This window comes from Prionailurus viverrinus, chromosome B2, assembly GCF_022837055.1.
Source record: "Prionailurus viverrinus isolate Anna chromosome B2, UM_Priviv_1.0, whole genome shotgun sequence".
In the NCBI taxonomy this organism is placed as follows: Eukaryota; Metazoa; Chordata; class Mammalia; order Carnivora; family Felidae; genus Prionailurus; species Prionailurus viverrinus.
In genome coordinates this window covers 80,028,289-80,270,854 of record NC_062565.1, presented here as the reverse complement: position 1 = coordinate 80,270,854, position 242,566 = coordinate 80,028,289, and the positions used below count along the sequence as shown (strand labels likewise).

Genomic DNA, 242,566 nt, shown 5'->3' with positions numbered 1-242,566 from the left:
AGCCCACAGCCTCAATGTAGGTCATAAGGCTGTGTGTAACCAGAGTCCCACTGTGCTCTCTGGCCTAAGCTGACAGCTTACTGGGGCCTTTCCACAGCTCTGAGCATGAGCACTGGGGCCAGTCCTGTTTCCTGAGAGAACTGAGCAAATGATAAAGTTACACATCCCCTGTCTTACACCATATATAAAACTTAAAATGGACCTAAGACCTTAGCATTAAGAGCAAAAACTGTAAGATTATTAAAGTAAAACATACTAAATCTTCATGACATGGGTGAGGCAGTGGTTTCTTAGATACAAGACCAAAATCACAAGCAACCAAAGAAAAAATATTTCATCAAAATAAACTTTTTGTGTTTCAAAGAACATCATTAATAACGTGAAAAGAAAGGAGTACTTGGTGGCTCAGTTGGTTAGGCATCCAACTCTTGATTTCAGCTCAGGTTACAATCTCGTGGTTTGTGGGACTGAGACCCACATCCGGCTCTGCACAGACAGCACGGAGCCTGCTTGGGATTCTCTCTCTCCCTTTCTTCCCCTCTCCTGCTTGCACGTACTCTCTCTCTCTCAAAACAGATAAACTTAAAAGTGAAAAGATAACATTGAATGGGAGAAAATATTTGCAGATAATATATCTGATAAGAGACTTGCATCTAGAATATCTAGGGAACTCATATAACTCAATAATAACAAAAAAGAACCTGATTGAGAAATGGCAAAGGATTTGAATAGACATTTGTACAAAGAAGATACACAAATGACCAATAAACATGGAAAGATGCTCAACATCAGTCATGAGGGAAATGCACATCAGAAGTACAGTAAGCTGCTTCACACCCACTATGATGGCTAGAGTAAAAAAGTGAGGAATTGGAGAAATTGGAATTCTTTTCCATTGCTTGTGGGAGTGCAAAATGGGGCAGCCCCTTTGAAAAACTTGTAGTTCCTCAAAAGTTAAGCAGAGTTACCATATGACCCAGCCATTCCACTCCCAGGTATATTGCCAAGAGAAATAAAAACATGTTCACACAAACTTGTACATAAATATTCATAGCATTATTGTTAGTAGCCCCAAACTGGAAATCCAAAAGCCCATTGACTGAAGAATGGATAAACAAGATGTGTTCTGTCTCTACAATGGAATGTTATTTGGCAATAAAGAGGAATGAAGTTATAATACATACTGCAACATGGATGAATCTTGAAAGCATCATGCAAGAAAGGAAGGATGGAAGGGAAAGAGGAAGGATGGAAGGAAGGAGAGAAGAAGAGAAAGAAAAGAGAAAGAGAAAGAAAGGAAGAAAGAAAAGACAACATGCTGAGTGAAGCCAGACACACAAGGCTACATATTGTATAATTACATTTATATGAAATGTTCAGATTAGGCAAATCCACAGAGACAGAAAGTAGATTGGTGATTGCCAAGGGCTGAAGGGAAGTGAAGGGAAGGAGGAGGTATGAGGTTTGTTTTGGAGGAGATGAAAATGTTCTAAAATTAGATAGTGGTGATGGTTGCACAACTCTGAACATACTAAAAACCACAGTTTTAAGAGGTAAATTCATGACATGTGAATGATATTTCAGTAAAGCCATTATTTAAAAAGTTACACTTATCTCCAACTGAGTTTCTCTCCATACTGTGATCACAATAATTGAACTACTGAAAATAAGAAAGATTAAAAAAAAAAAATGATAGGACCTAACATTGTATTCAAATGTATCCAAAACAAAACAAAACAAATATTTCTTGAAAACCAACAATATCTATGAACAATTCTAGGGTTCCAGCCAGTCCTTTTATAGGCCTGTTTCAAATGGAAGAGAGGAAAAGAGTGATCTTTCGAACAAAATCTACAGAAAAGAACTTTAATGGGTCTCATCCCTTTCCCACTAGATCTTCAGGAGCAATGTGACTTTTTAAACAAATTACCTGGATAATTCTGAGAAGTGGCCAGATTTGGGAATCACTGAATTAGTCCCCATACTGAATTATTCCCACTCCCAAATTCCTGTTTAACTCCTGTAATTTGGCTTCCTGCCACATCTTTGAACTGAAACTACAGTTAATCGAAGTTTGGAGATCCAGCTGAAGCTGTTTTCTGCCTTCACTTCCTCACATCACTCAAACCAGAAATTCTTTGGTTTTCATAGTCACCCTCTATGCTTTTGTTCCGGCTTCCCATCCATCCATTCGAAGTATAGGTTCCAGTGCACCTGGCTGGCTCAATTGGTAGGACATGCAACTCTTGATCTTGGGGTTGTGGGTTGGAGCCCCACATTGGCTATAGAGAGTACTTAAAATAAAATCTTAAAAAAAAAAAAATATATATATATATATATATATATATATATTCTCAAGGTTCTACACTTACACTGGGACTTCTATTTTCCTGGAAGATCTCACCCTTTCTTGTGGTTAAACTACCACCATACACTGAAGGCTCCAAATCTATTTCTCCAGTCAGACCTTTCTCCTGAGCTCCAGGCTTCTCTATACTCCAGCTGCCTATCGGGCATCTGGAAGTCCCATGATACCTCACACTCCACAAGTCAAAAATCTATGTCCTCTCCCCCAAATTTGTCTACCTCTAATGGATATCGGTTAATGGTGGTACCATCCACCCGCCCTACCTCCAAACTAGAATTGTAGATAACACTGTTGACTTCTATCACCTCCCATTCTGTTCAGTCAGCAAATGTATTCTACTTCAGAAATAACTTGACCATCTCATTCTTCTGTCCTCTTCCCTCCTTCTTTCATCTTCCCTTCCATTAGGGCAAGACCTCACCCTCCTTTGTTATTACAACTTCTCCCATCCAACTGATCCCAGTTAGGAATTCCTTAAAAAAATAAAGTGGATCATGTCACCCCACTTTGCTTAGAGAATCAAAAGAACTTCTTTTGATTCCTTCTTACATAATAAAACCCCAATTCTGTTTCAGTTCTGGCTACTGTTCTTCCTGACCTCCAACCTCATCTCCCTACGTCTCTACCACACTAAACTACTCTCCATCTTGAACACAGCAGGCAAGCAATAAGTAGTCTTTAAGCATTTTATTCCTTTCAGTAGATTAAATATAACCACATACATCTTTACACTCCTAGTGTTCATAATTCCATATCCCAGGATAGGAATCAAGCCTAATTTATGATGAAATTATACATTTTAGGATTGAAGACCAAAATTAATCTGATGCTCGTGATAGAAAGAAGAGCTTACATAATCATGAATTCCCCTTTGGTGTACGGGTTCCTTCAAAATCAAATGTCTTTTCACTGAAAAAAAGATGTGTATGTGGGAGGAAAGCAAGCATCCGTGGCCATAGACAAAACATGATTTCTCAGATGGAGAAATAAAGCAACCTTGTGAAAACAGGTCATTTGTGTGTTTACTCAGCATTTCCTAAGCACATTCATGCACTCATCTTGTCCATCAGGTCTTTCCTGCAAATCTACTCAGAATCCAAGCTGTCTCCCTGGTGGATGTGACAGACTGGTTTTATGCAGCCAGAGGGAAGGATTAATGATCTCAGCAAAGAGCTGGCATATTCAAGAGGTTTAAAAAATTTTTTACGTAACAGTTTTAGCCAAAGCTGCTCTCGGACTCAGCGGCAGCAGAATTTCACAGGAGGACAAACTTGTTGACTAATGGCCAATCATTAGGCAGCAGGGAGGGCAAAGCCTTGGTGTTTGTGTCACGCCTGAGGGGTGGGAGGTGGGGTGGGTCGAGCTTCACTATCAAATACTGAATCGGAAAAATCAGTCTGGCCAGTCATGCCCTCGCAGCCCCTCGGAGAAGTACCATCACAAAGCGACAGACTGAATCAATGGTTCAGCCCAGGGGGGTCTGCCCCGCTGCAGGTTACTGGCGAGCAGCTTCTGGTATCATAGACAGTCACAGAATGCCTTATTTCACAAGACTCATTTTGTTCTTGTTTTGCCTGGCGGCTCTTGTGGAGAGCAGAAAGCCCAAGAGGAGGAGATGGACAGGGCAGCTGGAAATGCCCAAGCCAAGGTAAAGTCGTGGGGGGGAGAGGGGGGAGGGAGGTCACTTGCAGCAGCAGCAGCAGCAGCAGCAGCATAGTGGGATGGCTCCCAGGAGGGCCAGTGGTTACCTCGTTTCTATTAATCTATTTCCAGCCGGAGGTAGACAGGGCCACCACCTCACTGAAAACAGCCTCTCTCGGGGTACAAATATGCTATAGTGTCACAAGCCACGAGAGAGCAAAGCTAGACTGGGTCGAGCATTTTCTTCTAGTATCTGTGTTCTGCCCAAGCATTTTGACTTAAGGCAGGTAGTTGAAGATTTTGTGGGTCAAATATCCTGTACTTCTCCGATTGTGCTGCTTTGTTTCTCAGGATTACATCCTGTAGGGACCATAGGTGGCCTGCTGAGTGATTGCACTCAACTACTTTGGAGGGGGGCCTGTATATAGGAATTTAGTTTGAACTACTAAGAAAACATTGTAAATGGAAGTTGTCCCCTTTAAATTATTTGGGGGGCATCTGGAAGGGTGCAGCCGGTTAAGTGTCCAACTCTTGATCTTGGCACAGTCATGATCTCACAGTTCATGGGTTCAAGCTCCACACTGGGCTCTGTGCTGATGGTGCAGAGCCTGCTTGGGATTCTGTCTCCCCTTCTCTCTAGCCCTCCCCCGCTTGTGCTCTTTCTCTTTCAAACTAAATAAATAAACATTAAAAAAAAAAAGTATTTGGGAACAACTTTAAAATGGTATCGGGTTTCATTTCACTGTTTTGAATCTTCAAAAGGTATTTGAAATTTGCTAGGTTATCAGGAATACATGTGTGGACAACAGGAATTGCCATTTCACGATGTAATGGAAACATTTCCAAGATACTGGTGAGGCAATCAAAATCATTACATTACAAATCAAAGTTCCCTATTTTTTTTTTTTAATTTTTTTTTTTCAACGTTTATTTATTTTTGGGACAGAGAGAGACAGAGCATGGACGGGGGAGGGGCAGAGAGAGAGGGAGACACAGAATGGGAAACAGGCTCCAGGCTCTGAGCCATCAGCCCAGAGCCTGACGCGGGGCTCGAACTCACGGACCGCGAGATCGTGACCTGGCTGAAGTCGGACGCTTAACCGACTGCGCCACCCAGGCGCCCCCAAAGTTCCCTATTAAGTTTGTTTGAACTGATGTACAAAAAATGATACTCCAGGCCTGATGTAGACATGACTATTCAGAAGAAAAGAGCAAGCAGCTAAGATATAAACACCACATGTGAGATGCTACACCTGTTTTCCATTCTACTAAGCGTTGTGTGAACTAGTGATTATGAATATAAAATAATATCTTGAGACACAGTTTCTAGGTCACTGGTTTTTATTTTTAATTAGGCACTGCTATCGCTGACAATTTTTTGAAATTGTACCTATATGTATATTTACTTATAAATTATATACACGTACTGTTATAAACATATATACTAAAGTAAAATGATTGCTTCCTTATTTTTAGATAAAAACTGTAAGAGTTACAATCTCTATCTTCTGTGTCCCAGCGGACCATCTTAAACACCCCAGGGGTATGCTGGCTTTGGAGACTGCTCCCTGGGGGATATATGTGCTCTGTAGGGCCTGATGCTACCCAGGCAGAAAGCAAACAGATAAAACTTGTCCATGATGCCGGGAAAGAGGCACTGCTCTGGAAGTCTTGCCCTGGTTATCTTGCCAGGATCACAGGCTTTTGGACTGGAAGGAACCTCAGGGGTCACGTGAGCCAGCAATTATTCTGCGTTCTAATTCTGTGACATGTGAATAGGTATTGTGTAAAAAGGGGGCCTCAGGGTCAAAGAAACTTGGGAAAAGCTCTGGTTCAGACGATTTTAAACAGATGTCTCTATAGCAGAGCTTCTAGAACATTTATTATGCAAATAGACATTCTGAATCTTGAAGGGGAAAATAAATTATGCAGTTTCTCAAAAAAAAAAAACCAAAACGATACAAAACAAGAAACCAACCCACTTTTTTGGACTATCTTGTGGGAGTCATAGTTTACAGAGCACATATTGGGAAGCGCGGACTCATTTACGGATGCTGAAAAGTCAGCTCTCAGGCGTGGGTAATTCACACAGCTGGCTAGTGACTCCACAGGACTAGAATGTAGGTTTCCTGATTTACCCAGCCTGGAGGAAAAGCGTTATATGGAATGGTCTATTCCCTAAGAATGGTGCTAGGGTTCAGCACAAGCCCCTCAGGGATCCTCAGGGATCCTACTCGGCAGCCTGGGCTGTCACATCTGTCACTCCCCAGAAGACCCGCAGTCATTCCCAGACACCTGTATGAGCTTGGGGGTAGATTGAGTCTGACCCTTAGGGGTAAGGGGAGTTTCTTGAAATCCATCCCATGAGATACTAAGGTGGAAGAAAAGATGAACGTACACATTCAACAAATATAAAATAATTATCGCAGAGGGGCTGGGAAAAAAGATAGAGAAAATGTCATATCAGGAAACATGGTTCTAGGCCTTTCTAAATTTTTTTTAATATTTATTTATTTTTGAGAGAGAGAGAGAATGAGAGCAAAAGCTCTGTGCTGACAGCAGAGAGCCTGATGTGGGGCTTGAACTCATGAACCACATCATGACCTGAGCCAAAGTTGGATACTTAACTGACTGAGCCACCCAAGAGCCCCAAAATGACCTGAAACTTTACTGCACTTATCTCTGTAGGGTCACTTCTTTTCTTTGAAGTCCTGTGTCCCCCACCCTGCAACCCCACACGGTCATACACACACATACCACATACCATACATAGGATTTCACACAGTGTCACACACACCACACGTACATTGTCTCACACACACAGTCATCCCTTCACATGTAAGATATATGGTCACATTCACACATACAATCACACACACCCCTACACACTGCTGTTAGGATCTCTTCTAACCTATATACCTTCCATATCACTGTGGCCAAGGCACTCTTACAAAACAATTATTCTGCTCAGGAGCTACCTTTTCAAAAACTTCTGGTTTTCTGATCCTTTGTGTCCCTGTTTATTGAATTGCTGCCACCCGAACCTGTTTTCTCTTAGCTATTTGATTTGTTCTCTTCTCCCTGCCTTTCAGCCTCCCAGCTTTCTCCCAACTCCTCCCTGCGTGCTACCTAAGTTGGCCGCCTGACCACATGATTGCTTTCCTACAGGAGAGGCCCTTTTCCCCGGAGATCTGAAAATGCACCTCGCTCTAGGCTCCGAGGTCTGGGCTCTCCCTGGATAACACTCTCTGGTTCCTCCTGGTCCCAGAGCTGGGGGGCCCCTTCCATATTTCCTCTCCTATTTGCTGCCCCCCTTGGTACTGCCTGCCCTTGGCTGTCCTTCTCTTGGACTGCATCGTGGCTCAAGTTGTGCTGGGCCCAGGAGCAGTTTTGCTTTCTTGCTGCCCAGTGACCTTCATCCTCCCCAGAGGCCTGGGAAGGAAGTGGTGCCAGAAAGTCAGGGAATCCAGGTTCAGGCCCTGGTTCTGTGGCTCTCTGGCCATGGCCGTGTTTCCCAATCTTTCTGAACCTCATTTCTCCTACTGAAAAGGGGTGATTTTGAGACCTTCCCCACTGGGATGATGGGGTAACTAGAGCTCGGGGTCTGCACAGAGAGGGGGTGATTCATACAGGTGTGGTCATTTTGACTGCAATTATTGTTACCAAATAAACTTCAACATAGTGGCGCTAGCCCTGCTTCTTGAAGGTGTAGTGAGCACATCATTCTTTTCTCCCCACCCAAGGCTGGTTTGAGGTCCTGTGGAGGTTCTGGCTGCTCCACATGGGGCTGGGACTCAGGGTATGACCCCTGGAGTCTGAAGTCTTCGGTCCAAGGCATCCAGGCGCTGAAAGGATGAATTGAGGGCATCTGGCTCACACAAATAGCTCAAGGCTGGAGATACTAGTGGCCTGACTTATCAAATAACTGGTTCCTTAAAAAAAAAAAAAGACTCAACAATGGCATAGGCATTCCAATCTCCTCTGTCCTGCCAGGGTGCTGGAGTTCTGGGACTTCTGTTCCCTAATCCGCCCCTCTAAATGGATATGGAAACTGCTGGCCAGCAGGGATTTGCTCCATGTGAGACAGAGGGGTAGTGTGCCCGTTGCACTCACAATTTAATGTCTGTGATCTGCTAAGCCCTTCGGCTGAACTCTTCCTCTACCTTTCTGGGGTGTCGAATGTGGCCTGTCACACAGTTGCTGGGCAGGCACTGGGCCCGGTGCTTCTTGACTTCTGGAGCCAGGCTTGGGGCAGAGACTGTGAGAATGGAAGCTCCATGGAGGCACCCTGACGGTGACCACCATGCTTCAAGGGGACTGAACTGGGTTCCATATTCCAGCTAACCAGGAGGAAGACTTCTCTCCGATTGGCTTGTCTAAAAGCAACTCTGATCATGGCTTCTTCCTCCAACTGCTTACCTTCAGTGTTTTCCTGTTGCCTTTGGATAAAGACAAAATTCTTAACATGATCTTCAAGGCTCTGCCCGGCCTGGTCCCTAGGTGCCCCTGCAGCCCCACTCTGTCCATTTCAGTGCCTCGCCCTTCCCTTTCCCTTTTATTGAATGCCCACTCCTCTTTCAGCCTGGGTCACCTCAAAACTGGTGTGTCTTAAACCAAACTATGGGTGTGTTGAATTTATTTCATATTTAAAGTTTATTTTGACAGAGAGAGAGACAGAGAGAGAGAAACAGAGAGTGCAAGCAGGGAAGGGGCAAAGAAAGGGGGAGAGAGAGAATCCCAAGCAGGATCTGTACTGTCAGCACAGAGCCTGATGTGGGGCTCGAACCCATGAACTGTGAGATCATGACCTGAGCAGAAACCAAGAATTGGACGCTTAACTGACTGAGCCACCCAAGCTCCCCATGAGTATGTTGAGTTTCAGTGCCTACAGGATAGCTACTGGGGATAATTAGACAGTTGGATAAAAGGTCTAGAGCAGGGGGTACAGATTTAGGAATCCTCAACACGTTAATGACTATTGAAGCCACAGCTATAGGCGAGCCTGCCAAACAGGGTGTAGAGGGAGAAGAGAGGGCAGCTGGGACAGGGCTCTGGGGACACTAGCAGTTAAGGGATGGGCTGAGGACGAGGGGGAGACTGCAGTGGACGGAAGGAACCGTCAGACTGATAGGAGGAGAACCCAATGCCGGGTCCGGAAAGACCAGGTTTCTAGCAGAGGCATGGCCCTCCATGTGGCAGAGAAGCCAGCACCCAGCAAGAGTGCCTGCAGGGCCTCGGGTCAAGCACAAGTGGCGCAGGGCGGACTTGAGTGAGGGGTGGCAGCAGCAGGTGACACACAGCTCTCTGTGTGGAGGATCATTTATTAGGAGGGGGAAAGAGTTTTATTTTAAAGAAAAAGTTTAAAGATGAATATAACTGCCACACCTGTACTGCTGCCACTGTTTAATACATTTTGCACGAGAAGGACATGCAGTCTAGACAGATATTCTGCTTAGGGGTCAAGGTGGGAGAGACTTGAACCCGGTTTGAAGGCTGACAAGAATAAGCCATGGACGAGGGAGATGCTGAGGAAGTTGGGGCGATGGTGATTGAGGGCAGAGGTCAAGGGCTCTGGGAAGAGGGTCAGGCACCTCTGCCCAACCGCCAGGTACTCTAAGAACCTATGAGTGAAAATACTACTACTGCTCCTGCTCCCGAGTTGCCCCGTCCCTGTTTTCACCTTCTCCCTGAGAAGCTCCAGGTGGCCTTCAGAGAATAGTTGGGAGGTCTGGAGCTCCAGGTGGCTCCTGGGCTGTAAGGTGGGAAGCCCCAGCTTATAGGGGAATCTGCTTCTTGGGTGGGGAGGGAAGTCGGGGCAGACTAACCTTTAGGCCAGCACTGCAGAATAAAACTTTTTGAGACCGAGGAAAAGTTATAGATCTGCACTATCCAATATAGTAACCACCAGCCTCATGTGGCTATTAAGCACATAAGTATGGCTAGTAGAACTAAAGAACTGAACATTAATTTTATTTCATTGTAATTGACTTAAACAGCCACATGTGGCTAGTGGCTACTTTATCGATCAGCCCAGCTTTAGAACTCCATCAAATTGCACTATCTGGGCAGAGCTGATAGAGAATGAAAGTTAATGAGGATTTCACAGAAAGATGTGTCAAAGAACAGAACTCAAAAGAGGAAACATGTTACTTCCCTCTTATAGAGTTTAAACAGGAAATATGCCTATTTCTCTAAAAAACATGAAGTATGATAAGAATACTGAGAATAAAATAAGGATATATATATAAATGAACAACAAACATTCAAAACAAAATCCCTTCATTTACTTCTAAAATCCTTAAATATCCTACACATAACGCTGACTTCTTATAAGGCTGTTTAGTTTCTTCTGTCAAGAATTAGATCTCACAAACTTACAAGAAGACCATGGGGGAAGGGGAAAAAAATAGTTTCAGAGAGGGAGGCAAACCATAAGGGACTCTTGAATATAGAGAACAAACTGAAGGTTGATGGTGAGAAGAGGGGAGAGGGGAAAATGGGTGATGGGCGTTGAGGAGGGTACTTGTTGGGATGAGCACTGGATGTTGTATGTAAGTGATAAATCATGGGAATCTACTCCCGAAGCCAAGAGCACACTGTATACACTGTATGTTAGCTGACTTGACAATAAATTATATTTAAAAAATAAAAATAAAAAACATTCATAGAAAAAAAAAAGGAATTAGATCTCACATCTTGTTAGACCCAAATCCATCCATCCTTCTTTCCTTCCTTCCTCCCTCCCTTCCTTCCTCTCTCCCTCCCCTACTCTCTCCTTTTTTAAAAATCTTAGAATTCTTTTTTTTTAACTCTTTTAAAAGATGTTTATTGGGGCACCTGGGTGGCTCAGTCGGTTAAGCGTCCGACTTGGGCTCAGGTCATGATCTCGCGGTCCGTGGGATCGAGCCCCGCGTCGGGCTCTGTGCTGACAGCTCAGAGCCTGGAGCCTGTTTCAGATTCTGTGTCTCCCTCTTTCTCTGACCCTCCCCTGTTATGCTCTGTCTCTCTCTGTCTCAAAAGTAAATAAACGTTAAAAAAAAATTTTTTTTAACGTTTATTTGAGAGAGAAAGAGAGAAGGGGAGGGGCAGAGAGAGAGGGAGAGAGAAAATCCCAAGCAGGCTCTGTGCCATCAGCACAGAGCGCAATGCGGGGTTTGCACTCATGAACCATGAGATCACGACCTGAACCAAAATCAAGAGTCAGATGCTTAACCGACTGAACCTCCAGGCACCCCCATCACAAAACCAGTATTATAGTAACATAAGAGAAATGTTTAAAAAGAAATATATATATATATAATCCTCCACCATTCAACCCAACTGCTGTCATCCAATCATTACCTTACGAAGGCTCTGCAAGGGTCTGGTTCTCAGGACTGACTATGAGGGTCTGGGGAGGACAGGGTGGGTCAGGAGGGGTGTGTGTGTGTGTGTGTGTGTGTAGCCTTTGGTGGATGGAGAAGAGATGTCTAACAGGTAGCTCCTATAGGGAGTAATCTCCCCATATGCCTTTGTGGGTCGTTGGGAAAACATCTCTTGCTTGTCTTTGCAGTCACCTATATAAGAAGAACCTTGACGTGACCAAAATCCACAAGGGAAAACCTCAGCCACTTCTTAGAGTGGAGGACCATGATTTCTCCATGAGGCCCGCCTTTGGAGGTAGGACTGAGTCCCCAGGGGCTGCCTGCTGCCCTGTCCTGTTCCCTCAGGTACAACCCTCCCTCGGGGCCCCAGTTTTCTCACTCACAGTCAGATAAGCCCAAATCGGCTTCCAAGTCTCTCATTTCCTCAAGGAGAGAAGAGTTGGAAGGAAATGAGCTAAGAAGGCTGTTGGCTGAAGTGTTGCTAATGGTTAAGATGTCTACGACCAGAGTGGACCTGCCTTGCTGCTGCCAGCTTTCTTTTCCTAAAACATGAGCCAGCCTGGAGAGTCTGGACACAAAATGGCTCCCCTGGGTCAGCCACCATTCCCAGTGATTAGCTGGGAATTTGGGGTTTTGAGGGCCACCTGCCTTTCAATGCAGCAACAACAATTTAACCCATGATGAGTCCCCTCATAAACTTGGCCCCTAAGGAGCTTTGCTGCTTTGCAGTCAGGGATGGGTGGCCAGGCTGGTGGCCGTCCTTTGTTTCCAGGAATTGTAGAAATGCCACAGGAAGGCCAGGAAAGGAGCCATCTGCTCTCAACAGGCGGGGAGTGGGGTAAGAATAGCAGAATGTGCAAGATGTGCCCTGCCAGCAACCGCCCCCCCCCCCCCCCACTTGTGTACTTGGGAAACTGAGGTCTGATGCATTTCAGCCAACAGGTACTGGCCAAGGCAGACCTGGGCAAGCTGGCTTCCCTTTCCCTTTATCTCCGTTTCCAGATCTTCTCTTAGGGCCTTGGGGCTGTAGGGGTGACCTGCAGGCAAGTCACAGATCCTCTCTGAGCCTCTGTTTGCTGGTTTGCAAAATGGGAATTGTAATCCCTACATCTGGGGTTGTTGTCAGGATTAAAGGAGATAATGTATGTAAAGCCCTTGACACATAAGGATTCAAGTCCCTTTAGAAAAACCCAGCTGTCAGGTCTGCCTCTTGTGTGACTGTTATGGGATTAGACATTAATTCATCCCAGGGGCCTTTGCATTTTAAAAGGCCTCAAAGCCTCTCACTCAGTTCCCTGAGCTCTGACACCTGCAGAGCAGGAAGAGAAAAGTAGGAGGCAGATTATGGTCCCATGTGCCTTCTTCCTACCCAGGAATGTTGTTCATCACTGGCTCAGGTCAGGAGGTTACCAGCTCCCCCAGGGCTCACCATGATAATGCCCACAAGGAATTTTATGAAAATAAAGTTTTCCTAAATAAGCCACTCTAAAATAGCTGTATCTGCTCCAAGAGGTCTAAGTGAGACATTCCTGTCACAAGGAAGATCCACCTTGCCTTTCTGGTAGAGTGTCAGTTAAGTGGCTAGGACAACAATACACAATGGCATTAATGACAGCACTTTGATACTGGTTTTTCTGCACCAGGCACCATTCTAACCAAGGTATGTACATACAGGATCTTATTTCAGTCCTCAGGACTGCTCTGTGATGTAGATACTATCATTTTTCCCAGATGGGGAAACTGAGGCCTAGAGAGGTGAACTCACTGGGTCAGGTCACACTCCTGCTGAGGTTGGGCCCTCCCTCCTGGCAGAGTGTCTTTTCTTGTACTTTCTACTTGTATGTCCCTCGATGCAGGGCTGACATACCTATCAGGCAGAGTAGGCATAGTGTTAAAGGATCACAATGATATTCTTAGGGACCCCTGAAAATATTTTAATGTATTTAAACACTTTTCTTCTTTTAATGTTTTGTTTTTGAGAGACAGAAAGAGAGCATGAGTGGGGGAGGGGCAGAGAGAGAGAGAGAGAGAGAGAGAGAGAGAGAGAGAGAGAACCCAAGCAGGCTCCAGGCTCCCATCTGTCAGCACAGAGCCTGACACGAGGCTCAAACCCACAAACCATGAGATCATGACCTGAGCCAAAGTCAGACGCTCACCCCACTGAGCTGCCCAGGTGCCCCTAAATGACTCTTATCATCTGTAATCTCTGGAAGTATCTGAACAAGGGTTAGAACCAAGAAGCTTTCCCTGCAGGTACTCCTGAGGGTCTCCATTCCATCCAGCACCCCATCCTTGGGCAGGGGACACTGCCCAGGTGGCAGGCAGGTCTCTGAGGAAGGAGACTGGCAGACATAGGTGACTCTGCAAGTAACAGACTCTGTGCAAGTAACTCCTTACTTGTTGGCAGCCCTGTGCCAGGAGCCTGGTAAGAAGCAGAGCCTGGGCCCAACCTGCCCTCATGCTCGCCCCTCCTGACTCCCTCCCCGGCTTAGCACCCACACACACTAAGCAGGTCATTTGAACAAAGATGTTGTGAAGTTATGTCTTATTCCTGTCCTCTCTTCCTATTTTATTTCTATAAGAGGGGCTTCCTGAGGATTGATGTTTAAAAGTAGTTGATAAAGAAGAATTTATCTGAGGCTAGATACCCCATGGTGACCTTTTCGGTCTGGAAAGAGAACAGATTAAAAATCTAGCAGCTTCCTAATAATCCCAGGGATCAGTTGAAACAAAAATACCTTGCCTAAGCTCCCAGCTGCCTGATTCATTAGTGCATCCTGGTTAGAGGAAACTCCAAAGACCTGGGGTGTCTCCTCCATTTGTTAGGAGATATGTTGCAATGCAGGTTTTTTTAATATTTAGTTTTTAAGAAATTGTGGTAAAATACATATAACATAAAATTGACTATGTTAACCATTTGTAACTGTACAGGTCAGTGGCATCGTTATCCAACCATCACCCCCACCCATCTCCAGAATGTTTTCATCTTCCCAAACTGAAACCCTGTCCCCATTAAAAAGTTAACTCCAGCTCTTTCCTTTTTCCCCAGCCCCTGGCAACCACCATTCTATTTTCTGTCTCTAGGAATCTGACCACTCTCGGTACCTCGTGTAGGTGGAATCATACCGTTTTTGACTGGCTTTTGTGACTGGCTTATTTTGTTTATTTTTATTTACTTATTTATTTTTGTTATAGCACAATTTGTATATTTCAAGAAGACAAAAAATTAGTATTGTGTACAGTATCTTAAGATAAATTGCCTTTGAATGGGAGCTTCCTTCCCAGTACTTTGAGGTCTACAAGGCACATCTAGAAAATTTACTTCTGTGGAAACTGAGGACTGCTTAAATTGAATGGCAGGGAGGGAGAGGGCCTGTGGTTTTTCTTTTTGATTAATTGCTGTAACACTGTCCTTTGGGCGACTGAGGGAGTCTCATGTTTTCTTTAGACATCATTAGGCCCCAGAGCTCTTGCAGGACAACTTTGACGCCGTATGAATTCTGGCATCTCGCCAGCACTGATGAGAATGACGGTAGTGAGTTCTCACTCAGGTTTGTGCAGCTTTAAAAGAATGCAGTTGAGGAGAGAGTCATCATCAATCTGGCTTATTTCTTTTAACATAATGTCCTCAAGCTTCACCCATGTTGTAACATAGATCAGCATTCCCTTCCTTTTTAATAATATTCCACAGAATGCATAGATCACGTTTGGTTTATCCGTTCATCTGTTAGTGGACATTGGGTTGTTTCCACCCTTTGGAAATTATGAATTATGCTTCCATGAACATAGGTGTACAGATACCTGTTTGAGATCCTGATTTTAATTCTTTGGGGTATATTCAGAAGTGGAATTGCTGGATCATAGGGTAGTTCAGTTTAATTTTTTGAGGAACCTCCACACTTTCTTCTACAGCAGCTGTACTTTTTACATTCCCACTAGCACAATGTTGATATTTAATGCAAATTGTATACAGGGGAGGTATAGGAGGGATGGAGTGTCATCACTCTACTGTGGGTAGGAAAAGAAAAGCAGCTCAGGGGCTGAGGTGTGCTCTCCTTGCCCTGCCACATGCCGGCCTAGAATTCTGAGGAGTCTGACAGTTCTGAAGTTGGACTTAACCTTCAGGATTGTCGTGAAGGTGCATTTATCAAAGAGGTAGGATAGACTATCTGTAATTTTGCAGTATCTTTGCTTGATTTATAACCTTCAGATATACATATGGCATATGGGTCTCTGGTTGTGCTCTTGCCTAGAGGTTGACCCGCAAAGGTTGTTGCTGTCCATAGACGTCACCTCCTGGCACCTGGCACCAGGGAGGAGAGTGGGCCCAGAAGGGCAAACCTCGAGGTCAGCACTGGGTGGGTTGAGATTGAGTGACTCAGAGAGACCCGAAGACTGAACCCAGCCTTTGACCAGGGGCAGGTTGGGACACCATCTGGGCCAAAAGCACCTTCCCCGTATCAGTTTCTAGAACAGAACACTTCCTGTGTTAAATCCACACAGCAAAGGGCTGAATTCAGCAGAGAAGGTATGCAGCATTGGCTCATATGTTTCCTTGAGGTAACTGCAAACTCAATGTGTCCAGCTTCACTTCATGAGCCTGCCGATTTTCTATTAGCTTTTTCTTGGGCAACTCAGGCTGGAAGGTGTTGAGCTGGGCTGGGTTTGCCCTCCTTCTCCTCCAAGTCAACCAGCTTGAATCAATTCACCCATTAAACTCTCACTCAGATCTGTCCCCTCCTTCCCCTCCCTCATCCCCTTACACCACCCATTCTCAATATGCTCTTGGGAGGTGAAAAAAGTCTCAGACGTTACAGTGGTTTGTGGCCCTCCAAAGCTCAGTCCTCCCTGACAAAGTCTTTTTCCTTAGTATTTTATTTAAATTAAAATTAATTAAAACCTTAAATTCCACTAGAATTTTCACTTTAGGGGGCAATAAAGGTGAGAAGTTTGGAAGCACTGCTTACAGCAACACCGTGGTTCCCACCCCACTCACGGCCAGGTTCACCTCCTGGAAACATCGCTTCCATGTGCTGCTCCCTCAGAAACTGCAGGCTCCCCATATTCTTCAAGAGGAAATGCAGCCCCTGCTTCTCCCTGCTGGGTCCCGAGACCTCCAGTCTTCTCCCTGCTACCCCTGACGAGGACTCTTCCCTGCTAGAACGCTTTCTGTCCCTGCACACCCATGCTTGTTTCTGCCTATGAGCATCTGTTCCCAACACCCCTGCTCCATGCTGCCCTGCTTCATCCATCTATCCAGAACCCACTTTAACTCCTCTCCTCTAACATGTGGCATCTCTCGGCTATTTTGAACTATATGACCTTCTGATTTGAAATAACTGCACAGATTCATTCTTTCCCTCACAAGACTGCCCCTCCACTTCAGGCACCAAATGCAAGTCGTCCCCAAGTCACCTGCACTTGTCTGACTTGGCTACAAAATCAGGAGTTCCCACACCCCCTCCGCAGGCTTGGTAGTTTGCTATAATGGCTCATAGAGCTCAGGGGAATACTTTACTATTGTTGGTTCATTATAAAGTAGATTATAAAAGACACAGACGATCAGCCAGATGAAGAGGTAGGCAGTATGAGAACTAGAGTCCTGAGCACGGGGGCCTCTGTCGCATGGAGTTGGGGTATGCCATCTTCCCTGCATGTGGATGTGTTTGCTATCCTGGAAACTCACTAAACCCTGTTGTTTAGGGTTTTATAGAGGTTCCATTCCATAGGCATAATTGATGAAATCATTGGCTATTGGTGATTACCTCAGTCTCCAGTGCCCGCCTCTCCCCAGAGGTTGAAGGGTGGGGCTGGAACTTCCAACACCCTAATCACAAGGTTGGTTCCCCTGATAAGCAGCCCCCATCCTGAAGCTATGTAGGCATCCACCAAAAGTCTCCTCATTAGCATAAACTCAGAATGTTTGGTGGAGGTTTGTGATGAACAAAAAAGATGCTCTTCTCACCCCTATCATTCAGGAAATTACAGGGGTCTCAAGAGCTAGGAACCAGAGAAAAAGACCAAATATATATATTTCTTTTCATATCACAATATCACAATTTCTGTGTCACCTTGCAAGGTTACTGCCTACTTCTCTAGCTGCATTGTCTCTAATGCGATGCCTTCCTAAGGAACTTTCTAGGGTAATTCTGGTGCTTTTCACCTGGGATGATAATTTAGAACCACCCCCATAGAAGATGCCCTCTGTGTTTGGGGCACCCAGATGTATGAGTGCCCCCAAGGCTCTCTAAGTGCTTTACTCTGTGGCCTCATCCTTAGCAGGGATTCAACCCTGGACTTCCAAGCCCCAGGCGTCTGGCCACCAAGGCTTCAACTGCTACTCATCTGGCCATCGTGAGACCCATGGAGCCAGCTTAAAGCAAGGTCATGGCTCTATTTGAATCTGAGGCCTCCTTTTGAGTGCTCCTTGGACCTCCCTGGCTCTGCCTCTCCACTTTGCCACGCTGGGTGGGCTAGTGCTTCCCGATTACATCTGAGGTTGGGGAGTCGAAGTGAGGGACACAGCTGACTCTCTGGGGTGGGGCTCCTGCAGCCTTTTTCCTGGGAGCTCCTGCCCTTGGAGGAAACTCCTCTGATCCTTCCCTTAGTGCTCGTGGCCTTTCCCTTCTGGAACACAAACCCTAACTTGCCACCCACGCTGTGCTCCTACTCACTCCTTCCCCTGAAATTAATCTTCCCTTCCTGGTCTCTCCCTTACACAGCCCCTTCTCTACAATCCTGCTTGGGGCAATCTCACTGCTTCCCCCACTTGACCCCACCTGAGCCCAAGTGACTAACAAGGTCACCATGCTCTGAAAGGATAGGATGCTGGGCCCGGTAACAAGTCTGTTTGGGGATGTTAAATTTAGGAAATTGTTAGATATCCAGTGGAGACCTCTTTCAATCTTTAACAACAATCAGGCTATTGGAGTTTGGGTCAGAGATAGGGCCCAGGAGGGTGATGAGAGTCAGTCTTTCAGGGAAGAGTTGTTTGTGGGAGGGGCTTTGTTGCAGACACCGCAGAGGGAGGGGTTTCAACAAGGGGTGGGGTGTGGGGTGGTGGTCAGGAAGATTCCTCGACTTAGCAAGCATCCGGAGGGCGGGAGACAAGTAGGAGGTGGAGACAGCTAGTGGAGATGGGGTAGCAGAAGAGTTTGACAACAAGAGAAAAGTGGCCACCAGGGCATGGGAAATTGTAAAATCTCACTTCTGGAAGTCTCCTTAAAGGTCAGTCGTGCAGCGGTCCTCAAACTTGAGAATGGATCAGCATCACCGCAGTGCTTACGGAGACCCAGCCTCCCAGCCCCCACTACAGAGCCTCTGGCTCAGAACGCCTGTGGTAACACTTGAGAATTGTATTGCTAACAAGTGCCCGGTGAGGCTGATGTGGCTCATGAAGGAAGAGGCCCTGATCGAGTCCAGCCTAGATCCTAAAGTCCTAACACAAAAATCCCGTTTTAACAAAATACCACAGATGGCTTAAAGAACAGAAATTTGTTTCTCACAGTTCTGGAGACTGGAAGTCTGAGATCAGGGTGCCGTCCGATGTGGTTCCTGATGAGCGTCCTCTTCCTGGTTTCCAGGTGCGGCCTTTTCACTGTGTCCTCACGAGGTTGAGGGAGAGAGAAGCAAACTCTCTGATCTCTTCTTACAAGGGCACTGCTCCTATTTGAGGAGATTCTACCCTCGGGTGCTACTCACCTACCAAAGGCCCAGACCTCCTAACACCATCACATGGGGAACTAGGCTTCAACATGTGAATCTGGGGACATGAGGGGACACAAACATTCAGTCCACAGCAGCCACTTCCTTCCGTGGGGTCTCTGCCAACTCAGCACCTGCATAGGCCTTTTGAACCTTTCTTAGTGATGAATAGCTGAGAGGTTTCCCAAAATTGTTAAGCACAGGACCTGCAGCAAAGGGCAAGGCTGCTCACAGGCAAACTTGTTTTCACAAAGAATAGGTGATCAAGGCTGTTTCCTTGGTGAGTCAGCGGTGGAAGGGGAACGCTGTACTTACTGAGGTGTTCCACGAACACGTTCTTCATCGTTTACACAGGGGCAGCTGTGCCTATTCCAGATTCTCCCCCGTCCACTAGGACACTCTCTTGGTCTCTACAAAAATATTTTCTTGAGGTAAGCATCGTGGTAGTGTTCTGTAGGTTCTTTAGCAAATTACCACAAATTTAGAGACTTAACACAGATTCAGACACCTGGGAGGCTCAGCCAGTTAAGTATCTGACTTCGGCTCAGGTCATGGTTTTGCCGTTAGTGAGTTCGAGCCTTGCATCAGGCTCTGCGCTGACAGCTTAGAGCCTGGAGCCTGTTTCAGATTCTGTGTCTCCCTCTCTCTCTGCCCCTCCCCCCACTCGTGTTCTGTCTCTGTCTCTCTTAAAAATAAATAAACATTAAAAAAAATTTTGGGGGGCACCTGGGTGGCTCAGTCGGTTGAGCATCCAACTTTGGCTCAGGTCACGATCTCACAGTTCGTGGGTTAGAGCCCCACATCTGGCTCTGTGCTGACAGCTCAGAGCTGAGAGCCTGCTTTGGATTCTGTCCCCCTCTCTTTCTCTGTCCCTCCCTGCCTGCACTCTGTCTCTGTCTCTCAAAAATAAACAAACATTAAAAAAATTAAAAAAAAATTTTTAAACCACACAGATTTATTATCTTACAGTTCTGTTGTTCAGAAGTCCTAAATGGGTCACACTTGGCTAAAATTAAGGTGTCAGCAGGGCTGTGCTCCTTCCTGGAGGTTTCAGAAAGAATCTGTTTTCTTGCCCTTTCTGACTTGGCTGCCCAGATTCCTTGGCTCCTGGCTTTTTTCTTCTGTCTTTAAAGCCAGCAACAGCTGGGTAAGTTCTTCAAACGTTGCATCACTCTGACCTCTTCCCTTTCTTCTACATTTAAGGACCCTTGTGACTACATTGGGTCCATCTGGATAATTAAGGCTGCTCTCCCTATTTTAAGGGCAGCTGAATAGCAACCTTAATTCTATCTGGAACCTAAATTCCCCTTTGCCATGGTGCCTAACATTCACAAGTTCTGAGGATTAGGATATAAGCAACTCTGGGGGGCCTATCACAAATATATATAAAGTGAATCTTTACATGTGTAAACAATTATCCTTGAAAACACTATGCAGCTTCTCAGAAGTCTGCCTCATATCTCCTCCCAGCTGGTGTCTCCCAAGGGTAACCATTATGCTGCCTTCTATCTCCATGAATTAGTTTTGCTCATTCTTGAGCTTCATATAGAGGGAATCATACAGTGTATGAAGTGACCGTGTTCCTCTTGGAACAGTATGACCATTAGAGAGGTGGTTTTTGTTTTAGTTTTTTTTTTTTAAATCATTTTAAGTGCCAGTCTGTCTTTCCGAGGCTTCTATACATAGGACCTTGCCTGACACAATAATGCTGCCATTCAGAAAATCTCTTCCATGTGAAAACCCTTCAAGTCATTGAAGACTGTCCAATGTTTTTAAATTTTGCAAGATCAATATCCCATGTCCTCCGATAGCTCCTGACATGGTGTCATCGCAAAGTGCTCCCTACCCCCACCCACTTCAATAATGAGGTGCTATTCTATGCTATTCACAGGGGTATTCCTGGTTCCAGATGCAATCCTCCCTCAGATGTGATTGGGTCACACAGAGCCAGGGAATCAACCTTCTGTTGCTCCAGATGTCTATGAAAACCTTTTGTGTGTCCTTCCAAATTCTTTTATGCATATGCGAGTAAATATGCACATGGTCTCTCCCCACCCCATCTTTTGGACAATTGTTAGTTGCTCTACATACTCTTATGCACTTGATTTTTCTTTCTGACTCAGCAATATATTTTGTGAATCTCTCCCTATTAGTTCACAAAGAACTTCTTCATCTTTTTAATGGTTACTTACTATTCCATGGTATGGATCTACCATACTTCATTTGATCAATGTCTGATTGAAAAATATGTGAGTTGTTTCCAGAATTTCACTATCACAAATCATATGTACAAATGTCATTTTGTAATTTTGGCAATCACGGGATTATCTAAGTAGATACAGAAAAGCTCTTGATAAAGAAGAACACCTGTTGATGCTAAGAATTCTTAGCAAACTAAGATCTGACAACAGATGAGAAGAAATGAAATCCAGTAGAAAAACAGATGACAAGCAATTCATAGAAGATGAAATTCTGAAGCTCCAAGCGTTTAAAGGTGCTCAAACATATTGGTGATTGGAGAAATAGAAATTAAAACAACACTGAGAAAGAATTTTATACCCATCAGATTGGCAAACCTTAGAAAGTTGGATCATGACAAGTGTTGGCAGCCACTGGGCATAAGAGAACCCTCCTTTGCTGTCAGTGAGTGTGACCATGGTGTGTAACACACTGGTCAGCTTTCTACCACAGTCACCCAAGAGACTGGCAGCCTGAGACAAGGACACGGAGCCTCTGTAAGACAAGGGGGATACGGGGTTTATTATAGGACCAGCACAGACTTTAGATCTGGACACAGAGGTCACCAGGTGGGAGAGTTTTGCTACTGGAGGCCAAAGGCAGGACCACAGATTTACCAAAAGACCCATGGAGTCTGTTGCATCTCGGCAAACACCAGTCCAGGGGTTGATTGGGCCAAGCACTTCATGGCAGAGGCCAGCCAGCATGGACGCAAGGGCCCTTTTCTCCTCCATGATGCAAGGTCAACTAAGGTGAGAAGAAATTAGAAACAGGACTAGATTGAGCTGCTGTTAGTTGGTAATTGAAAATTTTTCACACTCTGACGCATGATCTTTTTTGCGAGAAAGGTCGAAAAGCTGCCTTTTTTCCCCCCACATTTGAGAAGTGTGAGTTAATTATCCACCTTGCTCCCCTGTACCCCCTGACACTGTACATGCAACCTGAAACGTCCTTCTTCCCTTCGCTACCTGTTAGAAGTAACAAAGCCCAGCCCAAACGCTGTCCCTATGGTGACACTCTCTCCAGTGCCTCAGAATTAATCAAAAGCTGTCTCTTTTGTGAAATTTTCTACAGTGTCTTTGGTTAGAATTAATTGAGCGTTGCTCCTATTATCACAGAGCTCATTGTCCCTCTTAGTGGATTTCAGTCTCCTGGAGGAAGGAACCGTGTCTTCTTGATCTCCACATTCCCAGCTGTGTGGTCTGGGAGACACAGACAGTGTGGGTTGGAATGAATGAACCAGTCAGTCAGGGAAGGTGAGGTGAACCAGGAAACACTGCACACTGGAAGGTCTTATTGAGAGTCAGCTGCAATGCTGATCTCTGAAAGACTGTGACACCTAAAATACCAAAGTAACGGGGCACCTGGGTGGCTCAGTTGGTTAAGCATCTGACTTTGGCTCAGGTCATGATCTCACAGTTTGTGAGTTCGAGCCCCATGTCAGGCTCTGTGCTGACAGCTCAGAGCCTGGAGCCTGCTTCCAATTCTGTGTCTCCCCTTTCTCTCCCCCTCCCCCGTTTACACTGTCTCCCTCGCAAAAATAAATAAACAAAAAAAGTTTAAAAAGAATAAGATAAAATACTAAAGTCAGAAGAATGCTGAAGTGACCCGCACTAAGGTCTTGTTTATTTGTTTGTTTGTTTCAATTAATTTTACTACAAGCCTGAGATTTCATTATAAAAAGAGGCTTTGAAAAGACTTTGAAAAGACAGTATCTTTGAAAAGATACTGCCAGATGACAGAAGACATAGACATTTCTCCAAAGAAGACACCCGGATGGCCTGCAGACACATGGAAACATACTCAACGTCACTCATCCTCAGGGAAATGCAAATCAAAACCACAATGAGATACTACCTCACACCTGTTAGAATGACTAAAATCAAAACCAGAAGAAACAACAGGTGTTGTTGAGGATGTGGAGAAAAAGGAACCCTTAGGCACAGTTGGTGGGAATGTAAACTGTGGAAAATACTACAGAGGTTCTTAAAAAAATTAAAAATAGAACTACCATATGATCCAGTAATTCCACTACTAGGTGTTTATCCAAAGAAAGTGAAAATACTAATTCAAAAAGATAAATGTACCCCTATGTTTACTGCAGCATTATTTACAATAACCAAATTATGGAAGCAGCCCAAATGTCCGTCAATAGAGGAATGGATAAAGAAGTGGTGTGTGTGTGTGTGTGTGTGTGTGTGTGTGTGTGTGTGTAGTGGAATATTATTCAGCCATAAAAAAGAATGAAATTTTGCCAATTACAACAACATGGATGGAACTAGAGAGTATAATGCTAAGTGAAATAAATCAGTCAGAGAAAGACAAATACCATATGCTTTTACTCAGATATGGAATTAAAAAAACAAATGGAAAAAGGAGACAAAAAAACCCCAGACTCTTAACTATAGAGAACAAAGAGATGGTTACCAGAGGGGAGGTGAGTGGGGGATGGGTGAAATAGGTGAAGGGGATTAAGAGTACATGTATCATGATGAGCATTGAGTCATGTATGGAAGTGTAGAATCACTATATTGTACCCCTGAAACTAATAGTACATTGTATGTTAACTACACTGGAATTAAAAAATTAATTAATTTAAAAAAGATACTGCCACATGAGCCGGATTAATTCAATGACCACAGTATTTCTTTGGACAAACCCTTGACGTGTCTTTTCCCTCCCTTTAATGTGGCAAGTTTTAACTCCTTAGTACCTGGGAGCATGCGTTGCTAATAACTGACAGCCCTTCTTCAAGTGTGGCCCACAGAGATTTTTCTGTTGTTGGGTTTCCCCATTTTGTCCTGTGGTACAGTCTGGAGCAGTTTATTTCTGCTCACACTGCTGAAGGTGAGTGAAGCCACACTTCACCTGTGGCTAGGGCTGGGTGATAGTCCAGGACCCGAGTTTGGCTGTTTGGAGTCCAGGGTCAGTGGGCAGTGACACTGGTGTGGCAGGCAGAACACCATGGGTACCTGCGATTTCCTTGCAGAACTGGGTCTACAGCGTGGCCCCTCAGTGACTAGAAACCAGGGCTAAGAGGTTGGCAGTCATTCCTTCCCCCAACGTGTATTAAGCCCTCCTCAGGCCAGGCTCTCTGTTCTGTGAGTGCTGAGGGAAATACAATGAGTAAGTTTCAGGCTCTACCCTCTGGGTAAATGAGATAGGCCACAATAATAATGGCAATGATGATATAACTAATTATAGAACATCTTATATGCCAAACCCTTACATGGGCTTTACATGGATTAACACATTCAATCCTCATGACAACTGTATGAAGCTGGTATATAATTACACCTATTTACAGATAAGGAAACCGAGGCACGGAGAAATTATGTATGCCCAAGGTCACACTGCTGGTGGATGATGGGACCAAAATCCAACTCCTGGCTACCACAGTAGGTTTATTTTTTGACTCTTTTGAATCACAGAGTCCTTCGAAAATCTGTTTGTTTCCCTGAATAATGATAATCTCTGTTACATGGGCGTGCATGCACACACACACACACACACATGCTTACTTTTTATGTAATTTCAGAAGGTTCGCAGAAGGCTTGCCCCTGTCCCTAGGGGCTCCATGAGCTCAGGATAACTACCCCTGCCTGCCTTGCACAGATGATCTCCACATGAGGGCATTGGTGGAGAGTGACAAATCGCAGACATGACAAAGCAGTCAGGGGCAGCTGGAAGGTGGCACGAAGGGTACCGAGGGAGGGCTGAGGAGGGAATGCAAGGCCAGGTGGGGCACCAGAGGAACAGAGAAATGGCCCTCGATCCTCTCCGGAGCCTGTTCTCTCTTCTGGTTCCCATGAGGGCAAGGTGGCTTTCTCGGGCTTGTCTTCCACTTTCTGATTTTGATCATTCATTCCTATAGCAGAGGCTCCTCCACCCACTGACAAACTGGTTGGGGAAGATAGGAGTGGGGGGACTCAGGGACCTGCCTCCTTAATCCGGGTTGGCAAATGACCCCTCTCCACCTGTGGGACCACAGAACCTGCAACATCCTCCCTTCCTCTTCTTCCTTCTACACTTTCAGAGGAACCTCATGCCATTGACTTCAGGTCTTGTTATCTATTAATATGATCACTGCCCCACCCTACTCTAATGTGTGGGGGTGAGGGTGCAGAGTTTGGAGGCTGGCAAAGCAGAAAGACAACCCTCCTCCCCAGTGGTTGATGGGGGGGTGGATGAGTGTTCTGGTAGGAAAAGAACAGGACACGGTGGGGTCCGGCAACCTCAATTAGGGGGTTGGGGAAATCCTTCTAGAAGAAAGGTGGGGTTTAAGTTGAGACTCCGATCAATTTGACTAGATTGAGTAGTAATACCTCATTGTGTTTCAAATGGAGTTATGTCTATTTTGTGTGTCTGTGATTTATTTCCTCTTTTTCGAAATGTTTGTTTGAAGTCTCGGCTGTTTTTGTATTGGGTTGTCTGACTTTTTCCTAATGGGACTCTTAAGAATTATTTATATATTCTGCATGCGAGCTTTTTGCCAGTGGTGGTTTTTGATAAATAGGAGTTCTTGATTTCTTCAGTGAAAAATTTTTTATTGGATTGTAACATATATACAGAAAAGTACACAGATCATAAGCGTACAGCTTAGCGAATTATCTAAAAGTGAACATTTTCTTGTAATGAGCATCTAGATCAAGAAACAGTATTTCCAGAAGTCTCCTCTCCCTATAATTATCCTTCCACCATGGGCAACCATTATCCTGACTTCTAATGCCAAATATTCGTTTTGCCAGATAATCTTAATTTCAGTGTAAATCTATTGATCTTTTCTTATGGTTAGTGTTTTTTGTGTCTCGATAAGTATATTGCTATCCTGAGATAAGAATATATTCCCCTTGATTACCTTCTGGAGCTTTGTTGTTTTGCTTTTCACATCTGGATCTATAATCCACTTGGAGTTATTTTGCATATTGCATGATTTGCATATGTATTTCCAATTGTCCCCGCATTGGTTATTAAAGATATATTCCTTCTCCAATCACCTGCAGTGATATCTTTATAATAAATTAATGTTCTCAGGCACCTGTGTGGCTCAGTCAGTTGAGCGTGCAATTCTTGATTTCGGCTCAGGTCATGATCTCATGGTCGTGGGACTGAGCCCTGTTTCAGACTCTGCACTGAGTGTGGAGCCTGCTTGAGATTCTCTCTCTCCCTCTGCCTCTCTCCCCCACTTGCGCTCTCTTTCTCTCTCTCTCAAAAACAAAAATAATAAGTCAATGTCCTCAAATGTGTATTTCTACTTCTGGACTCTCCATTCTGTTCCATTTTGTCAACTGGCTCATTTTTATGCCAGTTCTTTACTTCCTCTTTACTGTGGTTCTGTAATAAATCAGGATACCTGCTGAAGCACATCCTCCCACCCTGTTTTTCTTCAAGAAAGGCTGCTTTGAATTTCCTGATAAGCATTTTGTCAAGTTCCATAAGAAAATCTAATGAAATCTAGATTAGAATTGCATTGAGTCTGTAGATCAATATGGGATCATTAATATTTTTACAATATTGAAACTTCCAACCCAGAACCATGATCTATTTTTCCATCTACTTATGTCTTTTAATTTCTCTTATTATATCTCATTGTTTACTTCATAGAGGACATTCAGATATTTTGCTAGATTTTTCTCTAGGTACTTATTCCTAGGTATTTTTGATGCAATTGTTAAAGGCACTTTTGCAAATTTCCTTTTCTAACTTTGACTTTTGTATATTGACTCTGTATTCAACATCCTTATTAAAGTCTCTTATTAATTCTAATAACTTACCTGCTAATTTAAAAAATTATATGTCCAATCTTATACAAATAATGGCACTTTTGTTTCTTTTTTTTCCAGTCCTCATAACTTTTTCTCATTTCTTGCCTTATTGTGCTGTCTAGTCCTTTCCATACAATATTGAATAGAAGTGGCATTTATATTCTCATCCCATTCTCAATATTAAAGGAAAACTTACAACACTTTACCATTAAATATGATATTTATTGTAGCTATTTTTTGGTAGTTATCTCTTTTCAGATTCAGGAAGTTCCCTTCTATTCCTATGGTTAAAAAAATCATAAATGGGCACTGATTTTGGCAAAGGCTTTTTCTGTTAATATGAAGGATTATATTGATTGATTCTATTTTTGTAGTTTACAGTTTTAAGAAGAATTTCCCAATCTTAATTTTTTAATCTATTTCACTTAGTATACTAAGATATTTTTTAATTGTATTTTTTTAGAGTTTATTTATTTTTAAGAGAGAGAGAGAGGGAGAGAGAGAGAGAGAGAGAGAGTGGGGGAGGGACGGGGACAGAGAGGGAGACACAGAATCTGAAGCAGACTCCGGGCTCTGAGCTGTCAGCATAGAGTCTGATGCAGGGCTTGAACTCAGGAATGGCAAGGTCATGACCTAGGCCAAAGTTGGATGTTTAAACAACTGAGCCACCCAGGTGCCCCCACACTAAGATATTTTAAAGTTGATGCGATTTCAATATCTAAAGCCCCTTGTTCCTATTCTCTATTTTTTTCTGCTGGTTATTGTGTATGTCTTATTGTGTGCCTGGTTATTTTTATTATGAACTATATTATAAATATAATATAATTTATGATATTTTTAATAGATATAATTGAAGATAACACCTGGGATGGTGTTCTCTTCCTCCAGAGTGGATTTCTGTTTATTAATACCAGATGCCTGGCAGCACGAATACTCTGTGCTGCCTGAGGCCACTACCACTCCAGATAACTTCAACCTACTGACAGAGTAGGGACTGATGTGATTTGAAGCTGAGCTACATATCCCGCAAGGGCCTAGCTACCTTCACTGTTAAGGTATACTTTTGGGGATCCTAAGGTGGAGCAGCCTGCTTGGTGGGCCCTGGATTCTAATCCCAGCCCCAAAGCTTCCTGAAACCATCAAAAGCATCCTTCAGCTTCTCAGTTGCCTTCCTCAGCTAGCAGATGCCCCCAGGAGAAGTGGATCCAAACATTGAACATCCCTCCTTGGGACTCTGGTTCCCTCTCACATCCTCATCTAGGTTTATTTTGTTAGTATCAAAGTCTTCAGAAATAAATTTTTATATTTGGTCCAGCTTTTTAGTTTTCAGTAGAAATGTTAGTGTGAATTATTTAGCTTGCTAGTATTCAACGTTGGAAGACTTTGATTGATTTTCCAGTGTGAAAACAACGTTGCATTCCTGGAATAAACCTGATGTAGAAGTGATTTATCTTTTTTTGTTTTTCTTTTTTTTTTAATATATAGCTGGATGTGATTTGTTACTATATTGTTTAGGAGCTTTGATTCTATGTTCACGAGTGACACTGACTGGTAATTTTGCTATCTAGTGCAGTCCTTGTTCTGACTTCATAAAATAACTTGACATCTTTTCACATGGATTTTGATTTTCTAAATATTCTTTTTATATTTTCTGGAAGAGTTTATGTAAGATTGTGCTCTTTCCTCCTAAAACTTTGCTAGAATTTGCTGGTGAAGTCATCTGGACCTATCATTTTCTTTGTGGGAAAATTTAAAGACTCCGTTTTTAAAATAGTTAAAGGACTTTTCAGGTTTTTGTATTTCTCTTTTTATCAGTGTTGGTCGGTATATTGTATATGCTTGGGGATTAGATAATTTCATCTAAATTTTATTTATTTATTTATTTATTTATTTATTTATTTATTTAATGTTAGTTAGTTACCTGTCTGTCTGTTTTTGGAGGGAGGAAGGGCAGAGGGAGATGGGGAGAGAGAATCTTAAGCAGGCTCCTTGTCCAGCTTGGAGCTTGATGCAATGCAGGGCTCAATCTCATGACCATGAGATCATGACCTGAGCTAAAATCAAGAGTCAAGAGTCGGACACTTGACTGGGCCTCCCAGGAGTCCCTCATCTAAATTTTAAAAGTTATTGGCAAAAAGTTGCTCAGGATAACTTCTTTAATTTTTTTTCATGTTTGTAGCATATACAATGATGCCTTTTTTGTTCCTGATAGTGGCTATTTTTGCTTTCCTTTTTACAAGACCAATCTTTTTAGAATTTTATCAGTTTTACCAGTCCTTTCAAAGAATCAATATTTGGCTTTTAACAGTATCCTTTCAATTGTGTGTTTGTTTTCTATTTCAATACTTCCTGTTTTTACTTTTATTATTTCCTTTTATCTACTTAAATTGCTTTTCTTTTCCTAAGTTTTAAAGATGGATGCTTAAAAAAATAAATAAATAAAAATGGATGCTTAGCTCATTGAATTTAAGCATTTCTTCTTTTCTGAGAAGGTAGTTAAAGTTATACATTTTCCTGTAAAAAACACTTAGCTTGCATTCCATGAGTTTTGATGTGTAGTACTTTTTAATCATTTTGTTAAAATTTTCATTATGATGTCTGCACTGACCCATCAGTTTTTCCAGAAGTATATTGCTTAATTTTCAAATGTATGGAGATCTTCTAGCTATATTTTTGTTATTAATTTCTAGCGTTCATTGAGTTCATAGTTTATATAAATTCTAACCCTTTAAAAGTTGTCAGAATTGCTCTTTGGCACTGTATATAGTAAATTTTTGTAAGTGTTCACTGAGTGCTTCAAATTAATGTTTATTATATAGTTTTTGCATTCATTGTCCTATATATGTCCATTATGCCAAGTTTGTTAAATGTTTTAATCTTATGTGCTCTTACTGGGATGTTTTTGGTCTACCTGTTTTATAAATTCTGAAAGAGATGTATTAAAATCTCCCACTATAAATGTAAATTTTTCTGTTTCTCCTTCAATTATGTCTACTTTTGTTTTTGCATTCTGAAGTTATATCAGTAAATGCACACAAATTTATATGTATATTTTGTTGGTGAATTGAGTCATTTATTATTACTAAATGCGCCTCTTTATTTATCTCTTTGTCTACTTTATTGATATAATATAGCTACACTCATTTTCTTTTGGTTAGTATTTGAATGTTTTATCTTTTGCATTTCATGTTCTACTTTTCTGTATCTTATATTTTCAGTGTGTCTCTTTAAATAGCATAAAGTTGGGTTTTGTTTCTTGATCCCATCTGACAAACTTTAGCATTTCTGAATTATAAAGTTGGACAATGTTTGTTCAATGGAGCATTTAGTCCATTTTTATTTATGAATAACTTATACGCTGGCTTTAAAACTATCATCCTACTATGTCTTTTTTATTGTCCAACCAATTCTATGTTCTTTCTTTTTCCTTTCTGTTTTTTTGTGGATTGATTACTTTTGGTTATTCCTATTTTGGCTTTCCTATTTTAGTTTTGAACATGCGTACTCTTACTATTTGTCAGTGGCTTCCCAGAAAACAACAGGAACTCTTGGCTTATCATACTAGTATGTTAATTAGCTACTTTTACTGTTCTCCCAGACAATGCAAAGACCTTATCACTTTTACTCCATTTATTCCCTTTCTCACTTAAATGTTATTTTTGCTTGCATTTCTGTTTAGCTTTTTCATTTCCACAATACGTTATTAATATTGTCTTATGGGGCACCTGGGTGGCTCAGTTGGTTAAGCATTCAATTTCGGCTCAGGTCATGATCTCAAGGTTTACTAGTTCAAGCCCTGCCTTGGGCTCTGTGATGACAGCTCAGAGCCTGGAGTCTGCTTCGAATTCTATGTCTCCCTCTCTCTCTGTCCCTCCCTCGTTCATGCTCTGTCTGTCTCTCTCTCAAAAATAAATAAACATTAAAAATTTTTTAAATAAAATTCAAAATAAAATAAAGTATTGTCTTACATAGTCAGTGTTTACTTAGAATTGTGCATATGTTTACCATTTTTGTTGTTCTTTATTCATTTTTGCATCCCCAGCTTTCCCTCTGGGATCAAATTCCTTCAGCTTGAAAAACCTCTTCATTTAGGGCAGGACACATGTTGGCAAATTCTCTGTTTTAGTTTGTCTGAAAATTCTGTCTCATATTTATTCTTGGAGTCAGTGGGGAAGAAATGACATATATTTTAATTTCAAAAATGGATAAATTCCTAAGTGTGCTTTTTAGGACCATGTGAGGAGAAATGATAGGAAGGCTAAGAACTGAGAAAATGCTTGACTACACAGGTATCTCCCTTACACTGCCTTGCATTTGTCACCTCATTGGCTATACTGCATGAAATCCCACTGGTGACTTCTATTTAGCCTACCAGATCCCTCTCTTAAAGCAGCAAAATCCGTAGCAGTGTGAAGAGGCCAAAGCATGAATGCCTACTTAGTTTAACTAGGCTTTTCTGTCTCTTTATGGGACCCAGGCTTACTCAAAACATAAAATTGTTCACGGAAGGAGGAGAAAATCCAGTAATTTGGAAGAATTCTCCCAAAATCATGTTAGGAAGGGTCACAAAATACAGTTCAGGAGAGCCTGGAAACATTAGCCCTACTAGTGCACGTCAAAGGCAAAGGTCAACTCCATTGCACTCAGACCAAGGAGGACAGAGCTGTTGGTTCTGTTCAAACTTGAGATGTGAGTCCCTAGGAATATAGCTTTAGAGCCTCCTGAACACACAGATTGTTTACCTCCAATGACCCAGGTCTCCTGAGAACTTGACCTGCACTCCCACGTGGGCAGTACCTCCGGAGCGCTGACGTCATCCTCACAGGCGTTATCACATTTCTCTTAGGGCAGCTGTGGAGAGCAGGGCAGGCCCTGAGAACAGAGAGACACAGTAACAGGCTCCAAGCAAGCTGATATATTTTATCTTGAAAATGTCCTTTGCCAAAACCAGCTCCTATTCATACACCGTGCCCATTATCTGAAAACCGGGCCACTGGGAAGTAGTTTCAAAGAGGGCGATGACTATATTGTTTCTTTCCTTTGGCTCTTGGAATGACCTGATGTTGCAGATCCCGTGGCACCTTAGAGAAAGGGAGAGGGGGAAAGGAGAGCCGGTCAAGTACAGCACACATCCATGAGAGGCAGTGGTGCTAGGGTTAAGAGCTCAGACTCTGGTCTGTTTTAACATCTCTGGCAACAAAGGGTCCAGAGGATGAAGGAATTAACCAGCCCCACTTCCCCGATGGCAATGCTGGGGGCACATAGCCCCACGAAAGGGAGCAGGGTCTGGGTACTAGGAGAGGACCCTGGCCAGGCTGCCCGCAGACTCTCCCTCATGTTGCAAGCCCCCTGGGGGAGAAAGGCAGACCAGTCAGACCTAGGAGGGAGCCTCCTCCCCACACTGAACATTGCACTCTGGCACCTTCAAAGCACCCTGGAAGCCTAGAATAAAAAGAGAACACAGCTGTTAGAGCAGGGACGTCTCACGGGCCCTGACCTAAGCTCTCAGTTGAAAAATACGAGAAAATAAAAAGATCAGCTTACCCCCTGATTTATCCGAGAGGGAAAAAGTAAAAATAAAAAATAAAGCATTGTATTCATTTACTTTCATGTTTCAGAACATAGGAAATACCGATTAAATTCCACTAGTAATAAATAAAATTCTTCCATTCTATTAGACTCGGTCAAAAAACGAATCTTCAATGGTGGGATTGCAAGTATTAGCAGGTGTACGGGGGACATTTGAGGGAGTTGGTGAGCCCATCCAATGCTCTAGGCTACCTCCATGAGGACCCTTGGCCCCCCAGTTTGGGCTAGAACTGAGGATTGAGCCTTCTGGTTCCTACTCCATGTCAGAGTCTCCCATCCTTTTTCCCAGCCCATGACCAAAGTCTTGGTGCCTTCCAGACCTTCCAGACCCTCTGGTCCCTCCCAGACCTTAGGTCTCTTCCTAAGACTCAGACTCCTCCAGCCACCCTAAGGTTCTCCCTGCTCAGACCACAGTGGGTCAGCGTGCCCTCGTCCTGCACCCCCTGGCCAGGGTTCACAGGCTCCAGGTGCCACCGGGCTGGCCTCATGCCCTCTGTCCACCTGCCACCTGACTCTCAGAGATGTTTTTTTGTCCATAACTATAATAGCATGTGTTAATATGCTTGATAAACACAGATTTTTGGCTTTTTCCATTATAGATTTAAAAAATAGATTAAAATCTGGGGCACCTGGGTGGCTCAGTCGGTTAAGCATCCGACTTCGGCTCAGGTCGTGATCTCACGGTTTGTGAGCTTGAACCCCGCATCGGGCTCTGCCCCTGGAGCCTGCTTCAGATTCTGTGTCTCCTTCTCTCTCTGCCCCTTCCCCACTCATGCTCTGTCTCTCTCTCTGTCTCAAAAATAAACAAATGTAAAAAAAGTTTTTTAAAAATCTTAAAATCTAAGAAACATTTTATGGAAGTATAACATACACACACAAAGTACACAGATTAAAGTGGGCAACCCACTAAGTTGTCACAAAGTGAGTGTAACCATCATCCAGCCCAAGACATAGAACAGGAAGCCACAGATAAACCCACCGCTAAACATGGTTTTGGAAATCTTGCCACAGGCCAGGTGGAATTGAGTGTCAAGCCCCTGTGCTATGTATTCTCCTACTTCTCATCTGACACGACCTGAAAGGTTTTAAAAATCTTGTACAGTTATGTCTTTTGCAGTGATCTGACTGCACAGAGATCTTGTCTCACAGCAGACTGAAGATTTCGAGAGGGCAGGATCCCAGGTATCTGTTAGGTCCTCTGTAGGTAGAGTTTGAATAATCGAACAAATCTAGCCCTGGGCATGCAGGTGTCCCAAGCCCAAATCAGAGGCCATTAGGCATTATCTGTCCTCTATAGATGTCACAGGAGGACAACTGACCAGGGTCCCTACTCAGGCACTAGAGCATTATTCCCTTGACCCTACAGAGATAACCCTGGGGTGTAGAAAGTAGTAATCCAGCTCATCAATTCATCCAACAAGCATGGGTTAAACATTCTCTTTGTTTGGCCCAGGAAAGGCAACATAAGGCAGACACAGTCCCTGCCCTCAAGAAGAAAGCTGAGGCACCCAACATGTCAGGAAGTAGCAAGAAAAAAACCCTCATAGAATTCGAGCCACTGCCTCACCCCTGCTCCAGTCAGGCTACCCCCAGGAAGGGGATTGGGGTTGCTGACCCAGTGGTAGATAGAAATGTACCTTCACCAGACGTCTTTGCTCTTCTGCAGGCCCTGCTATCCCGGTGGGTGTGGACGTGCAGGTGGAGAGCCTGGATAGCATCTCGGAAGTGGACATGGTACTCAGGGCCCTTGGTGGGGCAGCCTCTGGTGCGGAGTCCTGGGGTTAAGGTTCTGTGAGCACCCGTGGCTGGTGGGGCTGCATGGGTGCAGGCTGTCCCCTGGTTGGTGGAGCAGGGGCCACAGGGAATAAAACGGGGACTCACTCAGTTGGCTCAAGTGCACTGAAGACTAGAGCAGAGATTCTCAACTTCATGGGTAAAAGTAACTTGGGGAGTTGGTTAAATGCACATTCCTGGACCCCACCGTAGACTTCCTGAATGAGAGTTTCTGGGAGTGGGACCCAGCACGTTATATTTTGAACACACTCCTCAAGTGATGTGACTGGTGAGATGAACCACACGTGGAGGAGCACGGGAGGTGGACATTTTCAGACAGAAATTCTGCAGTTTCTGCTCTCCAGTGCCTGCCTTGAGCATCGCTCCCCTATGCATTCCTTGGCAGGGTCCACCGAGGCCAGGTGGTAAGGGAGGGCTCTTTGGAGAAGCCTCGTTTCAGCTAAGACTTGAAGGGTAAGAAGTAGACAGTGCGGGGAGCGCCAGAGCAAGAGCAGGAAAAAGGCCCCTGAGGCAGAAGAAACAGGTTTACAAACATAACCTAAAACAGTGCAGCACAAAAGGAGGAAGAGGTGGGAGTAGAGGACTGGGCAGGTAGGGTGCTCCCTTCCATGGGTGACCCTGCAGGACAGCCAGAAGATGTATAGGTGTGCTGGTAAAGTAGAAGTTTGTGGGCACTATGCTCTGAGACCACCACCACTAGGTGTCTTTCCATCCTTGCTCCCAGAAGAGGGTGTTTGGGAGCACTTATTTACTTATTTGCACTTATAACTTAGCACTCGCATCTTCTGGCTATGGCAGAAGAGTCAGAGTCTTGGTCAAAGCATCAACTATGCAGGCAAGGAGACACTGTTTAGCAGAATGAGCTTTGAGGATGAAATTATAGCAGATATGCAGCTGTCCAACCCTTCATGCATTCATTCCTATGCCCCCCATTTTTCCATCCTGCAAATATCTATTGAGCGCATACTGTGTGCCCTGCCAGGCACTGAGTTAGGGCTTAGTGATTCAGTGGTGGGCAGGACACACTTCTGCCTTCAAAGATTCTACAAGACCAATGATAGAAACTCTCTTAAACGGTTTCTATCATTGACTGTACAGGTTTCTCCAAGTGTGTGCTAACTTGAAACTGAATGCTTAGCCAACAGGTAAGGAGCCCTGTGTGCACAAGTCGAGGTGAGAGAGAGCAGGACTTTGGGGAAATCCCGCCCTGCTGTCCCCCATGCCATGCTGTCCACCTTACAGCTGCGGGTTTCATTTGCAAAGCCTGAAGGATAGGCTGCTCAATTTCCTGGGCTCCAACCTCATGATGCACTATGAACCATTCTCTTTCCTACGGTTTCCTAGCAGCACCATTGTTGCGGCCACTGTCCTACAGGGCTGCAGAACTGTCACCTCCAACTCTGGAAGCTGAGTCTGAGGTGTCTGTTACATTGGTTGATGATGAGTTGGCTGTAAGAAAGGAAGGTTTCTGGGGCGCCTGGGTGGCTCAGTCGGTTGAGTGTCCAACTTCGGCTCAGGTCATGATCTCACGATACATGGGTTCAAGCCCCGTGTAAGGATCTGTACTGACAGCTCAGAGCCTGGAGCCTGCTTCAGAGTCTATGTCTCCATCTCTCTCTCCCCCTCCCCTGCTCATGCTCTGTCTGCTTCTGTCTCTCAACAATAAATAAATGTTAAAAAAAATAAAAGAAATAAAAAGAAAGGAAGCTTTCTAAGCATTTCTGTTTGGTGTCATCTCGGGCTCCCATAGGACTTCACCATGACCCTGTACCTGCGACATTACTGGAAGGATGAGAGGCTGGCTTTTCCCAGCACCAACAACAAGAGCATGACCTTCGATGGCCGGCTGGTAAAGAAGATCTGGGTCCCCGATGTCTTCTTTGTTCATTCCAAAAGGTCATTCACCCATGACACCACCACTGACAACATCATGCTGAGAGTGTTTCCAGATGGGCACGTGCTGTACAGCATGAGGTAAATGCCCATGGGGTCACTGTTTCTTTGTCTAATGCCATTCTACTATGTATGATCAGTCTCTTTGGCCCTGAAGAGTTTATCGCCGTCGTTGGGCTTGTGGGCTATACAGATGGTCCGAGTCTCCTGACACCTGTTAGAACTTTCTAAAGATGAAATGATCACCCTAGTAGCCAGTGACTTCCCGTCATCTGGGATCTTAAACTCAGGCTAGGAGACTAGTTAGGCTCGAATGAGTTTGGGGAATCAATGCCCTTCTAGATACCTTCCACCCCTGAGAACCTATGATTCTAGTTTGTTGGTAATAAAGATTTAAAAAGGTAACAATAGGGGTGCCTGGGTGGCTCAATCAGTTATGCGTCAGACTTAGGGTCAGGTCATGATCTCACAGTCCATGAGTTCCAGCCCCGCGTGGGGCTCTGTGCTGACAGCTGAGAGCCTGGAGCCTGCTTCTGATTTTGTGTCTCCCTCTCTCTCTCTGCCTCTCCCCCACTCCTGCTCTCTCTCTCTCTCTCTCTCTCTCAAAAATAAATAAACATTAAAAAAAAAGGTAACAATAGCTACTGTTTATTGAGTGCTATTGCAGATTGACTTGTGGACTAATGAGTGTTACACAGGCTTATTCCACATCTTCTTGGCCTGCTTGTATGCTTCACCAGAATTCAATGCTAATAGCCTTGGGGTGGTGGAGGGTGGGGGGAGGGCATAACCACCCAGGCATCCTTGAGGGAGGCAGCCCGCTGGCTGAGGGCAATGCCCACAGAAGGGTGCAGATGTGGGCCACTGACGGCCAACACCCTCAGTAGCCAGGACCTGGGCCATGTCTTATGGAAGGACAGAACTCTAAAAGTTAGGGTCCTGCAACTTAGATACTGGGATTTCCAAACTGCTGAAGTAGACGTGAGGAGGCAGCTGCTCTTGGTCATGCCAATAACTCACTGCATGAGCCAATATGCTCTTTTGGGTTGCCTAGGATTACAGTCACTGCCATGTGCAACATGGACTTCAGCCACTTTCCCCTGGACTCCCAGACCTGTTCTTTGGAGCTGGAAAGCTGTAAGTATCCGTATTCTTAATGACAGATCTTTGCCTTTTTCCCTGTCCAATCCTTGTGCCATTTTAGTAACGTGAGACCACGTACTGCCTGCCAGTGTTAAGACCTGTTTTCACCAAAGCTGGTGTAGGATTTCCCTGTTGTTTCAGCCTGCGTCAGAATCAAAGGAGTCAAATTAACTTATTTTCCTCTCCCCAAAGATGCATATACAGATGAAGATCTGATGCTGTATTGGAAGAATGGGGATGAATCCCTGAAAACAGATGAGAAGATCTCCCTGTCTCAGTTTCTGATTCAGAAATTTCACACCACTTCCAGACTGGCCTTCTACAGCAGCACTGGTAGCTGATGTTTGCCATGGTCTAATTCAAATGTGGAAGAAAATACATGAGAATTCGCCAACCTTAAACTTTCCCCTTTCTAATGAAAATGAATTTGCATTATTAAATAACGCATAGTTCTACCAAACATTAGCAGCGCTTAAAAGCAGAGTTTTAAAAAGTTGCTGTCATGTCTCTCATGGCCAGAGGCAACCACTCCTAACGAAGTGGAACACACCCTTGCAAACATCTTGCTTTAATTATGTAATTGCACAGTTGTGGGGTCATGTTTTACATGCTGTTCGGTAATCTAGTTTATTTGACTTAATGATATAGATGATAGCTTTCCGAGGAAATGTATTTATTACTTATATTTCAATCTATAGATTTATGTTTAATGCTTGGTGTAATGCATCCTGGACCCTGGGCTGTGTCTGAAGTTTTGAGAGGATGCACTTGTCAGTCCCTTTCTAATCTCACTGTGAGCTCTTGTAGTAGTTTTCAGAGGGCTGTCATAATAAAGCACCATGGTCTGGGTGCCTGAAACAACTGGAAGGTATTTGCCACAGTTCTGGAGGCCAGAAGTCTGCAGGCCATGCGCCTCCCTTAGGCTCTAGGGAGGAACCTTTCCTTGTCTCTTACTAGTTTCTGGTGGGTGCTGCATTGCTCTGATGTCGGCTTCTGTTGTCATATGGCATTCTCCCTGCGTCCCTCTCTGTGTCTTCACATGCTGCTGTTTCTGTGTCTCTCTGTCCACACTTCCCTCTTCTCTAAGGACATCAGTTGTTGGATTATGGCCCACCCTAATCCAATATGACCTCGTCTCATCTTGATTCCATGTACAAAGACTCTATTTCTAAATAAGCTCACATTCACAGATACTGGGAGTTAGGATTTGGACATATCCCAATTCAACCCACGATAGCCCTGTGGTAGCTACAGGACCCTAGAGGACTTCTCACTTAATTACTCTTGGTGTATTGGGAAGCCCAGGCTCTTCTGTGGAAAGCTTTTGTTCTACTTTCTGCCCCCACATGGCCACCATCTCCCTGTTCATCTGCCCCCCACACACCCCTCTGTCCCCAACATCAAACGTGGAGAAAGTTCGAGCCTCAGTCAAGGTTGTGTTAGTGTTTAGACAGCTCAAGCTTTCTTCACTTTATGCCCACAGTGCTTGTCCTCATCCCTTTCTTCCCTTTTCCGTCGATACGTAGGTCCACAGAATTTTCTTTTCTCATATCTTCTTGGTAAGTTCAAACCAACTCTCTTTCTAAAACCAATTTTAAGAATGTCTTACATAACTTTTTATTATGTGCCACTGTTTTTTAAAAATATTTTTTTCTTTTTTTATTGAGGGACAGAGTGCGTGCATGCACGCGCCCTCGCGCACAAGTAGGGGAGAGGCAGAGAGAGACGGAGACAGAGAATCCCAAGCAGGATCTGTGCTGTCAGCATAGAGCCTGATGCAGGGTTCCATCCCACAAATGATGAGATCATGACCTGAGCCAAAATCAAGAGTCAGACACTCAACAGACTGAACCACCCACGCTCCCTTTTATTTCTTTATTTTAGAAAGACAGAGAGAGCATGAGTTGGGGAGAGAGGAGAGAGGGGGAGAGAGACAGAGAGAGAGAGAGAGAGAGAGAGAGAGAGAGAATCTTAAGCAGACTCCATGCTCAGCATGGAGCCCAACATGGGGCTTGATCCTAGAACCCTGGGATCATGACCTGAACTGAGATCTAGAGTTGGGAGCCCAAAGGACTGAGCCACCCAAGCACCCCCAGAGTATACATTTTTAAGGATCCTGGTTTCTTCCTAGTGTTTCCAAGGCAACTCTCCCTGATTTTCTTCCAAGGAAAGGATAGTGGAATAGTCCTTAGCAGAATGAGGGCAACTCTCAGCCTTTCCAGAAAAACCCTGTGCAAACCTAAGGAACAATGTGATTTGCTTCATGGGTGCCGATTTAAGTGTGGAAAATCTGACATGACAGGGTAAGTGCTGTGGTATGAATAAAGGATTGGGAGTTTCTGTCATAGTTGAAGATTACTTTCTATTTATCCACTCCACTGAAAGCACCTACCTCATTGAAATAACCCATGAACTTACACAGTAAACCATGTGCCAAGCTTCTAATGGACCCATCCTATTGTTCCAGCCTTTCCCTATTGATCCACCCCTTCCTTTCCCTGACTCAGTACTAACTTTCCATGCCAGCCAGTTGAGCTTTGTCCCCTTCCTCAGCAGCATTTTTCTGGGTGCAGCCTGAGGTCCTCCTGCATCCAAACCATCAGGGCAGTGTGCTTGACAAACAGATTTCTGGGCCCTCTTGCAAGCTACTGAGTCAGCATCCCAGGCTGGGCTGAGATGGGAGTGGGGTAGGTGTGTGCACACAGTTTCAGTCCACTTTATACATTTATACTGTCCTTGCCACCATCTGTGGTCCCAGTGATTGGGTATAGATTTTGTGGATCATTTGAAGCCTTACCATTTTAGTCCTTGTTTGCAACCACTCATCTTGTGATGTATGTGGAGGTTGGCTCAGCTGATAATCTACAACAAAGGGAATAGTGATAAGATCCCAGCTCTGCGGGCTCCTGCCTCACTGGTATTGGAATCAATAAAATAGAACCTGTCCCCCTGTCTTAGGTTCCTGAGCTGTGAGTCCTCAGGAAATATGGTCCTGGTTTGCAAATAACAAATACCAAACACCAAACAAGCAGCTAAACATAGATCTCTCTTTCTACCTTTTCCCAAAGTGCTGTGGAGAGAAATTAGGTAACATTGAATAAATAAATGTGTTTATAGGAGAGAGGGCTTCGATTTTAGAAAGGAGATATATTCTATTAAGTCAATGATCATTCACTTTGAACTTTCTGCTGGAGATGAGAGCAATATGGGGGAACCCAGGGAAGGAGTTTGTTTTTGCCTCTTTCACTGAACCTCACGCGCTTCCTCCTGTGTCCCCCAGGCTGGTACAACCGTCTGTACATTAACTTCACGTTGCGACGCCACATTTTCTTCTTCTTGCTCCAAACCTATTTCCCTGCCACCCTGATGGTCATGCTGTCCTGGGTGTCCTTCTGGATCGACCGCAGAGCTGTGCCCGCCAGAGTTTCACTGGGTAAAAGCATGTGATAAGGTGTGATAGGGTGGTTATTTTTTCATAACTGATCACTATAAAAAGAAAAAGTAGGGGCGCCTGGGTGGTTCAGTCGGTTGAGCATCCGACTTCAGCTCCGGTCAATATCTCGCAGGTGACGAGTTCGAGCCCTGCGTCAGGCTCTGACAGCTCAGAGCCTGGAGCTGCTTCTGATTCTGTGTCTCCCTCCCTCTCTCTCTGCCTCTCCGCCACCCATGCTCTCTCTCTCTCTCTCTCTCTCTGTGTCTCAAAAATAAAGATAAACAGTAAAAAAAAAAATTTTTTTTTTTAAAGAAAGAAAAAGTAAAATCATTATTCAGAGTTCTTAACTGATTGGCTGCCGGAGCCAAAAGGAGCAGACTTTCCTCCTGCTTCTTGCCCTCACTGTTCCCACACTGCTCTCAGCTTCCTAGACTATTTTATGAAAACCACAGGGAGCTACAACTGCATCAGCTTTGCTCGAGTCATTTCAGAAGGAAGAGGCTTGTCTGGGGAATAGATGTCCACTACCAGCAGTCTTAGAGCTCACTACGTCGATGAATAAGACAATTCTGCAAATGCCAAAAACTTATTTTGTAAATACAAGAATTTTGTTTGCTGGCCTTGTTTGCATAGAGTGAGAGTTTGAAAGCAGGGCCTGTATCAGGAGACTTGGAGAGAAGGAAAGGGCTGTATGCCCTGGAGTTGTGGTTTTAGTCCTTGCAGACCCTAAATTCCAGAGTGAACCATAACAGCTCATCGTTGTCAATCTGGACAAAATCAGGCTGGGCTCCCAGAAATGTGAGGGTTTAACCTGCAAGGCACAGGGAGGAAGAAACTAGCCTGCAGGCTTCCGGGAATTTCCACAGTCTTCAGAGACTTAACGTGGCCCAGAGAGAGAATGAGGCCATTCCTTGTGGTGTGGGAAGTTTCCTTTAGTGGTGTCCTTTACTCACTGTTTCAAATTCCACATCTGGACGGGTCCTCCGTGAAGCCCTGCTGATGTGGTTAGCCATATCGCAGAGACCCAGTCCCCCAAGGTGTGTAGAATGAAAGAGGACCAGCAGTGAGCTGGCCAGGAGGGGGGCTGCCTGCTGCCTGTGGGGCAGATCCTCAGCATGGATGTTTCCATGCCCCGGGGGTTTCTCGTTAGATTTAAGAGATGGAGAATATAACACGGTGACTCAGTGGACTGTGGGAGCAGTTCTGTACCCTTGTTGGCGGCTGAACTAGAGCTGGATGTTGCAGGTATCACCACCGTGCTGACCATGTCCACCATCATCACGGGCGTGAACGCCTCCATGCCCCGCGTGTCCTACATCAAGGCGGTGGACATCTACCTCTGGGTCAGCTTTGTGTTCGTGTTCCTCTCGGTGCTGGAGTATGCAGCTGTCAACTACCTGACCACGGTGCAGGAGCGGAAGGAGCGGAAGCTCCGGGAAAAGGCGAGACAAGTTTCATTCATTTCCTGTCCTAGCTCAAGCTACTGGTTGGATGAGAATGGCAGGAAGGAGGGTTTTGTGTAGAAAAGGGCGATGTTTATGCAAAAGGAGCGAGATCTATTTTAGAGTAGGTTCTAGCTTCTACCACAAAGGATCCCAGAAAGCAGAAAGTCTTTGGATCAAGACTAGGAACAGGAAGACTTGGATCCTTAGGTCCAACTCTGCTACTTATACTGGGCTTCCGTTTCCTCATCTGTAAAAATGGTATAGCTGAACCCTCACCTCGCCTTCCTCCCAGGGTTATTGTAAAGATCTCATGAAGTAATCTATATAAAAATTATTTTGAAGCTGTGGGGTTCTAGAGTATCTAGTATAGTATAGTATCTAAAGTATCTAGATAGTATAGTATCTAAATTGTCACTGTTACTATTGAACATGTTTAGGGAAGGTGCCTCCATGTCCTATGACCAGACAAGGAGAGTTCTAGAGTTGAACATTCCTGTGTTTATCTGTGCTCTCACCCAGTGAAAATTCAGCCACATACACCTTTAGCCTTTAGACTCATTGGAAATACTATGCTATATACACTGCACTGCAGTATATTAACCCATAGCATGAGATACAGTGGAAATGAGGAATTCAGGCAATGTGCATAGGCCTTTGGCACAGGGAGGGAAAGTCAATTCCTTTCGTATTCAGACTCTCATTAATCGCAGTAAGAAATAAAATGTCAACTTGTTAACCAAATCATTGCTCATCATCGCACCAATCGAAATGGGCATTCTCCTAAAAGGTATAAAGATCAGGGGATAGGAAAATCCCACATTTTTGCACATCTAGGTGGCTAATAGCTCCTTCACATAAGGGACTTTTCAATTTTAGGAAAAGAGGATGTGTTACCTTTTCAAAAATAGTCTTTCAATGCCCACATCATACGTGTTAAATATTTCTACACTGCCTCCAAATAGGCTAAATCGTTTAAGAATTTATTTTTAAAATTCTATTCAAACCTTTTCTACTTTATTTTTTTATTTTTATTTTTTATTTTTATTTTTAAATTTTTTTTAACGTTTATTTATTTTTGAGACAGGGAGAGACAGAGCATGAATGGGGGAGGGTCAGAGAGAGGGAGACACAGAATATGAAGTAGGCTCCAGGCTCTGAGCTGTCAGCACAGAGCCCAACGCGGGGCTAGAACTCACGGACCGCGAGATCATGACCTGAGCCGAAGTCGGCCGCCTAACCAACTGAGCCACCCAGGTGCCCCAAACCTTTTCTACTTTAACATTTGAGTGGCATTCACTCAGATTTTCAATAATCTGTGCATCAGTCATTGTCAAATGATTTTGGATTATATTTAAACATTTTTTATTTATAATCAAATGAACTTCCCCATATAGAGCTGTTGAAAAAAATAACAAGCCTTCACCTGAAAATATGGGCTCATGAATTGTTGAATGGTGCCAGCTAGAAGCCCACTCTTTGCTGACTCAAATTTTGGAAAGAAGTGAAACCATTTCCTTCCTTAAAAAAAGGCATTGCAGGGGCATCTAATGGGCTGAGTTGGTAGAGCATGTGACTCTCCATCTGAAGGTTAAGTCAAGCCCCGCATTGGGAATGGAACCTACTTAAAAAAATAAAACAAAATAATAAAAATGCATTGAAGGCACCATGACCTTTTATGCTTTAGAATAAGGACATTCTCCTACCTAGTCATCTTTTGATTCATGCACAAAGAGGTGGAGACCCACAACTGGAATGAGAATGCGCAGGTTTAAAGTTTTGACTCTGACGCTAGCTATCTAATTTCAGGAGAACTATATAGCCTCTCTGGGTCTTAGCCTCTCTGCAGTTGAGAGCATGTGAACTCAATCAGTGATTCTGGACCCCGGCTGCACAGTAGAATCACCTGGGGAGCTTCGAATTAATTCGTTTAGAGTGGAGCCTGGGTGTGGCCATTTTAAAGAGCTCCTGGATGATTCTAATATGCAGCCAGGGCGGAGAGTCATTGGACTGAGTGATCTCTGGAAATCCTTCTAGTTCTGCCTTTCTGTGGTTCTGAGTAGCCAGAGGGCTTTGCTCTTGGCCCACGCCACCTCCTCTGCACCTCCACGGGGTCTAAACATGCCTGCCACCTCTCTTGTGTTTGCTGCCTGCAGTTCCCCTGCACATGTGGAATGCTTCATTCAAGAACCATGATGCTGGATGGAAGCTACACTGAGTCTGAGGCCAACAGCCTGGCTGGGTACCCACGAAGCCATATTCTGACAGAAGAAGAAAGACAAGACAAAATAGTGGTCCATCTGGCTGTGAGCAATGAATCCAACTCCTCTAGGAAGAAGGGGCTTCTGAAGGGCCAGATGGGTCTTCGCATCTTCCAGAACACCCATGCCATTGACAAGTACTCCAGGTTGATATTTCCTGCCTCCTACATATTTTTCAACTTAATTTATTGGTCAGTGTTTTCCTAGAAGCCCTGAGACTATGCTTGGGAAAGGACATAGACATCTATGGGGCCTGGCCAGCCGTCTGCACATGGACCTGCTGACCACTCTTCCCTCACCAGACGGAGCAGCTGCCCCTGGACCACCAGACCCTGGACCATGATGGCAGTACCCCCTCTCAGAGGAGCCCAGGAGCCCTCCAGCTCCCCTTTCCCTGACCTCATGGGTTTGCTCCTCATTAACGGTGTGTTCTGTGTCCTACTTCATGCCTCATTGGGACTGTCTTCTTCTGTTCTTGTGTGTAAACAAGAGCACAAGAGCCCCCCCCTCCTATAAAAATGACTCAAATGCCTCCTAGATATTCTGATACCCTAAGGAAGCCCAGGATTCAGTTGTGAAGGGACAAGGAAGAATAAAGGGCAAGCTTAGGGGCTTTATGGATAAGAGACAGGAAATAGGATTCAAAATAGGAATTAAAAAATATGTAAACCCGTACAACTAGATTAAGTGCCTACCTGGGAAGGAAAAAAAAAAACTCAGATCCCTGATTGGAAATGATTTGACCTGTGTGAGTCTGGCAACTCACAGGATTTTGCAATCCATTCAATCATTCGTTAAATATTGAGCACCCACCTTGTGCCAGGTACTGTGAAAACAAACCAATAGAAGTCTCTTTTCTCAGAGAACTTCTCTAAGCTTGCACTCATCTACATATGGCAGAGGGTACTTCTGCCCTTCTTTCTCTCCCAGCCCCCACTTACCCCATGGATCTGTTCTGTTTGCTGGTGCTTTTACTTCTATGTCTGTCTAGAAAAGCACTTTCTGTCTCCTGTGAGGCCCTCCTAAGGCCAGCTTAATACTTCTTTCTTGGAATCTCCATTCAGGGCAAGTGTAGTATTGGGGAGAAGGCCAAGGATTTGAGAATGGGTGATAACAGAACTTGGTCTTGGAGAGGAAGGAGCCATGAGTTTGCTGTGGAAATGTGTTCCACATGCCGTCCTACCTCCCTTTCTGGGCTTCTCCCCCAGCAGACAGATGACCTCAATAATTCCTGTGTCCACCCCTTCCCCCACCCCAAGGGTGGGCAGAACTGCCCCTGCACCCTGGAATGATTTCTCCTTTCCGCAAGGAATTGACTTTCCTCTAATGTGGCTAAGCTCAAATTAGGAAAGCAATCTGATTTATTGAATCTATAGTAAGTTGTGAATGACCATTCCTCTTAATCCTATTTTAGGTGTTTTCTAGTTAACTCAAGTGAACCTCTAATTAGCAGTATTTATGGAAATATAAAGGATATGATTTTGAGAAGGGGGCCTTTTCTTTAAATCACAGCACTTGGAATCAGAGGGCTGATCTGGGGAGTAGGGAGGGAATGCCCAGCTCAGATTTCTTGTGTAATAAAAGAAGTTGTTCTGCTCTGTCCCCTACCTGCTGCCCCTTCTACCTTCCTGCTCAGGGTCTGAGCATCTAGTCCTTTGGTCACAAGTATACAAATGGTACAGGAAGAGAGTATAACCCTGCCTTAAGTGAAGTGAGCTCTGGCCTGTGGAGTCTGCTTTGCAGCTCCTGACTTCCAGGAGCAGAGCTTTTTAGTTCCTGAAGATTAGAGCACAGGTAGGTACCAGAGCCTCCTGAAGTTTCAAGTCAAGGGCCCGTACATCCCTGATCTGCTCACTTCTCCCTCACCACAACCGCCATACGGTTGCCCTGTGCATCTCCGCTTCTCTGGTCCTTCCTTTCATCAGTTACCCACCCATTTCCTCTGTTCCCATACCCATTCCTTGTGTGATCCTGGTCCCAGACACCCCTTTGCTTCGCCACTCCACTGTCCCTGTTGAGACCCAGACTCACCATCTCTGGCCACCAACCCTACCAGTCCAGAGGCTGTGTGATCAGGACTGGGATTTGAGGAGTTAAACTCTCAACAGGACAGCCTCCAGGCAATAATATGGCATAGATTACCTTGGGCAACTGCAAGTTTGGGAGGTTCCCAAGACCACTCTCAGGTTTAATAATTCACTGGAAGGACTTTCAGAACTCAGAGGAACCATTATACTCACAGTTATGCTTGGATGTGGCAAAAGGATACAGATTAAAATCAGTGAAGGAAAGCAGCATTTAGGGCAGAGAGCAGGAGAGACCAGGCACAATTTTTAACTGTTCTCTGTCAGTGAAATCATGCAGTTAGTGCTTATTTCTCTCAGCAATGATGTTTGACAATATGTACCAAGTATTGCCAACCAAGAAAATGTACCCAAGTCCATCAAGGTGTGCAGAGTTTTTATTAGGGGCTGGCCAATGTACATACAGCTAACTGCCCACCTGGCTGACCTTAGTCTCGAGCCCTTTCAGAGGTTGAGCTGACAACTCTTATCCTTAGGCCTCCATCATAAATCACACTGTTAGTATAGACTATCTGGCTTGACCCAAGGCTCCAAAGTAAAGACTCTCCTATTAGGCAGTATATTCCAAGGGCTTAGAAATTACCTCCAAGGAGCTGAGGCCGATCCAAACCCTTTCTTTTGTCAAGGCTAATCCTTTACTGCACAGCAATCTTTGTAAATTACTTATTGTTAATGCTGATCGTTGGGTTGCTATTATAGATTCATGCAACAAACATTTTAAACATGCCTTGCACTGGGATGTTCAAATTAAGAACAAGCGTCAGTTGCAGCTGTCAGAGAGGGTATACATATATAGAGGACAGTGTACACAAATATCTACAAGTTAAAAAGTGTTAAGTGCTACAGTAGTGGTTCAAAGTGTAATGGGAGTGCAGAGGAAGGAGAGAATGATTTCTACTGGGAACACTGGATCTCATGGAGAAAACACCCCTGAGCTGCCCCTTGAAGGTTGGAGATTTGGAGATGAACATGCTAGACGCACATCGCACATGTAGAAAAGTACATACTGGATCTGTGCTGTCCAATATGGTAGCCACTAGCCATGTAGCTATTTAAATTTAAGTTAAATTAAAAGTACGGTTCTTGCCACTGCACCAGGCACATTTTCCAAGTGCTCTTCTCAATTGCCGCATGTGGATAGTGCAGACCTAGAGAATCTTTCCGCAATCACAGAAAGTCCTGTTAGTGCTGCTGTGGATGAAGGGGTCAGCCTGAGCAGGGGCAGGAAAGTCTGGGGCTGCACAGTGTAAGGTTTGTGGGACAAGTCATCTGTTTTTGCTGGGTCCTAGGCTATGGGAAGAGGAGGTGAAAGACCAGCACTTTCCACAACACTAGGGTCATGGCAGGCTTCCCCCATGCCAGTGCCAACAAGGACAGCGCCCCCTCCCTGGAGTTGTCTGGCCCAGAACCACTGGGTTTCCTAGCCTCATGGACAGATGAAAGATGAAACTATGAAAAACAAGGATTATTGGATGATACAGGGCATCTGGACTTGTTTAGAAATTTTTAGTCTCTGTAGATTCTGGTAGGCCACAGTGCTACTCAAAGAATAATTATGTTGTCATTAAATAGATTGCTGTAGTTGTCTTATTTAATTCCAATACTGCTCTGCTTCTATGTTGTCTTCATAAATTGAGGCTCATATAACATGGTAGCCTGTTCACACTCAAAAAAATAAAGATGTGGGGCGCCTGGGTGGCGCAGTCGGTTAAGCGTCCAACATCAGCCAGGTCACGATCTCGCGGTCCGGGAGTTCGAGCCCCGCGTCAGGCTCTGGGCTGACTGCTCAGAGCCTGGAGCCTGTTTCTGATTCTGTGTCTCCCTCTCTCTCTGCCCCTCCCCCGTTCATGCTCTGTCTCTCTCTGTCCCAAAAATAAATAAACGTTGAAAAAAAATTTAAAAAAAATAAAGGTGTATTTTAACTAGCTTACATATTTAACTGGAGTTAATAGTTAATAGTATGATGTTTACAATCATAAATAGCATTTTATCATGTAGAATCATAGTATAATGACACCACTGTATTTAACACTGCCTTACTGCAGTGAACACAGTCTGACTCTACTTAAGAAAAGTAGAGAATTAAAAGGAGGTAAAGAAGAGACAATAGCAGGGGTGTCTGAGTGACTCAGTTGATTAAACATCTGACTTTGGCTCAGGTCATGATCTCCTGGTTCACAAGTTCGAGCCCAGCGTCAGGCTCTGTGCTGCAAGCTCGGAGCCTGGAGCCTGCTTTGGATTCTGTGTCTCCCCCTCTCACTGCCCCTCCCCCGCTTGTGCTCTGTCTCTCTCTCTCTCAAAAGTAAATAAACATTAACAAAAAAAAAGAAGAGACCATAGTAGGAGTAGAAAACAGGAACTAAGGAAATGCTGAGGACATGGAATGATTCACTCTAGAGGCAGGAAGACAGCAGTAAACATGATTGTTATCAGGGATGCTTGAATGATACTTTATTTCACTGACTCTAAGGCACCATTGATGTAAGATGCACCCATATTTTATGTACCACCAAGAAAGAAAAAAATGCTATGATTTAAATTACAGCATGCTAGTGATTATGAGTCCTGATTTCACCAATATTAAATTGTGAAAAAATATGCATGTTGGATAAATGAAATAGATATTATACAAAAGCTGGTGACTGGACATACTTCTTTGACACCACAGAACCAACATTTATTATGCACCTGTCCTCAGGGGCTCGTGCCTGGGTGGGGGAATGGGTGATGGCAGATACAGAAATAAATGGGAAACACCTTTCAGTGATTAAGAAGTTTACATTGCAGTGGATGTGTCTCAAATTTTTTTTTTTAACGTTTATTTATTTTTGAGACAGAGAGAGACAGAGCATGAACAGGGGAGGGGCAGAGAGAGAGGGAGACACAGAATCTGAAACGGTCTCCAGGCTCTGAGCTGTCAGCACAGAGCCCGACGTGGGGCTCGAACCCATGGAGCGCGAGATCATGACCTGAGCCGAAGTCGGACGCTTAACCGACCAAGCCACCCAGGCGCCCCAGCAGTGGATGTGTTTCAAAGGAGAGAGAGAGAGATCATAGAATTTGAGGAATAAATGCTATTTGTGGTAAATTCTGAGCAATGGGTAGATATAATTTCAACTGGTAGAAAGGGAGAGTGGGGATGGTAACATGGCAGAAGGAAAGCTGAGGTGTGTTCAGGAGACAGTGGGCAGATACCCTACCAAATGTACAAAAGTCTCAGGTTCCCATCTTTCTAGTTCCATGACCCTGATATCAAGAGTCCTTTTAGGTACATTCTGCTTAGAATAAACCTGGGGAAGAGATTTGTCTGGTCTGGTCTGGGCCACACATGTTGAAGATGATCAGAGCTCTGTGTTAGAAAGTTAGAAGGTTTAGAAAGTTTAGAAAGTTAGAACTCTTCAAAGACATTTTGATTTGGTTCAGTATTTTTGTAAACATCTGCAGAAGGGAGACCAGGAATTCAAAAAATGGAAAGCTGCGTAGTCTGAGGGAACCGATGAGGGGGAAAAATAACGATAAGTATAGTGGAGAAAGTTCTACATTAAGTTCAGTTATATGTGAGAACCACAGCCTGTGTGCTGACATTAACAGAGACTGGGAAGCCAGGGGAAAGAGCTATTCCCTGTGGAGGGTGAGGAGTTTGGTCCTGGCAGACAAGTGGCGATGTGAATGAAAGTTATAAACATTGGTCTGGGGCTGGAGGGAGGTAAGGCTCCCTCTTAGATGCTCAATGAAGCTCAAAGCTCAGTGAAGCTGTCAGAGTGGGTGGAGCTCCAGGAGCAAAGCAGAAGAGAAGAAGTCTGCAGACAGGAGTTTAGGAGTTTATTTTTAGGTGGGAAGAGAAGGACTGATCAGAGAAGTAGGAGACCCAGAAGACTGTTGTGCCTTAGAAACTGGAAGAAGAGAGACTCTCAAACGGAGGAGGGTACAGCTGGGGGCAAATGCTAACCATAAAAATAGAGAAGGATAAACACTGTGATCAGACATGGCAAGATGGAGGCCAAAGGCTTGGTGGGATCAAGCACACAGGGAGATGTTAAAGAAGAGGGACCTAACTATAAGTGATTTAGGGAGGTAGAAGGGAAAACGTTCAGAGAATTACTGCTATCTATTATGGAAAGAATATTTTAGACTCTTGTTTTCTTGGAGGATTTAAACATAACACAGTGGCATACCTGGCCTGAATGAGGATTGTGATCTCAGTGGTTGGTTTCCCAAATTATTATATTGGAATTTAGGGGACCGGTCTGAAAACAGTGTTTACGACCTAGTTGCCAGGTCTGTGGACCAGCAACAGTCTTGAGGACTTGTGCCATCCTCTGTTCCCACATGCATGGGGCGGGCACCACTGGAGACAGTGTGGCCACTGCTTCAGCCATCAGGGAAGATAGAACAGATGTTAAAGCAACCTCATTATGTAAAGGGCCAGGTTTTGAGTGCATTCTCTTGTGCTTGGCACTGTGGTGAGAGTGGATATATGGTTCCCAATTCAATTCTCACGTAAGCCCCGCTGAGGTGGGAAGGATTGCCCCTACCACATACCCACCAAAGCGTGCTGTCTTCCATAATTGTGTTCAATACATTTAGGTAGGTGGACTTCGTGAAGCAATTATTATTTCACATAGTATTTTCAGGAAAAAGGGCGATTTATTCCCTTACTTAGATGGGCAGAAATGAGGTTGGAAAGAGTAGAAAGAAAAGAAAACCCAAGCTGGTCTGGGTTGTGCTGAGACATGTGGGCATGGAGTCACCCCTACACCCAGGTAGAAACTTGGAGTCAACTAGGACACGTGGCTAGCTCTTGAGGCTGGAAGCTGGCCTGTGGGACCCACAGCTATTCAGGGCGTCCAGGACAAAGCAGTATGGGTTTCCATCACCTATGCTGTTATAGGGAAGGAAAGTTTTCCTCGACCCTCTTAGAGTCCCTGGCTGAGTCTGCAAGTGAAACTGAAAAAGACAGAAAGACAGATTAATAGGAGAAAAGCATACATGTTTATCTAATGTAAGTTTCATGTGACACTGGGGATTTGTAAAGAAATGAAGACCCAAAGAAATGGTTAAACCTGAGTGTTTTTGTGCTAGATTTGATGAAGTGTGAAGCGTCATGGGAAGATACAATAGGACAAAAGGTATGAAGTAAGTGTAGTAAATGGGGGTGGGGGGATTTAGCAAGCCTTGTTTCTTCAGATTCCTTCCTGTGTCCCTTCATCTTTGGAGATAAGGGTGCTCCTTTCCTGTGGGTGTGGAAAGGGCAGCTGTCACATAAAGGTTATGACTTGCTTCAGGGGACGGTCAGAAAGTCCTTGCTGCACAAGCCGTTTCTCAAATTCCTTACTCTTGAAATAGTCAATAGGTTATAGTTTGGTGGTTGCATGTCCCGTTTAAATGGTACAGACCAGCACGATTCATAACCCCACCACCATAGACCTCTTCCTTTTTCCTTTCGTTGCAAAAGAACAGACAGCTGTGCTTGTGGGATTAACACTGGATTGGAAGCAGCTGATGCCCCCACCCCCACGCGGTCACTAGGAAATGTGGCAGGAGTTAAAATGGTTCCCACAAGGAAGGCTGCGTGCCCAACCCATCTGAGGGTGAACGTGCTGGCCCGGTTTGCACAGAGACCCAAATCCCGTGCCAGGAGGCTGCATTGTCCCAGCCTGTCCCACCCCCGGAGTCACCGGTGAGCATCTGCACGGGTAGTATAAAAACATTCGCCATTAGTAGATTGGATAAAGCACTCAATCCTCACCCTCAGACCTTCAGATGTCATTACGAAATGACATTTGGGTCAGCCATTGAGAACATTAGGTTTGGGATTTATTTTAAAAGAGAAATTGAAAGATAAACCTCGGCTATAGTAAACCATTGTTTAAACCGACCAGGTTTGTGGTGGCAAAGCTCTTCACCCTGTCCATTTAGCCCAAGGCATCCCAGATTCTGCAGTGCACATGAGTAACCTGGGGGGCTTGTTAACATGCACACTCACATCCAGTAGGTGGGGAGGGGACCCAGGATCCTGCACTCTCAGCAAGCACCTGGGAGATGTTCCAGCTGCTGGTCTGCAGACCACGCTTCAAGTGGCAAGGCCTTAGAGACCCCTGCTCATCATTTAAAGTTGAGCTTAAATGTCACCTCCTCTCTGTTGATTTCCTGACATCCTCTTCCTTCCCAAAGCAGAATTTATTACTACCTTACTGGCATCCTCCAAGCATTTTATGCATTTGAGCATTAAGAAATTTCCTTTATGTTGTGATTATCCTCCTTAATCCGTGCTTTCCTAGCTCTGGCTAATGGTAGTACCTGGGGAGTTTAAAAAAAAGAAATCTCAGTGCCTAAGTCCCACTACCCCAAGAGTTTCTGATTTTATTATGGTCCGCACTCTTGTAGCCAGGGCAGAGGGGTATCAGAGCACCTGGCTCCGGGGTCCCACACAGACCAGGTTCCTCCACTTGTCACCGACAAAACCCAAAGGCAGAGAAATGAGTGGTGGTGAAGAAGAAAGGAGTTTATTTCAGTGAGGCCAACACTGAGAAGACAGCAGACTAGAGTCTCAAAGACAGTCTCCAAAGTGCTGAAAATACTTCCAGGTTTATGTGAGAAAATGTGGGACAAAGGTTGGTGGGAAAGTGCAGGAGGGCAGCGAAGATCAAATTGCACATTGTCCTGGAGTCAGTCGGAGTGGAGTCTTGCTGGCTCAGGGCGGTGCTTGTTGCCTCAGGGGGTAGTTTCAGTTCCCATCAGAGGATGCTCTGCCTGCAGGGTCTTTTGCCTGAGTTAAGTGATAAGCTGGAATGAAGAACTTAATCAATTAGAAAATACAGACCAAGGTCAGAATGGAGGTAGTTGAAGTCCTCTTTCACTCTCTGTCTCTCTTTTAAATAACACTGATGCTTTTTTTGAAGACTGATACTAAAATCTGAAATAAATTTCTTTGGGAGAGTATTGTCTCGACTTGGTTTGCATGGTTTGCAAACTGTGGTCCCCGGGACCCAGTGGGTTCTCTGGGGGTGCTTCAGGGACTACTCCAGGGGTGAGAGATGGGAGAATAGGAATGAGCAGAGGGTGTGGGGACAAGGCAATGGACCCAGCCAGAGTGGGGGAGCAGTAAGGAAGGAACAGAAGCTCATCCTTCCTCTTTTCCCAACAATTTTTTCATCCTGCTCTTGGACAAAGCAACCAAAACAACAAAGAAGACAGCCTACTGTAAGCAAGTGCCCAGTGCTTTAATCTTTCTAAGAACCCCATGAAGTAGGGTTCACAGAGGAGATAAGAGGTAAATACGTCAAGTTACAGGGCCAGGACTGCAACAGAACTTCTGACCCCAAGTCCTTTCACTTGGCATGGTTCCCTGCAAGAAAGCTGTGAAGTCTGAGACACACAGGCCCCCAGGGAAGCCTCCGTCTTCTCCCATCGGCACTGCTCGGATCAATCCCGAAGGTGCCTGGCTTGTTGGTGGCACAGGTGGAAGGGAGGTTAGAAGTGGGAGGGGCAAGTAGGCACCAACCACCCACAGAACTTTAGGTTTCTGCACTGACATCATATCTGCCCAAACTATTTGGAAAAAGCTCCCAGCCCTGGGTCCTGGTCTTCTGGCCTCCAGCCTTCACGCTTCACCCACTTCTTCCCGTCCCCATCACCTCTCCTCTTCCCTAAGAGAGCACCACTGCTCAGCCTCCGGGAGGAAGCTGGCAGCTGTTGGCACGAGGGCCCCATTTCTCCCCTGATGTCTGCTCTGCCATTGTAGGGTTGTAGAGTTGAACATGGCCACAAACCTTTTTCATTCCTCCTATGAGCAGAAAGAGTGCATGTAGGTGAAAGCTGCAGCAGAAATGCCATCACAGATGTAATGAGTCCTAGAATGTAAGCTCCACAGGACAGGGATTTCCATCTATATTCTTAATTGCTGTCTCTCAAGGCATGACAGTGTTTGGCACATGGTGGATGCCCAGTAAATATGGAAGGAACGAATGAAGTACCCACTATGTGCTAGACACTGTGCCAGGGGCTTTACTTACACTATGCCATTTCCTGTTAGCTACTGAAATATCCTACTCGTGTTCAGTGTGGAGGCGGGAGGCTGGAGATTCCGTGAATGCATTTTGCTAACCATCTGACATTGAGCAATGTACTTAATCTCTCTGAGCTTTAGTTTCTCCATCTGGGGGGAAAAAGATGGTAATTCTGGCGTCTTAGGGTGGATGTGAGGAGTGAGTTAACATGTCTGAAGCACTCAGCCCAGTGCCTGGCCCAGGAAAAATACAATGTAGGCAAAGGAGAGGAGTTTACCCCACCACCCTTACCACCCTAAAATGCCCTACCACCCAAAATATCAGTTCCATCTGTGATTGCAGTCATTTTTTTTTAAACATTTATTTATTTTCAAGAGACACAGAGCATGAGTGGGGCAGGGGCAGAGAGAGAGTGAGACACAGAATCCAAAGAAGGCTCCAGGCTCTGAGCTGTCAGCACAGAGCCTGACGTGGGGCTCGAACACACAAACCACGAGATCATGACCTGAGCCAAAGTTCACCGCTTAACTGACTGAACCACCCTGGTGCCCCTGTGATTGCAGTCACTTCTTTTTTTCTTTTTTAATTTTTTTTCAATGTTTATTTATTTTTGAGAGATAGAGAAACAGAACACGAGCGGGGGAGGGGCAGAGAGAGAGGGAGACACAGAATCTGAAACAGGCTTCAGGCTCTTGAGCTGTCAGCACAGAGCCCGATGCGGGGCTCAAACCCACGAACCATGAGATCATGACCTGAACCAAAGTTGGATGCTGAACCGACTGAGCCACCCAGGTGCCCCTGCAGTCATTTCTAAAACAACAAACATTTTAATACTAACCCTGATCACAGCGTATATAAAATTCTTCGCAAGAGAACCCGGTTTACATTTCAGCCAGCCATTTTCATCAAAAGGGTAGATGAAAACTTTGTCATGGATCAGTTCATGGTTTGGGGGACCACTTTCCTTTTTTAAAATGTTTATTTATTTTTGAGAGAGAGAGCATGTAGGGGGAGGGGCAGAGAGAGAGGGGGACAGAGAATCTGAAGCAGCCTCTGTGCTGACAGCAGTGAGTCCCATGCGGGGCGTGAGCCTTGACATGGAGCCGAAGTCGGGCGCTCAACTGACTGAGCCACCCACCCAGGCACCCTTTCTGTGAGGAGGATTCATTCTTCATTTTGCAGATGAGAAAACAGACCCAGGGAGGTTGAGTAACTTGCATACTGGCAGACAGCTAATTTTCAAAGGAAAAATGCTTACCCAGATACTCTCTTCTGCCAGTTACAGAATTTAGTTAATACTCCTCAAATGACATGAATTGGTAACAGCATGTGACTCGGGTTAAGACTTCTCCCTTTGTCTGGAGATTCCATCTTCTCAGGCCTGTGACCCACTGGGACACCTACAAATGCCCAGACTTTGGTACTTCATGTGTTTTTTCTGAAGTTGGAAGATGACATGGGTTACCTCTCAGGATTCTTCACTCAGTCATGCTTTTCACTGAGTTTCCTAGAGCATATCTCTGGCCTCAGGAAAACTCCTTTGAAAAAATTGGCTTGGTGTCATTGAATACTATCCAGGTTTATGCATTTGCTTTTAGTGACTTGCTGAATGTCACCTACACCAGTTTCAGTTAGATTCAGCTACATGTAAAGAACATGGTGTTAAAAAGAAAGAAGCCCACAGGGGCAGTCCAGAATGCTCTAGTAGCTCTGTTCCATGTAGTCTCATGAAAACTTAGGCTGTTTCCTGCTCACTGCTTGCTCCCCTTAGAGTGTGGCCCTTGACCTCACGGTCCAAGATGGTGCTAGGAATCCTAGCGATCTTTCTACAATTGAAAAGGCAGGATGTATGCAAGGGGAGGAAGAAGGAAAAATGAAGCATGCCAGCTATCTTTCAAGGAAAGTTCCAGGGGGCTGTTGCACACTTCCCCATTGGCCGGAACTTGGTCTTATGGCCGCATCTAGCTGCAAAGAATGCTGGGAAATGTATTTGCTCGGAATAGACATATACCTAGGTAAAAATAGGGTATTCTGGAAGAAAAGGAAAAACACAGAGTGTAGGAAAGAGCAGTTCCTGCCATACAACCCAAGAACACAGCCACTTGTTTCCATGAAGCCCCAGCTGAGAACAGTTAGGAAGGTCATAAGAAAAGACAAAATGTTCAGTCATTGCCTCCTCCCTTCCTCTCACCCAGATACCTTCTTGTTCCTATTCTCAAGTGTGAAGCAGGGCAGAGATACATGGGTCTTTCTAAAGCATTGTGTTGATGCCAGGAGCTTCTGTTACTACTGAGCTCAGAGACTTGGAATGTTTCTATGCCCAGAAATAGGACCTGGGAACTGAGTCCCTGCCATCATTTATTTTGAAAGAGGGCAGGAGTTTTATTTCCTCCAACTCTGCCAATTTTAGGGACAAGCAAATGGGGTTAGCAAATCTGAGGCCATTCTCCTTGGGATAGACTGTGAGGGCCTAAAGCCCGTGCCCTCACTAACTGTTCCACCTGTTTGCGTGACTGTTGTCTCCAGGGGCTGAGCTGGTCTGTCCCCCTCACACTCTAAGGGGCCTCGAATACTAGAATCAAGAGAACAGAACACCCTCCAAGGTGATTATCAGTCTGAGATTGTTTTCCCAGGAATAATGAAGGGTTTGCCCTGAGTCACCCCCCCATCCTCTTTGTTAACAGTAGTACATTGTTTTGAGATCTCCTGTTGGCTTGAAGGATGTAAATGTGACACAGAGGAGAGCTTCTTCTGAGTTTGAATAACTTTAGAAATTGAGTTGATCAGCAAATATGATATAAGTATATTAAAAATAAGAGGGGCACCTGAGTGGCTCAGTCGGTTAAGCATCCGACTTCAGCTCAGGTCATGGTCATGAGTTTGAGCCCTGCGTGTGGCTCTGTGCTGACAGCTCAGAGCCTGGAGCCTGCTTCAGATTCTGTGTCTCTCTCTCTGCCCTTTCCCTGCTCCTGCTCTCTCTCTCTCTCTCTCTCTCTCAAAAATAAATAAACATTTAAAAAGTAATAATAAGAAAAATACCAGAGTGAGGTAAGTAGTTGGAGTCTATTGTTCTGGAGCTTCTTTCTTAATAAAAGAAACAAGACTACATTTAAAACAATATATTGTGAATAACAATGTGTTAGTTAATGCGTTAGTAATTTGGACCATTTGTGTGCCTGTGATTCAAGTTACTGCCTACCTTAAGGTCATAATGTCCAAGAACAAAGCCATCTTTCATTTTCTATAATCCTCTTCTGTTCTTGTCTACTTCATGTTAATCAATAGTCCACATGAATATGGGCATCTACATGGTTGGCATGTCTAGTCATATCTGTATTTCTGGAAAAGCTACCTTTTAATAAACTATTACTGTGTAAACTACCTACAGCTGACAGCTTTTATTGATGTATGTTTTACATGCAATGAAATGTGCAGATCTTAATTAAGTGTATTGTTTAGTGAGTTTCAGCAAGTGTGTATACCCAGTAACCCACCTTCCTATCAAGAAACAGAACCTTTCTGACAAATCTTATGCCTTATTTCCAGTCAGTCCTTATGTCCACCTCTCCCTAACCTCACAACCACTGCTGTGGGTTCTATCACCACTAGATTTGTGTTGTCATTTCTCAAACTTCGTATACATGGAGTTATAAGGTATGTATTCTTTTGTGTCTGGCTTTTTTCATTCAACATCCATTTCTGAGTTTCATTCATGTTGTTGCAAGTATCTGTAGTTCATTCCTATTTGCTGCTGAGTAGTATCCCGTTGTATGAATAAAGCATGATCTCTTTATCCATTCTCCTGTTGATAGACATTTAGATCATTTTCAGTTTGGAGAAGTAAAGCTTTCTATAATAATTATAATAAATAACTTAAATAAATCTGTAAGTAATAAATTTGTAGCTTATAAATAAGGAAACTGACGGGTGTGTGTGAGTATATTCTTGACTTATCACAGAAACATGCTCATCAAAGATACTCGACTAAAGCTCTGAGGCACAAGCATGCATCTGGAACCGTGCTTTGGGTGAATGAGGAGTTTGTGGACGACGGGAGGATGAAGGGAACAATTACCAATTCATGAACTTAAAAAAAGTTTATTTCTTTTTGAGATGGGGGAGAGGAAGTGGGGGGAATTCATGAGCTTAAAGTGTTTATTTTTGAGAGAGAGAGAGAGAACAGGGGAGGGGCAGAGGGAGAGGGATACAGAGGATCTGAAGCGGGTTCATGAACCATAAGATCATGACCTGAGCCAGTTCAAGAGTCTGGAGTCAGATGCTTAACTGACTGAGCCACCCAGGTGCCTCAGAGAAAGGAAAAGTAACCGCCCAACGTGGGGCTCGAACCCACGACCCTGAGATTAAGAGTCTCATGCTCTACCGACTGAGCTAGCTGGGCAGTTCATGTGCTTTTGAAAAGTTGTTGTCTTCCAATTGCAATCAAATGAAGGAAGTAGGCTTGGTCTGAAAATGCTTTACAATTTAGAAATGAGTCACTCCTGATTAATTGCTCCATTTTACAGTGGAGAAATTCTTGGACTTTTAGTTTTCTTTTGTGAAAAATGGAGGCACTAGTTTTTACCTAGCTTACCTCGCAGAGTTTTTTGTTTTTTGTTTTTTGTTTTGAGAAGCAAATGAGAGAAAGCATACAAGGTATCTGTCAGCTTAAAGCTCTGTGTGAGTGCAAGGTGGTAGTGTTGTCTCTGACAAATTCACACGGTTTTCCCTTAAAAGCTTATGGTGGAATATTTCACATGTGTCATGCATGTTTTGTTTATTCACTCATTTACCTTCCTAAAAGGTAAACACTACTGCTATCATTCCCATTTTATGGATGAAGAACTCGGGGCCCGGACAGGTCTACCTCTCGTAGGCCACACAGGTATAAACGGCATAAATGGGATTTGAATCCATAGAACTGGCTCGAATCTGAGCTGTTACTATTGTGCCATCTGCCTTTCTAAAAACATGTCATTATACCTCCTCCTAGCAGCTCACTTTACAGTAATCGTCTTCATCCACCACCTTTATTTCCTTGTGGGAGGGTTGCTATATTCAGATTTGTTGGTAAGTTGTCTCCAAGATATAACAGAAGGAAACTGCAAGTTTGCCTAAAATCTTACTGATTTCCCATTTCGGTCTTCCTGGAGGTTTGTGGTGAGACTGCTGGGTCAGCCATATTCTCAGCAAAAACTCTGCATTTATGAGATAATCAGAACCACCCACAGGATGGAACAGATCCTGTGATCTCCTACTTTCCCAGGACACACAGTTTGGTGCCCTGGTGAGGTGGGAAACACCCTGCAGCACTGAATGCTAAGAAGGAAGCATCCCCATATCCAAGACCATTTGGTCATTTACTGGCATGTCTATCCTCACTGCCTGGACATTTGGCCTTGCTTCTTATAGACTCCTGTACTTCAGGCTGCACCCCCTTCTGTCCGAGACGCTGTGGACAACTGAGTCAGAAGGCACCTTGCATTTCTGGGTGGGGACTGGGGAGAGGGGATGGACAGCACAGCATTTCTTTTTTCTTTTATTTATTTATTTTTAAAATGTTTATTTGTTTTTTGAGAGAGAGAAAGAGCACGAGCAGGGGAGGGGCGAGAGGGAGACAGAGGATCACAAGCAAGCTCAGCGCTGACAGGGAAAGCCTGACGCAGGGCTCAAACTCACTAACAGTGAGATCACAACCTGGGCTGAAGTGGGACGCTTAACCGACTGAGCCACCCTGGTGCCCCTTTTTCTTTTTTCTTTTAAAATTACTGGGGACCACTCCTTAAAAAAAAAAAAAAAGAGGGGCGGGCACCTGGCTGGCTCAGTGGGAAGAGACTACGACTCTGATCTCAGGATCATGAGTTCGAGCCCCACGTTGGGTGTAGAGCTTACTTAAATGAATAAATAAATAAAAACTTAAAATAAAATTCCTGGGGACCACTAATTAACACCTCCAAATTGATCTGAAAATAAAGTTCAGTTTTTAAGCAAAATGATCATGGTTATCTAAAATATTACATGTCCCTAACACTGAGGTTTCAGAATGTGAGTTGTGGAAATTCTAAAGTTAGGTGAAATTTAGCAACTCCTGAAACTGAATATTCAACCCGAGAAGAACAGGCTGAGAAAACCACCTGTGCTGCTTTTTTTTAGCATTTTCTGCAGAAAAATTAGAAGTAGGAGTTATGGCCCCCACAACCACATCACCAGGGATTGGCTATCTATCTTCAGCATTGACTAAAACAGGAAGTTACCAGTGGTACCTAAATGCAGCTAATAAGAACGAGAACCTCCTACAACTTTGTAGCCACTTGGAAAAAGCAACCCAAACCAAATTACCCATCTGGATCTGTTTTCTGTTCATAAATGAGGTAGATGAACTTGGGGAGCACCAACACCTCCCCCCAGCTGGAATGGTCATGATTCTATCCATCAGTGACCAAGATATGATTCTATCTATCGTTGATCAAGGACTGCAATCCTCCACTGACCTGTGAATTTATAATCACATGGGAGCTATCCTGGATGTTCTCCTGCTGGAATGGCAGAGTATGGAGCAAGATTTGGGGTGAGTTCAGAAGCCCCTAAGGAAAGCCCAGCATTGGCCCTCAGAGGGCAGAAAGTGGACACAAATCTACAAAAAAGCATTCATTTCACTGACTCTTAAGGGTCTCCAGTGTTTTTTCTCTCCTTAAAGCAAAGAACCAAGTCATTTGAAAAACTGGAGACAAATGAATACACTCTGAAGCTAGCCATTTTGTTTTTATTTTTCAACAGATTCAAAGAGACGATGGAATTTATGTTAATTTATTTTAAGAAATGGTATGCAACGAAAGTTAATCTGGGAGTCAAGGCAGTCACATGCTACAAAAAGTTAAATAGTCAGACATTAAAAATTGCACAACTGTTATGTCCTTCTTTGCTGCTGCTGAGTTCAGTTTAAGCCTGTTGTTTATTTTATGGTAAAATTAAATTACATTCTTTTCTTCAAGTGTTGAGCAGTTCCAAACGTGGCTTCTTAGTCAAAGAATCCATTCTTACTGTGGCCAAAAAGCCTCTCTTTCGTTCAAATGAATCATTTCCCCTAATTAGCAGGGAAGAATCTGGACCCAATTAACTAAAAGATCTGAGATGTCTTCTAAATGCTTTGGGCAACATGTTAAATAAAAAAACTGTGTGACAGGGGCACCTGGGTGGCTCAGTGGATTAAGTGTCTGACTTTGGCTCAGGTCATGATCTCACAGCTCTTGGGTTCGAGCCCTGTGTCGGACTCTGTGCTGACAGCTCAGAGCCTGGAGCCTGCTTCGGGTTCTGTGTCTCCCTCTCTCTGCACCTCTTCCGTTCACACTCTGTCTCTCTCTCAAAAATAAACACTAAAAAAAATTTAAAAAAGAAGAAGACTGTGTGACAGATAATATCATTTTGCAGACCAGCCATTTCAGGAAGGGGGAGGGGTTAGAGTCAATGGAAAAGCACAGGCTCTGGGATCAAAAGTACAAGTTTTCCTGTTTACTACCCACGTGTCCTGGGAGAAATAACTTAATGTCTTGGGGCCTCAGGTTTCTTGTGGATGAAGTAGAAGTAGTACTCCTGTGCCTGCTTCCAGGGCTGGTTCTCGGGGCCAAATGGAACCCTGGATATAACAGTGTTTTGTAAATGCCACAGGACCACTCAATAGCAAACTGCAATTATTCAGTAGTTGGGTTGGTTTGGGGACAATGAAAGAAGTCCTTGTGTTTTGCATTTAGCTCTCAGACCACATCATGCCACTGAGGGAGCCTCACATCAACACCCTGCTTAAATCCCAGCTACCCCACGAAGGGCTCCAAACGGTCACTGGGGCTTTAGGAATAGATTGACCCCACAGTATTTCCTTTTTTCTCCACAGCAACTCCCCTGGAACTGTGACAAGCATATCAAACTCCACCAACAAGAAACTAGGGGACATTTTATGAAGTTATACTTGAACCTAGAAGCCTCTGTGTTTCAGTTAAAGACAGACTTGGAAATGATAAAAAGGTGCCTTAACAATTTTAACATGATTCCAGCAGAGGGAGACAGGGCTGCACTGACTCCGCACAGGATCAGTGATGTAATTGATAGATTGACATCACAAACAGCCTTTCTTCCTTCCTTCTTTCCTTTCTAATCAGATGACTGTAGTCATAATTAAAAAGAAAAATTTTAATGTTTATTTATTTTGAGAGAGAGAGAGAGCAAGCAGGGGAGGGGCAGAGAGAGAGGGAGAGAGAAAATCCCAAGCAGACTCTATGCTATAAGAGCAGAGCCCCATGTGGGTCTGGATCTCACAAACCATGAGATCATGACCTGAGCTGATATCAAGACTCGGGTGCTTTACTGACTGAGCCATCCAGGCGCCCCTGTAGTCATAATTTAAATATCACTAGGTGGAGAAAATATATGGCTGAAGGCCCTTATGAATTCAGCTGTACTTGCAAAACACTTCTAAAATGGGTTCTCATTTTATCGCTCATAGAAGCCACTAAGGCGGTTGGAAACAGCAGCAAAGGCAGGTCGTGCATTAGTCTTCACAGTGCACAGACTTCACACCTGTGGTGAGTACCACTGGTGGCTGAGCCAGCTTTCACCCTGTTTTCCTCCTTCCTGAGTCACAGTTCCAGTTTCATTCAAGCATCTGCTCCATTTCCAATCCAGAGGTGGATCCTGATTATTCCAACTCAATCAGATCACATTTTCCCCAGTGAAGGTAACTGGTCCAGCGATGGACTTATGACCTTACTTGGCCCAGTCAAACTTAAGGGAAGGGCTTGTCTTCCACGCTCTGGGAAGAGGTGTTCTCTCTTTCTCTCCCACTGGATATGAATAAGGAAACTTACTGCCGTTGGCAGCCATGTTGCAACCATGAGTAAGGAAACAGAAAACACATAAAAGAATGAAAGAAGGAAAGAACCTGAATTGTTGTTTTTTAAGAACCTGAGTTTTTGACGACACCACTAAATCAAACAAACCTGCAGCCTGGATTTCTTGTCTTGTGAGATAATACGTTCCTTTTTAAACCTGCTTGAGTCAAGCTTCTATTTTTTGCAGATATAGTATCTGTATAGATTGATGGACTCCCTTGGCTTTTGCCAAAGTCACCCAGTAGTCTTCAGTCCATTGGGTGGACTGAAATAGTGGTTGAGGACCACTACTTTTAATTTTTTATCTTTTTTAAAAATTCCAGTATAGTTAACATACAGTGTTATACTAGTTTCAGGTGCACAATGTTGTGATTCAACAATTCTATACATTACTCAGTGCTCACCATGATAAATGCACTCCTTAATCTCCATCACCGAATTCGCCCATCCCCCCAGCTCCCCTCTGGTAACCATCAGTTTGGACTCTGTAGTTAAGATTCGTTTCTTGAGAGGCACTACTTTTGACTACTTTTTAAGCGATCTATTGCTTTTCTACAGGTCACTTGTTGAAAAGGTTGTTGCAAATTATTTCAGTGATATCATTCTTTTCATTGACATAGCACTTTATAGGTACTTATTATTTATTGCTAGTCCTAGATGGATCTGTGGCTTAGAAGGATTATTCCAAATGAGAGATTGCAGTACAGCAAGTCAAAACATATCCAAAGTCACCCAAGATGTGAAAATACTGAAAATACTGAAAATACTCTGTATGTCATAAGTGCTCTTCTCATTACTAGCTTTAGTCTGATGGAGGGAAAAATTCAAGTCATCTAAAATGGCAAACCATGATAGTTTAAAAAAATAGGAATTGTTAGTGCTGCCTTCCTTCATTCTCTGTTTCAAGGGTGGGAGACTATATACATATTTTTCTTACTGATTCTGTTGCTAGTTGATGTTCATAACTTCTAATCAAATTAAACTAAAAATTACATTTTAAAAACTCACTTGTGGCTCCTACTGGAAAGAACTTGCCAAAACAGGAAGTAGGGGTTGCCTCATAAGAAGGAGACCGAGTGCCCAACCTCCCAAGGATTTTGGCCAAATGTCTGAGAGATTGTTCAGAGAATCACCAGATAAGCATTCATGAAATATGTATTTGTCTAAGCATTCATGAAACATTTCTTTTTTGACCATAATTATGAGAAATAAAGAATCAAAAAGGAATGTAATTTTTCAACCAACAGTGTACAAAGTCTTGTGCTGGGTGCTGCTGTGATGAAAAGATGAATAAGATACAGTTAATGACATTTTATATTGCCCTTAGAGAAAGAAGGCTAGTACAGTGTATGTGAAATAAGTAGCCAACCATTTTAGGCAGTAGATAATTAAATGTTAACCTGGAGCTAACCTTGGAGGACTTGGGTGGCTCAGTTGGTTACATGTCTGACTTTGGCTCAGGTCATGATCTCGCTGTTTGTGAGTTGGAGCCCCACGTTGGGCTCTGTGCTGACAGCTCGGAGCCTGGAGCCTGCTTCGGATTCTGTGTTTCGCTTTCTCTCTGCCCCTCTCCCACTCATACTCTGTCTCTCTGTCTCTCTCTCTCTCTCTCTCAAAAATAAACATTTAAGAAAATGCCATTTGCAGTACAGAATAAGTGATACCAGTACACAGAGAGAGAACTTAAGATGAGTTATTGTGATCAGGAGAGGTTATTTTATAAAAACGATGAGCTACATAGGATGGGTTTGGATGAACTTTCAAGGTGAGAGAAAAATATTTTTTGTTTCAAACATTGTTGAACGTTTTCCTATCAATACATGAGTATCTGAAATTGTTTCCTATATTTTGAAATGCTTCAGAATTAAACTTAGAAAAAATTTAAATGTATTTGTGTATTTTCTTCCTTAGGAAATAAAAGCATTGGGCATTTAATATGTTCATTATTCATTCACTAAATATTTATTGAGCACCTCCTGTGAGCCAGCTAAGATTCTAAATGATGAGCAAAAGAGATATGCCTCATTGATGACTGAAATCTTGTTCAGGGAGATAACAGTAAATGAGTAATTAGAAAAGGGAAAGAACAGATATGAAATCTGTTTATCACAGGAGCCACTAGGGCATCTCTTATCTCAGATTTCCCTCCTGGCAAACTTCAGTCCAAAGCTGGGAAACCACATTTAGACACTGAGCTCAGAGTCAGAGCAAAATTGGTGTGCATGTAGAGAATGTTCTGGAGTGAGTAACTTGGAAACAGTTCATGAAGGCCCAGGGCCATTGTCTTGGAGCAACCAGGAGTGTGGTGTCTGAAGTTGACCCTCTTGGTCAGTGAGTGCCTTGGGCATGGAGTGTTGGGCTGGTTCTGAGGGCCAGAGGCAAGGAGACACTTGAAGAGCTTAGAAGAAGCAATGAGAAAGCAAACTAGCCTCAACTACTGCCTGTTCCTTTCTCCACTGAAGGAATTACTACCCTGGAGTTCCTGCATTGATGTAGAGAAGGCCATGATAATTGAGGAATAAAAAAAGAAATTAGAAAGAGAGATTGTCATGCTAAATAAAGGAAAAGGAGGATTTGGTCAAAAACAGTGGTTTTTAAAATTGGTCTGGAAATACTATACTTGAGTCGGTCAGTGTGGGTCCTCGATAAGCCTTGGATTATGATTTCTAAGCCCTCTACCTTCCTGAATCTGGATGTTAGCCCCAACTGGTGCTCTTAGACCACATATACTCTTTATAAACCCCTCTTATGTCCTTGTCTTGAAAAAATGTCATGGATATTCTCTGCAATAGAGTCACATGGTGTTGATGGGAGAAAAAACATTTATTAAGAACACTTATAAGTAGGGTGGCACCTAGGTGGCTCATTCGGATAAGCGTCCCATTCTTAATCTCAACTTAGGTCTTGATCTCATGGTTATGAGTTCAAGCCCCACCATGGGCTCCACACTGGGTGTGAAACCTACTTAAAAATAATAAATAAATAAATAAATAAATAAACACCTATAAGTAGGGAAGTAGCAAAGTGCACATGACTTCTTGAGCCCTCATGGTCCCCCCAAGAAGGGTGCTTGGGCTGCGTATGGTTGGCTAGGTCCAAATACAGAAAGGGCTCTAAGACAGGGTTCCTCCCCTTAGGGCTCTGCCATTGGAGCTTTCTGGTGGGGGAAGTGGCCTAATTGGGAAGGCTGGGCATCTAGCATCAGCCCGTCCTTCCATTGAGCTAACTCAGACCTGCTGAGCTGGCTCTCTGCTAAGCTACTGAGAGAAGATTGGAAATGCATATTTGAGGCCATCTGGATTTGCTCTCTTTGGTTATGCCCAGGGTCCTCCAAACAAGAAAGAAATGCATTTTCCAAAATGAGCATCAAAGAGCAATTTGATGGTCCCTTCAATGACTTCTCAACCTGGAGATTTTTATGTACTCAGCCCCAGAATCTTTTTTCTTTGCCACTTTGGCTCTTCAGGTCAGCAACTCCCTACCAATGATCTAATCATGCTTGGCTTGCATTGACTTCTGGAGACATCACATATTCTGCCTTTATTTCTATATGTTGAATTATTTTCAACATCTATTTATTGAGTGCTGTTAAGGGATAATTTATATAAGAAGATCTAATCACAACTTTCGTATAACTATGACACATGTCAAAGTTTTTATTTAACTCATTAATTGGTTAGAGGACCAATAAGATATTACAACTAGTACATTTGAGGATTTGATTTATAGAGATTTGTATTCTCTACTGGAGAAAAGGAATAGGTTGCATAGTTATGGGCAGAAAAAATATATTACTGTCAGTTTTCTACATGTTAATGTCTACTGTTATGGCACTGTAAAATAACCTGGTCAAAGACAATCAAAGGCCACGTCGTTATAGAATGAGGAGGGTCCATTGGACAAAGCTTTGCATTCTATTGTAAGGACATGCAATAATCTCTTTCAACCATTTCAATATCCGACAGCTTTTCCTGACAGACTTCCTTCCCCCTGTGATCATACATAATTTCAAAGATTATTCTTGGTCACCACAAAAAGCTGGTCACATTAGCTTTGGCTGATTACTTAAAATAGGGGCATCAAGATTGTTGATTGATCAGAGAGGCCTCTTTCGGCTTGCTTTGCAAAATCTAGGGTAATACAGCATCAAATGGTACCAAGTTAACTCCTACCTACAAGTTATCATAAGGAATCTTAGACTGGACTTTGAAAAGCATGTCTTATTTGTTGTCCCAAGATCCTCCACCAGCCTTTAGCTGCAGTACCTTTGGGCAAGTTCCTCTCTTCCTGAGGTTTTGAAAACTACCCCAATGGCTTACCTTTGAAATGACCTTTCTTACTACCTAAAAAGGGTGGTCCAGGCCAGTTTTCCTCAGAGGACTTTGCAGACATTGACTCCATAATTACAGCCTAATTTTGTTCTTTATTTTTTAAATTAATTTATTTTTAAAAGATTTTATTTTTCAGTAGTCTCTACACCCAACATGAGGCTTTAACTCACAAGCCCGAGATCAAGAGTCACGCACTACCCACTGAGCCAGGCAGGTGCCCCCAAACTTGGTTCTTTAAAATGGCTTGTCACATCTAGTCAACTGAGTATGACGATGACAATATTTCAGGCAAGGCCTTGATTGCACAATGGAGTCTTTTAGTTATATTCTGGCAAAAAGGAGGACAGATTCTTATGGAACATATGTAAATAACTGTATTGAAAAGTAAAGAGACTAGGTAAGTTTCTGAATTCCAAGGAGGGTAATTGACTGTTGGTGAGAATCATATATCATTTTTAAATGTCTCATTTTAGTTTACAACAGCAGAATTTACAAAATTATTGTGAATAGCATAGAGCATAAAAAGAAAAAGAAAAGGCTTCTTTACACATCCAGTAAATAGAGCATTAAAGCAAATCAACAATATTCCAAATAACCTCAATAAAATTTCCTGCAGCAATTGGTTCAATCTTATATAATTAATTCTCATTCTGATGGATGTCAGGTTAGCAGTTTCATGAAACTGCTTTTCAACTATAAAGAGGCCTGGAAATCCCAACTAACTTCTGCTAAAGTTCTCTGAAAATTATCCAAGCCATGTCAGCCAAGATTTGAAGAGTCAGTAGTTTGAAGGACCTTGTGCTGTCTTCTTCCATGAGATTCTGAGACTGCTTTTCTTTGATGAAGACACAAACTCTGGCCAGTTGATTATAGCGGTCTTTTGAACAAAAAAAAAGAAAAGAAAAGAAAAGAAAAACTATGATGCTTACAAAATTCAGCTGAAGAGGCATGGTTCAGTCGGTTGAGTGTCTGACTCTTGATTTTGGCTCAGGTCATGAATCTCACAGTTTGAGAGTTTGAGCCTAGCATGAGCTCTGAACCAAAAGTGCAGAGCCTGCTTGGGATTCTCTCCCTCTCTCTACCCCTTCCCTGCTCTCTCTCTCTCTCTCTCTCTCTCTCAAAATAAATAAACAATAAAAGAAATTCAACTGAGTACATTTTGAAGATCTTATTCATTCATGATCTGATTCATGAATCAGGCAACATCTAATCTAGTAGCTAGGAAAGAGCTCTGAGGAGTTCTATAAAATGAGAGATTTGTAGAAGCAGAAGTGCAGTGTAGGTGGGCGACAAGGAAGTTATACTTGACAAAAAAGTGGACTGGTTAGGGGCACCTGGGTGGTTCAGTTGGTTAAGTGGCGACTTCAGCTCAGGTCATGCTTTCGTGGTCCGTGAGTTTGAGCGATCCATGAGTTTGAGCCCCATGTCAGGCTCTGTGCTGACAGTTTGGAGCCTGGAGCCTGCTTGTGATTCTGTGTCTCCCTCTCGCTCTGTTCCTCTCCTGCTCACACTCTCTCTCAAAAAATAAATAGACATTAAAAAAAAAATTTTTTTTAAGTGGACTGGTTATTGCAAGGTTGCTTTTTTTTTAGGGGATGACAAGGGTCTGTCAGGTAGATTACCTAACTAGTGCTAATTAGGCGATTCCTGATTGACTGATTTAAGATTCCATTTCTGGGGACTCCTGGGTGGCACAGTTGGCTAAGTGTCAGACTCTTGACTTCAGCTCAGGTAATGATCTCACAGTTCCTGAGTTCGAACCCTACATTGGGCTCTGCACGAACAGTGCAGAGCCTACTTGGGATTCTCTCTCTCCCTCTCTCTGCCCCTCCCCTGCTCATGTGCTCACTGTCTCTCTCTCCCTCTTTCTCAAAATAAACAAAACTTAAAAAAAAAAAAGATTCCATTTCTGGGAGAGCTGAAACTAAGTCTTGATTTGGTGACATGGAGCTTAGCCTAAGTGACTCCATTTTGGGCCCGTTGTTTTTAACAATAGATAACACAGACTTAATGGCTACTGTTAATTTATTTCTGGTATTTTTTTAAATGTGAAAAGTCTAGAGAAGTTCATAATACAAATAATACAGCTGACAAGAAAATTTAGTTCTTTCTGTGCAAATGAAGACAAAAAAGCCTCTTCCCCACTAGCCCTCCCAACCTCAGCCATATAGAAAACCTGCCCAGGTAGGAAGCCCAGAGGTTCTGTGGATTCAGTATAGGAAGGAGTGGGGGCGGGGCGCTGTACAAATCCAGCCTTCAGCTAAAGCAAATAATAATGGCCGGAAGCTTAAAATAGATCCAGGGAGGAGCTCATTAACTTGGCATAGGAAGTGGTTCAGCACCTCTGGCATTTGTCATTTTGGAAATTGCTTTGGTCCGTTTTCCTTCTATTCACTGGACCAGAAAATACAGACCTTTACTAACATACTCACCGCATCTGATGATGAACTAATTTAGACTGGTCGAAATAATTGTTCGACAGGAACACAGGGCTTCAACCTCAGTTCAGAAAATCCCTGACATCTGACGTAGGAGGATTTATAGGTTTAGTGGAAATTGCTTTCTCCTGCTCTCCAGATTGCATACTGTGGGTTGATTTTTTTTTTTTTTTTGCATGAGTAAACATCTTTGTAATAATGAACAGACCAATAATGTCTTAAGAGACAAAAAGAACATCCTTTTCCTTTTTGGTGTTTCTTGAGAGAACCATTTGGATTTGGAAACCCATGTTGGCTGTCCAGAATATGAAAGTTGGCATCTTCCTGTTGTGGTGGGGATGGGTTTTGGCCACTGAAAGCAGAGTGCATTGGCGAAGAAGAGAAGTACACGAGATGTCTAAGAAGGGCAGGTGAGTGGACTTTTAGGGATAGAGCTAATGGTATTGTTCCAGAATCATTTCCATAATACTGTGTTTTATGTGGATGCCTTTCCCCACTTTTCCCTCTGTTCTCCTGCTTTCTTTCTTTTAGGAAGTTAGAATTATGTTGTTTTTTAATGATGCTAGATTAGATATAGTGCTACCGTTGCATATTCTTAAATCTCTTATGAATTGTCCTGGGTGAAAGATAGACTCTGGGAAAAAAGAATATATGTATGTTTTTTAAAAAATTAAAGGCATTTATTTGATGTCTGCAACCTAGGTGGAAACAAGTCTGCAAATTCCATGGGACCTCTAATTAGTGAAAATGATTCTCTTAGTTCTAATTATTTCTGTTAGATTTGTGGGTCCTTTTTAACATCTTTTAAAAGAAAACAAGGCAGCTTTCTTCAAGCTGTCTGGCTAGATGGATCATTGGATCATCCCCTACCAGTAAGCGGAAAGGGTGCAAGGATGGACCTGCCTGCAGACCGGACCCTTGCTCGATGCCAACGGTATGTGCCCCCCTGGCTGAAGTGGTGTCCGAGCGCATCTTAGGCAGAAACAGACACCCTCTGACACTCGGCCTCTCAGGCAGCTCTGATGACGGTGCTGGTGATCAAGTGCACACTTGCACACCTGCTTGCCCGACATTTATCAGTAAAATAGCCCATTTGGAGAAAACCTAATCCAGCTCTCTTCACTGATGAGGAAATAGAGGCAGTAAGGGCATCTTGACTCTCAGTTTCTTTATCGGCATTGGGTCCAAATTAAGCTTCAGGTCTCCTTATCTCTGGATGTAAATACAAATAGAGGTCAGAAATATCAATTTATGTGAAAGGAAATCCAGCTTTCTAGCGTTCAGGGCTAATGAGAGAGCTGGGTATCTAGCTCCTCCATGTCCCCCTCCTGGGTCTTGAGAGCCTCCCTACCCCCCACAGGCTTCCGAACAGCCAGCTATGGCTCACAGCACTTGTTTCAGGATATTTTAGCAACATCGCAAAGCTAGGAGCTGAAATATCCGGGGATCGCGGTAAATCCTGGACGCTGAGGGGGACTGCTGTGTACAAGCCATATGCCCTGGTTCTGTCAGAGTCAGGAGTTGCTTGGGCAGACAGCGGAATTTGTGGAGCGCTACAGCCATAGAGATTATCTGAACCAAATGTGCTCATGAGGATTAAAAGCAACAACAGCAACAAACCCTATTGGTTGTCGTCAAAAACTTCTCAGCCTCTCTCCTAAACCAGAGTCGGAGTGGCGATCAGTTGGTAAATACCAATGATGAAGAGAAGTCCCAGAGAGTGAAACAGATTTTCTTTAAAAAAAAATTTACTTAAAAGAACTTTCTTTTTTTATTATGAAAGTTATACATGACCATTATTTAACATTTTAAAAAATGGGAAAAAATGTTTTAGAAACACACAAAAACCACCCGTAATCCCTAAGCTCAGAAGTTTATGGGTGTTAATGTTAATATTTTTGTGCATTTTCTTTCAATCTTTTATTATTTTTTTTTTCTAAGCATGTCCTGGGTATTGACTAGTTTGGGATTATTCTATACGTCCAGTTTTGTAAACTCATTATATTTATATGGTTTTGTCTGCATGTTTACTTATTTAATGTCTACATAATTATCACTTGAGTGACTGCATTATAATGTAAAATGTACCACCATTTAAGTATTATAAATATTATACATGAATATCTTTGTATATAAGAATAGTTGTTTACATACATGTTTATTTTTAAGTGAGCTCTATCCTCAACATAGGGCTTGAACTCAAGACCCTGGGCTAGTCACATGCTCTACTGACTGAGCCAGCCAGATGCCCCTACATATGTGATTTTTTAATTAGAATAGACTCCTAGAAGTGGCACAAGAACCTTAAATCTCCAAATTTATTTGGCCGAACTGTTTTCCAGACTGGTGGACCCAATTTATATATCCACCAACCAGATTAAGTTTTAATGTGCCTAAATTTTTATTATTTTATTTATTAAAAAATTTTTTAATGTTTATTTTTGAGAGAGAGAGAGAGACAGTGCAGGCAGGGAAGGGGCAGAGAGAGAGGGAGATGCAGAATCCAAAGCAGGATCCAGGCTCTGAGCTGTCAGCACAGAGCCCAACGTGGGACTCGAACTCACGAACTGTGAGATAATGACCTGAGCCGAAGTCAGACACTTAACCGACTGAGCCACCCAGGTACCCATATGTAACCTAAATTTTTAAAGGGATCACTTAATTTCATCCAGAATCTAAACTCATAAGATGCTAGTAGTTTGTATCCAGGCTTTTTTTTGTAATTTATCCTAATGGAACGGGAACCAAGATGAACACACTCACAGAACAGGGTGAGGCAAGTGCGGTGTCTATGGTGCAAAATTGAAGGAGGCGCTTGCATGATCCTGAGAGTGCCTCCTTAGGTTTTTTTCTCACTTGCCTCACTGTAGTCTCCACCCTGGCAAATTATTCAAGTGTTTTTCCCCTCCGAGATCTCCGTGGGAGGCACATCCAGGTGGAGTTCCTTTCACAGATCCGTGCTTGGTAAACATCACAATGTCAGGGCATTGAGCAATGTTTCCAGGATGAATCAATAGTTATTGTTTCTCTCTCCTCCCTGGAGGAATGGAGGCATAACCTGTCTACACCGCAGGCCCTGGGACAAATGCCAGCTCTTGCTCTGGGAGGGCAAACTGAGCTACCAGAAGCCGGAAGTACTGTTACTATACTTGCTTTGCTATGCTAAAGAATTCAAGTTGATTCTGAAGGTAAAGAGGGTCCGAGTTGCTTCAGCGGACTTCCATTTTTGGAGAGATCACACTGGTAGCAGTATGGTGGGAGGCCAGAAAGAGTGCTAGAGGGGAGACAGAGAAAGTAATCCAGAGTCTATGCCTTAGCCCAGGTGAGGGATGCTGAAAGCCGGGAGTAGGATATTTGTGGAAAGAACAGGACTAGGGGAGATGGATTTGAGAGCTTTAAGGGGCTAGAATTGTCAGAATTAGCTTGGGTGGAAGACTAGTAGGTATTTGGATTGTGTGACTGGGTAGAGGGTGGTGCCAGGGAAAGGAGACGGGAGGAGGGGCAGATTTGGGGGGAAAGAGGTGTTCTGTACGAGCATGTGGATGTGGATGTGCCTTCACAAGATGCTAAGAGATAGCTGTCCAGTCAGAGGCTATAGGTCCACAGCTCAGGAGGGAAATCAAGCTTGGGGATGTAGATTTAACAGGAGTCCTCACAGGAGGTGGTAGGTGAGGAAACCCAAAGACACCATGTTGCATGAAATAAGAATAGGAGCAAGGACAGAACCTTAGGGAAGAGCAACATTTAAGGAGAGGACAGAGGAAGGAACCTCGGTGAAGGACACTGGAAATGAGGGACCAAAGAAGTGGGCACATGATTGGAGTAGAGGGGTGTCAAAGAGGCCAAGACAGCCATTTATTCGAGTTGTCAGATGCTTGTTATGGGCCCAACCCCACACTGGGCAATGAGTGCTTCATCGGTGACTAAATCGGACACAGGTTTTGCCCTCAAGAGGCTTACACACCAGAGAGGCATTCCGGCAAAGTGTTAAGTTTCCAGAAGGGGGGAGTGAACAATAGGGTCAGATCACACAAAAACACAGCAGCCAAGAACCACTGACGACGTCAGAGAAGAGAAGAGCAGGGCGGTGGGTTGAAGAGCGGGGAGAAGATGGGGCGGGTAGAGGTAACTCGTACAAGCAACTCAGCTGTGCCCAGAAAGGCTGCGACTGGTGAGGTTGACAGGCGAGAGCTTTCAGGCCAGAAGAGACCCAGTGGGTTCACGTGATGAAGCAAGGAAGCCAGGGGAAAGGTGGTGATGAGGCAAGAGCCATTTGCTCTCAAATCCCTGTCCTGACAAAGCACAAGCCACTTAATTACAAACTGGGTCTCTGATTGCCCAGAGTGTCTTGGAATTTGATTTTCTCCTGAGTAAGTGGTGTCCACTCTTCATCTTGTCCCCCAATTCTCCAGATGGTTTGCTCAAACTTTTGACTCTCTTTGTGCTCCTGGTTCTTGTCCAGTTATTACCTTTCGCTCAGTCTTAATTGTTTTCTGAGGCCTGTGCTCAGGCTGCTCCCATGCTCATGACGCCCTCCTTCCCTTTCCTCTCTCTCCTGCTCATTTCTTTTCCTGCTCCTATGCTTACCAGAGACGTCACTTTCTTGGAGGAGCCTTCCTGGCCCTCCTCCACCCCTGCCTCTCAGTCTCAACTGGGCGACTTACTTGGGAGTTTCCACAGCCCAGTCTGTACCATCTCAGAGGACTAATCTCTCAGCATTAGCACTTCCTCCTCATCTGCCTCGGCTTCTAGATGATGAGCTCCTTGAGGGCTGTGTTAGTCTGCTCAGGCTACCATAATGAATTACCACAGACTGGGTGGCTTAAACAATAGACAGTTATTTTCTCACAGGTCTGGAGGCTAGATGTCCATGGTCAAGGTGCCAGCAAATTCGGTTTCTAGTGAAAGCTCTCTTCCTGGCTTATAGAAAGCCACCTTCTTGCTCTGTCCTTACATGGTCTTTCTTCTGTGTTTGCCAGCAGGGGCAGAGGGGGCATCTCTGGTGTCTTCCTCTTCTTGTAAGGATGTGAGTCCTATTGGATCACAGCCCCATTACTATGATCTCATTGAACTGTAATTACTTCCCTATAGGCCCTATCTCCAAATATATTCACACTGGGAGTTAGGGTTTTAACATATGGATGGGGGGGGGGGGGGGTCACAGTCCAGTTCATAACAAGGACTCCACTAGCACCTTTATCCTTGTCTCCCTAAGTTCAAGTACAATATCAGATACATGATAGATACTCAAGAAGTGTTAAGCATGAATAAATGAGTTCTGATTTTTGCTATTCCTGTACTTTATTCGCCCCACAAATATGTACTCGCTACATTATGCTTCGGGTACTGTGCCCAGGGCTTGGTGGAGGCAATGGTGGTCCCTTGAGATGCTGAGTTTAGTGGAGGTGACAGACATTTAATCAAATAATTTTTACAGACTGTCAGAATTTCAAGGACCTTAGAAATCCCTTCATTTTAAAGATGAGAAGAGAAAAGCCCCCCAGATGTACAATGCCTGTGGCAGGGTCATGAAAAATCCCTTCAGAATTCCACATTCCTCTTTTCTCCATGTCCAGTGCCCTCCTCTCACCATCATAAAGTGAGAACAGGACATTACATTGACAGATGTAAGGTTCAGGTTGAACTATATGAAAATGTTTTTCTAGGTCAAAACCAGTTGAATGTCACCCGTTTTATGTGGTTCAAACATTTTCTGGCTTAATCTTTATAGCAATCTTGTAAAGTTAGTATTATTTCCCCATTTTATGGAAAATTGAGGCACAGAAAGATCAAGTAACTTGCCCAAGGTTTACAGCTAGTTTGTGGCTACCCTGAGATTCACACTGAAGTCTGACTGGTGACAAATCTGAGCTCCTTCCCATACTATAAGCTGCCTCACTTCAAACAAGTGATCGTGACTTATAATTACTATGACATCAAGTCCCCTTGTGGGCCTTTACTACTCACTCTTCTAGGCCTGGTCCTGCTCCACTTCCAGGTGAGAGGGCGAGATGTGGGGTAAGTGGACAAGTTCACTTAGTCACTTCACTTATCAAAATGCATTGTAAGCTGGCTCCTTGACAAACATACCCTTTATTTGCATGCTTATTTTGGTCTTGGTTTTTTTATTTTTAAAATAGTTTTTTTTTTTAATTTTTAGAGAGAGAAAGAGAGTGTGAAGTGCAGGGGAGAGGGACAGAGGGAGAGAAGAGAGAATCTTAAATGGGCTCTACCTCAGCAAGGAGCCTGATGTGGGGCTCGATCCCACAACCCTGGGATCATAACCTGAGCCAAAATCAAGAGTTGGACACTCAACCTACTGAGCCACCCAGGAACCCCTGGTTTTGTTTTTGTAAAAGCTGATATATTTAATTAGTGATGGGAATTCCACTCAAAAGACGTTTATTGAGAGCCTAAAGTGTTCAAAGGCATGTAGGTACACGGTGGATAGTATATGATCAGTAAACAAAGTTTGCTTATAAAGGGGGTAGCATTGGAAATAGAGACAGATCTCTCCAAGGTCAAAAGTGGTATCTAGAAAGTAGCTGAAGAACTTTAATAAATGGGAAAAATACAACCTGAGAATTCTGATAAAGAGAATAGGTAGAAAATAAATCAAAGCTTTAAATTAAAAGAAAGCAATCCAGTGTCTTCAAATGGGAAGGCATAGGAAATTTATGTTGGGACGTATGTAGAAGATAAAAGAGATGATCTAGGTCAAGATTTTACCAGAGACGCAGGGTGACAAGCATGTTCTTGCTGTGCCCTGTCACTGAGGGTGATAGCAGCCCAGGCCTGTGTGCCAAGGACCTGCCAGGTTGGTGGGAACAGGAGTCCGTCATGGTGACAAGAAGAAGGCTTGATCAGATGACCTTGAGCTAGGACTCTGAGACAAGATCAGAAGGCAAATGAAATTGGGCTGGTCCACCCACACCAGACACAATCCCTGCTGTCTTTTGGTTCCAGGAAGCTCAGGTCTCCCACAGGTGTGCAGACCTTAGGTGTCCATGAGTATACACATCCTGTATTAGTCAGGGTTGTCCAGAGAAATAGAACCAGTAGGATGCATGTAATATGTATCTGTCTATCTGTATATATGGTATTACATAGATATATTGTGTGATGTACTGAAATATATACGTATGTATGGAGGGAGAGGTGGGGAGGAGGATTTATTCCTTTGAAAGAATTGGGTCATGTGGTTGTGGGGGCTACCGAGTCTGAAACTTACGGGGCAGATAGCAGTCCAGAAATTCAGCGGCAGATGATGTTGCATCTTGAGTCTGAAGACAGTCTGGAGGCAGAATTCCCTCTTCCTCAGCGGACTCAGCATTTTTGCTTAAGGCCTTCATCTGATAGGATGAGACCCACCCACACCATGAAGAGCAACCTGCTTTGCTGAAAGTCTGCTGATGTAAATGTTAATCACATGTTTAAAAATACCTCACTGTAACATCCGGGCTTGTATTTAACCAAAAACTGGATACCATGGCCTAGCAAAGTTGACATATAAAATTACCCATCACAAATTCTTAGAGGTTGTGGTTTGAAAAGCAGATTATCGGTTACTTACCCAAAATTCCACTTAATAAGAAATCAAAAGAAATGAACTATTTATACCCAAGGAAAAATACAGAACACTTATTCACTACGTGGAAAAATGCACAGCCTCTATAGCAATTCAAGAAATGTAATATAAATAACATTAGGGTAACATCCTTATTAGATAAATAAAAGTTAAATGCACACGGACACACACACTCACATATACCCTGTGCTGGGGGGTCTGCGAGGAAGCCAAAACCATATTTGTGGGGCTCTGCCAGTGGACTGACCCTTTCCACATTGCCATCCACCCATAGGGCTAGAGCTATAAAGTGCCTTTAGTACCATAGGGATGATGCCTTCTGGAACAGACTTGAAAGGTCTCCAAGCTCCCCCATGACCCAATCCCTTATTTCGCAGCGGAGGAAACAGAAACTGATAGCAGAAACGTGTGGTGTTCTGTCAACAGCCAGAAAGGCTGGGGCTTGAGACCGTGTGCTGGCAGGTATCCTCCCTGCTAGGTCAATGCCTCAGAGAGCAATGTGTACAAAATATCATAGCAGGGTTCCTGGGTGGCTCAGTTGGGTAAACATCTGTCTTCGGCTCAGGTCATGATCTTCCGGGTCGTGGGTTCGAGCTCCATGTAGGGCTCTGTGCTGACGCTTGGAGCCCGGAGCCTGCTTCAGATTCTGTGTCTCCCTCTCTCTCTGCCCCTCCCCTGCTCATGCTCCGTCTCTCTCTGTCTCCCAAAAATAAATAAATGTTTAAAAACTTTTTTTACTTAAAAAAAAAAAAATATCCTAGCAGCCTTACTCACGGTGGGCACACTGGAAAGCAGCCCCGTGTTCAGTCTCAGGTAAGCAGCAGAGCAAACTTGGCTGGTCTGGCCCATGTCTCCTCCCCAACCTCCCTTCTACCTCCACACAGGCCTCCTTGCTGCTCCTGGGGCACACTGTGCAGCCCCACTTCATGGCCTCTGTCCACTCTTTTCTGGCATCGGGAGGTTGCTTTCTCATCTTCTTCAGGCCTCTGCTTGATTGTCACTTTCAGGGAAATGTTTGCTGGCCATCCATGTAAAACAGCCAGCTAAGTGCCCACTCCCAAGCCCTTACCCTACTTACCATCATAGCTCTGAATTTATGTTCCCTTAAGGTAAGGTGGAACCCTGGCTGTGCCCGTGATGATTTCCTTTGAAGTTTTGGCTTGGGCAGGCACAGTTATAGGCAACCCCGATAATCCATCACCAAAGCCCCTCAGCTAGATGGGGCAGCGGTGGCAAGACTGGCTCCAAACGATAAGAAGGCTCGGCTTTGGGACTTGGAGCTGCCACATAGTCACTCCATGACTTTAGATAAGTCACTTGACATCCTCGAGTCTGTTTCTTCTGTCGAGTGGAGTCAATTATGTCTGTCACCTCAGGGTTATTGTAAGGACTGTGTGAGCCAAACTATGGGAAAGTGCTTCAGATGTTGTAAAGCTCAGGAAACCCCTGAAGACCCTGGGCCCCACCTATGCCATCTTGTCATGGGCACGGTTAAGAAGCTCCCGTGTAGACTGTCATTCTACCGGACCCCCTTAGGGCTCGTCTCTGCTTTGAGGACAGTTATGCTACGCACATCACCCAGTGACACTCCCCGGATCTGCCAAATGGAGGCCCCACTCAGGGAAAGGAGATCAGTTTAGGGTTTAGGATGTCTTGCTCTGTCTGAGCTCTCACTGGTTTCACGCCATTGACGTAGTGGGACACAGCAATGTTCCTAAGTTGTCTTTGTAATCAAAGTTCTAGCACATGGCCAGGAGACAACCTGGAGCTTAACTTCCGCAGTTTTCATGATACCCTTTGTTCTTTGTGACTATCAAGAAGCATTTTCCCACCTTCAGTTTTCTGGCCTGTCTCTTATTTTCCAGATTTTCTCTGCTGCATAATCCTTAAGTTTCCCAAGCTGTAATACATCTGGGTCTGTAGGCTTACGTTCCATTAAAAAAGCTAGAACAGTAAGTGGTTCTCAATATTGGCAGAGGAGGTTTGAAAGCTACTGATGGCTGGGTCCCACCTCTGGTGTGGGGTGTGGCTTGGGAAGTTTCAAGTTCCTCGGGTGACCCCAAAGTGCATTCATACTGAGATACCCTGAGTTAGATGATCTCATGCCAGCATTTTCACCGTGCTGGGCAGCAACTATTTCTTTTCACTGCTCCCTTCCCAATGCGAAGGCCAGTCTCTCTGATGGAGATTGGATTCTATTAGCAGACTCCCAGCCTGACCCTTACCGTTTGTTAACATTGCTGCCTACCCTCCAAGCAGTGTATTTCCCTCTGCTGACTCTTCTGGCTCAGAATACTTTAGGGAAAGCTCCTTGCCTTTAGCACCTTTCTTGAGTCTCACCTCGTTTAAGCTTTGGCCTCCTTGGCACATTTCTCGCAGGTCCATTCAACTCTTTAGGATACACCTTTAGGTTTACGTTTCTCCTTTTATATTTTGTACGTGTTTTTGTGAAATCTGATTTCTTCACACTGCCAGGAGCTGGAGCTACAGAGATGTACGAGAGAGATCCCACCCTGATATAGCTCACGGTGAAGTGCGTGAAGTGGTCAGAAGGCCCCTGGCCACACAGGCTGGTGCACATTCTAATAAGGCATGTGAAGAAGAGAAGTGTTGATTTGGGCGGGAAGGATGGAAACCTAGGAATTCTTCCAGGAAGAGTTAATACTTGATCTGGGAACACAAGGCATTGTCTAGGTAAGGAGTATGAAGAATGGAGGCAAGGAACTTCCAGACAGATGGGACAGCAGGAGCAAAGGCATAGAGGTGTAACCAGCAACTGTGGGGGACAGAAGTGGGGAGAGCTGAGGCAGAGAAAGAGCCTTTATGTATACGTGGCTATTACACATGCCACGAAAACAAGAGTGTTTCCATTAGCTAGTTGAAAGGATTCCTTCCTTGTCAAAATTAAGTTCTCTATCTTCTCAGAGGTGACCTCATCAGCAAAGTGAAGTACAACTTATCAGGTGCTCTGCTCTTAGCCAAATGAGGGAGACGTCCAGCAGACCCCTTGCTCATCATGGATTCCCAACCCTGCTCTACCTAACCTCTGAGAGAGTTCTGAGATGTGCTTTGGGAAAACACCATCCACACACGAGCTGACTAGGAACTATAAGAAGGAAATGTCAGGATGTACCCTAGGTCAGAACTTTTCATTCTGTCCAAAAGGATAGGATGAACATGGGTGTTCAAAAAATGTACAGCCCAAAACTTTACTGCCCCCAAAGCTGTTTCAAATGTTATCCTATATCATCATAACTTGGGACATGTCTGTGCTTTCTCCATAACTTCCCAGAGGCTCATTCAATAAATGTGTGGGCATCAATTTTGCACTGAGTCCATGCTAGCTCTTATGTGAGGGAAAGATAAGCTTAGACCTTTTACATCTAACCCAAATTCCAGGCAATCAGAGCCAAATCTTCCAACAAGACACTGTATTGACCTTATTTCCAACCCTTGGAGCCAGACCCTCTGGATTTGACTCCTGGATCCATCACTTTAGCAAGTTACTCAGACCCTCTGTGTCTTAGTTTCCTCATGTATAAAATGGGAATAATGATAAAGCCTACCTCAAGGTTATGAGGACTAACCCTAGATAATACATGTAATGTAAGTTAGCATAGTACCTGACAGATAGTGAGTACTCAAGCACTGTTGGTTATTCCTATTATTTTCTGTGTGTCATACTTCATTTCAAGATTAATAATCAGGGGTGCCTGGCTGGCTCAGTCAGTAGAGTGTGTGACTGTTGATCTGGAGATTGTGAATTCAAGCCCCACATTGGATGTGGAGCCTACTTTTAAAAAAATGAATAATCATACTTCTGGCTGGTAAAAAGATGCCAATGCCATGTAGAAGATTTCATGATATATTGCAACTTGAGTTTAAAAGCAAGTTACAGTATCTCCTCTTTTTCTTTCTTTCTCCTTTCAAAGGATGAGGGTATATACAGATGGCAAAGATTATTTCTTTCTTTTATTTGTTTATTATTCATTTTTGAGAAAAAGAGAGAGTGTAAGCAGTGGAAGGGCAGAGAGAGAGGGAGAGTTTCAAGTAGGTTCCACGCTGTCGACACAGAACCCAATGTGGGGCTCGAACTCATGAAACTGTGGGATCATGACCTGACCATGACCTCTCAAAATCAGGAGTCCAATACTTAACTGATAAGCCACCCAGGCGCCCTGGCAGAGATTATTTTTGAATGGTTTTTATTTTCTCCTTTATTTTATAATTTTTAAAACATGGGCACATAAGGGAAAAAATGTTATTTAAAAATATTAAACATCAATGCAAAAGACTTTAAGAATCTTGTTTATCAGTCTTTTCTAGGCTAGAATCTAGGCTTCACGATGGGAAAGGCAGTGGCGTCTCAGAGCCCAGTTCTGTTTCAGGCTGGCCCAAAGCCAAAGAAAGAACTGGGTCGAGCTCAATTTCCATTCTGAGCCCTTCTTTCAGTTCCTCCTGCTTCCTTTTTCAGATGCCCATCTAGGGGGCCATTTCCTTCCTTCAATTAACATGCGTTGAGAGCCCACAGGAACCCAGCACTGTACAAGGTGCTAAAGATAAGACTCTGCCTTTGGTGGCCTGTGGTCTCATCCTGTCCCTGCCGACCATCACTTGTGATGGCCTGTAGCCCAAGGAGCAGCCCTCCCTCCAATCTTAGCTTTTCCCTATGCCTGGGACCCACTCTTGGGACCCACTCCTGCTGAGCTCCTGCCTCTGTTCCACTTTGCTACAGATGACATAATCCCTATGCATCAGTCCCGATGTGTGTGCATCATTCGAGTCCTGGCAGAAAACAGCAGTGCACCCAAAAGGGCTTAAACAATAATTGAACAAAGGGACTACTCGCAGAGCTGTGGCCAAGGTTCAGAGAACCAACCAGGACTAGGAACAGAAGGAAGCCATGACTACCCACAGGCCTGGAGGGGAAATAGTATAATTGGAAATTATTGAAGATACTGTGATTATCTGTAATTACAGAGCAACACAGACATTGCTAGTCCCTGGCATTGAAGCAGGAAGAGATTGAGGAACAAATGCCCTGCTCTGTCATCTCCTGCCAGTGCCCATGTGGCTGAATCCACAAGCCAGACGCCAAGGATGCCCAAGTGATACAGTCCACCTGGCAATGTGTTACTCTCTGTAGTAACGGTTTCGTGGTAGATTCAAGTAAAGAGTGGCATCAATTTCTGATCTGCCCAAGGGGGAGAGGTTTACCTTCTGGTAAACCGAGGGGGGAGAGGTTTTTAAGTCAGGTCTCCTCAGACCAGTCTAAGTAATTAATCCTCCAAATCCCTGCTCCTGTGAGTACTGGGAAAATGCTCAGCAAAAGGCTAAATTAATGCAGTGAAGCGTCATAGTTTTGTTTTTTTCGTTCATATTTAATTCTGACAATATTGGCAGTAGATCTGAAGGGTGAGGAGTACTTTGTTGATTTGAGTACCTAGACTGTCTCTAGCATGCCTTTGTTTTTAATGTTCATCGTACACAGAGACAGAAGCACACAAAGATGCCGGCAGACTAGGCAAGCATGGCCATCAACACATGCACACCATTCTAAAGATGTCTCTTCCTCACACGTCACCTGTGGTGATTTTCAGAAGCAGTCCCCACCCCTGGTCCATTTGCTGGAGGCAGAAGGTGGGGGACCAGAGGAAAGGAAAACTGGAAAGGAAAAATGGCGGGGCTCCTGGCTTCAGCTGGGTGAGAGAGAGGATGAGGGAGGCGACAGGGACCAGCTTTCCTCCTCTCGAAGTCCCTAGCTTCTTCCTCCCTTACATCCATAAGCAGCATAGCTTGGTCCTGGTTCACTAGTTCAAATTCTTTCCCCGAAGTGTTTCCTTTGCTGTGAGCACATTAATTCCCTTACTTTGGAAGGAAACTTCCTTACCAGCTCAGTAACGACAGTGACTTCTTCCATTTGTGTACCTTTTAGAGTTTGAAGAGTACTTGCACGCACATTATCTCATTTATTCCTCACACCCCTTGTCAGGTCACTGAGCTTACCTTCTATCAGTTAAGGAAACTGAGTCTCAGGAAACAAGTTGCCTAAAGGCACCACGCAGACAGCGTCAGAGTGAAGGTCAGAGCCCTGTTTTTCTGTCTCCCCGCCACATTTTTTCTCCCCACAATGATGAAGGTTTCTTCAGGAAAGAAGATGGCAAAGGACTTAAAGGTGGACATAGTTAAAAAGGAGGAAACCACATATATTGAGAATAAGATGAGCCAGGGCAGTGGCTCTTAAAGTGTTGTCTCCAGATGAGGGACATCAGGGGCATCCGGGAGCTTCTTAGAGGTGCAAATTCTTGAGCCTCAGCCCAGACGTACTGAATCAGAAACATCAGAAGAAAAGGGAGTTTCAGGAACCTAGGTTTGAATAAGCCCTCCAAGAGATACTGATGCATGCCACAGTTTGGGAACCACTGCATCCAGGGGAAAGGTGTGTGTGATGGCACCCTGAAGAGAACACATGACTGGTGTTAGCATAAGGAGGAGCAGGGAAGGTAGTCAGTTATTTCTGTGGATTCCAGAGATGGTGTTGATGGCTGGGTGAAGACTATTCAAGGACATTGAAGCATTGCCTATAATAGCAGAAAACTAGAAACAATTCAAATATCTACCAATGTGAATTACAGTGCATCCATGTAATGGATGCTATGTAGTACAAAACAGAACAAGAGGCTTGGGATAATTAGATATGGAAAAAAATCCAAAGAATAGTTAAATAAAGAAAAAAAGAAAAAGTAGGAGAGTTTATATGTTAACTTTGGGTTTTAAAAAGGGGAGAACTGGGGCGCCTGGGTGGCTCAATCGGTTAAGCGGCCGACTTCAGCTCAGGTCACGATCTCAAGTCCGTGAGTTCGAGCCCCGCGTCGGGCTCTGGGCCGATGGCTCAGAGCCTGGAGCCTGCTTCCGATTCTGTGTCTCCCTCTCTCTCTGCCCCTCCCCCGTTCATGCTCTGTCTCTCTCTGTCTCAAAAATAAATAAAATGTTAAAAAAAAAATTTAAAAAGGGGAGAACTGGGGCGCCTGGGTGGCTCAGTCGCTTAAGTGGCCGACTTCAGCTCAGGTCATGATCTCGCGGTCTGTGAGTTTGAGCCCCGCATCGGGCTCTGTGCTGACAGCTCAGAGCCTGGAGCCTGTTTCAGATTCTGTGTCTCCCTCTCTCTGACCCTCCCCCGTTCATGCTCTGTCTCTCTCTATCTCAAAAATAAACGTTAAAAAAAAATTTTTTTTAATAAAAAAAATAAAAAGGGGAGAACTAAGGACATATATTTGTATTTACTTGTACCTACAAGAAACCTTGCAAAGAAACAAGAAATCATTCAGAGAGATACCTGGGGATGGGAGAAATGTGGTAGAGGCAGAGATGGGAGGGAAACTTTTCACTGCATTTCCGTTTCTAAAATTGTCCAACCTCGTAAATGCATTACCTATTTAGAAAACATAAAAATAAATAAAAATGGCCCTAGGTGTAATCCAGCAGCAGAACAAGAAGCTGCCTCTGATGGAATAAGGATGGTGGACTTTACAAGGGCAAATCCATCCTCTTTCCACAGAATGGGCCAACAGAAGCCAAGGGTACCAAGCTCTGCCCACACCCACTTCCTCTCCCCTCTAGCTCAAACCCTCCTGGAATGGCCATGGTGCTTTGGAGGGGGATAGACTTCTTAGTAAGGCCAGGACCAGCAGTTATCAGCATTAGCTACACATTAAAATCATCTGGGAAGCTTTTAAGAATACTAATTGCCAGGCCCCATTCCCAGAGCACCCAAATCCAAAATTCTGAGGTGGGGCCTAGGCATTGGTGTTTTTAAAGCTCCTCAGTTATGATTCTAAACTACTGTCTTGGACCTTCTGGGTCAGTTCATTTCTCTAGAAAGCTGGAGAGAGGGAAAGAAGATATCCAATAGCTTAAAAGAAGAAATCATACATCCCATCGAACCTGTCAGGATCACATCTGAATGCAAGAAATTTTTTTATCTGCTTTGATTGGAATATGTGCTCAACCCATTTCTCCCCTCTTGGCAGTCCAATTCTGAAACGAAGTCCCGATATCACCAAGTCGCCACTGACAAAATCAGAGCAGCTTCTGAGGATAGACGACCACGATTTCAGCATGAGGCCTGGCTTTGGAGGTATGAGCCACAACTCGCCGTGGTTGTCTTCTCTTTTCGGGTCTGTTCACCTATGCCTGGGTATAAACTGAAGCAAGGGACCACGCAGCTTTGCTCTCCCCTGGTCAGGTCCATCTCTGTCGTGCTTGGTGGCCAAGATGGAACCCACAGTGTCTTCTGAGCATCACCCCTGCCCAGCCCCACCGTGGGCCCTGCTAAACACATTCTCAGAAGGTGCCTGTTGGCCGACGGCGAGGGTAGGCTAGCTGAGCAGTCCTCAGGCCACTACTCCTGATAAGGAAGGCTTGGGATCAGTGAGGCCAGCAGCTGGCTGCAGGAAGGACAAGGGGAAGATGGGGCTGCTACATCCCAAAGCTGCCTCCTGAAAATACTCTGAAACCGCAACCTTGGACTAAATTCATTCTCATCCGGGAGCTGGCAGATGGAACGAGGGGTGTGTATCTGAGGGCAGAGTGTGGTCTGCTGGATTTAATTAAATGAAAATAGCTTGAGAAAATAATGATCTAGAGCAGAGGGATGTCATGGCACTTTGAAGCTTAGCCTGCAGCTGCCAGATTTCAGCCTGCTCAGTGTCAAATAGGGTTTTCATCTACATGGGTTTCTTCCTGCAATAAAAAATTTATTTTAGAAACCGTCCCCATGTTTTTATTTCTTCTAGCCACCTCGACCCAAAGAATAAACAGATTCTAGAAGGGAGTCTTTATTTAATCTGTAACCTGCTGCTGTTAGATCCAAACCTACCTCAATCCATGATAATCTGAGTCTGCCCCATGCCTGCCCCCCATGCCTGAAAGCAGGGAGGAAAAGGGGCAGCAATCTACTTCTCCTTCTCTTTATGGAGAGTAAGATTTCATGGCTTAGAAATGCCAAAGGCCACCCTATTGCATCATGTTGCCCTTGGAAGCTACCCCATCCTGTGGCAAAGGTACAGATGTGTGGGCTTGGCCAATGACCTGAATGTGGCTTTGGTTCTGGGTGCCTATTAACCAGGTAGAGCCTTTCTCATGGCCAGACAGAGACACTGGCTTCCGTGACACAAGAGGCTGCAAAATCAGGAGGCAAATATAAAAAATAAAGTGGATAACCCCATGCTAAGGAGTAACTCCTTAGATTAGACTCAGCTTTGAGCTAGGTCTTCATTGTATCTTTAGATAAGTATGTGCAACCAAAGAAGAAAGCTTTATATTAACCTCATCATCTCAGAATCACCTGAATGATTCAGATAAAGAAAACTTTAAAAAAAATATTTACTTATTTTTGAGAGAGAGAGAGAGAAAGAGAGCACAAGTGGGGGCGGGGGAGAGAATGAGGGAGAGGGAGAGAGAATCCCAAGCAGGCTCTGCACTGTCAGCGTAGAGCCCAATATGGGGTTCAAACTCACAAACCACAAGATCATGACTCTAGCTGAAGTTAGACGCTTAACCAACTGAGCCACCCATATGCCCCAAAACTTCTTTTTTTTTAAACTTTGTTGGAATATTCCAGGGAGGCAGCCTATGATCCAACCCTTTGATTTCTGGCTTCATTTGAGCTTGAAATGTGGGGACACCAAACCTTCAAGTCTGACAGGAAACTGAGGAAACTGGGGCTCCAGGGGGGGAAATGCTCCTATGCCTGTCTTTTCTATAGTGAAAATTCAAATAGAAAGAATAAATGCTCTTTCCATGCCCCATTTGCAGGTCCAGCCATTCCTGTGGGTGTGGATGTGCAGGTGGAGAGCTTGGACAGCATCTCAGAGGTCGACATGGTAAAGTGCTTCTTTTTCTAGGGCTGTAGCAGGTGGATTCACACAGGGCCTATGCTGGGCCAGGAGGTCCACACACCCGAATTCACTGGGTCTCACAACTCTCTGGCTACGGGAATGCCCACACTCATTTTATAGGTGGCTCAGGAAGGTTAAGACACTTGCCAAAAACCACCCAATTGGAACGAAGCAGAGCCAGGTGACAAAGCCGATCTCCCTCCCGTGCCTTTTGCCATCGGGATGGTTCTCTGGGCAAAGGCTCTCAAACATAAACCGTAGGGTCTGCGGTTGAAGCTGCCAGATATCCCACAACTGTAGATCCTATATCTGGCTGCGGAAATGCAGATGAATTGCTGAAAAGTGTCCCTTTTTTTCCTTTTTAATGAGTTTAGGTGGAAAAATAGAATGTTCTACAACTCCTCGACTTACAGGACTTCTTACAGCCTTAGCTTAGTTTGGGTTCTCCAAAAAGCAGACTTGAGAGAAGCATTCTAGCACAAGTTGAGAGGTGATCCCAGGAAAATCGAGAAGAGAGTGGGGGGAGGTGAGATGAGGGTGGGGAGGAAGCACATAGACCTGAGCCTCAAGCCAGTTACTACTGGGAATCTCCGTCCCACTGGAGGTACTCCAGGAGTCAACAGAGAACACGCCTCACGGTTATCCCAGCTGAGGGGCCAAGGAGCTGGGGTGCTTAGCTGGTACTGCCCAGCCCCCCACTCGCCCCAGTATGTTGAGGGTCACAAGCGCTGACAGTAGCACCTTGTCAGTGTGGAGGCACTTGGCAGGGGATGGGGTGGGTCTCAGGGACACGGGTTCTGCTAGCGGTGTCTTGCTGTGTCCCTCCCCTGCAGTCCCCTCCTACTGTAGCAAACCCCGGGGACTGGAAGCAAGACCTCTACTCTGCTGTTGCATTCTCAGCCGCTGACGGCTCCATGGGGTGCACAGTGTCCTGCTGACACCCAGTGGGTTCAGTGTGTGGGGTTCTCCTCTCTGCCCTTCCCCTCCAGGACTTCACGATGACCCTCTACCTGAGGCACTACTGGAAGGACGAAAGGCTGTCCTTTCCGAGCACCAACAACCTCAGCATGACGTTTGACGGCCGTCTGGTGAAGAAGATCTGGGTCCCCGACATGTTTTTCGTGCACTCCAAGCGCTCCTTCATCCACGACACCACCACGGACAATGTCATGTTGCGGGTCCAGCCCGATGGGAAAGTGCTCTACAGTCTCCGGTAAGGCCCTCCCAGCCCTCAGGCTGTGCCTCTTCCTGTAGGTCCTTTTACACCTGAAGCCTGGGCAGAAAGGCAAATCATTTGACCACTCACACCTGCAGTTTTGCTTTTTTGGCTTTGAATAGCTAGCTGCTGCTTCTTTTTTTTAGAAAATGTTTTTTTCTATTTATTTTGAGAGAGAGAGAGAGAGAGCACGCAAGCAGGGCAGGGGCAGAGAGAGAGATTGAGAGAGAGAGAGAGAGAGAGAATCCCAAGCAGGCTCCGCGTTGTCAGGGAAGAGTCTGATGCGAGGCTTGAACCCATGAACCATGAGATCATTACCTGAGCCCAAATCAAGAGTCAGACGCTTAACCAAATGAGCCACGCAGGTGCCCCTCATTAATATTATTCCTGATACATTGTATACAAATATTGGATATTGATAAAATCGACAAATGAACAGAAAAAATGGAATTTATCAACAAGAGAATAATATATGCTCCTATGATTTCTTTTAGGAAACAATATCACATGAATTTTTATTTCACAGGTTTATATTGATAGAGGCCATTGCTTTGTTAATATGCTTCAATGTGATAGAATTTACAGAGATAGACACCCTGTTGGCCTCACCCTGACGCTGGAGTTAAACATAAAAACCAGAGTACTCCAATGACTTTATTATACGCAGGCTACTTACCTAAGTCTTGACACCTTGCTTATCAATTATAAGGAGGCAGTTACATGGGAAGGAAACAGAGGCCTTTTCTGTTTGATCATTTTGCACTTGTATTTTGCAGCCTCTGAAAATTTGGATTTTGTCTTTTGGCTTGCAGGGTAACAGTGACTGCAATGTGCAACATGGACTTCAGCCGATTTCCCCTGGACACGCAAACGTGCTCACTTGAAATTGAAAGTTGTGAGTAGACTGTCCTGGACATAGGCACACAAACTGCGAGTAATCGCAAACACCGAGAACTGTCAGTAGCACAAACAGCATGTGCTCCTCCTTCCTGGCTGTGCTTTTCAAGTGATTTTTCAATTATTTATGTATATTTTTAAAAGTTTATTTGTTTATTGTACGTGTGTGTGTGTGTGTGTGTGAGAGAGAGAGAGAGAGAGAGAGAGGAAATGTGAGTGGGGGAGGGGCAGAGAGAGAAGGAGAGAGAAGTGCAGAGCCCGACTCAGGGCTTAATCTCACGAATTGTGAGATCAGGACTTGAGCCAAAATCGAGAGTCGGGTGCCCAACTGACTGAGCTACCCACATGCTCCTCAAATGACTTTTTAAGATATTAAACCTAAGTCCAGAGTCGTTTTGAAAATCAGGCATAAGTTTGAAACTAAAACCTTCTGTTCCCATAATGGTTTTAAACTTGGTTCTATGGAACCTGAGCTGGGGAGGGCGGTAGAGGGCTCAGCAAATGCGGATCTCCTTCTGTAGCTGTTTCTACACACCGTCCATCCCGAGAGCTCATTTTTGACCTGTTTAATTGTTCCTCTGAATGAGATTTCTGTGGAAGAAAAGATTTCTTGACAAAAACAAGTTTGGCAACAATCGTCGGAGGGAACTGCCCAGGCGAGCGCACGTCGTGCTTGAGACTCTCAGGCACAACTGAGGGGCATCGGGACACTTGCACACAAAGTCCTGGACAGGTTCAAAGCCAGGCCTCAGGAAGGGCAAGGCTGAGGCAGCATCAAGGACTAACCGCTTGCATTTCCAGCTCTCTACACAACTGCTCTGTTTCTCAGTCTTTGCCCAAACGCTTCCTCTGGTGGGTGCAGTCTGGACTCCCCCATAACTCCAGCTGCTCTGCTCCAACCGAACACCTGCCCACTGGCCCTTCCTGGCTGGTGGCCAAGCCTAAGTGAGGAATCTCTTTGGCCCAGGACACCTTTGTAAGCCTACCTGCACTGTGGCAATGGTTCAGGGGTGCCCTGGCTCCAGTCATCTGGGGCTGAGGAGGACAGGGATGTTGACCCCCCCACATAGCAGGGGCCAGATAGACAGCTCCATAGGGCACTGAATGTGGGAAAAGGGAATAATAAATCCTAGGACCAAGGAAATCACTACTCACTGCACAGTGACTTGCCACCTGCTGTCATGTAATCCTCACCAGATCCTGTGAGAAGGTTACTATTATCTCTGTTACGGGTAGGAGGGGTGTAACTTGCCTGAGGACATAGTGCTAAGACGGACTAAACTCACTGACTCCAGAACCTTGTTTTCCCTACCACACCCAGGCGGCTCCGTCAGGAATGTAGCTTTTTCCAGGTTGCATCAGTCAGGGTACCACAGAGAAGCAGAATATCAGAGATACATAGTAAGAGATATTTAGTGTCAAGGAATTGGCTTACTCGAGCCTGGGGGTTGGCTTGGCAAGTCTGACACATGCAGGACAGGCTGTCAGGAAGGGTGGCTGGGAACCCTCGGGTGGGACCTGATCCTGCCCGTGGAGGCAGGAAGGGCAGAATTTCTTCTTCTTGGGGAAACCTCAGGTCTGATCTTAAGGCTTTTCTGTTGATTGGATCAGGCCAACTCAGATTATCCTGGATCATCTCCTTTACTTAAAGTGAACTGGTGGTAGGTGTCACACCCACAAAGCATCTTCCGAGCAACACCTAGATTTGTGTTTGATTGAATAACGGTACTGTAGCCTAACCAAGTGGAGGGGATACATGACACCAACTATCACGCAGGTCAAGGGTAAGAAATAGAAGAAAATAGAGGAATGAAATAGGGCGTCAGGGAGCTCCGGCAAGAACTGTCTAACACATGAGCAGACTGGACCGGCAACTGTGAGGTTTTACCTCAGCTCTGTCCAGGCCGCAGGTAGGTTTGTTCAACCGGAGTAAGATGTGGGCTCACCTAAAGTGGGATCACCAGAGGGAGTGATCCTTATGGAGAATCACTTGGATTTTTCCCTGGGTAGGAAGAGCAAGAGGAGGCCTGCAGAAAAGGGACTTGTGTCCTGCTGCCATCACTTTGTGGCTCCTTTCCTGCTAGAATGCACCCCTTATTACCTGAGAGTATTGCAATAGGTTCACCATCAATGGATGCATTCCTACACTTTGAAAGGAGGAAAGAAAGGGCAAAATTAGCCTGGGCTTGTAAGGCTGAACCGTATGCGATACTGCAGCCATTTATCCATTTCTGATCTACAAGCATAACAACTTCATTTTTTCTTTTAATATTCGTCTGAGAGACAGAGAGAGAGAGAGGAGGGGAGCCGAAGTCTGATGCTTACCCGCCTGAGCCATCCAGGCGCCCCACAACTTCATTTGTTTTAACCTAATAAATGGCAGGCTGAATTGTGAAGTGAGCACTTTTGCAGGCATTATGAGCATTTAGGCTTGACAGCTTTGCTCTGATGACTTCTGGAAGACTGGGGAGAATTAATGTGGATTTTGTTTTGCTTTGTTTAGACCGTGGTTTGTTTATTCAGACTCTCTTACTACAATCCCAGTCGTCCGTGTGGGAGGTCTGGAGCTGCTGCCACGGAGCCCCACAGGCAGGCCTGTCCTCCCACGGCCGCCGGCCGTGCCTGATGCTGTCTCCCATCCTTTCAGATGCCTATACAGAGGATGACCTCATGCTGTACTGGAAAAAAGGCAACGACTCCTTGAAGACAGATGAGCGGATCTCACTCTCACAGTTCCTCATCCAAGAATTCCACACCACCACTAAGCTGGCCTTCTATAGCAGCACAGGTAGGGGTGGGGTGGTGGGCAGGGAGTGGGGGCTTGGTTGTCAAGCGAGCAGAGCTTGTGTGCTTGGATTTGAAGCCAAAGGTGGAAATCCCTAAATCAGCATGGCAAACACTGGGGAAGGTGATTTTCAGATACCACCAAAGTATTGGAAGTGATAACCTAGGAAATATTAGTAAACACTCAAACAGAAGCTATGGGAGGAGGTTTGTTCGAGCCAATTACTTTGCCAGTTTAGCAGCTGGCATCTCACCCCTGATAGGATCTCCAGGGCCCCTTCCTTTATAGACAACAAACAGTTCAATTTTAGGTCTGTTGATTTCCATTCTCTCTGCTCCATTCAACCAATTCTCTCTCTCTCTCTTTTTTTCCGCCCCATCCCCACCCCCCAAACAGTCCTCTCTTAACCATACTGCTTGCATAGGTCCTCCTTAAGACCTTGTGAGCCTCAGTGCTCAGGTCGGGGTGGCCTCACCCCCTCTGGTTGCCTGAGGGCTTGCTCTGTGGTCTTCCTCTGGGCAGCTGAGGGGAACAGCTTTCTCCAACCTTTGTCTCTGTCTTGACTAATCATCTTTCAGGATGATCTTGTTCAAATCTTTATGAAGCTTCTATTGCCAAAAACATCGCATGACTGCACAAAGAAGTGCAACCTTTTAAGTCTTTATAATCTGCAACAGAGGCACTGTTTTATTTCCAACACATGGCAATGCGGCACATCTCATCTTCTGTATACATCACTCAGGAGTCTTGATTTTTCAGGGGATCTCCACTTCACCTTAGCATTCTAACATTTCCTCTTGTCTTAGTCTGCTCGGGCTGCTATAACAAAATTCCATAGACTGGGTGGCTTCTAAACAACAGAGATTTACTTCTCACAGTTCTAGAGGCTGGGAAGTCCAAGATCAAGATGCTGGAGGATTCAGTGTCTGATGTCTATAAACTTCCTAGTTTACAGACAGCCACCTTCTCCCTGTGTCCTCATATGGGGGAAGGCACAAGGGAATGATCTGGGGTCTCTTTTATAAGGGCACTAATCCCACTAATGATGTAATCACCTCCAAAGGCCCCACCTCCAAATACCATCACACAGAGGATTAGGTTTCAACATACAAATCTGGCGGGGACCCATTCAGTCCATAGCACCTCTACACTCGCTTTCTGGGACTGTTTTACAATGATCACTATTGCATTATAATTGTCTAGGATACCAAGTTTTCAAGTTAATGTCGCCAAGTCTCCATTTTATTTTCAGTCCTCGTCGTCTCCCATTTATCCTGCCTTCTCCTTTTCCTTCCTCTTTCTCCTGTTCGTTAGAACTCCTCCATTCATATTTTTTCCTTGTAGAGAACACGAGGGGAGAGCTAAAGCACAGCTGAGCCTGTGACCTTTCACTGTTCTGAAATGTAATGTTATGGTTAGCTGGGTATTTTAACTTTGAAACATTTTCCTCTATAAAGAAATCCAAAGGGGCTTGTTTAAATAAATGTTTCCCAAGCTTTATTGTGCGTATAAATCATGTGGGGAGTATTGTTGAAAAGAGATTCTGATTCAATAGATCTGGTGTGGGGCTGAGAGTCTGCATTTCCAAGTAATCAAGTGACAGTGACTTTGCTGGGCTCTGTCCCAAAGGATGAGTAATAAGCCTTAAATGGCCGTCTCAAGGGGCTCCATTTATGTAGAAGACAGGGGCCAAGGATTTCTTGAGAGGGACTCACCCATGTGGTTCAGGTTATCATATAATCACTCTATTCCATGTTTTTTTTCTCCCTCCCAATTTATAAAGGTATAGCAAGGTTCCAGGGAAGTGTCTAAGGCATTTACGATTCCCCAGATAAAATGTGTTGTGTGAAGTTGCTGAGTGGCTATGGTGTGTGCTATCTTTTCCTCCTGTGTCCCCCAGGCTGGTACAACCGTCTGTACATTAACTTCACTTTGCGACGCCACATCTTCTTCTTCTTGCTCCAAACTTACTTTCCTGCCACCCTGATGGTCATGCTGTCCTGGGTGTCCTTCTGGATCGACCGCAGAGCTGTGCCCGCCAGAGTCCCTTTAGGTAAGGAACATCTCAAGTGCACGTTCCAGGCATCTGAAAATACAAGCCATTTCTTCCAGATAAAAACAATTCATTTCAAATTGATTGTAAACCCCTGTTAGCATTGTAACTTGGGAAAACCGGGTTATTGATTCACAAGTAAAATGCCATTCTTAAGAACCTATGTGGCAAAAGAACTGTTTCCAGGTCCCCACAAGTACTAATGTAAATAACCCACCTTCAGTCTTCTTAGAACCATGTTCTGGGGTCAGTGGTCCCGGTGTGTGGGTGCTTTCTCTGCTCACCTGCATAAGAAATCATGTTCTCTAACAGGGCTTCTCAAAAGGTGGCCCAAGGGATCTTTGCAACGGAATCCCTGGGGGGATCTGTTAACAGTGAAGAATCCTGGGGCACCTGGGTGACTCAGTCTGTTAAATGTCCGACTTCGGCTCGGGTCATGACCTCACAGTTGGTGGGTTTGAGTCCCCGTGTTATCGTTATCATAGGGCTCTGTGCTGACAGCTCAGAGCCTGGAGCCTGCTTCGGTTTCTGTGTCTCCCTTTCTCTCTGCCCCTCCTCCACTTGCACTCGCTCTCTCTCTCTCTCTCTCTCAAAAATAAATAAACATTTAAAAAAAATTTTTAAAACAAAACAAAACAAACAATGAAGAATCCTGGGTCCCTTCCACATGTATAGCATCAGAATCTCTGGGAAAGGACTAGGAACCTACATTTTGAACAGTCTCCTGGTAATTCTTATACATACTCAGGTCTGAAAATCCCTATTGTGTAAGCATTTCATGGATAGGTACTTGCTATCAACTCTCTTCCCCATTTTTAAATATTTCACCCACTCAGTCACACACACCCCCATTGTTCAGATGATTCAGAGGCTTCAAGGGAGAGGGTGACCCCTCCCCTCAGATATTAGTGACAGTGGAGTTGGCCCTTAAGGTGACCCCAGTCCCCTGTGACTTGGTGTTTGCCAAGCAAACATTCTGAGCTTAATTTGAAATCCCAGGCAAATACCATTGACAAATGCCCTGTCCTTTAACAGTTGCTCTATCGCTTGAATAGTTACTGTGCTAAATAAACAAACATTCTAGTTTTCAAAATCTAATCCCCATTAAATGAGGTTAACATCATTCTTGGCAAAATTGACCTCTGAGTCCTCAGGTCAACATTGCTGAACGGGCAGCCGGGTCCAGCACGGGGGTGGGTGCCATAATTGCCCTGATGGCTGATTATACAGGCCCAGGACTGCAAGACCAGCAACAAGGACACAAATACTAAAATATAACTTGTGCTCTTGTTTCCCTTTTGGAGAAAGAGTTACAAGAAACACATGTGTACCTGCTCATATATATAAACTCTGTTTTAAACAATTGAATGGAAATTCACATCTTGCTGCCCAAATGTCTGGGGCGGGCGCTCTACAGAAGGACAAAGTGATACGTTTGCTCTAATGAATATGTTCGTATATGGAGTGAGGAAAGGGTGAGCAGGGGGCAGTGGAGGAGTAAGAGAAGCTTCATAAAAGCTACATCTTGAAAGATGAGTAGGGGGCAGGGACAGAGAGGCAGGGATGGAGATATTCTAGGCCCAAGGAGCAGAAAGAACAAAGAACAGAGGCGTGAAGCCACCCAGTGTGTTTGGTGAAAGACAAACACGGGCTTTTTTCTCGCTCTGTGTGCAGGTATCACCACCGTGCTGACCATGTCCACCATCATCACGGGCGTGAACGCCTCCATGCCCCGCGTGTCCTACATCAAGGCGGTGGACATCTACCTCTGGGTCAGCTTTGTGTTCGTGTTCCTCTCGGTGCTGGAGTATGCAGCTGTCAACTACCTGACCACGGTGCAGGAGCGGAAGGAGCGGAAGCTCCGGGAGAAGGTGACCTTACCATAAGTAAAGAAAGTGCTCAGGGATAGAGTCTGGTCCGGCTATGGACTGTGAGAAGGTCAGACCTTCTCTGTAGAAGTGGGTAGTGACATCCCATCCTCAACCTTCTCCACCGATTGGTGTGGAGATCAAACAAAATAATATGTTAACACAGTGCTAATTTTACCCTGGGCTACATATTTCAGTCACTCAAAAATTTATTTAGCACCTACCATACACCAGGAGCTAAGCCAAGTTAACTAAGACATAGGCCCTTTAATCTTGGTGGTGTTCAGTGTTTAGTGCTAAAAATCGATGACAATTCAACACTGTGAAACAATTATTTGTGAACACAGAGGTGTGATAAAAAACCTTCCAGGGAAGTACATCCTCCATTCTGGGAACTTTCCTTTCATATGTGATCTTGTGCATCTCCCGTCATTTTCCCGATCATCTTCCCTCTCGCCTGGCTTTCCTTTCTTCCCCCTGTCCGCGGTCCCATGGTTATCTCCTCCAGAAAACCAGAACTAAATAAGAGTGAAGTTTCTCCACAATGCTACACCTTTCAATCCCCACCTCATCACATCACACACACATAACATTACCAGAAAACATTTTTATCAGGGCTTACATCCGTTTATGATCTCATGGAGAACAGGGCAATTATCTGATCATGAACATTCTCATCGGTCTCTGATGCAACGTGATGTTTCCTAGGAGTTGCTTTGTAGACTTCAAACAAAAACGGATACCTGCTCTTTTAGAACGACTACAGTGTCACCACCATTATTTTCCCATGCCCTGCCCCTAACTGGGAATAAAAGAAACTAGAAACGGCAACCCCGTCCACTATTGCAGTTTCCTGTGAAGGGCTTCCGAGAGATGAAGCTGAGCTGGCATCCCAGTGTGTGTTTGCTGTGTTCGCAGCTTCCCTGCACCTGTGGAATACCCCAGCCACGCGGGGTCATGCTGGATGGCAGCTACAGTGACGGGGAGGTTAACGACCTGGGCAACTACACGCCGGAGAATGGAGAGAAGCCGGACAAGATGATGGTGCAGCTGACCTTGGCCTCAGAGAGGAGCTCCCCCCAGAGGAAAAGTCAGAGAAGCAGCTATGTGAGCATGAGGATCGACACACATGCCATTGATAAATACTCCAGGATAATTTTTCCAGCAGCATATATTTTATTCAATTTAATATACTGGTCTATTTTCTCATAAACGCCTGTAACTCTATACATTTCACATTCTTCTGTATGTACCACAGAAATACCTGTACGATGAGAGTAATTTAAGGTTATGATGAAATTAAAGTTCCCACTACCCACTCTTCTCCAGCTTTCCAAAACGACATTGACAAGACACTTACTGGTTTAATCTGCACTTAATAACCATCTATTGTGTCCACAGAATTATACACGGTGCTGCAGGAATTGGACACCTGTAGCAACTGGGGATAGTTGTTACCGGGATTCCCTGGAAAAGCACACTGCCAGCATTGTGGGCACCCTGTAGTCAACCTCTTTTAGACCCTAGGTGCTTATTCACATGAATGATGCCCTTTATGTGCACATCACTATATTCTCTGGGACTAGGTGGAATTGGGAAGCACCTAAAGATCACCTGCATGGAACATACATGCACCTAAATCCCTGCTTTGGCCAAAATTGATGCTTCACTTTATAACCTATTACCTATTTTTCAATATTTATTGAAATGCATGTTTATTTTAATGCAAGGCAATAATAGTATTTCTATTTTTGTTTGTGTCTCATGGTTCATGAGGTTTCACCTCTCTGAAGCAAAGCTCTTTAAATTGATACAATGGCTTCTGATTTGGCGGGGAATCTCTCTGGTAGGGAAATTTTAAAGAAGAGGGTCTATGCATGCATTTTGTCAGTTCTGTCATAGAAATAACTAGCCTAGAAAATTTCTGTTAAGTGTTCCTGTTTCATAATCACTGCTTCGTGTATCTCCACCTTGGAGCATGTCCCAGTTCAAAGTGAAGTCCTTTCTCAGTAGTGTGATATCTTCACTGAGGAACTCAGGAATAGACAGATTTTTTTCTACATAAACATTTCAAGAAAATGCATAATTTGAGACAACCTATAACTCGTTAGGATGAGAAATGCCCACATAGATTCTGAAGAAAAAAAGAACACCAGAAAGAAAAAGAAATGGGAAGACATCACTGGACATCTCCATTTGACCTCAATGAATACCAGCATTTTCTATGAACCAGTAAACAATGGCCACCTCTTGCCAGAGCATGGGATAAAGGAGAGGGTTCTAATTTGATGTATTATTTAAACAAATAAGTTACTCAGACTAGGTATCTACAGGATCAACACCCACCAAACTTATCCGAACAGCATTTGTTTAAAATTCACTTTAATAAAGTAAATTCTATACACAATAATGTCATTGTATTTCCAAAATTAATTGGACTGAGCATCCATACTACATATTTCTTCATATTAGAGCTATACTTCATTCTAATCTGAAAATGAAACCATATTTGGACAAATTCTACTTACAAGGTAATCTTCCATTTCCCCCAATGAAAACTCACGAAAACAAAGGTTTTTTTTGGCAAACTCAAGATACTTAAAGGGATATAAATGAAATAGCTAAACATTAGCTTTTAGTATTTAAAAAAATTTTGGGGTGGGCGCCTGGATGGCTCAGTCAGTTAAGTGTCTTGACTCTTGATTTCAGCTCAGGTCATGATCTCATGGTGGTGAGATTCAGCCCTGCATCTGGTTCTGTGATGAGCGTGGAACCTTCTTGGGATTCTCTTCCTCTCCTTCTCCCTGCTCCCCCTCTCATGCTCGGTCTCTCTCAAAATAAATAAACATTAAAAAAAATTTAAACATTGGTTTTTTTTCATGCTTATTTTCTGAAACAATTTCAATCAAACTCTTCACAAACATCTTTGTCACTCACTTCTTCCTCATGACCAGGGCCACTCTGAGTCATCTTGCAAGGTTTCCAGGCCACATGATCTGATTTTCCACCTACTTTGCTTGGGAAACTCATATATGATGCTGTGTTAGCTGCTCAGGCCACCACAACAGGTGGCTTAAACAACAAAAATTTATTTTCTCTTAGTTCTGGAGGCTGGACGTCCAAAATCAAGGTGTTGGCGGGTTGGGTTTTTCCTGAAGTCTCCCTCTTTGGCTTGCAGATGGCGACTTTTTGCTGTGTCCTAGCATGGCCTTTTTCTCTGAGCTCATGCACACTGGTGCCCTGATGTCCCTTCTTTCCTTTTCTTTTTTTTCTTTTCTCTTTTCTTTTTGTTTCTTTTTCTTTTCCTTCCTTCCTTCCTTTCTTTCTTTCTCTCTTTCTTTCTTTCCTCTTTTAATTTTAGAGAGAGCATGAGATGGGGAGAGGGAAAGAAAGAGAGAGAATCCCAAGCAGACTCCACACTCAGTGAAGAGTCCAACGCAGGGCTCAATCCCATGACCCTAGGATCATGGGCTGAGCCAAAATCAAGAGTCAGATGCTCAACCGACTGAACCACCCAGACACCCCCCTGACATTTCTAAGAGTAGCATTAACACTGGGGAAAAACCACTGGAGCAAGAAAACAGGTTCGGGCAACAAATATAAATATAATCTTAATTTTTTTGTTGCTGCAACATAGAATTTAGGTGAATGTAATTCTAAAACATTGTCCCTAAAAATGATGGATTCCAAAGAAGTGGAAATTTTTGTAGGGTGAGTGGTCAATGGAGTTATTTGATAAGGATTAAATAAAGAGACATGGAAATTGCTTTGGGAAATTTACTGGCCACAACAGCAGGATTTCTTTTACACAAAGGCCAAGTTTTAAATCTCATTCAGCCATGTTTTAACAAGATTCCACTTGTAATTTTCCAGTAGGTTTCTTTCTCTTAGACCTTCTATTGGAAAGCAATCAACTTTAGTATTGCCCAATTTAATGATATGCCTAGAAAAATAGTTCAAGCATGAGGAGAGAAGAAAAAAATGATCTCTGAAAATTTCTCAATCTTCACCCAAAATTGGCACCGTTTTCTCATGTTGTACATCTGCACACAACTATCCTTATTTGAAAATCAATTTTAGAGTTCTGGCTTCTCCCCAAAATACCATGACTACAAGTTAATATGAACCTGGCTGCATAGTTACTGGCTTTGCCATTTCAGATAGTTAACAATTTTTGCAAAATTGCCTTTAGCTATGAAATACAGCATAATTATACTCAAAATATGTCCGGTGATTTACCTAAAAACTGAAGATTCGAGGTGAGAAGAAAAGCTAGTAAAACAAGCTAAAAGGGGCCAGCCAGATGCCTGCGGATGGATATTCCCCTCGCATACTTTCAATTTCTGTAATCTTGTTTGCCTCCTGTGTCCACCAACTGCCCAGATGGCACCAATGATAAGGGCCCCCTCCCCTTTTTCTCTTGTCTCTCAACCCCCTACCATCCCAGCCATAAAAGGAGGCCGATGCCAAGGTTCGGGACTCAGCCTTTGGAGGTGACTCCGCTGGGCCAGCACCAGTGCACAACAGTCTTTTCTAATTCCCGGAGTGTGTGTGGCTTGTCTCTTCCTGGGCGCCGAGTACTTGCTGTAACAACGGTACAGCTTTACAACTATTTTTCCACTTGGTAATACTGTCCCATAATACAATTTAACTACCATGGCATTCAGGTGAAATGTTGGGGTTCAGGAGCGAATGGTCAAGAAAAAATTCTTGGGACATCTTCGATGCAAAAAAAAACGTGGTTTTATTACAGCATGGGGACAGGACACTTGGGCAGAAAGAGTTGCACTGGGGTTGTGGAGTGACTGATTATATACTTCAAAGTTGGGAGGGGGTTAGGGATAGGGTAAGTCTCTAAGGAATTTGGAAACAAGGTTTCCAGGACCTTGAGGGGTCATTTACTGTCTAGTAAAACCTTAGTCATGAGACCCTTCAGATGTATATCAGTGGACCATATGTTCAGAGGATGATTGCTAACAAATTATATTGGGGGGAGGGGGTAGAGGTAAAGTAAGTTTCCAAAGGGATTTTTGCATGTTGAAGACTTACAGGATCCTGGAGGTCCGGCTAATGTCAAGCTAAGGTTGCCTTTTGCCTCTAGCAAAGTATGAACAACAAGGGAGTTGAGCTTCTAGAGGAAGATCACTCTGGCTGTCTCAAGTACTTGTCAATGGGCTGTAAGTTGTAAGTTTTTGTTTTTGTTTTTTTCTTTTTTGCCTTTGTCCTCCACATCAGCATTCCTCAAGTTGGTCTTCTACTCTGGGGTATTCACTGCATCTATTTTTTTTTTTTTATGTTTATTTTTTAAAAAGTGAGTGAGCTAGGGGAGGGGCAGAGAGGGAGACACAGAATCCGAAGCAGGCTCCAGGCTCTGTGCTGTCAGCACAGAGCCCAACGTGGGGCTCTAACTCACCAACCGCGAGATCATCACCTGAGCCGAAGTCGGAGCCAACTAGCCACCCACGTGTCCCGCTGCATCTATTTTTACTTAGGATAAAAATACAATTTGATTCTTGCAACTCAAATATCTCCAGAGCAGTAGTGGCATCACCTAGGACATGTTCGGAAAGAAAGGATCTCAGTACCTGCCTTACACCTACTCAATTAGAACCTGTATTCTAACATGATCCCCAAGGTGATTTCGGTTGGGCAACCCAGCAGCCCGGATGGTGATAGAAGTGAAAGAATTAGCCCAGGGAGAACAAAAGAGAAGTTTACTGAATACACTGCAAGGGAGCAGCAGGCAGGACAGCAAAGGAGAGACTGTCTGCCAGGAGGCAGTGGTGAGGGGCACAGTTACATAGAGTAAGGGGACATATGGAATTTTCTTTTTTGGCAATCTTGGAAACTGTGTCTGGCTGTAAGTAGCCCATTAGGGCCAACGGCTATTTCGAGGTGGGTCACTTAATGAGCCTGTTTGTATTCAGCTCTGTGTTCACTGTGGGCCCTTTTACCTTGCTCAGGTTCCCATTGCTCAAGCCTTTGCCTAAAAGTGGCCTCCACAATTCATATGTACACTCAAGTTATCAATGCATTGAACTAGGATCACATAACCACACATCTTTTATTATCATTCACAGGAAGTGACAGAAGAGCTGCATTCAGACATTCAACAACTCAATATTGAGTGCTTACTATGCGTGCTAAGCACTGTGTTAGGAGTTCTGGCTGATTTGTTGATCCTAAACAAGTTGGTCAAGTACCCCTGCCCCTAAAGTCTACAGCCCTCCAACACCAAACCCAGCTTAAAGAACACAAATGCCTTTACAAAATGGGAAGAAATGTTTGTCCTGGAATCTTTAAAAAAAATATTTCTCCACCACAAACCTCAGCTGACTTAAAAATTTTTTTTTTTAATTCTAAGGGAGTATGAATCTCAAGTTACTTGGGATCTAAATGCAGATTTGGGAGGTGAATTTCCTCCCTTTTCCTTGGGGGGAGGGGCAGAGGGAGAGGGGAATATTGTAAAGTTCAAGTTATAAAAAGCAGAAAAAACTCATAATCCTATACATCTTTATATAGTTGCCATCAATTTTACATATAAATCGATTTGGGTTCTTTTCCAGGACATAGCATCACCATTTTGCTACTAAAAACTCTTTATATTTTGCAGCCATTAAAATCATTGTATATTTTAAATATACAAGGCAATCTTTCCCCTAATATTGGATAAAATACTGTGGTGAATACTTTTAGACATCTATTCTGGTCCTACTCTGGACTATTTCCTTACATTAACAATAAATGTCTGGAATGGATGTTGATTTGAGATCAATATTGTTCATTATGTTATAGTAGTGTGATTCTAGGCTCCTAGCTTTCTATGGCTTTAAAAATCACAAATGGGATTAAACTGTACCTCAGTGGTATTTGATAATATGGGTAATATGGAATGCACTCATACTAGCTTAAGAAAGAAATAGAAGAATACCGAAGAATCTCACAGATAAAAAGTCAACATAAGTACAGCTGAACCTGCTGAAAACAGGAAAGATGTCAGACAGCTTTTCTTTTTAGGCAGTACAGTAGCTTTCTCACTTTTCTGGGTGATTGCTGTCTTTGCTATTAAGATTATCCTCAGCATATACATGACATTCAGCTCCAGAGTTATTGTCTTTAAAATTACAGTGCTCATCGTCATCTGAATGATGCACCTACCCCATTCTGAATTCCCAGGATACCTAATTCAAGTATCTCCCCACCCATATCAGAATTCCATTTCAGGGGCACCTGGGTGGCTCTGGCTGTGGAGCATCAACTCTTGATTTCGGCTCAGGTCACAATCTCGCGGTGGTGAGACTGAGCCCCACATTGGGCTCTGCATTGTCAGCTTCCGGCCTGCTTGGGATTCTCTCTCCTTCTCTCTGCTCCTCCCTACCTTGCACGTGTGCTCTCTCAAAATAAATATTTAAAAAAACAATTTTTTTTTAAGGTTTACTCATTTTTCAGAGACAGACAGAGTGTGAGGCGGGGAGGGGCAGAGAGAGAGGGAGACACGGAATCTGAAGCAAACTCCAGGCTCTGAGATGTTAGCACAGAGCCTGACTCAGGGCTTGAACCCACAGACCCGTGAGATCATGACCTGAGCTGAAGTCGGACGCTTAACCAACTGAGCCACCGAGGTGCCCCCAAAATCAATATTTTTTAAAAAAGATAATAAATATGGTTGTGACAAATCAAGGTGAGGACAGAAAAGTTTTGTTCCTGAAATTATGTTGTCATCTTAGAATAAGAAATCTGTGCTTTGTGAATTAATTCAGGTCTAAACTTTTGTTAATTCTTTTCCCCTTTGATTTCCTAAATTCATTTTTGGCCAGTCTTGGATCAATAGAGAAAAGAAATCATATTTAGGCCAGGAGAACTCAGTAAGTGACAGAGGGTAGAAGAGCATAGACAGCAAGATGGAGTTATTCATGTCAAGCAGGGGTCTGTGTCAAGCAATAACACAAACAGTAAAGGGTATTGCAGCTACAAGATATTGCCAGGACAAGCAACAACTGACACCCCAAAACTGTTAACAAGCAGAAGCAGAGGAGGTCTGCAGGGCCCAAGACCCATTAAATTCCTTTAAAAGTGGGGAGGGGTTTGCAACAAACTGTCCTGCTCTTCAGACATGACCCCTCTGGTCTGACCACTTAAAGAAGGCAGTCGCAGAAGGCCCTGGCCAATTGATACCTGAACAAAAATGAGCCCCTTCACCGCTTGAACATAAGTAGGTGCCAAGAGCTGACCTGAACTGGACCAAGGCCTTATCTCAACTGTATGCCCACAAACTGACTTTGTGTTGGGATCATTTCCTCCTCTCTTGTTTGTTGTGTGCCTTTGTCATGCTCTGCTCTGTGTGCTGTGAAAGAAACCAAGTTAATCACATGGTGAAATGTCATTGAGTTTTGATTCTGAATCTGCTTTATAATTATGATTAGCTTTGCTTTATGATTGAATCAAGCTGACACTGTGGAAAGACGTAACTCACGTGCGCGCCTTCATAGCATGCTCTTGACAAAATGGCAACATCGGAGGCTGGGGAACATGGAGTAAAATCTGATTGGAGATGGTTGCAATCTCTTTCTGCCAGGGATTTTCTATCATAAGCTCTTTAAATGTAGATAGATAGATAGATAAATTTTTTTTCTTTCTTAACACACAACCGACGTAAGTGGGTTTTGTGACTTGGGAGGTATGGTTCTCCTACCACAATACATGATCTGCTTGTGAGGAATGTGTGTCAGGTCAGATGACAGAGTATGGAGGAAGTGATCATTAATCCTGAGTCCATATCATTTACAGGCAGTAATGCTTAGATTTACGTTTGGTATTCCTTGAATAAATTAAGCTCAAAGGGGAAAACATGAAGTTTTTGAACTGCTTTTCATTCTCTTGAGCTAAACAAAATATTTCATCAGACATTAAGGACATCACAAATAGATAAAATTCAAGCTCTCTAAAGTAATTTATTGTTCTCAGGGGGGCAATGTCTACTTAGTATTTGACCTAAACAAGATTCTTGTCTATTTAAGACTCTGACCTTACATTTCTTTCTATTTTATATCTCTGAGGTTTATTTTTTAAGGTGATTTAATACTTTGATCCACTGAACTAACCAAAGCTAATCTTACTTTTCAATCATTGGAAAAAAGGATTGGACTCTATTTTGAAAGACAGCCTAAATTTTTCTCATATGAAGACACTTGTAATTTTTTTCTCTGAGGCACTTGTTCTTCAGCCATCAGTAAGAATCTAAAAACCTGTTCCATTGCATTTTAGTTATTACATGAATTATTTTGTATTAAAGTTGAAAAAAAAATTTTTTAGTACCTTTTTTTTTTCTAAGTTTATTTTTGAGAGACAGAGGGAGCACACAAGCAGGGGGAGGGGCAGAGAGAGAGGGAAACTGAGAATCCCAAGCAGGCTCCGTGCTGTCAGCACAGAGCCGAACTCGGGGCTTGACCCCGAGAACCGTAAGATCATGACCTGAGATGAAATCAAGGGGCAGATGCTTAACCAACTGAGCCACCCAGGTGCCCTGAAAATCCTTTTTAAAGAAACTTTAATGCTATAATCATGTATCACTTATCACATACAATTTGCACTGGCATTTTTCAGTTTCTGAGACTAGTGACACATTCATTTTTAAACAACAGAACTTAAAAGAATTATATTTTATGAATCAATTATATGAATAATATGGCTTTAAGTTTATTTATTTTGAGAGAGAGACAGCGAGCATGAGCACAAACAGGGGACGGGCAGAGAAAGAGAATCCCAAGCAGGCTTCACACTGTCAGCACAGAGCACAGCACAAGGCTTGAACTCACGAACCATGAGATCGTGACCTGAGCTGAAACCAAGTCGGATGCTTAACTGACTGAGCCACCCAGGCGCCCCTAGTTTTTTACCTTAGGTAAACTCCATACCACACATGGGGCTTGAATTCTCAACCCTGAGACCAAGAGTTGCAGGCTGTACTGACTGAGTCAGCCAAGTGCCCCAACATTTATCATTTAAAAGCAAGTAGGGGCGCCTGGGTGGCACAGTCGGTTGGGCGTCCGACTTCAGCCAGGTCACGATCCCGCGGTGCGGGAGTTCGAGCCCCGCGTCAGGCTCTGGGCTGATGGCTCAGAGCCTGGAGCCTGTTTCCGATTCTGTGTCTCCCTCTCGCTCTGCCCCTCCCCCGTTCATGCTCTGTCTCTCTCTGTCCCAAAAATAAATAAACGTTGAAAAAAAAAAAATTTAAAAGCAAGTCATCACCTGTAAAACTGAGGAAGAGAATAATGTATCACGATTTATTTCGGTAACTACTTTAACTTCATGTATTTTATTTCTCTGTATATACACTGAAAAAACCACAAGATGATGGCTATTAAACATATTTATTATCACTTTAGATTTTTTTCATACACACTTTCGTATGTACACATTGAAATTACAAAAACTACTATCACCTGATGGTAGTAGAGACCGCTGATTTGAAAATACTAACTTGATACATATCAAAATGCATCATCCTCAACTACACCAATGAACTGCAAAATGCCTGATGTAAAAAAGGTAAAGTAATGCATCATAACTTATAGTCTTATAAAGCGTTGCTAGCACAAAGATACCGGATTTATTTTACAATGAACATTTATTTTTGATAGTTTCAAGGCTAGTATGCTATGTAGGACATTTTCCAGAAGACTAAAGAGATGCTTCAGGTAAAAACTAAGAAACGTATAAAAAACAACTATCAGAAAGGTTTAAAAAAAAAAAAAGTATTAGGTAATCATTCTTTTTAAAAAAAGACTTTTAATATCAATTTCTTCTATCCAAACAAACTGACACAACTCAGGTATTTTTATTTTTTTATTTACTTATTTTTTTTTTTTTGACTCAGGTATTTTTTTCCTCAAAAATTTCCAAGATAGTAGCTTTCGGATGATTTTCTTTCAGATGAAGTAAATCTTATGAGGACTCACCACCAACCACTAGTTTTTTCAGGCGTAAGTTTATTCTTCTTACCACCCTGTGCTTAGAAGTAGGCAGTCCTTGGGGCGCCTGGGTGGCTCAGTGGGTTAAGCAGACGACTTCAGCTCAGGTCATGATCTCGCGGTCCGTGAGTTCGAGCCCCGCGTCGGGCTCTGTGCTGACAGCTCAGAGCCTGGAGCCTGTTTCAGATTCTGTGTCTCCCTCTCTCTGACCCTCCCCCATTCATGCTCTGTCTCTCTCTGTCTCAAAAATAAATAAACATTAAAAAAAAAATTAAAAAAAAAAAGAAGTAGGCAGTCCTCAAGAAATGTTCACTGAACTCAACTGCTGAAATTATAACAGTTAAAATATCAACATAACATATCAACAAATAAATAGGCCTTTGGAAGACTGGGAAATCAAAACACTTTCAGTTTATACACTTTCACAAACACATGAAAATGCTCTAGTTTATGCTAAATGCCCCAGCCCTTTTGAGTGCTATACAAAGAAGCAATTAAAAGGATAAATTTCCTTAGTTCATAAAATATGAAAAGCAGTCCAAAAAGAGACAAGCTAAATATTAGCTATACTCAGTCCTATTATATGGTATATAGCAACTTAGTAATTAACAGTATCACATAATTGTTTTATTCACATTCTGTAGTCAGGCCTGCTTTTAAAGTTAAGTCACTGAAAACATTTTCAGTTTGTAATTAAATTTAAATCATCAAATTGGCTTCTACATTTTAAAGTCTGTTAATTTAACAAAGATGGCTAAAAGTTAATATTGGAGAAAAAGACTTTCATTTCAGGATACAAGCAATGAAAGATCATTAAAAAGGCACGTAATAGGGGTGCCTGGGTGGCTTAGTTGGTTAAGCATCCGACTTCGGCTCAGGTCATGATCTCACGGTCTGTGAGTTTCCTCAAAAACAAGACACGAAGTTATAAATTTTAAAAAGTCCTATTCATTTGTTAACCTCCTAAAACCAAGCAATCCTCTTTTATGTATAAAGAGGTCAATATAACCCTTCCTTATCTAAAAGTGACACTGTTCGCCTGTAACCTAGTGCTTCCTTGTTTATCTTCCAAAATCTCTGGAGATTTAATGCATCCTGTGAGAACCAACCAACCATGGTAATTTAAGCCAAGTACAAATGTTTATGAAAATTCAGCACTGTTTCTTAGGAAACGTGCCACTGAAGTAGGAGGGTATAGAAAGAGCTTAGTTCCAGAAGGAAAATCTATGTTATGAAGGAAGCAATCTCCTAAATTCAAATGGCATAATGAATACTGGTGATAACTGGTTCCTCTGGAATGAGATTTTGACTTCAGCGTTTATGTATGTATTTATTTATACTTTTTAGTGTAATGTGGCTCAATTAACTCACTGGTATATAAAAAACAGAAAGGGATTTAAAGAATCTGAATTATACTAAATACTATTAAAGTAAAATAATATAAAATGCCAAGGTAAGATCTAGGACTAAAAAAAAAAAAAAACCCGAAACACCAGGGGCGCCTGGGTGGCTCAGTCAGTTAAGCATCCAACACCTGATTTCGGCTCAGGTCATGAACTCACGGTTCATGGGTTTGAGCCCCATGTCAGGCTCTGTGCTGTCACAGAGCCTGCTTGGGATTCTCTCTCTCTCTCAAAATAAATAAACTTTATAAACAACAACAACAAAACACCATCCTTCTGGATAGACTCTAGAGAATCAGTTGTCAACCTCTTCTGATGTGATAAATCCATGACATGTTCCAATGAATAAATCCGTGTTCTGATCAGAGTTTTCAAAAGTTGGAAGGAAAATACAGTATTACACTCAGATGGGACGCAAATCTCAGTGGCACATCAGCATTAGTTCCACACTGTGGCTTATGGCAGATAGTGCTGGTGCAGACTATACCTTCACCCCAGCTGCAACACCACACCTCGTTCTCGTTCTCTCATGTGGAGAATACTTATCAGAGCGCAAGTGAATCAGTAACAATGGAATCGCTAACCTGAAATTATCTCTAATTTGTTTTTAAAAAGTAAATCAATCACAAACAAAACACAAAATACTTTGTATGAATAACAATGAACTTGTGACACTTCACAAAAAACAAGAGAATATTAGTGTGTTGGGTTACCTGTTAACAATCACTGTTCTAGAAAGTTATTGTGGCTTTAGAAGATAAAACTGTGCTCCTTAGAGTACAAGGCTTATAAAAGGAATTTAAAACCTGTAGTTGGGAAATTTATTAAGTTGATAATGAGGAAACTAATTCCATCCATATAAACCGGTGATCTTGGATATACCCAAGTCTCAGCCTGAAGCCTCTGCTGATCCGTCTCTCGTCTGTAATAGTCAGCGCTATTTGCAGTTACAAATAATCAGACAAAACATGTCGTGAAGATCCAGTTCTAAAAGCTGATGTGAAGAGCTGGAAGGCTAGCTTGCATAGAGGAGTCTTAAGGCACTGGGGTAGCTGTGTCTCAGAGCGAAGTAAATGCTAAAAGAAACAAACTTCTGAAGTTCCAGAACTCCAAACGAAGACAAACTGCCCATGCATTACAGCGGTCAGCGCCAGGGCACTGCCATCTAAACCCTTTTCTCCATGTTTTCAATTCAAAGGCTGGAAGTTTTATCTTAGGAGAAGATTTGATGATATGATGGAAGTCAAAGACAAACATTCTATTTTACTGTTATATAGGACAAAGACTGGCAAACTTTTTAAAGTAAAGGGCCATTTTGTCGCAATGGAACTGGAGAGTGTTATGCTAAGTGAAATAAGTCACACAGAGAAAGACAGATACCATATGTTTTCACTCTTACGTGGATCCTGAGAAACTTAACAGAAGACCATGGGGGAGGGGAAGGAAAAAAAAAGAGAGGGAGGGAGGCAAACCATAAGAGACTCTTAAAAACTGAGAACAAACTGAGGGCTGATGGGGGGTGGGAGGGAGGGGAGGGTGGGTGATGGGTATTGAGGAGGGCACCTGTTGGGATGAGCACTGGGTGTTGTATGGAAACCAATTTGACAATAAACTTCATATATTGAAAAAAAAATAAGTAAAATAAAGGGCCAGGTAGTAAATATTTTAAGTTTTAGAGGTCACATGATCTGGTCTTGGTCTCTGATGCTTTTTTTTCCCCTGTGATCCCTTAAAAATGTAAGGATTGGGGTGCCTGAGTGGCTCAGGTGGTTGAGCATCCAACTTCAGCTCAGGTCATAATCTCATGGCTCGTGAGTTCAAGCCCCGCGTCAGGCTCTGTGCTGACAGCTCAGAACCAGGGGCTTGCTTCAGATTCTGTGTCCCTCTCTCACTCTCCCCATCCCCCACTGGTGCTCTGTCTCTCTCCCTCTCAAGAATAAACAAATATTAAAAAAAAAAAAAAAAAAGGTAAGGATTACTTTTAGCATGCTGGCCATATACAATCAGGTGCTTACCAAATGAGGCCATAGCTTGTAGTCCCTTGATATAGAAGAAAAGCAATTCTCAACTACTAACTGTCCCCAAAATTACACCTGTCTTTTTTTTCAATTTTAAATAATCTCAGATTGAACAGGAACTTAAAGGTCCAAAGGACTGTAGGGATAAGTGATCTAACTTTCCAAATGGGGACCTCAAGGCTCCTGGCCCTGAGTGACTTGCTTGTGGCAGAAGAGGCCAAACGCTTACTTTTCTCTTTCCCCTTATGTTTTTGGAATACACTCAACTTTGAGGAGTTCCTTTAAAACAAAGTACACTAGAGGTTTACTATATTCACAGCTTAAAGGATTTGTTTTACCGGGTACTTTTTTCACATTCTTTTACCATGTTCAAGAAACTCACAGTAAGAACCAAGAAAAACTTAGAATACTTTTAAATTAATATTGAGAGAGCATGGGGCCTAAGAAGGCTTAGAATTCTGTCCCTTAAACTCAGTAAACTGGACAGGCTGACTTCTGAGCAGAAGTCTGAATAGGGCTGCTGGGTAGAGGTGACCAGTTACATGACGCTGACACTCAAAGCAAATGGACATTGCTCCTTTCTCAGTAAGTCCCTCTAGAATATGCTACCAAGCAAACACTTCACAGGAAAAGTCTAACCCTATCTGTCTATATGTTTTCCTAATACAGAAATACAGAATTAGGAATAGCACTTTAATGCCACTTCTCAGAGTTAATTATGTAAAAAAAAAAAAAACATATTCATTTTCCTTCAAATGGTAAAACTGAAGCTTATTCTTTGTACTGAACTTCTAGTTGTTTCCCACAGCATTTCTGATTAAAATCCTGCTTTTACTATCAATGAAAAGATTCTCTAAGTCAACATAGATATAATCAGATGTTCAAAATGAACTTTTCCTAAATTTAGAATCTGAATTTAAAAATTTTTAATTTTAAAATAATTTTAAAATTATTTTACCATCCTATACCAAAAGAAAGAAAGAAAGAAAGAAAGAAAGAAAGAAAGAAAGAAAGAAAGAAAAAAAAAATCTTTCATGGATCAATTCTAAATATAAAGTTTGAAATCCCCTGATCTTTTAAAATATAGCTCCACAACATATGAATTTATAAAATATTATCACTGATAAGCCATGGATCATCCAGATTAAGAAATGCCATCGCAAAAGAAATGGAAAAAGAAAAAGAAATGCCATTACAGGGGTGCCCAGCTAGCTCAGTCAGAGGAGCGTGCAACTCTTAATCTTGTGGCTTTGTGAGTTTGAGCCCCATGTTGGATGTAGAGATTACTTAAAATCTTAAAAGAAAAGAAAAGAAAAGAAAAGAAAAGAAAAGAAAAGAAAAGCCATTACGTATCAGCTCAAACTCAACAACCACCTGAGATCAAAAGTTGAACACTCCTCCGAATGAGCCAGCCAGGCGCCCCTGAAATTTTTCATTTTAGATATGAGGTAATGTGTTTTCTCTGCATCATGGATCATGGCCTCCCTCTTCAGGTAAGAGGAATTTGATTCCCTTAAGACTAAAAATTAAGCACACCCTCCTCCATTATTAAAAAAGATTCAAGAAAAAAATCAGTACTTCTTAATGATCCATAAGTGGCTCCTAGGTCTTCCTTTTATTCTACTGTATTTAAAAACTCTTCTTCTCGAAGTTGCAATTTAAAGTCCTCTTTGATTCTCTCCAGCAACTCTGGTTTAAAAATAACATCCAACGCAGTCATTGCCAGAGCTTTGGCTGTACGCAAAGTGTAGAACTGAGCTTCTTGAGACCCTAAAAGGTGGAGAAAATAAATGAAGAAACCTCCCTATTTATGATAAATTTATACATTGGTTTTCAGGTTAGCTCTCGATATCTAAACTGCCTCTTGAAATGCCCACCACAATACAGTATTTTCTGAGGTAAAGTTAGCTAATGAAAAAACATGGAGCTATTACCACAAAAAGAGAACATATGCCCACACATTCACTTCTAATAACACATACCTGCAGCTTCAGTATATTGTTCTGTATGATTCAAGGCATTAGATCCAATGTAAAAATATGGATGAATCCCAGGAACCACAAAAGTAACATTTCCAAAATCAGTCGATCCTTAGAAAAGTAAGACAATCCATGGGTTTCTAATTGTTAGTCCAATAGATGCCAGACCATACTTAACCATTCTCTATAGCACCAGACATGATTTGCCACTCCTTTCCTTCTAGAAATTCTCTACTCCTTTGGCTTCCATGACTTGACTTCTCCTGATTGTCTGGCCTTTTCTCTGGTCAGTATCTGTCTCCTCTAAATTGCTTCCTTTACCTGTCTCCTAAGTGCTGGCAATCACCAGCACATCAAATATTCCTGCGTTTTCGATTACTTTTCAGATATTGCCAACTCCTACATCTCCAACCTAGGCATCATTTGGGGGTTCCACAGGCTACTGAATAGTTCCCCTTAGAAATCCTGTATGCACATCAAACTTAACATACTAATAATATATACCAACATAGCATACCCCAACCTGCTTTCTCTTGAACTCCTTATCTCAGTAAATGACATCAACACCCCATTTCTATGGCCAAGTCCTTTTGAGTCCACTTCATCAGCATTTATTGTTATATTTTAGGAGATACATCTCTAACATGGAAACATATTAGAAATGATCCTTTTAAAAAGGAAAAACTCTAAAATAGTCCCCAATATAATTATTTAAATTCTAAGTTGTTTACTAAACAACTAGTAGTAAACAACCATAATAATTACTCCTCAGCAACTGGCATGCCTCCTTAAAACTAGTTGCTAGCCTGCTTACTGAGGACTGACAATGAATTAAAATTCTATTTCTCCTTTAAGTAGCTTACTTTAAAATTAGAACTAAGTGAATTTAAACACTAGAACTATTTAGAATACAAAGGAAATAGTACACTATTTCTAAAAACAAATCTGCTCATTTAACACTTTACATTCACTGAAGAGTTCTTTAGTTTCGTTCCCTAACCATTCAGTTTGTGAAAAATATTGTTAAGAGCAATACCTCCCTACCTCCAAAGCTGTCGAACAAAACCCTCTAACCAAAGATGGTATTTTCCTTCCTCAAACAGTGCAACATAGTATATATGAAAGAACCTGATTACCTGAAGGGCCGTTCAACATTGCATCTTCTGAAATAAATTCTATTCCCAGTTTTTTTCCATTTTCAATATAAGCTTTCCATAGGCTCTTATTGGGAAGAACATTGTAATAATCATGTGCTCCACCTTTAATTTCTACCTAAAAAAAATCGTAAGACAAATTCTGAAATAAAAAACTCAAATTCACTATCTAATTTTCAAATCAGCAAGAGGTTTAAGAGGGTACACTTTCCCTTACAGATATAAATTCTCTTAAATATTTTACCTTAAAAAAATCGGTAATAAGACTTCCCTCAGGCCCTATCCCCTTCATGTTACATATGCACCAAACAACATGATGTCACCTCACTCTCCCAGCCAGTAAGTCTCAACTTCAGTAACTTATATAGGGTGTGGGGGAAGCCCAGGAATCTCCATTTTAACCAGGACCCCCAAGTAATTCTGATGCAGGTGGTCCAAAGAGCAGACACTGAGGAACACTGCTCTAGACTGCAGCCTCTTAAAGAAAAAAATTAAGCTTTACTCATATTCAAAATATAAGCCAACACTGACCCCAATAACTGGTCCAAAAGATATAAAAGTACCTAGGAGAGACAGGTTTATGATGAAGAAGGGTTGGCTATGGTCCTCATTTATTATTTATTTATTTTTAAAAGTAATCTCTACACCCAATGTGGGGCTCGAACTCACAACCCTGAGATCAAGAGTTGCATGCTCTACCGACTGAGCCACCAGGAACCCAGTGTCCTCATTTATTAACTTCAGTGTTTCAGTGTGTCAAGAATTATAAGCAGTTTATAGGTACACAGTTAAGAGGATTTATAGATTTAGTTTTGATTAAATCAAAATGGATAATAGTTCCACAAACTAAAGGCAATAGCCATAACATTAGTAAAAGTCAATTATAAAATGGCAGGGCTGACATTTCTTCTACTCTTAGCAACATCTAAGCTAGAAATAATGACAACCGGGGCATCTAGGTGACTCATTTGGTTGAGTCTGACTCAAAATAAACTTAAAAAAAGAAAGAAAGAAAGAAAGAAAGAAAGAAAGAAAGAAAGAAAGAACATACTTATAATATATAATAGTCATTCATGTATTACAAGTCAGCCAAAATATAAAAAGTTATTAAGAGACTATTTAAAATATAGATTAAAATCCAGTAACAATGAACCTTATCCTAAGGGAATATTATGCCTTGAGATTCGGAGTTAATGGTAATAGTTCATGTGTTTATTCTATCAATATTTATAATTATAATTATAAATAAGGGATAAAGGATTGGGTCTGTAGCTCAGGGGTTAGAACACTGGTCTCATAAATAAGGGACAAAGGATTAATTTTTTACTCTCTGGACACTTACCATATATGCTGAGAATCACTAGTACTGTGAGACACTATTACTATGTGAACAAATCATACATCTGAGAGCAGAAACAAATAAGTTGTAAGTATGAGGTCTAGGCCCTAACTCTTAACAAATATTCTCTCATTTAATTTTCACAAGAACATAAAGTATATTATTATCTCCCTTTTTCAAGAGAAAATGGAGGCCCAAAGTTATTAAATGGTGTTTTCTAAAGTTACCAAATCAGTAGGCTGAGAGGCACAAACCCAGATCCTGTCTCTCCCACTAGACTACAACCTCTGCCCAGGAAAAGACTGATGTAATTCTGAAACTTCTCGTTCTGCTGTATACCCTACGTGACTGGCACAGAAACGTCACTGACTTTATGGTTTAAATGAATAACATTTCTTCACTAACTTCTGCATCTATTTTAACTTTCATTCCAGCAAGCCATAAGTATTTATATCGTTACTGCACATATCTAATAATTTCACCCGAAACAGCTTTTGCTGATTTTGCCATAAAGTTCCCTTTATAGGAACTATACTGAGCAATTCTGAAAACACAACTGCCAATAAGGAAGGCTATATCTTGCAAAAAGGCAGGGAACTCAGCATTATCAAGAATTATTCTAATTACAGTGCAATAAGATGACTATAGTCCTTTCTATGTGGGCACTGAGTAAAACAAGTATGAATTAAAGACTTTCACATCACCCATTCACTCAACTGATCTTACTCTAAACATTGCCAAATGAAAAAGGGGCAAGTTAGGTTCTAATCTAATTTAATAATACTCTAACTTAACTCCAGCCCATATAGATATACCTCTGATTATAACTTATATTAACTCTTAAAAGTTCTTACTGTACACCCAGTAGCCAAAGCTGCAGCTCTGAAGCAATCTTCTGCCTTTTTGGTCAAAACTGGAAGTTCTTTCATTGAGGGTGCACGGAAGTAATAGATTAATTCAGAATAAGACGGAATGATATTGGGTTTTACACCACCACTTTTTATTATGCCTACAAAAAAGAACCAAATTACTGAAATTGAGCTTGGAGACCATTTCTTTAAGTTTAAATACACCCATAGAATTTTCAATATGTACATGAAGAAAAACAATTTCAATTTATTAGCTTCACAGATATACCAATCAATGATTTTTGATGTGCTGTACAAAATTTTTTTCTTTTTTTTTTTTTTTTGTACAAAAGTTTCTATACATAGGGCAATGCTTTCTGGCTAAGAGATAAAAAATTGTCTATCCATACTTAACTCTAAGGAATTTAAAGATGTTGAGAAATTATGTTGCATGATTATAAAGAAACTCTTAGAAACTTTTATAACAATCTTAAGACTTCTGAAAGAGTTTATTTCAGTAGGCTTAATAAAGTAGTAATAGTTGTACGTTTTGATAAACTTTTGACTTAAAAGAAAAAAAATGGCACAAGGTTCTATAATTATCCTCGTATTTCCAGATTCCTATGAATATTTTCAATGGTATTTAGCTCTGGGAACATAATTTTTACACCAGCAAGAAACCAATGCAGGTCAAAGATCACTAAGTGCTATTAACTGTCAAAACAAATACATTTATTTGGAACTACACTGAGAGGAAAGATTTATCCATTCAAAATAATAACTGAAATAGATACACAAAATCTAAATTTATTTGATCTGCTTTAAAAATTATTATTTTTACATATTTCTCTTAGAAAAACTAAGGTAGGACATTGGTCAAAGTGCAATTACAAACTAATTTAAGCCTATAACAAAATCAGGTAAAAAATAGATATTAAAGTATAACAGTTTCCCAAATCATAAGAAAATAACTAAAAAATAAATTCATACCTTTAAGATCATACTTTATTACTGTAGTTACATTAAGTGATACACATAATTTAAAAAGATGTTACTCATTTTATCAGCACTTGAGAAAATAAAACCAGTAACCATAACTTTTTTAAATTGAGAAAATGATTTGTTACCATTAAAAAACAGTGAGGATAACTGGAAAATCAAGATCCAACTTTCAAATACCCACAGAAAACATGTACATCCTTACATAAAACATTATCTCTAATACTCAAAATGACCATTCCATTTATACATAAATACTTTTTTAATTGTTTTCTTAGCCAACACATACAAACATCCTAGTATCCTGTCACATGAATTTTGGAAACTGTTTAAAAAGTTTGGAATATTCATATAAAGTATATAAAATGTTTACAATTTTTAAAAATCAAATGTTAATTACATGGCATTGAAATATATTAAGCACCATCCATTACACAACATACTTGACATTCGTACCATGAACTCTCCAGGTTGGTTTCATTTGCTGTCTCAACACAGACAGATTGTTGTAGGCGAGAACGGCAGCATCTAATGCATTTACTCCTTCCCAGGGATATGCAGCAGCATGAGATGCTTTTCCATAGTATTTCACAATCACACTAGGAAACAAAACATCATTTGGAATTACTCTTTTCAAAGTCACTAAAGAAAATCCAGGTACCGTAATTAGAATTACCCAACAAGTATTCAGAATTAAGTAACACTGCTGGAATTTTTATTTGCAAATCATTTGTAGAAATAACACAGCAATTTATATACCTTAGTTGTAGTTTACTATTATGTAATACAGTGACTGACACAAAGAAAGCATTCCAAAAAAGAGAAGAGAGAGAGAGAGAGAGAGAGAGAGAGAGAATTTTGTTCAACCAACCCCCAATAGAAATTTAATTTGTACACAACTCAATTCAAACAAACATGCAATTCTGTATTAGGCACTGGAATTACAAAAAGAGGGCTCCTGTCTCCTTCTACACTGCATAGAAATAACTCTATATAAAATGTCTGCTAAACTCAGATAATTCTATCTTAAGTGGGGGAGGGCAGGTGAAGGAAAACAGAAATAGGTGACAATCTGAAATGAATTAAGACAACCTCTGAACACCAGATTACACTCACAATATCCTAAGATATTCTAGCATTAAGTCAGTTGTTCCTGACCAACATTTTATTAGTGTTCCAAAACACCTGCATCACTAATATCTCAAAATTTTATCAGTTATGTTACTGCACTTCCAAATAGTTCTCATACCAATTTAACTACTCGGATACAATAAAAAATAAGGGTTAAAGAAAGGATTGCATATTAAATAGTTATTTATAAAGATGACTTGTATAGGCAACACTTTTTAAGCCTAAGTAATAGTACCCACATTTAAATTACCAAAAAGCTATTCTAGACTTAGTTTTTTTTTTTTAACAAACTAGATTCAAGAATCCTTGGCATGCTCATATTCCTTGATGAATTCAAAACATTCTGCTGGCAAAATAAAAACAAGTTAAAAGCATCCAAATATATTTTTAAGATTTTAGGATATTTGTTAGTTCCTTGATATATATCTTATCACCATCACCTTGAAACTGGAATTTTAACAAAACTGGTGATAAATATAAAATGGAAGAGGATGACCTTTATGAAAATGGCTCTAGCACCATTTCTTTCAGGGTTCAAATCTAAGTGTAATTAATATACAACAAACTATAGGAAAATAAGTGTTAATGGTTATTTTTTTCAGCATTAGTATTTTTAGTGTATTTTAAAACATTTTAGAGAGCATATTTTACTTTTTATTTATTTTAGTAATTTAAATTCATGTTAATTAACATACAGTGTAGTATTAGTTTCAGGAGCAGAATTTAGTGATTTATCACTTACATACAACACCAGTACTCATCACAAGTGCCCTCCTTAAGGCCCATCACCCATTTAGCCCATCCTCCCAACTCCCTTCCCCTCCAGTAGCCCTCAGTTTGTTCTCTGTATTTAAGAGTCTCTTATGGTTTGTCTCCCTCTAAGAGTAAAGTATATTGCAATTCAGGCCTATCTCAAGAAGCAAGAAAGGTCCCAAATATACAATCTAACCTCACACCTAAAGGCACCTAAAGGCGCTAGAAAAGGAACAGCAAATAAAACACAAAGCCAGCAGAAGGAGGGAAATAAGAAAGATTAGAGCAGAAATAAACAATATAGAAGCAAACAAACAAACAAACAAACAAAAAAAACCAGTAGAACAGATCAATGAAACTAAGAGCTGGTTCTTTGAAAGAATAAATAAAACTGATAAACTCCTGGCCAGCTTTATCATAAAAGAAAAAGGAAAGGACCCAAATAAATAAAATCACAAATGAAAGAGGAGAGATCACAATCAACACCACAAAAATACAATTATAAGAAATACTATGAAAAATTGTATGCCAACAAACTGGGCAATCTGGAAGAAATGGACGAATTCCTAGAAACTCACACACTACCAAAACTGAAACAGGAAGAAATGGGAAATTTGAACAGGCCCATAACCAGCAAAGAAATTGAATCAGTTATCAAAAATCTCCCAACAGGGGCGCCTGGGTGGCGCAGTCGGTTAAGCGTCCGACATCAGCCAGGTCACGATCTCGCGGTCCGTGAGTTCCAGCCTCACGTCAGGCTCTGGGCTGATGGCTCAGAGCCTGGAGCCTGTTTCCGATTCTGTGTCTCCCTCTCTCTCTGCCCCTGCCCCGTTCATGCTCTGTCTCTCTCTGTCCCAAAAATAAATAAAAAACGTTGAAAAAAAAAATTAAAAAAAAAAAAAAAAACTCCCAACAAACAAGAATGCTGGCCCAGATGGCTTCCCAGGGGAATTCTACCAGACATTTAAAGAAAAGTTAACACCTATTCTTCTCAAAATGTTCCAAAAAACAGAAATGGAAGGAAAGTTTCCAAACTCATTCTATGAAGACAGCATTACCTTGATTCCAAAACCAAAGATCCCCCTAAGAAGAATTATAGGCCAACATCCCTGATGAACCCAGATGCAAAAATTCTCAACAAGATCTAGGACCAAATTCAACAGTACATTAAAACAATTATTTATCATGATCAAGTGGGATTTATTCCTGGGCTGCAGGGCCTGTTCAATATTTGCAAATCAATCAACGTGATATACCACATTAATAAAAGAAAGAATAAGAACCATATGATCCTCTCAATAGATGCAAAAAAAAAAAAAAAGCATTTGACAAAATACAGCATCCTTTGTTGATAAAAACCCTCAAGAAAGGGATAGAGTGAACATATCTTGACACCATAAAGGCCATATAAGAAAGACCCACAGCTAATATCATCCTCAATGGGGAAAAACTGAAAGCTTTCCCCCTAAGGTCAGGAACATGACAGGATGTCCACTCTCACTACTGTTATTCGACACAGTACTGGAAGTCCTAGCCTCAGCAATCAGACAACAAAAAGAAATAAAAGGCATCCAAATTGGCAAAGAAGTCAAACTTTCACTCTTCACAGACGACATGATCCTCTACGTGGAAAACCCGAAAGACTCCACCAAAAAACTGCTAGAACGGATACATGAATTCAGCAAAGTTGCAGGATATAAAATCAACATACAGAAACCGGTTGCATTTCTGTATGTCAATAATGAAGCAGCATGAAGAGAAATCAAGGAATGAATCCCATCTACAATTCTACAAAAGACCATAACATACCTAAGAATAAACCTAACCAAAGAGGTAAAAGATCTGTATGCTGAAAAACTATAGAAAGCTTATGAAAGAAATTGAAGAAGACACGAAGAAATGGAAAAGACAAAATTCTATGCCCATGGACTTGAAGAACAAATGTTGTTAAAATGTTGATACTACCCAAAGCAATTTGCACATGCAATGCAATCCCTATTAAAATAACACCAGCATTCTTCACAGAGCTAGAACAATCCTAAAATTTGTATAGAACCAGAATAGACCCTGAATAGCCAAAGTAATGTTGAAAAAGAAAATCAAAGCTGGAGGCATCACAATTCTGGACTTCAAGCTGTTTTACACAAAGCTGTAATCATCAAGACAGTATGGTACTGGCATGAAAACAGGCACATAATCAATGGAACAGAATAGAAAACCCAGCTATGGATCCACAAACGTATGACCAACTAATTTCTGACAAAGTAAGCAAGAATATCCGATGAGAAAAAGACAGTTTCTTTAGCAAATGGTGCTGGGAAAACTGGACAGTGACATGCAGAAGAATGAACCCGGACCACTTTCATACACCATTCACAAAAATAAACTCAAAATCAATGAAAGACCCACATGTAAGATGGGAAACCATTAAACTCCTTGAGGAGAAAACATGCAACAACTTCTTTGACCCTGGCCACAGCAACTTCTTACTTGACAGGTCTCTGGAGGCAAGGAAAACAAAAGCAAAAATGAACTATTGGGATTTCATCAAGATAAAAGCCTTCTGCACAGTGAAGGAAACAATCAACAAAACTGAAAGGCAATGGACAAAATGGGAGAAGACATTTGCAAATGACATATCAGATAAAGGGTTAGTATCCAAAATCTGTTAAAAAGGCTTATCAAACTCAACACCCAAAAAATAAATAATCCAGTCAAGAAATAGGCAAAAGACAGGAATAGACACTTTTCCTAAGAAGACATCCAGATACTAAAAGACACCTGAAAAGATACTTTACATCACTCATCATCAAGGAAATACAAATCAAAACCACAATGAGATACTACTTTGCACCTGTCAGAATGGCTAGGAAACAACAGACATTGGCGAGAATGCAGAAAAAGGGGAACACTTTTGCACCATTGGTGGGAATGCAAACTGTACAGCCACTCTGAAGAACGTATGGAGGTTCCTCAAAAAATTAAAAATAGGGGCTCCTGGGTGGCTCAGTTAAGCATCTAACTTCTGCTCAGTTCATGATCTCATGGTTTGTGAGTTCAAGCCCCTCATCGGGCTCTGTGCTGACACCTCAGAGCCTGAAGCCTGCTTCAGATTCGGTGTCTCCTCTCCCTTCCCCTCCCCCACTCGTGCTCTGTCTCTGTCGCTCAAAAATAAATAAAACATTAAAAAAAATTTTTTGAATTAAAAATAGAACTACCCTATGGCCCAGCAACTGCACTATTAGGTGTTTACCCAAACGATACAAAATGATGATTCAAAGCACCCCAGTGTTTACAGCAGTGCTATCAACAATAGCCCAAGTATGGAATATTACTTGGCAATCAAAAAGAATAAAACCTTGCCATTTGCAACAACGTGAATAGAACTAGAATGTATTATGCTAAGCGAAATAAGTCAAAGACAAATATATGATTTCACTCATGTGGAATTTAAGAAACAAAACAGATGAACATAGGAAAAGGAAAGGAAAAATAAGACAAAAAGTGTATTTTAAACAAACTGACGGGGGGGTGCCTGGGTGGCTCAGTCCACTGAGTATCCATGATCTCACAGTTAGTGGGATTGAGTCCTGCTTCAGGCTCTGTGCTGAGTGTGGAGCCTGCTCGGGATTATTCTCTCTCTCTGCCCCTACCCTGCACATGCACCCACTGGTACTCCCTCTCTCTCTCTCTCAAAATAAGTAAATAAACTTAAAAAAATCAAAAGGAAGAGCCAGACCAACAATATATTTAGCAGAATATTTAAGGGGGAAAAAAGAATCCTCCCTTAAAATTCAATTTATATATGTACCTATTTAGGTTTATAACTATGCTCAAAAAGTCCTGGAAGGGGGCGCCTAGGTGGCTCAGTTGGTTAAGTGTCCAACTTCAGGTCAGGTCACGATCTCGCGGTCCGTGAGTTCGAGCCCCGCGTCGGGCTCTGGGCTGATGGCTCGGAGCCTGGGGCCTGTTTCAGATTCTGTGTCTCCCTCTCTCTGACCCTCCCCTGTTCATGCTCTGTCTCTCTGTGTCTCAAAAATAAGTAAAACGTTTAAAAAAAAAAAAAAAGTCCTGGAAGGATATATGCCTCTCAAGAAGGGACAAGATGCAGGAAAGGTGGTCAATATGAACCTAGTGTTTTATCTTACTTATTGTTGGAGATTTTTAGGATGAAAAGATCATAATATTTTCAAAAATTAGTTTGTATTCTTGTTCCCTTTTCCATCTTAACAGATGGCCAATGAAAACTCTAAGAAGCCAGAGACTAAGAAAAGGCCTGAGGCCAACTGGGCTGATGGATCAAGGCCAAGAAGCCCAACTCGAAGTCCTAGAAGGGTAACGGGCTGGTAAGCCTACAGCTGCAGGCCTCTTCTAGCCAGAGGCCTTGGCAGAGACTTCTAACCTCTAAGATCCTCTGCAGGTGTTCCAGTATGCACTACCCCCAAAACCAAAGTTGAAAGATTCTTCCTGCTGCCACAGCATCAACTCTTGGTGATAAGAAGGAAGATTAAAATGGTCATCCTGTGAAAACAAGGCCTGGGGTCATTCTGAGCTGGAAGATACGTGAGTACCACCTAGAAGCACAGATGCAATGGTTTTATCACTCCCTAGCTCCCACAGAGGAGAATATGTGGTTTTCCCGAAGCAGATCAACAGTGGCTCCTGGAGACTGGCCCGGTGACTGGCCCATTAACTACTGTGACTGAAACTTCTGGTGTGCAAACTTCAATCCACTTCAGCGATCCAAAAAAGTGAGCTCTTCCACATAGAGGAAAATAAATAAAATGTTTTGGCACCAGACAAATCAGAAGAGTACAGATGCAAATTCCACTAAAATCCACAGCTAGTTTCTGTCTTTTCTCTCAGAAATATAATTTACCCTCTTTGCAAAGAACTCAAATTACAAGAAGTAAACTAGAGAAGTGTGTTTTCTTCCCAAGTCTAATAAAGCTGCCTCTTTTTTTTTTTTTTAATGTTTATTTATTTTTGAGAGAGAGAGACAGAGCATGAGCAGGGGAAGGACAAAGAGTGAGAGAGGGAGCCATATATTCTGAAGCAGGCTCTGGGCTCTGAGCTGTCAGCACAGAGCCTGACGTGGGGCTCGAACCCACGAGCTGTGAGATCATGACCTGAACCGAAGTCAGATGCTCAACCGACTGAGCCACCCAGGCGCCCCTAATAAAGCTGCCTCTTACAAATCTATTCAGTTGCAAAGACAACCCATGTCAAAGGATAGATGTTTTCTAGAAACCTAATTGCTCTCAGTTCAGAATAGAATACGAGCGTCAACATATTCTGTTTGCTGGTCTTAATGCTTTTTAGGCACTATTTTTTTAGTGTTTATTTATTTTGAGAGAGAGTGTGTACGTACACAGGGGAGGGGCAGAGAGAATCCCAAGCAGGGTCCACACTCAGCATGGAGCCTGATGCGGAGCTCAGTGTCAGGACCATGAGATCATGACCCGAGCCAAAATCAAGAGTCAGGACACTTAACCGACTCAGCCACCCAGGTGCCCCATGCACTAGGTTAATAGTCCAATTACAAACACCATCTCAAATAGAAGAGGCTTACCAAATGTTATTCAATGGAAATCAAGTAAGGCATCACATCATCATTTTTCAACTTACTTTTTCAATATATAAGTACCGGGTTTTAGTCTCCAGTTAGGACACAGAAATATCTTAATAGTCTTTTCCACTAAGGAGCTTATTTCAACTTGATTACTCACTCATGTTCAGCCACATCAGGTAAATAAGCAGCATTCTCTTGGGATGGGTGGGCCATAAAAACAACATCAAGATTTTTAAAAGCCCCCGCTTCAATTAAATCAATTTTGCCACCACCATCTTCTTCTGCAGGCGTTCCCAGGACAACTACCTAGAAGGATATACCTGTGTCAGAGCAAAACAACAACAACAAAATCCTCGCAGGAAAATATCAAACAGGTTCCCTTGCATAGGTATTCACAACCTACATTAAAGTCCTTGAACTATGGAGAGAGGTGTTGTTCTCTGACACTTAAATAATGCAGTGGGCATAAATCTACGGTGCTAAGTTAACTACACATTTAAATTTACATTATTATACCAATTTGGCACAAAGTATGCACTAAAGCTACACCAGAAAACTTTTCCTAATTTTATAACTCAATTTTATATAACTAAAGGCAAAGATGAAAAAAGATAAATACTATATACTGAATTAATTCCTCAAAATTCTTTAGGACTTATTTCTTAAAGCTTCTTCTTGACTAAGTCTTTTAGTAATGTATATAATTATTCATAAACACTTTACTGGTTAGGAACGTTCCAGTTGCTTATTAGTTATCCCCACAACAACCCTGTGAGGTAGGTGAGCAGTATATGTCATCATTTCAGGGATGTCAGAGATGGTGGTTTTGAGGCATGGAGTGAAGTGTTTTGTCCCAGGACACACTGCAAGTCTCCAGGCAGAGCAAGGATTAGATGTTCTGATCCTCAGACCTGAACTCTTGATTCCTTACTGAGCTAATTCATTAAAAGATCTTAACTGATTAAACCTTTATAATGAACATTAAATAAACCTTAACACCACAGTTAGAAACAGCCGACTATTACACAAACTTACTAATTCGATTCCACCAGTTCAACCAGGCAGATTTACTGGTCACCAAACACCTAATTAAACAAAAGAGAACTTTACAGAATAAACATTTTACTTTGATATTTAAGCTTAACTTCTTCAAACAATTTTTAAGAGCAAAGAAAAATTATAAACAACTAATACACTTTCAAGATCATATACAGGAATACAATGAAACAAATTGGAAAAAGTCTTGGCTTGTTAAGGGAATCAACATAAATTCCATTTTAAGAGAGGACTGATAACCTTGCTAAAACTGTGCATTACCATTCAAAGGTGTACATTTCCCAAAGTCGAGCCTTCTTTGGAAGTTACAAAGCACTCGAACTCATAATTGAACCTGCTTTCTACTCTGAACCCTTGACTCCTTAAATTTGATGACTTCAAGTTAAATCTTGCTGACGTCTCTGAATCTTTCATAAGTCTGGTTAAAATTAAATCTCTCCCGTGTTTCATGCAATAGCAAAGGACCCGCCCCCCCAAAACAAAAACCTACCCAGATGCAAAAAACAAGCCGCCAGAAGCAGAAAAGAGAAGGCAGCTAAAGAGAAAAAGCTACAAAAGATGGAACTGTTAAGATAAAAGAGAAAAGTTACTGACATTGGGGAAAAAATGGGCTATAGAATATGAAAACAAAACATCAGCCTTGCCCTTATTAAGCCAAATGTTGATGATTGAATTAGATCGCAGAATGAAGAATACCATCTGAAAAAACACAGTACACGAGATTAAACTTGCCCTACAACAAGCATAAATGACATTTCCCCACTTAAAGGAGAAATTTCTTAATATCATGAAATAAATATTAAAACTTAAGGATGAACTCATCTATGTAGTATTCATTCACTTCTCCAATTTTTGAGGGAAGGTTTGGTAGTTGCAATGACTGAAAAATTCCTATCCAAACACCAACGATTCGAATCACAACAGCTCCTATGCCTGCCACGAACAAAAGAGGTTTTGGAGCCTAATAAAGAGGGGCTGGAGGTTTCCCTACAATAACTACTTCTTCCAGAGATTGCACAACCTCGTCAGCAAATCGCAGTTAATTCTGTTACCAAAAATAAATCACAACGAAAACCAGGCTTGGTCCTAAGTTCTTTCCTTAGGGCCAGTCTACTCAATCGTTTACAACTACCGAAGAGGAAACAAAAATCTGCAAAAAGTCGCTGGGTCGGCACCTCAAGCACTACTGACTTTGATCCAGGAGTTCTGCCTTCTGGCAAAAGCGAGGCCGGGACTCCGAGGCGGCAGGTGCGCACGGGAAGCGCCGGGTCCCGCCGTCCCCGGGTACGACCCGGTCTGGGCAGGCGATGAAAATCCCGCGCCAGGACCCCACCTCACCTTCACCGGCGGAGGCGGCCCGGGGAGCCCCTCCAGGGCCCCCTTCACGCCCAGCGCGGCCGCCGCCCCGACCTCGGCGATCAGGTTGTGGCCGCAGGCGTGCCCGATGCCGGGCAGCGCGTCGTATTCGCAGAGGAAGCCCAGCTGCAGCGGGCGCCGCGCTGCACGGACCCCCAGCGGCTCCCACTCTGCGCGGAAGGCCGTGGCCAGCTGGTAGTGCGGCTGCACTGCCCAAGAGGCAGCTGGAGGCTCGCGTTCGAAGAAGCGCGTCAGCACGCCGTGGGCCCGGTGCTCCTCGTAGGCCAGCTCGGGCTCGCTCCAGATCGCGCGGCTCAGGGCCCCCAGGCGCTCGGCCGCCTCGTCAATGCGCTCCGCGGCGCGCAGCTTCAGCAGCTCCAGCTGGGAGACGCCGCTGCAAGCGCCCCCCTCCAAGGGCCGCTCCTCTCCCGGTCTCATCGCGCCTGCAGCCGGTGACCCGCGAACACTCCGCTCGACTGCCCGCTCGGTAGCTGCCTTTTAACTGCACACCCGCTCCAGTGCCCGCGCCCGGCGTCCGCTAGAATCCGGGAGGGGCCCACAGCGCAGCTCCGCTGCTCCCGGGGGGAACAGTCCCGGGGCCCCGCCTCCAGCGCCTCGCAGGGTACAAGGTTCCCACCTCATCTGGCTGGCAAGTGCTCCGCCCCGGGCCGGGAGCGCTGGGAAGAGAGGTGTTCTGGGACTCTCGCTTTCATCTCCTTGGCTGTGCTTGAGACTGAATTGTTTTCAACTCATTATTAGTTTTCTGTTGTTGCTTGTTTCCCACAGCAGCAGAATGAGAAAGGCTTTATTGGTTAGTTGGCATCAGAGAGAGACCAAGTGGAACACAGTCCTTGAAAAACGCCACTCCCCTTTCTAAAATAGCAATTTAAAGTTATACAAGGTTTTTAGTTCATAAAACTAGATGTCAATGTAAATGCTATACAAAGAACACTGGTCTATAGATTCTATACTCTTAAAGTGTTCAGTACTGCCCTCGCTTTCTTCTTGAGGTTGCTGTGTTATCTAAAAGTTGCAACTACTCTGTATAGTTTTCTCATAAGGACACTTACTGGAGTATAGTATGGACTGGATATGTAATTAGCAAGTATAGTCTATTTGGGTAGATAAGAACTAAGAATTTAAAAATGAAGGTTTGTTTAAAGCCCAAACCCAAGGGTTGATAAAAAGACTTATGGTCGTCAATATTCATACCATTTTGTTGACTTGGGTTTTTGATTTGAACATAGTAACAGCTATGAAGGACAACATATGACCAGTTTCGTTTGTAATTGATGCTGAACTCATGATGTGTGCAGCTGCTGTGCACAATATCACCGGGTTTTAAATTACCCAGTGAAGAAATTCAAGATACCGTGCTCTTGTTTGCCTCCAGAATGAAACCCAAAGTCTGAAGGAAAAACAAACTGTTGTTGATATTCTAAGGTGTTCTGCATCTTGAAAGCTTCCATCAGCTTTTCAGGCACTTCCACCTCTTCCCTTAATTTGTCACAATTTGGTTAAATGGGACACAATATATTCATATAATTAGAGAAGTGCATTTTTTTGAAAGTAAGTCCACGGGAGTCCTACGTGAAGACTCTACTACTGTTTTAACCATTTCATATGCTAACAATGTCCTATTCGAACTCTGAAAATACTGTCATTCTCAGTTAGCACTTTAACTAAATCTCAGCCCTGATGGTAACAAATGTGGTATTAAATCCCTGGACTCCCTTGTCTATACTTAGTAAATCATACCCTGGTATACCTCTGACAAAACCCCCACCTTTATCTATGAAATGTAATATTATTGCTTTATGTGAGCAAAACCAATAGGTAACATTTGTAGAGCATTGACCCTGTGGCAGGCACTTAACATGTGCCACATGCTTTACAGGTATTAACTTATTTAATCCTCATAACAACCTATGAGGTTGTTAATGTGATTATTTATTTTTACAGATGCAGTGTCCAAGATTACACAGATAGTAAATAGTGGACCCAGGATGGAACAGGAGCCAGTCTGGCTCCCCGTGGCCTGCTTGTAGCCACCATACTTTATTGCTTATGTAAGCAGACATCCAAATTCATAAATGTATCTGTAGCTTGTCTATTTACATCAGAACCCACAGCAATCACTTATTTTGAATAAATATGCTGTAGCAACTCTGCCTATTGACATCAGTAGAACCCATGTTTGCTTGTTCTTACCAGACGGCTATAAACAACAACAGAATAGGCATACATATAAATTCTATATAGAAGCTGCTATTTATATTGCTGGTCATAAATTAACAAAGCTGTCACTTGAGTTGGAGAAAAGACAGATACGTTTCAAGGTCTGTTCCGTTTGTGTGCACACGCATGCACGTGCATGTTGGATTTCCATTGTGGGCACTCTATATGCTTTGCTCATGGTGCTTTGTACCCTTTTATTTAATAAATTATGATAATTTGTTGAATGTGCATCCTCCTCAGAAGTGGTAGGGGAGAAAGGAATAAAAGGTGTGAAAATGATTTCATCCATGAGAGGGTGTAGATATTTCACCAGAAAATAAATAAAACTTATAGGAAAACCTTAAAAAATATAGTATAAAGGAATTGGTTCCCAAAGTGCATGGGAATCTTACCGACTATCTTTTCATTTTAACAATATTTGGAACCTGGGGGTGCCTGGGTGGCTCAGTCAGTTAAGGTCTGACTTCAGCTCAGGTCACAATCTCGAGGTTCGTGAGTTTGAGCCCCACATTGGGCTGTCTGTTGTCAGCACAGAGCTCGCTTCAGATCCTCTATTTCCCCCTCTCTCAGCCCCTACCCCGCTCATTCTCTGTCTCTATCTCTCTCAAAAACAAATAAACGTTAAATAAAAAACAATATTTGGAATCTGCACAACTTCCTCCAGAACCAAACCCTGGCACTGGGTGATTTGGGGCTATTATCACTGCCAGCATGCAGAGTAAGCAAAATACGGTGCCACTCTAGGATATTGGTCATTTGCAACATCGCCCTAACCGTCCTCCCCCACCCTCTGCCATTCTCCCCCTGGAATACTTTCTGTTTCCTCCAGAGAACTCTCTAGTTGATGTAAACATGCAACTCAAACTAGACAGCACATTACAAAACCACTTCTGGGCTAAGATCTTCGAAAACCTGACTGTCATTTTGGCAGAAAGTAGTGAGCTAAGAATTCAGCAGAAAAGGTGAATTTTGATTGAGGGTGAAGGAACATGGAGGAACCGTGTACACACTGATAAAGAAATAAAACTTTATCCAGACAGTGGGCGACTACTGGATATTAAGCAGGGGAGAGGCAAAACTGGATATTTGTTCTGGAAGAATAATTAATGGCTATGTGAAAGATAAATTGGAAACAGACTTTGGTCTGGAGAGAAGCTAACCCATTTCTGCAAAATCCCAGGATTCCAGAAACCTTCCACAGGCAGAAGTGACAGGACTTGGTGCCTGATAGAATGTGTCTGGAGGAGGGGAGCGCGATGGAGAGAAGGAAGAAAGTAAGATAACTGAGGTTTGTAGTGTGAACTATGTAGATGGTAAAGTCATTAAACAAAATAGGGGTAGTGTGAGCATGAGGGTTGAGCTGATGGGTGTGCGTTAGACGTGTCAAGAGGAGGTGGAACCCTCCACCCAAGAGACCAGCAATGGCACTAAGGAAAGTGGAATAACTAAGGAAAGTGCATTTCCTTGTATCTACTATGCATAATGATTATATCCAGAGGAGAATTAAACTATCTGGGGAGTGAGTGACTAGGGAGGGAAAAAATCTGAGCTGAGGAAGAAACTCTGGGAAAAAAAAACAAAGGGAAGGAGCAAGAATGGCTGGCAGAATCTTGCTTCTGCTGGGTAAGATTCTATTACAACTTGTTTTTAAGTTCTGTATAGATTTCTTCAAACGGCCCATGAGGTGAAGGCAGCTATTTCAAAACCCAGAATGTCCTGGTACACAGTTATTTGAGGCTCCCTTTGGCTTCCATCCCTCCTGGCAGTGAGATTAGCTGCTCTGCTGACCATAACGGTTCCTGGAAATGAGGACAGTGAGGTTGTCTCAGAGGAGGCTTCTCCTCTGCCCTGATTCCCTAGGGCGTGTGTACTACCACACCGCAGAGACGTAGCCTGGCTTGTGCTGGGTGAGAACACTTCTCTCCTGAGGTTATGGTTCAGAAAAATGGAGAGTACTCTTATTGCTCCTCTACCGCTACTGATAAAACATTTAGAGCTTGGACCTAATGCAGTGCATGAGGGTCCTTCGTGAGATTCCTCTCTCAAGCCATGCGTGTAGCTTGGCCAGGTGCATACCATGGTTAGTAATTACCTTTATTAAGGATTCACTTCTCAAACGTCTTGGTCATTTTGGTGCTCATTATTATTTTTATTTTTGAGAGGAAGTGAGAGCAGAATTTATTAAAGGCAGAGTGAGGGTGTAGATACAGACAAAGTGTCCAGGAGACTGGGAAAGGAAAGGAGAGTGAGTCTTATGTTTGCTTGGGGCCTGGGGTTTTTATTGAGGATTGTGGTCTGGTGCTTATTTTAAATTTTTTTTTTTCAACGTTTATTTATTTTTGGGACAGAGAGAGACAGAGCATGAATGGGGGAGGGGCAGAGAGAGAGGGAGACACAGAATCGGAAACAGGCTCCAGGCTCTGAGCCATCAGCCCAGAGCCTGACGCGGGGCTCGAACTCACGGGCCGCGAGATCGTGACCTGGCTGAAGTCGGACGCTTAACCGACCGCGCCACCCAGGCGCCCCTGGTGCTTATTTTAAAGTCGTTAGCAGGAATGGATGGTGAAGATGGTCATAGGGTGCTTAAAATACTCAAAATGTTTTACAAAGGGTGTGGTAATGAAGAGTCATTGATAAATAAAAAATGTGTGGTCTAAAAAATTAACAAATAGGGGCATCTGGGTGGCTCAGTCGGTTAAGCACCCGACTTCGGCTCAGGTCATGATCTCATGTTTCATGGGTTCGAGCCCCATGTCAGGCTGTGCTGACAGCTCAGAGCCTGGAGCCTGTTTCAGGTTCTGTCTCTTCTCTCTCTGCCCCTCCCCTGCTCACACTCTGTCTCTCTCTGTCTCTCAAAAATAATAAATAAAAATGTTAAATTTTAAAAAAAATTAATAAATAGCATCTAGCAAATTAGAGGCATGCTGGTAGATAAAACAAGAAGGAAACTAAACATTTCCAATAAAACTGATAAGGAAAAAACAATTACAATGTTCCTCAAGGGCTTCCACATAAAATGCCTCTCCCCTCTGTTTTGCTGCAAGGTGTGAGACCAAAATAATGAAAGGTTTCTGGAAACCTTTGCCTGACCAGAAAAGATAGGAAAGCCAAGTTAAGTCTTTCTTACTAGTTAATATTTTTAAATATTTACTGTTTGTTAACATGACACAAAATAAGCCATTGACAATTGGTTAAACTGAAACTAGAGCAAAGCTAGAAGATTTAATGGCTGGACAGAAGCGGTCAAAGGTACAAAGTTATGCAAAGGGTAGTTTCAATTATCCAAGATGACTAAATCCTAGATAGAGGTCTACTATATAGCATAGTGCCAATAGTTGACAATATTAAAAATTTGCTAAGAGAACAGATCTCATGTTAGGTGTTTTTATCACACACACGCACACACGCACACACACACACACACATACACTCATAATAAAGAGGGCAGGAAGAAACTTTTGGAGGTGAAGGATATGTTTATTATACCATAGATTGTGTTGATGGTTTCATAGGTGTACACTTATATCCCAAATCATCAAATTGTATACATTAAATACATACGGCATTTTGTATGTCAGTCATACATCAATAAAGTGGTTTATTAAAAAGAAAACAACAACAAAAAGAAGTGCCTACAAGAACCTGAAAACCTTCAAAGGGTTGTACATATTTCTCCCATAGCATGGTGATTTCCACGTTAAATGTTTTTCGGGGACTCTGATCAACTCTAGGGATAGCTCCTAGCTTAGCTTAAGTAATGGCTGAGAACATTTAAATATTAGTGGTCATTATAACAAATTATTGTTAATTTTACATTTAAAACATGCCTCTAAATTGTGTATCCTGTATTAATGTAGCATCAAGGGACAGGGATTTCATCCCAGCCTTGACACTTTATCTGTGTCTCCTCAGGCGACCCACGTTCTCACCTGTAAATTAAATTGAACTCAGTTATGTATAAAACCCATTCTAGAATAAAGATACTCCCCCAGCCCCAGGACCCCATCTTTTAACCATTCTACTCATCTGCTTCAATAAAACATTTTATTTTTAAAGCACAGTTTGGCAGTGAGGTATGCTTTTTGGTTTGATTTAGTTGATCACAGAAGGGGAGAAGAAAGGACACAGTACATTCTAGATTCTGGTTGTTTCTTCCCATCCCCGTTTTCCTTTTGATCTTTTCTTTTCTTTTCTTTTTTAGTTTTTTTAACGTTTATTCATTTTTTGATAGAGACAGAGCATGAGTAGGGGAGGGGCAGAGAGAGAGGGAGACACAGAATCTGAAGCAGGCTCCAGGCTCTGAAAGGACAGCACAGAGCGCGATGCGGGGCTTGAGGTCACGGACCATGAGATCATGACCTGAGCTGAAGTCGGATGCTTAACTGACTGAGCCACCCAGGCGCCCCATGATCTTTTATTTTCTTTAAAAAAAATTGTTTAATGTTTATTTTTGAGAGACAGGCATGCACGATCAGGAGAGGAGCTGAGAGAGGGAGAGAGAGGATGTGAAAGTGGGCTCTGTACTGACACCAGAGAGCTCCACCCTGGGCTCCAACTCACAAACTGCAAGATCATGACCTGAGCCAAAGTCAGACCCTTAATCGACTGAACCACCTAGGCGCCCCTTACGTCTTCTTTTTAAATGATTTTCTTTTTTCTCTTATTTCTGATTTTTAAATGTAATACATCATGCAAGTTTACTCATCTGTAAAATGGAAATAGTAGTATCTTCACTGCTGTCTCACAGGTAGGCTGTTGTGAAAATTAAATGGACTCAGTGCATGTACACACTGGAACAGTGCCTGACATATAGTCCTGTAAGAACTCAAAAATGTCAGCTGATATTATTAGATTATTAACATTAGCTTTCTACCTGTTCGCCATAAAAATCAGAAAAGTCAGCAAAACACAAAAATAATAAAAATTATTTATGATTTATGATACCATTCATATGATTATTGCTATGGAATAATAACAATTACCATGGAGGTGCTTATGCTTGCAGACTCCTCTCTCTCTCCTCTCTGTCTCTCTCTGTGTGTACCTATATGTGTTCATGTGTGGGTTACAAATGTAGTCTGTGGCTGGGCCCCCTTTGTGGCTCTTATGTTTGTTCTTTAGGCCAGACTGATACATTAAATTCAAGTGCAAACCACTGGTGATTATTACAGTTTTTACTGAATGCTTTGAAGGGCGAGAAAGACAGCATTACATCACACCTACAGTGTAAAATTTCCTTAGACTCTTTCAGCTTCTCTCTTTCCCCCTAAGTCGCTCTACCCTTCACGGTGTCTCTTCTCTCCCCTCCCGTGCACCACTCCACGGCTACTCCAGCTGCCTCTGGTTCCCTTGCCCACAGGACTGCTGAAAGCATGCAGACTTGGTTCAGCAGAGTCCTCAAACCGAGGCTCTTCTGGAAAAACATCAGCCACCTGTTCACTGTACTAGGGTGAGTCGGTTCATCTGTGTACATGTACTTTGACACATACCAGTGGGAAAGGATGTCCCTAGTTCTTAAGTTTAATAATTATCTCTCAAGCCAGGAGAGATCAAAGAAAAAGAACCTGGCAAATCCAAGCAGTTGGCATCAGTGCACTGACTCTCTGACCCCCTAAGCGGTCCACTTGGTCACCATCAGCTCATCAGAGTGTACCCTAAGAGTTCTGGGATGAAAGTCCCAGGATGACCTTGATGGCACCCTGGTCCCTTCAACATGTCCTTTGGATATCTGAACCCAGGGAAAGCCCTCCCCTTGTATCTCTCCATTTAAAAAAAGTCCAGGTATACGAAATGCTTTAAATGAAAATGATAGACATCACAACTCCTCAGTCTCTTCTGGGGTTCTTGAAATATTGTTAGCATCTGTAACTTAGTGATGAGCTAAACAAAGCAGATGCATCACCACCATCAAATTACTTAGCTCGTGGGGCACCTGGGTGGCTCAGTCTATTGAGAGTCTGACTTATGATTTCAGCTCAGGTCCTGATCTCAGGGTTGTGGGATAGAGCTCCACATTGGGGTCTGCACTAAGAATGGACCCTACTTAAGATTTTCTTTCTCTGCCTTTTTCCCAAGCTCACGCTCTCTCTCATCTCTCTAAAAGATGACAATAATAATAATAATAATTACTTAGGTGTGATGTTTTAACTGGAAATATCACCTATGTTCAAAAGTAATGTTTTGATGTTCCCCAAGGCGCTTCCATCTCTGATGCTATGCACCACATCAGACCTTGCCAATCTGTTGTCCCAGAATTTTATATAATGTGCTATTTGTATCTATGCATGTATATACTATATTGGTCTGCTCAGGCTACCATAACAAAATCCCAGAGACTAGGTAGTTTGAACAATAGAAATTAATTTTGCACAGTTCTGGAGACTAGAAGTCCAAGATCAAATTGCCGTCAGGATTGGTATAGTGAGGCCTCTCTTCCTGGCTTACAGACAGCCATTTTCTCCCTGTGTCCTCAAATGGCCTTTCCTCTATGATTGCACAGGGGTGGGTGGGGAGAGGACAGGGAAGGAGACAGAGAAAGAGGAAGATCTCTGGAACCTCCTCTTCTTATAAGGACACCAATCCTATTGGATTAGGGCCCCACTCTTATGACCTCATTTAAACTTAATTAGTTCTCTAAAGGCCCCATCTCCAAATACAGTCACATAGGAGGTTAAGGCTTCAACCTATTAATTTTTTTGTGGAGGGAAGCACAATTTAGTTCACACCATCTACCAAGCGCCAGAAGTCCCAGATAACTGTATAGCAGCAAAGCAGAGGATTTGTTTTGAATAAAGATCTCATTATAAGCTATAATATTTCTAAAAGGAGACATCTATAGTAAACACATAACTAGAATTAGACAAATTCTTCATAAAGGCTTTCCAAGTATTTTCCTTGAGATGTTGAAAATTCTTTTTTTTAAGTTTATTTATTTATTTTGAGAGAGAGAGAGAGAGAGAGAGATTGTGTGTGTGTGTGTGTGTGTGTGTGTGTGTGTGTGCACATGTGCACGAGCAGGGGAGGGACAGAGGGAGAGGGAGAGAGGGAATTCCAAACAGGCTCCATCTCACAACCATGAGATCATGGCCTGAACCAAAATCAAGAGTTATATACTTAACCAACTGAGCCACCCAGGCACCCCTGAAAATTCTTATATATAATTTTGATGACATAAGAATTTTAAGGGTTCATTTCCTTTCAAGAGAGCATTCCTTGAAATTTCATGTCCTTTCTTAGTGATAAGTGTGAATCAGATTAAGGTGTTCCGCAAAAGCTGCATTTTACAGTCCTATTTATTCTAATAAGTTTTTTATTTTGCTCTAATAAGTTTTGTATGTCAATTAACACAAATTTAATTATTGTTATTATAATCTACTTAACTTCACTAAAACTAGTTTCCTTTGTTATAAATTAGTTTGGCTTTTGAGAAAAGTTCATTCAAACTGAATTATGAGAGAAGAGATATTTAATTCAGTATTTTAATTTTTTTCAGACAAATATGATTTAATTTTTTAAAATATTTTTAATGTTTATTTATTTTTGAGACCGAGAGAGACAGAGCTTGAGCAGGGGAGGGACAGAGAGAGAGAGGGAGACACAGAATCTGAAGCAGGCTCCAGGCTCTGAGCTGTCAGCACAGAGCCCGACAAGGGGCTCAAACTCGTGAACCACGAGATCATGACCTGAGTTGAAATAGGCCGCTTAACTGACTGAGCCACCCAGTTGCCCCTAAAAATTTTTTTAAATCTAGAATGTCACTTATGTTATCATTTTAGACAAGCAAACAGTTTATTCATTGCCTAATTTATACCACATGGCAAAAATTGAGGCTCTCGTGTCTTTTCTTATCTAAAATTAGTTTATGAGCACCTGAGTGGCTCAGTTGGTTAAGCATCCAACTCTTTGGCTCAGGCCATGATCTCATGGTTCATGAGTTTGAGCCCTGCATTGGGCTCTGCACAGACAGCACAGAGCCTGCTTGGGATTCTCTGTCTCCCCCTCCCTCTCCTTCCCCCACTCGCATACTCTCTCTTTCCCTCAAAAATAAACACTAAAAATAAATAAATAAATAAAGTGTGTTTGTAATTTTACCCAAGTGTGTTGTTACCCAGATATTAGTTTCTTTCTCCAGTAACACTTGACCATTCAGAGATCTCCAATTACGAGGACATGTAAGATGGATCTATCATATTCTTTGAAAGCTTTAAAGCCCATATTTGACTATAACATTCGATATCAGGGTTTAGCACAGAATCAAATTAATTGTGTTACAATGTATGCCATTATATTTGAGATGGGAATAAAAGACTTAAAGTTATTACACTGGAATGTCCAATGATTTTTTTTTTTTTTTTGAGAGACAGAGAAAGACAGAGCTTGAGCAGGGGAGGGGCAGAAAGAGAGGGAAACACAGAATTCAAAGCAGGCTTCCCGGCTCTGAGATGTCAGCACAGAATCCGACACTGGGCTCGAGCTAATGAACCGTGAGATCATGACCTGAGCCGAAGTCAGACACTCAACTTATTGGGCCACCCAGGGACTCCTGTAATGTCCAGTGATTTACATTCATCATTAAAAGAGATCTTATGCCACATAATTTTAGAATACTAGAGAAACTACAATGACAAAAAAGAAGAATAACGCAAAGCATTTGAAGGAGAGAGAGAGAAAAAAGAAGGGAAATGAGGAAACTATGCAATAGTGAGACTTTTACATTGTTGTAGTCTTATTTAAAATGTTTTTAAAATTTTTTTTTAAATTTTTTTTAAGTTTATTTATTTTTGAGACAGAGAAAGACAGAGCATGACCGGGGGAGGGGCAGAGAGAGAGGGAGACACAGAATCGGAAGCAGGCTCCAGGCTCGGAGCCATCAGCCCAGAGCCCGACGCGGGGCTCGAACTCACGGACCACGAGATCGTGACCTGAGCTGAAGTCGGACGCTTAACCGACTGAGCCACCCAGGTGCCCCAAATGTTTACTTATTTCTGAGAGAGGGAGAAAGAGACAGAGTACGAGCAGGGAATGGGGCAGAGAGAGAGGAAGACACAGAATCTGAAGCAGGCTCCAGGTTCTGAGCTGTCAGCACAGAGCCCGATGCAGGGCTTGAACTCACAAATGGTGAGATCATGACCTGAGCCGAAGTCAGCTGCTTAACTTACTAGGCCACCCAGGTGGCCCTTACTTAAAAATGTTTTTAAATTTTATTTCAGAAACAGAGCATTAGTAGGGGAGAGGAGCAGAGGGAAAGAGAGACAATCCCAGGCAGGCTCCATGCTGAGCCAAAATAGGGCTCTATCCCACAACCCTGGGATCATGACCCGAGCCAAAATCAAGATCAAATGTTCAATCAACTGAGCTGCCCAGGAGCCCCTTATTTAAATATTTTTTAAAAATTAAGTCTGCAATAAATATAATAAAATATACACATAAAATATGCATTTTTAGCTCATAGATTGAACATTGAAGGTGAAGTTAAAGAAAAAAAACTAAGCAAAATAAGTAAATAAATAAGTAGAAAGACCAAAGTTGCCAACTCATGACCAGTCTATTTGTCTGCTTTCAATTAATGGTTAAGTTTTATGCAAGATCATGTTAAACCACAGTTTCTACATTGCACAATAGGATCATCTATCGTACTGCTAATCTAAGAGAATCTGATCTTCAAATACCCAAGGCTGTGAAATAAACAAACTCCACACACTTTAACCTAGATTCTAGTTTCAAACTCGAAAATTCTAGGAAGTGTTTCCCGTGTCCTTTTTTGACTTTTGAGTACTAATATTTCCATTAGTTTTATTGTATATTTTTAAATCAATATAGAAGCTGAGCAAGTGTTTGTTAGTTAACTTTGGTTGACTTGGTATCTGAAACAGCAATAATTAGTAAAGACTTCAGTGGTATTGAGACTCATATATGCAAGGAAATTACATCACTCTACAGATAACCGGCTTAACCAATCCATAATAGTGACAGGACAGCAAGCTTTAAAGTGGAAATGCCTTAAAAACTGACCGAAACATCTTTTTGAAAAGTGTTAATTGGTCTATAAGGTAAAAATATTGTGGCAGTGGATTCCACTTTTACCCTCTGCTACTCATACCAGAGAAGTTGGCCACCATCCCTTGACATATTGCCACATATTTTTTTATGACAAAATATAGAACTGATCACAAGAGGGACACCTGGGTGGCTTAGTTGGCTGAGTATCTGACTCTTGATTTCAGCTCAGGTTATGGCCTCATGGTTCATGAGATCGAGTCCTGCATCGGGTTCTGTGCTGATATTGCAGAACCTGCTTGGGATTCTTTCTCTCCCTCTCTGTCTTCCCTTCCCCCACTCACATACACTCGCACATGCTCTCTCTCTCTTTCTCTCAAAATAAATAAGTAGACATTAAAAAAATTGATCAAAAGAGAAATAAATCTATTCTGAGGGAATTTTTAAGATTAATAAGTATATAAAACATGGAAATTTTCTGGGTATAAAAGTATATTAATATACATGGTTAGAAATAAGTGATTAAAGCATAATATAGATATATGTCTTAAAAATACTTTGTGTATTAATATGTTAGAATTAAATTGCACTGAATTAGCAGAATTAGATGAACATGACTCATTTGGTAAGGATGAGTCTTGGTCAGCAAGATTCTTGGAAACACAGGTCTAACAAGAAGAATGAGACTTCACAGTTCAAAATTCCTGTGACAAGAAAGAGGAAGAAACAGAAGTGAAATTTGGGAAGAATTTATTCAAAAACCAGTGATTAAGATCAAAGAGAAGGGTTGGATTTGTGAATAAAAGGGTGTTCCTGAATCTCAAGAACATTTGGAACATAGTGGCTGTTTTTTTCCTACCGCTATTGTTACAACAGCATAAATAAACTAAATGTTCCTGGATAAATATTATTCCACATGTTCTACCCAGGGGCAGATGAACCATGAAGCTCAATGGAGCTTAATCTTCAAGGGCCGAAAAGGGCTTAGAAATGGTTTCACATGGTCATATGTTGGAGTAAATTTGAAGAAGATATTTCAATCACAATCACCTAAGACTTAAGATCTCTTTCTGTTCTGACTTTCCTTCTGAAAGACTTTCCCTTGGTCATGTCACATGGGAATGGCCATAAACATTTTGGGATCCATGTAATGGGAAATTGAACTGGGTGTACGTTTGGTTTCAGTTACTGGACTATAATTATGTGTATTGTAGTCACCTCTGTGTAGAGGAAAGTACTGCTGGTTGTCCAAGTATAGAAATGGCTTCCAATAATATTCCTACTGTCTGCTATATCAACTCACCAGGCATCCTGTTACACTGGAGGTGCAGAACCAAAGGTCATATTGCAATGTGACCTTATCCTCCAATGGATGGCACCATAAGTATGTGGTAGAGGAGAAGAAACAAGGTTTGAAATAAATGGAGGTAAAAGCCAGTTATTGGAAATTCTTCCAAACACTAGATATGTAAAATTGTTAGGAAGGCAAGAATATATTTTCATCTTCCTAGTCAAACAGGAAGTACTATCCTTTCGTGATATACTCAACAATGCAATGTATACAATTATAAATGTATCATAGTTTCTCCCCCCTCTTTTGAAGGAGATTGTACATAATAGAATTTATCAGAATTATTGTTTGCAGCGTACAAACTTAGGAGGACTATACACAATGAGTATATCTGTCTATGAAGTCATACATTATACAGGCATTGCAAAGTACTAGATTTTGTCTCAGCATACCTGATGCAGCTGCTCTTGACAAAGGCTGATGACACGTCAGTCATTGGAAGAAGATTTAAATGATTCTTGATTTAATGCAAATTACTGGCACCAATAAGGATAACATAAAGCTCATTATATTCATCTGAGATAGGATATGGCAGACAAATTGATTGATGAATGCGGCCTATTAAAAAAAAAAAGGTTGATCACTGCCCAAGAAAACTTGAAATGTCTTGAAATTTGACAGCTCATATGAGGCTTTACTATATTTGACAATAATTCTAAAAATATGCATGACATCAGAGTCATTACTAGTCATGAAATATGAAGCTAAAAAAAACTTTTTCCAGGGGTGCCTGGGCAGCTCAGTCAGTTAAGCATCAGACTTTGGGTTAGGTCAGATCTTGCGGTTGTGAGGTTGAGCCCCATGTCAGGCTCTGTGCTGACAGCTCAGAGCCTGGAGCTTGCTTTGGATTCTGTGTTTCCCTCTCTCTCTGCCCCTCCTGCATTCACACTCTGTCTCTCTCTCGGTCTCTCTGTCTCTGTCTCTGTCTCTCTCTCAAAAATAAACATTAAAAAAAAAACTTTTCCAGATTATCAATAGTAAAAAACAAATTTCAACCAATCATGCTAAACTAAATTTATGCTCCTTATAGAAAATATTACAAACCATTGTCATATGAAGAAGAGATCAGGGGCGCCTGGGTGATTCAGTCAGTAGAGCATGTGACTATTGATCTTGGGGTTGTGAGTTCAAGCCCCACGTTGGGCATACAGATAACTTAAAAAGTGTGTGTGTGTGAGAGAGAGAGAGGGATCAAAGTTGTCTATGGAGTAAAGTAAGAAAGGAGAAATAGTACCATAGAGAGGTTCCAGGCACCTGTAATATTTTTCTTCTGGATTTTCTGGTATTTACAATATTTATTAACTTTAAAACATTTGAAGTTTTATTAAGTAATATCTATGCTCAACATGGGGATCAAACTCACTACCCTGAGATCAAGAGTCCCATACTCTTAACAACTGAGTCAGCCAGGCACCCCAACTTTAAAAAATTTTAAATGACTATTTCCTCTTCTTTACTTCTGTACCTGTAGTAATAGCTATTGCTCTCCTGCCCTGATTCCCTTAAGCAAGACAGTGCACCCATCCTAGCTGCTGCAGTGTTAACTACTAAGGATTTACATCTGTACCCTGCTGTAGCAAACTGATCGTCCACAGCTTAGGGGAGCCACCCTCCCTAGAGATGCTGGGGATCTTGAACTACTTGCATGACTGACTGATGCTCGGGCATAAAAGCCCCTGCCTTATAGCAGGGCAATACACACTCTAGAGCTCCCCAGCAGATCAGGCCAAGGCTAGATATCTTCTGAAACCACACCTTTGCTTAGCTTCTATGGCCTTATCCTGCATCCCTCACTCCCCAACAATTTCCTGAGAGCCAGCCCTTGATAAATCGCTTGCTCAAGAATCCCAATATCAGGCTTTGCTTCTAGGGAACCCCGCCTAAAAGAGTATCTAATTGTGTCTGCTTTCAGACCGAGCCCACCCTTTGGAGAGATAATGAGGTACCTGCCATTTTGAAGTGACAAGATTAGTTATAAGCCCATATAAGGAGCAGCTAGATCTCCAGATGCCAGCTCTAACATTGCATAGCCAGGCACCTAGGTGGGTGGGTGTTGGGTGCCTTTCCCATCCCAACAGAAGAAGACAGGTATTCTCACTGTAAAAGTTAAAACAGAGCTCTAGCCTCAGGGATATTTCAGGGAAGCAAGACAAATGGTAAAAAAGGAAGGTTAAGTTAAATTCCATGTATTGAGTTGTGAGAACCTTAGTGTCCTGTCCCTACTCAGCTCCTAGAATAATAGCCAGGCTTGCACCTTCTACAGGAGGATAAAAGGGGTCTCTCTCTCCTGAAAAATAGAACAACAACAAATAAACAAATAAACAAAAACTTAGCCCAGGAGGAAAAAAACCTGCAGTTGCCGATATTTGGGCATCTACAAAATAAGACCTAAGTATTAGTATAGTGAAGCCACCAATTAACACACCCTGGCCAAGCTTCCAATCCATTTTTTGGTGTTTTTCTCTTAAATAAGAACAGAGAGCCGAGAATCACTAGACTTTTGAAGAATGTTTCTACCAGCTCGACCCTGTTGCCGGTCTAAGGGCCTGTGACTATGAATCCTAAAGATACCGCTAACTGACCGCTGTTCTAGTTCTGAAACTCTCAGTTCAAAGGCATATGTTGGCTTGAGAGGCTGCAGGTGATTAAAAATAAATAAATAAATAAATAAATAAATAAATAAATAAATAAATAAACAAATAAATAAATAAATAAATAAAAAGACTGTGTTCATGCCCAGTGTTTTGCATTGGACAATGCTCTCTCTTGATGTTTATCATCCACTCTGAGATTGACAGGGTGTGCGACTAGCTCTAATGAGGCTGTCTCTGACACATACAGGATTGGCTTAAGTGCAGAACTTCTCCAGGCTCTCAGCTCCTAAAATTACCCAATGCAACTGCTCACCATTTTTCTACTGAAAACAAATTACTAGCTTGCTGCCAGACACTTACTGAGACTGCACCACTATTGAAAGACACCTATGACCAAAGATTCCAATACTTTTCTGGATGATACAGAAAAACAATGGAATAAGCAAGGAGCAGCTCAATCTCATTGATTTAATGTGACTGATATATTCAGGAACGTGAGAAGGCACAGCACGGGAGAGGTTTAGAGAATTCATGGACCAGAGGCATGCACCGTCTGGAGATTACATTGTCATTGCATGCTCTCTCTCTGACAAGGACTGACGTTCAGAGAGATGTCACTAAGTTTCATTTTGATGGCAATGTCCACATTAACTACAACCTTAGTGATGGAAGGCAAGAGAGTCTATTATATGTAGTATGGCTGGATGCACATTCCAATGTCTTTGCTTAGATTCCCCTGAAGCAGAGCCAGGGACCCATAAGTGCAGGTGACTTATTTGGAAGATAATTCCAGAAAACAGGGGAGTGATACAGGCAAAAAGGAAAAGCCAATAAAATGTGTGTTATTGAATCACTAGACACAGCTAGGAATCAATCTTGTCTGGGACCCTGTGAAAAACCCCAGAATCCACTTGCAATTATACACTATTGTACACTACTGATAAACGGCATATATAGTTAAGTAAAACACAATATTGATACAATGCGTAGAGCAAAAGAAAGTAAAAATAACTTTATAAAACTGTATAAAAATATTTATAAAACAGTGTTCTGAGAACTAAAGTTCTATTGGATGTCATTTTGAGCACAAGTATAGTCCTTTAAGTAGCAGTTTTTAAAATTTATTTTTATTTATTCTATTTTAGAGAGAGAAATACAGAGAGTCTGAGCAGAGGAGAAGGAGAGAGAGAGAGAGAGAGAGAGAGAGAGAGAGAGAAAATCCCAAGCAGGCTCCATGCTCAGCACAGAGCCCAATGTGGGGCTTGATCCCATGACCCTGGGATCATGACCTAAGCCAAAATCCAATCTGATGCTCAACCCAGTGAGCCATCCAGGCACCTCCTTGAAGTAGCATTTAAAATGCTGCTGGGGGTGTCTGGGTGACTCAGTTGGTTGAGCAGCCGGTTCTTGATTTCAGCTCAGATCATGATCCCAGGATTGTGGGATCAAGCCCCGGGTCAGGCTCTGCACTGGGTGTGAAGACTGCTTGGGATTTTCTCTCTCTCTCTCTCCCCTGCTCTCTCTCTCTCTAAAATAATACATACATACCTACATACATATCTACATAGAATGCTGATGAATGACGGGACACCTGGGTGATTCAGGTCAAAATCCCGGGTCATGGGATCAGGTTCTGTATAGGCACCTCTATCCCCACCCCCCTCACCCCACGCTGAGCATGGAGGCTGCTTAAGATTCTCTCTCTCTCTCTCTCTCTCTCTCTCTCTCTCTCCCTCTCTCCCTCTTCCCCTCTCCCATCTCATTCATGCTCATTCTGTCTCTCAAATAGATAAAATCAGATCAAATAAATAAAATACCGATGAATGAGATTAAAATTCTTTTTGAAGAGACATCATTTTGAAAGTCTCTAGTTTCATGATGTTGGCTCCCATAGTTGGTTCATCTGAAATTTGGATTCACTTCAAAAGAGCTTCTGTTTTTAGGATTCAGAGGTGCAGGAGAAACTCCAGCCCAAGAAGAGGGCTCTCTATAAGTGCTTCCCAGGAAATGGGAAGAAAAAGGAGGTTTCCACAGGAACTATGTCCTTGGATCGGGGGTAGTAATGAACCTCATATCGGAGCACAGCTGGGTGAATGTGGCCTGGCAGCACAGGAGGCCTGAGCAGAGGGAAAAATCAGCCCTGCTTTCAGACCAAGCCCACCCTTTGGAGGGATAATGAGGGATCTGTTGCAAAGCTTATTGAGATATGGTGACTGCTAGCTCAGGGACCAGATCATTCTTATAACTTCAGCCATCATTTCTTCTGGCCTTGAGTGTCTAGATCTTTCTTCATTAAGTTCTTTTATCAGGGGAATTAGTTCCTCCTTCAGGTTAAAGTTTGTTCTCTTCAGCTTTCCATAGGTGTCCACCTGGCTCTGAATTTTTGATGACTCCTTCTTTAGGCTAGTGTCTCCAAAGATGACTCAACCCCAACATTCCCCTTTTGAACAGAGCCAAGCTCATCAAGGGGTTGACACTACCTTGAATTACTTCAGCTGGTGTTTGTGAAATTTTCAGCCAGTGTTTGTGAAAGCTGCATTCTCCATTTCACATAAAGTCAGTTTCTAGACAACTGGAGAAGTCTAAACAAATATGAGACCCACCAAAAAGCCAATGACAGATGCACACACCACTGACTCCAGCTGGAGACCACAGAGGGTAAGGTCCAGATTCCCGTTATCCAGCCCCAGTTCCACAACCACCTCTTGTGGTTTCCCTACAACACCTGAAGCCAAGTTCTGCAGTGGCTTGAAGCCCTTCCATGGCACTGAAGCTAGAACAGAGTTCTGCTTACATGTCGATAGAAACAAAAGTGGTGATCAACTTTGGGGAGGAGGGTTACTGGAAGGCAGAATAAGGGAAATTTCTGGGGGTGATGAAACTGTTCTATATTTAGAGTGTTGGTTACACAGGGTGTATATATTTTTTAATTGAGATATAACTGACATACAACATTGTATTAGTTTTAGGTGTATAACATAATGATTTGATATGTGTATCTATGATGAAATGATCACCACAATAAGTACAGTTAATATCCATCACCACACGTAGTTACAAATTTTTGTTTTCTTGTTATGGGAACTTTTAAGATCTACTCTCTTAGCAACCTTCAATATATAATACAGTATTGTTAATTATAGTCACCACACAGTACATTTTCTTATAACTGGAGGTTTGTACTGTTTGACCCTCTTCACCCATTTTGCCTAATCACCATCCCCTGCCTCTGGAAACCACCGGTCTGTTCTCTGTATCTATGAACTCGATTTCTTTTTTAGATTCCACATATAAGTGGAATCAGCATTTGTCTTTTTCTGATTTAAGAAATATTGTTTTCAAGAGAAAATACATTACATGCAAGAGACTTTTACCTGATCTGCTTGCACCAGGCTCTGTTTCACTACTCCCTGCAATTCATCCTATGCATCTCTGCCAGAATTATCCTTATAAAACACAGATCTGATTTTCTTAATCCCCTGTTTAAAAACTTTTGATGGAGTCCCATTACCAAAAGAATTAAGACAAAGCTACACACACACACACACACACACACACACACACACACACACAGAACCTCTCAAAATTCGGCTCCTAATCTCCATTCCAACTTCTTTAGCATTCTTCCTCCTGCCCCGCCCCCTCTGTTGAGCACACCACACTACCCCCACCACCAGGTAGTTCACTGTCTCTGAAATGTCCTGTTTTTTCTGCTCCTCAGTGACTTTATACTCACCCTTCAATAAATAGCTCAAACATCAATTTTCTCTACCATAACTTGCAGCCTCCCTTCTCCACAGAGAGCTAATGTTTCCATCTTGTTCTACATAGTACCCTGAAATCTTTGTGTACCACTAATGAAACTGTATTATAATGCTTTGTTTACATGTGCATCTCTCTCTAGCTAGAATGTCTCCTCAAATGCAGGACAACTTACCATTGGTGGTACTACCACAGATGGTTTTATGTGTTACACTGACGCAGCTTTAAATATTGACTTGCATAGGGTGAGAATTGGTCCCCTTTTAATACTCTACATTAGGGGAGAGTTTTAGTTTGGTACTAGTGTGGCTTTAACATCTCTCTATTGAATGATTAATTCCCTTTTTAAGGGAGAGCGGGCCTCGGTCTTGGAACCTTTGTAGATAAAAGTAATTTGGGGCGCCTGGGTGGCTCAGTCGGTTAAGCGGCCGACTTCGGCTCAGGTCATGATCTCGCGGTCCGTGAGTTCGAGCCCCGCGTTGGGCTCTGTGCTGACAGCTCAGAGCCTGGAGCCTGTTTCAGATTCTGTGTCTCCCTCTCTCTGACCCTCCCCTGTTCATGCTCTCTCTCTCTCTGTCTCAAAAATAAATAAATGTTAAAAAAAATTTTTTTAAAAAAAGGTAATTGGCTAGAATTTACTTTTTTTTTTTTTAAATGATATTTTGTAGGGTGCCTGGTCACTCAGTCAATTAAGCATCCCATTTCGGCTCAGGTCATGATCTCCTGTGAACTGACCTGTGTCGGGCTCTGTGTTGACAGCCCAGAGCCGGGAGCCTACTTCAGATTCTGGGTCTCCCTCTCTCTCTGCCCCTCCCCCACTTACTCTCTGTCTCTCTCTCAAAAATAAATAAACATTAAAAAATTTTTTAATGATATTTTGTAATGACTACCCTCTGTGAAACTTTTAAAATTAATATTGGTGATAGAGTGTTCTTTTAAAATAAAAGTAAGCCAATTTAAAGAAAAAATAGTAAGCCTATTACGGTAAAGAAGTGCATCATGGCAAAAATCTCATAGGATATACAAAAATGACTTAAGTTTGGGGAATACTGGGCCAAGACTTTCAGAATTCGGAAGCGTAACTTCATCCCCAGTTCCTGGTAACTATCTTTAAAATACAGAAGACCATCACTAAACATTAACCACTACCTCTAACATTTTCAAGATCCAAGTGCCATTTTAGGGAATATGTTGGGTAAAGTGACAGACCTTCGGTAAGTTAACTTTTTCTGAAAAAAGTTAGCATTGTTATCATATAAATGACCTTTTAAATTATTTCCTAAAGCTGCTGTGGAAGAAATCAACTTCAAAAGAGGATATGATCATAAATTTTTCAACTAGATTGTGTGGAATAATGTCTTATAAACCAAAGTTCAGGAGCAATAGAAGAAAGTTTACAATGCATTCTATGCAAATCACCACATTACTCTTTACCTTTGACGTCATGGTACATTTTAAGAAAGGGTAGACCAGAGCAGCTCTAACTAGAGGAGAGCTAGCACCATCTGTTGGGGAGTGAGTTGCCAGCACAAGAGAGATTCACTATCAGGTGGCTTCATTAATCCTCAATTTGTTTCTTCAAAATACTTTTCATCACACAGATTCCAAGACATTCACACATACCCAAGTACAAGTTAATTTTCAATCAGTTCTTGTGCTCCAAGTTGACAGTTAAAAACAAAATTAGTTCAGGAGCACCTGAATGGCTCAGTCAGTTGAGCATCCAACTCTTGATTCTGGCTCAGGTCATGATCCCAGAGTCATGGGATCAAACCCTATGTCAGGGTCCCCAGACTCCCTGCTGAGCGTGGAGCCTAATTACGATTCTCTCTTTCCCTCTGCCCCTCTCCCTTGCTCATGCTCATTCTCTCTCTCAAATTAGAGAGAGACAAAGAGTAATGCTGCAACAAATGCCCTTTTTAAAAAAAAAATAGTTCATTAATCTGATTAAGATACACTAGTCTTTCATGATTTGACTCCTTAGTTACAGACCTGATAATTAACCTGTTTTGATCCATTTAAGAAGCAGAAGAAAAATTAGTTATATTATATAGCCACATACACTACAGGATTGCTTCAAAATAAAAGATGTTGCTTGGTCTCATAAACCAGTCTTGGCATCTTTCGGTCATTGATGATAATTAGAAATTTGAATTTCAAACTTTACTAGTAATCCAGAAACAGTGTCATATACTTTCAAACTTATCCATAAAATCTGCCATTGAAATTGAGAGGGTTGTGTTCCTCCTGTCTACCATTTGGAATAGATGCTCCAAAGTCACAAAAAGAGGAGAGATAGCCAGGGCAGATAGTGGGCAGATAGCCCACTGCCTTAGAGGGCAGGTAGGTGGAGAATGACAGCAAGTCCTAAGTGCTCAGATTCTAAATGACAAGTTAGCTATCAGCAATCTCCTCCAGAGACAGGGCTCAAGAGTAAACATCAGAAATAAGTTCTTTGTGCTTCTATTTTAAACATAACTTATAGATTACTGATTTTGAAGACTTGCTCAGCAAGACAAATTTTAACAAGTTAAAAAAAGATTCTTAATTTTTCTTACTATTTTCTTTATGGAAGTGTGATTTCAGTGAAAAGTTTAAAATCTGTTTACTTTTGAAAAGTGAGATAAAGAAATTGTTTGTATCTAAACTGGAAATAACTTTATCGACTTTCCTAAAATATTTTCCAGTTGAAGTCTGTCTCTTATGGGGAAAAATCATAGATCATAACTTTTATTTATTTTACTTATTTTTAGTGCTCACTTCGACAGCACACATACTATTTATTTTTATTGAGATATAATTGACATATTGTACGAGTTTAAGGTGCACAACAGTGTTGATTCTACACCTTTGTATACTGCAAGATGATTACTACTGTATCATTCACTAACACCTCCATGCTGTCACATAATTATTATTTTTTTGTGGTGAGGATAGACTGACATTTTTAAAATGTATTAAATGGAGGGCCACCTGGGTGGCTCAGTCAGTTAAGCATCAACTTTGGCTCAGGTCATGATCTCGCGGTTCATGAACTTGGTTCGTGAGTTTGAGCCCCACATGGGGCTTGCTGCTGTCAGCGCAGAGCCCCCTTAGGATCCTCTGTCCCCTTCTCTCTGCCACTCCCTGGCTTGTACTGTGTCAAAAATAAATAAACAAAAAAACCCCACAATAAAATGTATTAAATGGAAAGCAGTAGTTACTGCAAAAAAAACCCAGTATATTAAACTCTGCTATGAAAGAGGGACAATAGTTATTAAACAATGGTCAGCTTTTGCCAGTGGTATACTCCTTGGGAATTCTCTGGCAATTTAGAGAGAACATTAACTCTCCCAAGCCTGTAGGATACCATTGGTAAAGAAAGCAATGATTGATTTACTGAATGGCACCTAGCTAAATTCTAGGACTTAGGGTAAATATGTAAATGTTTGTGAGTCTAGTGACAGGCAGGGTATTTAGTCTTGACTTAAGCCTTCTCCCCACTGCTTTAAGAAGGCAAAGTACAGTTTCAACAGTTACTCATTGCAGCTGGTTTGAGGACCTGGTCAAGACACTGGCTAAGCCTACTGTTGTATAACCTTCTTTCATTGTCCGTTCTTGACCATGTCCCTCGTTGGGCCTTCCAACTAGAAAACAGCTTACTGACACTTCTTTACATTTCATATTCAGAAACAGGAAGTGCATACCTTTTTATGTACATAATTATGGCTCCACAACTAAATTAATTTATTAAATAGTGTACACATTTAAGGTGTGCGACATGATGATTTGAGATATATACACAGTGAAATAAATACTACAGTCAAGCTATTTAACACATCCATCTCCTTACAGTTACCATTTCCACAATTTACTTTAAATCAATTCCAGCTACTTTCAAAGTTCAAGTTTCTAACTGAAACTTTTATAGTTTAAAATCCTTTCTTCAGATACTTCTAGCAATAGGAACAACAACAACAACAAAAACCCACTCCTCGTGCACTGTAAGACTTTTCACATACTCCTACAAAAGCTTTTTTTCAAACTGCAAAGAGCTTTCTAGGGCTTTTCCAATTTTATTTTATTTTTATTATTTTTTTAAAAAATGTTTATTTTTGAGAGAAAGAGAGAAAGAGTGTGAGCAGAGGGGTTTGCAGAGAGAGAGAGGGAGACACACAATCTGAAGGAGGCTCTAGGCTCTGAGCTGTTAGCACTGAGCCTGACACTGGGCTCAAACAAACTGTGAACCACGAGATCATAGTCCGAGCGGAAGTCGGATGCTTAACTGACTGGGCCATCCGGGTGCCCCAGGCATTTCCAATTTTAAAAACGATTTTAAAAATAATAATCTGACAGTATCAAAGGTAAGAACAAGAAAGTAAAATTCAGAGTATAATGCCTCCACTCAGAAAAAAATCCTATTTACATCTGGGCACATAAATACATATATTTTTAACTAAGTAAATTCACAGTTTACATGGAGTTTTTACCCTACTTAATATGTCAGGCAATAGGTTTATTAATGACTCATTTCGCACAAAATCAAGTCTCTTTTCCCCACAAGGTCAGTGTAATGGGTTGAATGGTGGCCCCAGAAAAGGTATGTCCAAGCCCTAATTCCCATATATGACCTCATTTGTAAAAACAGGTCTTTGTAGCTACAATTAAGGATCGTGACATGAGATAAACCTGGATTATCTGGGTGGGCACCAAATCCAATGACAAGTTTTCTTATAAGACAGAAGAGGAGAAGGTCATGTGAAGATGGAGGCAGAGACTGGAAATATGCAGCCTCAAGCCAAGGAATGCCTGCAGGCACCGGAGACTGACTAGAAGAAGCAAGGAAGGATTCTCCCCTAGAACCTTTAGAGAAAGTGTGTCCTATTAACACCATGATTTTACACCTCTGACCTCCAGAACTGTGAGAGAATAAATTTCTCTTTTTTAAAGATTTTATTTTTAAGTAAATCTCTACACCCAATGTGGGACTGAACTCACAATCCTGAGATCAAGAGTTGCATGCTCCACCGACTGAGCCAGCCAGATGCCCCATAAATTTCTCGTTTTAAACAACTGAATCAGAGGTAACTTGTTATGTATGACAGCCCTAGCAAACCAATATAGTCAGCATTCCAAACTTCCCTACTATAAACCAGGTCTGCTCCCCAGCCTCACTTTCCTGTTCTTCAGCTTTTGGCTTGTTTGCCTCCTATCATTCCTATATTGCCTCAAAGTCACTGCATATGCTGTTTTCAGTGCATGGATTGCTCTTCTTCAGTCTTGAAATACCTGCCCAAAACTTCGGGTAAAAATTCAGTAACACTCTAGTCCTGTTTGCCAACCACTATAAGATCCCCTCTCCTTCAGCATAGAGCTCTTACCACAGCCCTTGTCATCGTCTATGTCTTTATTAGTTTTTAGATTCTCCCTCCCTACCAAATTGTAAGCTCTATGAGACTAGGAACGTTGACCACACCTCCTCATCCTTTTTATATTCCGTGTAGTCCTGTGCCTACTGTGCCAAAGTAATTCTTTTTTAAATGAATGGCCACTGTTCCAGAAGCGGTTCTAGACCTTGGGAAACTCTCACAGCCTTTGAGTCTGAGCTGTGTAGGGTCACCCTATTATTTATCCTCCAAAATCTACCACTTCTGAGAATAAAAAGGAGTGCTATCAATAATTATAAGTTACCTGGGGGTGCCCGGATAGCTCAGTGGGAAGAGTGCATGACTCTTGATCTCGGGGTCTTGAGTTCGAGCCCCATGCTGGGTGTAGAGATTACTAAATAAACAGAAACGTATAAAAATAATAATTAACAAGTTACCTTGTTACAGTGCTGGGTAATACGCTGTGCCAATGATAAGAGTAAACCTGAAAGCACAAGTGTAACTAGAAAGGACTGGGCTACATTTTGGACCGAGGGAAGGAGGATACTTTAAATTTGCTTAATCACCAGGGCGCCTGAGTGGCTCAGTCGTTGGGGAACCAACTTCACTCAGGTCATGATCTCACAGATCTTGAGTTCAAGCCCCTTATTGGGCTCTGTGCAGACAGCTTAGAGCGTGGAGCCTGCTTCGGATTCTGTCTCCCCCCCCCCCCCTCTCTCTGCACACCTCTCCCCCCCCCCCCCCCACGTTCTGCCTCTCTCCTTCCAGAGAAAATAAAAATTAAAAAAAAAAATTAATTTGCTTAATTGCCACTGCCTTTTCATAGCTTTCTTCTACATCACGTCCTCATTTGTTCCTTTATTGTTGCACCCTCTCTCTACAATAAGGGTTGGGACTTGGCCTGTAGTGTTGCTATATCCCACACCTAACACATTCCTGGTGCATAGTAGGCACTCAGTAAACATCTAAATGAATGTATCCACAGCTGAATAGTGTGCCCTAAGTGAAGAATCAAAACACAAACAAAACCCCGAATCCTCACAATTTTAAAGCCTTATTAGGCTCAGGGCTAAAGGAACCGTAGGCGGAACTAGTGCCAAGGTCTTGGGCTGAGGATGTAGGGTTGAAGGCCCCACGGGCCATCCGCTGTTCAGCAGTTGAACTCTACCTTCACGACCACCCACTCCGACGACTCCCAACACCCTCTCTCTGGATCCTCTGTCCCCCGCCTCAGTGTCAGCTCCTCGACCCCGCTGGCCTCCGCCCTCCTGACACTCTCTGACCCCAAGCGCCCCCTTTCCAGACCCGTCGGACTCCAGCCTCCAAGCTCCCCTCCTTCCCGGATCCCCGCGTACCTCGGCACCGCCCCATCCCCAGATCTCCTCGGAACCTGGGACCCTTCCACACCGCCCCCTCCCAGATCCTCTCTTGCGCCGCCCCTTTCTTCTCAGATTCCCTCGGTCTGCGGGACCCCGCGCCGTCTTCTCCCCGGATTTCTTCGGACCCCGGGACTCCCGCACAGCCCCCTCCCCGGACCTTGGCGGACCCCAGCACCGCCCCCTCCTCGGATTCCCGGGATCTTCAGGACCCCGCGCCTCCCCCTCCCCGGATCCCCTCGGCTCGGGCTCCGCCCCCGCGCGGTCTGCACGGACAAGCTCGCGCCGCGCAGCGCCCCCCCGCCCCGCGCCCGCCTCTGCGGCTGCGCGCTCGCGGGGCCGAGGCCGAGGGGAGGGGGTCGCGCCGGGGGCCGGCGGAGCTGCTGTGGCGGCAGCGGCGACTGCGAGAAACGGAGCGAGCCTGGCGGCCGCGGGCAGGCCCAAAGGCAACGGAGGAAGCGGCCATGTCGCGCTACACGAGGCCCCCCAACACCTCCCTGTTCGTCAGGAACGTCGCAGACGCCACCAGGTGAGCGGCGGCTGCGGCCGCAGGTTGGCGCGCGGGGGAGGGGCCGGGTAACGGCAGCGTCGCGGAGCCGGGTCGCGGCCCCCGGCTGTGCCCGGCGCCTGCCCGGCCTCTGGCTGGGCCTGTGCTTTCCGCGGAGGCGCCCTTCCCAGGAGCGGTGCGAACCCTCGGGCTGCTCCAGGCCGGGGCGGGACTCGCGCCTCCCCTCTCCCGGCCGGCGTTCCGCCCCGGCGCAGCGCATCCCCGGGGCCGGGCCCCGCGCCCGGGAGATCGGTGCCCATCCTCTGCTTGAGGACCCGCGGCGCGCAGGCTTCTGCTTTCCCTGTAGCCAGGGTGCCTCCCCGCCCCTGGCCGAGAGTGTTTTCCCTCGGGCCAGTGCCTGCGATTCGACTCCTTTGTCGCCGTGCCCCGATAAAGCTGCGCGTCTTGTGTCCTAGATGAAGAGGAATTGGGGATGGTGAGAACGTATTATAAAATAATGCGTAGTACCTTGGGCCTTACTCTTCCCGTTCTCTGAGTGTGGTCTACTTACAAGGGATGCTGGTTACATTTTGCTGCACAATACAAAGGATGGCTTCAGTGAAAGATTTATGTTTTTCTATAAAGTTCAGAGTGCAGTGTAAACACCCATGATAACGGTTTGGATAGACTTCCCTGGTCCAGTGAGATGCTCTCGGTCCACACATCCCCCTCCCTGTCTTGAGAATTCTTGCCTACATAGTGCTTAAACATAAGTATTAAGGAATGACCTCTTCATCATAAAGCACTTTCTCCCTTAACAGGAGCCAGAGGGAATGAATGATAGAGGGTGGGATAGGGGCATAAATAGACGTTTCCATTTCACTGGTTTTACCTAATTTATTCGCCGCTCAACCTTTTTAGGTATGCAATATCATCTTTATAATACACAAGGAAAACCTGAAGCTTAAGAGTTTTAATGATTTAACTGGGGCTTAATGGCTTCAGATATTCAAATATTGGAGCCCTTGACTCCAGAGCCATCTGGAGTAATCATTGTCGTTTACCTTTGAGGAGTAAATGTTCAGTATTTTTTTATTTGATCCCTACTATTATGTATGTCACAATTATAGAGTGTGGGTTAATATACCTTAATGACATCTAAAAGATGCGTGTGTTTATATTTCTCCTCTCAACCTGTTTATCAATACATAGAAAACAAATATTTATAATTTGGGTAGAGTAAAAAAAAAAAATGCCACAGTTAAAGACCACCTGAATGCTAAATAAGCATCTAGTCTCTCTAGTGTGTCTACAAAAAAGGGAGAGAGAGAGGTTTCCAATTCCAGTAGCCACAGGGGCTAGCCAGGGTAATATGAATGAGTAAAGTTGTTGGGTTATAAGGCACAATAGGATGGTGTGGATTGTAGCAAATAGAAAAGAACTCATGCCATATAAAGGGGGTGGCAACTGGTACTACTAGCTGCAGCTAATGACTACATAGACATTTGGACTTGTTGCCACAAAGTCCTAATTTTCTAAAGAAACAGAAACCTGTGTTTGTGTAAACTCTGTTTCAAAATGCTGGCATTTATTAAATTGAATTATATGAGATTCCTGTTTTTGTAGATTTAAAAGCTGTAAAATATTGGCAGTTTTATGTTTCAGCACACCTTAAGGCCAAATAAAACACATCACATGACACGTTTTCTGATCTAGATAATCCACCATGAGTAATCAAGACTGAAAATTGAGATTTATTGATTTCTTTTTCCAGTTTTTTCACCACTTTTTAGTACTGCCACTGGGGGCAATCTAGGTTTGTATTAATGGAATAATAATCGCGGACATTTGTTGAGTATTCACTATGTGTTAAACACTGTACTAAACATTTTGCATATATTATCTTACTAGATTTTCCCAATAACCCTGTAATGTATGTTCTTTATTAATCCCATTTCACAGATTAGAAACTGAGGCTTGGAGAAATTAAGTTTCTTACCTAAAATTGCCCAGCTGCTGAGTAGTTTCGTGAAGGTAGAATCATTACGTGTAACCTATATTAAAAGCTTTTTTGTACAGGGTGGCATGCAGTGTAAGTTAACTGGTAATATGGCAACTATAACAAAGCCAAATTTTATTTAAAATACTTCTTTGTGCCCCTCCCATGTGTGTGCGCTCTCTCTCTCTCTCTCTCTCTCTCTCTCTCTCACACACACACACACACACACACACACACACACGCACACAAAATAAATAATACAAACTTTTAAAAAATTTTAAAAAGGGGTACCTAGGTGACTCAGTCGGTTAAGCATCCCTCTTTTGACTTCAGCTCAGGTCATGATCTCACGGTTTGTGAGTTCAGGTCCCACATTGGGCTCTGTGCTGACAGTGCAAAGCCTGCTTGGGATTGTCTCTCTCTCCCTCTCTCTCCCTCTCCCGTGTGCTCTCTCTCACACAAAATAAATAAACTTAAAAAAAAAATTTTTTTTAAATGCTTCTTTGCAGTAGCCATTTTAATATGTGCCATACTGGGGCGCCTGGGTGGCGCAGTCGGTTAAGCGTCTGACTTCAGCCAGGTCACGATCTCGTGGTCTGGGAGTTCGAGCCCCGCGTCGGGCTCTGGGCTGATGGCTCAGAGCCTGGAGCCTGTTTCCGATTCTGTGTCTCCCTCTCTCTCCGCCCCTCGCCCGTTCATGCTCTGTCTCTCTCTGTCCCAAAAATAAATAAACATTGAAAAAAAAAATTAAAAAAAAAAAATATGTGCCATAAAGCACAAGACATTAAAAGGTATTATGGCTTAGCTTAAATTTTTTTTGGAATGAAATTGAGTATCAAAACTAAAGAAAGACTTGGGGCGGTTGGGTGGCTCAGTTGGTTAGGTGACCGACTTTGGCTCAGGTCATGATCTCACAGTTTGTGAGTTCGAGCTCTGCGTCGGGCTCTGTGCTGACAGCTCAGAGCCTGGAGCCTGCTTCAGATTCTGTGTCTCCTTCTCTCTCTGCCCCTCCCCTGCTCACGCTCTGTGTCTCTCTGTCTCTCAGTAATAAATAAATGTTTAAAAAAAAAAAAACTAAAGAAAGACTTAAAAATACATTTTAGGGGTGCTTGGTTAGCATAATCAATGGAGCATGTGACTCTTGATCTCACGGTTATATGTTTGAATCTGGCGTTGGGTGTAGAGATTACTTTAAAAAATTTTTTTAAACTTTAAAAAAATTTTTTTAAATACATTTCATGCTGTTTTAATTTGTATTATTTTTCTTTTCACTGGTGAAACAAGATCTGGTTCAGGAAGAAGATTACTTTTAATATCTTTGCTTTTGCACTATGTAGAAGAATAATTTTTTTTAAATGTCAGATATAGTTTTCTAATGGAACAAAGTAATGTCCAAATCCCAAATATAACATTCTCATTTTGATGTATAACATCATGTTAGGTTGGGAAGCAACCGTCAAGTACCTCGTTTGACATAATTAGTAGCATTCTTTGGTTACAGTGTGTATGAGACTATATTGATATTGATGGTGATATGGAAAAAGCATTAAACAGAATTCAGCAAGATTCATGAGAAAAAGTGTCAGCAAACTGGAATAGAAGGGAACTTCCCCAGCCCAATAAAGGGTACCTATGAAAAGCCTATAGCTAACAAGATACTTAATGGTAAAAGCCGAATGCTTTCCCCCTAAGATCAAAACAAGCCAAACATGCCCACTCTTACAACCTCAATTCATCATTTTGTTGCAGGCCCTAACCAGTGTAACAAGGGAAGAAAAATAAATAAAAAACATAAAAATTATAAAGATAGAAGCAAAACTTGTCCCTATTCTTAGGTGACATGTTTATGTAAACCTTAAGTAATGAGTTAGTAAGTTATCAGAATACCAGGTAAACTTATGAAAAATCTATTTCTATATATTAGCAGTAAACAGTTGAAAATGAAAATTTTAAAACAATTTCATTTGCCTTAGTATCAAAAAACAGACTTAGAAATAAGTTTAACAAGAACAACAACAAAACATGTAATAAAAACCTTTACACAAAAAACTACAATATAGTGCCAAGAGAAAGAAGACAACATAAATTGATATACCATGTTCTTGGATTCGAAAACAAAATGCTAAGTTATCAGTTCTCCCCAAACTGATTATATTATAGATTCAAGACATTCCTGATCAGAGGCTGTTAAAAAAATAGAAACTGGGAGCACCTGGCTGGCTCAGTCAGAGTGTGCAACTCTTGATGTTGGGGTTGTGAATTCGAGCCCCATGTTGGATGTAGAGATTACTAAAAAAAATAATTAATAAATTTGAAAAATACATGAAATAGGAACTGACAAGTTAATTCTAAAATATATTGATATGGAAAGGATCTAGACAGCCAAAATAATCTAGAAAAAGATCACTGAAGTTGGAAGACTTACCTGACATAAGACCTACTAAAAATAATAATCAAGACAGTGTGATATTGGCCTAAGGATGGACAAATAGATTAATAGAACAGAATAGAGTCCGTAAATAATCCACACTTACAGAGTCAGCTGATGTTTAACAAAGGTACCAGTGGAAAAAGGAAAAAGGAAAATCTTTTCAACAAATGGACAGTGCATACTGGGGAAAATGAACTGCAGCCTCTACTTCACATCACAATTTGAGCTGGATCATCAATTGAAATGGAAAAGATAACAAAATAAAGCTTTTAGAAGAAAACATAGAAGAGTGTCTTTATAACCTGGGGATAGGCAAAGATTTCTTATAGGGCAAAGAAAGCAGTTACCATAAAAGAAAAAAGAATATTGAAAAATTAGATTTCTCTAATTTAAAATTCTTGTTCATTAAGAAATGCTATTAAGAGAGTAAATAGCCATGCTACAGACTGAGAGAAAATATTTACAAAACATACACAAAGCAATACAAAGGACTTTTTTTCAGAATATGTAAAGAACTTTTACAACTCAATAATAAAAGAGACAAACATTAAAAATGGGCAGAAAGCTCCAACAGACACTTCACAAGGAAAATTAGCACATGAAAAAGTGCTTGAGATCATTTGTGATTTGGAAGTGCAAATTAAAACCACAGTGAGAGGGCTCCTGGGTGGCTCAGTTGGTTAAGTATCCAACTTTATTCAGGCTCAGGTCATGATCTCACTGTTAGTGAGATCAAGCCCCATGTAGGGCTCTGTGCTGACAGCGACCAAGTCTGCTTGGGATTCTCTCTCCCTTTCTCTTCCCCTTCCCCTTGCTCTTCTCTCACAAGATAAATAAACATTAAACTGAAAAAAACCACCACAGTGAGATTCCACTTAACTCCCACTTCAATGGCTAAGATAAAAAACAAAAAAACCAAAAATCTGACAACCTAGAAAGTGCTAACAAAGATTAGCCTAACTGAAACTCATACATTGTGGGTGGGAGTATAAAATGGCACAACCACTTTGCAGGACTGTGGCAGTTTCATAAAAATTACAGTACATAAAAATTACACATCCTCTTTAACCCAGAAATACTGCTGGTAGGTATTAACAGGAAACAACTGACCCATAACACATGAAAATATGTTGCACCTAACTGGTTGTTAGGTAAATTAAAATTAAAACATTAAGATACCCATTCACTTTATATGCTTCAGGATGACAAGAATTAAAAATGTTAATGAGAGGTGGAGTGGAATTCTTACGTAGGTTTTGAGGAGTATAGATTGATTTGGTCACTTTGGAGAACATGTTCTCTTCATGTAGTTCAGTAGAAGCTGAAGATCAGCATGCTCTCCGGCCCACCATTTGCATTGTGATGCATCCCAGGAATCTAGCAGAGCTCTGCATGGCACTTGTATCATAACATATGCTGCAGCATAGTTTGCAGTTTAAAAAACAGATAGCATCTTAAATGTTTATCCACAGAAAGATGAATAAGTAAATTGTGATTTATTGATAATACCAATACAGAGTTAAAATGAGTGAACTAGGGCTACATAGAGAAATTTCAAGGGAGGAGGAGTAAAATTATATAAATAGTCTGATACCATTTATATGAAGTTTGACATATACAAAAACACGTAATTAGGGATATATTAATTTACAGTAAAAATACAAAGTTATGCAGAGGAATAATAAACACCAATGATTGTCTCTAAGGTAGAATAATACATCTTGTTTCTAAAAAAATTACTGAAAATGATGACAAATATTGAGATATAATAAATCTTGGTGGATACATAAGTGTTTATTGTATTCTCTATTTTCTGAATGTCAAAATAGATGACACCAAAAATACAAAAATAAATGAGAGCAAAACAACAGCTAATAGCTGTGGCAGTGGTGACAATGGGAGCCAGCTCTTTTGGAAGTTTGGCTTCTTCAGATTTCTGTCACCCTTGGCTTCTGGGATTCTAAGCCTCCGTGACACACATTGCCCCAACCTCCATTACACCATCTAGGATCCTTTTCCTGTCAGGCACTCACATTTGTTGAAGGGATTGGTTGCCTCAGAAAATTCATTTGAAGTCTAGCTTTGCTGCTGGCTATATGTACCTCTGGGCAAGGTAACTTCTCTCATTCTCAGTCTCCTTGACTATTAAATGGTAACTCAATATTTTGAGTGCCTACTTTGTGCCAAGCAACGATGCTAGGTACACTGGTGAAGACACCTGCTTTAAAAGGGATTCTCAACCCTGATTCTCAGAATTGCCTGTGAAACCCTTAAAAAAACTAAACCTACCTGGGGCCCACCAGGGGAAGTACTAATTGGGTCCAAGGTTAATGCATCAGGCTGGAGTACCTGTTTTTATAACATCTCCTTCACAAATGATTCTAATACTCAGGAATGGCTGAGAGTCATTACCCTGTTGTCTTGTGTTCTGTGGCAGCAGGAATGTTGTTCTCCATCACATCGCTACAGGCTGGCCAGAGTAGGTGCTCAGTAAGTATTTGTTGAATGAGTAAATGAAAGAAAGACATTGTGACTACCCTCCAAAGATAATAGTTTCAGGGAAGGCAGACAATTAAACATTTTATAATAAGTATTAAATGAAAAAAAGTACAATAAAGGATGTCATGTCAGTTGCACTGTGTGGTGAATTCACATCTCTAGCTTTAATCACTGACTTTTAGTCTTGAAAATAAATTTATTTAATAATAATTTTCAGTTGTTTACAGAACTCTTTTTTTTAAAGATTTTATTTTATTTTTTTGAGTGATCTCTACACCCAACATCGGGCTCGAACTCACAACCCCGAGATCAAGAGTTATATGCTCTACCTACTGAGCCAGCCAGGCCCCCTGTTTACAGAGCTCTTACGGATGTTCGGCCATCACCTCAAATCCAGCATTTCTTTTGCCTCTCTCCTCCCTCATCAATCTAACTTCTCTTTTCCAGCTATCTAATTTTTGTCACGGACACTGTCTTTCTTCCATTTGCCCAAGCTAGCAGCTTTGCAGTCATCTTGAGTCTTCTTTCTGCATAATATGTTTTGAAGGACTCTTATTTCTTCTGGGCCATGTTTTGTGCTCATAGCTTGATGCTGAATCTCTAAGATCTCCATGAGGCGGTACGGTGCAGTGATTCAGAACACAGACGAGTGTCAGGTTGTGGATGTTTGATTCTAGTTCTATCATATGCCGGCTTGCTGACCTTAGGCGAATTCATCTGTCTGTGCCCTCACCTTTAAACAACCATAAAATTGTTAGCATTAAGGTGAACAGTAGCTGGATTGTAAATGTACTCTAATTGTCAGCTATAAATGCTAAGTATTTTGTCTCTTCAGTTTAAGTTGTTGCTCCATGAAGACAAATAAGCTAAATATTACTTTGGTGTCCCCTTTTTAGTACCTGTCACAGTAGAAGGCATATAGAAGGTTTAAAAATACTTATCAAATTTAAGAATATGGTAGTTATTTTGCTTTATGTTTAATAGTAAAACAGTTTTCTTTAAAGCCTGAGAAATAATTTTAGGACTTCTTCAGCAGCTAATCTTGCCATCTGAAAACAAAATTAACATAAACGTGAAATTATAGTGAGGCAAATGAATGTGTTCTTAATGAAATAGTTAACAGAACTTTTTATATTGACAATTGAAATCTCTTTTAATAAAAGTCACTTTCAAAGATGGATAATAACTTTCCTTGGTCATTTTTTCCCCAATCCGAACAGCCACCTGGAGTGCTTATAAAAATACAGATTTCCAGCCCCTAATGCAGATCTTTTAAATCAGAATCTCTACAAGTGAGGCCTGAGGATTTGCTTTCTTTTTTCCTCCTTCCTAAACCCTGGGTGATTGTTACGACAATTTTAGATAATACTGGTCTAGATAATACTTTCTTTTGAAGGTTTCAACTGGATTTCCATAGGCAAAATATTTTAATCCAGCTATTCATATTTCTTTGCCTTATTTCTAAAACACTTCAGGCCTGAGGACTTGCGCCGTGAGTTTGGTCGCTATGGCCCTATAGTAGACGTTTACATTCCACTTGACTTCTACACCCGCCGCCCAAGAGGATTTGCTTATGTTCAATATCCTTTGTTTTACTGTGTGCATGTGAATGTACTGTATATCTGTGCAGATATGCATGTGTATTCAGGAGCATATGTTATGAGATTAATATTGCCTAATTAAATGTGTTTATTTCTCTATCTCAGAAAATCTAAAGCAGTCCACAGTAGCTGGCAAGCACCCCCCAGTTTGAACCAACCTGTTAGCTAGAATCCAAGCATAAACCAAGCAGGCGAGAAAAAAGGCACCTAAAGTTCAAGCATCAAGGAGTAAAGAGGGAGGGTGGACACAGATATAAAGACCTGGAAGAGGGGAAGTCTTTATCAAGCAAAAGACAAAGCCAACACCAGGTTGAGACTTCGGCTTTCCTACATTTATTCAGAGTTCCAGAGTCAAAGCCAAGTCTGATTTTGTTGGTTCTGCGTCTCTTATAAAGTCCATCTTGCAAGCCTTAAAGAGTAAAGGTCAAGGTTCAAGATCAAGTGACATTGAGGTAATTGCCAAAGTCTCATTTTGTATTGCATTTCTTGAGCTTTTTCTGTTTTCTATTTTTAAAAAATTAAACCAGTGAACAACCTCCTGAAAAACAGCTAGTCATTTTCTATAGTTTATTTCCATTTTAGTTAGGTTTAATATATAATTTACGTAGGTAAGGAAGTTTAGTGGGGTATTACAAACCCATATATGTAACTCCAGATGTTCACAGATTGCTTTTGTGTTTTTTTTATAATTATATCCCAAGTAATAAAAACATAAAAGTATTTTAAAATAGTAGGTTCAAAAGTAAATATCATTTTCAAAGGTGTTATATTTTAAGTTACATGTATCTTTGCAGTTTTGTTTATAGTAAGTAATTTTTCCTAAATGTCATAATCAAAAAGCCTTTTAGTGAAAGAGTAATTATAATTTCAGAATAAAGGCTTCTGTATGCTGAAAAACCTGATGAATCTTTTACCTGAAAGAAAGGAGAGCCTAATTTTTTTTTTTTAATCCTAGCCAGTGTTGGACTTATTTTTTTCTCATAACATGTTCTTTCACATTATAAATGCATACTGCAGCTACACTAATGTGTGCATTAGAAGTGTAGTTACACGTTTGTTTCTGTCCTTACTTTTAGATAGATTCTTCTAAATCATAAGGGGACATTTTGTTTTCATAATAAAAGTGAAATTTCTGATTATATATATATATATATATATATATATATATATAAGATGTGAGCTTAATAACTTGAAGTTGTTTTTTCCTATTAGTTTCATGTCACATGTAAATAATTCGATAAAAATAATATTTTTACTTGATATCTGACGTTCAAAGTATCCTTAACAGCTAGTCATATTTGAAGATGTTCGCGATGCTGAAGATGCTCTTTATAACCTCAATAGAAAGTGGGTATGTGGCCGTCAAATTGAAATACAGTTTGCACAAGGTGATCGAAAAAGTAAGTGTGACTAAACATTAGATCTTGTTTATTCAGCAGAATGAGTTTTAGCTCTGACAGATTTTTTTTTTTTAATTTTAAATTCTTTCAGAAGAGAATACTATTTGAATAGCTGTTACTGAGGTTTTCAGGTAATAAATTATTTCGTATTCTAGCACCAGGCCAAATGAAATCAAAAGAACGTCACCCTTGTTCTCCAAGTGATCATAGGCGGTCAAGAAGCCCCAGCCAAAGGAGAACTCGAAGTAGAAGCTCTTCATGGGGAAGAAATAGGAGACGATCTGATAGCCTTAAAGAGTGAGTACAAAATACAGGAGGATTGAAAACTTAATTTTCTACTTTTTCTGGAAAACATTTTAAAGGGTTTTCAAACACAGGCCTCAGAATCATTTTGTATAATATACATAAAGGTCAACTTTTTTAAAAACGATATGCTCCTCTCTATTTGAAGTGTATTGTTATTTAACTTGGGTATATTGGGCACCTTCCAGTGTTTTTATTTCATGACAGACTTAATTTTAACTGTTTTAAATAGAAAACTAATATGTACTGAAGAAAAAACAAAAAATTTTAAAATGTATACTTGACATATAAAGTGGAATTAAAAAAAATAAAATTTTCCTAACTGAACAGAATAATTAAGAATTTAAGTTCAGGATGACTAAAAACTCATAAGAAATATAATCACTTGTGACAGGAGATTGAACTTAAAATTAATGTAAATCAATATATTTATAAAAGGTAAATTATTTTCAAAAACAAATTAGGAGTATGGTACTATTCTAAGAAGACATGAAAATAGTAAGTTTTTTCAGAAAAAGATATTTGTAGGTTATTTATATTGCTAGCCAGGACTTTGTTTCTGTTAGAATAATAGTAAATCACTAATAATAAAAAAAAATTTAAAAAATAGTAAAACACAATGAAAATTAATTAACTTGAAGTTATTTAAATAATAACTGAAATTGTATTAGCATTCTTAAATTCTTAAATAATTGTATTTATCTTGAGTTTTAGTGCTGTAATTTTTTCATAGACATGTAGAATTTTAAGGTAAATTTTCTTTAAGAATGATCAGCATTCGGGTTCAGTCAGTGGAACATGCAACTCTTGCTCTTGATCTTGGGGTCATAAGTTTGAGCCTCATGTTGGGTGTAGAGTTTACTTTTTTTTTGTTGTTGTTTTTTTTTAAAATTTTTTTTTTTTCAACGTTTATTTATTTTTGGGACAGAGACAGAGCATGAACGGGGGAGGGGCAGAGAGAGAGGGAGACACAGAATCGGAAACAGGCTCCAGGCTCTGAGCCATCAGCCCAGAGCCCGACGCGGGGCTCGAACTCACGGACCGCGAGATTGTGACCTGGCTGAAGTCGGTCGCTTAACCGACTGCGCCACCCAGGCGCCCCACTTTTTTTTTTTTAATGTTTATTTATTTTTGGAGGAGAGAGAGACAGAACATGAATGGGGGAAGAGCAGAGAGAGAGGGAGACACAGAATCCCAAGCAGGGCCCATGTCAGCACAGAGCCTGACACGGGGCTCGAACCCACAAACCATGAGATCATGACCTGAGCTGGAGTTGGATGCTTAATCGACTGAGCCACCCAGGTGCCAAGTGTAGAGTTTACTTTAAAAAAAAAAAAAAAAAAAAAAGAGGCGCCTGGGTGGCTCAGTCGGTTAAGCATCTGACTTCAGCTTAGGCCATGATCTCAGTTTGAGCCCTGCATCCAGCTCTGTGCTGACAGCTCGGAGCCTGGAGTCTGCTTCAGATTCTGTGTCTTCCTCTCTCTCTGCCCCTCCCCTGCTCATCCTTGTCTCTCTCTCTCAAAGATAAATAAACGTTTAAAAAATGTAAAAAAAATGATCAGCATTTACACGAATATCCTTTTTTCTGTGAGAAATAAGAGCACTCCTGGGCCACATGTAGTACACCTAAACTCTATATAGGCCCATATAACTTCAGATCAAAGATCACCAGGGCTGCTCACTTTCACTCTGATCCCTCCGTTCCTCAACTCCAAGAGCCTAGCCAAGAAAAAGCGCAGTGTATGGTATATGTACCAGAGCTAGAGAGTTAATCTTTGCCCCAGGTTCCCAGATTTAAAAACAAGACTGTGGAGTGACCTGGCTCCAATCCCTCCAGCCAAGTGGAAGTCAAAGATAGGAAGTGAGAACTACATCTACCTTCTATGAGTTTTTAATATCCAGGAATCCTGATTGCTAGAAAATATGGCCCTGTCAGGGCTCTAGAATCTTACGTATCAGTTCAGTACCTCTCCTTGTGTGTGAACAAATATGTTGATTCGGCCCATCCTTAGGGAGGCATGAAGCAGGGAGGAAGCCCTAAGCACCTTTTATAATCCAGGAAAACCCAGTCAGGATTGAGCCATTACTGAGATCGGTGAAGAAATATTTAGAAACAGTCCTATCTGGAACATGATCTCTTTTATTATATTTTCTCTGATAGCATAAGAATATAAAACCTCCTTTGCATCTATGGAGAACAGTCAAGTTTGTCCGTGGCTAAGGGAAAGCCATTTTCCCATTGGTTGATTATTTGAGATTTAGCTCTGATATATAGTTACTATATTTAAAATACAAAATTATATTAATAGAACTTAAAACATAGTGAAAGCAAATCAAGATTTTAAAAAACTTTTACATGCCTTATATATAGGAAAGCCACACTGATAACAGTGGTACTGCTTCTGACTTTACGGAGGATATAAGGGAGTAATGTTCAACAGTTTATATTACTATGAATTTTATATTTATATACTATACACATATATTATATATGGATACATATAACTATACATATGTAGAAACTATACATATACATTTTAGCATAAATTTAGAATGATACAGGTGGTATGTATAAAATGAATGAATGATTTATTTACTTATTTTTAAATGAATGATGTTTATATCAAAGATTAAAGGAGGTATAATATTGTGCCTAACGCAACACTGTTGTAACTTAATAATATCCATTGGCCCTTGTGAAGAAGACAAGTTTGTGAAAGAAAAAAGAAAAGTAAATTGCCCATTTTATTCATTAGGAATGTCAGTTGTTTCCCAAATGTATTAAAGCCATAGTTAACCAGTTTTTCTCCTGATTAATCAAAAAACGGCAAATATTCACATCATTTTATGTCTTCTAGTAAAAGTAAAGTATAACACTTAGCTGGAGAAAATTTAACAATGTCTATTGGGGCGCCTGGGTGGTTTAGTTGTTTGAGTGTCTGACTTCGGTCAGGTCATGATCTCCCAGTTCGTGGGTTTGAGCCCCACATAGGGCTCACTGCTGTCATTGCAAAGCCTGCTTTGGATCCTTTGTCCCCTTTTTTCTCTGTCCCTCCCCCACTTGTGCTCTCAGTCTTAAATATAAATAAAACATTTAAAAAATAGGTTATAGTTAAAAAAAAAAAATGTCCATCAATTATCCCAAATCATCATGAAGTATCAGGAATAGAAAGAACCACATCTTCTTGTAACAATGCTGTTTTGCTTTGTACTCATCATAAGATCATTGCTTGATCTCTCTGACCTCAGTTTTTTCCATTTATAAAATTATAGTATAAAGAATGCAAATCTTACCTAGTTCTCATGACATTCATAAGGATCAGATTTTGTGTGTGCATATGTGCATGCGTATGAATGAAGTAGTGTATGTATAAGCCTAACATATACTATAAGTAAATACAGTATAAGTGCTATTATCTTAGACGAAAAAGAGGTCTCTTATTTTGTCTTTAGTGGATATGGATAAAAAAACAAACTAGTGGGGCGCCTGGGTGGCTCAGTCACTTGAGTCTTATTCTTGATTTCAGCTCAGGTCTTGATCTCACGATTTGTGAGTTCGAGCCCCACACTGGGCTCTGTGCTCTCAGCATGGAACCTGCTTTCCATCCTCTGTCTCCCTCTCTCTGCCCTTCCCTTACTCACATTCTTTCTCTCCAAAATAAACAAACACTTAAAATTATTCTATCAAGAATGTTACTTGTTAAATGCATTAAGAAGCCGACTGGGGGGCGCCTGGGTGGCGCAGTCGGTTAAGCGTCCGACTTCAGCCAGGTCACGATCTCGCGGTCCGTGAGTTCATGCCCCGCGTCAGGCTCTGGGCTGATGGCTCAGAGCCTGGAGCCTGTTTCCGAGTCTGTGTCTCCCTCTCTCTCTGCCCCTCCCCCGTTCATGCTCTGTCTCTCTCTGTCCCAAAAATAAATAAAAACGTTGAAAAAACAAAATTAAAAAAAAAAAAAAAAAAAGAAGCCGACTGGGAAAGCTATCACTTTGTTAACAGTTTTACTTAAAGTAATAAAACCTTTGTTATATAAGCAAAAGAAAAAAAATTACTCTATCGTTTCTTGATATTTATAGTCAGCTGTCAGTCTTAATGTTGCTCCTTTACAGGTAATGTATCTTATTCTCCAGGGTTTACTGAGCTGCTTGAAATTGTGAGTTGATGCTTTTCATTAGTTTGGGAAAATATTAGGCTATTATCTCTTCAAATATGGCTTCTGCCTCATCCATTTTTTCTTTTTGGCTATGTGACTGTGTAGTACATATCTCTTAGGCTTTGTTCTGGATTTCTTAAAATTCCTTTTCTCTCATTGTGTTTCAGTATATATGTTTTTCTAATAATCTGTTTTATAGTTCAGTTCACTTTTTCTTCTGTATATAGATTGCTGTTAAATTTATCTAGTTAGTGACTTTTACATTTCAGATATATTTTCAGTTCTTAAAATGTCCATTTGTTTCTTTCTACAGATTCCAATATTCTGTTGAATTTCTCCATTTTTTAATCTGTTTTGCCTGTCTTCTTATTTTCTTGAACACATTGGTCATAGTCATTTTTAAAAATTCCTGTCTGAATAATGCCAGTATCCAAATTACTTTGGGTCTGTTTTTTTTTTTGTTTTTTTTTTTTTTTTTGTCTTGTATTTTCTTAGCTTTTAGTCATTTTTGTCTATTTTTGACATATTTCATGGATTTCTTTATTGGATGTTGGACATCGTCGATGAAACTTGCAGTGCTTTGGATGATATCCTCCAAAGGAAGTTTCTTCTAGTAGGTGGAGGAGTATTGGCAGATCACCTTGATCTTTTCAAGGCTTGTTTGAGGCATTGTTAAGACTGATCGGTAGGATATGGCCCTTCTGGGTTCTTAATTGAAAGCCTGGGTTGTTACTCAAGGCTCTTTGACCTTTTGGGGGTTGAACTCCAGCCTCTCTCCCCAGCACTGTGTGTCTGATAGAATTTCATCTTAATTCTTGAATCTTCCAACTGCTATTTTTCTTGACCTCTAGGAGTCTCATCCTTTATGTGCACAGCTTAAAAGATGGCCAGTGACTTGAGGAGAATTTGTAGGCAAATTTTAGGAGATTTCTTTTCTGCCATTTTCTCATCTCTGAGATTTTGCCTCTTTAGTCCCAACCATTTTGGTAGTCCTGAATCCTAATTTGTCTGTTAATATGCTTAGTCAAATAGCCATTTTCTGTTTGGGTTCAGTTCCACCATGCCAACATTTGGAACATGGACTTTGTAAAAGAGCCATGGTTTGTAACCCCTCAAGTTCTGCTAGGGTTGGTTGGTTATTCTCTAATACCTTTAAACAGTTGTGTTTTTTTTTGAAAGTTTTTTTTTTATTTGACGTTTGTTTATTTTTGAGACATAGAGAGACAGAACATGAACAGGGGAGGGTCATAGAGAGAGGGAGACACAGAATCTGAAACAGGCTCCAGGCTCTGAGCTGTCAGCACAGAGCCCGATGCGGGGCTTGAACTCACGGAGTGTGAGATCATGACCTGAGCCGAAGTCGGTCGCCCAACCGACTGAGCCACCCAGGCGCCCCAACAGTTGTTTTATAAATGTTGTTTAGCTTCTTTATATAGCTGTTTTCCATGGGAAGATTAGTCTAATACAAGTTGCTCTATCATGGTGGGATTCAAAAGTCCTGCATTTGGTTTTGGTTTTGGTTTTGGTTTTTATAAGCATTATTTAATAAACTTTAAATAGTTACTTTCTCTCTGTCTTTTTTTTAATCTTTTTTTCCCTTCAGATTTTCATACCTCTTAGGAGTTGTATAACCCAGATTTATTATGCAGGGCATTTTTCAGAACTGACCTGTACCATAAGATAAATCTAGCAAAGTAAAAATCTTTTGGTCATACATTCTAGTATAACAAATATTACAGACTTGGTACTTACATTTGAACTAAAAGCATGCATAGCAAAATTAAAATTGTTTTTTAGTTTATCCAGTGAAATCATAACTAATATTATGTAAAATGTATACATTTCTGAAGTTGCTGTTTCTAAACCTATTAAATGTTTTTGTGTGAAATATGTACTGTTAACATTATGGATATTTGCAGGTCTCGACACAGGCGATTTTCTTATAGCCAATCTAAATCTCGCTCCAAATCACTACCAAGGCGGTCTACCTCAGCAAGGCAGTCAAGAACTCCAAGAAGGAATTCTGGTTCTAGAGGACGGTCAAGGTCCAAGTCATTACCAAAAAGATCCAAGTCAATAGGAAAATCACAATCAAGTTCACCTCAAAAGCAGACTAGCTCAGGAACCAAATCAAGATCACATGGAAGACATTCTGACTCCATAGCAAGATCCCCTTGTAAATCTCCCAAGGGGTATACCAATTCTGAAGCTAAAGCACAAACAGCAAAACACTCTCATTTTCGATCACATTCCAGATCTCGGAGTTATCATCATAAAAACAGCTGGTGAACAGCAGCAGAAGAGTGCTACATAGTCTCGAATATAAGTCATTAAACCTCTCATTATGCTAAATAAAAATTCTTCAAGGCTTATAGAAAATGTGAGTTACTTTGGGCATGTGCAACAAATAAAGTCTCTCTAGCTTTGGGTTAATAAAGATTTGGTCTCAATTTAAAGGGCCCATACCACAAATTATGATGTGTCTGATGTCACCATTTTATGGACCATTTTTTGTTTACCTTGTGGCAGAATGGTACTTTTCAAAAGAAATGGGTAAAATGAAATTAATATAGAAAATTCTACTTGGATATTAAGTATTAGTAATACTGATACATTTTACATAAAGATTTTTTACTTTAAAGCACTTTTACTTTCATGTAAAAAAATAATGACTGTATAATTGCAAAGGGAAGACTTAAACTATTTGACACCTTATGTCTCTGTTGTATCTTCTCTTTAAACTTGGACCAATTCCTAGTGGCTGTTAGTTCATATTACAAAATTCTGACATTCCTAAAAGAAGAATCTATATAGAGATCAAGAATTCAAAAGATACATTCTCTCCTGAGCTCAAAAAAGCTTTTATTTTTACCATGTGGAACAGTATAAAGTTGACATTAAATTACATCCTGTACTGTGTTCATTCACTTCAGAAATATCAAAACATATAAAAAATACTGAATTTTGAATGGTTGGAGACTACTCTAAAACTTGTATACAGCACTCATAATCCAAAAATACTCATATTAAGCCTTATACATTTGAAGAGTAGTGGTACATTTTGTATAAAAATCATATTTTATAACATTATTTCTACATACCTACTTTTCATCTACTGAATTTCTTCTTAGAGCTCTAGCTCAAGACTTTAAATTGTGTAGAATAAGTCCTATTATTTTTGAAAGTGTTTAGTAACTTGTAGTAAGGAATTCAAGACTGCATCCTCTATAGCTTTGTGGTATTCAGATTTACTTTACACTGCCCTTCATTTTTATAAACCAAATAACTTTATTATTGCTTTTGTAGTTGTTAAAACTGAGAATTTCTTTAAAAATGTGTTTGTAGTTTATGTTTTTCAGAGGGTTTTGGTAGTATTTGTGATAAAATGGTTTTGCATATGATTATTATAGGGAATATATTTATAGAGTTCTACTTGTGTACTTTGTTGAATTATATTGAAAATTAAAAGTTCTCAGTCCATACAGTTAATATTTGTATCTAGAGTGCATAAGAAAAATCTGTCTTCTATTTTTGGCGTATAGAAGCCAGTGTTGCTTCTATTTTTTTTTTTTTTAATACAAATTCCATTTTTCTTTGCGTTTTAGACCCTATGTAAGAAACAACTTTACAAAATAATATGCTGGTGATATTTGGACAAGTACCATAAATTCATGTATACTGTACAGTACTTTCTGGATACATTTTCTCTAATCATAGTAGAATTTGTTTCAAAACTGCAACTCTTTGAAGTGTTCAGCTGTAATAAAATTTAGTTATAAAATTACATGGCACTGTTGAAAATCTAAAGGATAGTCCAAAGAAAGAACAGACAAATATTAATAGTAATGTTTTATATTTTCTGAATAAATGTTTGGGTTTATCCACACACATACACAATCATTTGAAATGCTAAGAATTGATTATAGTGTCTTTACTTTTCATTTAATTGTATCTTAGTAAAAAGTTAATACAGCAGTTTCTTTTTTCTTGTTTTTATTTTTTTCATATGGCAGTGTTTCTGAACATGCTTATCCTTTGATTTACCTCTGATTTGGTTTTCCATTGTAATCTTTAGGCTTCTTAGGAGGATCCTATTTGATTTGATGGAAAAACTGGAATAATAGTTCAGACTTTTTTGAGCATTGACTTGACACTGCTTTATAAGTTTTATATGATTCACTCATCCTCACAACAGCTGTATGAGATAAATACCACTGCAGATAAGGAAAGAGAGATGCAGAGAGGTTCAGTGATTGCATTAGGTCACACAGCTATTAGATTTTGGGAGTCGTCGGTGGCTGGACTCCACACTGCCTCTCCCTGTTATGCTTTTTGGAAGAAGTCTTTGACAGATAATATGCTAAACTAAGATAATGTTTAGAGGGAAAGGAGAAAATAGAATTAGGAAAATAAATGATTATAAGTGAAAATGGGTTCTGTGTCTTAGTGGAAATCGACACTTGTGCTAGTTCCTTGAGAAATTGTCTTCTGGGTATATCTCTATTCAGGATTCACTTTGGTTATAGCATTGTTTCTTGAACCATTTAAGGGAGGATACTTATGGGTGAGATTGTTAATAAAGCAAATGTTTTACACATCTGTGATCATTTTCTTTAACGATAATATATTTACTCAGGTACTTCTCAAGTTTAGCATAGGGGCACTATCTACATTTGTTCAGGATCGGAGGATAAGTTAATGTCAAAGAATATAAAACTGGCCACTACAACTGCTTGTTTTCTTTCTCCTCATGAATAATAATTTCCATATAGGAGCTGATATTTTGTAGCTGCAAACAATGGAATATGGCAGATTTTTTATTTGGACCCTAGGATTTAACCTTTGTCACTGGGCTAGCTTACTGTTAAATGAAAATAAATTCAAGACTTTATTATTTGTAATGTTTACTTGAGATACAATTATTCTAAGACATACTATTATATTACAAATAAGGATGTCTGCCTTTATTCTCATCCATTTTTTGCAAAAGGCAAAATTAGTAAAAATGTAAAGGAAGTATTTAGAAATACTTTTACACTTCCTCTAAACTATATTAAAATTGTAATTTCTTAGAATTAAAAAGAAGTATTTTCCAAACAGAATACTTGGAGTATTTGTATGTAGATAAATATATGCTACTTAGGGGCGCTTGGCTGGGTCAGTTGGTAGAGAATGTGACTCTTGATCTTGGGGTGGTGAGTTCAAGCCCCAGGTTTAGGGGCTTGAATATATATGTAAACTCTACCCTCAACATGATACTTAGTAACTTAAGCAGTATGGTCTGGTGCAGAGATGTTAATTTGGCATCGTAGAACCAAAGCTTTAGGTCTATCCCCTGTAGATTTTCAAACAAGCCAATGACTCCCAAGAATTTAAGGACCAGTGGTTCAGTGAGATAGGGATTTTGGACTCATAACTTATCTACAGATGACTAGAAGACACTTTCAAGTATTACATGAGGATTATACACCTTATCATCTAAATCACTCCCTTGATGAATGGGGGTATTTATGATCATATTGCGAACTCTGGCATTGGTTTATGAGGTCAGTTTAGGCCCTCTGGAAAATGTATGTCTTGTATACCTATAAAGTTAAGCAAATTGAATATAAAGATAATTGAATCAATAAGCCTTTTTAGAAATGTATTCTCTGACAGAAGTGTTAGATATTCCAGGTTGATTCAACTTATCTCAAGTTAATACAATAATGATGTACCATTTATTTATTTATTTATTTTTTACTTAAAGGAATCCTGTGGGAAAAAGGTTGAAATAGGAAACAGACTATTATACCGCATCAGTAGTATTTTCCCTCCAAAATTATGTTTTTATTCTGTTTAGAGTAAAGGGATATATGAGTCTTACATTCTAGGAATATACTGCAACTGTGAACTTAAGAAAGAAATAGTACCAACTTGTGAGTAGATAGATGGTTACTGTTTTATAAAAGTAGGTGATTTTAAGTATATGGTTCATTTAATTTAAAACACCGTATCCAACCTACATGTTTATAGTAAATAGATTACAAGTTAAAATCGAGGATATCTTGGGGTACCTGGGTGGCTCGGTTGGTTGAACATCCAATCTTGATTTCGGCTCAGGTCATGATCCCAGGGTCGTGGGATCAAGCCCTGCATTGGGCTCTTTCCTGAGTGTGGAGCCTTAAGATTTTCTCTCTCAAAAAAGAAAATTTTTAAGAAAGTGTAATTGGGGGGCGCCTGGGTGGCTCAGTTTAAGTGCCCAACTTTGGCTCAGGTCATGATCTCAAGGTTCGTGAGTTCGAGCCCCGCGTCGGGCTCTGTGTTGACAGCTCGGAGCCTGGGGCGTGCTTCGGATTCTGTGTCTCCCTCTATCTCTGCCCCTCCCCACTCTCATGCTCACTCTGTCAAAAATAAACGTTAAAAAAAAATTTTTTTTTTAAGTGTAATTGGAACACAAAGCAAAATTACTACTCTAGTTTATGAGTGTACTTCTATGAACTAAATGCCTAAATCCTATGCACTTTTTAGAAAGGGCATAGTAGAGTCAGATTGAGGAAAACCAGAATTCTTTGCTATGATGATCACTTGTTTCCTACAGAAATAACTACATTCTAGTTTTCTTAGCTTATCCTAATACTATAGACTTAAAATGCTGTTGACTTTAATTTCAAGAAAAATCTCAGTATAAAATAGTCTTCCAAGCCCCAAGTGATAGCCAACTTCTTTTAATAGTAAGTTAATATTAAGTAAATAAATTTTAATGGCTTTTTTGAGGGGAAGGGATTAAGAATCATTTCTATTACATTGGTGAGGCAGTATCTACTTTGTGAAAATAATACTTTACAAGTTGAGAACAGTAGTCTGTTGAAGACCTTTTCAAAATTGACATAAGCTATACAACTGGTCAGACTCTTCTGGGCAGTATTATATATTTTTAAAATATTTATTTACTTACAGAGTGCATGCAATCAGGGGAGGGGCAGAGAGTGAGAGAGAAGAGAGAAAATCCCAAGCAGGCTCCTCGCTGTCAGCACAGAGCCCCACATGGGGCTTGATCGCATGAACTGTGAGATCAAGACCTGAGTCGAAATCAAGAGTTGGATGCTTAATTGACTGAGCCATCCAGGCGCCCTATAGGCAATCTTATTATTTTAAAAATGAGAAGGATTGTTATTTAAGATTACTTTAACACATTGTGAAATATTTATATAATTTCAAAAGAACCTTGCAGAAAAGCATTGATACTCCTCATTGTCACTAAACCTTCAAATTTTGGCCTTAAAATATTAAATGTAGCTAAATTAAGAATACTAATGTTCTGGTTTTGTTAGGGTATTCTGTACAATTTTTAATGGGTATATAAAGTCGAACCATTTTTGGCATTGTTTTATACTTTGTAATTCTCTCTTAACATATAATCTACTAAATGAGTTTTTTTAAAAAATACCACTTAAAAACATGATGAAAATTTTTTCTTCTAAAGTATCTCATGAAAAGTACTTTATACAGAGCTTTAAGCTGCCTGTTAGTAGTCAAATATAACTGATGCTCTTTAAGAGGTTTTGTTTGACTGAAAAGGTGGCAGTTTTTGTCTGAAACATGTCTGTCATTGAAAGTGGAATTATATCTCTTAAGGAATAATTTTAAATACTTTTAGCTTTCCATTGGCACCGCTGGTATTAATTCAGCATTAAAGGTTTCAAGAGTAGGAACCAACCAAGAGTTAAGCGTTTTACACTCCCTTGCCCTCCTACTCCCAAGTCACTTCAATGCTAACCAGCCCTTCAGCCATCTCCTTTCTTCTCTTTTGGGAGTTGTACATATTTTCTTAAAGTTACACTGTAGATACTTTAACTTTGCTCTCAAACCATGGACAGTTATAAGTCCCCTTCATAATCTTTATGTAGTTTCCATCTACCTCTTCATCTTCCCTTAATTCAACTTTCTTCAAGCATTAACATTTATGTCAATATTAACATTAATGTCAACTGTCAGATTTCCCAAATAAGCCAATGCTTAAATACATTATCCTCTAATCTTTCAGTTCTTATTTACAAAGGCTTTGGTGTTTGTCATTAACTAGAGTTGTTCTTTTAGAAGTGTTATAACCAACTAACCAGACTATTTGAAAGTGCAAAGAAAAAATAACCAGAGATGTACAGTTTACAACCTCAAAGATTATTTGTCCTGTATGGTACATGTAAGCTTTTAAAATTATTGGCATATTACTCAACTTAACATATAATGTTGGAATGAACTAGTAAAGCAGCCTTCATGTTACCCAATTCTATTAACATTTTGTTACAAAACTTAAGTAAAAAAATAATTCTGCAGTGAATACCCGTATACCAACTACCTAAATTCTACAATTAACAGTAGATTGTACTTGCTTGATATATATATTACATATATACAGTATATCCATCTATTTTCCAATTATGTTGAATTTAACTGTAAAATTTTGAAAACGAGTGTTCATAGAGTATTTCAGTTAGCTAAAAAATGATCAGAAAACAGTCGAATAACTTTATAAACCTAATTCTTCTTTGGAAATTCAGGTTGTGGTCTCAAGCATCAGATTACAGGAACTTAATAGACACAGATGATTAAGGAATGCACAATGAGTAGGACCTTTGGAAAGCTAATGGAAAAGGGCAATCCGATCATTGATATTAACCCTTTCATTCTAAAATTCGAGAGCAGTAAATGATCGCTTAAAGAGTAAGGATAATTTTGGGGCGCCTGGGTGGCGCAGTCGGTTAAGCGTCCGACTTCAGCCAGGTCACGATCTCGCGGTCCGTGAGTTCGAGGTCAGGGAGCTCGAGCCCCGCGTCAGGCTCTGGGCTGATGGCTCGGAGCCTGGAGCCTGTTTCGGATTCTGTGTCTCCCTCTCTGCCCCTCCCCCGTTCATGCTCTGTCTCTCTCTGTCCCAAAAATAAAAATAAAAACGTTGAAAAAAATTTTAAATAAAAAAAAAAAGTAAGGATAATTTCAACCATTGATAACCCTTATTTTATAGCAAGATGATCCCTTGTAATTGTAGATCTCCAAGGTTTTGATAGGAAGAACCAAAGCTCTCTATGATTCTATATTGCTAAGTACAGTATATAATAAAGATCTTCCTGTTTAAAGATCTTACTGTTGGGGCACCTGGCTGGCTCAGTCGGAGCACACAACTCTTGGTTTTGGGGTTGAGTTCAAGCCCTATGTTGGGTATGAAGACTACTTAAAAATAAAACCTTAAAAGAAAAAAAAGATCTTACTGTAGAAGGCAATTCTGAGTTCAATTTCAATAAGACATTTGCATGCTGGAAATAATCAAATGTCATCAAAATGTTTTCTACGTGCCATACCCTCTCCAAGACTCCGGACTGCTAAGAACCCATTTGTAATTTGGTTTTGGCAACTAATCAATATAATTTCTAATTTTAGAATAAACTATTTGTAATAATTTAGGAGTAGCTATGGAGGAGTTTCATTAGTATCTCTTATCTTTACAACCAGATATAAAATACCACATATTTTCTGCCACTTTATGTATTAGACTAGAAAAATTACTTCCCTGAATCCTTTCTTATCCATAAAGGCTATTATTGTGTGAATCACTAAAGAAATGAAGTATTTTCATTATTATTATCAATGTCTTTTAAGTTATTACATGTTCAAGATACATGATCTAATTAAATGGAGCTTGAATATACCATATAGCTTCCTTTGACAAAGGTGCATATAATTTTCCATGAAGGTTGCTTCTGCCAATCCTCCCATTTTTTCTGTTCCTACCATTACTTAATTCAGAGACTGGAATTAATGCCACAATGCATGATAAATTATTCCTTGAACGGAAAGAACTTTACATTTGTGTCACCGATTCTACACTAAGGGAACATTACTAAAAATTCTGCTTTAGAAAATGAATTCTAAGGGAAGCCTGGGTGGCTCAGTCGGTTAAGTGTCCAACTCTTGGTTTTGGCTCAGGACATCATCCTGGGATCATGGGATTGAGGCCCGCATTAGGCATGAAGCCTGCTTAAGATCCTCCCTCTCTTTCTCTCTCTCTCCCTCAAAACAAAACAATCAAAAAAGATAAAATGAATTCTAAGATCTCAACAATGGACCCTCAGTAAACGCAACCAACACCTTTTATAAATCTTAAACTGTAATTCTATTTGAGATTATAGCACGAGTTTAAACTTGATAAATACAGTTCCTGGGTGTTAGGAACATTACTTCTACATTTCAGCGTATTTAATTTAGAATTCCAAGATAATTGCAAAGGATATGAAAAGTAACAATCTGAAAACTGTCAGAGATTAATTCAAGACAACCTAATCCAAGAAATTTAAAGAAAAGGGATTTAGTTGAAGCATAAAATAGATTATCCATAACTCTTAAAAATCCACCCCATACCTACAAAGAAGCTTATCTAAAACTTTAAAGAAAGTTTCTTTCAAAGATTAAATTTGTGTTTATAAACAGCATTCTATAAAATGTACTCTCAAATTTCTGATTAAAAAGAAGTAGTTCCTGAATTATACATGATTTGCACGTACACACTTCTGCCATCTCATCTCAAAACATACTCTCTCCATTTGAAAATCATTGTAAAAAAATTGTATTTGGTGATTTTTGGAAGATTTATGGATTCAGGAGAAAAAGGAGTACAAAAAAACAACTTTGAGGAGTTAGCCCAGGAATCGGATGCTCAGCAAGACAGGCCCGTGATTTTAAAACGTATTTAGTTCAGCAAATGTCTTTCAAAAATTTAATATATGGGAGGATGATGAAACCAACAGCCTTTCCATACCCAAGTATGTGTAGAAGCCATGGAAACTGGGGAGCCTTCCACCCTCTAAATAAAGGACAATGTATTCGGCAATATGATGGAGGGTCATTCGGAGATGGGAGATGCACAAAAAAGGGAAATATAAGTATAAAATGTTAGGGGTGCCTGGCTGGCTCAGGAGGTTAGAGCATGCAACTCTTGATGTTGGGGTCGTGAGTTCTGAGCCCCACTTTGGGCCTAAAGATTACTTTTAAAATAATTTATAAGAGGGGCACGAGGGTGGCTCAGATGGTTAAGCATCAGACTCTTGGTTTCGACTCAGGTCATGATGTTGCAGTTTGTGAGTTTGAGCCCCATATTGGGCTCTGTGCTGACAGCACAGAACCTGCTTGGGATGCTCTCTCTCCCTCTCTCTCTGCCCTTCCCCTGCTTGCTCTGTCTCTCTCAAAGTAAGTAAACTAAAAAAATAAAATTATAAGGGGCACCTGGGTGGCTCAGTTGGTTAAGCATCTGATTCTTCTTGATTTCAGCTCAGGTCATGATCTCTGTGTTTGAGCCCTGCATGGGCTCTGTGCTGACAGTGCAGAGCCTCCTTGGGATTCTGTCTCCCTCTCTCTCTGCCTCTCCATGCCCCGCCCCCCCTTGGCTCTCTCTCAAAATAAAAATAAATCTTTAAAAATAAAATAAATTATAAAAGGTTGGTTTTACCCAGCTTGAAATCTCAGACTAACAAAAGAGAAGTAAACTTTATTATTTTCTCCCTGCACAAGTGGGCCCCCAATATCAGAATTCAGAACTTAAATTGGAAAAGAGTTTCCTAACAGACTTTTACAGGTACGTAGAGAACCAACCAGCATTTAACACCATTCAGAGGCAATACCAACAAACCAATTTGCTATCATAGGTGAAGTTCAGAGTCCATGGGAGGCAGAAAGGGTGAGGTCAAGAGTACTGTTAAGTGTTAAGCCTTGTGAGGGAAAAAGAGAGGCTACAGGAAGACAAAATATTTCATATTTCAGTTCCATTTTCATGTTGTAATTAGTGCTTCTGTGCACTTACCAAAGCTATACTTTCTAGGCCTGAGCTATTTTCTACTTGCTGTGTATTTCCATGTGGCTATCCTAAACGCCCCTCAGAATTCAACGTGCAAATCAAAATTACCTTCTATAATTCGGATCCCCCTCTAGAGTTCTCTAATTGCTAGTTTTGATCTCCCTAACTGCCCAATTTAAAAACTCTTTTCTGGGGCACCTGGGTGGCTCAGTGGGTTAAGCAACTGACTTAGGCTCAGGTCATGACCTCGCGGTTTGTGAGTTTGGGCCCTGGAGCCTGCTTCGGATTCTGTCTCATTCTCTCTCTGCCCCTCCCCCACTCTCTTGCTCACTCTCAAAAATGAATAAACGTTAAAAAAAAAAAAAAAACCCTGAAATAAATAAAAACTCTTTTCTTACCCTCCATGCAGTTGGTTAAGTCTTAATTCTAATTTCAAAACATCTCCCAAGTGTAAGTCCATGCCTGGGTATTCCCTCTGATAATGTCCTTAATCCCATTTCTTTTATTTTAAACTACTGACATACACTTTTTCCTCAAGCTTTTCCTTTCCAAGCTGTTCTCCATATTTTCACCCGTTTTCTTTTTAAAGCAGGAATCTCTTTCCCTTATTTACCTTTGATGGCTCTGCCATGCCTGCAGAAGAAAGTTGCAACTCTTTGGCATGACATTCAAGGCCCTTCAGGTTATTACCCCAGTACACCCTTCAATATATTGTATCTCCTTTCTCTGCAAGTCTTCCACATCTTTTTACACCACTGTCCATGCACTTTTACTCTGACAATTATTTTTCTTAACATGTCAAATACTGTGTCAAATATCTTAAGGCCCAATTCAGTGCTGCTTCTAAGATACCAGATTCTGGGGGTGCCTGGGTGGCGCAGTCGGTTAAGCGTCCGACTTCAGCCAGGTCACGATCTCGCGGTCCGTGAGTTCGAGCCCCGCGTCGGGCTCTGGGCTGATGGCTCGGAGCCTGGAGCCTGTTTCCGATTCTGTGTCTCCCTCTCTCTCTGCCCCTCCCCCGTTCATGCTCTGTCTCTCTCTGTCCCAAAAATAAATAAAAAACGTTGAAAAAAAAAAAATTTAAGATACCATATTCTAAAGTAGACAATCCCTACTCACCAGAATTAGTCACTACCTTCTGGTAATAATGACTTGTTTTCACCCCCTCAGGCATTTGTTGTTGTAGGGAAGGGGAATGCAACTTGTATTTTAGTTACATTTGTCATTTCTTCCCCAGCCACCTGTAGTTAGCTTTCTGTTCTGCCATTTATCCTTGTATTTCCTGAACATACTTCACACGTAAGCCCCCGCACATTAAACTGTAGACATGCTGCTCAGAAATGTCACAAAGGAACTGAGAAATGTCAAACAAGGGGGGAAGGGGTGTTTTGAGACAGTTTTATTTTCCAAAAGACAGGGACTCTGTATTAGTTTCATTGTTAGAATTTTTATAATCTTACAGAGAAATGTGTTATCAAAACTGCAGGAATGAACCATTTTCTGGAATCAGACTGGGAGAGATGTCAGATCTAAGCCAACTCATTGATTTCAATATTTGTAACACATTGCTAGAAAAAAAACCCCTAAAAACTAGTGACTAAATATTGAGGAAATTTTCAAATTATGGTCAGAATTTCTAAAATTGATTTTCCAACTATTTGTGAAGGTATTTGCATCTATTTGAGCAGGAATGGCAGGAATGGAGATTCACACAAAATGTGAATGTCAAATAGAAGTTCCTTTGCATCTTTAAACCCTTCTTTCCCTTCCTTTCTAGAAGGGATTGCTTGGTGTCCCCATTCACAATTTGCCTGCCTTTATGCTACCACTTGAAGGCCTCCTTAATCTCAAAAGCAGCCCTTTTTTGGATTCTTAAACCATTTAATATGGTTCTTTCTCCAACTATGCCTCTGGAGGAACCAGGAATAGGGCAGAGGTGGATGGCTTTGAGTCAGGACAACCCAAACCCTCCCTCAGACATCTAAATGCTTTGCTTTTGAGAAGATGGTGGGGGTTGAGGGACGACAAGGCATCCAAGAGTCTAGCCTATCTACCGCAGCAACAGCTCCTCACAATTTCACCCTGACTTGGGTGGGCTGCCAGTTGCCCTCTCCCAGATCCATTCTGGAGCCTGATGCTGAGGGGCACGGCACAGGGATAGGGCCTAGGTTTTGTTCCTTCTCATCACCAAAAGTTGAGTTAAGGCTTTGAAAAGAGGGCAAGTAAAGACAAAAGCAAGTAATGTGGGTTTTAGCTAGCCTGATCATGTTCCAGGGAAAAGAAATACAAGTGGTTTTCCCCAAGTGTGGTATGACCTGACCCCATTTCACTTCCACATTTGTATGACACACAAGCTTTATACTAAAATAATGCGAAGGAAAGGGGTGATTACATAGTACAGTTGATCCCTGAACAACATGGGGGCTAGGGGTGCCAACTCCCATGCAGTCAAAAATGCACCTAACTTGGCTCCCCTAAGACTTAACCATTAATAGCCTACTGACCAGAAGCTTGGTAAGAGTCAGTTAACACATATTTTCTATGTATTACATACTGTATTCTTACAATAAAGTGAGCTCCAGGAAAAAAAACAAAAACAAAAAAACATGTACAGTACTATACTATATTTACATATGTATTCATAAAAACTCATGGGTAAGTAGACTAGCACAGTTTAAACCCATGTTATTCAAAGGTCAACTGGATGCCTAAAAACCTGAATTCTGGTCCTAATAAAATGTCCATTATTTGCCTGATACATTCTAGTCTTTTAACTCACAAACCACATAAACCACCTTAAAATCTGTATTTTAACTTACAAACCACCTTTAAGTTTGAAAACAATGATTCCTGTCAACCTTCTAATAGTGCGATTTGGTCTTTTACCTTCTTTTTCCTTTATCTGCCTACAAGGACACTAAAATACTTAGCACCAAGATTAATGCAAACGAAAGTCCTATGGTGTTACTGTATCAGCAGTATGTGCCACTTTATCAGTAGTAGGAGTTGAGTAGTATCAAATTGTATTCTTATCTAAAAGCAACTTCAGCATAGTACCTCACATCCAGGTATGTTCTATAGTGAAGTGCCACTGCATAGAACAATTTCCACTCACATATAAACCTTTCAGCCCTTTACAATGATGAGCCCCTTTACCAGGCTACTAGGTAAAAACTTAGGCCCGAAGCTGGTGACTCTTAAGTGTTTGCTTTATATACCCACAAAACCAAACAGTGACAGTAACATTGGAGGAAATGAGAACCCTCATGAATGGGCTTAATAGCTCTACAAAAGGAGCCCAAGAAAGCACCCAAGCCCCTAGACTCCCATCTATGGACCATGAAGTGGGCTCTTAGACGTTATCTGCTGGTGCCTTAATCTCAGACTTTCCGGCTAACTGGATTGAGAAATAACTTTATATAAGCTACCCACACCTTCTACTGTCACAGCAGTCCGAAGAGACTAAGGCTGCGGAATACCATTTTACTATAACGTCAAAATTAACTTTTTAAGTTTGCTAATACTTTTTCACAAGGTCAGCTGTAGTGTAATTCAGCCAACTTTATTCACTCTTCAAATTACAAAACCCATTACTTTATAATTACTATTTCTTTTACCAGTGTTAACACTTCTTGAAAAAATCTTAAAAAAACTTTTACAAGATTGAAATCTTACTGTTGTTAGTTTTTCTAATGCATTTAATGCTAGCTATGTATAACATATATAATAACAAAGTATAGCTTTCTCTACATACATGCAAGAATGAAGCATTTTATAGCCAGGGCCAAAGAATGGTTGGCTGGATTATGTACGAACTGTGTAAACAAGACTGCAGGCACTTCTGTTAACTAGTTCTCAGGTTTTGTGGTGGCTATGTAACAAGTTACCATACCCTCCTGGCACAGCTCATCAGTAACAGTGATTCATTCTCAGGTTGTGTCCACACCACCCACTTTTGTATAGCCAGAAAGTCTCCCCTCCTGCATGAACCAAATGTGCAAGACCTTAGACTTTTCTTGAAAAGATAGTAGCACCTTATCTATTCCACCATATATACCCTCTTAACACTCTTTTCCCGTCTAAGTATTGCCTAAAACTCAAAAAAAAAAAAAAACCAACAACAACAACCAAAAACCCCACAACCTTTTTTGTTATTCAAGATAAATTTTAGCTCTGTAGAACTAAAAATCACACAGGGAAAATTCGTCCTTTAGAACTTTAGAAAACAAAGTTTGAATTTTAAAGTAAAACTACATAAGCTACTATATTTCTTTCAGCAAACTCTAGAATCCAAATCTCCACCTACTTTAACATCAATTACACTTCCTTTGGTTTAAGTACCACCATTCAATATCATAAACCAAACCAAGTGTCATCTTCTTTCATTGAAATTATATGGTAAGTCAAATGGTACTTTATGAAACAGTTCATATATAAAAATATATTCTAAGTTATAAACTAACCAGCTTTACTTTCGACAAGTTTCCATTGCAAAATGGGGAATTCCTCCCCTTAGAGGTAGTACGGTGAAATTATTGGACCCTCTAAATATCAGAAGGAGGAAGGACAATTAGTAATACTAAGACATTTAGCCAGTAAAATGGAAAGTTAAAAATCCATCTCCTAGTCACACATTCAAACATGAAAGTCACACACAAAGAATCAAGACTAGTATAAAAGGGGGGGCCAAATTATATTATTATTTAAAAATTTGATTACAACCAATTTTGTTGGCATTAAAATTAGAGGTATTTTAAATTTGAATGGATAAACCAAAACCCAGAAATTAAGTTTGGTAAAAATGGGAATAGGAGTTTTCCAGTAATTACAGATTAGAAGGCAAAAATCAATTTAGAGAAACAAACAAACCCCATGTTTACAATGATTGTGCCACAGATTTAAACTTCAGTAGTGCATTAGTAAACTGTTCACATTTAGATCTTCACCTTGAGATTAGACAGCTGTTTCTTTAAAAAAAAATCTCAGTACCTTGTGCAAATAAATCGGTCTTCCATGTGCCTTAGCACACTTAAAATTTCTCCACTGTATATATACAAAACACCTACCATTTGGTAGGGCAAAATACATACTTTCATAACAAAACTATAATGTACCTCTCAAGTATGAACAATATACACATAATACATGGTATACAGTATTTACAAAATATAAAATATAATACAAGTTGTTTGTAATTTTTGAAACTCCTTTGCACTTGTATGTTACAAGGCAAATTTCCATTTCTGTACCAATTTTCTTTTCAAGAGTCCAGGGATTTTGGAAAAAAAATGTTTTACAGACATACTGCAATCTGAGATCTAAGTTTGAACTTTTAGGAGAGTTTTTAAGTGTACTGCCATCAACTCCCTATTTTGGTTGGAACTTTCAATAGTGCTTCCCATCCAGTGACTAGGAGGCTTTGGAAGAACACTAGGAGAAGGTGGATCACTAAACTTTGCCCCAGCATAATTTTCCTTTTGGTTCACTTCAGTTAGAAATGCGGATTTCTTCAAATGCATATTTTTAATGTTCTCAGTATTTTTAAAAGGCTTTTTTTCCTGCTTCTGAATTATATCAGATGAAACAGAATCCTGCCAAAAGTTATTTTCATTTCTTTTTGCAGAGGTGATCTTGGTTAGTGGTAAGTTATATTTGCTTTTCTGTCTGTTTATCTTTGGTTGTTCACACAAGTGTATACCATGAACAAGCTGGCCGTGGGGAATGGCAATTTTCTCCGATTTTCCCATCTTTGATTTTAAAACCTACAAAGACAAGGAACATAAAAGTGAATACAGTTCATGATAAAAATTAGTCACGAACCTCACAGCATGTATCTAGTATATTTTCTTCTCCTGGACTTTAGTTTCCTGACCTGACTAAATGTTTATGTGCTCCCTGCACTTAAAAATAAGCACACATCTAAGTTTACTACTAAAAATATAATCACCACTGCCACCAATATGGAATGTAGGGAATCAGTTCTAAAATGCCAAAGGGAAAAAAAAAAAACCAGTAACCCCAAGTTCATCTTTCTGTAACTGTAAGAGTAATGAGGTCCCTTCCAAACATATGCAACCTCCTTTCTTTGACCAAAGTCAGAGGTTTTACAATACGATAATGCCAAGAGAAATTTTCACATGCTTTCATTTTGGTTGGCTGAATCTGGTTAAAAATAAAAACTATGTTTATAGATTACTATTTACCTTTTAGACAAATCCTTTTAAAATTATTGCAGAATAATTTGATTAGTAAGAACTGTATTTTAAGTGATTAAGTGTTTTGATAATGGCTAACAGAAAAATTACCTCCCAACTTCTGAAAACAAAATTTCAAATATTTAAATATAAAAATTTAAATACTAATCACTACCTTTTCCAAGTATACATACTTATAGCAAATACATAATAAGAAAATTGCTTCCGCCTGCCCCCACTTCCTGGTTTAACTGCTTCAAGAAATTTGCGACACCAGGTCTAATCACTTTCGTAACTCAAGTGATGCTCACAGAGAGCCACGACCCAATGGAAAAGTATACGGTAATTCATCAGGATCACTGCCCTTCCAACACTTGGAATATGGTAGGGTAGCGGGACACAAAAATAGAAAGCTGGGGCACCAGGTAACATTCCATGTCAGTAACTGCCAACAGCGTTCCCTGGTTTTAACAGTTCTATAAAAGAATATTACTGGTAACCAGGAAACAAGACGTACAAAAGCTCACTTTTACATTATTACACCTATTTCAGAGCCACGGAATTTTAAAACCGGAATCTAAGATAATTAAGTAATCACGGCGGTCAAATTTGACTTTTTTCCAAGGGTACAGCGAGAGAAACTACAAATCTCTCCAGTATTCTTCTAACAAGAAATGGCTCTAACTTTTGATCCTAACCCAACACTACGGAAATTGGGTGGCATAACGCCAATTCATCTTATAACTTCTAAAATTTCATCATTCTGGACACAAGTAATAAAATTACCTTCCATTAATAAAGCCCAGTACAGTATAAAGTATATGTAAACAATTCCACTCATCTAATAGACTAGCAAGCAAATGTTATCGTTTCAAAGAGGCAAGAACTGCCACCGCTCCTGCCAACTTTTAAAGATAAAACTATAGCTAAGCAGGTCTGCCGGCGAGGGACACAGCCCCAGTTGGGCCGGCGCCGCACACGGGGCACCTCTCATCGCAAAAAAGCAAGCCAAACAGAATGGAGCCGCTTGTGGCCCACCAAGTCCCACAACCGGTCGGTGAAACAGTGCACGCGCACCGCCAACTAGTCTTGGAACTACCGACGGCCTGGGAGCCGAAAGCGGTCGCCCTCCCTTTCCCCTACCACTGCCAGCCGGCCTCGCTTCCTTCATGAGCGCCGGAGCGCTGCGCACGTAGCGCGCGCTGACGTCAGCCTCCCGCGGGCCCCTTCCCTCCCCCACCCCACCGCGCGCCCGAATACCGAAACCCCCTGGAACGCAGCCAGCCTTCTAAATCGGGGCTGTTGCTGGGGCGCAGCCGCTCCTCTCATTGGCTGGTTTCCGGGAGCCAATCAGCAGCGCCAGCGCATGCCTCCCCCTCCCCCTTCTTCCCCGGGCTAGAACAGAGCGGGCGTCACGGAAACTTCCCTCCCGAGTAAACAGCCGCCCCTCACCCCGGCCCCCCCTCTTCCCGACCCCTCGGTGCAGGGCCCCAGATTCCAGAGCTCGGCCGGACCCATCGAAGGGCCGGAACTCCCCAACAGTCCCCAAGTCCCTCTCGCGGCCCTTACCTCTCTTCTGAATGAGGGTTGGCCGGGCACCGCGGGCGGCACCGGGCCAGGGAAAAGGCTCGCTTCCTCAGTTTGGGTTGCGGCCGCAGGACCCGGGGCCAAATTGGCGGCCTGGTCCGGGACTTCCTGCGCTCCGCTCGGGCCCGTCGCGGGGCTCCGACCGCCTTCGAGACTCGGCCGGTGCTGCTGGTACTGATGGAAGCGGCTGGGCAGCTGTCCCGCCGGGCTGGCCCGCACCCTCTTCTTTCGCCGCTTCTTTGGTGCTGCCCGAGGGGTGCCTCCCGCCGTAGCTAGACTACAGTTGGACAGAGGTGCTGGGGCGCGAGGCTGCGGGGTCAGACAGGGACCGTCTCCCCCTAAGAAGTGAGGGAGGAAAAGGGTGGGAGGAAGTGCCCGGGGGTCCGGGATCCGGGGTAAAGGCGGCGGGGCCGTGGTCACCATCGGCAGGGCCCCGAAGTAACCGCGGGCGGAAAAGCCCAGGGGCGCAAGACGGCCACCCAGGACAAGTGGCTCCCGCTGTGGGACGGAGACGACGGTCATAGCTCTAGGAGGAAAGTGGCTCAGCAAGAAGAGAAGGAGGAAGTGAAGCCAGCGATCACAGGGCGGCGGCGGCGGCTGCTGCTAAGAGAGCCCGAGTGGAGCGCGGACCATGGTTCGGGCGGTGGCGGCGCAGCAACAAATAGCCTCAGCCTCAGTGCCGAGTGTTGTTATCAGAAGCTCCGCCCTGTGCCCGCCCACCTTCCTGCGAGAGCCCAATCAGAATGCGACGGAAGAGACCACGCCCCTCCGACTCTCCCTCCACCGCCTCCAACAGACACACACAAACAACCAGCTTGCTGCAGCCCCGCACAAAGAGCGCACATTGCGCAGGCGCTGCCAACGGGCTCTTTCGGGAAGAGTCGGTCCCGCGAACAATGAAGTTCCGTTTCAGCCCCACCTCCCCCACCCTTCTTTCTAGCCCCCGCACCTTGCCCCGAAGGCAGTGGTCGGACTGCTAGGTCTAGGCTGAATTGGGAAATGGGGATGGGGGCGGGAGAAGAGTCGAGAAACATCAAGGCCACTAATGCCTCCTCAGCCACTGACCTTGGGAAGTATTTTTTATTTCAATCCCAACATTATTACATTTTTTTTTAAGATTTCAAAGAACGTTATAGGTATTTGTACTTGGCAATCGGTCCACATTTAATTTATATTTGGCGAAGTGTGCCTTACGTTTTTTTCATTACTCAGGCTACCAATGCTGTTCATTAGCCAAGGTAACCAGAGTAAGAATTAAGGGAGTGACTTACTGATTGAAATTGGCCCCTTCGTATATAAAGAATTCCCCCATGAATACGTAATTGAGCATTGGAAATATTACTGTCTTTATTATACCTGAAGGTTTGGGATCACGAAACGGTGCCTGACACTGAGGAGGAAGCAAAGAAGGAGGCTTGCGTCTCAAGGGAGAAAGTGAAACAGCTCTGCAACATAACTGTATTTTGCTAGCTGTGTGTTACGGAAATCTCACGTTCATCATCTCCCCTCACAGAGCTCACACACAAAAATTGTGGCTATTTATCAAGCACTTTTGTGCCAGAAACTGTTCTTTACATAAATTATGTCATTTGAACCTCACGACAACGCTAAGGAATAGGTACTATATTTTAAACCCCTTTGTAGGAGAGGAAACCGTCTTAGAAAGGCAAAAGGTACTTGTCAAACATCATACAGTAAGTTAATAGCAGAATTTGAACTCCAGTCCAGGGATGGCAAGACAAAAGTTTTAACATCATCCATACTACCTGCCACACTAGATTGTAGGTTTTTAGGCCACCACGATAATCTTACGAATCTATGTATCCTCACAACCTCTAGCCAGTATTTTTCAGCTTTGTAGTGCTTAATAAATGTTTCGTGGCTGTTAACAAAGTTGGATAGAGGGAATATCTAAAATAATGCATCCAAAACTTTATTCGTATGGTTTAACCCCCTCATAAATTGAGGAAGATCTGTATAAACTTTTCATATGACATTCCATAATTACTGATTGCTAGGTTTTATCATTTTTTGCTGGATTTTACTCATTTTTGTGTTTCCAACACGATGCATAGTAAGTGCTCATATTCACTGGATGAAAGGAAATAGTATACTTCCAGAGTTGTAAAAGATCCTACAGAACCTTTAATTCAAATCCAATGGTCTGCAAATTAACAATGGGTTCCAGGTCAGGTGAGGAGAATGGACTGGCAAAATTTGGTGGAGAAGAACAGGCAAAGATTACAGAGACTCTGGAATGATATAATTTCTTCTTCTGTTTTTGTAAGAGTCTATACTTTTTCGAAGCACTTTTTCATCTAACTCATTTTATTCTTACCCCAATCCTTTAAAGTAGAATAGAGATAAGTTCTATTTTACCTATGATGTAAATGAAGCTCTAAAGATAAAATAACTTACCTAAGGGTCACAAAATGAGTCAGCAACTAAATCCCTTGAACTCTTAATGCTTAGTCCTCTTTTCACTATATCCCAAGGCCTAAGGTTTGGCTTTATCTGCGAGTAATATCACACTGTCCCAGGGAATAATTTACCCTCCAGGAGGCTGCTAACTGGTAGTCAGTTCATAGGGGCCCTTGATGGAGGACACCAATTTGTGTGTATCTCTTGGGTGAATGGTGGAGTTATTATGTGGTATGTAAGTTTATATTTTTGAGGTCTGAAGGGTAGGCCTCATCTAAGACCCTGGATTCTGTCTTTTAAGAATGGTAGCCTTGCAGATGCAGCCACATGGGTGATGGGTGTTAAGATGGTGCCCACCATGAAGAGACAGGGAACTGGATCACCAGAGAGAGCAATCCAGGTTTTGTAAACCAGATTATCGAATTTCATGTCACTCTTTGTGGATAGTTCCTATAGATCCTTAGCCTTTAGGAAAGCCTATTTTAATACTCGAACCTGTTTTCATCTGTGCTGTATGATATAAAGGAAGAGGTTAGATGCTCTTGTCTGGACCCAAAGGGCTAATCATGGAGGTAGCAAGACATTCCAAGGATAAAGCAAGTTTTGAGAGGACTCTCAGGGTTCTTGAAGACTTTTGTTCCAGTGCATGTGTTAGTTTTATTTTTAAGTCAACAGTTTCTCTAGAGAAAGTTTTGGGGTTTTTTTTGTTTGTTTGTTTTGGTTTGGTTTTTGTTTTGTTTTGTTTGTTTTTTTAAATAAACGATTGAAGGGTGCCTGGGTGGCTTAGTTGGTTGAGAGTCAGACTCTTGATTTCAGCTCCAGTCTTGATCTCAAGGTCATGAGTTCAAGTTCCACATTGGATTCCACACTGGGTGTGGAGCCTACTTTAAAAAAAAAAAAAAAAGGTAAGCCACTTATTAAAGAGCAGGGAAAAGAGTTAAAGCCATATGTGAAATAAGCAGTTTACCTGCATAAACACTTCAGAGCCCTCTGGGTTTCTCTGCTCTCTCTCCTGTCTACCTTTATCTTTTACATTTTACTTCTGTCCTTCTCTCCCTTTCTCTGCCTTGAATATTATTGTTCTCTCCTCCTGCTCTTAGTGTTTTTCTTTCCCCCTTATTGTGGCTTTATTTCCATTTTTTCCTCTACCTATCTATTGCTTAGATCTTAAATGTCTAAGGGACACTTGTGTGAAAAGAGAAACCCTCCAAGTTATACTTTGCATAAGCTCAAATTATTAATCTTTCATATCTGTGAAATAATATTCCTCTAACCACTGAACACAACCAGGAAATCAAAACATTTAAACTTAACAAGTGAAAATTTCTCTGACATTTAAGCATTGATCACAAACCTTCTCAACATACTCTGAAGTTTAACTGGAATTATAAGGTTTAGGGGCACCTCAGTGGCTCACTTAAGCATCCAACTCTTGATTTCAGCTCAGGTCATGATCTCATGGCTCATGAGATAGAGCCAGGTGTAGGGCTCTGTGCTGACAACATGGAGCCTGCTTGGGGTTCTCTCTCTCCCTCTCTCTCTGCCCCTTCCTCTCTCTCTCTCTCTCTTTTTCTCTCTCTTAAAATAAACAAATAAGCTTTAAGAAAAGAGTTATAAGGTTTATATTTAGAAGCAAACAATATGCACAAAATTTTCACAATGACAAAATTGATACTTAAATTGCTACTAAAGTACTATTACCACAGGTTGAAATTAATGTCTTTGTTATCCCTATACTTATCCCTTTCTGAGGTGCCAGTCATTTTACCACATTCATTTCTTAAACCTTCCTAACAGGGGCAGCAGGCCTATGTGGGTTGTACTTTGCACAGGGTGCCTGGTCAAAGGGGCAAGGGAGTACTGAAATACAGCTGTCACTCTGCTTTTAAAAGCCATCTTTCCAGGAGCTACCTGGAGGATAAGATGTCTTTTCCTTATTGATACAAAGGTCTTAAAAGGGCTAGTGGCAGCCTTGGGGTACAATACTATAGATGCGTGATTCTATTTCATTCTACATATAAAACCAAAAGAAAAAGCCTATTATTTAGACCAGATGGGGTTCCAGCCAACTTAATCTTAGTTGGGTCATAGGCTTGGTTGTGCCTCCTGGCTGGTTTTCCTTTCATATAAAACAAAAAAAAATTTTTTTTTAATGTTTATTTTTGAGAGGGGGGGTAGAGAGGCAGAGAGAGAGAGACAGAACCCAAGCAGGCTCCAGGCTCTGAGGTGTCAGCACAGAGCCCGACGCGGGGCTTGAACTCACGGACCACAAGATAGTGACCTGAGCTGAAGTTGGACGCTTTACTGACTGAGCCATCCAGGCGCCCCTCATATAAAACTTTTTAAATCCTTGCCATTCACAGAATGCAACCTAATGCTTCTGAAATGATGCCTTTTTTTTTTTTTTAAGTTTCATTCGGCCATCCTTTTTTAAAGCATTTTAAAAAATATTTATTTTGAGAGAGAGAGTGAATGAGTGAGCAGAGGATGTATAGAGAGAGTGAGAGAGAAAATCCCAAGCAGGCTCATCACTGTCAGCACAGAGCCTGATGTGGGGCTTGATCTCATGCACCAGGAGATCATGATCTGTGCAAAGATCAAGAGTCCGGATGCTTAACCAACTGAGCCACCCAAGTGCCCTTATTTGGCCACCTTACAGAACCCAGTTTCTTCTTATTATAATATATTGAGCTGGATTGTTCATTTGTTGCAAATTGATTTTGCCTCATTAATTTGTTATAATTAATAAGCTCATTGAAAGTTTTCACCTTTCATAAGACAGGGAGGGAGTCTATGCAATTAGTTATCATTAAGACATTTGGTGAATTATCATCATGAAACACACTATGGAATTCTCTTTCTCCTTGGTCATTTTCCTACCCTAGTGCTGAAAACTGTTGGATCTCTTTTCTACCCAGTTGTTATGTGTGACAAATGATGTGGAGCAGTTCTTTCTGTAGTTGGTATAGTTTATATTTTTTTCCAGGATTTTTTGGCTGATTCCCAATTTCTTGTATTCATCCCTCCCTACTGTTGCAATTAGAGAAAAGGAATGCCTGCACTTTATAAACCATTATATGCTTTAGATTTTTTAAAAACCCAATACATCTAACTCTGTATTTATTCAACTTAAGCAACATATCTATATTATCACATTCACTATCTTTTATAGCCAAACTACTTTTTACTAAATTGTAAACTTTTTCCTTTGGAGAATCATCATGGACTTTCATAGATTAACATAGTTTCAATTATCTAGAATCATTTTCCTTTCCTGATTAAATCTTTAGATCTTGGCCAGTGAAAGTCCTTTTAAGATGGTTCTGTTATCTCTTCAGCACTTCTCCCACGCATATTTGAAAACATTCTTGTTTCATATACACAAGACGATGTTCCAGATTATCTTCAGCTTTCTCTACCCCAAAACATGGAATGAACTGTTTTATAAAGAATCTTAGTTCTTTTATGTGAAGAAAAAGATTAGTGGAAAAATTGGGGTATCAAGGATGAAAATGACATTGTTTTTCATGAGCACAGATTGGGATTAGAATAATATCACTGCTAGGCCATTTTTGGACAAAATTGGAAGACATTTCTTTTTCTTTTCTTTTTCTTTTTCTTTTTTTTTTTTCTTCTTTTTTGAGAGAGAGCAAGTCAGGGAAAGGGGCACAGGCAAAGAGAGAGAATCCCAAGCAGGCTGCTCCACACTTAGCACGGAGTCTGACTTGGGGCTCGAACCCATGACCCTGGGACCATCACCTAAGCTGAAATCAGGAGTTGGATGCTCAGCCAACGGAGACACCCAGGAGCCCCAGAAGACATTTCTTTTTAAAGTCATGAGTCTACATTGACTTTTTAAAAGTCTAGCTTAATTCTAACACTATGAAAAACTTTTAAAACATTTATTCCATTATTTAAAAAATTTAGTTTTCTTACCAACATAATCTTAAAAATTTAACCCCTCACCCAAACTGCAATTGTGTCCATGTGTGTATAATCCTTATATGTCATATCAGTTATCAATTGTATAATCACTTCATTATCCTTGATATCTTAGCCCTTCTACTTTGTCTCTTATCTCTTTCTCCCCTTTTTATCTTTTAATTTTTCCTACCGTTCTTATTGTCACTCTGATTTTATCTCCCCTCCCTTAAATATTGAAAGTGTGGAATTGGAGCATAATTCCTGCCCCATAGTGTTGTGTAACTCTCAAGAGTTATTGTCGTTCTCATGATTTAAACTCCTTGTAAAACTTGGGACATCCAGGCCCATCCCTACTTGCAACTACTCTCGATCAAGTAATTAAAAATGTAATACCAGTTTTGTGTGTGTGACTTCACTCTGTGGAATATTGGCACATTTTTATTGACTATTGATGTATTTTTAGTTAAGCAGTGTTCTTATAAGTATTCCAGAATGATGTTCTACATCATAACAAATGGAGAAGGGCAGAGGACCACAGAAAAAAGCAGTTGGGACAAACGTTTCATAATTTATCAAGGTTTGAGTAAAATTATACCCCCTTTCCTTTTTTATTTTTTTAAATTATTTTTTAATGTTTATTATTTTGAGCGAGCAGGGGAGAGTGAGAGAGAGAGAGAGAGAGAGAGAGAGAGCAGGGGAGGGGCAGAGAGAGAGGGAGACACAGAATCTGAAGCAGGCTCCAGGCTCTGAGCTGTCAGCACAGAGCCCAACACAGGGCTCAAACCCACGGACCCTGAGATCATGACCTGAGCCGAAGTCGGACACTTACCTGACTGAGCCACCAGGCGCCCCTCCCTTTCCTTTTTTAAAGAAAACCTTCATTCCCAGAACTCATAGGAGACACAGGAATAACAATATAGTGCCTAACAGACCAGGAATAAAGTTTGGAAACTCGAAATTTATTCAAGATCCCATGCAACTCTAGTTACTAGGTAATTTTGTCACTCTTTAGCAGATGTTTGTTGATCCTTACTCTAAATGCTCTGGTATTACCATGAGTCAACTACCCTTTCTGTTTGTGCTTTTTGTGTATTTCCACATCCACTATCACTACCAATTAACTCACTGTTTATCTAAAGTCCAAATTCCAGAGAGAGAGAAAAACTGATTGGTCCAGTTTGGATTGGTCCAGATTGGATGATTGGATGATTCATTACCATCATCCTGGTTCAAATGAACTTTCTTAGACCTCCTCTTGGTTGCTGTCGGCTAGGATGGTGAGCCAGGAAGATGAGGCACCTATGAATGAGGAACCATTTAGGGCCACTTCAGGGACTGTACACACAACAAGCATTGAGGTTTGGCCAGCCTAGTACATTTCATAACCTACCTTCTAGGTCCCAAACATCTCTCTTCTTGTACCTACAATTCCCAGGAATCCAAGGGAAGTGAGAGAACCTATAGAAACTCTGGGGATCTCTGACTTTTCTTGGAAAGCTGGATTTCTGGTGACACTGTCCCATTATCCCTGGTGAAACAACAGCTGCAATTGAGTGGAGGCTGTCCTTTCAGTTAAGGCCTGTGCTTAGCCAACTCATTTCACTCCTTTACTCACCTGACTCTTTAGGCAACTAAGCTTGAAACTCCTCTAAAAAGAGATGGGAGGCAGTGAGATACATGGCAATAACTTAGCTGTGAGCCACCTGAGGACTCTGGCTAACATAGTCCAAGGAAATGGAATGGTGGACATGGAGATAAAGGCCTGAGCCCTGGTGATTGACAATATGAGTTGAATCCAGAGATCAGACAGGTGGGATGGATGAGGGTGAGGAGGGGTAGGGAGAAGGGAGAGGAAAATAGATGGCTCCCAAACTCTCAAATCTGATTGATTTGGAAAGAAAAGATAGCCTTAACAAGAACATGAAAACCCAGAGAGGACAGTTTGGGGAGAAAATATAATTGCTGTGATTTAATAAAGTTTTTGTTTGTTTGTTTTTAGTAAGATTTTTGTTTTTGATGTTCTTCATTTTAAAGCCAAGAGAATTAAAATTTTTGTTTTGTCTCTCAAAAATAAAGAACCACCACTCCCCAGCAAATTAAGTTTTTATTTGCCTATGAAGCCCCGATAGAAAGTGTTCTTACTCTTATTCAGTGCAAAACCATGAAAATCCATTTGTTTAATAAGTCTGGTTATTTCTGACAATTTCGTTTGACATTTCCAGAAGATAGGAGTTAAACTATTTCCAGGAAATTTAAGATAAATTAAGGGAAGTAGATTAAAACATATCCTATTAAATCATCTTTATTTTTCAGGTCCCAGAGTAACCGGTTCAATCCTGTCCATCTAAGTAGCTAAAATTCCATGGGGAAAACAGCCTATTTCATTTTTACAAAATACTGCAATGTCCCAATTTTTACTTGAACTTAGGGTGATATGACACAGTAGAATTTCAGACGCTATGGCTCTTTCAACCATGTGATGTAAAAGGTTGCAAAATGAATACTTGTTTTAGAGAAATGCTTGTGATTTTTAAACTCGAGCGAGACTGGGTAGAGTTTGTTTCTTGTTTGTAACCTCAGAGCATTAAAAGCAAAAATGAGATTTGGCCAATGAAGTTCTGCTAATTCTTTCTAAGAAAGAACATTCCCATGTCCTTATAACATCCAGAAAGATTTAAGATTTGTACAAAAACAGTCAAATCCTCATTGTCTGATTTACTATGTCTTTATTTTATCCTTGGAAATTTAAGATTTGTACGAGATAAAACTAACATTCCCCGAGTCATATCATTTTTTAAAAGCCCTGAATGTACAGAGAAAGACCAAAACACTGTTTGGATTGCAGAGCTGAAGAGCAAGCACAACCAACTTCACGGAGAAGCTCAGAATGAAGCTGTGATGTTGATGTTTTGCCAAGTTTTCTCCGAGATATTGATTATGACTCACAGCCAGATATGACTCATTGCTATAAATGCTAGATCTAAAATGATGTCACCAGCTTTTTGGGTTTCAGAGGAGAGAAGAGGGTAATTTTTTGGCCTACCTAGTAAGTTAGCACATTACAGTTATTCTGCATGTGTGTGTGTGTGTGTGTGTAAATAATTAGGTTAAATGCATATATATGTAATTAGGTTAAATACTAACACCGGAGGTTCTTTAAGATACAGCTGACCAGATCATCCCATAGCAATGCCCACTAGCCAATAATGAATGCTGTGCACACAGAGCTTACAGTCAAGTTCTTATTGCTATACCTTAAAATGTAAGCAGTCAGGCAAGGATCACCAGATTTTTGAGGACCCAAGCAAAGAAACAAGCAGGAAGACAAGGAGAACAAACAGGAATAAAAAGCCCCTCTAATTAATAGCCTCAGAGTGTTAGGAGTATAGTACATCATAAAGCAAAAACAATATGGTATAGGCGCACCTGGGTGGCTCAGTCGGTTAAGTATCTGGGTTTTGGTTTCGACTCAGGTCATGATCTCACAGTTTGTGAGTCCGAATCACATGTCGGGCTCTGGACTAACAGTGTGGACTGAGATTCTCTCTCCCTCTCTCTGCTCCTCCCCTGCTCTTTCTGTCTCAAAATAAATACACTTAAAAAAAAAGATGGTATAAATATCATGGCAGAGGGGCGCCTGGGTGGCTCAGTCGGTTGGGCGTCCGACTTCGGCTCAGGTCATGATCTCACGGTCCGAGCCCCGCATCGGGCTCTGGGCTGATGGCTCAGAGCCTGGAGCCTGCTTCCAATTCTGTGTCTCCCTCTCTCTCTGCCCCTCCCCCATTCATGCTCTGTCTCTCTCTGTCTCAAAAATAAATAAACGTTAAAAAAAATTAAAAAAAATTATCATGGCAGAAATAAAAACCCCAGGTGAAAAAAAATAAAAGGTAAATTTAAGGCAATCTCCCAGAAAGTAAAATTTAAAGATGAAGAGTTTGAAAAATAGGACAGAAAAGAGAATTAGAGGATCCGTCCAGGAGACACAATATTCCAAGCAAGAATTTCAGAAAGAGAACACAGGATAAATGGAGAGGAAGAAGTTTCAAAAGAAATAAACCACACTGATTTCCCAGAACTAAAGAACATGAGTCTGCTGATTGAAATGGCCCACTGAGTGCTCAACATAATGGATGAAAATTGGCCTACACCAAGTAAGGTAATAAGGTAATAATAATAATTTGTTAAAGAACATGATTATTAAAATCTTTTTATGGGAGAAATAGGGCATGTACAAAGCCTCAGAATTGGAACAGTATCTAAAAAATACCAGCTTAAAGTTCGAAGGCAATGGAACAGTGACTTCAAAAATCAAGGAAAAATAGGGACACATGGGTGGCTCAGTCAGTTAAGCATCCGACTTTGGCTCAGGTCATGATCTCACAGTTCTTAGGTTCAAGCCCCACATTGGGCTCTCTGCTGACAGCTCAGAGCCTGAAGTCTGCTTCAGATTCTGTGTCTCTCTCTCTCTCTGTGTCCCTCCCCCACTCATGCTTTGTCTCTGTCTCTGCCTCTCTCTCAAAAATAAATTAACATTAAAAAAAATCAAGGATAAATGAATTCCAACCTAGACATCTGTCTCCTATTACGGCCTGAATGTGTGTGTCCCTCCAAAATGCATGTATTGAATCCCTGCCTCCTAATGAGATGGTATCAGGAGATGAGACCTTTGGGAGGCCCTCCTAAATGGGATAGCGCCCTTCAAATAGTCATAAGAGAGCTTGATTCCTCTCTCAGTTCTTTACCATGTGAAGATACAATGAGAAATCTGTAGTCTGCAACTCAGAAGAACGTTCTCTTCAGAACCCAACCAGGCTGGCACCTTGATTGGACTTCCACTCTCCAGGAAGAAATAAACCTTAGCAAATAACTGTGAGAACAAATGTCTGTTGCTTATAAGCCACACAGTCTATGGTACTTCGTTATAGCAGCCTGAACTGGCTAACTATCAATCAAGTATAAGGCTAGAATAAAGATATTTCAAATACAGAGCAGCTCAAGAAATTTACTCCCTGTGCACTTTTTCTCAGGAAGCTACTAGAAGACATACTTCATTAAAGAGAAGAAACCCAGGAAGAATAAGACATGGGATCTAGGAAACTCCTCCCACACAAGAGAAGAGCGAAGGGAATTTCAAGAAGGAGGGCAGAGGTAAGCTCAGGGTGGTATGGGAAGCAGCCAGCCCAGACTGATGCAGGAGGACAAAAGATTCTGGGGGAGGATTTCTAAGAAAAAGACAAAAACCGATAGAATCCTCAATATGTTTGAAGGAATTGAAAAGAGATGTGCTTCTGGCAGAGAGAACTTGGGGATGAATAAATGCTAGGTAAATGGAAAATGAAGCAAAGAAAATGAAGTCAAGGAAAGAACAAGACAATGATTAATTCCAAAGAAGAACAAAAGTACAAGAAAGAATACATTCATAGTAGAACCAATCACATGCAAACCACCAAATATCAATAGACTCCAAACTCAAGCTATAACTACATTAGGAGGATGGGGAAGGGGAATGTACATATATAATATTTGCATAAATATGTATATAGGTAGGATCTGGATAATAATAGAGCTAAAATCTCATCTTCATAGTAAAAAGTCATCAGTTTATATCTTAAGCCAAAAACTAAATATACCGCTATTAGCATTTTGTTTTAAAGTATGAAGGTCAATACTAAATACCAGGTAAGAGGGCTGAAAGAGGTTTCCTGGGGGATGGAGAGAGTGAACAGGAAGCAAGGGTGGTCAGAGGGAGTCCAGGAGCCCTCTGGTTTTGTTTTGGGCCTTGTAGTACTTATTTTACTTTAAAAATAATGCATAGATTTTTAAAAAGCAGAGCTGACAGGATGTTAAAGTTAAAGTGGAGGCATAAAGGCATGAATGTGCAAGGTAAGCAGGAGTAGGAAACAGAAATTAATTCAGACAAGTTGTAAAATTAGACAGAGGTCATACTGAGAGGGCCACTCAGGGCCCTGTTGAGCAACTTATGATTTCTTGTCTGTGTTGTGGGGACCCTGGAAGGTATGTATGTGAGTAGGGCCAACATCTGTAGGTGAGTATACTTTGGAGGGCATAGAAAGAGAGGGGCAAGACACTCAAAGCTGAAAGCCAAGGAGACAAGTTAGAAAATATTTTACTGGTTCAGATAAGGAGGGTCTGAGGCAACTAAGGCATAGTCAGTGGGAGTAGAAGGAATCAGATATATGAGAAATATTCCAGATGGAACGGTAGGATTTGGTTTATTGGTAGACATGATGTGGAGTGAGGAGGAAGAGAGAGTTAAGAATGCCTTGGACTTTTCCAACCATACCATCTGGGGCATTCTGATGCCAAAATTTAGTTTGCCCAGTTTCGATGGCCCTCCTCTTTCCCAGAGTTTGCTCCAAATGCTATTTGGTCTTCAGGAAAATAAAGGCACTGAGTTTGTTGAGAAGAAAACAAAACCCTCTACCAGTTGGATCTGCCTCCACTATTTCAGGGTAATTCTAGGTCCCAAGGATGTGAAAGTGCCTGTTACACTGTACAAATATATGGTGATTCGACCATGGCCATTATAGTTTTCAAAGATCATGACTAAATTTTGGAGGGCAACACCAAATAAAAAATTTCAAAACATGTTTTGAGCAATGTCAGCAATATCGAACACTGATACATATTGCCAACATGCATCAGCAGACTTTAAAATGGGCATATGTTTCACTGTGACATTATTATGTTATATTATATTATATTATATTATATTATATTATATTATATATTACATTATATACTGGTGGAATGTGTTGAATGGTGTCCCATGCCCCAAGATATGTCCATACCCTAATCCCTACAACCTGTAAGTGTTACCTTATTTGGGAAAAGAATTTTTACAGATGTTACTAGGTTACAGAACTGGAGATGAGGACATCATCCTGAATTATGTGGGTGGGTGTTAAATCCAATGATGTGTCCTTGTAAGAGACATACAGAAGATAGACACACAGAAGAGGAGGAGGCAATGTGACCACAGAGACAGAGATTATGATATGGCCACAAGCCAAGGAACACCTGCAAACACCAGAAGCTGGAAGAGACAAGGAACTGATTCTCCCTGAGAGCTTTCAGAGGGAGCACGACCCTTCTCTTTGAACTTATGGTCCCCAGAACTGTGAGAGAATAAATTTCTGTTGTTTTAAGCCACTAAATTTATAGTAATTTGTTATAGCAGCAGTAGGAACCTAATACAATTGGTAATATTACATTACCTAAATGTCCTAAAATACCTAAAAACTTAAATATCTCCTGTATGAGAATTAGAAGTTTGGTTTTTAGGCAAAGGAACCACACAAAATAACTCAGGCAAAATGGTATTTTTTAAAATGAGAGTTACTGTAAGAATGCCAAGCTCAAGGAATCCATGGGAAACAAACCAAGCATGAGGAGAGGTCTGGGACATACTAGTAATTCATACTGGTAACTGTTACAGTGAGGCTTCTTCCCATCCCGTGACCAAGTCAAACATAGGAATTCCTCTTCTAAATTCCCAAGAAAAGCCTCTGAATGACCCAGCTTGTGTTTGGTATCCACTTTGGGCCCAATCAATCGTGAGGGGAGCTTCAAGCAATTTGTAATTTGCTTGTTTGTGCTTTCAACTAAATAGCCCCTTGCTGTGGATTTTTATTTCAAGAAATTAATGTACATTTCCTTGAAATTTTGCATTATTTTTTTAATGTTTATTTATTTTTGAGTGGGGGGGAGGGGCAGAGAGAGAGGGAGACACAGAATCCAAAAGCAGGCTCCAGGCTCTGAGCTGTCAGCACAGAGCCCAACACAGGGCTCAAACTCACAAACCATGAGAGCATCACCTGAGCCGAAGTCAGATGCTTAACTGACTGGGTCACCCAGGTGCCTGAAAGTTTGAATTATTTTTAATTTTTATTTCTTTATTCCCTCCCCCACTCCTGTGTTATTTTTTAAATTGTGGCAAAATTGGGGCACCTGGGTGGCTCAGTCGGTTGAGCATCCACCTTCGGTTCAGGTCATGATTTCACAGTCCATGAGTTTGAGCCCCACATCAGGCTCTGTGCTGACAGCTCGGAGCCTGGAGCCCGCTTTGGATTCTGTGTCTCCCTCTCTCTCTGCCCCTCCCCTGCTCGAGCTCTGTCTCTCTGTCCCAAAAATAAATAAAAACAAAAAAAATTAAAAAAATAAAATAAAATAAATTGTGGCAAAATAGACATAACACAAAATTTGCCATTTAAATTTTTTCTCATAATTATTTATTTTGAAAGAGAGAGAATCCCAAGCAGGCCCTGCATTTTGCAGGGCTCAGTACCATGAAATGTAAGCTCATGACCTCAGCCAAAATCAAGAATCAGATGCTAACCAACTGAGCCACCCAGGCGCTCCAACATTTTAACCATTTTAAAGCATACAATTCAGAAACAGTATATTTATTCATGGTCTTGTGCAACCATTATCACTACCTAGTTCCAGAACATTTTGACCAGTTTGGGAGAAAACCCTTACCTGTTAAGTAGTCTCTCTCCATTTCCTGCTTCCATCGCTCCTGGTAACCACTGAACTGCTTTCTGTCTCTATAGACTTGGCTTTTCTAGACATTTCATTAAATGTAATCATATAGTATGTGGCCTATTGTGGCTGGCTTCTTTTACTAAGCGTGTTTTCAAGGTTTATCCATATCATAACATGTATCAGTATTTCATTCCTTTTATGGCCAAATACTATTCCATTGTATGGATATACCACATCTTGTTGGTCTACCCATTTATTGATGGACATTTGGATTACTACTTCCCACATTTTGGCTATTGTGAATAGTGATGCTATGAACATTGGTGTACAAGTTTTTGTTCTTTTGGGTATATACCTAGGAGTGGAATTGCTGAGTCATATGGTAATCAGATGTTTATTGGAGAATCACCAAACTTTTCCAGAGCGAATGCACCATTCTACATTCCTACCAGCAATGTATGAGGCTTCCAATTTCTCTTCATCATCACCAACACTTTGTTTTCTGGTTGTTGTTTGTTTGCTTGTTTGTTTTGTAATTATGGCCATCCTAGTGGGTATGAAGTGGTATCATATGGTTTGGTTTTTAGAATTTTATTTATTTATTTTTTAGTAATCTCTACACCCAACAAGATGGTCAAACTTATGACCCTGAGATCAAGAATCACATGCTTTTTTGGCAGGGCCAGACGGGCACCCCCAATGTCTCATGATTTTGATTTACATTTTCCTAATGACTATTGATGCTGAGCATCTTTTCATGTGCTTATTAGCCATATGTATATCTTCTTTGGATAAATGTCCATTTAAGGCCTTTGTCTGGTTTTTAATTAAGCTGTTTATCTTTTGCTGTTGTTGAGTTGTGAGTGTTCTTTCTATATTTTGGATGCTAGGCCCATATCAGATATACATTTTTGGGTTTTTTTTTTTTTTTCCAACGTTTATTTATTTTTGGGACAGAGAGAGACAGAGCATGAATGGGGAAGGGGCAGAGAGAGAGGGAGACACAGAATCTGAAACAGGCTCCAGGCTCTGAGCCATCAGCCCAGAGCCTGACACGGGGCTCGAACACACGGACCGCGAGATCGTGACCTGGCTGAAGTCGGACGCTTAACCGACTGCGCCACCCAGGCGCCCCCATTTTTGGGTTTTAAATATGGCTGCAGAAGCTAAATCTCTTCCCATTTTTTGGTCAGGGGCTTCTCAAACAGGAAAAGCACGAGGTTTTGGTTTGTGTACATTCACCACAGACTAGAACCGATATTTTAAATAAGCATCTAAGAACATCCGATGCTCCTTCCTAATGACTCAAAAGGTGCAGCTGTAGAAGTGCTATTTGTCATCTTCTGTCCTCTCAAATTCATCTTGGAGGTTCCCAGGGACAATCAATGACATGTTTGTTTCAACCTTTGGTGATTTCAAGTTATTCTCAATTTCCCTTATTATTTTGCCCTTATTTTTTTCCTTTTAACCATTTAAAAATTATACTTCCAAGTTCCTGTCTGTAAACACCTATCTGTGTTTGGTGTGGAAAATATAGTTTTCCAAAAGTACTACACTCTAAACAGGAAGATCAAAAACTAACACTAAAAATCAAGAAAATCAAGGATCTGTGATGTTTTTGTATTTTTTTTTGAAACGGACTATAGTGAGAAGTAGAACTAGATACCATCTAGTAAATAAAATAGAAATAAAAGTAAATAAAATAAAATAATGGCAGTTAGAAGATGAGCTGATTTGTGTGAGTTAATGGTTTTTAAGTGATCTAAAGTTAAAAGCCACAAAATAACATTGTTTTTCCAAAAAGATAGCTCTGGAGGCATGCTGCAATGTCACAGGCTCAGCTCCTTCATTCTGATGGGCAGGCAGGCATAATTTATCTCTCCAGAGTCCACTCATTCTGATTACTTTGACACAACTGTGATACTGTTGCCACCAGTTTCTCAACAGAGTCAAAATTTCCATTTTCTCAGCACATACTGTTTTTCTTTCCTCTGGACTTTTAAGATTCTGCTTATCCCCAAATTTTTAATAATGTTGGTATTTCAGAAGAAGAATCACATGGAGACTGTTGGTGTCTTATACTTCTGGGTCACCGGCCCTGCTCCCAGTGATATGCAAGCTAATTCTAAAGTGAGTCTTTTGAATCCTCTTACTTTCTAGATGAGGAAAGTGAAGTAATTTGCCCAGAGTTTAGAGTTAAGGACAGAACCTAATGCACAGAATGGGAGAAATTATTTCCTAATCATATATCTGATAAGGGACTTGTATCCAGAATACGTGAAGGACTCTTACAACTCAACAATAAGAAGACAGAGAACCCAATGTAAAAATGGACAAAGGATTTACAATGGACAATGGACAAAGGATAGACAATTCTCCAAAGAAGATATATAAGTGGCCAATAAGCACATGAAAAGATGTTAAAATTAGTAATTATTAGTGAAATGCAAATAAAAAACCACAATGAGATACCATTTTACATCCACTAGGCTTGCTATAATAATAATAATAATAATAATAATAAAAAGACAGATGTTGGTGAGGATATAGAGAAATTAGGACCCTCATACATTACTGGTAGGATTGTAAAATGGTGCAGCTGCTTTGGAAAACAGCTTGTCAAGTCCTCAAAATGTTAAACGTGGTTATTTATAACCTAGCAATTTCACTCCTAAGTATATACCCAAGAGAACTGAAATAAGATATATAGTTATATACACACATACAAATGCTTGTACATAAATGTTCATAGCAGCATTATTTATAATAGCCAAAAAGTGAAAACAACCCAAATGTCTGTCAGTTAATGGATGGCTGTTGATTAATGGGATGGACCAACAAAATGTGGTATATCCATACAATGGAATAGTATTTGGCCATAAAAAGGAATGAAATACAGATACATGGTTCAACATGGGTGAACTTTGAAAACATGCTCAGTGAAAGAAACCAGACACAAAAGGTCCCATAGTTTATATTTCTTTTATATGAAATGTCCAGAAAAGGCAAATCCATAGAGACAAAAAGTAGATTAGCAGTTGCTAGGAGCTGAGGGAAGAGGGAATGGGGGGGGGGGGGGAGGAGGGCCCACTAATGGGTATGGGGTTTCTTTTTAGAAACAAAAAACTTTTGTTTTATTTTTTATTTAAAAGAAAATTTTAAGTTTATTTATTTATTTTAGGAGGGAAGGGGCAGAGAGAGAGGGAGAGAGAAAATCCCAAGCAGGTTCTGTGCTCAGCATGGAGCCTGATGTAGGGCTCAATCTCATGAATTGTGAGATCATGACCTGAGCTGAAATCAAGAGTTGGATGCTTAGGGTGCCTGGGTGGCGCAGTCAGTTGAGCGGCTGACTTCAGCCAGGTAACGATCTCGCAGTCCGTGAGTTCGAGCCCCGCGTCGGGCTCTGGGCTGATGGCTCAGAGCCTGGAGCCTGTTTCAGATTCTGTGTCTCCCTCTCTCTCTGACCCTCCCCCGTTCATGCTCTGTCTCTCTCTGTCCCAAAAATAAATAAAAAACGTTGAAAAAAAATTAAAAAAAAAAAAAGAGTTGGATGCTCAACTGACTGAGTCACCCAGGCCGCTAAAATTTTTGTTTTAATAAAAATGTTTTAAAAAATTGTTTTACATAGTAGTGATGGTTGCACAATTTTATAAATGTGCTTAAATCCATTGAATTGTAAACTTTGAAAGTGTGAATTTTATGGTATGTGAATTTATCTCAGTAAAACTGTTGCATTATAAAACAACATCAATAACAAAAATCCCAATCCTTGTTAATACTTATTCATTGAGCTAATAGGTAGAGTGAGTTTTTGGAGAGACACAGAAATCTCTTTCCACGTGGGAAATTTCTCTGTCTGGTCTATTAATTTAGTCATCTTGGTTTTTTAATGTCTGTCAAACTTTTCATCGAAATATTGTATATTCCTTCCCAGGAACTGCTATCCCACTTTAGGTAAAAAAAAAAAAAAAAAAAAAAAAAAATCTATGGAAGTTTTTCCATTTTAAACAGATAAAAGCAGAGCTGGTATGTTAAACATATGCTTTCATGTTTAGTCTGATTTTGTTACATAAGGGATAGTAAAACAAGCCCTTTAGCTGACATTTTTTTCTGAGTAACAAGGAATATTATTAGAACATAAACTAATAATGTTCTCTATCTAAAACCATTAGTGAGACTGAGAAAAAAAATAAGCAGGTCCTACTCTGTAGCAAAATGATACATAAATATAGCTTTTAACATTGTATAAAAGAAGATGTTCCTTTTAGAAGGATCTGGGGAACACTCCCCTAAGATAGGTGGATATAGGTTGCTATGCAAAACATCTAAAAAACCTCACAAACAGGGGCGCCTGGGTGATTCAGTTGGTTGAGTGTCTGACTCTTGATTTCGGCTCAGGTCATGATCCCAGGATTGTGGGATCGAGTCCCATATCAAGCCCCGTGTCAGGCTCCACACTCACTGTGTCCCTCCACACCCTGCCTGCCCCCCCTTCCAAAAAAAAAAACCAAACAAAAACCTCACAAATATACATTTCCTGCTTTCAAAGAACTTATACCTTCTTAAGAAGATAAGCTTTACAAGATAATCTTAATTAAATGGCATAATGTGTGGAAAGCACACACTTTTGGTACACATTATAGTAAGATCTTCAGAATTAATGTACTTACCTCTCATTAACTAAAAACTTTTAAGTGCTTTCTGTGTACCAAAGACTGTATGAGATTTGGGGATTACTGTGCTAAACAGGCCAGTCATGCTCCTGGGCCACCTAAACAGCCACGTAGAGCAATAATGCAAAAGATGTCACAAGCCAGGATAGAAGTAAGTGCAGCACAGATGGTAAGTTTATTTCATAGTATTTAAGAAAAATCCTTGAAAATTTCCAGATACAAAGTTTGGACTTGGGTGGCTCCATCAGTAGGGCATCCAACTCTTGATTTCAATTCAGGTCACGATCCCAGGATTGTAGGACTGGGCCCTGCGTTGGGTTCTGTGCTGAGCATGGAGCCTGCTTGAGAGTCTCTCATTCTCTCTCTCTCTCTCTCTCCCTCTGCCTCCCCCTTTGCTCGTTCTCTCTCTAAAAAAACAAAAGATGGGGTGCCTGCGTGGCTTAGTTGGGTAAGTGTCCGACTCTTGATCTCGGCTCAGGTCATGATCTCACAGTTTGTGAGTTCAAGCCCCACATCAGAGAATCTGCTTGAGATTCTCTCTCTGCCCCTCCCCTGCTCTCTCTCTCTCTCTGAAAAATAAACATTAAAAAAAAATAAAAAATAAAAAAACAAATGACAAAGTTTGGACCTGTCATCTGTTTATTAAAAGGCTCCAGGGTGTGGATTTTGCCTCTAGCCACAGTAGTACAGAGTCACTCACATTCATACATACATCCTTCCAGGTAGAGCTGGGCCACTTGCGGTATTTGGAGGCTGCGAGGGCGAGTGACAGCTGTTGGCTGTGCCTTCCCTCTGTAAAGCAGGTAAGCAAGATACACAGTGAAGGTAGTGGTTGCTGGTATTAGCCTGGGAGGAAGGGTTTATAAACAGAAAGTGTTACTTGAAGCCTTCCCACCAGTGGTAGCAAGGCCACTCCACCGTGTTGAGAATTGACTGGTCTTAGAACTGTACCTGGTAGAGTCGACTATCTTTCCATGAGATCCTCAACCAATGGGGATAAAGCTGTGGCCCTCCAGCAAGTCCTGAGAAGATACTGAAGTAGAATGTAATTGCGTAGGCCAGCTCCTCCCCCTCTGAGAACCAGCTCCTTCCACACACACCCAGCAGGCTGAGCTTTATTGTTTGTTTCCTTTTTTCAGCCCAGGCACTGGGTGCAAAGATGAAACATACTTGCTTGCAAATGCGCCTTAACTTCATAACCTCTTTTCTCTCCTTACTAAGAATGCATGTGTTCTTTCCTTCATCCCCTTTCTGAGATGCCTGTTATGCTTCCTTCTACCCAAGACCAGCATACTCCAAGAACTTATATCTTATCTAATTTTGCTGCTCAAGGCTGTCAGCTATTTTATACATTATTAAAGAATTGTGCAATCCTAAGCAGAGAGGCTGGTGGGAGGAGGGTGAGAAACAGGGATTCTGTTCTAATAGCAGGGTCTGGACTCCCTGGAGGGCTGGAGGCTCTGTAGCGGAGATCATCATTATTGCTACAGCACCTTTCGTTTTAGGACAGCAGTTTTCAGAATGTGGTCAGAGAACCCCTGCAGTCCCCAAGATCCTTCCTTTTCCCACTGTGTGTCTGTATGAGGCCGAATTTCAACTAAAACATATCACAGCAGATTGAATACAGAGGCAGACATGAAATCCAGCTGCCTTCTATTAAGCCAGACATAGGCATCGCTTCTCGGCCTTTTGGCTAAGATCAAGTGAAGCCAGACATAGGCAATTTGCCAAAAAAGAACTGCCCCTCCTCTCAGTGACTTTTATTTTGGAAAGGATAGCTTTATTTTATTTTATTTTATTTTATTTTATTTTATTTTATTTTATTTTATTTTATTTTATTTTATTTTACTTTATTTTATTTCATTTCATTTTATTTCATTTGTTTTGTTTTGTTTTGTTTTAGAGAGCACTCATGAGTAGGGGAGAGAGGCAGAGGAGAGAGAGAATATTAAGCATGGAGCCCTGCATAGGACTCCATAACATGATGCTGAAATCATGACCTGAGTCAAAATTAAGAGTTGGATGCTCAACTGACTGAGCCACCCAGGTGCCCCAAAGATAGTTATGTTGTAAATGAAAATGTTATTTATCCTAACACGTAATGTGGGGTTTTTGTTAAACAAATTAATAAATATTTAAAAGTTTTGTTTCAATTTTAATACAATAAATATTGATACAACCCATGAGAGCTTCTGGGATCCCTCAACAATTTTTAAAACTATAAAGGGGCTCTGAGATTTAAAAGTTTGAGAACTGCTCCTTTTGGGCTACTCTTGGCCCCATTTGTCCTCCCTCTTGCTCTTCCTGAGGGACCTCACCAAGCCCCACTGCTTCAGCTACTACCTCTGAGCTGGCGCGCGCTGTGGACAACACATCAGCTTCCGTGTGCTGCTCTGCGACCACCTGGAGGTAAGGGAAATAAGATCCCCTCTGAGAGCTGACCTGGATAAATCCACCACAGCAGATGTGATCAACCCTTCACTCATCCCACAAATATTTATTGAACACCTACTCTGTGCCATGTACTACTTAGACATTGGGGTTATAGCAGCAAGCAAAACAGAAAATCCCTGAACGTTTTCCTGGGGTACATGAGGAGAGTATAAGAGTATAATGAGAAAGAATGCCATATGTAGAAGTAATACTAGAAATTACCTGTTAAGAGCTTGACCTTATGAAGTATTTGGGATAACCCCAAATTCCAGACTCTTTCCCCCTCAGGGTTCCCAGAGTGATAACCAGACAACAGACAATGATGAGGCAACATAAAGTGACAAAGGATATGTTGGGGGTGCATATATGTGTTTTCGTCTCTCCCATAAATTATGTTTCCCAGTGGCCATTCTGCTAGTAGTGCTCTGGGAAGTAGGTGTTGACAAATTTCATTTTGGGAAGGAGGGAGATGATGCAAGAAAAGTTCCTGCCAGCCATGAGAGCTGGGAGCCAGGAGAGCAGCCCTTCTGACTGGCAGCTCAGGGACAAGACCAGACTAGCACTCTTGAGGCACAGGCTGGTGATGATCCAAAGAGCAAGGCTCTGGGCAAGCATGAGGTCACCTAAGCACCGCCCTCCAGACACCTACTTAAGGAGAAAAAGAAAAAAGGAGAGAAACAGCTCTTACTGGGAGTTATTACCTGGAAGGAGACTATGTTAAATTAGAAAAGTAAAATACTTTAATTGGTGATTTTAAAGTTCCATCTCCAACATCTTCTTTGCACCTCTGAGATATAGTGTGATAAGATTTCAATCCGGGCTGCATTAATTTATTGTTGCTGGGCTTGTGTGTGAAACCCTGAGGCAGGGAGCTCTGGCAAGGATGACCCTTACTTCTCCTTAACCCTAAACCCAAATGTTACTACCAAATTGGTCACATGGAAGACAGGAAGTTGAAGAGATACCAGAGGAAAAGAGAACAGGATGGACAGGTCTTTTCCCTAGAAGGAATTGGTTCCCACCTTCTTTGCCACTTAGGCCACCTGGAAAGGAAAAACACAGAGATCCGCCACTATGCACTTACAACACGCACGGTATACCAGAAAGTGAGGGCTGAGGAGGAAAACAATGGGAGGGGAGGGGTCTTCTTCTATCTTGGAAAACTTCTGGCCCTCTGACAAGATAAGAAAGAGAGCCCCAATCTCATGCGGCAATGACTGTCCAGAAATGACCCATCAGTGTAGCCGGGGTACAGGGGTGCAAGAGCACCTAGCTCTGGGGGTCCTAAACAGACCAGGTTTGGCCAGTCACTGCTGACAAAATCCAAAGGCAGAGAAATGAGTGGTGGTGAAACAAGACAGGAATTTATTTCAGTGAGGCCAACACACTGAGAAGACAGGGGACTCATGCATCTCAAAGACTGTCTCCAAAGTGCTGAAAATACTCCCAGGTTTATATGAGGAAAATGTGGGAAAAAAGTCAGTGGGTACATGCATGGGTGGGCAGTAAAGGTCTGGTTGATCACTGTCACGGGCCAAGTCTTGCTGGCTCAGGGTGGTCCTTATTGCTTGAGGGGACAGTTTCAGTTCCCATTAGAAAATGCTTTGCCTGCAGGGTCTTTTGCCAGAGTTAAGAGTCAAGCTGGAAAGAAGAACTTAATCACTTACCAAGTACAGATGGAGGTCAAAATGGAGGTAGTTGGTCTCTTTCGCTTTGCTGAACTCCCTTACCCTCCTCAGTCAGAACCTGATTTGGTTAGTGTAGGTAATCTCTCTTACAGCTTGCAGTTCTGTGGCCTTTCCTTCCCTGAGATATTAGGCAGATTGCTTGTCCAGAGGACCATACCTATAGTAATTATTCAGTCATTCAGCTAATATTTGAGCTTGAGGCCTTTGCTCACTTATGAGTCCTGAAATCACTTCTGTGACCCAGTCTTCTGAGGTGGGAGTGATATGCTGTGAAATGGATCCGGCCACAGGAGGAGAGCTGATTGAAAAGTCAGTAGGTAGAAGACAACAGGAGAAAGACCAACATTCAAAAGCCTAAAGTGGCTGACGTTCCTAGTTGAGAGATAGGGACTGTCTTGTGTGCACAAAACGGGTAGCAGTGATGAGCACTTCCTTCGTTGTGTGTGATTTGTCCTTGATTATTTGTGGTGCTGACGTAGTCTTGTTCCGTGGATAGATTATGCCTTTTAAAAATTTTGTTTTAAAAAACTGATTGGCAGTGTGGATGTTCCCAAACTCTTCCTGGCAATTTGAATCACCTTCTTTCAACTTTCTTTGAGGTACCTACGTAAAACAAGCCAGATATCAGAGCTGTTAAAAGACAAACTGAGGCATATCACAATTTTTCAGAGTTTATTTGAGCAAAAATCAGTGGGACTAAGGCAGTGCCAAATCAGAAGTGGTTAGGAGCAGAAGTTACGAAGACTTACAAAGGAAAGGTGGAAACAAAGCAAGGAAATCATGTGATTAGCTGTAGCTTAAGCATTTGTCTTATTCACAAAGACTCATTGGCTGTTTGTGATTGGTTGTCCTCAAGTTTGATTTCTAAGCCTTGAGATATTTATGGGTTTACTTAGGCCTAAAAGACATTAGAACCACCTATGTCTAATAGTCTCCTTGTTTAATTTAACACAGCATAGACCAATGGTTGTCTATGTTGTCAACTGTAGCACAGATTTGGCATAAACCAGAGTGGATAAGCCAACTCTGTGCTAGAGTTAATTGTATAGACAACCATTGGTCTACACTGAGTTAAATTAAATCACAGATCTACCATAGTTTCAAACCACTTTCTTCCAGCCTTTTGTTAATGTGTGTTCAGGGAATATTAACCTAAATAAAATGTAATTAGTATGAAAAATCTGTTCTCTGAAGTTATATAAGATTATACCTCATTTTTAGATCATTTATGAGGCAGGTGATAAATAGAAGGGCCCTGATGTTAGACTACCTAAGTGAAGTCCCAGCAATTGAATTTACTAGCTCTGTGACTTCTGAAGTTATCTGACCCCTCTCTGCTTCATTTTTCTTATATGCAAAATGGAAGTAATAATAAATAGCTTCTTATCCAGAGTTGAGAGGAAGTAAATGAGCCAGTTACTGTCCAATACATAATAAATGACATGTAATAAATGTCAGTTTCATCATTATTAGTTTTTAAGTTTTTTTCCTGTTCTCTTCCATTTGTACGGTTAAAGCCATTTTCTTCTTTTTTTTCTCCTAAAGTACCCATTCTGATTGCAGAACTAATATGTATTAGTAAAAGATTCAGAGAACACATAAAAAGGAAATAGAAATGACCCATTAATCCCAGGTCCAAGAGATATAACCATCTTGAAAATGACTCAAGAAATCTATTTACTAGCATTTCCAAGAAATGTCTGAAATTTCCATTTCAGATCTTCCTCCACTTACAATGGTGTTATGTCCCAATAAACCCTCATACATTGGAAATATTGTAAGTTGAAAACACTTTGAACACACTAACCTGCTGCACATCATAGCTTAGCCCAGCCTCTAATTGGGCAAAATTATCAAACATAGAGACTTTTATCCAAAATGTTGAGTATCTGTGTAATTTATTGAATACTGTTCTGAAAGTTAAAACAGAACGATTGTGTGGGTACAGAGGGTTTTAAGTATGTTGATTGCTCACACTCACGATCGTGTGGCTGGTTGGAGCCGTGATTGCCTCTGCTCGCCATCTTGAGAGAGGATCATACCATGTATCGCTGACCCAGGAAAAGACCCAAATTTAAAATTCAAAGTATAGATTCTACTGGATGAGTATAGCTTTCACACCAGCGTCAAGTTGAAAATTTTAAGTTGAGAGGCGCTTGGGTGGCTTAGTTGGTTGAGTGTCCGCCTTCGGCTCAGGTCATGATCTCACAGTTTGTGGGTTCAAGCCCCATGTTGGGCTCTGTGCTGACAGCTCAGAACCTGGAACCTGCTTCAGATTCTGTGTCTCCCTCTCTCTCTGACCCTTCTCTGCTCACACTCTGTCTCTGTCTCTCTCTCTCTCAAAAATAAACATTAAAAAAAACTAAAAAAAAAAAAAAGAAAACTTTAAGTCAAACCATTGTAAATCAGAAAGCATCTGTACTTTCTGTAAATCAGAAAAGCCTCATTTGTCCTAAGATGCTATTTTTCTTCCTTACACTGTTTTGCCAAGAGAAATCAAACAATGAATTAATCCTCAGTGTCTACTCTTTTCTGACACCCTCAGAGGAATCTATCACAATACCTTCCCATCTCCATGCCTTAGTGTCCTCATCTGAGGAGCAGGGATAGCAAGAACCCGACAGCACTTCTGGTCCATGTTCTCCACACAGGGCCACTAAAGCCCTGGATAAACACGTGATGTGCCGGAGGCCCCCAATGGGGCTGGAATTAGAAGCTGGATCACTTGGTGTCCAGGCCAGTATATTTCCCACCACACTGTACAATGTGTAAGGCTGAACTCAAATAGTCTACCCTCAGCATGCCTGATTTCCCACCTCTAAAACTGCCCTGTCTGGGACGGTGCCCTTGTCTGGGAGCGAGGCCAAATGGTGAAAGGGTGTTGGACAAGGAAGACAGAGGTTCAGAAGCAGCAGGGAGAAGAGGTTTAGTATTTTTAAATTTATTTATTTAATTTTATGGGGGGGTGGGGGAAGAGAGAGAGAAGAGCTCGACATAGGGCTCTATCACACGAACTGTGAGATCATGACCTGAGCTGAAACCAAGAGTCAGATGCTTAACTGACTGTGCCACCCAGGTGCCCAAGGTTTGGTATTTTTGCTCAAAAATATCCATTCTGGAACAAAAGTACACATTTGTACTCAAAAGTATGCAGAATTGAAACAATGTCTTTTAGGGGTGCCTGGCTGGCTCAGTCTATAGAGCATGTGACTTAAAAAATTTTTTTTCTAATGTTTATTATTTCTGAGAGAGAGAGACAGAGCGGGAGTGGGAGAGGGGCAGAGAGAGAGGGAGACACAGAATCAGAAACAGGCTCCAGGCTCTGAGCTGTCAGCACAAGGCCCAATGAGGGGCTCAAACCCACCGACAGTAAGATCATGACCTGAGCTGAAGTCAGATGCTCAACCAACTGAGCCACCCAGGTGTCCCTTGAGCATGTGACTTTTGATCTCGGAGTTGTAAATTCAAGCCCCATGTTGTGCATACAGATTACTTAAAAATAAAACCTTTAAGACAATGCTTTTTAGATCTTTCTTTGATGAAAACCCTCTTCCCAATTTGGAGTAGTTTCCCTCCCAAGTCTGTGTTGGAGAAGGATGTTCTTTAAAAATAAAGTACTGTGTCTAAACCCTGAGAAAGGAAAAGGGTGGTTTTGGAAGGTAGAGGCTGGGGCGGGTGGGCCACTCCTTGTCAGAAAAGGCAAGGGAAAAGGCCCTGAGGCTGAGGAAGGAGCTTTTACTAGGAAGCACGGTGTTACAAAGGAACAGGGCAAAACCCAACAGAATCACAGAAAGGAATACGAGTTGTACAAATTGGTACTAGGGAGATGTGTACGTAGCTAGACTGGTTAACATGTCTTTAGAAAAGAACCCCCAGCTTGTTTTGTTTGGTTTTGAGGAACAAACTTCCACAAGGTCGTCATATCTGAAAATGTTACTAGGTGGGTGTTTACTTTCTCTAAAATGAATATCAAAGGTCCAGATTACAGTCAGATGTAAATCCTTTTAGAAAGATTTTGAGCATTTCAATGATTAAATAAAATGAAGTGTTCAGGATCACATGAAGAACATTAAATGAGACATTTCCTCTGTTACTTCTTTCTGGTCTTAATTTTTAGTTTTTAATTTTTTTAGTGCAAAAAGGTGTTTTTTAACTTTTTTATTTGAGAGAGAGAGAGAGAGAGAAAGGGAATCTTAAGCAGGCTCACACTCAGCGCAGCATCCAACTTGGGGCTCCATCTCATGACCCTGGGATCAGGACCTGAGCCAAAATCAAGAGTTGGACGCTCAATCCACTGAGCCACCCGATGGCCCGAAAAAGGTGTTTTTATTAAATTAGCACAGGGACAAGACCAATGGGCAGGAAGAGCTGCACTATTCGGTCTTTTTATATAGCATGTTTATATTTGGATTAATCAAAATTAAATAAGATCAAACATGCCAAGTGCAGGGCACCTGGCTGTCTCAGTTGATGGAGCATGTGACCCTTGACCTTGGCGTCATGAATTCGAGCCCCATGTTGGGTGTAGAGATTACTTAAAAAAATGTTTTTAAAAACATGAAAGGTGCGTGTTATAGTAGGGCTTTAATATATATTTGTTTCCCATTTTAAAAAACATGAATCATTAAACATAACATTAAAACATTTAGGTTGATTTTGCATATAGTTCAAAATTTTCTGAATTCTTATTAATTTATACCACATTTTCTGAGCAAAGAGTTACTATTTCCCTTAGCAGACGAGAAAGCTGATAGCAGAGAGGTTTAACTATTTGCCCAAGGCCTCTCGTTAGTACTACTTGATTCTGAGTCTGTCAGATCCATTCTGACCCACCATCATCAGGCTTTCTGCTCACCCACCACTCCACTGACACTATTTCTTCGATGACTTCCTCATTGTCAAATCCAATGATCACGTTTCAGTCCTCAATCGCATTAGACCCAATTTATCAGTTCCTCTTTTTTTCTTTTTTTTTTTTTTGATTTTAGGCTTAAGTAATCTCTACACCCCATGTGTGGCTCAAACTCACAATCCTGAGATCAAGAGTCACATGTTCTATGAACTGAGCCAGCCAACCGCCCCTCATTCCCTCTCACTGGAAACATCTCCTTGCCACCCCTCATTTGGTTCCAGGACTCTACTCTGTCCTATGTCTTTTGCATCCCTCCTTGTCTCTTCCTCCTCATTTTCCTTAGTGTGCCAGGGTCCAGTCTTCAGATTTCTCTATATTCCACTCCCTGGGTCATCTCGATTTAAACACCATCTTCCCCAAACCTGTTCCTCCAAAGGTTTCCCATCTTGGTAAAGGATACGCCCCAGGGGCCCAGGCCAAAACCTTGGATAATCATTTGATCTTTTTCTCTCCCATTTCACATCTAATTCATCAGCACATCCAATCTGTGACACATATGTATTCAAATCTGACTGTTTCTTCCACCTTCGTTGCTATCACCACTTCCGTGCTCACTGAATACTTGGGTGACCTCCTAAGGGGTCTCCCTTTGCCTTGCCTCACCCTTCCAGAGGCTGCTCTCCACACAGCACCAAAGCAGGCCTTTAAAATGTGAATCAGATCCTACTGCTGCCCTGCTCAAAACGCTCCAACGGCTTCCCATATTGTCACAGAAAAATCCCAAGTTCTTACTGCAACCTCTGCCTACCAGTCTTACCATTTGTACCCTGTCCTGCTCTCTCCCCATGAGCTGGCTTTGCTTTTCCTTGGTCATGCCAAGCTGGCCTGGCCTCAGGAGCTCTGTACTTGCTGGATTCTCTCCCTCTGACCTCTGCAGGGCTCCCTCTTGTATGTTATTCAAGGTTCTTGTCAAGTGCTGCCTTAGAATTTCCCTCACATGCCATCTAAAATGATACTTTCACTGCTCTCTATCCTTTTAAATGATTTATTTTCTTCATAGCACTCATCACTATAATAGGGAAAGATAGGATAAAATAGGCAGAGAAGGAAAGATGAGGGCCTGAGGTCCTTGGTGTGGAAAAACACATATTTTGGAACAATGCTGGGAGTGTCTGACCACAGCAAACCCCCTCAGGTGTCAGGTTCCTCTTAACAGAAACCACCTACCTCCCCTCAGGTTTTCCCTCAGGAATTTGACAAAAGACCCAAGCATGGCCATAGACCACCCCTCATACAATGGAAATGAGCCAGTCAGGAATGGACAACCCAACACTAGCTGTCAAGCCAATAAGGATAGAACCTGAGAAGGAACAAGGGGGAAGAGAAGGAGTAGGGTGGACCAGAACCTTATAAAAGAAGGACCCTTGCCTTTAGTCGTTAGGTATTCACTTTCCAATGAAAGAGCTTTCCTTCTATTACTTTCTAATCTTCTACTCTAATAAACTTTTGCTTGCTGCTCATTTTGTGTCCACCTCTTCATTCTTCGAAGTGGCGAGACCACGAATCCTGGGTATTGCGGTAAAAACGTCCCGCCACATCGATACTGTTCATTTGTCCATTGTTTGTCTCTAGCACTAAAATACAAGCTGCTTGAGGGCAGGGACCGTGTCATATTTTATTCACTGTTACACCACCAGTGTCTAAAATAGGCACATAGTAGCTATTCAATAAATATTCAGTTTGTTAATCCATCCAATAAATATTTATTGTTTGGATGAGACTTAAGTTTCTGTGGAGAGAGAGGTACTGTGAAAAATAAGCAAATAAATATGTAGTGCACCAGGAGCGCCTGGGTGGCTCGGTCAGTTAAGCCTCTGACTCTTCAGTTTCAGCTCAGTTCATGATCTCATAGTTCGTGAGTTCGAGCCCTACATCGGGCTCTGCACTGTCAGTGCAGAGCCCACTTGGGGTTCTTTCTCTCTCTCTTTCCTTCTCTCTGCCTCTCCCCTGCTCATGCTCTCTCTCTCTCTCTCTCTCAAAATAAATAAGTAAACTTTGACAACATATGTAGTACACTAGATGGTAATAAATTCTATGGGGAAGAGGAATAGAAAGGGCAAAGGATCAGAGTTTTGAATTTTGGCTTTTGCTGTTTTGAATATGGTGATCAAAGAAAGTCTCACTGAAAGGCAACATCTGAGTTGAGAACTCAAGGAAATGAGGGAACAACTCATGAAGATATTTGGGAAATGGAAGGAACAAGGGGGGAAGAGAAGGGGGAGGGTGGACCAGAACCTTATAAAAGAAGGACCCTTGCCAAAAAAGAGAGGGAAAAGTGCAGAGGCCTTGAAACAGTGGTTGAGTGTGGCTTTGAGAAATAGCAAGGAAGCAGATGTGGCTGGAACACAGTAAGGAGGAGAATGGTAAAAGATGAGGTCAGAGAGATAAGGGGAATGAGATTGTATAGGGCTTGAAGTTCATGTAAAGACTTTGATGGGAGATTTTTCTTTGAGATAGGACACCAGTGCAATCTTGGAATGTTTTAAGCTGAGGAGGGATGCGATCAGAATCTCTCTGTTGCTGTGGCTATAAGGTTATAGAGAGTCTAAGTTGGAAGCAAGATCAATTAGGAGGCAGCTGCCATAGTGCAGGCAAGAGGTCACAGAATCCTGGCCTAGGGGAATAATGATAATGGTGATGAAAGTGGTGGAACTCTGGATATATTTTGAGGCCAAAGCTAGCCGATTTTGTCAACAGCTTGAACATAAGAGTGTGAGAGATAGGGAGGAATCACGGTAAAACCAAAGGTTTCGGCAGTGCAGCTGATAAGCTATTTGCTAAGATGGAGAAGACTGTAAGGGGATATAGCTTTAGGGCAGGCGGAGTCATGTACATGCATTCTCTCTTGCACATATACACTTAATGTGCTTAAGAATATACATTGGAGGGGCGCCTGGGTGGCGCAGTCGGTTAAGCGTCCGACTTCAGCCAGGTCACGATCTCGCGGTCCGTGAGTTCGAGCCCCGCGTCGGGCTCGGGGCTGATGGCTCGGAGCCTGGAGCCTGTTTCCGATTCTGTGTCTACCTCTCTCTGCCCCTCCCCTGTTCATGCTCTGTCTCTCTCTGTCCCAAAAATAAATAAACGTTGAAAAAAAAAAATTTAAAAAAAAAAAAAAAAAGAATATACATTGGAGATTCAAGTAGGCAATTGAATATATGGATCTGGAGTTCAAGGGAGTGATCTGTCTGGAGATGTACATTTAGGAATCATCATCAGCTTAGTGACAGTATTTAAAGGTACAGGCTGCCTAAGATCGTCAGGGTGGGGGTAGAATATAGAGAAGAGAGAAGGTTCTAAGAACTAACCCTTGAGGCACTCACTCCATCCATAGAGGTCAGGCAGATGAGCAGGAACTAGCCAAAGGGACGGAGTAGGAGCAGCCAGTGAGACAGGAGGAGAAGTAAGGGTGTTCTCTTGGAAGCCAAGTGAAGAAAGTGTTGGAAGGAGGAGAAAAAGATCAGCTGTGCAAATGTTGCTAGGGGATCAGGTAAGAGGAGGACTCAGAATGACCACAGGATTTAACAACATGGACTTCGCAGGTGACCTTGACAAAAGTTATGGTTGTGGTGAAAACATGATTGGAATAGATTCAAAAGGGAATGAGAGAGAGAGTTAGTGGAGACAGTGTGTATAGACACTTTTTAAGTTTTGTTTACAAGAAAGCAGAGAGGTAAGGTAATAGCCAAGAGGGAGATGTGGAGTTGAAAGGTAAATGCTGTCCTGTGTTAAGATAAGGATATTTTAGAATATATTGATAGGGTGATGGCAATGATCTAGTGGAGAGGACAATTTGACTATTCAGGAGAGAGGGATAATTCTGTAGCAATGTCTTTGAGTAGATGAGAGAAAATTGGATCTAGTGTCCAAGTGGAGATGATGACCTTGGACAGGAGCTTAATAGTTTATCTGTGACACCATGTGGGAAGGCAGAGAATATGATAAGTGCGGTTGGTGATCAGAGCACATGGAAGACATTTTTTCTGGTTGCTTCTCTTAGGAAAATGGGAGATCGGGTCATCAGCTGTGTGAGGTTTGAGGCGAGAAGAGAAGGTGTGAAACAGTTGTCTTGGTGAGTGGAAAGTGAACTATTTAGGGAAATATGATAGGATTGTCAGGCAGCACTAAAGGCAGCCTTGGGGTTAGTGGTCATAATTTTATGTGAGCCACTCCACATGATTGGCTGTTTTCCTCTTGCCATGGTCAAGTGCATAAATGAGTTGTAAGGGCTAAAACCAAGGTCTGGAAAGTGCTGGTTCTTTTTGGTGCAAAGGTGGACAATTTTTTGCCATGGGTTTAGGTTTTGCCAGGCAAGTCTGAAGGAGGGTCAGGTGTAGGTATTAATGAATCATGGATAGAAGCTGGTTAAGGACAGACATGAGGACATTGTGGACAGTGAAATGGTTCTAGGATCAATGGACCATGCATCCATTGGAATAAGGAAGAATTATTGAAGTCAGAGCTCAGATGGCAGCAGGAGGTGATGGTGAGAGTGGGAAGCTTAAGAGTGAGATTTTGAATGCAAAATCCTGAAAGAGCTAACTACAGAACCAGAGTTCAGAAACTCCTCACACCAAGTTTCAAATTTCTGAGTATAAGCAAAACTTTCAGTATATGCTGTCAGAATAGATTGTGAAGAGAGGGGAGAAGGAGACAGCAATAAAGATGACTTTCGACAGAGAAAGTGGATAAAGAATCATTTCAAGCATGAAAGGAAAGCAAACCAAATAAAGCCAAAATCAAGGTCATAGAGATCCATGTGGGAAAGGGAAGAACTGGAAAGAGATTTGTTCTATACTTCAAGGTCACAGTGAGAGAGGTGGGTGAGTGGAGGGAATTAGAATCAGGGCTGAAAGCAAAAGTAGAAATACTTGACATTGTTGATCCATGAGGGGACTTCCCTTGTGTGCTATCAAGAATCATTAAAAATAGCTGATTCTTTGGATCTCCAAAAGAACTCATTAGTAACTTTAAGAGTCCCTTGGTTGCTAGCTACCATATGTGAGGGCATAGTCCCCTCCTTACTCAGTGCTCATTTACTTCAGGGACATCAAGTAGTAGTCAAACTACAGAATGTGCTATAACAATAAATCACATTATCTGGACACACTGTTTCTCCAAACACAGGTTTCTGAAAGAGCAGTGTGAGAGACCTCTGGCCACTCAAGTAAAACTGGATAATAAGTTTAATTAATAACTTGGAATACAAACCTTTTTGTGGCTTATCATTTACTCTTGAAAATTATTTTTTTTTTAAAGATTTTATTTTAGGGGGTGCCTGACTGGCTCAGTCAGTAGAGCATGTGACTCTTGATCTCAGAGTTGTGGGTTCAAACCCTATGTTGGGCATGGAGCCCACTTAAAAAATTTTGTAAAATAAAAAAAGATTTCATTTATTATTATTATTATTATTTTTTTTTTGAGTAATTGCTACAGCCAACACGGGATTGAACTCACAACCCTGAAATCAAAAGAGTCATGTGCTTTACTGACTGAGCCAGTCAGGAACCTACTAAAGATTTTATTTTTAACTAATCTCTACAGTCAACATGGGGCTCAAACCCACAACCCTGAGATCAAGAGTCATGTGCTCTATGGACTGAGCTAGCCAGGTGCCCCTGAGCTTGTTTTTTTATTTGAATTTTTCAGTAGATAATTTTCAAGAGCATATAATAGGGACACATGACTCTTGATCCCAGGGTTGTGAATTCGAACCCCACACTGGGTGCAAAGATTACTTAAAAAGAAAATCTTCAGGGGAACCTGCCTGGGTGGCTCAGTCAGTTGAGCATCCTACTCATAATTTCAGCTCAGGTCATGATCTCCCCATTTGTGAGATCGAGCCCCATGTTGGGCTCCAAGCAGACAGTGCAGAGCCTGCTTGGGATTCCTCTCTCTCTCTTCCCCTCCCCCCCCATCTCTTTCCCCTCTCCTGCTCATGCAGGCTCTCTCCCTCAAAATAAATGAACTTAAAAAACATCTTCAAAAAAAAAAAGCTCAAAAATGAATTCTTATTGTGGTGATATTTGCACGACTCTGTCAACATACCAGAAGTTATTAAATTGTACGCTGAAAATGGGTGCATTTCATGGAATGTAAGATTACATCTCAAAAAACTTTTTAAAAGGAATCACTATTTGGGGTGCCTTGGTGGCTCAGTCGGTTGAGCATCTGACTTCAGCTCAGGTCATGATCTCATGGTTTGTGAGTTCGAGCCCCTCGTCAGGCTCTGTGCTCACAGCTCAGAGCCTGGAGCCTGCTTCGGATTCTGTGTCTCCCTCTCTGTCTGCCCCTACCCCACTCATGCTCTGTCTCTATCTATCAAAAGTGAATAAATGCTAAAAAAAAGGAATCCATATTTATTAAATATTGTAATGACATATTTCAAAACTTAAGTCAGTGTTGAGCTCAAAGGGATACTCAATGTTGATTTTTTTAAATTAGTAAGTGAAACAGCCTACCAGTGTAGAGTTCTAATGAAAGGAAAAGAATTAGGTCATTCCTTATGTATTTCTAGTACTAGTTAATATAAACCAGAAGTGAAATTGCAACATTGCCCAGGATAATAACTGAGGTTTGCATAAGGCTCTAGAAAATTCCTTCCTTGCAACACTTCCTGGCCAGTATGTGCTCTTGTTCTTCCTGGTAAAGTCCAGCCCATATTGTCTGTGTACTTCTCCTTAACATTTCTTTGCTTGTCACTTGGCTGGATGTGCTTTACTGCTGGGAGAGTAACAATTTTTAATACTGAAGTAGGAGGAGAGTTAGAAGACAGTAGTAAATTTTGCTGACAGGAAAAAGGCCAAGTAGGAACTTGCATGTAAGTCAGCCCACTAGTTAGTCATCGTTCTCGCCAATAAAATACATACCTGGAGTGTGATGGGAGTGGCGATTTGAACGCTCAGCTGGCCTGGTTTCCCCGAACTTTGGAAAGTCCTTAGGTGGGACACAAGTGTACTGAGGTGGGGCTCGCTGCCTCATGATCTCGTAACAGCTGTTGTTTTGTCACAATTATTCATGGCAGTGAGCCCGTCACTGAGTATTCCAGGCTTACGCCTCTGTAACTAAACTTTTTATGTTTACTGCCAAACTGAAATGCTTAAAACACCCAGCAGCGGTGGGCGAACTGAAAGTCTCCAGTCAGAATGTCTCCTCTCTGGCATAACTAACAACTTGTGCCAAGTTCTGCCTTCCTGGTTTTCCTCATGTGACTCTCCCTGCTCTGCCACACCCATCAGCCTGTCCAAACCAGTCCCCATGTGCCTTACAGTCTTAGCTTCTGCTGTGCCTTCCCGGAGCGCCACCTCTGAGACAGTCTCTCCTGAGTTCATGCCCTGGGTCGGCCCCATAAGTAAATGTGTGACTTGAGGAAATTCCTTTCCCTTGGAAAATGGGACAATACTTCTTAGGGTGGTGGTTTGGTAGTAGATGCTCAATAAAAATTAATATCTTCGGGGTGCCTGGGTGGCTCAGTCAGTTAGCATCTGACTTCTGCTCAGGTCATGATCTCGCGGTTCATAAATTCAAGCCCCACGTCTGGCTCTGTGCTGACAGGTCAGAGGGAGCTGATAGCATATATCACTTTCCTCTGAATAGAATGTAGTTCATAATTTAGCACTTAATTATAAATCTCTTGTAATTTTGTTCATTATTTCATGTGGTGTTTGTCTCATCCTCAGTTAGCCCAAACCTTCCCAGAGAAGAGAGAAAAGGCTTTATGTTTTTAAAAGTCCTCTTAGAATATCTTCTCAGCGACAGAGCAAGATTACACAGGTTTTAAATATGTTATGGTTGGTAGGCAGTTTGATTTGTTGACACCACCATAGTCAGTTCCATTAGGTTGTGGTAACAGGATGAGACCAGGTGGCTAGGATGTAGAGACACTGTGATTGGGCTATTGGACCCGAGTAACTTGCATCATTAATGTTCAGTTTCTCAGGTGGTGGAGAATTACTTTATTAATATAAGTAGAGGGTTTTCTATACAGTCTTAATACTTCCAAGTTCTATTACTCATCCCAATTACTGACACCAGTTGCCCATGACAGAAACTTGAGACATGCTTAACTCCGCCTTCCTTACCTGCCTCACACTCACCTTGATTAGTCAGCAAGGCCCAATAGATTCTGCCCCTTCTTCGACGCTGCAGTCTGGCCTTCCTCTCCATTCCCACTCCTCAGGCTCTAGTTCAGGCTTCCACCATTGCTTATTTGGAATCTTTGAAAAACCTCACAGCAGGTCTCCTTGTTGCTATATTCACACCTCTGCCATTTACTTCCAAAATGCAAAATGAGGCCACAGTTATCTTTCTCAAACAACTATCTGATCAAGTTATTCTCCTTTCTAAAGCCCATTACGGGCACCTAGAGTGGCTCAGTGGTTAAGCATCTGACTCTTAATTTGAGCTCACGGCATGATCTCACAGTTTGTGGGTTCGAGCCCCATGTTGGGCTCCAGGCTGACAGTGTGGAGCCTGCTTGAGATTCTCTCTGCCCCTCCCCTGCTCTCTCTGTCTCTCAAAAGTAAGTAAATAAACTTTAAAAAATGATTTTCTTTCTTTTTTTTTAAAGGTTTATTTATTTTTCAGAGACAGACAGAAACAGAGTGTGAGGAGAGGAGGGGCAGAAAGAGAGGGAGACACAGAACCTGAATCAGGCTCCAGGCTCTGAGATGACCACACAGAACCCGATGTGGGGCTCAAACTCACTGACCATGAGATCATGACCTGAGCTGAAGTCAGACGCTTAACCAACTGAGCCACACAGGCACCCTTAAAAAATGATTTTCTAAATAAATAAAATAAAGAATAAAACCCTTTAATGGTTGACCATTAGCCACAGGACCCTGCCACCCACCATGGAGTCCATCACCATCAAATCCTTATCTCCCCTCCCATTTCTGTCTTCCATCATTCCTCCTTTTACATCCTCATTACAGTTATAATGTGCAAGCTCTTGCAAGCTTCTGGGCTTTTTAAGATACTGTTTTCTTGTCCAGGAATGCCCTTCTCCTTCATTTCCCTTTTTATCAGTGGATTGGAGCAAAGGCTGTAGGTCAGACACCTTCATCTGAATCCTGTCTTCTGTATTTGCTAGCTGGGCTGTTGGGTAAGTTACTAATCTCTTGAGACTCACTTTCTACATCTGTAAAATGGGGCTTACAACAAGCACTGCCTCCAAGGGCTAGTGTAAAGACTGAAGGAGAAAAATAACGTGTCTAGTACTTAGAAAAGTGTCTGGTACAGAGCAAAGGCCAAATAAAAGTTAGTCATTGCTACCACTTAATATTGAAGTGTTATTTCAAGACATTGCTCATTTGACTTCAATGATAGATTGAATGGTGGTTCCCCAAAGATGTCTATGTCCTAATCCCTGGAACCTACGAGTATGTGATTTCACATGGTAAAGGGAGATTGCAGGTGTGACTAAGTGACGTAAAATTTTCCAGGTGAGTCCCGTGTAATCACAAGATTCCTTATATGAGGAAGGTAGGACAGTCAGAGAAGGGAGAAGGCAAAGTGCTAATGGAAGCAGAGACTGGGGTGAGATAAAGAATGCTGGCAGCCTCTAAAAGATGGAAGAGATAGGAATTACCTGCAGAGTATCCAGAAAGAACCAGTCTTGTCAACGCCTTAATTTTAGTCCTAAAGACTCATTTCTGACTTCTGACCTCCAGAACTATAAGAGAACACGTTTGTGGTGCAGCCACTCTGGAAAACAGTATGGATGTTCCTCAAAAGATTAAAAACAGAACTACCCTATGACCCAGTACTACTAGATATTTAATTGTACTACTAGACATTTATCCAAAGGACACAGGAGTGCTGATATGAAGGGGCACATGCACCCCAATGTTTATAGCAGCACTACCAACAATAGTCAAATTATGGAAAGAGCCCAGATGTCCATCAACTGACAAATGGATAAAGATGTGGTATATATATATATACATACATATATATATATAATGGAATATTACTCTATGATCAAAAAGAATATAATCTTGCCATTTGCAATAACATGGGTGGAACTAGAGTGTATTATACTAAGTGAAATAAGTCAGTCAGAGAAAGATAAGTATCATATGATTTCACTCACATGTGGAACTTAAGAAACAAAACAGATGAACACAGAGGAAGGGAAGGAAAAAATTAAAACAGAGAGGGAGGCAAACCATAAGAGACTTTTTACTTTCTTTTTTAAAAATAATTTATTTTTTAATTTATATCCAAGTTAGTTATTCCTTAATTCCCCTTACCCATTTAGCCCATCCCCCCCTCCCATAACCCCTCCAGCAGCCCTCTGTTCTCTATATTTAAGGGTCTCTTATGTTTTGTCCCCCCTCTCTATTTTTATGTTACTTTTGCTTCCCTTCCTTTATGTTCATCTGTTTTGTATCTTAAATTTCTCATATGAGTAAAGTCATATGATATTTGTCTTCTAATTTCACTTAGCATAATACCCTTATTATTATCTTGCAAATGGAAAGATTTCATTCTTTTTGATTGCCAAGTAATACTCCATTATATGTGTAAATATATATTATATATATTTTATATTATATATTATATATATATTATATGTGTATACATATAATGTGTGTATGTATATATATACATATATATATGTATGTATGTATATATATACCACATCTTCTTTATCCATTCATTCATCGATGGACATTTGGGCTCTTTCCATACTTTGGCTATTGTTGATAGTGCTGCTATAAACATTGGGGTGCATGTGCACCTTCGAAACAGCATAACTGTATCCCTTGGATAAATATCTAGTAGTGCAATTGCTGGGTCATAGGGTACTTCTATTTTTAATATTTTGAGGAACCTCCATACTGTTTTCCAGAGTAGCTGCACCAGTTTGCATTCCCATCAGCAGTGCAAAAGAGATCCTCTTTCTCCGCATCCTCACCAATGTCTGTTGTTGCCTGAGTTGTTAATGTTAGCCATTCTGACAGGTGTGAGTAGTATCTCATTGTGGTTTTGATTTGTACTTCCCTGATGATGAGCATTTTTTCATGTGTTGGTTGGCCATCTGGATGTCTTCTTTGGAGAAGTGTCTATTCATGTCTTTTGTCATTTCTTTAGTGGATTATTTGTTTTTTGGGTGTTGAGTTTGATAAGTTCTTTATAGATTTTAGATACTAACCCCTTTATCTGATATTCCATTCCATCGGTTGCCTTTTAGTTTTGTTGATTGTTTCCTTTGCTGTGCAGAAGCTTTCTATTTTGATGAGGTCCCAATAGTTTATTTTTGCTTTTGTTTCCCTTGCCTCTAGAGACATGTTGAGTGAGAAGTTGCTGCAGCCAAGGTCAAAGAGGTTTCTGCCTGCTTTCTTGTCTAGCATTTTGATTGCTTCCTGTCTTACGTTTAAGTCTTTTATCCATTTTGATCTTTTGTGTACGTATTTTTTGTGTACGGTGTAAGAAGTGGTCCAGGTTCATTTTTCTGCATGTCACTGTCCAGTTTTCCCAGCAACACTTGCTGAAGAGACTGTCTTTATTCCATTGGATATTCTTTCCTGCTTTGTCAAAGATGAGTTGGCCATACATTTGTGGGTCCATTTCTGGGTTCTCTGTTCTGTTCCATTGATCTGAGTGTCTGTTTTTGTGCCACGTAAGAGACTCTTAAATACAGAGAACAAACTGAGGGTTGCTGGAGGGGAGGTAGGTGGGGGAGTGGTGGGGTAAATGTGTGATGGGCATTAAGGAGGACACTTGTTGGGATGAGCACTGGGTGTCATATGTAAGTGATGAATCACTAAATTCTACTCCTGAGACCAGTACTACACTATATGTTAATTAGCTTGGATTTAAATAAAATTCAAAAAAAATATAGAGAGAGAGACAGAAAGAGAACGCATTTGTGTTGAATTAAGCCACTAAATGTGTGGTAATCTGTCATAGCAGCGATAGGAAAGGAGCACAACTTCCTAGAGGTGACTTGAACCCCATAACATTTACATATAGAGATATAATTTTGTTAATTAAAAACTTTTTTTAAGGTTTTTGATTTATTTTGGGAGAGACAGAGACAGTATGAGTATGGGGGTGGGGCAGAGAGAGAGACAATCCCAAGCAGGCTCTGAGCTGCCAGCACAAAACTTGAACCTACAAAACTGTGAGATCATGACCTGAACCAAAAGTAAAAGTCAGACATTAACTGAGTGAGCCAACCAGGTGCCCCTAGACATATAATTTAAAAATATATATATATTTAAATGTTTATTTATTTTTGAGAGCGAGAGAGAGCGAGAGAGAGAGAGAGAGAGAGTACGAGCAGGAGAGGGGCAGAGAGAGAGGGAGACAGAGAATCCGAAGCAGGTTCCAGACTCCGAGCTGTCAGCACAGAGCCAGACTTGGGCTCAGACTTACAAACCGTGAGATCATGATCTGAGCCAAAGTCAGGGCATTAACCGACTGAACCACCCAGGTGGCTTACTTGCTTTTTTAAGCTTACAAAAATTATATTGGGGCACCTGGGTGGGTCAGTCGGTTATATCCGACTTTGGCTCCGGTCATCATCTCATGGTTGGTGAATTAAAGCCCGGCATCAGGCTCTCTCTCTGCTGTCAGCTAGGAGCCCACTTTGGATCCTCTGTCCCCCTCTCTATCTGCCCCCTCTCTCAAAAATAAATAAACATTAAAAATAATAAGTTAATAAATAAATAAATAAATAAATAAATAAATAAATAAATAAAGTAAGCTCTCAGTCCAATGTGGGGCTTGAGTTCATGACCCCACGATCAAGAGTCACATGCTCTACCGACTAAGCCCCTAGATATATAATTTTTAATTCGTATGTCTCTCCTGTGAGACTGTATGTTTCTTAAGGGCTACTGCTTATTAATATTTGAAACCACCTCCTATCCCTACCTCTACATACTTAGCACAATGTCTGGCACATTCTCAAACTCTAATATTTGATGGAGGAAAGTTTGTGGTCTCAAGGGTGGGTTTTGTTTCGATTGCATTGAGTTCATGTGGAGATGGAGGGACCAGCCATGGATTCTCAAATGAGGTTCAGTCTCTGGCAAGTACAGGTCTGGGAGATGTGTCAGGGGAAATGATTGAAATAGGTCTGGGGATTGTTGTAGAGAAGAGAGGTGACTGTAATTGAAGAAGCGCCTGGTCCTGGAATACTTTATATGATGAATATTTCATGGGGCTCTGGTCTCTGCTTTTCAAAGATACAATAGCTCTAGAAAAGATCCAGCAGAGGACATTAAAAATGATCAAGGGCAGAGAGAATTATGTATGGCGGTAAAAATGAAAAAGATTCCATTTGCAAAAAAAAAAAAAAAAGTGGAAGTCTTAAACTCATGAGGAATAATCATTCATTATTTTCTCAAATCCGGAAAAAAATAGAAATAGGTAACATTCCTGAAGCCTAACAGTCTTTCCAACAACAACAACAAAAATAGCTCTTTATATAGCATCCATTAAAATACAGAATCCATTACTTCAAGAGGCTGTGTCAACTGAAGTTCTTTTGTTTTTTGTTTTAAAAATTTTTAATGTTTAATTTTGAGAGAGAGAGAGAGAGACAGAGCATGAGCTGGGGAGGGACAGAGAGAGAGGGAGACAGAATCCGGAGCAGGCTCCAAGCTCTGAGCTGTCAGCACACAGGCTGACACAAAATGGGCTCGAAATCACAGACCTTGAGATCATGACCTGAGCCCAAGTCGGACTCTTAACTGACTGAGCCACCCTGGTGCCCCACTCTCTTGCCAAATGAAAATGTGAATACTTCCGGCAGAGCTGGATTAAGGGTCAAGCCAGCCTGGCAGCTGCCCTAGGTGCCTGTATGAGCCACAAATCATTGCTGACTACATTAGAATGTGGTGTCTGTTAACCTGAATTTTTCACACAAAACTTCTTATAATTTTACATCTGTAAAATTTGCCTGGCCCTATTAAAATAAACAGCGCCCTTGAGTGGAATTTAAAGAGAAGAAAACCAAACATCTCCTCACAATTCAGATTAATCTCCTTTAGAATGCTTTTGAATTCTAAATGCTTTTGAATAGAATGCACATACGAAGCAGCCTTATCAACTAAACTTCTGGATTGAATAGAATGGATGGTCTTTGTGCTATTTACTAGAGGCAAGTGATTTATCTTCTTATCTACATTTTAATCTCTTTAATATACTTTAGCAAAGTGGTCTGGTTCCAAAAAAAAAAAAAAAAAAAAATCACAAAAGGAAACTATGGAGAGAACAAGAAGCACAGAAAAGTAGGATTCGTTGTGCAGACTTTTTTTCCCAGGACATTTAACTTTACATTGGCTAGTGGAAATAAAAGAGCAAATTAAGCTTAAGTAAATAATTTTTATTGATAAAAGATTATTTAATGCATTTTACATTTAGAAATGTTGGATAATTATTTAATGAATATTATTGTGAGGGGCTCCCATTCTGGGGAGCCGACTTTCTCGGTTATGTCTTAACTGTAGGTTTAGAAAAGAGTTGTAAAAACTATGTTATAAATGGCAATTTAGAAATGTGTCGAGATATTTTGGGAAAATTACAGTCCTTGGGCAAGCCAGCCCACCAGGTTGGGAACGAATGAGCTAGAGTGTGTGAAAGTTCTTTGGAACTTGTCATTCCTATGCTATATACTACCAGCCTCCGCCTGCTGCAGCCCTCCCACTCCTGTGTGCTGATTATAATATTGCCATATCTTTCAGGTCCCAGAAAGGCTGTGGCCCGGTCTATTAAAGTAACCCTCCCCACTAGGCAGTCAGGAAATGGTCTCCAGAGCTAGCATGCTTGAGAGCCACCCAGGTCCCATCATGCCTGACTCACCATAGGGACACATCTACTATGCCCAGTATTTGCAGCTCAGAATGCAGGTCTAGAGCCTGGTCTAGCCTGGTCTTGAACTCTGGCTGGTAGGTTGTCAAAACTGGCTCCACCAGCCCTTGCACCTGGGTGTGATCCTCAGAAGGCCCTTTCTCCTGAAACTGGACCGTATTTGTAATAATCTTCCTTATGTTTAGGGCTGTCTTGATTCAATATCTTGTAGAGTTCCAAACGAATCAGAAAAACAGGATTCCTGGCTCCAAGCCGTCTCCTCCATCCAGCAGCTGGAGAGCCTTTCTGGACGTGTGTTAACCTTGATTGTCTTGGGCCATCCCCCTTGACTTTTCAGACTGCTTTGCCAATGACTCTGGCAGGTTCTAGTTACTCTCTCTTCTCCTCCTTAGCCCAGGAGGACTTCCCAACCTGATACTCAACTAGGATTTTGCTCTTTTGATCTTTGTACACGTACACACACACACACACAAATATACACATAAACTTTTTTTGAGGTGGTTTTAAAAAAAGGAAACAATAGACCAATAGAACAGTAATGTGGTGGGAATGTAAAATGGTGCAGTTGTTTTGAAAAACACTATGTCAGCTCACAATATTAAACAGACGGTTATCATATGATCTTATGACCCAGCAATTTCACTCCTAGGTATATACCCAAGGGAAACAAAAACATATGTCCATACAAAAACATGTACACAAATGTTCAGGGCAGCATTAATTACAGTGGCCAAAAGGTAAAAATAATCTAAAGGTCTATTAATGGATAATGAATTAAAAAATGTGGTATATCCATATAATAAAATATATAAAAAGGAACGGAGTGCTGATATATGTTACAACATAGATGAACCTTAAAAACATGCTAAATGAATAAAGCCAGTCACACACACCAAAAAAAAAAATATTGTATGATTCTATGTGTATGAAATGTCCAGGAAAAGGAATCTAAGAGATAGAAACTAGATATGTGGTTGCCTAGGGTTGGGGGAGGGTAGGTGATGGATATTTCTTTTTGGGGTGATGAAAATGTTCTAAAATTACATAGCGGTCATGGTTGCACACCTCTATGAATATATAAAAAAACCACTGAAGTGCGCAGTTTCTTTCTTTTTTTTCTTTCCCCCTGGGTCACAACGCTCTTTATTCAGACGGCAGCGCACAGCACTAGGCCCTTGGCTGCTCCGGTGTTAACGCGGAGACGAGTGCAGAGCTCGGCCGCCCTAGTGATCTGCTGCTGTCTGAACTGCCGTCCACAATAGCCGCACGTCCCGGTTTTTGTTTCTTTGTCCAGGTTTATGTACAGTTCCGGGTGGCAAAAGCACCCCGTCCCCCGCCGCTATCACACGCGACCACAGGACTGTCAGCTCCACTCACAGGCTGCTCAGCAATGAAATCATGACAAAGTTTTCATTCACCTCTTTCTTTCGACCTACAAATCGAATTTTCCTATAGTCCTTATCATCATAAACTTGGCCGGTGTGCGTAATCTTCTCTCCGGTGGGTGAGATCTGCACCCCTAGACGCCTGGCGCCCCGGAGCAGGCTCAGCGCCTACGGGCCGCTCCCGCCCAGTAGCCGGCAGAAAGTCACCATCCTATTTATTTTTTTATAATTTTTTTTTTAAAAGTAAGTTCCATGCCCAACATGGGGGCTTAAATTCATGACGCTGAGATCATGCTGTACCGACTGAGCCAGAAGGTACCCCAAGATATACACATTTTAATTTTAAAAGTACTGTCAAATTGTTGCTGAAGTGGTCATAATAGTTTATACTCCCTCTGGCAGTGAGTGGGTATCCATTTCCTTATGCCTTGACACACACACACACACACACACACACACACACACACACATTTGACATAACATTTGACATAACAAATCCTTAGTTTTTGCAAAGCAAATAGGTGTAAAGTGGATTCTTATTTCCATAATTAACTACTAAGGAAATTGGACATCTATTCTTAGGATTGCTTTTTTATACTCTTTCCCGCTCTTTTCTATTGGAGTGTTTGCCTATTTATTTAATTTTTAAATTTTATTCTCACTAGGCTCCACTCACAATGTGGGGCTTGAACTCATGACCCTGAGATTAAGACCCTGAGCCAGTCAGGCGCCCCAGCCCTTTTACATTTTATCTTTAGTAGTTCTTTATATATATTTTGTTTGATAAATACCTATATAAATATCTATATAGTATCCATATCTATCTGCATATGCAAATATTTCCTACCTAGTCATTACTTTATGGTTTTTGCTTTTCGTATTTTACTTAAGGCTTTCTGTCCTGCTAAGATCAGAAACATATGATCTTGGTATGAGATAGGGAACTAATTTTATTATATTTTCCAAATGACTAGACCATTGTCCCAATGTTATTTATTGAACCCTTTATCTTTTCCTCTGCTGTTTTGAAACACCATTTTTCACATACTAAATTCTTAGTTCAATGGCAATTCTCAGGCTTGTATATAAAAGTGAATCTGAAACCAGTAGACACAGGAAGTCCATGTGAGGAGAATGAGACTGGCTCTCTGAACTGTCTGGCCATGGGAGTTTCCAGCAAGGAAAGCATGGGGACTTTCCAAAGTTAGCACTGGACATTTTAGCATTAGGCAAATAAATTGGAAGCTAATACTCCACATCCTCATAATATTAATTAACAATTGATTATGTCATTTTCACGTTTTCTTTCCAGAATCTATAAAACATTGTTGCCCACTTTGGTGCAGAAAGTGGTCAGGATATTTATCTTTCAGCTCCTTTCCTGTGATACCCCCTTCAGACTGCCCATGTCCCTTAATTAAAGGTCACTGCTCTTCTCTCCTTCTGGAGTCTGGTTAAAGTCTCTCCCCTGGTTCCTTTGGACCTCTGCTGCTATTAGTCCTGGGTCCTTGCAAGAACTTTACACCTTTCCTACACTTTTGCAAATAGTTCAGTGGTGTGCTAGTAAATGGCCAGGGTTGGGGGGGGGAGGGGGGAGGAGGGAAAGAGCCTTAATCTGTAGCATTTGCTAATTGCTTAGTGTAAATATTCCCATCGTGGCCCACTGTAAGCTACTAGTGTGAAATCACTGAACACAGACTTGGGAGGAAGTGCTAAGAATCAGCTTTTGTAAATAAAACATGAAAATAAATTATTTTTTAATTATCCTAATTTAAGTGTGCCCCAGACTGATGCTGACACCATCCTGGAACACTGACTCTTCACTCAGAGAGAGAAAGGAACTCTCTTTTCTATAGGACTTTAGTCTGGGAAGAGGTAAGCCCAGAAGCTTCAGAAGCTGTCTGAAAGTGACGGCAACCAAGAGGAAGGTGGAGCTAAGAGGGGAGGTAGGGAAATTCCTGGATATCATTTGAAGCCTTGGATGTAGCCATAGTTTAAGTGAACTGGGCCCTGGCCTTTTCAGGAACACAGACTAATAAATTCTCTCTCTCTCTCCCTTTCTTTTTCAGTTTTTGTTTATTTCTTTGTTTTTGCACAGAAGTTTAGCACAGTAATAGGCCCAGATTCCTCCCAATTTGTGATTCTATCTCAGGCATTAGGTACCATTAATAGGAAAAGTAGGTTTGAAAAGATTCATGGTTTACAGGTTTACAGTATTCAGATTTACACAGCAGGTTCTTTCAAATTACACTTAGGGGAATAAATCAGTGACAATTTGGCAATCTTGCAAAGTACAGAGCCTTCCAATTCTAAAGGATTTTGCTGGTGAGTCATTAAGTTAAAAAAAGAAATCCATATCGGTAATAAATCTTTGTAGAAGTACTCTATGTTCTTTTTAAAATTGATTGTTTCTCAGTGGCTACTTCAACTAACATTATCAAAAGAATAGATTTCTGTTATAATATAAAATGATGCTTTCTGAGAAATTGTTCCTAGTCTTATTTTTAAAAAAGAGTTGACATAGGAGATATATTGTGGAGGGTACTTCCAGAAAACCAGAACTTTTAATAAATTTATTGTTATCATTTTTTTAAAGCATTTATTTATTTTTGAGAGGGGGGCAGGCACAGAGAGAGAGGCGAACAGAGGATCTGAAGTGGGCTCTGTGCTGACAACAGCGATGCAGGGCTTGAACCCACAAACCTTGAGATCATGACCTGAAGTCGGACGCTCAACTGACTGAGCCATCCAGGGGCCCCTAATCAGTGTTATTTTCATTGCTTAATATTATAGATCATAAACATTTATCAGTTTGGACATTTGGGGTTATGGTGCTTGTGGAAGATGCTATGTAGAGACCTAAATGTCATTCAGCTTAGGACTTACTGTACTGGCATCCCAAAGCTGTGGTAACTGAGGACAAAAGAGGAGTCCCCAAATCCATCCTCTTACCCAAATGCTCCTCACTCACCCTCCACATATGCCATGTGCTGTGGCAAAGACCAATATATCCTTCCCCTCCAATCTGTCACCTTCTCTCTTTTTCCATGAATTAAAGCATTCATTGCTTTAATTCAGGCCTTTGGTTATTTGCAGTGGCCTCATAAGTGGTTTTCCTGCCTTTAGTCTCATCTTCATTCCACCTTGTTCTGCCTCTGTCGCATCGCTTCCTGAGGGCAGAAGCTCTGGGTTTTCGGCTAACTTCCAATCACGGCTCTCTTACCTCATTTAGGGCACTGAGGGGGCACACTGCTCTTCTTATGTAACATAAAAAGCAAGCCAGCATTATTTCTAAACCAAAACTGGCTTTTAAGTCAGGGATTTTTAGAGGTTACACATACTCCTCCCGATTTCTGAGCAGGGGAGTGACTTACTTAAGGACAAGTTACAAAGGTCAGGACCTGTTAAGGACATCTGCTATCTTTAAGAGGGAAATTCCATGGTTCTGTGCTGGCTTCAGAGCAACTCAGACCCTGTGAGGTGCTTTCCCAGGGTTCCTCCAGGATAGGAACCTGACCTACTTTGGGAGATGAGGGACTATTTCATCGGGGAAATGATATTTCTGTTGAAACCTGAGTGAGTAATGAGCATGACTTTCTGAAAAGGAGAGGGTGTTGCAGGGTGGTACTCTAGGCAAGGAAACAGTTTCGGTGGAGGCCTTGGGGCCTCAGGCAAGCAGGAGCCCAGGGCATTCAGGGAACTGAAAGTCTCATATGCCTGGTGGGCAGAGAGCCAGGGGAAGAGGGCTGCTGGAGGAGGCTGGAAATGCACACAAGGGTGAGATCTTGTGCAGCCTTGCAGACAGTGCTGAATTTAGGATTCAGGCCAGGTCTGGAATTAAGAAGGTCAAGGAGTTACTGAGATAGAGCTTTAAGGTCATCACCACAACAAAATTTATGTGCATAATTTTTTCTGTCCTTAAGGTTTCATTATATAATTAATTGACATTACAAAACAAATTAGATTTTAATTTTCATGTCACATTAGAAGAGGGGCTTTTCTAAAAAGTTTATTTATTTATATTGAGAGAGAGTCAGCACGAGCAGGGAAGGAGCAGAGATAGAAGAAGAAAAAGAATCCCAAACAGGATCCTCACTGTCAGGGCAGAGCCTGGTGCAGGGCTCGAACCCATAAACCATGAGATCATGACCTGAGCCGAAGTCAGACGCTTAACTGACTGAGTCACCCAGGCACCCCAGAATAGTGGCTTTTTTATCAAACATTTTATTATGAACATTTTTAAAGAAAGAGGAAAATTAAAAGAATTATCTACACTCTGCAATTAATGTTTTATTATATTTGTTTTGTCACGTATTTATCCATCTAGCCATTCTTCTTGGCATTCATCAATTCATCTTATCTTTTGATGTGTATCAAAGTAAGTTGCAGACATCAGTAAACTTCATCCCTTGACATGTCAGTATGCATATCATTAACTAGAGCTTAATGTTTCTTTATGTTTCCTTTTGTGTGTGTGTGTGTGTGTGGTAAAAGTCATATATAGTGAAATGCAAACATCCTAAATGTTCTATTTAATGAGTTTTGATAAATAAATAAATAAATACACATATATAAATCTGAAGTTTCAAACAAGATACAACTTTTATCAAAAATTGTCACCGTGTACTGTTGTAAGACTCTTACATTCTACATGAAGTGGTATAATATCAATTTGAGGTAGACTGTGATGAATTAAGGATGCATATTGTAATCTTTAGCAATCACTTTAAAAATGTTAGAAAAAAAGCCAATAGAGGAGATAGGCTGGAATACAAAAAATACTCAATCCAAAAGAAGACCAAAAAGGAGGAACAAAGAAGAGAGGGGACAAATAAGAAATAAATAATGAAGGGGCAGACTTAAATACACCTGCAACATATTTCCCTATGCCTTGACATATATATATATATATATATATATATATATATATATATATATAGGAGTGTTTGCCTATTTATTTGTTTAATATTTAAATTTTATTCTCACTAGGCTCCACTCACAATGTGGGGCCTGAACTCATGACCCTGAGATTAAGACCCTGAGCCAGTCAGGTGCCCCAGCCTTTTTATTTTTATTATTTTATTTATTTATTTATTTATTTATTTATTTATTTATTTATTACCATCTTTAAATTATTTATTTATTTTTGAGAGTGATACAGAGTGTGAATGGGGGAGGGACAGAAAGCGAGGGAGATACAGAACCTGCCAGGGTCTAGGCTCTGAGCTGTCAGCACAGAGCCCAACGCGGAGCTCGAACTCACAAGCTGGGAAATCATGACCTGAGCCAAAGTTGGATGCTTAACCAACTGAACCACTCAGGCGCCCCCCAGCCTTTTTATTTTTAATCTTTAGTAATTCTTTATATGTATTTTGTATGATAATGTTTTAATGTAATTATACTAAATACAAGCAGAATAAATAGTCCGATAAAAAGACAGCGATTATCAGCATGGATAAAAAGCATGACCCAATTATATACTATTTACAAGAGATGCATTTAAATATAAAAACACAGTATGAAAAATAAAGAGTAAAAAATCTATACCATGCAAACACTGAACGTCAGAAAGCTAGTATTTCTATATATCAGAGGAAACAGATTTAAAGAAAAAGAGTATTTCCAGGGATAAAGAATATTATTGTAATAATAAAAGGGGCAACTGATCAAGAAGAAGTAAAATTCCTGAGTGTATATACACCTAATAACAGAGCTTCAAAGTATGTAAAAGCAAAAATTGATAATAAAGAAATAAATCTGTAATTATATTTGGAGATTTGAGTACTCTTTTATCAGTATGTGATAGAATAACTGACAAAATAACAATAAGGATATAGAAGATTTAAGCAATACTCTCACCAATTTGACCTGACATACTTAGATGATCCAATAATTTTATTTTATTTTTTTTATAAAGTTTATTTCTTTATTTTGAAACAGAGAGTGCAAGCAGGGTAGGGGCAGAGAGAGAGGGAGAAAGAGAATCCCAAGCAGGCTCTGTGCTGTCAGCACAAAGCCCGACATGGGGCTCAAACCCACAAACCATGAGATCATGACCTGAGCTGAAGTCAGACGCTTAACTGACTGAGCCACCCAGGCACCCCTGTTCAATGTGCACATTGAACATTCACCAAGATACATTTTATGTTACTGGGCCATACATATAACTGAAAGATAATATGATTTACAAGAAAATAAAAATATAAAATACTTAGGAATAAATCAATTTACCAAAAAATGTGCAAAACCTGTACAGTAAAAATATGAAATATTATAGGGATAAATGTCTAAATAAATGGAGTGGTTAATTGTTCATGAATTGGAAGCCTTCATAGTTATATTATGCCTACCCTCTGTAAATTGATCTATAGAGTTACAGCCATCCAGTCAAAATTCAAGCAGGATAATTTTAAAAGAAATTTACAAGCTGGTAGTAAAGTTTATGTGAAATTGCAAAGGATACAGAACAGCTAAAATGATCTTGAAAAAGGACAATGTCGGAAGACTTTACTACCTGATTTCAAGATTACTAAGAAGCTCTACAGTCATCAAGACAGTGTAATATTGGTGTAAATAGATCAATGGAACACAATAGAATCCAGAAATAGACTCACACATATATAATTAACTGATTTTCAACAAAGGTGCCAGGGAAACTCAATGGGGAAAATGACAGTCATGTCAACAAATGTGACTGGAACAACTAGGGATGTATATGAAACAACTAAGGATGTATGTGAAAAAATTGTCAGGGGCTCCTGGGTGGCTCAGTTGGTTTAGTGTCTGATTTTGGCTCAGGTCATGATCTCACAGGTTTGTGAGTTTGAGCCCCGCATTGGGCTCTGTGTTGACAGCTCAGAGCTGAGCCTGTTTCAGATTCTATGTCTTCCTCTCTCTTTGCCCCTCCCCTACTTGTGCTCCATCTCTGTCTCTGTCTCTCTCTCTCTCAAAAATAAATAAACATTTAAAAAGTTTTTAACAAAGAAAAAATTGTCACTGTATGTTATACTCATAGTATATACTGATGACAAATTACAATTTTGAGTCTATATTATCCATACCCTGGGAAATAAATTATGCGTGTTAACTCCTATATGAGCTCTCTCAAGCCTCAGGAGTATTATTTATTAAATAAAGCTTATTAAAGGGCTGCAATTACATTGAGGATATGAAGGCATCATTTAGAAAATAGTTGGAATCATTAAATAATAGTTTATTTTCTGGGGAATATAAAAAAGACTATTTTTTAGAGCGGGTTTAGTCCCTCCCTTTATATCCATAGCAGAAGAAATTTCTATTTTCATTTATGACCAGCGATACATATTGGTAAGATGCCTAGCTGGGGATGGAGAGGCAGGTGCAAAGTGAAATGTCATGAGCCAGAAGCTGTATAGCTTGAAAGAGTTAATAGATCTATAATTGATTTATTCCTAAGGCTTCTTGAAGATACTGGAAGAATCAAGTTCACTGTGTGTCCTGCATGCAGATGGAGACCAGCAGAGGTTAATTAAAAACAGAAGTTCCTGCTCTAACAAACTAAAATGTAAATGTAATTAGATTTTGAAAAGTTTTTCCTACTATGTGCTGGGTTTTGAGAGGAGGTTTCTCAAGGACAAAAGACCAGGCTGCTATATGTATAGTTCTAACTCCCAGATCCAGGAGGCTTTGTAATAGGGTAAGGTTTGATATTCTCCAAGGATTTCCTGAATCCAAAATGGCTATTGATTCTAAAGAGTCAAGTTGCAGCTGGACTAGCAGTGCAGTTTCTTTCTTATCATAATAATAATCCAAGATAATTATTGGATTATCTTATCCAATAATCCAAGAGAGTCTCCCAAAAGCTTGAATAAAAATGGTCCCACCACAGAGCGCAAGCAGCACAGGAGCAGAAAGAGAGGCTCTAGGCTCTGAGCTGTCAGCACAGAGCCCGATGCGGGGCTCAAATTCACCAACTGTGAGATCATGACCTGAGCTGAAGTTGGACTCTTAACCCACTGAGCCATCCAGGTGCCCCTTCTTCTTTTTATCAACTGTGCAGGCAAGGACACTTCCATTACTATAATGTTACTTGAAATGTTCAAGTTACAGGAGGGTTGATTTGATTACATTTCTGTTGAGTTAAATAACAGGCCTGAGGATACACTTTGAACACTGTCACTGCAGGTTACTTTCTAAGCCCTGCTAATGTTACAAATTATCTCTTAGTAAGGATTACTTTTGCAAGTGGGTCATCTCAACAATTTTGTGTTTATTCTTAGTTGGCTATTTATGGAGCAAGTACCCAGGGCCAGGCTAAGTGCTTTACTTATTACTATCTAATGTGATCTTCATGACATCCTCTCAAACAGATACTTTTATTTCCCCATTTTACATTTAACTTAGTTTAGGACAGAGAGTTAGACGGTGATAGAGATATACCTCAAACACAGACCTGAGTCCACAATAACAAGCTCTTACAACTATTCCATATTCCCTTACTGAGCTCAGAGGGTGACGTAGTCCTGATCTTACCCCAGATCCCAGGCACCTTGCTGAAACTCCCTGTGTGTTTACTATCAACTGATTGCCAGGGCTTGGCAGAAAAACTGTCTAGGCAGGGCAGGGTGAGATAATGCAAAATGCAAGAAATTGCTTGCCTTTGGCAAGTTCTTAAGATCTAGTTAGGCAGTTGTTTTCAACTTAAGATGCATAGGTAGGGGCCAAGGGTAGGCTGCCCCAAGCGTAGGCCATTATGGCATGAAGATTATTTTGAGTTGAAAAGCAATCGAAATCCAACAGGTTTAGGAAAAGTTCTTTACCTCCCCCTCAACTGCCTAAAAAGCATTTAGATAGAGGATCTGCTCCAAGAAGAGAGCTATCACCATAAAGAACTACCTTACACTAGGAACTAGATATGGTAGACAGGGAGGAATCCAGCAAGGCCTGTTTGATCAAAGTCCTCTGTGTCCCCTTGTTTTTGAGTGGCCCACCAAACATTTGTTTACCAAACATGCACTCCTTTTCATTTTCCTGTGAATTGCATTTTTTCCCTTTGAAATCCCAGACTTCTACTCCCTTCTTCTTAATTCAGAATGACATATATACCTTATTTCCATGTCTGAGTGGATTCCCCCTAGGAATGCTATTAAATTTTATTTTCTCCTGTTAATCTGTCTCGTGTCAATTTGATTCTTAGTCCAGCTACAAAGACCTTGAAGGGGACAGGACATTCTCGCTCCCTGACACACACTAGAATAATCTATGGAGCTTTAATAAAGACTGATGACAGAAATTCTGATTTAATTGGTCCAGGGTGAAGCCTGGGCATCAAGATTTTTAATACTCCCCAGGTGATTCCAATGTGCAGCTAAGGTTGGCAATCACCTAGTTTGAATGAAAAA

General features: G+C 41.4%; 5 protein-coding genes, 2 long non-coding RNA genes, 2 other non-coding genes and 1 pseudogene across 19 annotated transcripts in view; 3 read left to right on the top strand and 7 right to left on the bottom strand.

The window, feature by feature from the left end:
• Positions 1 to 3,883: 3,883 nt before the first annotated feature.
• Positions 3,884 to 45,273, top strand: GABRR2 (gamma-aminobutyric acid type A receptor subunit rho2). 4 transcript variants are annotated; one of them, XM_047858644.1, is made up of 9 exons: positions 3,884 to 4,016; positions 11,562 to 11,668; positions 34,336 to 34,403; positions 36,214 to 36,437; positions 37,411 to 37,493; positions 37,692 to 37,832; positions 40,780 to 40,932; positions 42,178 to 42,374; positions 44,531 to 45,273. In XM_047858644.1, exons 1-9 carry the CDS (start codon positions 3,904 to 3,906, stop codon positions 44,840 to 44,842), a joined length of 1,398 nt encoding a protein of 465 aa, XP_047714600.1. In that variant the 5' UTR covers positions 3,884 to 3,903; the 3' UTR covers positions 44,843 to 45,273. The 4 variants fall into 4 exon arrangements, with proteins under 4 accessions (XP_047714600.1, XP_047714601.1, XP_047714603.1 ...); XM_047858645.1 differs by lacking the exon at positions 3,884 to 4,016 and adding an exon at positions 24,623 to 24,713 and having other exon boundaries at positions 11,591 to 11,668; positions 34,336 to 34,434; XM_047858647.1 differs by lacking the exons at positions 3,884 to 4,016; positions 11,562 to 11,668 and adding exons at positions 19,432 to 19,508; positions 24,623 to 24,713 and having other exon boundaries at positions 34,336 to 34,434.
• LOC125166916 (small nucleolar RNA SNORD116) lies at positions 14,887 to 14,975 on the bottom strand. Its single transcript, XR_007152615.1, has one exon. It is a non-coding gene; the product is annotated as a small nucleolar RNA SNORD116 (small nucleolar RNA).
• Positions 45,274 to 59,054: 13,781 nt separating the features above from the next.
• On the bottom strand, positions 59,055 to 59,127 carry TRNAK-CUU (transfer RNA lysine (anticodon CUU)). Its single transcript has one exon. It is a non-coding gene; the product is annotated as a tRNA-Lys (tRNA).
• A 1,876-nt stretch (positions 59,128 to 61,003) lies between these two features.
• GABRR1 (gamma-aminobutyric acid type A receptor subunit rho1) lies at positions 61,004 to 98,314 on the top strand. 4 transcript variants are annotated; one of them, XM_047859226.1, is made up of 10 exons: positions 61,004 to 61,293; positions 70,641 to 70,786; positions 85,995 to 86,101; positions 87,781 to 87,848; positions 88,853 to 89,076; positions 89,892 to 89,974; positions 92,624 to 92,764; positions 94,662 to 94,814; positions 96,489 to 96,685; positions 97,601 to 98,314. In XM_047859226.1, exons 1-10 carry the CDS (start codon positions 61,267 to 61,269, stop codon positions 97,892 to 97,894), a joined length of 1,440 nt encoding a protein of 479 aa, XP_047715182.1. In that variant the 5' UTR covers positions 61,004 to 61,266; the 3' UTR covers positions 97,895 to 98,314. The 4 variants fall into 4 exon arrangements, with proteins under 4 accessions (XP_047715182.1, XP_047715179.1, XP_047715181.1 ...); XM_047859223.1 differs by lacking the exon at positions 70,641 to 70,786; XM_047859225.1 differs by lacking the exons at positions 61,004 to 61,293; positions 70,641 to 70,786 and adding an exon at positions 76,347 to 76,394.
• Positions 98,315 to 112,039: 13,725 nt separating this feature from the next.
• Positions 112,040 to 127,864, bottom strand: PM20D2 (peptidase M20 domain containing 2). The gene is made up of 7 exons (XM_047860778.1): positions 127,243 to 127,864; positions 125,006 to 125,154; positions 117,849 to 117,991; positions 116,400 to 116,554; positions 114,189 to 114,324; positions 113,056 to 113,163; positions 112,040 to 112,843 (listed from the first exon to the last, which is right to left on the bottom strand). The coding sequence occupies exons 1-7, from the start codon at positions 127,696 to 127,698 to the stop codon at positions 112,689 to 112,691; spliced, it is 1,302 nt and encodes a 433-aa protein (XP_047716734.1). The 5' UTR covers positions 127,699 to 127,864; the 3' UTR covers positions 112,040 to 112,688.
• Positions 127,865 to 140,021: 12,157 nt separating this feature from the next.
• Positions 140,022 to 153,223, bottom strand: LOC125166760 (uncharacterized). Its single transcript, XR_007152527.1, has 3 exons — positions 152,872 to 153,223; positions 141,238 to 141,403; positions 140,022 to 140,198 (listed from the first exon to the last, which is right to left on the bottom strand). It is a non-coding gene; the product is annotated as an uncharacterized LOC125166760 (long non-coding RNA).
• A 1,041-nt stretch (positions 153,224 to 154,264) lies between these two features.
• SRSF12 (serine and arginine rich splicing factor 12) lies at positions 154,265 to 171,529 on the top strand. 5 transcript variants are annotated; one of them, XM_047859044.1, is made up of 5 exons: positions 154,265 to 154,472; positions 163,302 to 163,412; positions 164,249 to 164,360; positions 164,516 to 164,657; positions 170,734 to 171,529. In XM_047859044.1, exons 4-5 carry the CDS (start codon positions 164,527 to 164,529, stop codon positions 171,101 to 171,103), a joined length of 501 nt encoding a protein of 166 aa, XP_047715000.1. In that variant the 5' UTR covers positions 154,265 to 154,472; positions 163,302 to 163,412; positions 164,249 to 164,360; positions 164,516 to 164,526; the 3' UTR covers positions 171,104 to 171,529. The 5 variants fall into 5 exon arrangements, with proteins under 5 accessions (XP_047715000.1, XP_047714998.1, XP_047715002.1 ...); XM_047859042.1 differs by lacking the exon at positions 163,302 to 163,412 and adding an exon at positions 162,835 to 162,939 and having other exon boundaries at positions 154,281 to 154,472; positions 164,257 to 164,360; XM_047859043.1 differs by lacking the exons at positions 154,265 to 154,472; positions 163,302 to 163,412 and adding exons at positions 154,631 to 154,926; positions 162,835 to 162,939 and having other exon boundaries at positions 164,257 to 164,360.
• Positions 171,530 to 182,018: 10,489 nt separating this feature from the next.
• On the bottom strand, positions 182,019 to 189,100 carry PNRC1 (proline rich nuclear receptor coactivator 1). The gene is made up of 2 exons (XM_047859717.1): positions 188,399 to 189,100; positions 182,019 to 186,397 (listed from the first exon to the last, which is right to left on the bottom strand). Exons 1-2 carry the CDS (start codon positions 188,936 to 188,938, stop codon positions 185,954 to 185,956), a joined length of 984 nt encoding a protein of 327 aa, XP_047715673.1. The 5' UTR covers positions 188,939 to 189,100; the 3' UTR covers positions 182,019 to 185,953.
• Positions 189,101 to 232,731: 43,631 nt separating this feature from the next.
• Positions 232,732 to 233,399, bottom strand: LOC125165698 (NADH dehydrogenase [ubiquinone] iron-sulfur protein 6, mitochondrial-like; annotated as a pseudogene).
• Positions 233,400 to 235,896: 2,497 nt separating this feature from the next.
• Positions 235,897 to 242,566, bottom strand: part of LOC125165699 (uncharacterized) — a 19,867-nt gene continuing 13,197 nt past the window's right edge. The window contains exon 3 of the long non-coding RNA XR_007152191.1: positions 235,897 to 237,017. This is a non-coding gene — a long non-coding RNA (uncharacterized LOC125165699). The remainder of the gene's footprint in view (positions 237,018 to 242,566) is intronic.

Coding starts and splice junctions, on each gene's coding strand:
- GABRR1 (XM_047859226.1), top strand. CDS start 61,267: ATGGCAGAGTATGGAGCAAGATTTGGG. Junction 70,787..85,994: donor GAGATGTCTAAGAAGGGCAG/GTGAGTGGACTT, acceptor CCCTCTTGGCAG/TCCAATTCTGAAACGAAGTC. Junction 94,815..96,488: donor GCCCGCCAGAGTCCCTTTAG/GTAAGGAACATC, acceptor CTCTGTGTGCAG/GTATCACCACCGTGCTGACC.
- SRSF12 (XM_047859042.1), top strand. CDS start 154,408: ATGTCGCGCTACACGAGGCCCCCCAACACCTCCCTGTTCGTCAGGAAC. Junction 154,473..162,834: donor AACGTCGCAGACGCCACCAG/GTGAGCGGCGGC, acceptor AAAACACTTCAG/GCCTGAGGACTTGCGCCGTG. Junction 162,940..164,256: donor AGAGGATTTGCTTATGTTCA/ATATCCTTTGTT, acceptor ACAGCTAGTCAT/ATTTGAAGATGTTCGCGATG.
- PNRC1 (XM_047859717.1), bottom strand. CDS start 188,938: ATGACCGTCGTCTCCGTCCCACAGCGGGAGCCACTTGTCCTGGGTGGC. Junction 186,398..188,398: donor AACCCTCATTCAGAAGAGAG/GTAAGGGCCGCG, acceptor TTGTCTTTGTAG/GTTTTAAAATCAAAGATGGG.
- GABRR2 (XM_047858644.1), top strand. CDS start 3,904: ATGCCTTATTTCACAAGACTCATTTTGTTCTTGTTTTGCCTGGCGGCT. Junction 37,833..40,779: donor GGCCTTCTACAGCAGCACTG/GTAGCTGATGTT, acceptor TGTGTCCCCCAG/GCTGGTACAACCGTCTGTAC. Junction 40,933..42,177: donor GCCCGCCAGAGTTTCACTGG/GTAAAAGCATGT, acceptor TGGATGTTGCAG/GTATCACCACCGTGCTGACC.
- PM20D2 (XM_047860778.1), bottom strand. CDS start 127,698: ATGAGACCGGGAGAGGAGCGGCCCTTGGAGGGGGGCGCTTGCAGCGGC. Junction 125,155..127,242: donor GGCCGCCTCCGCCGGTGAAG/GTGAGGTGGGGT, acceptor ATATCCTTCTAG/GTAGTTGTCCTGGGAACGCC. Junction 114,325..116,399: donor CTTTGGCTACTGGGTGTACA/GTAAGAACTTTT, acceptor GATTTTTTTTAG/GTAGAAATTAAAGGTGGAGC.